We start from the raw sequence: 224,872 nt of genomic DNA, 5'->3' as shown, positions 1-224,872 counted from the left end.
TGAAGGAATCCTTGAATATATACTTTTGTACTGTAATTGTTGGATTTCCATTGCCTAAAATAAATTAAATACCGATATAAATGCAGATAAATGACTAGCTTACACCTGAAAATTTTATTTTCTCCCAAGCTGGTTGTAGAGCGTAACCGTGGTGATTGATGATAATTTTTCCCTGGAAAAAAGATGTTTGAGTCATAACTTCGCGAAGCCTACCGATGAAGTAAGAAAAAAGGTTTAAATTGTGCGTTCCATAGGTTATTTTAATGTATTAACTAGCTATGACCACAAATTTCACCAAATAGTAAGCATTGACCCATATGGGATAGTCAATGTTTTGGTAAAAGTGGGCGTTGCTAATCCTACCCAAGCACCCCCATTCCGGCCACACTTCACACCACGCTCGAAACCAGTGGTGCCCCCTCCAGTGTATTTACAACCTCCCTGAGCGTACAGGAGTCTCCACCCCCGCGATTCCGTTGAATCCCGCCGGCCGCAGTGAATAGTGGCGCTCCTGTCGCTGGGATACAAGTCAATATACGTATTTAGCCCTCAAGAGATACGCCATTCGACGAATGTAATCGTTTATTGCTAAATAAAATAAAGATCAATATTGATTCAATTATGCTCAACTAATTAATATTAAACTTGATTATATATCCAATAGTTTGAATGAAAACGCATTTTAACATTTACAATTTAAATGTATTCCGTTCAGAACTATTGCGATGTTAGTTGAAATTTCAACACTCTGCGGAGAAGGGAAAAAATAACCGGAAATCTATGTGCTTTACTCATAAGAATTGCTAATTCTCATGATGGAAGAAGCAAAAGCAAAATTTACCAACAAGACGCTTCTCGGGAGCCTCTTGTCAACAGATGGCTCATATTCAGATGAGTGACCGCTAGCTGAAAAGATGGTTGACAGTCTCCAACTCCGGATGAAGAGACCTTTCCTTCCCCGGTTCGCCCTCTTTGGATTTCGGCGGAATAATATCGAGATCTACAATATCGCACTATAACATAAAAGAAAATCAAGTTCATAAGCATCTTAAAAATGCGTCGTGTTGCGACTCGGGCGTAACAAAATTCAAAGGAACTTCTGTGTGAAAATGTGGGAAAACATCAGATACGGCCTATGCTCTAAAAAATTCGTTCCTAAGTATTAAAGTTTTCAGGGAGAATCATGAAAATTATTGAGAATAGCAGGTTTCTGTAAAAAAAGGAGAAAGAAATAATGAAATTACATTACCACAGACGAAACTTGATCTTGGAACCTTGGCAAAGGAATAAAGCACTGTAAACACAAGACTATGGAAACATATAATCATTTATAGCTTTGAAGGGAATTAAAACGAAATACATTGACACCAACCGATCCTCACGCCACCATTGACAAAGGTTGGAGTGCGATTTAACGCGCGGGGGCCATGTTCACAGCAGGACTGTTGCTGCCACCTAGTGGAGCCTCCTATAATACGTAACTTAGACTGTATCTATGTGACTTGAAATAGTGCCAATGTCACTTAAAAAAAAGGGAAAAAGTTGGTTTGACGCATCTCTCTCTCCATTATTCTACCAGCCAATCTCTTCATAACTACCTACGTATTTCTTCTCTTTCACATCCCTCTTTACCTGTTTAGAATGCTAGCTTTGTTAAAAAAAATAATGAGATTTTTAGGTTTTTCACAAAAAATATTTATTAATTCGACTAAATTAATGTTGTCACCTTCAAAATAGTCCCCAACAGATATTATTCACTTGTGACAGCGCTCCTTCCATTCCTCGAAACACTTCTTAAACAAGATCTTTGGGATAGCCTTTGGTTCTGTCTGTGATTGCAGATGTCACCAGTTCTTTCAAAAAACCACGTTCCTTTTAGGTTCTCTTAATCTTTGGAAAAAGAAAAAAATCAGTCGCAGGCATACCCGTCCAAAATGGAGGATGGGACAACGCTATTATATTGTTTTTGGTCAACAGTTCACGAACAAACAATGACCTGTGAGCCGAAAATCGCCGAGCTCATTAAAATACGTCTAACCTTAGCGGCTGCTACAGACAAATTAATCCACGAATTCAGCAGAAAATTTTATCATACTTCAGGGGCACACATGCAAACATAATAAAAAGAATTGACACTCGGACTCTCCAATCTCGCGATTAATTTTTTTAAAAATTAGTACCCTTTAATTTTTGAAGACACGTCGTATTTTATTCGAGGCGTTTCTATTTCATTTTTACCTGCACCTACTTGTCCCTCGGTTTTCCTCGCCAGCCTATTATGCCACAAGCTGTGGCCGATACCGAATTTGGGCGGAAGTTTTTCCACTTTCTTATCAAGGTTTTCATAAGCCTTAAATTAAATAAATATAAAATCCATACAGTGGCGCCATCTCCATGGTGCCTGAGGGGGCCGGAGCCTCCTCAAAATTTCTTTATGGGTGCGAGGAAAAATGTGTCAGGCTTGTCGATTTTCCCCGTATTGTCCAGATATCGAGATTCGAGTTATCAAGGTTCTAATATTGATCAAATGACTCTTCTAAAATGCTTAAAAAACTTAAAACTCACTACTTATAAAGTTTTGCGGGGCAAGGTCCCCGGTTTGGTCCCCCCCAATATTTTTTGTGAGTCGGCATCCCTGATTCCATACCTTTATAAGTCCGCAGTGTAGAAGTAATTCAACGGAATACAGGTTTTCCCATAATTACAACAAGAATAAGATGAATAGATCATAATTTGCACCTAAAGATGGTGAAAATTCATCTAAACCCGGGTCGCACTTAAAAAAAAGAAGTGGTATAAGTAATGGTGTAACTTCCAAGAAAACTTGAAATTTATATACAGTGAAACCTCGGTTATCGAACGCCTCTGATAACGAACAATTCGGATAACGGCCAAAATTTTCCCTAAATACTTGGCTCGGATAGCGAACAAAATTTCGGTTAGCGAACAGATGTGTAGCGGACATGTTTGTGTTCGGTGCTGTGCGATCCCAAATGGATACAAAATACCCAATACAATGTCTACAATAGTAGGTCTACAAGTAATACAATGTAATACGATACCTATATAGCCTGAAACTTTCATATGATGGCGAGACAACAGGAGCTAGGAAACAAACCTCTATATTATTTCTACTGTATAGATCCCTTTTTCTCAACTTATACGCAACCAAACTCTACAAATGAGGTACCAAAATGCACAGAATTTATCAGAGAACATGCGACGGCATATCTTACTTCCTAAATACAGGTTTTCCCATAATATCCTATTCCGATACTGAGCAGCGAGGTCTTTCGCGCGAAAGATAAACGAGTGATTCCCCGGCGTAAGGGGTAAGATAGTATTTGTCGAAAAACGTACGTAAACACAACTTAAGGTGGCGATTGTGGCGCTCGAGATAGCGAATAGGAAAAAAGAACAACCGAACACCTTTTCCAGGGAGTATAGCTTTCGGAAATTTCCAAAGAAATAAAACTAGCTAACCCGTGCGAAAATTTTGCACTTTCACTACAGCAGAGAATAAGTATGTTAAGGAAACGGTGTAATTGGGTTTCAAATAGAGAAGGAGGTGTATCATGAAGTGCTTTCTTTTAAATTTTTTCTTGCAAAAATATTTTTAAAAACATTTGAACGCAATACAGGCAAGAGAGTCCGGTACCAGTAAGAACAACCATGACGTCTGTTACTGAATAATGACACGCAATTTGCAAAACTTTTTAAAATAAAATATTAACCCTGCGGATCTCGCGCTGAGCCTGCTAGGCTCATATTGTTGTTTATATTTCCGTAATAGTTCCTGACCAATGCTCAACAATGTGCTTAGATTTTCTCTACCTTTTCCTTACTCCTTTGGCTACGTTTTACATTCGTAGCATATACCGATCAATCTATCACAAGGTTGGAACATGATACTTTTTCTTCATATGCACGCGGTCTGAGCCCCTCAGGCTCTGCGCTGTTCTCCCGTTACTTTTTTTGCTCCTCACTCTTAGTCCATTCTTTTTCTCTGATTGCCTGTATAGACACAATGTAAGCTTTTATGGTTAATTTCTAACACTCTAACAATGTTTTCGTACGTAAATTTTTGGCTTTGAGTTTCTTTAACACAAACATAAATATCAGGGAGAGTGCGAACTCTATAAAATGCTACGTACAACATGCAAGGCGTTATAATCGCTGTCAGAGGCCGCCCGTTCTGATTGGCTGAAGGACGGTGACAGCGATGGTTTTAGGGACGGAAAAAGGGACGTGCTGTGTGATGGAAAAATGGATGGGATTCCCATCCCTGGATCCACCGCGGAAAATGATCGCGAGAAAGGATCATTTTTCCGCTATCATTGGAGCTACCGCTGGAGCTGTCCCTCGAAAGGGATGGGGGGAAAATTATCGATTGATTCAGGCTTTAGCTAAATAAGATATTGAAATATTTCCACTGAATTTATTTTCGTACGACACGTATCGTTTTTACACCAGTGCTGTAGTTGGGCCGGTACGGCGTACCCCCTAAAATCCAAACTCGTTATAAGCGTACCGGTAAAACTACGTTTTTGCATCGGTAAAAAAATAGCTCTACTGTAAATTGTCCAACGGATTTCAGGAAGAAAAATCGGAAATCATTATTTACTTGTTCACAGTTATCTCGTGGCACAACTTCGAACTAATGTAAAGGCCGTTTTACACGGGGCACGGAATTGCGCGGGTTAGAGCTGCATTAATTTCTAAAATGGCGTGGAATTGCGCGAATGCACGAATGAAATTAGAACAAGGGCTATTTTGCCGTCTCACATCCACGCATTCTCGCATGTGTACTAGCAATTCACCGCTTTACACGAAGCAAATTTTGATTGCGCCTTAGCACGTACGTCAGATTGCGCAATAACGTGCCCCGTGTAAAACGGCCTTAATTGGGGATTGACATTTTGATGTATAGTACATGTTCAGCTGTTGGCAAATTTTGGTGAGTATCGCATAAATTTATTCCCCACTGCAGTACTGTGTTACACCCAAATTTTCTATACATTATATTCCCAGGGATACATTTTTAAAAAATCTAACAATTGTTCCAGAGTAAAGTGTACTGAAATACAGAGCAATCATAAAAGAATGATGGGATTTTAGAAATTCATAAGAAGATAATGTAGACATTGGATTGGAGAAAAAAGTTAAGACCATGTGGTCTGTCGACGTATTTCCGGCAATTAAAGCGACCTAAACCACTTAATGAACAGGATTTACGAAGCAAATACAATCATTAACGAAGAAATTTTAACAAATGTCCGGACAGAATTTGAATATCGCTTGGAAATTTGACGAGCGAATTAGAAGACACATATTGAAACTTATTAATTATGGAAAACAAACTGCGCGAGACGACAAGTTGGGAAAAGAAAAAATACATAAACTGTACGTAATTCTGTTTTCATTTAAACCATGTTCAAAACCTTACCATTCTTCTACCTTGTACAATAATTGCTAGTATTAGAGGATATATTCATGGATAAAGTGAATTCAAAATATGGATCGGTGATTATTTTTTAGGGAGTGGTCATTACTATAATAGTAATTAAAAGCGTCTTAGAGTAAAGGTCTGGGAATTAAATGTAAAATTGTTTACCGACGTGTCGTTACCTTTCTTTTATCTTCATCAGGGCTATGAATCGTAATGGTAACGATAAATTAATACATGAAGGCATGAAAGATAACACTGTAAAAACATATGTTTTGCCTTCATGTATTAATCTGTTGTAATCATTACGATTCATAGCACTGATGAAGGTATAAGAAATATATTGTAACGTCGGCAAACAATTTTTGTATTTTATTCCCAGACTTATACTCCGCAAGACGTTATGAATTATTACATAATTAAGGTCATGAAAAAGAAATCAAGTTATTACTATTTGATACTGTTCCATTAGTTTTAATATTGTATCGAAAGATATAACAAAAGAGGATCCTCAAGTCGGCCTCTAAAAGTGTTATCACCCGTCGCGCAATCAAATAGGTTTGTAAAAGCCGTCACTCGCGTCGCTGACGGACAAATAGGGTGGTTTCCTTTTATTTTTTTATTGCCTAAATCGAAAGGTTATTACTCCTGGAGTACGTATTTCACACTTTTAGATTTTTAAATGAAGATGTCTATTTTTCGCGATTAAATGAAAAGTGAAAAATTTCAAGCGCGCGAAAACGCGACGCGTAAGTATGAATGCCGGGAAATCTCTCCGTCTGGCTCCCGCTGCCGCCCTATGAGGTGACCTTGAAGCGAGGCTTAGCGCTGATACGACGCAGGCTGCTAGCGGGTAGCTGAGTGCCCTGCTGGCTGGTAGCGCTTGGCTTAAATAAGGTTTATTAATACCTTATCAAACGAGGAAAACTTTCCGACCTTAGCCAGTTTTAATAAGTGATTATTAAGACATGTTTCCCTGAGCTCTGCGCCTCATGCATGCATTGGTAACCTCAGACGATGTATAACTCCTATCTTCTCGTATAGAAGTCCCTGTGACGTCACGTGGAGTGGCATCGCATGGGCGCCAATCTGGCCCTTTTCAAATGAGGATAAAAATGGACCATTGCCATTCGTCTAAAGTTTAGACTCTAAACCGGTATTTCTAAAACGAAATAATTTGTATATTATGAATGCACTAATGGTGGGTAACGACTAACGAATCGCAATCAATGCCTTCCGTTTTCTTTGATGAAGGAAACTGCCCTATTGACCCGAGTTTCACGAGGAAGTAAGCTTTAATTAGGGGTTTTAAGCGAAATTCATGTAAATCTCACTAACTATTTACTAACTATGTGGTATTCCATTATAAGTTTTCTTGGAAATTACACTATTACTTATACCGCTTCTTTTTTAAAAAGCGCGACCCGGGTTTAGACGAATTATCATCATCTTCAGGTGAAAATTATGATCGATTTATCTTATTCTTGTTACCTAGTTACGCGATGAATTTTAAAACGGACGCCAGAATAGGGGAGAAGTATGGGTAAAGATTTTCATTTATAAGAGTACTGTTCTGGCTTTCAATAATGGGGAATTCCACTGAAAATGGGTGATTATGCAATAAAAAAGTATCCTCCACGCTAAAAATTATAGTGAAAGCAGTTCTTCTCTAACCTGCGTATTATTCGCATAATTCCACTTTGAAAATCGTATAGTAATCTTGCGCTTCAAACGACCCATCGCCATGTTGGCTGAGCGTGACGTCAGAGTCCAGTAAACAAAACGTTTACGTGGTGCCAGTAGACTGTTTGCCCCAGTTTTAGAAAAATTTATGTATCTCTCATAGCATATAAATCTATGAATCTCAAAGCAATGAGTAAATGACAGTAGTTAAATGAGATACAAAACGAGCTCTAGAATACTATCGAACGAAATAGTTCATTTGATTTATCTTACGTTTCAATTTCCCGGCTTCTGAACTCCGCGAAATCTTCATTGCCGGAGAAGAAATAAGCGACCATGAATTAATCTACCTTCAAAATGTTCCTAGAATGCGTCTTCACGAAGTCGGATTCAGCCATCGCGCAATATGTACATCGTAAAGTCTTTAAAAGCATGAAATGTTTTTGAAACACCCTTAATGTTATGTCTCAGTATCGTCGTAGCTGTTTGTTATGGTCGTTACTGTTTGTTATTGCCATGGAGCGAATCTGCTTACTCGAACTCTGACGTCACAGGACGTTTTTGTAGCGCGAAAGAATTTAGTAATTTTTGCGAACTTTGAAGCTCCGTAATAACAAGAAGATTGAGAATTATGAAGTCATATTTTGCAAACCTTAATAACTTCAACTTACTTATCGATACATGTAAAAAAAATAGCTATTTTAATTTTATGAGAGCACCCGATTTTTAAAATTTCTGCTAATAAATAAAATAATTTTTAAATTTTTAAAACTGCTCTCGAGAGTCCAATTCACGGCGGTCATTGCATAAATTTAAAATATTTTAAAATCGCTCCTATGGCAGTTGCATATGAATTGTTTAGCTAAATTACTTTTTTCGTCTTTGTTATGTTTGTAAGCCATTAATGTACTTTCTTACTGACTTCAAAACTTCTTCCTGTCTGCCCAACGTATACACCATTGCAATCGCTGCATTTCAATGAATACACTCCACATCTATCTGATCACATTTAACAATCAGTCTGCTCAGAGTGGCATAAGATTTAAAAACCACGCAGCAGCTTTGAAGCAGTTAGAAATTTTAGAAATTATTGAAAACCAGGACAGTACTCTGATAAATGAGTATATTTACTCATGTTGTTGAAGTTATTTCGGGTTTCCCACCGGATAAGGTTCTCCATCTCTGCCGACGTTTCGATGGTCGTGTCGTCCATCGTCTCAAGCCCTGATGACGATGGACGACACGACCATCGAAACGTCGGCAGAGATGGAGAACCTTATCCGGTGGGAAACCCGAAATAACTTCAAAACCGGAAACCTCAGATCTTTCTTTATATTTACTCATCCTTTTCCCCTATTCCGGCGTCCGTTTTAAAATTCATCGCGTAACTAGGTAACAAGAATAAGATAAATAGATCATATTTTATCCTGAAGATGATGATAATTTATCTAAACCCGGGTCGCAGTTAAAAAAAAGAAGTGGTATAAGTAAAAGTGTAATTTCCAAGAAAACTTGAAATTTATATACAGTATAACCTCGGTTAGCGAACACCTCTGATAACGAACAATTCGGATAACGACCAAAATTTTCCCTAAAAATTTGGCTCGGATAGCGAACAAAATTTCGGTTAGCGAACAGATGTGTAGCGGACATGTTTGTGTTCGGTGCTGTGCGATCCCAAATGGATACAAAGTTATACAATGTCTACAATAGTAGGTCTACAAGTAATACAATGTAATACAATACCTATATAGCCTGTAAATTTCATATGATAGCGAGTCAATAGGAGCTAGGAAACAATTATTCCTATTTCCTTTATTTCTTAAGTGGAAAATTGTTTCGGATAGCGAACATTTCGGATAACGACCAGCTTTCTGGAACGGCATGTGGTCGTTATCCGAGGTTCTACTGCATATTAAAATGTAATATGTAATTCATTACTTTTTCAATATTATTCCTCGCAGTTACAAAGATTATACATACTTCAAAATATCGGGAAAAAAGTGAATCGCATCACCGCCCCGCGGATATTTTTGGAAACCGATTAACGTGCGACCAAAGGGGCAACGGAAATCAGCCTTCTATGGGATGGAATTGGGCCTCCTCTAAGCCGCCTTACTTGTATCACTGGTCCAAGTTTAAACGGCATCAACACAATGTCTGGAGAGACCAGGTGCTGCCTTGACCTCCGCTCGCGTGACTAACAGGCGCCCCGAGCAATAAATGACCTACACACCGTATAACTCCATTTTCAATCCCATGAGTCATCTCATTCCTGCCAGATCTCTTCCAAAACAGATTTTTCATCTTCGCAGTTAAAAGCGTTAAAAGTGTTCGCGCGGGCCTACCCAGCTCCACTGAGGTGACAACTCACGGAATTGGAATGGAAAATACGACTCACACCTCTTTTGATTAAAAAAAATAATAAGTGTTCTGACGCAGTTTCTTTATAAATATCGTGATTCGTCATAAGGCATTTAGATAAATAAAATCGTGAAAAATAGCTACATTTTTTATATCTAATGATAAAAAAAGTATTGGTTTTTGCGATATTTTGGTTCGCCATCAGCGTTAAAATTAGTAAAAATTTCGAGAGTTGTCACATTGCCCGTGGTATTGTACTTTCGTTTTTTTGCTATTTTCCCTTATCAATTTGCACGTAAAATAGCAACATTTAATGCATCTAAGGTATAAATAACTTTTTGCTAGTTTTTACGATGTTTTGGATCATCACAAACGTTAAATTAAATTTTTGATAAACAGGGTGTTAAGTAGAGGGTTTTGAATTAATTTTAACACTTTTCACAATCGAAACAACTTCATTTTTCAAAGATATCCTTTGTAAATTCATTTGGATTTCCTTTGTGATGCAAAGTAAGTGTGTCTTTATATTTCCTCAATTCATTTATATTTTAGTGCTACTGAGGATATACTACAGAGCTTTGCAAACCCATTGTAATGAGACGTATATTATTACAAAATTTGAAATGAATCAATACACTACTGTACATTCATTGGCAGCTTGCAATGTAGTATATTCATGGGCATTAGTCTAGCCTCTTCAGACTTATGAGTCTCTGAGCTATTTTATTTATGTTTCAGACTCCTAACGCAATCAGGGTGGAACAAAAAAATAACATCACATTGAATATTGAACGAAATATTTACTAACAAATATTGTACAGTTTGGTACACATATGTCCACCTTGGGATTTCATGACAGCATGCTTATGCACTACAATGCAGCGGCTGTTGAATTATTTTTCAGACCCCGACTTACAATTTATTATATTTCTTTCTTTACTATTTCCTTATAAGTTCTTTCTTTATTCTCTTAAGATTTGACGAACAGAGTTACGTTCTTCCGTGTTCTTTTTCTTACAGAGTCAAAGTCGACAACAACCTTCATTAATGCTCCCCGCATTCCATAAAAGATATTGAATATTTTCCATTTATATTGACCATAAGTCAAATTTATAATACGATTAGTGTTTAGTGAGTGACTTTTACATGAGTAATAATATCTACCATTTCTCAGCATCTATCTCTTTTGAGTGTTTCAGGAAATGATGGTCACTGTTGAGCAATAGCGGATTTTTCACGGCACAGATTCAGTTAATGGATGTTGCGGCGCAATGTTTATTTTTCTAACTCTTGCACGGAGGGAGAGAGAGACTACGTAAAGAACGAGGATGAAAATTAAGCGCACGCTTCCCGCGTGTCCACGCGCGAGTGAGGCGTAGCGGCAGAAGATGAAGGTACATAGGTGCACGCGCCGTCGTCGATGGGATTTTCTTAAAAGAGAGTTGGTTTTGCATCGCTTGGCACGCGGCAGAACCTTGAAATTCCTCTAAGCGAGTCGACCAGTAAAGTACAACGCTAAAATGCCTGATGCATGAACAAGTTCCTTCGGAAAGCCTAGACGGATGTTCCATCGACACTGCGTGACTCAAGGCTAATGAGATATATTGCATATTTTCCATTGTTAGATATTGAAGACCTCGGTTTAATAACCAGATAGTGAAAAACTTCTTTAAAAAATTATATTCACACAAGAACGTGAATCACCTCCCCTCCATTTACCAGCAGTCATTGTTTTTTTTTCAACAATAACTTCCATATAAGTCCAGCAAACATTGTTGAAAACGTACGTTCTACTCTGTTAAAGCGGGAACCATTTCTTCTCATTTTTCTCGAAACTTAACTCTTCAATTGTAATTAAAATTATTTAACAAAACAGAAAATTGGCCAAAAGATATTAAACAAAAATAATTGAATATAGGTAATTATCATAAAAATTTCAAAACATTCAATTTTCATTATCCTCCGACACTTATTTTTAGTATCGTATACATGCTAGATTTATAAAAAATTACAGCAATATTATTTATTGCTCCATCAACATGTCAAAAAACGACAGATAAAAGTACACATAAGTGCTTTAGGTGACCCCAGAGGCCCGTTAGTGTAACCACCTTCAAAAAATAACGGTATCCACTGTGCAGATTATTTTATTCCTAATTTGTCTTTTCCATAAATTAAGTAATAACAATAATAATTCATATATATATATATTTTTATATCACGAGATGTGGGTCAATTGTAAATATTATTTATTTTTTCAAACTTTGCCTACGTTTCGGACATTATATTTGTCCATCCTCAGGGCTATAAAAATGATAATGTATGATACAAAATTAGTTAAATACAGGCAATTTTACAGTTGTTATACATTAAAATACATGGAAATACATATTCAAAATTTACCTTTAAGTCTGATGTTGTTTTTATTTATTTACAATTTGGTTGCTTGGATTTATTTCTTTGTTGGTTATGTCATTTATTAAACTATGATAAATTTTGCTAAGGTAAGTAATGTCTGTTCTTTTATTGCAGCTTTTTTTATTTCTGGATATGTGGTACATTTCTTTGAATAATCTTTTTAATAAAACTGAAGTATAAAGTTTGAATAATAATTCATTTAAACTTTACTACGATTTGCCGATCCAAACAGATAAAACCGTAGTCAGTAATATACCAGACATAATGTTGATTGACAAGAAATATAGAACTTGTTATATAGCAGATATCGCTGTACCATTGTCACAGAACATCGAAAAGACAATAGCCGGAAAGATAAATAAATACCAAGAATTGGCAATAGAAATAGTAAGAGTATGGAATATGGAGCAGGTTTACATAACTCCGATTGTCATCTCCGCTACCGGTATCAGCCCAAAACATATACAAAACAGTTTCAAAATACACAACCTTTATCCAAATACATACGTCAAATTGCAAAAGGCTGTAATAATTTCAACCTGCCATATCACGAGAAAATTTCTCAACGCAATAGCACAGTAAAGACTTACATTGGTGATAACCCGTGCTCTTTGTACTTAAACAACTTAGTGAAAACTGAAGAAAATTTAAGGAAAAAGATAATAATAATACCTATCGTCTTAATTGTTAAAAATAAGAAATGCGGTATGTAAAAACTACAATGTAAACACTACCATAATATTTTTATTTGTATAATGCCAATGTTCCAAATGTTTTAGGAAAGTATTTATGGTAATACTCTCTTTGGTTGTATTAGGCAAAACATTGTAATTTTTTGTGGTTGGATGTGGTTATGGAGAAGGGTGTTGAATATCACTTGGGTAGACAGAGTGAAAAATTACGAGGTATTGACTGGAGATGGGCAGATAAGAGAACTGATGAAGACAGTCCAAACAAGGAAGTAAACATACTGGGTCATATGATACGAGGAGATTGTTTGATGAAGGAGTTATAGGAAGGAATGTTTGAAAAAAATTGTTACTTCTACATTTACATACTACTCGGCCGGTCTTGACTGTTTTGGTAATTAATTAGTGCAATTAGTACTATTAGTGCCAATACCGTACACAGGATCAAAACTAGAGGGGGGCCAGCCGTGGATATTCACGTCGTAACACAGAATAGGTTATGAAACCAAAATTTTAAGAATATTATAACAGCGCTTTATTGGTTTTTTAAATTATTTGCTCGGAAAAATATTTTTATTTTGTTGACACTTTTAATATTTACATCACTTTCCTTGGATTTAAAGAAAAATTTTTCAAAAATTTCGTTTTTAAATAAATTTTATTTTGATTTTAGGGGGGCAGCCGCCCCCTCCTCCCCACCGCTGGGTGCGCCCATGATTAGTGCAACGGGGTAGCCAGGAATTTTGTTCGGGGGGTCAAAAACCAGGGGGAAATTTTTGAAAAACGGGGTACTAAGTAGAGAATATTTAACTAATTTTAACACTTCTCATAATCGAAAAAACCTCTTTTTTCGTAGAAACCAATGTTTTGTTTTCTTTTATGAAGAAAATTAATTGTTTTTCTATATTTCGGGGGGGGGGGGGGTGAGTCCGAACCCCCAGGACCTCTCTCCTCGCAAAGCCACTGTACTAGTGTATTATGATATTTTTTGTATTATGACTGTAATTATGCTTCATTATGAAAACAGTAACCAAATTATTGTACTCTATTATGGGTTAACTTAAAATCATTTAAAAATAACAAAACACCCTGAAGTCCTTTTGTAATGCATGCAACGGTTTAAATGATATTGCTTTGCTGTAAAACTGCAGTTAGAACTCATTTAAATGGAGTTAACATCAGACGTCATATCTCCGGAAATAAGGTAGATAGAAAATCAATCAATGTCTCATTTTAAATATCTTGCATTGGAAAAGATTATTAATTGATTGTGTAATGAAATTTGAAAACTTTTATTTTGTCGTGAATTAAATCGAATCAATCTTTAACTCAGCAGCTACCCCTTTAATCTTTTGTAAACACAACCTCCTCTGCAAGTTTAAAATTAAGGTAGGGGTTATGTTTCATTTTAGAAAGAAAAAATACAAAAAAGGGAATAAAAAAGAAATTTAATTATTACAAATTGCAACAATGGAAATATTAAATGAATCACGGTACATGCAATATTTCATTTTAGAAAGAAAAAAATAGAAAATGAATAAAGAAAAAAATAATGATTAAAAAATGCAACAATGGAAATAGGAAATAAATCACGAGCTCAAGGAAGAAAAGAAAAAAAACGAGAAAAACTTGTAAGAATAATAACTTTTAAAAACGTAAATACAAAATAAATTACAAAAAATTAAACTTATGGGAGTTGAAGGAATAAAAATTTTATCTTTTCCATATGCTGATTTATTTTGTCCGCCAATAGTTTCGCCACAGCGTAGAAGTACAGGAAAAGTGATCAGTCACCAAAAAAATGCTACGCTACAGCGCGCTGTAACGAAACCATGGTCGAACAAAATACATCAACATGTGGAATAAGCCAAGTATTTATTCCTTCGACTCCTACGATAAACGATTTCCACCACATTAGGGGCGCAGCTAGGCATTTAGGCTGGGTGCAACTAATACCGTATGGATTACCCACCAGGATAAGCGGTAGGTGAGATATTAATAAATTGCGGAATTTTACGAGAAATGGTTCAAAATGGTGAGGTTTACGGCTTTCTGGGGGATATCTTATTTATCCTTACATTATTAGTGCTACCAATCCAATTAAGTAAAATGGATTAAAATTAAAAATTTCTCTGAGCTCTGGGGGGGGGCATTTATCTCCCAAATTCCCCCCCTAACTGCGCCATTGCACCATGCCACGCCCGCTACAATGACTTAAATTAAAATTCGACACATGATGTCGGCGCCATGCATCATAAAACATGTTTAAAATTGCTTTTAAAATACATACTTTAGGCACTGGGCATAAAGTACATTTTAGCCCCTTCCACATTTCGTGAAATCTCATTCCCTTTACAAAAAACACTCGGGATTATGTCTCCCACGGTATCAGGTAGATGCACGAATTTATGAAGCGAAACGTAAACGCTTTGTCACCATCTCGAGGTGTTCCAACACCAAAGAATGCCACTCCCTCCCCCTTTATAACGTATCCATTTCTTTTTCTCCAAGCTCAAAGGTTTGTCTTTTTTCTGACATTTTCTTTTTTCGGCTCGGAGGATCGTAAAAGAAAAAAAACTTTTTTTAACCGCCCACCCTCCGAGGCGGCGGGACAGGTAAACGGGGATACAACACGTATACCGTTTGCCCTTTTAAAAAAAATAAAGAAAAAAATACGAAGGGATTTAGCCCATTCAAGAATGAGCAGATAGCCAGCACAGGGATGAACGAAGGTGCTGTGGCCACCATTCACTAAAGTCCTCCGTGGCCGCGTCGTGAGAAAACGCTTTTACTGGGCCGGGGGAGAGCAGTTATGCCTTTGACGTTAATCCCTTGAAGATGTTTTGCACTGTGAATAATCCTGCGATGATCGTCCCGATGGTCTACATTTAAGAGGTGTCCTCCAAGTCACTTCAAAAGTATCGTATCGTAAGTAAAGGACACAACGTTCCCACTACTGCGGACGTATTTTTCAATGATTTACTGACGTATTTATTATTTAAGATTTTATAAGTTTACACACCTTCAGTTTACGTTGGGAAACCAAAATAGCCTACTCAGTAGAAACCCCGAGAAAATATATCATCCACATATTATGCAGGAAAAGCATAAGACCTTATTTTGATCGTAAAAGTTTTACTAAAAAATGATGCCAGTAATCCTTTCTTCCATTGATAATAATCCGTCCATGATCCACATATTATGCAGGAAAAGCATAAGACCTTATTTTGATCGTACGAATGGTTTACATCTAAAGGCCTGGTTACACGGTAAATTAACACGTACAAGTTAATGTACGTTTGCGGGAATGATTTTGGTGGACCGGAACGGAGCATGTACCGCATTATAACAAGTTATATTTTCTGTGCATGCATTCGCACAAGTTGGGTGGTAACCCGGCGCATTTTTGCGTTCATTCTCGCATTCATACATTTAGACATTAACCCGTACGTATTAATGTATCGTGTGACCAGGCCTTAAGACGTGGCCTCTAAGCCACTTCAGAAGTATCGTTAGAAGACGCGGCACTGCCCCAAGTCCGGACGTATTTCGCTCTGTTTTACTGGCGTATTTATTATTAAAAATCTTAATTTTACGTTGGTAAACCATAATAGCCTACTCAGTAGAAAAATATATCTATTACATCTTACGCAAGAAAAGCACTAGATCTTATTTTGATAGCGTAGTTTTACTCTAAAATTACGTCTGTAATCCTCTCTTCCATTAATAATAATCCTGGGATGTTCCAATGGTCTACATCCACGAGATGGCCTCCAAAAAGTCACAAGTAATATATAAGGAGGAAACATTACCACTAGCATGGACAAATTTTGCACTGATTTACGGACATATACATTACATAAGATCTCACGTTCACGCACCTTAAGTTTACATTCGTAAAATGGGAGAAGCATACCTAGCAGATACCCCGAGAATGTTTCATTTTAATCATGCGCAGGTAAAGTAAACGTTTTTATTTTTATTTTTTAAGTTTTGCCTAGTAAATATCATTAATCATTCCATGTTTACCAACGTTTGAAAAATGAATCTAAGGCAGGAGTTTTAAGGCCCGCTGAAGTTTTAAATTATTTTTTTTCGTTGAGGTCTTTATAAACAAGACACAGTAATCTATTAGGGTACTCTGAGGATACTATTACTTATTTCACGGAAATTCTGAATGCAAAGTCTTTAAAAAAATTTGGTACCGCAATATTATAAGCTAATTTTTATATTTTTATTCTTTTATCGAACTGTACCAAATAGGGTGGTTTCGTATTATTTTTTATTGCATAAATCGAAAGATTATTACTCCTGGAGATTAGTACGTGTTTCACGCTTTTAGATTTTAAAATGACGATATATAGGTATTTTTCACGATAAAATGAGAAGTGAAAATTTTCAAGCGCGCGCAAACGCGACGGCTAAGTATGAATTCTGGGAAAAGCTTGTGTGACGTCATTCTGGTTCCATCTGCCGCCATGTGAGGCCACCTTCGTGCATGGGTATGAGCGCCGCTACGATGCAGGCTGCTAGCAGGTAGCAGAGTACCATGCTAGCAGGTAGCGCATGGCTTAAATAAGGATTATTGATACCCTATCAAACGAAGGAATATTTCCAACCAAGGGCAATTTTAATAGGTGATTATTAAGAGATGTTTCCCTGAGCTCTGTGCCTCATGCATGCATTGGTAATCTCAGACGATGTAAAACTCCTGACTACTCGTGTAGTATCTGAGTCCCTGTGACGCCACGTGGAGTGGCATCGCATGGGCGCCAATCTGGCCTTTTTCAAATGAGCTTAAAATTGACCATTAACATTCGTCTAAATTGGGATTTCTAAAGCCAAATAATTTGTATATTGTGAATACACTAATGGTGGGTGACGAATCGCAATCTATGCCTTTCGTTTTCTTTGATGAAGGAAACTACCCTATTGAAGATTTCACCTGAGACACGTTGTATAAATGTTTATCACTCCTGATGATATGGTATTGAAATGGTATTTCTTCTATTAAGGCCATTTTACAGGGTACACGGAATTGCGCAATCTGACGTACGTGCGAAGGTGCAGTCAAAATTGCGTCGTGTAAAGCGGTGAATTGCTAGAGCACATGCGAGAATGCGTGGATGCGAGACGGCAAAATAGCCCCTGTTCTAATTTCGTTCATGCATTCGCGCAATTCCACGCCATTTTAGAAATTAATGCAGCTCTAACCTGCGCAATTCCGTGCCCCGTGTAAAACGGCCTTAAAAGATAGAAACGGGGTATCAATTCATAAAATTAATGGCGTCACTCGCTAGAACGACTAATTGCACGTTTTTTACTTTTTTCCAAATTCCAACCTTGCATTTATTAAAAATAGGAATATCGTTTTTTTTATGAAGGAAACTACCCTATTCGGTACAACTCAGGGGCGCAGCTAGGAATTAAGGCTAGGGGGGTTTAGGTTCAACTGATACCGGGGTGTTTGGGGGTGTGGAATACCCACCAGGATTAGCGGTAGGTGCGAGATTAATAAATTGCGGAATTTTAAGATAAATACTTGAAAATGGAGAGTTTTACGGCTTTCTGATGGATATTTTATTAATCCTTACACTATTCTATTAGTTATATCAATCCAATTTAGCAAAATTGATTTAACTTAAGAATTTCTCTGAGCTCTGGGGTGCGGGGGGGGTTTATCCCCTTAAAACCCCCCCTCGCTGCGCCACTGGTACAACTAACATCATGGCGTGAGGATTTGGCCGCCAATGGAACACCAATAAAGCTCGCGTGTTCTCGTGTTCCGTTTAGGGGCTCGCCCGTGTGGGATGGGCAGATGGGAAGATGATGGAGGGGACGAGGCCACTTATCTGCTCCGTTGGATCGGACCTTCTCCTCGTCTCGTGGGTCGGCCTCGGATGGGTGTGCGCGCGGCGTGACTCACTCGTTGCGCGATGGAGAAGGACCAAACCCGGAAAAGGAGGAAGAGCGGACGGAGGTGAAGGACGGAGGAGTGGAAGTAGTAGGTGCAGTGCGAGGAGAGGGATGGGCCATTGAAAGGTGTTGGCCGGGATGGGCCGGGCGAAAGCTGCGGTCCACCGCGGACAAGGACAACGGCAGGGATGGCTAGTGAAATTATTATCATTCATAATCATTATTTAAGTATTATATCGATTAATGAAGAATCTCATGGAGTAACTAACCCTTAGAGTGCCGGGGGGCGCTATCGCACTCCTCCTATCTCTCGCGAAAAATGCCAGGAGCACGACAGCGCTCCTACTGCAATGCCATTCTTTAAATTATAATAATTAACACATATAACCAAAAATTCCTCAAATAATACCTACATTAGAAAGGTGAAACCACATATGAAGATTCCCTAAAGTTTTTGATTATATACCTTTAGTTGTTTTTGAAATCTAATTTTTTTCTTAACCTACTGCAAAATCAACAAAAATGGCTCGGCACTTTTACCATATTATCGGAAAATCGGTTTAAAAAAAAGGGAAATTCTGGGAGCCTTCCCGCACTTCCATCTTTAATTCACAATAAGGCCTACTCCCTTTCATTCTATCTGAAAATCCAATTATTTTCCTGCATGGTATGGTATTTGGAGGAGGCGAATGACAGCTGAGATCATTCGTGCCTTTAGGATATGGTATGGAAGGAAGGGTGGAGAGAAACCCGGGGTTGGCATTAGCCTGCTATTAACGAAAGGCACCAAGGGGACCACGGCTTAACGTCCCATCCGACGGACGGAGTACTGCCCTTGAAATGCTCTCCACAAAACATTCAAGCAGGGATCGGGGCAGTCTCTGAAAATTCTCTGCCTCCGCCGGGATTTGAACCCGAGCCCAACGGGTGGGAGGCCAACACTCTAGCCTCCACACCAACCCGATCCTCTTCTTTTCCTTCCCCTCCCTCATTCACCTAACATTCTACCCTCTAATACTGTTTTCAACATTCCCTCCCTTCCCGCAACATTCCCCGCTAAGTACTCGCTCCATCCATACCTTCTGTCTCCTCCGTATCTCATCTAAAAGCTGCCTCTCCTCACCCACCATGTCCAGCACTTCGTCGTTCCTTCTTCTCTGCTTCCACTCCACCTTCTCCATTCTTCGCCACACCCACATCTCGGATGCCTCGAGTCTTCTCTCGTCCTCCTTCCTAAGTGTCCACCTTTCTGCACCGTAAAGCGCTGCACTCCAGATCAGACTCTGCACTAATCTTTTCTTTAAATTCTTACCTAGCGAGATAAAACCGAAACCGTTTCGATCCGAAGCGAAACGAAAATACGAGGCCTGGGTTTAGTAACGTTCACGCTCGAAATTAAAATCAGCAAGGAGTTTAGTTTATCCCCGGGGCGAAACTTTCGAGGGGAGGACCGAGTGGTTCGGACCCCCCCCGAATTAAAAAAAATCACAATTATTTCCTTTATGAAAGAAAATAAAATATTGATAAATCATGAATTAACAACAGATTTTTTTGGCAAATTTAGTTTTTTCGATCATCAAAAGTGTTAAATTAGTTCAAAAACCCCCTACTTGGTACCCTGTTTTTCAAATATTTTCCCCGGAACCCTCCAGAACGGAATTTCTGCCTATCCCACTGTATGTGACCTTCAAACAAATAAATTGTAGGAAAGGAATATCTAGTCCTAAATTCACTATTAATTAAAACGATATTATTATTATTATTAATTATTATTATAAAAATCTGATAAATGCAAGTACCGATTCATTTGCAGGATTTGCATGTACTTGGACGGATACATCTTTAGTCAACGATGAAGGACAACGGCGATCAAAGCTGCCTTCATCTTCCGAGTACAGGCGAGATAAACGATTACTCTATTGTATCGAATACAATACGGTGGTTTCCTATTTCTTTTTTATTAGCTATATCCTAAGATTATTACTTCTGGATTATTACGTATTTCACGCTTTTAGATATTTAAATGACGATATCTATTTTTCGCGAAAAAATGTAAAATGAAAATTTTCAAGCGCGCGAAAACGCGACGGCTAAGTATGAATGCTGGGAAAAGCCCTTGTGACGTCATTCAGGGGGGTTACCACGTAAACGCCGATTCCGAACTCTCGACTTCGACTTCGGCAGGCGGAGCCGAAGTTACGTCACATTCGAAGTGGTTCCCGATTGTTGCGACCACGTAAGCATTTCATTCCGAATTTCGGCACGACCTTCGAATCGAACTTCGGCATGCGAATTCGAAGGGGTTTGAGGCTTCGAATACTCAGTGCCGAACACGGATTCTCGGTTCAAGGTTTGACGAGCTTTCGTATATCGTAATTTTTGTGTCCTCTGAGGTTAACCACGCTGCTTATATGATGCTACTATTTAATTTAATCAATTTTAAACATGGCACGATAACATAATCCATTTACAGGCTTCGAATTGTAGATATTTGAATCAATTCCCGGTTGTGTGTTTTGGCCAAGATGATGACTCCGTTTATCGTATTATGTTGATTACAGTTACGTTGAGGTATGAGTAAGAAATTGAATATATCTAATATCCTGAAGCTTCCTTTGAAGTAATGAAATAGTCAAGTTTTCAAATTAAAATGCCCAAGTTATGTTATCGTTCGAATTTACTTCATGAAAGTTGGAATGCAACTAATACATTCGCGTTGTTTGGGCCGGCATCTTCACGATTAATTAAATATGGAGTTTTTAAGCTGCATCGGTAAGTAATCATCGTCATTACTAACGTTTCCATAATGCCATAGCCAATCAATTATCTCAATAAAAGTCCAATATGGACAATCAATTCACATTGATGAAGTTAGGTTGGAATATTACTGTCACGAAAACATGATGACACTAAACATTTTCGATGAATTCATTAATTAATTTCAGAAATATTGCAATTTTGGCTGTGGCAGTAGTGATGATTCGCGAACTTTCATATTTTAGGCTAATATAACATAATGGGAGCTACAATTCGAATGGTGAAAAGGATTTGTGGACATTGCCATTTAGAATAATTTTGATATTTTAATCTCCATGTTATTTCTTTTAACATAAAAATCTTATCTTTGATTGATCTGTGATGCATGATGAAACTCTGAACTAAAGCTATGGATGAGATATGGGGACTCAACTTATTGAGAAGAAGGCAAAGGGGGAGAGAGAGAGCTCAAAAATGTTGCACACAATCGCGCTAGGTTGCGTGGAATCAGATTCCTCAGACCCTTTTGCTGTGGACGATCTCGTCTTCAAGGGGCTCTACCGCCTGACAAAAGATATGGTGCGTGAACTTGTGGCAGGTTTGAGACCACACATGGCAGTAGCACGGAGGAGCATGGCCATACCCATTAAGTCAAAAGTTAGTTAAAATAAATCAAGGCTAAGAAAATGATCTCTGCATGTGACTTATACTCTACTGACTTATTCCAATTACTTACGTAGGTCCTCTATGCACTTCACTTTTATGGTCAGGGAAGCTACCAAAAAAGCACCGGAACCGATCTCTGACTCTGCCAAAGTAGCGTGTCCAATTCCATTGAGGAATTAACAGAAGCTCTCAACTCAAACGAAATCCTTGCTAAATAGATCCACTTACCATTGAGGAGAGAGGAAATGAGCAGGATCATTCGCAAGCATGGATACATTATATTTTAATTCTTGATTTATTTATCCATAACATTACAAAGTTATCAATACATTTAATACATTAATAAATTAAAATATACATTTACTTTTAATAAAAAAAATCAATTTGGTTTACATGAAATACTACCATTAAAAAATTTCAAAGTTAATGCCTTCTCAGGTACTCGATGAATCTATAAAAGAGAGAAATCAAGAATTAATAATAATAACATATACTTTCTTTTCACCCAGGAATTACCTAGTCACACAAATACCTGGCACAATAGGCTATGTTGATGGAACTTATTTAGTCATCAAAGCACCAAAAGAGCAGGAAAACTTATTTTTAAATAGAAAATCATTTCATCCCATCAATGTTATGATAGTTAGTGGAAATCTACTGACATGGTATTTTTCAAATAAATCCAATTCAAAAAATAGTTCACCGTTAGGACTGAATTATTTCTAAGAACGACTAATGAAATTTCAATTATCTCTATATAATGTTTGTATGTTCTTAGATTGTGAAATTTGGAAATTTGCCTTTTTGCAGACTTAATTCAATGTTATGCCAATGTAGGCAGTGGCCAGTGGAAAATGTTAGCATGAAATAATAAAGCATTTTTTTAACTTGGAGACATCTCTAATCTCTCGAAATGTTGAAAGATGTATGGATACCTTTCCCTTTCTCCAATTTAACTTACTCATTCGCAACAGCCTGGAAGGTCTCCGCCATTTGGGCCACAGCAGTTCTTCTCACATCAGCTGCCTTGACCATGCGTTCATCGAGCAATGTGGAGTTATCGTCTGAAATAAATTTATTCACAACGCATTAGACTTCTCAAAAAATTTAAATTAATGTATTTTTGTGAAACAAATATTAATATAGAAAATTACGGCTCAGATATAAATACCCTGACATAGCAACAGTGCAATGGAATACTGAAAATGTATTGGCTATCCAAATTAAGGTGAGAATTTCTCTAAGATTCTCAAAGGAATGAACTGGCTGAATCTAATTGAACTAGATACTCACTAAGTCATGAACATCAAAATGTTTGTTATGACAGAGGAAATTACACATGAATGATCTTAATTGAGGCTTCGTTACAAATAATGTTTAGTATTAATCTCATTCCATTCAAAGATAAAAGTTTTTAACAACCATAAACATATTGCTATTTGGGAAAAAAGTTTCTACGGATGTCATCCGTATTAATGGTATTTTAGTGCTGGCTGGATTGGAGACAAAGGTAACCCAAATACACTCCGGATATATCTATACTTTTTAACAAAATAAATTAAAAGAGTGAAGAATAGAATATTATTATGAGAAAACATATCACTATTTGAACATCCCTTACTTATGCATTTCGTATTTATTGAGCCAGCTACTTTCAGTCACTATGTTTCGAGAGATCACTTCATTTCTAGCACAGTAATTGACATTCATTTATCCCTAGATAGCCAGAAAACTCACCACTTTTTTCCCTCTTCCTTTGTCCCCTTTCCCTGAGAGCCTTCATCGCTCTGCTGGTTTGGGTGTGGAACTGGGGAGGGGTCATGTGAAGTAGAAGGTACATGAGATGAGGCAGGAGGAGGCAGCTCCTTTTGGGCAACATAATTGGTCACGAGCAAATGCAGGGTGCTCCTCCATAAATTGCAGCATTATGGCTCGCTGCTCTACAGAGACCCTGAAATTGGCTCCTTTGCCTGCATCATGTTCTGAAATTGTAAATTGAAGTACTCTGCAAAGATGAATTGTGAATAATCAATCACAATAAAACAATTATCTCCTTCAATTATAATAATTCACATTCATTTAACTAGCCAAAACAATTTGTAAACAAAATATAATCAATAAAGGTATCGTTTAGAAATATCATAATGGATTAGACGACATATGAATGCTGAGGGAAAAAATATTATCTTAAAGATGTATTTGTTAGGTAAAACTGTTTTTAAAAAGCATTTTAAGGTTTCAATTTTTCCTTTTGAGTATGAGCACGCCTTCCATTCATGTAACAAACAACAGCATGTAATCTTTGCTGGTAAAGAAACATAAGCATTGAGTAGAAAACATAATAAAGCAATAGAAATAACATGATTACATACTGCAAAAACATCTTACCTCTCAGGCATACAAATATAACTTCCATTATTGTAAAAATATATGACATTTGTTACTGCGGAACATCTGCATGTACTGACAGTAGCTTTATGATCTAATTAAAATACAGCATACTTTATAAACTAAGTAGAAAGGCATTCAATTAATATATATACTTCTTGATATTCCACGATGAGGTATTTACCACAAATATAACCCAGGTTGGGTAACACAGTAAAAAAGAGCCTCACAGGAATCATGCCATCTAATCATGGAATGGCATCAATGACACTAACACTCAAACTAAAGATGTACATAATTCATCTTTCAGGAGGATTGCAACCATTTGTGTCACTGTCTATGCTTTTACTACAGAATTAGAGGCATTTTTACCAACTATTTCAATTCAATGCAAGTATCATTACAGCCAAAGTAACTATCATCCATTAAATATTAATTTTCTGGTAAATACCTTCCTCATGGTATCAAGCACGCCTTTCGTATGCACAAAAACATAATGCAAATTCATTGACAGCTTATTATATTTCCTCACATTCCCATCATATAAATAAATATTCCCACCACCGTATACACAATAAATAAACAAACAAATTACCTCTCCGGGATAAGACTTCCATTTCGTTGGTAAAGGAAGACATGCAGTGATTGCGAAACATACCATCTCAGTAATATAGAGCACTTAAATCATAAAATGCGCCAAATGATTATGTCATACCTTTAGGTTTATACCACTTGCCTTCTCGGTTATCCCGTCAGTATTCAGGGTATGCTCACAGTTGTTACAGAAATTGAAAAATGATCAAGTATGTGTTACCTCAAAAGGAGTAGCTTAACAAACATCGTCGTTCACCTTTATGATGTTGTCCTTCCATGGCTCCAGTCTTCTTCACTTTCTAAATGCAAAATCTAAAATAAAATACCAGTATTAGTATAATTTGTGCAGAGAGAATTGCAACCAAAACTGGTGAATAGATGAAGCCGCAACGGTGTCTGATGAATGAATGAATATTAAAGAATCAATGCTATGGTCAGGTGATATATTCGGCTATTGAGTTATTTCTTGATCCCTTAATTTAATTGTCGCTTGATTTCACATTGATTAAATTCAGGAGTCCCAACAGTGGATGAACGAACGAATTAGGCGGCATGTAACGTTTGCTTTGTTGAAATACGCATCACGTATTATGGGATAAATACTTTGTTTGACATTTTAAAAGGTTGTTTATCTATTGTTGGGACGAAAATAAAAGCCTCAGAATGTTGAAACAGCTGCTGTTTGGTATTCCGACATCGTTGGCCTCGATTTCGTTGACTTGTTTATTCATTATCAATCATCAGCATTTCATTATTTACCGTAATCGAAGTAAATAAGTTTATACAATAAAAACAACTTCTTGCGCCTTGAAAGTAATGAAGGATATTTACAATACGAGCAATTATCCGAGTTACTTACCTCATATGGAAATACTTACCTCTTATTCTGTGTTTGTGAAGCAGACGGAAGCAGACACACCCAATGCGGCACACGTTCTTCATTGGCTGCAAATGATTACGTCATTGTTTCATCCGTCAGTTATTGCGTCTCTTCGAAAAGCTTTTCGAATTCGAAGCCGACGAGTCGAAGGTTGTTACGTGGTCGCGCCGAAGCACCTTCGGTTTCGTCTTCGGCAAGCCTTCGGAAGCGGACTCGAAGTCGAATTCCCTGCCGAAGGCGAATCCGAAGACGGTCTCGAATTTACATGGTAACCCCCCTGGTTCCCCCTGCCGCCGAGTGAGATGACCTTGGGGCGAGAATACGTGAGCCACTGCGATGCAGGCTGCTAGCAGGTAGCTGAGTACCCTGATAGCAGGTAGCACTTGGCTTAAATAAGGATTATTAATACCTTATCGAACGCAGGAAACTTTCCGACCTTAGCCAGTTTTAATAGGTGATTATTAAGAAATATTTCCCTGAAGTTTGTGCCTCATGCATGCATTGGTAATCTCGGACGATGTAAAACTCCTGACTACTCGTGTAGCATCTAGGTCGCTGTGACGACACGTGGAGTGGCATCGCACGGGCGGCAATCTGGCGGCAATTTTCAAATGAGGTAAAAATTGACCATTGCGATTTCTAAAAGGTTCTATTGCGAGGTTAAAACTGCGATTTCTAAAACCAAATAATTTGTATATTAAGAATTCACTAATGGTGGCTAACGAATCGCAATTAATTCTTTTCGTTTTCTTTGATGAAGGAAACTACCATATTGATCCTGGTGCATTCCTGTATTGGGTACTTAGTAGCGATTACTTTTTAATTCCGACTTTACCTGAATCCACTTCTAATGGCGATTCTTTGTCTTTGCAATTCTCTCCGTATCCACTTTCACTGACGACCCTTTCACTAGCGAATGCTAGTCATATGTACTTTTTCTAAAAATTCCTTGTAATCTGGATTCGTAGCTTTCTAAACTTCCTATAGCGCTTACGAATGCTCGGGTACATCATCAGTCCACGGTGGAAGGCAATTTCTAATGAAGATTCCTTTTAATAATGATCTCGCAATATCCACTTCTACTGACGATTTCTCTGACTGATATCTCAGGAATTTCAGTGATAACAAGGAGCCTTTCTGCATCTTACGGTCAATACCACTCACTATTTTTTTAAGTCGGACGTTTTGAAGCGCCTCTGGAACCAAAGTCTCGGGAACGGTGGGTATGACCAGAAGGGAGGTTAAGGGTAATAATTTAGGGCACCAAAATCCTTTCGAAGCTGCCCGAGTCACGTCCAGGTGAGCTCAGATCGTGTCATGTTGCCGAGAGAAACTTAAGTGTGAAGAATTTCTAGGAAACCAATGTTGGATGAGGGGAGGTATTCCCTTTTATCTGGTAATGTGGCGATTCTGACTAAATATTCTCTACTATTCTCCAAAAATTTAGCGATTAACAATGTTTTCCTGTTATTTTAACTTCCAGCAGAGGTTGCGGGTCAACTGCCAAGACAATAACACACTAAACAACATGAAAAATATTTATAGAATAACCTAGGAAGAACTAAACCAGGGTCCGAAATTAGGGGAGAACATTTTTGAAAAACAGGGTAGAAAGCAGACGGCTTTAAGTTAATTTGTACACTTTTCATAATCGAAAAAACTTCATATTCAAAGAATTCTTTTGTAAATTCATGATTTTTCAATATTATGTTTTATTTCATGAGGGAAAGTATTTGTTTTTTTTATATTTCCAAAGGGTTTCCGAACCAATCGAACCTCCCCCCTCGCTACGCCACTGATTCACGCAAATCTGTACCTTTGCATTAAATAAATCATGCTTTATCGACATTAGGTATGACTTCCCTATAAATTCCATAATTTGCGAATTGTGTACGATGTAAGAGACAAAAAAGAGGGTATTATGTGGCTTAAAAAGTTGACGTGATAGATAAAAAATGAGGTAAATTTTTTATCCAGAGAGCAAAAGTTAATCAAAAATAAGTCACAGATCCAGTGCTGTAGTTGGGCCCGTACGGCGTACCTTCTAAAATCCAAACACGTTCTAAGCGTACCGGTTAAACAATCTTTTCACATCTGAAAAAAATAGCCCTACTGTAAGTTTTCCGATGGATTTCAGAAAGAAAAATCGGAAATGATTATTTACTTGTTCAGAGTTATCTCGTGGCACAACTTGGAACTAATATAACAGTTTGAGTTTGACATTTCATTCGCGGCCGGATAATACATAATACATGTGTATATAACATATGTTACAATATACATATGTTATATACACCGGATAATACATAATACATGCTATACATATGTTACAATATATGTTATTCGCGGCCGTATAAAACATGTTCAGCTGCTAGCAAATTCTGGTGAGGACCGCCTAAATTTTTCCCAACTACAGCACGGTGTTACAACAAAATTTTCTACATAATATATATTCCCAGGGATACAGTTTCAAAAAAATCTAACAAATGTTCCAGAGTAGGTAACGTGTACCGAAATACAGAGCAATTAGAAAAGAATGGTGCAGTTTAAGAAATTCATAGGAAGATAGTAGAGACATGGGATTGGAGAAAAAAGTTAAGACCACATGGTCTATCGACATATTTCCTGCAAGTAAAGCGACCTAAACCACTTAATGAACAGGAGTTATGAAGCAAATACAATCATTAACGAAGAAATTTTAGCAAACGTTTGGACAGAATTTGAAAAAGTACCGCCTAAATTTTTTCCCAACAACAGCACTGCACAGATCTAGAACAACAAAATGGCTGCTCCCTAGTGTAATTTTTTTAACCTAACACGTAGGATAGAAGCCACCTCTGTTGTTTATTTACTCTGCGGCCCAGTGGACGAGCAGATCTTGACCATTCGCCGCCTCCTTGGCCGCGCCCTCGTCGCCATGGACATTTCTTTGCGGAACACGACAGTCAACTTCGACCCTTTGACCTTTTCGCGGGCTATCCGTCCGCTACACCTTCAGAGCCCACTCCCATTCGCCTTTAGCGGGTCACGTGAGTCATGCGGACTCTGCCGGCCACACGTGCCTAGAAAGAATATGGCTTCCTCCCGAAAAAAAAATATATATATGTATAATGTTTCCATCGTCTGCTGAGCGGTCACGCGAAACTTCTGAATCGGAATGTTTTTTTTTTTAATTTTTTTCGTTTTTATTAGCGTGGCGAGATGGGAGGTACGAAAGAGCGGTCACAATGGGATTCACGACTCTTTCTGACTCTCTCTCACTCTTTATAATAAAATTCTCTTGTGGTTTGTCATTCCCGTGTGGGAGAGGCCTAAAAATACGGCGAAGAGATTACGAATCGATTGAAGTCGTTTGCACGTTCAAATACAGGGTGCTTCGTGCAGAATCTTTAATTCTTCAGAGGGTTGTAAGGGAGACAATTTTAAGTATTTTTGTCCATAAACATGGGGTCGCAACTCCTTTGCTACTGATCTATGGCAACTCAAACGTTGGGAAGAGGGGAAATATTCTTTTGTTTATATAGACTGTAGTGCTGTAGTTGGAAAAAAAATTTTAGGCGGTACTCACCAAACAAATTCCAACAGCTGAACATATATTATACATCCGGCCATAGGTATTTTAGCTGGTACGCTTATAACAAGTTTGGATATTAGGGGGTACGCCGTACCGGCTCAACTACAGCACTGATTATACGCTAAATAAAGTAGAAGAAATATCATTTCAATACCATATTAGCAGGAGTGAAAAGGAAAGAATTTATGCAAGGTGCTCCAGGAGGAATCTGCAGTGCTTCAGGAAGTGGTAGGTGTGACAGCTTTAAGCAAAGTAACTTTGAGCTTAATAAAACGAGACTTTTGAGCGTGTATCAACAATAGAATTGCTCAATCTAACCAATTTGAAGATTAATTGTTACAAACAATTGAGGGGTTGAGAAGCCAAGGGTTACAAGTGATGGATTGTTGAATCTGATGAATTGTTTCCTTACTTCTATGCTAGTCTTGATAATGACGCTAAACCGTTGAAACTAGTAGGAAGCATTAAATTATTTGAGGAAGAGTAAATTGTTTTTTGCTTTGTTCTACCATGAGTATGTGTGAAAACAATTTGAGAAATGAATTTAAAAATAAATGCATGAGAACAAATCATCGAAATAACTCTGAAAGCTAGGCAGGTTACATTATTACGCCACGGTTGGTGCTGAAATCTTACGGAGCAAAATCAACGAGGAAGGCAGAACTGGTACATATATTCAGTTACTTTTCTTTGTGACTTATCTCGACAATTTGTTACGATAGATAATTTTTGCGACGGCATGTTACAAGCCTCCAGAGTTTTTTGTTTGGGAACAAACCGAATTGGAAAGATTTAATAGTTCAACTTGGGCGGCTTCAAGTTATATTCCCGAGACTGAGTGGGCTGACTATATGTTGGCGGTTCCTTCAAAGAGATTTCCGTCCCTAGAGGCAACTGACACCGTATGTTAAAGGCCTTTATTTCATGTTTATGGTGCACGCTACGATTTCGTAAATCACTATAATAACAGAGATCAACAGCGTAGGAATAATTCAGACTGTTGCGGCTACCGCGAGAATGAAACAAGACCTATTTTCCACGTGGTATACCTTCTTCGACGGGACATTTACCAGAAAAAAGTAAACTCTATAGTTGGAAAGTAACAATTAAATTAATTTTACCAAAATTAAATTGAACATGAGGAGTTTTGAAGAAAGATTGACGAATTTTTTTGCATTTTTATTGTACGAATTTTCCCTACTTGCTTCGTCTGTTACATCGATGGAATTTTCTCTTTGATTTTTAACCCACCTTTCATTGTCAGATCAGCTGTTTTGCCCTCATACTCGGTTCTGATGATAATACATTATTCAACAATGAGAAACTTGAAATATTGTTCCATAGTGCTATAATCTATTAACCATAATTCCATATGGAAAAATAGGTTTTAATTTTCTCAATGGCTTTAGTTTATAGATGTTTTGGCAGATATTTCTTCAATAGTCCTGATTTAATTGATTTTATGATTCACCAATAAGAATTTTAAAATAACCGTTTTAAAAAATTATTAAAAACGCGCATTTTACAAAAAAGTAGAAAGTGCTGTAAAAATCTTGCCTAAAATGAGTTGACTAAAATACTACTATAGTATTAATAAGTATTCTACATGATACGGTAGGTTTACAAAGAGCGGTTTTAGAGCTACCTTATCTTAAGGCCTGTTTACACGGTACATTAACACGTACGGGTTAATGTCTAAATGTATGAACGCGAGAATGAACGCCAAAATGCACCGTGTAACCACCCAACTTGTGCGAATGCATGCACAGAAAATAGAACCTGTTCTAATTTGGTTCATGCATTCGTACATGTTCCGTTCCGGTCCACAAAAATCATTCACGCAAACGTACATTAACTCGTGCGTGTTAATGTATCGTGTAAAAGGCCTTTATACGCTTAGATTCCCCGCGGGCTATCGCACGTTTTTTTCCAATAATTCTTGAAATTTCGAGAAATATCCTATGCTATTGCGAGTAGGTTGGCTTTGATTTAGGTACGGAATCGAGCATTCCTCACCTAATTTGTCATTAGGGCTGGTGGTCGGGACAAGAGGCTGTGACGTCCTTTTTCACACTTAAATCCAAGATGTATAGCCACGATGAATATTTTTCAGACATTTTTTTTTCATTCAGATAATAATGGTTTGATTGTAGGCTCTTGCACCCTCAGGTAACTCGCCATTGAGTTTAAATCACGGTTGCTGTTTCGCAAATGATTTGTTGCCATATTGTACCCAATAGGATTTAGTACAGTCATTTGCGTCACACCAAAGGCCGTTTAACACGTTTCAGGTGTGAGTAATAATAACCTAGCTCAATGATTCCTCTCCATTAGTCGGAAGAAAAGTCATGTGGGCATGATTATGACATGGGGAGTCATAATGAGTAATGTTCACCATCTGGGAAGCTGAGAAGAATATTTTATTCCTCAATTGCGATGGTAAGGTGACAAGATAAACGATTTGAGGAAACACCTTAAGGTTTCCATTTCTCGAAACGATAATTGTAAAGTTCGAGAGTTTGAAATGAAACCGAGCTTCTTTTACTATTTGGTAATACAGAGCGTCAGTATAGCGCATGTCGTATAGGGAATGGGTGCTCGTGACTCAGTTAATGCAGTTTTATAACTACGGTTTAAAAATCATAATCCAGTGGTATTTCATTTGTTTTTTTTTTATTTTTTGAAGAATTATGCTATACCACTACGATTTTGCTGAAATTATTCCCATATATGTAAGACTATAAAGCGCATAATTTCAACATATTTTCAGTTAATGAATTTTTAGGACCAAAATTTATAAGTGATAACCCAACGCTATTTCTGCTGTTTTTCAATTTTATAAAATTTTATTTTTCCACTATCATTTTGATGAATTTTTTTCCACACATATATAAGAGTTAATGGCATAATCTCAACACATTTTCAGTTAATGCAGTTTCAAAACTAAGATTTATAAATCAAAATTCAGTGGTATTCCAGTTGTTTGTTTTTAATTATTTAAGAATTACGTTATGCCACTGCGATTTAGCTGAAATTATTCCCATATATGAAAGACTATGAAGCGCATAATGTCAACATATATCCATTTAATGCAGTTTCAAAACTATGATTTATAAGTCATAATCCTATGGTGATTTAGTTCTTTGTTTTTAATAATTTAAGAATTATATTACACCACTATGATTTTTCTGAAATTATTTCTATACACACGACTTTGAAGCACATCATCTCAACATATATCCAGTTAGTGTAGTTTCAAAACTAAGATTTATAAGTCACAACCCAATGGCATTTCAGTTGTTTTTCAATAAAAAAAAATATTTTTCCACTGTGAATTTGTTGAAATTTTTTTCACACAAGTATGAGAGTTAAACGCAATATCTCAACAATTTTCCAGTTAATGCAGTTTCAAAACTAAGATTTATAAGTCATAATCCAATGGTAATTTAGTTCTTTGTTTTTAATAATTTAAGAATTATATTATAATACCACTATGACATGATTTTTCTGAAAATATTTCCTTATAAGACTTTGAAGCGCATAATATCAACATATTTTTAGTTAATAAAGTTTTAGGACTAAAATTTATAAGTCATAACCCAATGTTATTTCAGTTGTTTTTCAATTTTTCAAATTATATTTTTCCACTATGACTTTGGTGGAATTTTTTCCACGTATATATGAGAGTTAATCGCAAAATCTCAACATATTTTCAATTAATGCAGTTTTAAAATTAAAATTTATAAATCATAATCGAAGGGTATTGCAGTTACATCTTTTATTTTTATGAATTATATATTACCATATAGTTTTTGCCGATTTTTTTCACTATGCATATGTTTTAAGGGCATAATCACAACATATTTTAGTTGGAGTGCCTCATCCCTCCCTTTTTGAAATCATATTTTGCAATATTAGCAGTATTTTTTTATCATGCATGAACAAAACTCGAAATTTTTCAACCTTCATCTACGCACCAAACCGCTGGCTCATAGGCGCAGTACGGCAGTAGTCACTCCACATTATGATAATTTTCTTTCAATACATTATAGAAATGAAATCGGTTTATAGTTTATGTTGTGTACAATATTTTAACCTCTATACATCAAGGAATTACAATGCGCTCACTCTTTGGGCCGTATCTCGGGAACCACTGGTCACTATTGGAATATATTTTAGAAGCAGCATGCCAAATGTCCATTGTATCGTCAGTTTCCATAGAAAATCAGTTGAAAAATAGCAGCGCCTTCTTATCGCCATTCATACCCGAAAAACACCCAAAAATGCCAAAATTTCTCAACTTTGAGTGCGATGCGGTACGTTTTCCCGTTATCCAATTGCAATAATATTTTACAGCATATGTTTTTACACCAATTGGCATAAAATGAAGGGGTGTCCCGAAAGAAATTCGAAAAATCGAAAAATAAGGACCACCCTACTATAAATACACCCGCTCAGAGGCGGAGCCAGGATAGGGACAAGGGGGGAATAAGATTACCATTCTATCTAGTTTTAATTGAATATCCAAGGGGGGCTATAACCCCTCCTAACCCCGCTCTCGTTCTACCTCTGAATTGTAATATACCAAAAGGTATGTAAAATAGACCCTAAATTTAGAGCTAATTTGTATTTCAATTCCCTAATTCTCCAACCTCTTATCACAGCCACAGTATCCGTTCTTCTGTACAGGTTCCTTGGCTCACTGTTTTTCAATATTCTGCATACCCCTTCTTCAAAAGTTGGCCCATATATCCTTTTTAATATTTTACTTTCAAGTGTCATTAACTTCTTCTTGTCTTCGTCTTCTTCCAGACTTCGTTAGTACGCAGTGAAACATTTTGTGGAAAAGTGCTACGACCTTTTATTTATTTAAACCTCCACCAATTGAAGCCTGAATCTGTTGAACTTCTTCTAGTCTGTTTTGTTAAGGTCCATACCTCCGCCCTGTAAAGAAGATAACTGGCTGCATTGAAGGGTGTATTCAGGATCATAACTAGAGGGGGCAAGCCATGGTCTACGGGGGGGGGGGGCAAGCCAATTTGTGACATTTTAGCATGGAAGTGGTGATTGAAACCAACTTTTTAAGAAAATTATAACAGTTTATGAGATTATTTCTTAGGAAAAAACAGCTTTATTTTAGCTACATATCTTATATTAATACATATCATTTTTCATGGGCTTATATAAAATTTATTGAATACTTTTGTTTCAATTAAGAACTGATTTTGCTTACAGACTTTTGCGATTTTTGCTTCTGAGGCGGGGAGCTGCCCTCCCCTTCCCTCGCTGGGTACACCCGTGGCTGTATGATGACCGTGTATATTCTAATATTTGTATTTGTGCACAGGTGTTTAATCTTCAATAATTTTTATTGTTTCCAGCAACATTTATTTGCTGCATTTAACCTAATTTGTATACCTTTTCTACTGTTTTATTTTGGCTGTCATTGGTAACTCCCAAATGCTTGAATTCTTCAGTCATTGTAAAGCTGTGGCCCATAACGTCTAGCGTTAAATTATTGGGCAATGGCACTCTTCCAATTTTTATATATTTAGTTTTATCTTCAGGTATTAATGGTAGAAAATATTTGACATTTTCTAGGAGGGCCGTTATTTCTGCCATAATTTATTGACCCATGTAAAGGTTAGAATAATTTTAAGTGATCGTTTGAATAATTGTGCCACCCTCCTACACAAGTTCCCAGCATAGATGGAAGGAACTGGAAAAAAACACACGGTACAACATTATCTGCTTTAAAAAAACTTGGATAGTAAAATATCACCTGAGAGATTGATTTATTGGTTTACATTATGATTGATTAATGGAAAAGCAAGAGAATTGTCACACGATATCGAGAAAACGTTTATGATAATGATGTTATGAAACTAGAGACGTCTTTCAAAGTTTTATTGAGGGAAGTACATGGTAGGAATGCAACACTTTGAATATGTTACTCTGATCTAGTTGCGCACTCCAAGAATCGAATAGGAGGTCCCGGGAGGTCTATTTATACATAAAAACAAGAGACTAACGGAATTCGACTTGGGATAATTTGCGCAGATTGTTCGACTCACGAAAGACGCCAGCCCGAAGGTAACAACGACAATTCCCATTCAAATGATACGAAGTATAAGCACAATGTAAATGTGAACAAGAAAAATTATTGACTTCTGAGCAAGAGAACAAGATAACAAAATTCGAAACCACGGGATGGATCTGTTCGGCTAACTACCACGTTCATTTTCATTCCGTTAATTTGTTAATTTCGATTGAAGATTTCCCGCTAAATACAGTGCTCATGAAGATGGAAAATTATTAGGTTTTTATGACATATATTCATGGATTATTTTATTTATATACTAATGTATGTGGAAAAGTGCAAATTATTATCACTTAATATCTAATAATGGATCTCTACAAAGTATCTAATTCTTCCATTCAACTTGTTAATATAATAATAAAAATAATAGAAATTTATTTCATTGGTGAGCCAATTCCATATTAATACTCTGATTAGGGATGGTCGAGGCATTCTCTTAATAATGTTCAGATTCGTATGAAAATTATTTATTTTGTGATATCGCAAGATAAAAACGAAAAAAAATATTCCTCACTGAATGCGTTTTATGTATTCATCTAAGTTTTAACATGCACTCTCTGAAGGAGTATTACCTGAATTACCCCATAAAAGTGTTACAAACGAAGAGATCTTCTTTTAGGAATATATTGTACGTAAAATATAATATAAACCCATAAAAAAAATCAAGGTGCACTATCAACGAAATGCATGGAAAAAGTGTTTTTTTACCGTTCTGGCTGAAGTAATGGGCCAGTAGTAAGTAAAATATTGTTTTGAACAAGACAGTGACGTGAGATAAAATTATTACAGTGCTTCCTTTGCGGCAGAAAATGCCGTAGGTGAGCCAGCTCTGAACTATTTCGTAAGCAAGCGAAAAATACATTACTTACCTTGAGAAAAAATATACATCCACAGCAACGGGAATCGTAAAAAATATGGAACTAGTTAAAAATTTTCTCAATAGATGACATTAGATATAAATCTTTGTCCGAAATGTCTTAAATAGCTTTGGCTTAATCGATTATATGACTCACCATTAAAAAATAAATATTAAAAAAGATTTTAAATCTCGTTTTTTACAAAAACATGGGTACCTACTCATTAGGTTTAGATATTAATATTTCGTGCTAATCCTTACTCTCATTTCTCTTTCAGGCTCTTCTACACTACTTCTAGTAAATCTAATCAAGACCCGCGATTTATTCACCGATTCTTACGTGACGATGGATGAATGGTTTTAGTTGCCGATTGACGAAAAGCTTATTTTTCAGCCTTTAATGCGTTTCATACTGATTTTGGCAAAGGCGTGTTTTTTTAATATTTTGAACTTAAATTTTATCGTCCACTTGCTCCGAAAATAGCACACGTATGACGATTTACGACAAGGAATATTCCGCAATTAACAATAAATTACCACAAACACGCATGCCTTCCAACTCAGGCGGGACACGAACCCAAGACCTTTAGTTTGGCGGGCGAGAATTTTAAAATATCATTTCGTAACTTTTTTCAATACCTCAGAATTGTAATCTGCTACTTTTACAACAAATTTATCCTGCATGCTTACGGTAAATGTATTTTTAAGTAAATCTATCCTCCCTCCTTTCTTATAGGGGCCCTCCTACCTTTTTAGCTCATCTCAGCTGATTGCGTATTCTCCTACGTATATTCGCCATCACGCGATGCGCACCATTTAAGTCCAGCTTTGCCCCGAAGGCTCGGACACTCTCGATGCAGCAACGGCCAGTGCAACTTCGCTTATGACCCCTTCCCACGCCAAAGTAAATGCGACCACCATCATCCCTGACTGTGTCCGCGCGCACCAAAAAGGTCCATACTGGTGCAGAAACTCAATCGTAACTCGTTCTTAAAGGGGAAAAAAAGAAGAAAAAAAATACTGCACCCTTTACGACTACGTCTGGTGCATAAAACTGTCACGCGATTTTTTCGTCATTTCTTTTTGGATTCTGTATCTTTTTTTTGCATTGACGAAAAACCTTGGAGACCCTTAAGAGATTTCGACGACCAATAATTTCCTCATCGGGAACGTAAAGATTGGATTGAGACGAATTGCGTTGGCGGAGGAAAATTTTTCGACGGTTCGTAATCAAATATTTCGAAGACAAGCGTCGTAATCAGGTGAAATTCGCAATAAAAATGAGGATCTTATGGAGGCCTGCATTTCGCAGTATTTCGCAAAATTTAAAAGTTTAAAATGCCGTCACTGCAGTGGAAATATACGAGTTATCTTCATACTAAATGAGACGTACCAGAGAAAAAACTAGTCTTCAGTACTGCTAATTATTATATAAGGACATATTAGTTTTATTTGAACAGTCATCATCATTAGCCAACAATCCTAATATTGGTTAGACGCAGCTCTCCATTTCTCTCTCCTATTCGCTAATCTTTTCATAGCTACATATTTCTTCTCTTTTACATCCTTTATAGCCTGTCCTATGTAACTCATTCGGGGCCGTCCCTTGCCCTTCTTCCCTTCCACCTGTCCTTCTACAACCTTCTAAGTGACTTGAGGAATGGAATCTAAATATACCTATTGTTATCTTGCTTTGCATTTTGTTATGATGGTTTGCTAAATTAATAAATGAGGGGGTAAGAAGCCAAGGGGTACAAGTCATTTTTTTCTCAAAAGAGTTAGGTAAAGTTAATTTTAAGAAGAAATACACAAACATTGGTTGCCAAGGGATACGAGTGAGTCTTTGTTCTGCGCTGATATCGAGTGGAAAATCAAATGCACTACAAAATACCTAATTGATCTAGTTTGTTTTCTATACCTAATTTCTCTGCCTTAATCTGTTTAAAAGCAGAAATTACTTGTATTCCTTCGCTTCTCACCCACTCATATTAGAACAATTAGTGCTGGATGAGATTCAGGATCATTGTAAAGAGGTTTAACAGGGCCAGCCCTAGCAGGTGCGGGGCTAGGGGCGAACCTTCAGTGCGGGGCCCTTCACTTAAAATATTAAACTCTATACCCCATCTACAAACTCGAGCATTTTGAATCCCTACCACTCTCTTGCTAAGTATGTGTTCCCCTCCCAAATTCAGACTTCGTAATTACGCCGTCGTTCACATAAAAACATTGCACAATAAAAATTACTGCATTATTATTCCTTTTTCACAATATTATTTTTTTTCTAGCACGGACTTAACAATACAGTAATAGTTGAAATTGCGTTTTCAAAACTATCGTATATTTTTTTTCACGAACGCGGGGCCCCCGGGCCCCCCAAAGCGCGGGGCCCGGGGCGGTGGCCCCGGTCGCCCCGCCCTATGGCCGGCCCTGAGGTATAATTTCACTATAAAATCATTTTATACTTATTTATTCTTTTATACAGTATCCCATTAGTATAATGGCATCAGTGTAAAACATAAATGTCAATACACCCTTTAAAAGTACTTATCAGATAAAATCACTTCTTCCGTGGCAATTTATCAGAGTAATGGGAGCAGTGCGTCGTAGTGCTGGTTCTATTATACCTTTCAATGCCGACGAATTTCAACGCCTGAATAAAGGCATTAAAAGAAGTCAATTTGTCTTAATATGAAATCGAGAGTTTCAATTGAGTCGAAATTAAAATTTTGGGGACGATTCACACTATTTTGTGACTCTTATATGGCTCAATAGAGCCTCCAATCTATTGGGCGGTCCGATATTTGACGAACATGCCATCTGGTTTAAACGCTGTTCACTAATTTATGCAGCCCACCGCTTTAAAATGAAGCAAATAACTTCCGGATGTGGCCACCTCCCACGGTGTCGCCACCTTATCAATGTAAGATCGCAAGGAAATCATTTTGGAGTCCATCGGTACCCGGGCATTTGATTTGCAAATAAATTCACGCCGTGAGGACAGCTGTGAATGATCACATTCGTAAGTTTTCGATACACAGGAACGATGGATTATCCTCCCACGTGAACCACGGCTTCCGCACGGAGTTTGAAGACACATGAATCGCTAACTGCAGAAAGACATCATGTCCCAGTTGGACGAATTTTCTGTTCTCTTCTTTAAGTTGTAGCTAGGTGCAAGACTCAAAGTTTCCTATTAAAATGAAACATGGAAATATATGCTCCAGGGGCGTAGGGAATTTCGTTCGGGGGGCGGGGGTCAGTGACGTAATGGCAAAATTAGCAGTGCCGGAACGCACTTTACTTTTTAGAAGTGAAATATTACTCTTTGTATTACAACTTATTATTTATATTTTATTATAATTTTATTTGTGTTTGTTACGAATGTATGTACTAGAAAATTTGAGGAAAAAATTAACAAAAGTGTTATATGACTTCATTCTTTTGTTTATCAGTGCCGGAACGGGGTTCCGGCATCATGACACAACTGAGGGGGGGGGGGGCTGGGTGAAATAAAAAAAACGGGGTACTATGAGTGTTTTAAACTAATTTGAACACTTTTCATAATTTAAAAAAAACTTCATTTTTACAAAGAAATCTTTTTATTCGTGATATTTCAATATTTTTTTCTTTTATGAAACTAAGTAATTATGTTCAAATATTTCGGGGGAGAAGAGGTCCGGACCCCCCCCTCGCTACGCCACTGATATTATCGGTGTAATTAGCATGACATGCTTCCTTGTAATAGCAACAATTTAATTAAAAAATAAGATAAATCGTCCAACTTGGGCATGATGTCTTTTAGCGATTCACATGCCCTCTGCATTCACAAACTTATGAGAAAAAGACGAAAATCTAAATTCATGAACAAAACACCTACTTGGTTTTCTCTGTCACTTTTATTTATTTATAACCAATACATACTGCTACGAGCAGGCTATTGCCTGGTGGCAGTATGCGATTTAAAATAAATTAAAGAAAAAAATTTATTTACCTAAAAACGAAGTAAAGGGTCAAAAAAGACAATTATGGGATTCCAAAAATACACTACTAAGAAGACCGTAACAAAAATGAAATTTAAATCAAATAACTCTATTTCCCTCATGAATCACAATGACATTAACCAAAAATAGAGGAACACTTACTCTTAAAACATTTAATACTTGTGGGGAAGATCTTAAAAATACCTTCAGGTAGGTCGTTAAACTCCTTTATTCCTCTATGCAGGAATCATTTTTCTAAAAATTTCTGTTTTCTGCTTTTTGACCATAATTTTGTGTTTCTTATCGTTCCTCCCTATGCAGAAGGGTTAATCCAGCTTTTGAAAAACTTCCTTCCAACCCTCTTCTCTTATACATGTTCAATATACGCCACATAACCTCCTTACCTCTAATGGTTTCCATCCCAAACACCCTAGTATAGCTGTGACAATATTCCCCCTTCTATGACTCCCTACACTATACCTGGCTGCCTTTCTTTGAACTTTTTCAGACTTTGACGATTTATTCTCTAGTCACAACGTTTCGACACATGGTAGTCATCCTCTGGTACCTCAGGCTAATTGTAATTTGTAAAGTGTTTGCTGCATTTTTGGGCTGAAAAAATAATAAATTTTTAGATTGCTAAGCGATTGGGGAGTTTAGCAAGGGCGTAACCACGATCATAACTTGGGGAGGGACAAGCCAAGTAGTGACATTTTAGCATGGAAAAGGTGAATAAAACCAACATTTTATATTATATTTTTATGAAATTATAACAGCAGTTTATTAGTTTATGAGAATATACCCTTCAAAAAAGTTTTATTTTAGTTACATATCTTTAACTAATACATCTCATTTTTCGTGGGTTTAAAGAAAATTTGTTGAATACTTTTGTTTCAATTCAGTACTGATTTTGCTTATAGACTTTTACGATTTTTGCTTCAAGGGGGAGGGGCAGCTGCCCCCCTCCCTGCCCCTCATGGAGTTTAGCATGTAAAACAACGGAATTCGGTATTGGTTATGAGCCCAGGCACGTAGAAGGAATAGAGAAATGATAATGCCACGGAATCGAGTTCAGATAGGATTTCAGATAGAAGAATGTTTCTGAAATAACGTTAGTCAACCCTATATTGCTCACTATACACCCAGAAAATGATGCCACAGGCGTCGAAACGTAGGTAGCCGACGGCTATCTAACCCGGTGTAGAACCCGTGAACACTTCACCAGAAAATGAAATGAGATTACGGAAGGGCATGCAGCTAATTAAGAAGAAATTGTATCATGAGAAACATTGACTTATGGTAATTAAATCACTTCATGATTGGTTGATAATTAGTATAAAGACAACTCGATTCAGTGATCCACCTGATGTAAACTCGCCACTAAAACCTTTAATTTTCAAGCACATAATTTTGGGACATTTTAGTTTGCACAATTCGCTTAAACGCTCAATAATAATCATCTCACATCCACTCGATGTGAGTATTTTTCGCTCCTTCATTGAATTTGACTTCCTCGAGTTGAAATTAAACATTTGAATCTGACGCCGTCGTTTTTTGCTTTGATTGATAGCCCTACCTCGTGGTCGGACAAGTAGCCAGCAACCTCAAAATGATTCGGATTAATAAGACTACATGCTACCGCGGATAGCAATGAATGAGATTTTTCACCTCCAAGACTTTTACGGCCACGATCCGGGGGCAACGCGATCTTTGACTAACTCATTGCAGGACCTCACAGAGCGTTGCCCACTTGCCTTACTTCCCACTTAACCTCGTTTCTCTACACAGACTACCATTTTAAGACGAGTCCAGAGAAGATGAAGTATAGCCGCCCATTTGTGAGTACATTAACAGTTGAAATCGACGACGCGATGCTCCTTGGCTTTAGTGATGTTATATAACTAAGTAAAAGCAATCGAATTACTGTTAACCATTACATGTTTGATAATAGGATAGTTTCCTTCATCATAGAAAACGAAAGGCATTGATTGCGATTCGTTACCCACCATTAGTGTATTCATAATATACAAATTATTTGGTTTTAGATATGGTTTAGGCGAATGGCAATGGTCAATTTTAACCGCATTTGAAAAAGGCCAGATTGGCGCCCATCTGATGCCACTCCACGTGACGTCACAGGGACCTAGTTTCTATACGAGTAGATAGGAGTTTTACATCGTCTGAGATTACCAATGTGAATGAGGCACAGAGCTTATGGAAACATTTCTTAATAATCGCCTATTAAAACTGTCTATGTTCGGAAAGCTTCCTTCGTTTGATATGGAATTAATAATTCTTATTTAAGACGAGCTCTACCTGCTAGTAGGGTACTCTACGCTACCGCCATGCTCGACAGCAAGCAGCCGGCATCGTAGCGGCGTTCATAGCCTCGCACTAATGTAGCCTCACTTAGCAGAAGCAAGACGTCACACGGGGTTTTCCCAGCATTCGTACTTAGCCGTCGCGTTTTCGCGCACTTGAAAATTTTCACTTTTCATCAAATCCTGAAAAATAGATATTGCCATGGAAAAATGTAAAAGCGTGAAATACGTATCCCAGGGGTAATAAACTTTCGATTTGGGCAATAAAAAAATAGGAAACCACCCTATTGTTACTTGTTAATGTTACATTTTTTAAATATATTAGTTTCATTACTTTAAATCAGCCTGACATTAAAGAAAGGCACGTACGAGACCACGGCTTCAAGTCCCATTCAACGGATGGCGTGCTGTGCTTGAAGTGCCCAACATGAAGCATTAGAGCAGATATTGGGCAGTCTCTGAAAAATATTCTCCATCCCAGGTCTTTGAGCCTGTACCCACAGGGTTAGAAGTCAGCTCTGAGCCACCACAGCAACCAGTGATGTGATTCTAAGGATCGAAAGTTATCCAATTACTGTTAACGATTACATATTAGGTAATCTATATGATATAAAGTCCCCTTCCGACCACTCATACAAATGTTTGGGGTGAACGAGACGAGATATGACAAAAAGTCTTACGACTACCCCTTCTAAAATTCTCTGAAACCCCAGGAAAAACTGTGAAAACACTAAATTTCCCATTATATATTTATAAAATAATAATTAAAATCATTAATTTAAGCACCTTGGTCATAAATAAATATCGATGGCTAAGTTCTAACAACACGTATCTCAAATATAGCAACTTTTCAGGTGAGCAAGAAAACGATTAATTTCTTTTACTTGTACAATGAAATTAAAAACCAAAAGCTCATTAAACTGAAAAAGAAGCATTTATTTGCTAACAAAGAGTTGTTTGTTGCTTGTATTTTATTTTTTTATTGTTATCACATTTTGTTTAAGATACCTGCCTCATACTGGCCGAATTTGAGATACGAGTTGTTAGAACTTAGCCATCGATATTGTACTTTTTCTTCTGAGCTTTCTCAGCTGTGGCAGAATGCAACATCCGATACATTATAAAACAGACAAAATTCTTTTACCTCAAATAGTTTCCCTCTCTTTCTTCCATGTTGTTCACTATCTTTATTTCTATCATAGTTTCCTCATTGCAAGTTGTTTGCTCATGTGTGCCATACAGGGGCGCAGCCAGGAATTAAGGCTAGGGGGGGTTTCAGGGGCAACTAATACTGGGGTGTCTGGGTGTATGGCATACCTGCCAGGGTAATCGGGAGGTGCGAGGGCCCTTCGCCAGAAAAAAATTAAGATAAATGTTTAAAAATGATGAGTTTTATGGCCTCTGAGGGATATTTTATTAATTCTTACACTATTCTATAAGTAATATTAATCCAAATAAATAAAATAGATTAAATTTAAAAAATTGTCTGAGCTCTAGGGGGGGGTTTATCCCCCAAAACCCCCCCCCCCTCGCTGCGCCACTGGTGCCATCGATATCTTCTTGCAATATCTTCTAGAGAAATTAAAGTGCACATTAAAAACCTGAATGAAGAAATAAAGGGGCCTGCCTCAAGCACAACTAGAACTACTTCAAAAGTGTCCTTCTTGTCTTCTTTCGGAAAATTAATTAAGTATGGCATTGCAATTCAAGTTATGCTATAATGCTAACTTAGCACATTTAAAGCCCTAGCAAAGGGGGCACCTGCAAGCAGAAGGAACCCGCATAATAAGCCTCCTGATGGCGGTACACTTCGAGGCTCCTCCAGTACAGATCATTGCCGGTTGTCTAACAGAAGGCGCCCCTTGGACTGCGACGCCCCTGGGCAGGGGCGCAGCCAGTAATTAAGGTTAGGGGGGTTTTAGGCGCAACTAATACCTACGGGTGTGGGGGTTTTCCATACCAACCAGGGAAAACAGGAGTTGCGGGGCACTCCTCCAGAAAAATTTTAAGAATAATGGTTCAAAATGGCGAGTTTTACGGCTTTCTGAGGGATATTTGATAAATCCTAACACTATTCTATAAGTAATAATGATCTAAAAAAGTAAAATGGATTAAACTTAAAAATTTCTCTGAGCTCTTGGGGGGGTTTTATCCCCCAAAACTCCCCCCTCACTGAACCACTGCCCCTGGGCACGTGCCTATTTTGCCTTGCGGTAAATCCGGCCCTGAATTTCACTAAGTTGCGCCCCTCGTCATCAAATCAGGAAGCAAATGAATACCCAACTCGTTTATCCTTCATGCGAGCGAATTTATAGCTATTAAATAAAAGGGACCCTCTCAGCAGTCTCCAGCAAAATATCTGCGACGTTTGCCAGCTAACGTGATTAACCAACTTACCCGCACTCCCTTGCCAACGCTCTCTGCATCATGATTTTAATCGCCCAGTGAACGTGTTGAGTACCGCACAGAGTGGAGTATAAGAGGTAGCCTTCGCACCGGCTATGATGTACAAGCTAATGAATGGTAATTACTGAATTAAATAGGCCGTAGGTCTTGTACAAAAAAATGGCTTCTGAGATATGACGAGCGTATGGAAATTTGCGACGCGGTCGGGATCAAAGCGGGCATGAAATTAATTTTCAAACGCGGCGGAAATTGCGAACCAAAGGACTTTCTCATTGCTCGCCTTTAAATGGAGAAGAATTCATTGCACGCGTGAAATGTGGGTGCAGGTGTCTGGAGGTTCATTTCGTGGAATCGCGTATTACTGAGATCATATAGGCTTTTATGTAGAATTCGAAGAATTTCGCGTCGCGTCGGTATTACTGCTCAACATGAACATATTTTTTTCCATTTCCGAATTACTCAATTCTATATCCATTTACTCGATCGGATACTCTTTTAAAACTTACACTGTCGAGCTGAAATTTTTAGGGTGTACATGAAAATAGACCCCTACTTAAAATTTGGTAGTGAAGATGTTTGTCGTGTTAATAAAATTACATTAGACAGATTATTAAGGATCCAAATACAAGAAAAAATGTAGAAGCAATGCGCCACTATGAAAACACTAGCAGATATTATAGCCGAATGGAGAGCTGTCCCAAACCAATCGTAAGATTGTTCATGGTGAAACAATAACCAAGTACTGTTCCACAAACTTTTTATTTATTTGTTATCAAATAGTTTCAACGTCTATACCGTCATTATCAAGACAAACAGTCTGACGGTATCTGTTTGTCTTGCTAATGACGGTATAGACGTTGAAACTAATTGACAGCTAATAAATAAAAAGTTTGTGGAACAGTAGTTGGTTTTTGTTTCACCATGAACATTTCATCGTTCCCCCTAGTAACGCCCAAATCAGTTGATTCTATTCGTAAGATTGTTGACTTATTATGATGCTAATGTGAACTCGGAGACTTTGTCTTGTACTTGTGTTTACGAAAAGTTGTTGGACTGGACCCGCTGCTGATACGTTTAGCGTCCAATGTCCGGTAGCGACGACTAGAAGTCGTCAAACTGATTAGCGCCAGCCTCCAACTGACGGCGCACCATGGCCTTGACGAGGACTTTTCCCCGCAGAATATATCTCTCTAGTATAAAAAAACGGGGTGAGAAAGATGAATAAAATCCATTTTAATATTGAGCTTCACTTGACTTGACTTATGTTTTATTTTACCGTGTTTTCATAGTGGCGCATTGCTTCTAAATTTTTTCTTTTGTTTGGCATCCTTAATAACCTGTATAATGCAATTTAATTAACAAGACGAATAGCACGTCTATACAACCAAATTTTAAGTAGGGGTCCATTTTCATGTACACCCACTGATCCTTGAAAGAGAGGTGATGATTATGCGCTCCATTACCACTTTTTTTCGATTGTCTATTTTATTTTATTCAAATAATTTTCAGCCGTGACGCCAATATAAAGGTGAAACTTTTATCAAAAAATTGAATGAAACAAAATTCAATAACAATAGTAACGGCTTTCGGGCGTTACTCCGCGAAGTGTTGTCTAAAGGTGACGAAAGTTTCTCCAGACATACTTATGGCGTCTTCGAGTCAGAAGGATCAGGAGGAAGGTCAGAAGTAAGAAAAAAGAAGATCTGAAGACACCAGCAGAATGGCTGGAGAAACTGTCGCCGCCTTTAACCAACACTGTGCGGAAGAACGCCCGAAAGCCATTACTAATGTGCGTGGGCGTACCCAGCGAGGACAGGGGGGGCCAACTGAAAAAGAAAGAAGAAGGAAACAAAAACCCTAGAAGCGAAAATAAATTTAGTTCAAAATAAAAGTTTCATGAACAAATTTTCCTTTTCAAGAAAAATGATATTAGTATAAGACATGGAAATAAAATAAAAATCGTTATTTTTTCAAGCAAATTCTTGTAAAAAATAAAATTGCTGTCATAATTTCCTTAAAATTTTTGTTTCACTATAACCTTTTCTGTGCAAAAAAAGTCTTCACAACTTCAACGACCACAGCTAGTTTTGCCCCCCCCCCCCCCTAGTTTTGAATCTGGGTACGCCCGTGCTAATGTGGAGAAACGCCGCATAAACCTCATATCCAATTTAAAATATCAACCTAAATAAGCTCTTATAACAAAATTTTTTTTAAAAACCAGCCTTTATATTTAGATTACAGGGGATGAGCAACGTTTATATATGACACAAAGCAAAAAAACTCAGTGACCCCGAAAAACCAAAAGTGACGTATTAAAAAAGTAACTATATTTATTAAAATTTCAGTGAATGGTAAGCCCCCTATGTTTCAAAATGCCACCCCTATGCTTTTAAATGCCTACCCCTATGTTAAAAATGCCACCCCCCTATGTTAAAAATGCCACTTTAACTTTTACTGTGGTCGCAAAACACGAAAATCGACCATTTGGAACTTCTTAGATCAAAAACATGTTTTGGGGGGCTATAGGTTGACTGGGGGGTGGTTAAAGGGGGGTTGGAGAGAAAAAGTTATATTTTCATGTATTGTCATCGGAAATGAAGAAGTGTGCAAAATTTCAGCGTTTTTGCTTCACAGGAAGTGAGTCAAATTTCAGTTACAAGATTTGTACCAGACAAACAGACAAACAAACAGACAAACAGACAGGTTGGTGAGTTGATATAAAGGCTGGAAAAATAACTATGAATAAACCAGAGACTAGAGGAAAAAATTTAAATCAGACGACAGATGGGACATAGCTTGTGCGGTGAAATTGTTGCATGATAAGTAAAAGGATGGATGGAAGGAGAGAGTGAGTTTAGAAGGGATGAGAGGCGATATAAAGGTGAATCCTTGGATTGAGAGATTCAGGGAATATGTTGATGGGGCAGGGAGAACGAGCTGCTGGAATCACTTGGTATTCTAACATTCCACAGAGGAAGGAATTCAGAGTAGTCTTCGAGTCAAATCGATTTTAATGCATAATGAAATTATTTTAAATCGATCTCAATGCTAAGGTTCTGTAGGCTTGATAATGAGAGATACAACAGCACATTTGTAAGAGTCCACAGAGAAAGGAATTCATGTTGGTCAGAAGTCGATTTTAAAGTATAATGAAATAATTTAAAATCCATTTTAATTCTAATGCTTGTATGCTAGTAATCTGTAGGCTTGATAGTGAGAGATACGAGCACAGCAACAGAGGACATATTACGTAAATGCCGGACTCAATGTCTGGCTATTTTGGCAAAGAAGTGAAGGATGCTATCCAGGGTTTTTGAGAGTAGTTCAAATTTTTCATCTGAGAGATCACATCACTTCTAAAGGCAAGGTTCCGAAAAATGGCCCAAAATCCAATGACTAGATCTAGCCACGTTCTCATAAATTCAAATTAAAAACATTGGGTACAGCCATTAATAACGTGAGGCGTTTAGGGGAGTGGGGTCGGGGGTCAAGCCGATTCTCACCCAATCTTACTCGGGGGAGGAGGGCGGGGGTCTAGGCAAGCATTACGTATTTTTTTTCCACAAGAAACAGTGTACAATTGCGATCCCGGTAATATTAAATTCTATACTCTGTTCATTTTATCTATGTGGGTGAGCTGGTGTGGCTGAAGCTAGTGGGGGTGAGGGGAGGGAAAGATTCTCGACACGTGACTTCCCATTTGCCAATCGGCAAGCAGTAGGCGTGGCCTCAGTCAGCCGCTCTCAGACCTCCGCCGAGTGAACATCGTGAATCTGCTCGTGGAGCAGTGTTGCCAAACCTCTCGCGTTCTCCTTGTATGTGACTAAGTTTGCCTTTCAACAACTGTGCCTCACTCAGCATGGTAGCTGCCAATGTTATGGGCTTCTGTGAGAGGATTATCCTCAATAACTTCCAAATGAGTAGGTATATTGTCTCGGCGCTGGAGCCAAATACATGTGGCCACCCATGGCTGACACGTTTTTAGCGACAAAGTAGGGCGGCCACGTACATTTGGCAACGCTAAGTTCGCTCATCCTCACTCTCTCTCGGTACTACCCCTACCTAATCAGCGAAGCCTTCCGGATTAAAAACAAAGGCTAACCCGCAAATATAAAGTGAATATAACATAACTAATCTTCAAGACGTAACTAATCTTAAAGAGAAATAATTAAACAATTTTTTTAATAAATCCAACGCAATGAAGCATAAAGTAACGTATTTACAGTTAAAATATGTATTTTGAACAATCTCGCGCGAAATTGGGTGGTTTCCTATAATTTTTTTATTGCCTAAATCGTAAGATTTTCACTCCTGGAGTATGCATTTCACGCTTTTAGATTTTTAAATGGCGAGATCAATTTTTCGCGATAAAATGAAAAATAAAAAGTTTCAAGCGCGCGAAAACGCGACGGCTAAGCATGAATGCCGGGAAAACTCCGTGTGACGTCGTTCTGGTTTCCGCTGCCGCAAGTGAGGTGACCTTGGGGCGAGGCTTTGAGCGCTGATACGACGCAGGATGCTAGCAGGTAGTAGAGTACCCTGCTAGCAGGTAGCGATTGGGTTAAATAAGGATTATTATTACCCTATCAAGCGAAGGAAACTTTCCGACCTGCAATTTTTATAAGTGATTATCGAGAGATGTTTCCCTGAGCTCTGTGCCTCATGCATGCATTGGTAATCTCAGACGATCTAAAACTCCTGACTACTCGTGCATCTAGGTGACGTCACATGGAGTGGCATCGCATGGGCGCTAATCTGACCTTTTTCAAATGAGGTTAAAATTGACCATTAACATTCGTCTCAACTGGGATTTCTAAAACCAAATAATTTGTATATTATGAATGTACTAATGGTGGTTAAAGAATCGCAATCAATGCCTTTCGTTTTCTTTGATGAAGGAAACTACCCTATTAGAGGGAAAGGGTCGAGCCAAACTCACGATATCTCACTAAGGGGGAAGGACGGGTTCCAAAATCGTCAAAATCACCTCACGTTAGTAATGGACGCTTCCTTATTGACGCACTGAAAAAGGTCAATTTTTCATGTGCCCTAAATCCTATTCCTTTATTTGTGACCGTCGGGAAAAAGAAACCGATAAGTAAAACATATGCGGAGGGTGAAGGAGGCGTGCTTTGGCTGGTTCACGCTTTATTGTAACAGAAAAAAAACAAATGACAGTCGAACCCCGTAGTCGAGGGTGAAAACTGGCCGCGTCGCCGGCAGTGTGTGCGACAGACTGGCGCCTCATTGTTGTCACCTGCATTGTCGCGACAACAAAGACGGACGCACGAGGTGGGAAAAGAGCCTCTATCAATCTACTCTTAAGAAGGGTTGAAAGGGAAAAAGAGGGTAGACACTTCCCCGAAGCAAGGGAGACGAACTTCGGGAATAAAAAAAGTGTCTCGCGACGGTGTTATTGTTGCAGAGCGCAGAGGGAATGTGTGCTCGCATATATTTCGTGTACACGCATACCAGACGGGATATATAAGCCTCTGGGGCATCAGAAAGACCGACTTTTCCAATCCCTCCCTTCCAATTTTACGGCGAGGGAGGCAGTATTGTGATGTTGTGGTGAAGGGTGTGAGTTAATATAGGATGCCAACCCAGAAGGTGTGGACAGGCTTGGGAGAATACCAGAAGCGCTATGTCCTGGCGATGGCATGGGATGGCCACAAGATACATACGTTTTCATCTTGAAATATTTAGGAGTATATAGGCAGAGATGCGTGAAAATCGCAAATGCGATATGGATGTGATGACAGGACTTTAGTGACACTTTTACGGAAATTTGCCTTTTCGACGGCAAAATTCGTACATATTGTGCCGAGCGCAGTTAAAATGCTCCGCCGACACTCACCGCTGAAAGCATGTGAGCGACTGGCCAGCTGATAGTTGGCTGGGACTCTACGTGGCCGCGAACTACAAGTGGGCGCGGTCAAGCTACACCTCCGCCACTATATGTCGTATTCCTTAATTTGTTATTGTTCTACAACATAAGTATTTAAAATATTCTGTACTTTGTCATATAACTGTGTTTCACCACATTTTATCGTCATCTACCACACTATGAAAATAAGAAAACAAACGCTACAAAATGCGATAAACTATTATTGAAAGTGCGATAAAATAAAAATTAAAGTGCGATTTTCACGTATCTCTATAAATAGGGTATATTCAGAGCGATTAGAATTTTTCGGCAACTAAAACTTGCAAATTTTGCCTCAATATTTTCTCGAATGTAAATGTATTGTAATTTGTTTCAAATGTAAAAATTTTGTATGTTGTCTCAAGTGGAAATTATGCCTGAATATTTTCTCAAAAGTAAATTTGGGTCGTTAAAAGTAAAAATGGGAACAGCACTGCGCAAAATAGGCTTAATATTCAAAACAAATATACCTAAACTTTGTATTTAAAAAATTAACGGAGACGCGACACTCACTTGACTCAACGATTTTATTTTTTTCCATCATCAACAGTGATCAATCCTTAATCCTGAATCACACGATCTTTTTATCCGTCATTTCCTAGTAATCACTACAGCGATCACTAGAGTGATCACTCGCTAATGATCGTCGCCTGCATTTGTTTTTCGCGATCACTCCAATTATGAGGATTCCCATTACTTTTTTCATCACTCGTCCGGTCGCTTTTACCGTCGCTAGAACCATCACTAAAACCCCATATCAGCCAATCAGAACGCATTCCCGTACGTAGCGATTGCAGCGCAACGTTTGGCAATCGTGGGAACGACATAGATAAACAAACAAGCAATATATTTTCGTGATGCGGGTCCCATGTCAACGAGCTGTGATATTGAAAGTGATGCGAAAGGCGACGGCGGGGAGGACCGTGTGATTCAGAAAAATGATCTTGAAGTGCAAATTTTCACCTCAGTATTTTCTCAAATGTATTTATTTTGTATTTCGTATCAAATATAAGTATTTTTTACGAAGTGCTGGACATGGTGTGTGAGGAGAGCCAGCTTCTAGATGAGATACGGAGGAGGCAGAAGATATGGATGGTGCGAGTACTCACCTTAAAGGGGATATGAAAATAGTGTTGGGAGGGTAGAATGTTAGGGAAGCGAGGGAGAGGAAGGAAAAGAAAAGGATTTTTAAATAGAATGAAAAGTAGTGGGACTTATTGCGAATTGAAGAGGGAAGTATTTGAAGGGAAAGGAGATTGCCAGAATACTCATGGAGTTAAGATCCTTATTTTTGGGTTTACCCGTGTCACAAATTAAAATTCCAACAGTTTCGTCCCCGCTGCTGGAGACTTCATCAGGGCGATGACCCCGACCTGCTGGAGACGAAACTGTTGGAATTTTAATTTGTGACACGGATAAACCCAAAAATAAGGATCTTAATACCATGGTCCGTGAAAGTTTTAACCAATTACTCATGGAGTATTTAAGTAATAGATATAACTTAAATACTCCATGCGAAACTACATTAATCGGTAAAATACTTTAATACTACTAATCGCCTCAAATGCAAATTTTACCTCAGTAATTTCTCAAAAGTAAATTTTGGACATTAAAAGTAAAAATGGGCACAGCACCTCCAATCCGCTCGCAACCTTAAAAGAAGATAAGAGGTTGGCCATTATGGAAAAATTAACCCGGTGGCAATCCCGGACTCACCATGCTACATGGGAAGGAACGATCGTAAATTCAAAATTAAGTTCAAGAAGCAGAAAACAGACATATTCATTTCATATGACATATTATATAAGACATGTTCTTTATTCATATTCATTCATATTCAGACAGTTATCGTGTAACATATAACATTTAGTCCTTAGGATGAGCCCCGATTCGGTGCTCGAAACGTTGTCCGTTATGGAAAAATTAACCCGGTGGGAATCCCGTGAAGAATTTACCCACATCATTCGCCGGGGAAAAATCAAATTATGTTACAGATAAGCACTGCCTCTGAGAAAATGGCTTGGTGGTGGAACTGGTTAACACGCCTGACCGGCAATCGCGAGATCCGGGTTCGAATCCCGGCTAAGTCAAATAATTTCTCACGGCGAACTTCATCCGTTGGTTTATTCATATTATAGCTATTTTGTAGAAAGGCATAGAAATACCCCAGACCTTCAATCATTGGTACATCGGCAGTATTTATACAACAAGGACATAAATACGAACAAGCCAAACTTGCTCTTCCCTATCCTTGCTTTGAGGGACTCTCACACTCACAGCTTAGGTAGCAGAGTAGAACATCGGCGCGTCTGGAGTTGTGTCCCGTGCCAGAATGTGTCGGGAGGCGATTATTGGTTCGTGGAAAGGAGGAAGCGGCGGCCATTGGAGGAAGATGGATGAGACACCTGGGACGGGGTGCATAACGAGGTGAGAGACGCCGAGGAAGGTGTGCAATTGAATTCAATTCGGACGCGCGTGAGAAAAGTCCACAGCCAGGAAATATCGTCCTCACAGCCGCGTGAAATACGCACTCCAGGAGTAGTAATCTTTCGATTTAGGCAATTAAAAAGAATAGGAAACCACTGGGGATGGACGGATCCAGGATTTTTTTCGGATCCGGCTTCGGATCGGATCCTTGATTTTCGGAGCCGGATCTTTCGGATCGGATATTTTCGGATCCAAATGCATTTTCAAATTCTTGCAATTAAACGAAGTAATCATTCATGTTTACTCTGGGTACGTACAATCGAAGGAATGCTTTTTAGATTTTCATACACATTTTAATGTTTTTATAGGCTTTCAAGTTGTTTTTTTAACATCTTTACATGCTCAGGACCTGAACTGTTACGCTTGGGTTTGGAAATGAAAATAGGTAAAATCTTCGGATAAACCACTGACCACAGGCGTACGACAAAATCGCATGCGACGGCACATTCGAAGAGAGAATCGAAACTCTTTCCACCCTTATGGGGTGTTACATTCACTGAAGCTATTATTGAAAACTTCGGATCCAGATCCGATGTCTTCCGCGACTTTGGATCCGATGTATCCGATGATGGGCAATATCCGCGGATATTTGGATCCGAGGTATCCGATCCGACCATCTCTAGAAACCACCCTGTTGTGCAAGAAGGAGGCATTTCTCTAATGAACGAACAAACATTTTTTGGCCACTCCTTGCCATACCATTCCCCAAGTTCACCACCCAATGATGCATACCCTTCCTAACCTTCCCCTCCTAACCCGTCACCCATCCGTTTCCTATAAATACAGCTCCGGAACCTGAAGTCTTTATTGTACTTCATAATGACCTGACGGTAGGCACGCGTCGTACTTTCACAATAAACCCGCGGAAAAGTACCTTCTCTCTGTTCTTTCAATACTTACAGTATGTCATTCCACTATATCTTGCCTGATTCTGTTACTTTTAACCTATGTGATCATTTGATAACAGTACTTTAAAAAACGTGGAATATTAACTAGCAAGAAAAATTATGAAAATATCCACACAGATGAATAAACGACATCATACATAAAAATAATAAAATTTACAAACTATACCGCATTTATCAATTCAATACATTCCTAAAGTAAATGATATTCCTGAGGGTTTATCTCACAAGAAAATTGGGAAGCCCATCGGTTGCGATGTATTACGAATCGATATATGCGTTATTGAGGTAATAGTGTACAGTGTACACCCCTCTGATGTCTAACCTACGTACTTTTACAAATGTACATATTTAATCCTAGGAATACCGAATAGCATTTTACTTCCAGGCTTTCAGACTGTTACAAAATCGACCAAAGGTTACCACAACGACTTCGGTGCAATTAACAAGCTTCTCCGGGATGTTCAAATTCCTCATTACAACGGATTTTTTGACCCGAAAATGCCCTCAAAAAATTATAGGCAGTTGGTTACACCATAATAGATATAAAATGCAAAAGAATTCTAACGAAAACGAAGTAATTTTTTTTATTCATATAAAATATTATTATATTGAATTAATATATTCAATGAAATTCGTAATACTTCTAAAATTGCTCCTAGGGTTTCAGACGATTTGAGATGATACTGTGACTTGTTGTCGTATTTCGTCTCGTTCATCCCAAACATTCGCATGAGTGAGTGAGTGGTCGAAAGTGGGTTTTGAAGGATAAAGGCGAAACAAAATATTCACGCTGTTATTAAACGGTTTGTTATTGGTAATCCTCATCACCTTTTAAGACTCAGTTGCCGCGGAGGCTTGCACTCCATCTCGGCCGTGAGTGAACCGTCGTGACATATTCTCGCCTTGGCCGTCCCAAGGCCTTCCATCCGCCCTTAACGCCCTCCGCCTAACCCACCCTTCCCTGAACTGGATAATAAAAATTGGAAATCTCGGATTCCCGCCTCGTATTCTTTACCGGGTATTCTTGTCGCAAGAGATGAGTCTCTTCTGGGTCACCGTTCCCTTGTCTCCTTGTATGCGTGACACCATAAAGGAAGCTGGCAGGGGATGCTTGTCATCTACAACCATGAGGTACCTTACAAGCAGGTCTGGGCAGTATTTCAAATAAAAGTATTTTAAAATACGTATTTGAAATAAAATTGTAATTTTTATCTGATATTTCACAAGCACGACCTTGATGTATCTTGTATTTTTTATTTCAAATACAGATTTTTAGCCTTTTCCCATTCTAAAATAAAAAATACATTAGTAAAATACTATTGAAGTGGCTCTGATAACACTTCTGTAGCATTATGCTTCAGAGATTACTTCGCTTTCGTTAGAATCGTTTTCTCCTTCTTTGCAACTATCCATTACGTGCCAAGGAAGTTATATATTTTTAAGATCTATTAGTTTCCATACAAATGTATTTTTTATTTAAAAATGTACTTGAAATACTATTTTTTTAGTTTGTTTTTCAAATACCCAAGTCAAAGGTATTTTGTATTTTGCATTTCAAATACATTTGAAGCGGTATTTTGAATTTCAAATACTCCTCGTCCTGTATTTTGCTCATCCCTGCTTATAAGCCACCACCAGGGTGTATGGCAGTGGGTGATTCCACACCAGGTATGCAGCACTTATCCTAGCCTTCTAACAAGAAATATTGTAGTTTTTCTACTTTGTATTATGCCCCACGTGGTGGATAAGCATGTAACACGAAAAACTATTGATTCTTTTTCCTGGAAAGAAACCACGATTGCGATATCGTCACATACCTTATATTTTAATTACTTTGCCCCAGCTTGCTCGTCGGAAAAGAAAATACATGAAACATTGCAGGTTTAGAGATATGTTTTCAATATACTTGAAAAAGTGAAATATTCAATTTACAGACAATTTGAATAATCTAAATAATTCCTTATACCCTTAGTTCATGACCAACTGTATATTCTAATTTCGACACAAATTTGGTATATGAATTCCTTCTTTTAAGTATATTGTCTAATTATTAGCCACACTTCATCACTTAAACTATTTACAAAATCCAATTACTTGATACAAAGGGATACCAGTCACAAACTTAATTCCTGACCAATTAAAACCCCTTGCCTAATGGCTTCTTGTGTCTTGCGTGAAAATAAAAGTTTTAAGTTACAACTCAATTATTCGACGACACAGGTTGGTTTCTCCCTCTGTGGTCTGGAAAATTCTCTCGGCCAGCGTGTTGTTAGTCCTCGGCGTGCCCTCAGCTTTTTGGGTATCTTCCTGATGTAAAATCTCCCGTTCCTCTCCTTAACACGTTGCGTACGGATGGCGAGGATTCTCGTCATTTTTTTCCCGAAGGTTCCGGACGGATGACGAAGATTCTCGTCAATTAGGCGCGTCAACCCAAACAATGGGGAACATGCACGAAATATGTTCATTATGCTAGTTAGTCTCATTGAATAGGAAATTTTATCGCGAGTCCAAATATATAAGCCAAAACTCTCCTAGTACTCCGCAAACGTCAAAAATTGCTAATTAAAAATTCTCGAATATCGCTTGAAGTCACGTGACCTGAAACGCCTTCTGACGTCATTGCACGGCACACCATTCACTTTGCTAAAGAGGGTTGAGTGGTAGAGCCTTAAATGCAAGATATCGAAGTAAAAATCTTCGTCGAGCTTTGTAGTAGTTCCTAAAAGGGCTAATTGACATAAGAAGGATTTAAGAAAGCAAAATCCCTCAGTTAACTTTAGCTCGATTTCCTTATGGCGGCTGATTTTTTTTCTTACCAAATTTCTCCCTTTATTTATTTCAACAACGCCTTGCCAACCCAAATTATTCACAGTCTGCATTTTGTCGTTACAAAAGCAATTATTTTCGCCAAATTTGAATTTGAGCCCTTGTAGATCGATTTTATATCCACTTCTACAGTCTGTCATCAGTGGATTTCGTGCCGTGACGTCACGCTCCGATGATGTCGTGTTTTCAAGCAGCCGATGGAGATCAATTTTTAAAGACTCATAACTCGGCTAAAAAACATAATTCATACGCGAAATTTTCGGCGAACACATTTGAGGTAGAGGCCTTCTTATTCCAGTAAAGCAAAGTATTCCAGCAAAATCCTTCTTATTCCATTTTAAAGCGTACAATACGTATTCGTTAGTACGTTTTCAGTTGTTGTTCGTTATTCATAATGAATTGATGCATCATAACGTTTGATTGGGCAAAGTTAAACATTAGCTTTTTAATCATGTTTAAACCAAAGGAATTACGCCCTAATAGGCACATATTTCCAAATCGGCGTTCCTGGGAATTTAAATAGCCCGGTACGCATCCAGCTCCTTTGTCACGACACGCTTAACCAGACACGCGCTCGCTTACCCGACACAGCCCAAGCACACAGAAAAATGACACGCGGTCAGACCAGAAACTATGAGAGTGCTAAGGACACAAACATGCTAGCATGCAAATTAAATTATTAGTTAGTAATTTAGGTGCACCGGGACTAGCCGCGGTGATAACTTTTACGGAGTCACCCTCAATGCACAAATTGTGCGAAAAATCCACAGGGAAAATATCATTCGCCTTGACCGGGATTCGAACCAGTATCGTCCGATTTCCAGTCGAGTGCTTTAGCCTGTTAAGCCAACGAGCGTCTTTCCTAAAGCACCCGATTCAGAAATTGGGGGATCCGGGTTCGAATCCCGGTCAAGGCAGATGATTTTTACTTTAGAATGAGCAGAGTTAATTTTTTAAATTCACCTATTTAAAAAATTAAAAGTTGGCATACTAACAATACGTATTATAAACGCAATTGTTAAATCACGCTTAAATATACAAGTTAGTGTATCATGAATATTTTATTTATTAGTTTTTTTCTTAGCATGTTCACGAAAAAATTGAACTAAGTCGTAACTTAAACTGTATTTATTCGCCATAAATACTTTATCTGTCATTAATAAGCACGCTTACATAGTATAATCTTTTTAAATAATACGTTAGTTTCAGCATTATCCGTAGCACAAGCCGGCGGTTGTATTTGATACTGTGCGCTTTATGTCAATGTATCAAAAATGTAAGCTAAGTACAGTTAACCGCTTGTTCCCACCAGCTAAGGAAGGTGAACCTGGTAGCTGTCGATATTCTAATAAATAGGCTTATACCAAAGAAGGAACAATTCGCCATATGAGAGAGAATGTCATATAGGCAGTTAAGAAAGCGAAACGCAACGAAAAAGGAATGCAGAACGTTCGTTAGTAGCGCGTCAATTTCCATTTTGATTATATACTGAATACAATTCTTTATTGAAAATGCTTTGGTGCTAAAGCGTCTCACTTCTTTTGTTCCACGGAGGCTAGTAACTCTGATTATGGTTTTACGCGCGTATCATCTCAACCGTGCACCTTTATCGGTCTTCTCATCCGCAGTCGGCAGAGTCAAACGCTTCAGAATTTCATTCCCCGGACGTATCATTAAGTTGCATCGTTAAAATATTCACATTGCTTCTCACAAAGTCAACAGCCGATAACTTATGCATGTGTCGATAGCCATAAATTAATCAAAGCAGTGCGATTAATAATGATGATATGAGGCCAGTTGTAGTTCGACGAAATAAATAATTATGCATAGCAATGATGCTCTGCCAGTCTTTACAACCTACCGTGTCTTTAAAAAAAAATGTGTGAACTGACGTGTTAGGGGTTAGGAGAGTTTCAGACGCGAAAATTTTCAAGGTCCAATCTTTAGAGCAATCTGTAAGGTTCACAAAACCCATTCGGTATCGTTCACAATTAGGTCAGTTAGACAATGGAACGGGTGAAACCCAATAAGGAAAGACAAGTTTGGTAAAGACTACTGGAGTAATAAATGATGCATTATAATCGAGCGCCAAAGATGCTTTTCAGATACCAACTTCATGGCATAGGGAAAACCCTGGAAGCACAACAGAATCTTACATTCTCGTCTCATTTAATTACGTATACCTATACATTAGGATTGGTTTAGTTGCCAGAAAGTTGGCTTCCCATCCATTGGATCCGGGTTCGAATCCCATGACTAGCAGAGATTGTTCGGAGACTGTCCTATGAGCACTCATTTGTACTATATGCACTCATTTCCGTTGTTTGTGGCCCTAAATTTGTTGCCACTAAGGCATATGTATTTATACAAAGTGCTTAAATTGTTTTTTGCCAGAAGTGGAAATATGCCGAGTGTAAGTGACAAATATAAATATAATTTAAGGAATGAGTCATTTATAGTTGCAAATAGACCCAAGTTAACTGTATATAAACGCTGTTTTATTTACATGGGGCCAAAATTATATTATTCACTGCCCACTAGAATTAAAAAAAATAAAACCACAAATGTCATGTTGAGACTTGCTAAAGACTGGCTCTTCTCGCAAGAAAAAGTTGAAAATTTATTTTGATGTTATTTACATACAACTTAATGTATCATGTACTGCATTATTATGTTATTGGCATACATTTTGTTAATTGATGGTGGCTCGATTCTGGTCCTATGACCTTCGAGAACACCTAAGGCTCCTTCTCTTTTTTCATTGTATTAAGATTTAAAAAACAAATGTGGAGTAATAAATTATTATTATTATTGTCCTATCCCTCCTTATGGCCACAGTAAAAGTCATCTTCTGGTTCAACGTTATCTTCTGCTAACGTTCTGATGACCAGAAAATGTCGTTCACCGTCAAAACCATGGTCGTGATTAAATAAAAACTCTGAGGAAAGGCAAATTTTAAGTTATTCATGCAAAATGTTCCGAAATTTTTTCGAAGTTTTATTAATCATTTATAACTGCTGCTAGAATTTATGTTATTTCGTTCTGCAAAATTTCGTATTGAAACTTTTTAAAATATTGGTTTCAAAAGTCAAAATAGAATATTGCATATGATGATATTTCAATCTATATTTTCACAAAATATAATAATGAGTGCGAAAAATATTTATTTAGCCGTTACAGTTTTAGTACATCGCCATTCACTCTACTCCTGGAAAAAATTATCAACATATTCAAAATAATAGCAAATTCAATAATATTTTTAATCAAAATAAAACTAATACTTCATATTACAAATTCATGCAAAATGTTCAGTAAATTCCACGAAGTACCGCCGGAAATCCCCAACTTTCTGAAGAGAACCCTCAAGTCAGCACTTCAAGCGAGTTCACTACCATTGGCGGGCTGGCCACGGCGGGGGGCGGGTATTCCCTCAGGGTATCCCGGCCCTTCGCGGCCTGTGCCTGTGTTATGAAATTACATTCACAGTGCCGTGAATCGGAGTATCTTGCGAGTGTTTTAAAGTCAAGGTTCTAACTTCCGGATCGCGAACCTCTTCGTCTCAAGAGGATTATGAGAAAGTTTCATGGCATTGAAAGACTTTCAAGGCAGACAAAAATACTATTGTAGATGTGTTTTCTCAGACATAAGAAGAATTTAAAACAAAGCTACTTCTTTAGGTTTTTAAATGAGTCGATCACAATGTTTATTCCACATGCTTATTTGGTAAGCCTCGACCGGTTTCAACACTCGATTTTATTTTCCTGAGGAAATAATTCAGGAAATATTTCAATAGTATCTCTACTTAAATCAATATCAAATCTATTCAGTTTCACAATATAAAAATTAAGGAATTTGAATTTAAAAATTACAACCTCTAGTTATAATAAATTAAATTTCTTTAAAAAAAACAAGGCTGCAGTATGTAAAATATTATATGGCAACTACTCACCCGGACAATTTTCAAATTGCTTGTTTAAAAAAGGGGTCCTTACCTATGGCTTGAGTAGCTTATGTGTCAACCCGGCACCAAGTGCCTCCTGAAGCTTCCATTTCAAAATCGCCCCAACCTCGTTACGTGATCGTCGACCTTTGAGCTAGTGTTGCCAGTCGTCTTTGGAGACTCGTCTAACTCTATAGAGTAGCCTTCTTCGTCCGCGACTTGAACTTCACCAATACCTACTTGATCATAATCTTAAACGACGCTTGACAAGCAGTGGACTCGAGATATTTATCGATAGCTCGAGAGAGGTGTCGTGTTGGAGAGGCTGTTACGTCCACGGTAATTCGATACGTCAGGTCAGTACAAAACTGCTCGCAATGCGAGAGGGAAATTGGACTTAATTATGAGCAAATGAATATGGATATATTAAGAGAAAACGTTTGATTCCATTAACGAAACATGCCGCAATGCGCACTTACGATAGAAGTCGGCATAAATGATATTATTTCGATTGCGTGATGGATGTAGATGGCGTGAATGTTTGAAGGATTTATGTGGTGGACGATGATATGCGAACGTTATATGCACAAAGACATGGCATGGAATTTGACTTTTACTTGACCCATAACACTGGAGCTGGAAGAGAAATACAACTATTTAGACAGCACATTAGAGGAAAACGGATACAGCAGTAAGGACATCAGGAAGAGAATTGCGTTAGCAGAGGAGGCGATCATGGACAGAAAGGAGCTTATGAGAGGATCGTTATGTAAAGCCCTTATGACACTTTCCAATTTATTGACCAATAAATCGGCGCGCATTTTTTTTTATATTGGGGGTTACGTGCCCTATGACACGTATCAATATTTGCACCAATACTGTCCATAATAGTGTTCTACTATCCCGCTAGAGAACGCCATTGTATTTCGATTTTTTTACGTTGTATAAGAATTCGTGTGATTTGTACGCTTCAATCAATGGTGAAATAATTTCTTTCGCCCCCATGTCAGAAATTTCAGGCGAATTCTCGGAGCAAAACCAATGTTTTACAGCCAAACCTGTTGTTTTGTAAAGAGCTTTTTTCAACACTAGGAGTCAACAAAACTGACTTCTAACTCCATATTGAAACAGTGTCTCTTCAACTGGGGAATGAAACACTCCAATGGCCGTAAAAGGGGACCTCGTCACAGGTATGAACAAAACACTGCCTTGGTATGCTGGAACGGGAAGATTCGCAGCAGTGACCAACCCCAGCCTCTCAATCGGAAACCCTTCACTAACACTCCTTCAACAGTGTAGAAACCTTCGCGAGGATTTTGGGGGACCGCGTTTCGCGAAGGTTTCTTCACTGTTGAACGAGTGTTAGTGAAGGGTTTCCGATTGAGAGGCTGGGGTTGGTCACTGCTGCGAATCTTCCCGTTCCAGCATACCAAGGCAGTGTTTTGTTCATACCTGTGACGAGGTCCCTTGTTACGGCCATTGGAGTGTTTCTTTCCTCAGTTGACCTTGAGGCCTTAGAGCTCACCTTTTCATCTACAGTCTCTTACCAGCAAAAATCAAGGCATGTTATTAAAATTGTGACCTTCATAATCATAATACGAGAAGCCAAAATGATTTTCATGTAAACCAGCACAGAGTAAATGAAACAATTAAAGGGATAGATCATCAAGGAATGCTTATGCACAAAAAATAGCCTACATATATTAAAAATATCAAAAGTTCCCTTAAATTCAAGTGTGCCGTAAAAAAACTACTTTTAGGTAAATTATTCTATAGTGTAGATGATTTACTAATGCAAACTGATTTAAATGTATAATTGAAATGTGTTAATCCCAAAAAATTGTAAATTGTGTGTATTTGTATTTTTTCATATTGTTTTGATATTGTGCATAATATTTTTTATTTATATGTACTGTAAAACATGTAATATTATTGGCAAAGCCATGCATAGTTCATATGCTTATGGTGACTGAATAAATTTAATTGAATTATTGGCCGCGAGAAGATTGTTCTAAACTGCAAATTGGGCGACAAATTGTGTCCGATATTTTTATAAGTATATTGGACTGGTAATTGGCGCGTGTCAGTTAGATCACAATACAATATCCTATAGATTGGCCAATGAATTGGGAACTGTCATACGGGCTTCAGGAACAGAGTATATACTCTATGCTTAAGGGTTTGAAGAAAAGCATAGTGAAGAGTCTGATCTGAAGTGTAGCACAATGCAGAGCGAATAGATGGACACTTAGGAAGGAGAACGAGATAAGACTGGAGGCATTCGAGATGTGGGTGTGGAGAAGATTGGAGAAGGTGAAGTGGACGGAGTGGAGGAGGAACGACGAAGTGCTGGATATGGTGGGTGAGGAAAGACAGCTTCTAGGAAATTAGGAAAGTTGATGGTATTTTGTAAGAATTGAGAGGTGGATGAAATTTAATGTGTCTTAAACAGTTTCATAACCGCATTGGAAATGAATTAACCTCAATCAACATGTCGTCTATTTAATTAATATGTGTATCCAAACTACCAGGAAGAGCTCTGAATAAAGGCATTTGCACAATTGTAATAAAGATTATATACGTAAGTTAATCATTTAATATTTTGCCCTTTCAAATTCTCACGAAGAAAAATCAATTGTTTTCAATGCTTAAGCAGCAGGTTTAGACGTCTCTACGTCACAGTATTACTGCCTGCAGAAAATTGCCTATAGCTAAACTCTTGCCGACAGATTCCTGAACTTGCTGTCTAGTAATAATAAAACGTTATTGTACTTTTCCACACGATTTAATTAATACGACCGGTTTCGTCGCAGAGGCGACATCATCAGGTACAGAAACCGTATTAATTAAATCGTGTGGAAAAGTACAATAACGTTTTATTATTAAGAATGGATTTTCACAAAGTAAAGCCAGAAACAATCAAGTTTATTGCTGGCTAGTGCTGAAAATACTCAACTCGATATCCGTAATGCTACTCGAAGGACTCGATTCGAGTACCAACTACTCGACTCGGATTTTCGAGTACTCGTACATCCCTATAAATTAGGCACAAGAATAATAATGGAGAAGAGAGATACGGAGGAGACAGAAAGTATGGATAAAAGGAGTCATGGGCGTACCCTGCGAGGGGCAGAAGGGGGCAGCTGCCCCCCTAGAAGCAAAAATTACAAATTCCTTGAAGGAAAATAATATTTTTTCAAGCAAATAATTTTAAAAACTAATAAAGAGCACTTGATAATTTTCTTTGTGACAACGAAACGCGTCGTGTCATAATAATACTCAGTGGAAATATTGCAATGTCTTATTTTAATAATATTAAGAACTTCCGCCATGTCGTGCTCAACATCATACAAGATAATAATAAAGAGCTGTTATATTTTCCTTAAAATGTTTATTCGTTCACCTTTTCCATGCTTAAATCTTACCTATAAACTTGAACAACCATGGCTTGCCCCCCCTAGATTTTCTCCAGGGTACGCCCTTGGAAGGAGTACTTAGCCCGGAGAGGATGTTGAAAACGGTGTTTGAATTTGCTGTTAAAGAAGAAATAATCAGAATTTATGACAAAATTATCTTTAGAATAACGTACTACTCATTATTTCAGCATGCACTGAAGCCAGATACAAATTTTAAAAGTACAGTGGCACATCATTTCAGTGGCGGATACATATGGGGGCGCCCCCCCCCCCCTTGCGGGCCCGCCCGTATTGCTAAACATTGCAGAACCACAATTATAACTGTTTTATATCATAATATGGCATTGTTTTGTATATGTTTGTAATAAATTTAACAAAAAAATTCTAAAACTCTGCACGTGACTTGATTATTTTTAATAAACTCGATTGTTTCTGGCTTAACTTTGTGAAAATCCATTGTAAACAATAAATAGTTATGGTACTTTATCACACGATTTATTCAAGACGACAGGTTTCGTCGCAGAGGCGACATCATCAGGTACAGAAATCGATATTTAACAGTTATTTTGTTGTTGTTTATATGGTTTGCCTTATCTGGTTAGGATGGACTGCTTGGAGGAGTTGGAGATAAGGAAGCACATCAAGAGAGGAGTTTTAGCAAATGAGAATATTTTTGTCAACTATTCCCCCCTCTTGGAAATTCCCCTGAAGCTGAGTAACGCTCCAACCCCAACGCAACCCTCTACCTACCAACGCATAATAGCAACCAGAGAAACAACAGCAAAATGACTGTATAAATAACTATTTCTGTACCTGATGATGTCGCCTCTGCGACGAAACCTGTCGTCTTGAATGAATCGTGCGAAAAATTACCATAACTATTTATTGTTGATTATTTTTGATTAGGATAAAAGTAAAGGTAACTCAAGATATCTTTTGCGCCGTCCCCCCTCCCCTTCGAGTTTTTTTCTGTATCCGCCACTGCATCATTTGACGCCGAAAGCAGTCGCCACCATCGTAGAAGAGTTCCATGGCGAGGAATGCGACTTGAACGTGAGTTCGTGACAAATATTTCCCACTCAAAAGGTCGGTGCGTCAAACCTTATGGCCCCTATAGTGTTCCTCTCCCCTGAATAACATCCGGGGATAATAAGGTGGGCGAGTTCAGTGTCGGAGAGGGGGAGGGTCGAGTTAATCCCGTCTCCCTGGAGACCACAGGGAAGGTTACATTGTACTATTCAGCTCGGTTGAAGGGGGAAAGAAGTGAAAATGCTTCCATTTCCGGATCAATGGGGGTGAAAAAAAAGTATATCGTGGGAAGGATGAGAGAACGGAATGGAATGTAAAGCTTTGAGAAGTTCTTCACTAACATAGACGGCACAGCCGAAGTACTCGTATATTATCCCGTTAATAATAATTACGTAAGCCCGAAGCCCCGTTCACAACAACTTAACTTGATCCATTGAAATTTTAGGTATTTTCACTTATCCATGATTATTTTCGTGCCTAATATAGGGATGTGCGAGAACTCGAAAATTCAAAATTGTGATTGAAAAATTTCATTTCGTTCGCAAACAAATTGAAAACGCATAAATTGTCATTGTGAGCTAGAATTACTTCATACCAAGATTAAAATCTGAGATCAATTTCTAGAAAAGACTTATTTCATCCAAAGAGAATTTAATCTTCATCTAAAAAGCTTCTCAAAATTCAATAGCATTAAGTGGTGACGTCAAGTATTTGATTAAACCTGGTTGCATACCATATACTTCCCTTGCATAAATAATTTCTTTCTTGCTGGGTTAAATAAGTTCACACAAGGTCCCAAGTGGTTTTGTCAATGAAGAATAATTTTCTTATTTATTTTGGCATTGAATTAGACAATGGTACATGAAAATCTTACCCTAAAGCTACAGGAGTGAAACATTAAAATGCAAGCAAAAATTTTACAAATTACTGGTTTATTGACCCTGATTTCCTCATAAACATATTTTTGACACATCGGCAACAATAAGGAGTGTGGGTTTTCTTCAAGAGCCTCTTATGATCAGAATGGTAGGATGTGGCCATATAGTGAGCGGCAATTGCGTAACCAGGAATATGCTTCGGGGGGAGATGAGGGGAGTTAGAGGGGGTGACCCCCTCCCCAGAAAACAGGGAGTTCAAGAAAAATTTTTGAATAATAACATGCCTGAAAATGCATTTTACATCATTTTGGCACTTAAAATTTAACTTTAACCCTTAGCCAGTGACGTGAAATATTTGTTACACTACCAGTGACGTGCGGTCTTGGAGACCGCAATAAATCAAAAATTCATAAAATGTTGCAACGCCATTGTTATTGTTTTGTTTAATTTTTGTTTGAATGCTTAACTATTCTTATACTGTAGATTCCGGTTAATTGGGACATATCGGGACTTGCGCACTTTGCCCCAATTAAGCGGCTGCCCCAATTAGGCGAACTATCCTGTATATGGGCATAAACAAACGCTGAAATGATGGAAAGAAGACTAAAGAATGTTTATAATGCAACATAAGTTTATTAAACTATTAATTAGATTAATAAATCAGTGAGTTTAGTTAATATTTTATCATTTTTAAGAATTATAACAATTTAGTTAAAAATATTTTTCACAACCTCGGGCGACGCTGAATGAATGTCTTTTACTAAGTCCTATTAAAGAAAAGTCCTATCCTCTTGCGGATAGTATAACAACAAGAGCTTTCTAAATAGGGCAAGAATAGGAACATTTGTGAAAAATAAGAGCAAATGAAAGGAGGAAAGTATAAAAAAATAGTGAATTCAATTGTTGAGGCCTTCACTTTGTAGAATTCCATATTTAATGTTTGGAAAGGAAATTGCTTAGCTTTTCTACACACACTTTATTGCCGACTAGTTTCGGTTACACTGTACCATTATCAAGACTAGTGACTAGTCTTGATAATGGTACAGTGTAACCGAAACTAGTCGGCAATAAAGTGTGTGTAGAAAAGCTAAGCAATTTCCTTTCCAAACATTAAAAAAATAGTATTCTGAAAACAAAAAATTTTAATTTAGTCGCGAGTATAGAGTCCATGTCGTTAACTCATGGCCCAATAAAGCGGCATGCTGTCCCAATTAAGCGGAGAATACTCTGGGATATTCCTCCATTGGGTTCTGTTCTTCAAGATCTGCCCCAATTAAGCGGCTGCCCCAAGTAACCGGTGGACCCATTAAACGGAATCTATCAAATACGGACAAGATTTTACAATGGATTTTTGGCTTTAATAAGGCTTTGGAGGGGGGGTGGATACATCTCCTCATCAACACTGGTGGGCGGATATGGGCTAATACCATATAGACGTCATTTGAGATGAAAGAAAATGTCGACTCTTAAGTATCCTTGATAGCACGTGTGATGGGGCCTCTCTCCTCATATGCGTTCTCTTCCAGGATAAATCGACATCACACAATTCCTAGAACGCAAACTGTCGCCCAGCGTGAAACCGACATTTTGAAGTTTCCCAACGATTTGATTAGAGCTGTCGGGTGACATTTCTGCATCGCTTATTGCGTCCGAATGGAAATGAGAGAAAGGAAAAAAACAACAGCGACGCGTCGAGGAGCCAATCACCGCACATGCGATAACAAAGAGCCCGATACACAGCCTCCCATGCGATAATTTCCAGATTGAATCCATCTTGGTAGCTCCGGGTACAGAAACATTCCAAGCGCGCCACAAAACTATTCACATGCGCGAACGAAACGATTGTCGACGTACTGCGAGAATAATGCTAGGTAATTCACGCTCACTCCCAACGGAGAAACAATCTTTTCGTGACATTTCCCGAGAGAGAGGAACAGGCTTCGAAAATGACGACTCCATTATGACGCAATGATGTCGGCTAAGTCTACACCGAGTAGGATTGTACAAACAATGATCGTAAGCCTACGGCTTGAGTAAATCTTGAATTAATAGTAGTAATAGCGTCTTTTTGTTACATTTTGAGAAACTCGATTTGTTGCTCGTCATCTTTTCCGGGCAAAATCTTGTTACTCAATTTTCACCCACTTTCCGAATAGCTATCGAGATGAAATTTTCAGGATAACTCATAACTGGATGACAATGAAATATTCTAACACTTTTATTATGACTGTAACTTTATTTCGATTTTTATTCAGAATTTAACATTAAATATGGATATCAGAGCAATAAATGGCCACCAAAATCCAATGGTGGGGCTGCGATCATTGAAAGGGAGGAGAATAATAGCAAATTACAATAACTTTGCTTACATAGTACAATACGACAGGAAGTCATAGGATCAATCCCCTCTAAAATCGTCCGAAATCGTAGGAAAAAATGTCCAAATACTGATTTTTTTATTATTTTCTACCTATGGCAGTCTTGCCAACTCAATCGATGCCTCTAATTTTTTGGGGGTCAAAAAAATCAATTAGTCAAAAATGCCATTTTCCGAATCTAGACCACGCAATACGCCGAGGAACAAATTTTCAGACCGATTGTTGTACTTTTAATTTTGTCCAAATCGTGCAGTATTTCGTGAATTATTATCTCAAAAATGGAAGAACATACGGTGTTGCATAAAAAGAGAGCGAACAGAGCTCTGCCCCCCCTGCCCCAGCGAGAGTAAGCGAGCTGTGTCTTTAAACCTTATTCACGTTAATTGCTATTGACTGTGGTATTATTCAAAATTATCATTAAGTTAAAGAGAAGGATTAATCAAGCTTGATTGTGAAGCAAACCACAGATTCACAATATTGAATCGAAGAAATTAACTTTCAATACACTATTCGCCATTTAATGTTGTGCAGATGTGAGTGCCACTGATTATGAGAAGAAAAGGTTTCATTAAATATCATTCATTGTCAGTCATCATAGTCTAACATTCTAATTTTCAAATAAAAATGTAATTTTTATTATTCAATTCTCGCCATAATAGTAACGATTAATGAATTACCGATTATTATTGTCGTATTGTCGTACATTGTTATTTTTTTAATTTACGAATTACAGTTATATTAACGCTGATTTTTGACACCGCCACTACTATCCCTCCGAGTCAGAATTGTATTTCAGAAAATAATTCCTCGCATAGAAATCCCAAGCACAGTTCTTGATCACAAATTCCTATGAATTCCGTACGGAATATAAAGGCCGTTTTAAACGGGGCACGTACTTGCACAATCTGACGTGTGTACGAAGGCGCAGTCAAAATTGCGTCGTGTAAAGCTAGAACTCATGCGAGAAAGCGTGGACGTGAGATGGCAAAATGGCCCCTGCTCTGATTTCGTTCATGCATTCGCGCAATTCCACGCCATTTTGGAAATTAATGCAGTTCCAACCTGCGCAATCCCGTGCCCCGTGTAAAACGGCCTTAAAATTCGGAAAAAATACAAAAATGCAAAAAGTCTGCTGAATTCTAAAAACGTTTGATTGAGACTTACGTAGTAAAGGCGATAGCTGCTTCTTCTCTTTTTCCCATCCGGTTATTCTTATCTTATGCCTTATTATCAATATAATTCCCGACGTTTCAGTAGAATACTTTTCCTGCATCCTCGGGACTTCCTGAATCATTTCCATCATGCTTTGTGGGTTCCAGTTAGTGTGTGCAATCTGCCCACCGAGTCGACCCGAGCGAAAAATATAAATCGGTGAAACGCACCGAAAAGTTCGTGGCGTCACATAAAACCAATTCAGTGAGTATATGCTGTGGGAAGGAAGCGGAGCGTGACGTCAACAACTTTTCACACACATTTCCGTGGAAGGTTAAAGCGGTAAGCATTAGTCTCTTAAAGCACACATCAATCACTTTTCTAGCTACGTCCCTAAAATAAAAATTTGTCACGTGAATTGAAAGATAATAAGTATAAGTTGTGAATCATTAATACCGCAACAATAGAATTTGCAAAAGAATAATTATATAACAATATATTTTTTACTTCTTTATCTCTGCATTTCTTCAGGGTTTTCTCCCGCGTCAGCTTGTTTATAGACAACTGTTTCGCTGGCTATCCTGCCAGGAGACGCTAGCGGAAGAAAACCCTAAAGAAATGCAGAGATCAGACCATCGCCGCGGAAACCTATGTTCTAATACTTCTTTATCACCTGATTCGACTATGATGCGACTTTATAACGTTTTGTCACAAAGGAAGGCTTACCAATGATAGACAGAATTTTTGATACATTTAATCGATCATTCCGTTTATTTTTCTAGAGAATCGGAATATTTTAAGCATAATTTATTGTCTAAAATCAAGTCATTTCGTGGGCAAGTTTAAGGTATCGTTATTCACATCATTGAAATATTTATAGAAAGCGTTAAAATTGCGTCAAACATCTATGTACCTAATTAGTGTAGTGCAATATTTCCAGTATTATACTGTGCAAATACGAATTACAGAAACATAAAAATACAAATAAAGAATGAAAAAAATCCACATTTAAAATAGCCCAACCCATCATAGGGACATCCATTTTGCATCCCAAAGGTTGTAAAGTACTAATGTAGGAAATTGATGATTTAAGTTTATTTAAAAAATCAGCCATTTCTAAAGCTGGTTCCGTCATAATGGGAGCACAAAAAACTGATCAACGAGATTTCTCACAAAATGTTCGGTAATGTTGTCACGCGGTTTGATTGACATATCGTATGGTTGATAATGAATTCAGGAAGGTTTCATTCAATGAGAAAAGAAGATAGCTACCACATAAATAAAAAATATCATGAATAAAACACTATCATAAAACAAAATTTCCTCCTTGGATACGTTTCGATACATACGAAATCTTGTTAAGGCTCTCAGTTTTATTCGAAGCGGCTTACTTTTCAGCATTGAAGGTTCAGATTTCTGCAAAATATCCGAGAAATTAAAATTATAATTTTTTAAACGTTGACACAGGAAAACTTCATTTATATAATGAACTGTAAGCATTTCTCTGATAATAACGAACTAAATTCGTTGGCATGCCGAAATATTATCCTGTTTGAACGTCCCACCTTCGGTAGTGTTCTCGCAGTTGTCTCCGTTCACTTCGTTAGAATCTGCGCCACTGAGGGCAGCACCGTAGGAAGGGAGCCATCAAAAGCGCCATGGCAGAGAAGCATGAAGCTTCTAGCTAACAAAATTTCAAATTTGCCTGCCTTTCCTTGATTCTATTATGACAGGACTATTCAAGGCAAGAAATATATTTTCTCCTCATTTTTCAGCACTTCAATGAAAAAAAATCATGACGAATATCATGAAGCATATCAATACAAATAGCAGAAAAATATATGGAGCTTCTATGCTATCCTTCTAACTATGGTAAATAATACAAATAAGTTATATTATATTTCTTCACTCACTCTCAAATTCAACCATAAGGTTAGGTGACGGTAAATCTCGCTACCAACTAAGTAAGTCATGGGTGTATCAAACTCACACAGTTATGGAAGACCACCACTGATTTTCCTTATTTCTTTTTGCACTTTGAGGATTTCATTTGAATGAGTTCAAAGCATTAACCAGACATTTTATCCTTCTTGAGTGCTTCGTATGGTATGGTATTTGGAGGAGGCGACCGACAGCTGATGCCATTTGCGCCATGAAGGAAGGGTGGAGAGAAACTCAGCGTCGGCATTAGCCTGCTCTTAACGAAAGGCGCCAAGGGGACCACGGCTTAACGTCCCATCCGACGGACGGAGTGTTGCACTTGAAATGTCCTCCACACAACATTCAAGCAGGGATCGGGCAGTCTGAGTCCACCACACCACCCTTGAGTGCTTCGTGCAGGGTTTTTCCATTTCATTTCCATCGGATGGGGGTTCAGTCATGGTCACCATTTGTTGAGAGAGTCAAGACTAATGCTGTAAAACATCCTCCTCGACCCATCTCTCATGGTGCCAATGAACTATGTGCTGTCAGTTGCATCCTCCATATACCTTACTGAAGACATCTCTGAAATATTATAAGACATATGAGCATAAATTATTGAAGCTCATTTTTATTTTCCTAAATACAGTAAATCCTATTGAAAGCAACCATTTCTGGTTCTAGGAAAAACATTCCAAAAAACAAAACCAAAAAAATTCTAGCTACTTTAAGTGGTGGCTTAACAGGGGACTTTGGGGTAAATCACTATATACTAATGACCATTTTAAAATAAGGGTTAAGTCTTATTTAAAAAAATCATTTATTGCACGTTCGGTTGAAATTTAGAAGTCTGTACATATCCTAAGTCAATAAATATTAGAATTAATATCCATGGCCATGCAGCCTTATGAGCATCATAGATTACCTACACATATTCGGTTAATAATCATAATTATTTTCTAATCAGCTGATGAACTTTGTTTTAGTTGGTTACCTTTTCTTTTGATTAAAATATTTTATTTACAACTTTGAAGTTTTTTGCACGATTACATCATATTTTCATTTTGTTCCTCGTCAATTTTTAGCTAGAAAGATATTTTGGATTTCACTTTAATAATTTTTTATATGGAAAAATGGCCATTTATAGGGGTGATTGCAGAACAGTGATGGCCTTTTGGAGAGCTTTTACTGTACTTAAAATGAGCATACTTTTCTGCAGGCAATGAATTAAAGTCATCACTAGGAATAAAAATTAAATAAATTTTGCTTATCACAGTAAATTTCTAATGAACTGCTGCCAAATAAGTCAGGTAATCCTTAGATTGTTATCTGTTTAATTTGAGTCAGTGATATGTTTTCCATTAATTTCATTATAGCTTCACATTTCCATTATAGCTTCACTAAAAAAATCCCATGCAATACGATTCTCAGTATGTGTATAAGACCAGAGCAGTGTTCATGAATCCTTTAAGATTCTGATTCATGATGAGATTAAATCTGATAAGTAAACTAGGGCTCAATTCATAATGAAGTTATCAGCATACTGGACTTGACAGTGGCGGAATCTATCTCGAATAAATAAAACACATATCCCTATAATATGTTAAGTGAAGCAATAGCAATGACTGTATGCTGATATTTTTCATGATTGCAAGTGGTAAAATTGATTGATTTGAATCCCTTGAGCCAACTTAATTACTGACCAATGAAATATATAATTATCTGCTCTTGTCTCATAGTACCAGGGCCGGCCTTAGGGCGGGGCGACCGCCCCGGGCCCCGCGCTTTGGGGGGCCCCGCGCTTTGTTCGTGAAAAAAAATTAAAATACATATACATAATTTTATTAATAAATATAATTATAAATTTTATTTGTATTATACTATTTTGAACTCAACTGCGTGATGGTATCATAACGGCGTAATTACGAAGTCTGAATTTGGGAGGGGAACACATACTTAGCCAGAGAGTCGTAGGGATTCAAAATGCTCGAGTTTGTAGATGGGGTATAGAGTTTAATATTTTAAGTGAAGGGCCCCGCACTGAAGGTTCGCCCTAGCCCTGCACCTGCTAGGGCCGGCCCTGCTTAGTACAATCACTTCCAATAGCTTCAGTGATTCTCCATCTATCTCGATGGAAAGTAAGACACAGGAGTATTTCACTTCACATAAATTAGACATCTATTAAAGGAGCATCCTATTAACGCTCAATTTTCATTACTATACCAGGAAATTAACTGAAACTATAAACAAATAATTGGTTTCTGCATTCATGATGGGGATAAAGAGATGTTTTAAATAAATGATTTTGTATTGCTCCATTGCAGAAAACAGAGAACTTCATCCTCAATTTTCCTCCCTTATAAACTCTATTTCAACAGCTCTTGGAATAATATTTTCAGAAGATTAGAGTTGTTCAGCAATCTAGCAGATCTAGAACAACTGTCTCCCCACCCAGCAATATCATTTTGATCAATCCCACAACTTGTGCATGGATAAAACCAAAAGCAATTACAAGTTTATGCATTTTCCTTGAGAATAGGTAACGAGTGGCTACTCAAATAGTGAGTAAACATTAAAAATACAAACCAAGTGAACAGCCCAAGAAGGCTTTATGAGTGTGATTATTTGGGCATAATTCAATTAATCCAAGAAGTCTACATGTTGGCACCATGACTGCCTAGTAACTCATGTATAACGTGTGCATCAGGTTTGAGGTGAAGTGGTAAATGCATTTTTGAAACTAAGCATTAAAATATTTTCTTCAGCATTTGAATTTATTGTCCACTTAGGGAATCATTTTGATACAAAATTAAAAATCTGCAACACAGGTAAGCCTTAATTAAAATAACAGAACTCACCAGACTCTAGAGCCTGTTGGGTCTATACGGGCAGATAGTAACTCTAAATTTATTCATGGTTTCATGGCTGCTATGATACTGACCCGGAATCACATGACACTTTAATAAATAATAGCTATTATCTTGCTCCAAACGCCTCAATTTCCAGTCCATCTGCCATTCATATATGTAGCTACTTTTCCTAAATCTGATTGCATTTGCGGCCATAACTATTTTGGAAAGTTGATCAATAATTAATTAACCAAAAAGAAACTTAAGCAGAAGCTATCAATACAGAAATTGCTGAAAACCTTGTAACAACAAGCAATACAAAAATTGAGGAAAACCTTGTAAGGTGTTTTAAAGAATTAATTTTGAAAGTGATTAAGTACCAGTGGCGGATACATATGGGGTGGGCAGAGAGCACACAGACAGTAGGCAAAGCCGACAGTCTGTCTCGCCGAACATTGCAGATCCACAATTGTAACATTTTTATATCATAGGATAGGATTGTCTTGTACATGCGTATAATCAGTGCCAATAAAACTATCTTAAATTTTACATATAATTTGATTATTTTTCATTACCATAAACTATAGGTAGCCCCCCCTTGAGTTTTTTCTGTATCAGTTACTGTCAAGGATCAGATAATGTGGAAATTAATGTGAGAGATATCGAGGGCCAATTTTCTTAGGTGGCCCATTATGTGAAATAGGTGAAGATAATATGAATGACAATAAAAACAGATAAAGGCTTTCGAGATATTTAAAGTAAAAAGAACTAAATACAAAGAGTTAGTTCTTTTTATCAGTGATGTGACTGACAATAACTAAGGCCCTAAATACCATCTGAAAAGCTCGGATATTAGCAAGGAATCAAACATATGATAGCCACAGCTAGTTCACTCATTATGTAATTTATTTATAGTAAAGGGTTATCGTAAAAGAATTTTGCAGTTTCAGTAATTCTTAGAAAGATAGTGGGAATATGGTGGCCGAGATATTTTCAGAGGCTAGCCCATTCTCACTAAAGTGGCTTGAGGAGAGCACTTCATCTGTCGGATGGGACGTTAAGTCGTGGTTCCATTTAGTACCTTTCATTAAGAGCAGGCTAATTTCGTTGCTACGTTTCTCACTTGTTGATCAACAAAAGGCGCACATATCGAAATTTATTGATTATGCATATTAAAAAAAACTGTTTGAGAAGACAAATTTGAAAAATGGAAAACCTAAACTGTAAGTAATTCTGTTTTCATATAAACCATGTTCAAAACCACACCATTATTTTATGATAACCCTGTATAAAAATCTGTATTCATTGGTATACTGCAGCCCAGTGGCTCAGCAAGGGAGGGGGGGGGGTTGGGGGATATACCCCTCTCCCCAGAGCTCAGAGAAATTTTAAGGTTTAATCCATTTTACTTAATTGGATTGATATTACTAATAGAATAGTGTACAGATTAATAAAATATCCCTCAGGAAGTCATAAAACTAACGTACCGATTCAATTATTTCAGCAAATGTAGTATAAACAAATCGAAAAATATTTTTATTTTGTTAACGAATAATATTATAAATTTTGAGGCACCAAATTTGATAAAAGTTTTATTTGATTATTATGTATCTTTTCGTAACCAGTGCCGGAACGGCGCAACGGCTCGTTCCTGCACCATGACACCTCTGGTCCTTATATATTTATTGAAAAGTCTGAAGTTTTGGAACAATTCCACCCACAATGGCAGCGCAGCCCTAATCTCGTTCAACCGCGAACCTGACGTCACCACCGCGTCCAGCGACCGCCGGGCCGTCCACTTCGTCGCGGCGGAGGTGTCAAGAAATTGGCTCACGAATGGGAAGGGAGCCACCTAGCGGAGGAGGCTAGGGGGACGGAGGCAGGGAGCGATGCTTTTGGCACCGGCGACGCGAGACTAGAAAGGGGAGGGAATCGAAGGGGTTTGTGGGACTTTCCCCCACCCCCAGAGTCCCTTAGAGGGGAGGCATGTACCGGGACCACACACTCCCTCAGCTCGGGGAAATCTCACAGTCTAATGTTGGAACCGTCGAGCTCAGGAATACGTTACGCAGGGCGTCGCGAGCAGATTAATTCCTCCCGCGGTCCACGCGCCGCGGTCGTGAAGCGTCCACGGTACGGCGTGGAGGCACGTGGTCGGGAACCGCGTGGCACCTTCGCGCCAAAATATTCGGTCACCCAGGGTTACCGGGTCGGAGAGTGACACTACCCATTGTCGGCAGAGAGTGGCGAAACGTAAGTGAAGGAGAAAAAGTCTACTTACTGGTAGAAGTTGTCTCTCCTGGATGAGTTTTCAAGAAGTTTAAGTCGAAGGAGAAGGAGAAAATGAAGAAAGGAGTGCCTTGAGTGATCACGTGACTTTCTACCAGCAACCTCGTCCTTCTAAACTTCAAATTTCGGCAAATTTTCTTTTTTTCCGAATGTGCCTTCAAAATAACATTTAGAGAACAAATGTGACAATTTTAAACGACGGATCGTGTACAGCGTTATACTTTTGTGATATCTAAGACTGTGTGTGGGAAACGATTAAGCGTGGAGATCAATTCGATTGATTTCAGTGTTTAGTTTTAAACATATTCTGCGAGTGAGATCGTGAATTTTGAACTTAGTGAGTGAATTCGATTGGGATTGTATTTTCCGAACCTCGGAAGACTCTACCCCAGGGCTCAGAGGTCATAAAGGTATTTCAAGAAGACAGAGGTCATTAGCTGCGCCATCCTGGTCACGTAGCGGAGAGGGAGGAACAAAAGGTAAACAAAAGTTTGCTCTTGTTTTCTGTTTTTAGTTCTATTTTCAACGACTACCGTCCATATTGCGAACTGATCGCTCTACGCATTAACACGCTGGTTGCGATATTCTTTTCATGGACCAGTTCCCTGCCATTTCTTTTCAAAAGTTTACTTTTCATCTGGCTCAGTCAAATTCAATACAACATGTCTTTGCGACTTTGGAATTTGGATTTGACTGCTAATTACCCAGTAGCCTACCATATTGTGCCCACATAGGGCTTATGTTGGACCAAGATGGCAATTAATTGTTTCAGACGTCACTTTATGGGATCTACTTGACACAATGAAAAGAAAGTTTACTTTTAATTATGATAAAATGGCAATGTTGGCTTCCATTGGCCATGGACTGCCAATGAAAGGCCATAATTGCCCAATATTGGCTACCCCACGTAACCCAACGTTGTTTCCCCAACGAAACTCGGTACCGGCCAACTCATTACATTCATAGTGGTTAATCATAGACTTAACAAGTATTTCATGCCTCAGCACACACGTTTTCATATTAGCTTTCCCACTAACATATTCAAGGCCCACTTATCTGAGTCCAGACACGACAAAGTTTTCATATGCCTATTTACTGTAATACCGAATAAATATCCAAAGTCACAGAAGGGAAACTGCCCCTCCTAAGGACGATTGTTGGTGGTAGCTAGTACCCCCACAATTAATACATTGGCTTTTCATCAGTTCTCATCTCATTGCGTGGCTACTAGGATTCCTCTTCATAACTTTTGCTAAAAGAGCCTTATCTGCCACTCATTCATAGATTCAACCCGAAGGCTGTTTTGGATTGGTGAGGATAAAGCTCACCCCGTACTGAGTCACAGGCGTCAAGTGGGAGGGCCAGTTCTTTTTCCCGAAACACATAGTGGTTGGAAGATTTTTGTTTGGCACGTACGAAGGCTTCACCCACGATCCTTCGGTCATTCGCTCAATGTCCTACCCGCTGAGCCACCACGCTGCAAGGTTCAACTGTTAATATCACAAATACTGAAGTTACCATTGACTCATCTCCCTTAGAAATTTATGAGATATTTAGGCATGGGCGTACTCAGCGGGGGATAGGAGGGGACAGCTGCCCCCCCTCCTAGAAGCGAAAATAAATTTAGTTCAAAACATAAAATATGAACAAATTTTCCTTTTGAAGGAAAATGATATTAGTATAAGACATGGAACCAAAATAAAAATCCTTATTTTTTCAAGCAAATAATTATAAAAACTAATCAATTGCTGTCATAATTTCCTTAAAATTTTGGTTTCATTAACCTTTTCTGTGCAAAAAAGGTACAACTTGAACGACCACAGCTAGTTTCCCCCCCCCCTCATCCCTAGTTTTGATTCTGAGTACGCCCATGTATTTAGGCGTTCTAAACTATCGTGAAAAATTATGTGTTATACCATTATTTTAATTTTTTATGCATTGATCATTAAACTCAATTACGGCCTAAGAAAATATCGAGATCATAGGTGGATTTAGGGGGTCACAGGGGTAATGATATGCCCCCTCCAAATTTTATCAATATTTTTAAAAATATTTATTAGTTTAATAGTTTTTGTATCCATGCTAAGGAGTAAAGGGAGTTTATATGTAAATGCATGGCTACAAGTGCCAAACGAGAGAGAAATTTGAGTTGTATTTATATTCGAGCGTAGCACTCCCAGGTGTAAAACCGTCCCTTTCTCTTGGGGGGTATTCCATACTCCCCGCACCTTATTCGTGACACCCCACCCCAAATTTTATGCTTAAAACCTGGTCGTGATACCCAGAAGGAAAGTCGTCTGCTTATTAAATCTTTAGGCCAATTTATCTAGCTTGGAGTATGCCTGACTGATTTTTACAGTTATAAGCATGATTTCGATGAAAAACACTTTTATCTATTCCTTGGTAGTCTTTTAATATTTCTTCTATTAGAGATTCTTTCAGAATAATATTCAAATATGCAGGAGTCCATATCTTATTGGAAAATGAAATTCTGAGAAGAGGACCCTTTTTAAGATGATTACCTCACGCTACTGATTTGATCCCGGTACTTATTCAGTTGTAAATGGGCGTACCCAGCGAGGGGCAGGAGGGAGCAGCTCCCCTCCCCCCCCACCCCCAGAATTAAATATCGCAATTGTCTTCAAGGAAAATAAAATTTTTTCAGGCAAATAATTTTATAAACTAATTAAGAGCTGTTACAGTTTCCTTAAAATGCTGATTTCATTCACCTTTTCCATGCTTAACTCTTACCTATAACTTGAACAACCATGGCTTGCCCCCCCCCCCTAGTTTTGATCCTGGGTACGCCCTTGAGTTGGTAGAATATTTAAAAATGAGTAGATAATCACGGTCTGGCCAAATACACAAGATGAAAGTTTTGACGATATTATCAAATTTAGGTCATATAGCTTCATTGGTTATATTCGGGCGAGAATATATCAGAATGGAATGTTAAATAAAAAAGAATCATAGTTCGAGAGGAATATTTACCTGACATTTTTCATAAAAACGACATTCATAAATTACATCTGCCACTTGAAAATCCCCCTAATTCAATTCGAATCACTGCAACTCACGTTACAACATGAGGCGATAATGATGGCTATCGTGTGAGCCAAAGATAAATAAATGTTTATTGTTCTAGGTTCTATTGTTCTAGAATATATCAAATCCAGACAAGAAATTAAAATTATTTTTTTATTTCTCTGAGGCTTTGTGGGGGGATACATCCCCTCATCCCCCCCCCCATAGTTACGCCACTGCTATTCCATATCCTTGTCCAAACAACAGAAAAGGTTTTAATGAATGTAGTGGTTCGATGTTATAATAAAATTTTAAAAAATCAGGTGACATTCGAGTTACAACATTTAGATTATTCTCTTTCGACTGAAAAAATTGCATTATATATTCAAGCTGTTAACAATTGAAAAGTTTACATAAAAAGGAAGGAAGCAAGATACGGGTATTTATGAATTTTTGTTACGTTCCTAGGTAAACACCCAGGTAATTAATAATGAGTTATTAATAGAGAAACGTTTTATATAAGTTCTCCCATTCAGCGAAATTTCCCTTGAGGCTATACGCTGGAAATGTAATTAATTTCCTTTTCCTGGCGGTAGAATTTTCATCTCAAACGTCTTGAAATGGACCCTCTTCTCAGAATTTCGTTTTCCAGCCAGATGCTGGGACTTTCCGCATGTTTGACTCATATTCTGGAAGAATTATGGAGTATTAAACGACTTCAAGAGAATATATAAAAATGAGTATCACGGTATTCATTCCGGGAAATATAAAGACATAGGTAATTTACGTTCTTAGGTTTTCCCGGCGTATCGGGTGAAGAAAATTTTCTCGGGTTTTATACCGGTTAATTTTCTCCATGTCTCCCGACGATTCGAGCTGCGACTTGCTGTTCATCCTCAGGGGGATATTCTAAATTGAATTTCTAAAGGTCGCCTGGGGATGAACAGCAAGTCGCTTCTCGGAACGTCGGGAGACAAGAAAAAAATTAACCGGTGGAAAACCCGAGAAACTTTTCTTCAATACTTGGGTACATTGCTGATAGATGGAATCCAATAGTGTGGTGCATACCATTTGGTGTAGTTAGTTTTTGTTAACAAATAAATCGTTTATCTTCCACTATTTTAATTCTGCATGACGTTTAATCGCTGCAATGAAAAGTGTAATCTTTTACGGCAATTTTCGGAGAATATTGGCCCAGATCTTTGAACCAGATTAACAAGAGACAGGATAATTGAGGTACTGTTAAACGAGGTTCTTCTGTATCTATAATTCAAACTCAATTTCGAAATCAGGTTTCCTGACTCCGTTGCTTCCAAATAAATCATTCCCATGCATGAAGTCCTTTGGACTGTAAAACTTACCTCGTTAGGTAGAGGATAAACTAACCTACCGCTAAGCTACTTGCAAGTACAAGAGAAGTAGAGCTCTTTTGCTAGAATTGAGGAAAATAAATGAAGAGATTATTTTATTGCATGCTTTTTAAAGTGCATAAATAAAATGGTGACCCCAGGCTTATTTATTTGTTTATAAATCATCTTTATGCATTCCCGTTTTCATCAACATCTCTTTTCAAACCTGCGAAATCTTATGCCCTTGCAGGCCTAATTTAGGCGTTAAATTAGTAGAAATTTTACCGTTAAGCAAATTTTTTGGGTATTTTGATAAATAACGCATTCCATTTCATCATTTTATCTCTATAATTAAAATCCCAAAAAAAAGTATAACTAAGTCACAATCATCAATGCATCGCTCGTAATAATTTTCGATCTCAATAGTTTTCCGATGAAAACAAGAAACTAGAAGCATGTTACAGTCCTGTTACTAAATATATTCAATATTATTATTGATAAAAACACGTTTCAATAAATAAATGTTCTCCTATTGTCAAAAAAATTATTACTCTGAACGAAAACGTCATTATCTTGCGGGTGTCCGAACTCGCCCCATTTCGTCAGGTGTGTTCGAATGAAGTTATGGAATATTTTTCGCAGGTAAAAATAAGCTACATTAATTTTTTCCAAACACGAAGTTTCCAAAGGTTAATATATTATTAAATTCGATTTTCACGACAATCGGTATATATTTCGACGCAGGAATAATGATTTTTACAAAAAAAGTGTCCGAACTCGCCCCAACAGCGTGACTTGCAAGTACAATAGAACCTCATTTATACGTTTAACAGGGAGCGGACACGATCCGGCTAAACGAAAATCCGTATAAACCGGAAGCAATAGGAATGTCAATAAAAAACAATAGGTACTGTTAAAAGATAGAAAAACTAACCATATATTTTTCATGTTATCAACGTAATATTATAAGTTACCTTTCCGGAAATATTGGCCCAGATCTTCGAACCAGATTAACATAAGAGCCGGATAATTGAGGTCCGGAAAAACGAGGTTCTACTGTATCTTTAATTCAAACTCCATTTCGAAATCAGATTTCTCCCACTCCTTTGCCTCCAAATAAATCATTCCATCAGCAACGAATTAACCTACATAAAAGTAATAGTACGAATGGAATTGGAAACTACTCGTATATCTCATTAATTCGATTTTACCCCAGGCTATTTAAAAAAAAACAATGACTTTGAGCAAAAAAAATTATTTGCCTTAATTTATTTATTGATCACACGATCGTTTTCTTTCTGTCCCTCAGAATGATAGCTGAAGCGATAGGTTTTCAGGGACCAAAATAATTATCCCTCGACCCATCATTTTCTGAATCACACGGTCATTTTTTCTTTTCTTTTTCCATCGCATTTTACGTCTTCTCTCACGGACAACTCATCTTCATCACACGTAAATCTTCCTAAGATTGGTTTGACGCAGCACTCCACTCAATTCTCCTATCAGCTAATCTTTTTACACCTACGCAGCTCTTCTCTTTCACATCCATCTTTACCTGTTCCATATATTTAGTTCGAGGCCTTCATTTTCCGATTTTTCCATCTACTTGTCCCTCGACTTTTGCCTTCATCTGGCCATCATGTCTCACGATATAGCCTGTATGGTTATTCCGTCTTTTTGACAAGGTTTCCATGGGGCTTCTCTCCTCTCCTACTCTTCTTAGGTCTTCCTCATTACTAACTCGGTCGATCCATTTGATCCTCATCATTCTTCTGCAGCACCATACTTCGAAGGCCTATACCCTTGATTTCTCCGCGGCTGTCAGTTTCCATGCCTCTATTCCGTTGAGAATTATAGAATGCATTTTTTTGTGATAAAGGTGGCAGTAAGTATGAAGAATTGGCTCAGAAAGAATTGTGATTATGTCGAATAAGTCATTTTAAAATGTCCAGGGGTCTCTCCTTGATCGAGAAATGTTTTCCCAGCTTACTGTGCAGGGAAAGACATTATTAAGGTGTTTCCGATCAAAGAATTTTAAGTTATTTTAATTAAAAATCAAAATTTGTTCCACTTATACCTCATCCACTAACGATCACATGAAATAAACTTGTGCTATATATCTGTAAATTGTTTGCTTAAGTTTACTTAATATTTGGTGTAAATGAATTTGCACTTGTGCGTGTGACTGCTAGTAATGTAACTAGTTACATGCAGGAATTTACCCAAGGCTTTTTGACATTCAATTGCCTTTGAGCTTCTCGAAGTTCTCTCCGTTTGCGTATGAGCTGATTCTGGGAGATGCGAAAAAATCTATCACGTCCTTAAGCTTCAGTCAGTGCGACCATTGTTTGTCCCTGCGGCCTTGCCAAAAACTTCTCTCTCGGCATTCCTAATTAGCTTTTGTGTGCTTGTTTACTCTCAAACACTTACCATTGGGGCAGTAATCCACCGCAGATAAAGTGCTTCAACCAAGCAGGTCGGAATATACTGCAGGCGATGTTTCCGAGTTTTTAGCGAGTTTTAAGTACCGCCATCTTAGTTTGACAATTTTTGGACTTAGCCTCTCCATGGGCGTACCCAGCGAGGGGCAGGAGGGGGCAGCAGACCCCCCCCCCCCACAGGAGCAAAAATCGCAAAATGTCTTTAAGGAAAAAAAATTTTTTCAAGCAAATAATTTTAAAAATTAAAAAAGAGCTGTTAGAGTTTCCTTAAAATGTTGATTTCATTCACCTTTTGAATGCTTAAATCTTGCCTACAACTTGAACAACCATGGCTTGCCCCCCCCCCCCCCCTAGTTTTGTTCCTGATACGCCCTTTAGTCTCCCACTGATTTGTTGAGGTGGCTTTCGAGGAGGATTTGTTGAAAAGTCATTATTGTTAGGTAGAGTCATAATGTGGTAACGATCTCTATTTTGTTCGAAATTTTATCATTTAACCTCCTTGGTCCTGGCGTATTGAATACAATACATCGACGTTTGAATTTTCTCACCGCTTGGCTAAAAGAAATGTCGTTATTGCAACTTGTTCGATGCTTCCTGACAAATGACAGCCGAAATCAAACGAAATGACCGATGGATTGTTCTCCTCATAGAAAAATCTGCCAATTTCGTTGGTAAATCAAGCAATAGATTCGGTAGTAGTGGGCCCCGTCGTCCCCACGGCCAAGCCGGTTTTTCCCTATCCTCTCCCCCGAGGCGTCGACGGGCTCCTATCGCGGCGGCGGCGCCTCCTTCCTTTTTCCTTCCCATTCCAACCCCTCCCCGGGTAGCTGGGCGTATCAACTGAATAGGGTGGCTTCCTATTATTTTTTTATTGCCTAAATCGATAGATTATTACTCCTGGAGTACATATTTCACGCTTTTAGATTTTTAAACGACAATATCTATTTTTCGCGATTTAATGAAAAGTGAAACATTTCAAGGGCGCGAAAAGGCGACGTATAAGTATGAATGCTGGGAAAATCCCGTGTGACGTCTGGCGGCTGCTGTGTGAGGCCAACTGGGTGTGAGGCTATGAACACCGCTACGATGCAGGCTGCTTGCTGCCGAGCATGGCGGTAGCGTAGAGTGCCCTGATAGCAGGTAGCGCTTGGCTTCAATAAGGATTATTAATACCCTATCAAACGAAGGAAACTTTCCGACCATAGTCAATTTTAAAAGGTTATTATAAATACATATTTCCCTGAGCTCTGTGCCTCATGCATGCATTGGTAATCTCAGACGATGTAAAACTCCTATCTACTCGTATAGAATCTAGGTCCCTGTGACGTCACGTGGAGTGGCATCGCATGGGCGCCAATCTGGCCTTTAACAAATGCGGTTAAAATTGACCATTGCCATTCGTCTAAACTGAGATTTGTAAAACCAAACAATGTATATATTATGAATACACTAATGGTGGGTAACGAATCGCAATCAATGCCTTTCGTTTTCTTTGATGAAGGAAACTACCCTATTAAAAGGATATTAGTCATCATGGAGGCTAAAAATGAATCTCGTAGATACCTCTTTGAAATTGAGGCATATATATTTATTTAAGTACGCTCCGACACCAGTCCGTGTCCGTTCCGTCGCTTGAGGATCGATGTCTGGAGCGAGTTCCGGAGGCATCGGAGCATGTAATCTGTCAAGTGGCGCGAGTGTCAGCCGCATCTGTGGCGTGCTGGAAAGATGGATCGTGCCAATTCGTGGAACGGTCCACGCAGACAGGCCGCGGCGGGGTAACCACCAGCTGCCGCGGTTCAACACGACCGACGAGCGTGGTCCTATTCCCATCGCTCCATCTTTCTCCCTGTCTGGTTCTATCTATGGAAATTGACGGTGGCTTTGAATCACGCTAAATGAAATGCCAGCAGGCACGAAACTAGGGCGGGGCAAGGGGGGCAAGTGCCGCGGGCAGCAGATTTCGGGGAAAATTTGAAAATTTCTCGAAACTCAACTATATTGTATTCAATTCTCATGCGTTATGTAAGAAAGTTTGTTATCCATGTGTTGTAAATTACTGTAAATCCACAATCGAATGCCATTGTTAAAGAAAACCAATCACTGAATTAAACGAAATAAATGTATTTTTAATATTTGCTAGCACCAGTCATGTTCTAAACTGTGTATGATGGTAGCCCCAAAACTATTCCACAAAGGGGTACCTATGTATTCCACAATTATTACAGGTTTTTTTCGATGTAATGTATTTGAATATGAGTGGAATTTAATTATATTATGTTACATTATTATAATAATTTCATAAAAAAGTGTATGTAAATTTAAAGAGTTTTCATAAATTCGCTTCTTGTGCGGTTCAAATCTTGCAACTCAATTGTTACCCACTTTCCAATTAGCTATCAAACTGAAATTTTCAGGATAACTCAGATAACCAGATGACACTGCAATATTCTAACACTTTTATTATAATACCAACTGCATCTCAATTGTCATTCGAATTTTAAAACCAAGCATTGAGATTAGTTCAAAAAGTGACCTCCAAAATTCGATGGTGGCGCTGGGATCATTTAAAGGAACATTGATGATAGGGAGTCGTAACAGCAAATTTTTTACGTCAAAGTTCATAAAATAATTGATTGAACAAACATTTACTTGCATTCGTTTTAGTTCGCGATAAAAACGCTGTTTTTTATGAAAAATATATTTTTATTTTGTGTTAATTCGAATTGTATTATTTAGCAATAATTTAAAGCAAAATGCGGATTGCGGTATTGAAAAGTTAAATTTGCAGTTTAAATATCATAGAAGTCCACTCATCGCGCCTATGTCGCATTTATTCACGTGTATCGTATCAATGTCGCATTTATAGTATATGCGATTTTCAAGTACCACTAACTATGAGCAACCTTTCTATAGTTCTTCGTTGAAACTTTCGTGGGTACTCGTCATGTTGAATAAAAACTTTTTGGCTATGTCGCCGCGTCAATTCCCGTAGCGTACCCGTCAATTCCGTCGAGTACCCGCGAAAGTTTTAACGAAGAATTACGATGCCTCTATGGCAGGGGTTCCCAAACTGGGGGGCGCGCCCCCCTGGGGGGGCGTGGAGAAATTCCAGGTGGGGCGTGACACCCAAATGAAATAAATAAAAAAAATTACAAAAATAATTTCCTCATTAAGTCTTTCTAAGTTTTCATGATTGTTTTTGTAAAGTTTCAATAAAGTTGTAAACTTTATCAAAGAAGGTTACAGGTAATTATATTCGTTTTTCATGTAATTCTTGTTTTAATTTTCATCATACGTACGATTATTGAATCTTTCCATTCTGCGTTACCGCATTCAACAGTGAACAAAAAAATCTACCTACTCACCGTATCAAGTAGGCACATACTTGTACGAGTACAAGTACTTGTGCAAGTAGGAGTTGGTATGTACGGCACCGTGGAAATAGGGTATTGCAAAATGGAAAGCTGATATGTGTAGCGGGGGGGGGGGCGTGGTACAAAAAATTTTGGGAACCCCTGCTCTATGGGGAGGAATTCCGACGGCGATCGAAGAAATTCGACCAACTCCGAACGAAGAAGTCATCGCTTCTATGCCAACTATCTTCTCTACTACGTTGCCGAGACCAGCAGATCCTACCGAATTTCCTGAGACTACGTCACCATCTCCGCTCTCAACGTACACCCCGGATTCTTCACAATGCCAGTAAGCAATTACTACGAGCAGCTATTCAAGAGACCCGCCGTGAACTGGACCACGTCGGCGAGGAACTTTTCAGCATACAAATCATTCTCGCCAATGCCATGAAGAAGGAAGATTTCGAGAGGCTAGACAGGTTGACGGCATCACACATGATCGCGCTAGCAGAGATTACGAAGGATATTCACCTTATAATGAAAATGATAAAACATCAAAAATTCATGTACATCATTAATATGGTTAAACGAGATCACTTTGACATCACGGTTAGCTTTGACTGTTTTCGAGTTTGCTTTGAAATAATACCGCAGTACTAATAAAACAGCACAATAATAATAAGATACAGAAATTATGAAGAGGATGATTGCCCGGGATGTTTATTACACGCCAAGATTCTGTTTGAGCTCAATGTAACGGAACCATTGCCTCCAAAATATTGCGAGACATAGTATCATCAAGCCGCTTAAAGGCTATTGAATTAAGCATTGAAATTGAACGAAATATTATAAGTGAGCTAAATATTGTGCTACATTTTATAAATCAGATGTTTTTTATGCGTATTCACACGTTTGCCTTCTTGTTAAATATTTTTAAAAATATTTTATCAAATGTTATGTCGGATTCTGAGATACCGATCTACCATTTAAATCTTTTATGCACAATTTCAATTTCAATGTACAATTTTTTTACTCTGAAGTGTCGCATCCCGACGCCTTCGCCAGGACGTAATGACAATCGCGAGTCGCAAGAGTCGAGTGGCTGCCTCCTGACTCGCGGGTGTGGTTGAGAATCGGGGAAAATGAATAAAATTCCCGCTGGATACTAGTGAGGTTATTTATTGAAAGTAAAATACAAGTCCCCTCTAATTAGTCCAGCTCGTCGAGACGCCGGAAAACCCAGCCCAGCCGCTTCCTCTCTCTGGAGAGGACTGGCGACACATCCTCCTCTTGCGTAGATTGTGTCCTAATCGCACCTCCCCCCACTCTCGACTTGCCCCCCAAAAGGCCAAAAGGCTCTGCTTCTCATACAGCTGTCATGATATTGATAACAGACCACAAGCAGGGCCATGTGGGGGTGCACAACACCTCCCCCCCTTACCAGAGAGAATCTTCCACACGATTCTCTCGACAAACTGCACACATGCCAAGCAGATATACATACATGTTACACACAAAAAAAAACATGAATGCTGGAGTCACTGATACAATAGTGAAAAAAAATACACACAGTTAAAGCACTAACGTTTTCCCGATTGTGGCGTATTGCTACCACCCGTTCTCGATACTAATTGCTGGCTTGAACCCGGAAGGGGTACCAGCGGTAGATTTACCGTATCAGATGGTGGACTTTGATGCATTTGTTCTGTAGATGTATGCACCTTACTAACAATTTTTGGCTTAAAGATTATACATAAATCTTTACATTCACGGCGTCCCCTGTCATCTGAATACGGGATCAACCTTTTTAAACAACATTTACAACAACAACAATAAATCATTACAAGTAATATGAGAATCAAAGATACATAAGTAAATGTAGAAAGTTTCTTGTGCTCATAGATGTGAGCTTGGTCCCAACTCTCTTTTTCAATTAATTGCTCCACCTCCGAGACCTTTACACTAGCATATTTTAAGTCATCCAAATGCCGAATCAAAGGCGAAAACGGCAAGTTTAATTTTAATCTCGCAAAAGATACTAAATCCTCCTCCGATAAACAGCAATCAAAGTTCAATGAAAGAGGAGGTATTACATCATCCTTGGAATTATTATATTTAAGGTTTATATCACCCTGGAGAATAGCACCAGTGCTATAACCTTTGCAATAGTCATTAAACATTAATTTTCCTGTGCCACTTATGGTAACGTCGTAAGGGTCATCACTCTTACATAGCACGGTGACCTTTTCAGGTCCTGGAGAAACAAATAACCACTCCCTCGATCCTAAACGAGTCCAGAATGTTTTTTCTAACGACACAATTCTTCGATCACAATTTAATGGTATTGAGGAAGCTGATAGAAGCAACTGAGTTTCACAATCATCAAGCACGTGCACAAGTCTTAGTGGGCATGTTTGCTTACACAATCGTGCATTTGCACTCACCAATTTACAATCAGCAAAATCTTCTCTGGAAAGTTTTGTTACATATCTCCCACTTTTATCTAGCAGCAGATACTCTCTCTCCGGCTGGATAAAAATAAACTTCATTGACGTGCCGTTAATCTTAATAGGTAATGGTATTACATGGTACACATTAAATCTTACTAAGTTACTCAAAGGAATTGAAATAACATATCCCAATACGTGATTAGATAGAAATACATCCAGCTCTAGCATTTTGAGAAGTTTACTTCGGTAAGCCACACTTTGAGGGAAAGGTAGGGTTAGGTCTTTAGGAATGTCTGCCTTGTGCTTGTCAAACATAGTCATTATTTCTTCTGGGCTAATAATTTGTGGCTGCAGCACTCCCTTTTGCGCGTTTATTAGTGAGTCTATCACAGCATTATACTGATAGGAGAGTTCTCCGATGGCTTGACTTAACTGTTGGACATGTTCGTTCCCTGATAAGACCAAAATAATATACTTTGTATGATCAATCAGCTCTCCCGTTGTTTTATCAATATAATTTTCTAACCTTCTCAATCCTTCAGAAAGTATTTTCTCATTTCCCTCGACGTCTATTAATGACTGATTGACAGCTGAAATAGTGGATTTCATGAGAGTTACTTGTTTCTTCACAATAGTTAGAAGGTCCTTATTTTCAGCTTCCAGGTTACCTATTTGCCCTGTATAGTACAATGCATCTGCGTCATCCAGGGTCCCAAAAAGAACTTTACTTACTTCCCCTATAAAATTAAAAAGGCCTCTTCTTCGCCTATCAGGAGATCTCGAACGGGAAGTTAACTGCTCCATTATGTCCTTTAGTTTATAAATTCTATTCAAATCATTTCTCAGTCCATGAAACGTAGTTCGGCACCCAGTCAGATGAATCCACGAAGCATTCTGATATTTCCTGCAGAAGTCTTCAGTTAACGAAGCATAAGTATTTACTACGGCCAAGTTTCCTTCCAGTTGAGTGACATTTACGTAGGTGACTAATTTCCATTCACTACTATACATTTCCGCCTCTCCTTGTGAATCGTAATACAGCCCAGGTGATTGTTTGTACTCTTCTATTCTGTGGTCTTCCCCCTTTCCGATAGTCGCGAGACTCAAACAGAGGAAGATGCAGGCTCCCATCTCCATTTTTAGGATCCTGCGGAAGATTAGAAGAATATCTTTAGCCGGTTGGCATGGACTTTCACCTCCGACCTCTTCCCCCTTCTTATCGTAACATTCACTCCGTCCACCCCTGTGACATCATACGGACCGATCCACTGAGAAGATAATTTCTTTGAACGCCCCCTTCTAACGGCTTCGTCATGCAACAGGACCCTATCGCCCACTTTAAATATCTCCAAGTGAGTAGTCCTGTCGTAAATTTCCTTACTTCTTTGTTTTGCTTTTAGTAAGACTTCTCGGGCCCTCATGTGACTACTTTGCATCCTATCCCGCAATTCCTTCACGTAGTCGTCATACGTGTACGAGGGAACTGAGGGGTCCTTTTGCAATATTCCTGGGAGGTTAGCCTTTCTCCCGAACATCAACTCATGCGGAGAGAATCCCTTTGCGCAATGCGGTGTAGTGTTATACACAAAAATGGCGTACTTCACCCACTCTGTCCAATTTGTCTGGTCATCCGAGATGAAATGACGTAAAAACTCTATCAGAGTTCTGTGACTTCGCTCTAGGGCTCCGTTCGATTCTGGATGATACGCTGAGGTCTTCAACTTTTTTATTCCTAGTAATCGGCATGTATTACTGAATATTTCACTTAGAAAATTAGTGCCTTGGTCAGTTAAAATTGTTTGAGGAACACCGTACTTCAAGATGATATTATCCACAAACGCTCTTGCCACTGTGGTTGCATCCTGTTCCTTTACTGGGATTGCTTCCATAAACTTTGACAGCTCGTCTTGAAAAGTGAGCAAATACCTACTTCCGTCATCTGTAACGGGTAGGGGTCCCACGATGTCGAGGCTACATTTTTCAAACACGCATTCAGGCGTAGTGGTTATCTCCAACGGCATCTTAGTTTTCCTCCTAGTGATTTTATTTTTTTGGCAACTCTCGCATCTTTGAATGTATTCTTCTATGTCCCTTTTCATTCCTTTCCAAGCATGATACTGCTTGATTCGTTTGTACGTCTTATTCATTCCTGTGTGTCCCCCAAGAGGTGAGTCATGATATTGCTTCAATATTTCTCTTTTTCTTTCCTCGCATGGATTGGCAACACCATCCGTCTTCTCTTCAGCATCCAAAGAGTAAATTCTACTTAACGCGTCAGCATTAGCATTCTCCGATCCCTTCTTGTATACCACATCGAAATCGTATTCCGCCAATTTGATTCTCCATTTCATCAACCGAGAGCTCGGGTCCTTTACATTGAATACCCAAGTCAGCGGCTTATGGTCTGTGACTACGGTGAATCTTTTGCCGTAAAGATAAGGACGGAAGTACTTAACTCCCCATACGATGGCTAGCATTTCCTTCTCCGTCGCGGAGTAATTTACCTCAGCTTTACCGAGCGTATGGCTTGCATAAGCCACGGGCGGATCCTGCCCAATGATGCCTTGAGATAATATCGCCCCCAACGCGTAATTGCTCGCGTCGGTCGTGAGAATGAATGGGCGTGAAAAATCTGGGTATTGAAGAACTGGCTCCGTAATCAAAAGATTTTTCAGTTTTTTAAAAGCATCTTCTTGCTCGTCCTTCCATTCATACTCTGCATCCTTTTTCAATAAATCATGTAGAGGTTTAGCTATCAGTCCAAACCCCGGTATGAAGCGGCGATAATACCCCGCCAATCCAAGAAATTCCTTCAGCCTTTTTACTTTATCCGGCCTGGGGAAATTTTTCACCTTCTCCACAGTCGAGGGATTTGGTTTGACCCCCGTCTCTGAAATCACATGCCCCAAGTAGTTCACTTCCTTGCGAAGAAACTCACATTTTTCCGGCTGCAATTTCAAGTTGTGTTCCCTTAGCCTTTGGAACACTTCTTTCAAGCGCTGATTGTGCGTAACTAGGCTATCTCCATGCACAACTATATCATCAAGGTAAACATAACAGTGTAACCCTTGTAAACCGCTCAATACCGTATTCATAAGGCGCTGAAAAGTAGAAGGAGCTCCTTTAAGACCCATCGGCACTCTTTGAAACTCATAGTGAGCTCCTAAGGCACTAAACGCCGTTTTAAATTGGTCCTTCCGATCCAACGGGATTTGGTAGAACCCACTTGCCAAATCTAATGTGCTAAAATATCGTGCCTTTCCCAATTGATCCAAAATGTCTGTAATATTAGGCAATGGATAGGCATCGCCCACCGATTCTTCATTTAATTTTCTGAAATCCACCACTATTCTCCACTTTTTATCTCCCGTAACGTCAGCTTTCTTCGGTATAACGAGTATTGGGGAGTTCCATGCACTTTTACTGGGAACAATTATCCCCTCTTCTAGCATTTTCTCCATCTGCCTTTTTACCTCTTCCTTTTGAGATTCAGGGAGTCGGTAGGGTCGAGTATTAATGGCTCCTCTTAAATTGGGAGTGGGAATCTCGTGACTCAACGTCTTAGTGTGCGATAACTTGTCTCCAGGCAAATAAAACAAATCTGCGAATTCTTCGCACAATTCAGTGATCACTCTCTTTTCTAGATCACACAGATGCTCTTGCCTTAAGCAACTCCGTAAAACTTCTTTCCTTGACAAATTATTTTCAACATTGCATTGAATTTCTTTCATATCAGTATCCACAGATTCCAACTCAACAGGGGAAATCTCTACCTCTTGTTCCTCATCGCTGATATTCAAAATGCTTCCAATGCACTCTCCCATCTTCCCCTCCGTCAAAGCTGATGCTAAGAAGACACCCTCTTTTATCTCTTTCTTGTTTATCACTCCCACCCCCGTGGATGCAGTAGGAATTTTTACTCGCACTTCACTTCGGGAGGGTATAGATATTTTTCTAATCTCCTTAGTTACGTCTTCCATGGATTCTTTTGAGTCAAAGTCCATGAGTAGGCCTCTCATGTAGACCCTTTTTTGTGTACAATAAATCACTGCGCCAAGATCATTCAGGAAGTCCCTGCCGAGAATTCCATCTACTTCAAGACGAACATCGGCTCCCTCTATCAAATGAAAACCATGTTGCATCTCCTTCCCTTTCGCCTCCAATAATATAGCCGCTTTCCCTTTTGTCTTGATGGGCTTATCATTAATGCCTCTTAATAGCAAGTAGTCCTCCGGCCAACACCTGGTTTCCCCCTTCAAGGACTCCATTTTAATAATACTCACATCTGCACCGGTATCAATTAGAAGACGCAAGATGCCTCGTTTGCTCTCTCGACTCTGGAAGGTTATCGTATCGGCTACGTCACAGCGACTCGGCCCTTTCGACAATTTTCTTACTTCCGACAGACGAAAGCTCTTATCTCCTTTCCCATTCAGCGACCGCGAGTTATCATCCATAATTTGACGCGGCTGTGGCGATCCATTTTCGGAGGATTTGGCTCTTGGTCTGCGACAGTCTCTTGAAAAATGGCCTAATCGCCCGCAGTTAAAACATTTCACACTTTCTACCTTTTTTATCTCCTTCTCTTTCATGTTTACCTTCCCTTTAAGGTAGCATTTTTGCGCTGAATGCCCAGGCTTGCCGCAATTTTCACATTTAAAATATCCTTTCATATTCCCTCTTTCTTTCAGTGACAATATGGCACTCTCCTCTTCTAGGGCGACTTCTACCGCAGCAGGCAATAGTATAACTTCTCCCTTACTCCTCACAATTGTTTGTATGCGATCATTAGCCAGCCCTTGAACAAAGCAAGCTTTCGCGAGATGGTTAACTAAGGCTAAAGCGCCGGCGATCTCTTCCTCTTGAGATACTCGTCTGGCCGCTTCCCTCAATTCCGTTTGCATAGAATCTATGCGATTACCCCAACTTGCAATGCTCTCCGTCGGACCTTGCTTGGAGTTAAACATTGCGCATGCGTAATAGTCTAGGGTACGTCTTGTAGCATAGTTTTCTTCTAAAATAGCTCTCACCTGGGGCCACGTGTGAGCGTGATCTCTGACGAGAATTTTTGAACGAGCATCCCCCGTTATCCGAGCCTTCACGAACTTTAATAATTTGTCATGATCGATCGGATTTACTAACTCGAACACAACGTCCACGTTTTCTAAAAACTCCCGGAGTTCTTTCTTGTTCCCGTCGAATGGCTTATTAACAATCTTTATGGCTTCCGAAATACTGCAGAACGTTCCGCGGCTATCAAGGCCTTCTGAGCTAGTCATCGTTGTGACGGACATTATGACAATTAGCAGACAAACTTAGTAAGGGCGATACAAAGGGCAGAGGAAAGGAATCAGGGTGGCTTACTTACAGTAAAGCCGACTTCTCCTTTGTACCCTCTCTCAGCGCAGCTTCCTCTCTAGACGAACCGCTGCGATGAGGTGATGCCGAAATCTCAGGGGTGGCGGCGACTAGTCGGTAGAGCCTCCCCTCTCAGCGCCTGATGTCCTCTGCTTCTCAGTGAGGCTCTTCGGTGGCCTTCTCAGGTCTCCCTCAGCGCCTGATGTCCTCTGCTTCTCAGTGAGGCTCTTCGGTGGCCTTCTCAGGTCTCCACACTGCGGCCACGACGACGATTCTCGAAATACCCCACACACCTAACACCAGTTTTAATGTCGCATCCCGACGCCTTCGCCAGGACGTAATGACAATCGCGAGTCGCAAGAGTCGAGTGGCTGCCTCCTGACTCGCGGGTGTGGTTGAGAATCGGGGAAAATGAATAAAATTCCCGCTGGATACTAGTGAGGTTATTTATTGAAAGTAAAATACAAGTCCCCTCTAATTAGTCCAGCTCGTCGAGACGCCGGAAAACCCAGCCCAGCCGCTTCCTCTCTCTGGAGAGGACTGGCGACACATCCTCCTCTTGCGTAGATTGTGTCCTAATCGCACCTCCCCCCACTCTCGACTTGCCCCCCAAAAGGCCAAAAGGCTCTGCTTCTCATACAGCTGTCATGATATTGATAACAGACCACAAGCAGGGCCATGTGGGGGTGCACAACAGAAGTATTTATAACCATGTACGTTCTTAAGGGACACTAGTCCCGGGATGATAAATTTCATTCTCATTTTCCAAAAACTCGCTCAATCCTACATTTGAATGCTAGGTAAGCACAGGATTTTTTCTACAAAACGATTAATTAATTTTAATTCGTAATAACCCAAGGGCGTACCCAGGATCAAATCTAGGTGGGGGGATGGGGCAAGCCATGGTTTTTCAGGTTATAGGTAAGATTTAAGCACGGAAAAAGTGAATGAAACCAACATTTTAAGGAAACTGTAACAGCTCTTTATTAGTTTTAAAAATTATTTGCTTGAAAAAATATTATTTTCCTTAAAAACATTTGCGATTTTAGCTTCTAGGGGGGGGGAGGGTCAGATGCCCCCACCTGCCCCTCGCTGGGTACACCCATGTAATAATCCGTAAATTTCCTCAAATTTTTACTTAAGATGATTTTGATCTTACATTGATCCGCCAGATGCCATATCAGAGAATAGCTTGAGAAAAGATAACAGAAAGAGGATTCCGATGCACCATCGGGGTGATGTCTGGTGCATTTTGGGACGGTTCTTCCCAGAACACGATGCAGCAGCTAAAGATCGCGATATAGTGAGCATCCCAGCCAAGCACACCACCAAGGTTAACCGTTAAGTCTCATGGACTCGAGTTGAGATATTTTTGGACCACGAGCTGAGACGTTTTTCCCCCGAGTAAAATGAGCAGTTGATGACCGGTACTAAAGGATGTATGATTTTTTTCGCACGTGGGAAAGGCGCTAGTGGCACGTTTAACATTAGAGGTACAAGAGTTTTGCATTACCTAGAAGGACGGGCATGGGTCATTTACAACCATTAAGTTTTCTACCTTTATGTACATTTATTTTATTCATTTTATTTATATAATTTATTTTATTAATTATTCTTCATCGCAGAAAATCCATAACTAACTAACTACTAACGTAACTAGGTACTGACGGTTTTATGATTTTTTTCGCACGTGGGAAAGACGCTAGTGGCACGTTTAACATTAGAAGTACAACAGTTTTGCATCACCCAGAAGTACGGGCATGGGTCATTTACAACCATTAAGTTTTCTACCGTCATGTACATTTGTTTTATTCATTTAAATAAATTCAGAGGTAAGGAAAGAAAGGGATAGGGACATATAATGGAAAAAGGACGAGGACAACGGTGCTGTGGTGGATGGAAAAATGCCAGAAAATCAGAGGGTAAAAGTGCGGCCTGACTGGGACTCGAACCCAGAACCTCCTGGTTGCCGGCCAGGTGCTCTACCAGTTGAGCTACCGGGATGCTTAGATTTACCACGATTTCGGCGGAAGTTTATGCACAGAAAACTCCCTTTGCTTTTCTTTATTTTATTTTATTCATTTTATTTATACAGTTTATTTTATTAATTAATCTTCATCGCAGAAAATCCATGCAGTAATGTAAACAATACCCCAGGATCAAGGACATTAAATGATAAAATTTCGCACAAATTAGAGATCGTTACTACATCATCACTCTACCTAACCACAATGACTTTTTTAAAATAACTCTCGTTAAGAAAAATTCTACTGTTGACGTGTTAGTTAACAGAGGTAGGCAAGGTAATTTATTTCTACGACCGCTTATGTTGGGCTGGGTAACACAAATTTTGGCATTAAATTTAAATCACTAGTAGTTTATGACAAAATGTGATGAAACACATTTATTTGAAAAAATAACGGAATAGTTTAAATAATTACGGGGAATAACAGTAATAAATTAAGAATAATAAATTGCATTTTCTATTTTCTAAAGGCTCGCTCAATACTGCCTTTGAATGCTTGGTGAGAGCCCATGCGAAGAGAACATTCCACCAAAAGAAAGATCTACTTACAGAGGGAAATTTAAACAAGAAAGTAAGGAAAAAGTCCATCAGAACTTACTTACACAGAAGTAAGGCATGGGAAATGACAGCAGAAGAGAAATCAAGAATATTAGTTTTAGAAATGTGCTACTACAGAATAATGATGAGGGTGAAATGGATCGACTGAGTTAGCAATGAGGAAGTCCTAAGAAGAGTAAGAGAGGAGAGAAGCCACATGAAAACCTTATTAAGAAGACGGAACAACTTTATAAGCCACATAAGTTTTCCTGGATACAATTACTTATACCACTTTTTTTTGGTATAAGTAATTGTATCCAGGAAAACTTATAATGGAATCCCACAAAGTAAATCAAGAGTTAGTGAATTTTGTATATAAGCCACATCTTGAGACCTGATGGCCTGGTGAAGATAAATGTTGAGGGACAGGCAGAAATAACATAGTGTTCCAACTCCTTAGTAACTGTACTATAGAAATGCTAACATTTTTTATGCTTTTAGTAGTTACCATGAAAATAGTATATCTTGGTAATCAGCCTTTTTAACATTTTATTTACATGATACCATGGATTTTAAGTACATTAAAAAAATTAAGGTTGGACCAAAATGTGCAATTATAACCGTCTTAAATAATTAATCTTTTGAGCTTAATTAAATGGGAGATTCTAGCGAGTATCAACAATGCAATGGTGCATTCTCACCCATTTGGAGATTAATAGTTTGAGACAATTATAATCGCATGTTTTCCTCCAGCCTTAATTATTAAATGTCCTTGAAAACTCAGGCTATAAAATAAAATATTGAAAAGGTTGGACATCCAAGAAAAACCGTTTTCACGGCAGTTGCAAAGTGCTTCCAAAAAAATGTTTGCGTTGCCATAGCACAGTAAAGAGGTGTGTTGCCCCATATTTGTGGACAAAAAAATGCTTTAAATCGTAACCCCTACCACCTCCTTAAGTATTATAGATTCCTTCTGAGATTAATTTTATGAGAAAGAATTTTAACTTTTACCCTACAAAGAGTAATCCTTATTTTAGGGCTGTTTAAAGTTGCTGAAATTGCTTTAAATATCTTATAAAGTTTCAACTGATTCGGGCGTTATATATTGGAAGTTCGAATTATGGAAATTATATTAAGTTACTATATAATGAATATATAAGGATAAAATTAAGGTAAAAATTCCTCCAGTACCTACCAAAAAATAATTGAAAAACTCATAAGAATAAAAATTATATTTTATCGCAAGTGGATATCTATTAAAAAACCGGGGATCTAAGAAAAGTGGTTGGTTTATCGCAGATCCGTCTCTTGGGAAGAGAAATGGGCCATTTGAATCGGCAGACGCCTTTGATCCGGGCGTCCAACGTCAATAAGAAGGTAAACATATGTCCCTCCGGCCGTGAAACCGATAGGCTCACAGCTGTTGACCCATAAAACCCGCGATCAAACAAATTGAATGCGGCAGAGAGAAAAGGATTTGACGATAACCGACATCGCTCTTTCCTCGGGACCCTGAAAAGGGTAGGGGACGCTGAGCTAACCCGTCCAGCGGAGAATATTTGAGTGATTTAACGTGGAAAAGATGAGGAAACGAAAATTTCATCACTTTGATTCCCATGTCACAATGACGTCATTAACTTAAACCCGAAATCGTATTCTTTTTAAAGAATTCCACTTATGGAAGGGAAAGATGAGTTAGAACTAAAACAATCTTCTCCAATCACCACTTTTATCTTCAGTTTAAAATGAAAATTAATAAAAAATAAAAAAGAATTTAAAAAACACGCTATTTTCAAAAAAGAACGTATAATGCACGAAAAAGTATAAAAGAAGTTTTTTAGTAACTCGGAGGAGAAATTTTCGGTGCTGATTAGGTCCAATAGAAATGAGAGTAGATGTGTTGGAATGTATATGAATGCAATTTCAGTGTTTATTTTTGTGAGTTACTATGTGAATTGTTGTATGTTGATTTTTTTAAATATAAGTTTCAGTTGTGTGAATCTTTCGATAGACAATACATGTGTTTTTAAGGTTCATGTTATTAATTAATTTCCATCCTTGAAAACCAACCCGGGAAAACAAGATGTTCATGATAGGTGAGTCAGGGTTGGCACAAAATTGTACATCTAAATGTAATTAGCACCCACGCTTTTTCCCCTCCAAATGATAAAAAGCCTATTTTTTAATTTTAGTGACTTTTTATACTGGTTTTGGAAAAGGCTTATTCATATTTATTACGTTTTATTTTTACTTTCTAGTCATGAATCGCGTAATCGTTTAAGCCAGAGCTGTTTAAGAAATTTCTGTCAAAAGATATATTTAACGCCATTCATTGACAATTTTTACCACTATTTTTTTCATATTGGAATTGAGTTAATACATTTGAGCACAATTAAACAAAATTTCAAAAGTAAGATTATTGAAAATTGCATTGTCATCAGAAGGACGCAAGTTAGCAAATCTTCAAGCCGATCTAGCAATGGAAAGTGGGTTATAAATCAATAAGAAGATTCCATAAGTGAAACAGACATACGAAGTAAGTTAAGGAAAAGAGTGAAAAAAAGAATGTAGGCTGCATGCGTGGGAATTCTCAGAGATGTAGATTTCATTCCCGAAGGACACATCTTTTATTTCTAAAGCCTTATTACACCGAGCATAAATACGCAATAATAAATGTGTGAATCGAGGGAGTTCCCAGGATCATAACTAGGGGGGAGGAGAAGCCATGGTCTAAGGGGGGGCAAGCCATTGTCTAGTGGGGAGCAAGCCAAGTTGTGACATTTTAGCATGGGAAAGGTGAATGAAACCAGCATTTTAAGAAAATTATAACACGGCGTAATAGTTAATGAGATTATTTCCTTGAAAAAATTGTTTTATTTTAGTTACATATCTTATACTAACACATATCGTGGGTTTAAATAAAATTTGTTGAATATTTTCGTTTCAGTTCAGTACTGATTTTGCTTGAAGAATTTTGCGATTTTTGCTTCTAGTGGGGGGGCAGCTGCCCCCCTGCCCCTCGCTGGGTATGCCCATGTTGTGAATACATGAACGTTTTTGATGGACAGGAACCGGACATCTAGAAATGCATGAACCTAATTAGAACAGGATCTGGGTCACTCCACCCAAATTCGAGAAGGTGATTGGCCCTTGTGTCACCTATTTCGACCAATTTGACGCCTGCAAACTTTCAAGCCTATCTAACTATGGGAATGTAGTTTAAATCAATACGAGATTCCATCAATGAATCAGACATGCGAAGTAAGTTAAGAAAAAGGGTGGAAAAAAGCATGTGAGCTGTACATGTGGAAATTACACATACGAATTTCTGGAATAGAAATTCAAGGTATACCTGAATGCAATGATTTTTTGAGATACTACTTTGTAGCTAGGAGCGGTCGATATATTGTAAAATAAATGGTCAAATAATGTATTCAAAGATGAAACCATATATATTTAAGTTTTCTTTTTCATGTTTCCCTGAGCTCTGTGCCACATGCATGCATTGGTAATCTCAGACGATGTAAAACTCCTATCTACTCGTATAGAAACTAGGTCCCTGTGACATCACGTGGAGTGGCATCACATGGGCGCCAATCTGGCCTTTTTCAAATTAAGTTAAAATTGACCATTCCCATTCGTCTAAACCGGTATTTCTAAAACCAAATAATTTGTACATTATGAATACACTAATGGTGGGTAACGAATCGCAATCAATGCCTTTCGTTTTCTTTGATGAAGGAAACTACCCTACTGCCCGGCCTACGCCCGATGCCTAGACCTGAGCAGCGTTGGGTTGGAGGCCAGGAACGCAGTGAAGATGAAAGGGAAAGAAGGATGTAGTATAGGTGTCATCGGAGCATTTACCGAAGAGCATTAATCTGCCACCCACGTAGCCATCGGCTAGCAGTGACGTAGGAAGCAGGTGAATTCGGAAAAGAACTGAAAAAGAATCGAAAGCTTCCCAAATCTGCCGTCGATCACTCCAGTAAACAAACACAGTCACGCACATTTTAGCTGGGCAGTTAAGAAGACGGATCACTCACACCAGACCAACCCTCACGGAAAAAAAAGTTTAGTTAGAACTATAGAATTCTGATGAAATTTATCAAACTTTTCGGTTCATATGGCACATTGAAAAATTCAGTAACAATTGCCAAACCAGATCGCTAAATTATATCAAACTGGTTTGGTAATTGATTGATGACGATTATACCTCAAGAATACCTCTAAGGTTTTAATGTGTCGGAATACACAAACATCTCCTCACAGCTTTAATATCCATGATAATACGCTATTCAATCATTGTCTTTGATGCACAGCTTACGGATAACATTGCAATTTAAAGCAGGAACAAACAGAAAAATGAACGTGAACAAAATTAAAACGTTATCTCCATCACAAATAATGAAAACAAAATCATTTCTACCAACCTATCTTTTATATAAGGCCTATTTAAGAATCTTTCAACTGCAAATGTGTATTGGTATAAACAAAAGAGGAACGACAAGCCGTTCGATAGATTACGAAACACTTAGTAAATTCTATCAAACCAATTTTGCATAACAATGTAGAGTTTGATAATTTTTACCAAACAAGCAATCGCCTTCGTAAAATTAATCATAACTTCGATGAAAGTTACCAAACTCAGAATCGTATTAAATTAATTCAGCTATTTTTTACCAAACTCTTTCGTACAATTGACCAAATTATGAAATATCAAAATGTTTGAAGAAATATATCAAGAGCGTTTGGTAAAATAAATCAAGTGCTTGATAATTTACATCAAAGTTTCAGTGTATTTAACAAAAATACTCCCTATCACACCAGTTTGATAGTTTTAATCAACTCTTTTTTGCCCGTGCTGTTTTGAGACGTATTACTTGTTTAAAATTTACGCCATCATCTCTAATTTTCCTGGATATGTTCAATTCACACATCAGAAATCGTAATGGTAGATTTCGCCTCGATCAAGATCCAAACGACACCAAAAATTACTGGAAGTTTTACTTTAATGAATTAAACGTCGATTGATTGAGAATGGTAAATGATACTGATGGATTTGTAAAGTTTTGACTTATGTTTTTGGAGAAATTATTTCCCTTAAAGCACATTATATAGAGATAAAAAGAGTTTTCCATTACTGTGACTAGATTTAAGTAAATGAAAGGTCGTAGCACTTTTCCACAAGAATTTTCAATGCGTACAACGCGTTTCGGCTCACTGATCCTTCATCTGGTACAAGACACTTGATCACATGTGAAGATCCCTTTTATACCCTTGAGAAAGAAGGGGGGTTAGGAGAGGACTTAACATCTTTGAGGATGGGGGGGGGGGTTGTGGGAACGGGTGTACAGAGTAGAGACAATGGGGAAAGATACAACTACGAAATATGGAGAACCCACGTTGGAGGGAGGGTTCTAGTCATAACTGTAAAATGACGACACGTGGGGAAGAACCATAGCAAAACGGGAGGAGGGGGTGCTGAGAAGAGTGAAAAAAAGGGGAGCGGTGTAAGATAAAAAGAGGCCGCGTGTCTTTTGAAAGTGAGAGGAGTAAGTAGCGACGCAGGAAAAAGAGGCGGGGGTGAGAAGTCCCTTTGGTTTAGCTGAGAAGGAGTGAAAGTTAGCGGGGGTACAAGGGAGGAAATTGCCAGCAATAGGAAATGGTCAAACACAATACGTAGAGAGGATAGGCGGACGGGAAACACCATGTGGATGTCGGGGTCACTTAAGGCGTGGGTGAGGAAAGAATTTCACCATTTGTTTTGGGGAAGGGTATCTTTAGGAGAGGGGAGTGGGTGAAACACACTTGCTCATTCATGAGCGTATTCAAATCACTTTGTACAATTTCGAATTGCTCAAAAACATCCATTCTTGTACCCTTACTTTCTAAATGTAGAATTTCAGGTTTAAAATTACAACAATGCAAAGTCTGTAGAAGGTGTTTAGCGAGAAGTGACGTTTCATCCCCATTTTTCCAGCACCTTCTATGTTCTTTCATTCTGGTAATGAAACTTCTGCCTGTTTGACCGATGTAACACATGTTGCATGATTCACAATTAACCTTGTAAATGCCAGATTGATTGATTGAATCTATTTTGTCTTTGTTGTGAATCATGCAACAACTCGTACGTGATAATGTATCGTTTAGCCAGGCCTTAATTAATACCGAAAAAATCTACCCCATGCACCCCTTCCATCGTAAATTTTATATGAAAAAATTCGAGAGGTTGCGCCTAATTTTAATGAGTTGGTGACGTCATTAGTTTTTTATCTCGTTCAGGGATATCCTTAACTGAAATAATAGCTCACTAGTATGTTATTCACAACGAATCTCATGAGACGGATGAGCTAGGCCGAGGAATAGCGGAGAAGCGGTGATCCGCTAGGCTAGAGTCAGTGAAGTCATCAAGTTATCAGCGAAAGGGTTAATCCCGTATAAATTTCGCCGCGAATATCCCGAGAAGTAAATGGCAGACATGAAGAAAAGGCGAGTAATTCTGAAAATCTCAAAATTGACCCCTTTCCGTCTGTCAAGAGCTAACCACAAATTTACCAAGATAAATGAAAAATTCTTGCCTTGGTGCTAAGTAGCAGATTTAACTCATTCTCGGCAGAATTCCATAGAAATTCTTCTATGATCATAGATTTTTTCTAAAATATATCGTCAAACAGAGCCTGATCTATTTTTAACGAAATAAACAAGCAATTCTTTAAGCGAAGCGTAGGATTTACGTTTGTTTTCACGAACCTATTTTAGGTGGGATCCACACAAATCCATGTTTTTTTTTAAGACGCAGATACGCCAGCTTCTGCTCCAACCTGAAATGAAAGAGACACCATTGAACTATCACTTCAGTATCTACTGAATATATTTATTTAAGATTGTGACATATTCAATGGTCCAAATAGTATGATCTCCATTATTTGGCCATGTCCCTGGTATAAACGTAACCGCTTTTTTGGGGACGGTTAGGCTATAATTAAATTACTTATCCTTCGTACAATAAAATAATAGTTCTTTGCTAATTTTTATTTTTATTAATTGCTGGTCATGCGAAATTCAAAAGATTAAAATGGAAGTTTCAAGTGCATCAATAATTGAATTCTTACTTGTAAGTCACCGCACTTCTTTAATAACATAGTTGCTGCCTATCCGGCAGGATGTCCAATCACAGAAGCAGTATGACGTGAAATAACAAACGGTAATGATAAAACTATGAAAAGGACAGCAGTGGCATTTTGTGCTTTGGTAGCCAAACCTGCGTACTAACTTTGGTTGCAGTCGTATGCAAATGCATAAAGGAGACACATAAAAACATCCTCTTTTTTATCATGCATATCTTACATAGATAAATGCTTACGAATATGGTGAGGTATAAGAATTATAATAAACCAGTGCAATGCAGGGCCCTCCTGCGGGTCGCCGTGAGGTGAGAGACAGGGGCGTGGGTCATTGCCCTCTCCGAAGCACCGCCGCCCCTTACAAGTGGGCCGGAAGCTGCGTCACTAATAAATCTCTCGGAAGAGGGCGAAAGGGCGGGAGAAAAATAATAACACGTCACGGGCGTTGCCAAGGAAACGCCAGGCCGCGCTTCCAGTGCATCGGCCCTTCCCTCACGCCTAACGCTCTCCGTCTCGACTATTTGGATCGCTTTCTGCCCTAGGAATAGATCTACTTCTCCCCTTACATCGCATCGTTCTATTTTTTCTACACCCCCCCTCCCAAAATGCAATAGAATACCTGAAAGACGGTGATGGAAGCGAAAGCATTCATTAAATTACGTATGTAATAACCCAAGAGTACTCATGAACAATAGAAAATCGGCTAATACGTGCACGATCAAAATTTTGATGACAAAATCGTGAATAACTGCCTGGAATAACTCCTCCTGTAATAACTCCTGTCAACATTAACTTGCACATCTAATATCGCCGGCCTGGGTGGCGGCGGGGTGAAATCACACAGGAGGTCGCGGGCTCGAGTCTCGCCTGCTTAAGTTTCCCCTATCCAGGGCATAGTTGTTTCTCTATGTCAAACTGTTTACATGATAATAACCCCGATGTAAAAGGCCATGTAGAGCTGTTTTCGGTGTTTTATAAATAAATAAAAATAAATAATGTAAAAGACGTCTCGGAGAAAATACTTTAGTACATTTTTTTATATTTGAGATAGTGAAAACTCAGGGAAATCGTCTAATCTATGTTTATTAATAATTTTATACGAGGCATGAGGATTACATAAAGCTCCAGTAAAGGATGATATAGCTGCGAACTTTAAAAGCAGGAGGGACACCATTGTTTGGAAAACTCCATCTATCAATTAGTTACACTTGGAGAAAAGAGAAAATGCCAGATGATTGGAAGGTAGCTGTCATAGTTTCAATACACAAATGAGATAGCTGGACTGCAACAACTACAGAGGAATATCTCTATCACACACCACAAAAAATGCCATCGAAAATATTGGAAAAGAGGCTTCAATAATATTCAGAGGAAATTCTTGGTGAAAATCAAGCAGGCTCTGGAAGATTAAGGTCAGAAACTGATCAACTTTTTTTTTGTCCGGTAAGCCATTTCAAAATACTGGGAGTTTGACAAAACTTCTCACACATAATTAAATGATTTTAAGAAAGCACATGACAAAAGTGGCGGATCGTCGTATAGGTGGAGTGCATTGCCGCGAGGCTCTTTATAGTTTATTTTAAGTAAGAGGAACAATACAAATATATCCGTTGATGAATAAACTAGAAAGTTTTATACATATATTGCATACGTAACTGCGATATTCATTTTCTTTTCTACACTTCGGAAATTGAAATCTACCTTTCGGCTATTTTAAATATCAAAAACTGAGTAAAATTTAATTTCAAAAACCTATTTGTAATGCAAATATGTCGTTTTGTCTATACAAAATACTTTGAAGTGCACTAATGAAATATTTTGCCCGTGACGAGATTAAGAAAATGATCGTTTCGCAGTTTTCATAGTTTTTCGCTTGTTCTTCTTCACTCTTTCGACCGTAGAAGCTAAAGGTTTACGTCTAAACAATGTTCAATGATTCATTGTTGTAGCCGAATAAACAATGAGTAAAACTATAAATGAGTAAAACGATATACACGACCCTATTGAGCTTCGGTTGGATTTTATACAAATGGATGGCTAACTTCTAACAACCCGTATCTCAAAATTTGGCCGGTTTGAGACAGGTGTCTTAAACAAAGTGTTATGACATTAAACAAATAAAATTCGAGCAAAAAACATCTCTTTGTTGGCAAATGTATGCTTCTTTTTCGGTTTTATGAATTTTTGGTTTTTAATTTCAGTGTACAATTAAAAATATAAATCGTTTCTTTTGCTCTCCTGAAAAGTTGCTATTTTTTAGATACGTGTTGTTAGAACTTAGCCTTCAAAATACTTAAAGATCATCGTTCTACCTATTTTTGCGTCGATAGTAGTGACTTTGTACGCAATCACGCGCACAGGTGAAAAAATGTATACACAAAGATGGAGTTCGCGTTGAAAAACTATCGCGATTAGCTGAAATTCAAACCTGGAACTCCCAATGCATGTTAGCCAGTTACACCGCCAAACCATCTTCTGAGAGCGAACTTCAGGATGGATTTTACCGAACAAGGTTTTGGCGTCACAAATCAACACTGTGGCACAAGTGACGGAGGTCGTGCTAACTACGCCAATAAACCATACTTTGAAATCAACTGATTTTGGGAAGACTTGGTGTAACGAGGATATATTCATGGTAGAACAAAATAAACAGTACAGTTCCACAAACTTAATGGTGCTGTCGACTAGTCTCGACGGCTATGGTGGGAGAAAAGAGAAGTCTTTTTAAAATTTTAAGGAGAAGGCAACTTAGTTGGCCACATTTTGAGGCACGATGGCCTGATGAAGACAATCGTTGAAGGACAAAAGGAAGGGAAGAAGGGCAGGGGACGGCCCCGAATGAGTTACTTCGGACAGGTTTGTACGGATGTAAAACGTAAAAAATGCGTCACTATGAAAAGGCAAGCGGATAGGAGAGTGAAATGGAGAGCTGCGTCAAACCAATCTGAGGATTCGAAAAAGGCCATTCGGGCTTCCAGCCGGGTGGTCTCTCGCCATTCAGACCACCCGGCTGGAAGCCCGAATAGTTTTTTTCAAACATATTCGCCGAGAAAGCATCAGATCCTCCTTCAACCTTATGACTGTTGACTAATGATGGTAAGCTTCATTCTCAAGAGAAACAGAATTACGCTATGTAACTCATTCAGGGACATCCCTTATCAGGGGCGCAGCTAGGAATTAAGGCTGGGGGGGTGGGATTAGGTGCAAATAATACCGGTGTGCGTGGGAGTTTGGAATACCCACCAGGATAAGCGGTAGGTGTGAGATTAATAAATTGCGGAATTTTAAGATAATGGTTGAAAATGGTGAGTTTTACGGCTTTCTGAGGGATATTTTATTAATACTTACACTATTCTAATAGTAATACCAATCCAATTAAGTAAAATGGATTCAACTTGAAAATTTCTCTGAGCTCTAGGGGGGGTTTTATCCCCCAGAACTCCCCCCTCGCTGCGCCACTGTCCCTTATCCTTCTTCCCCTCTAACGATACTTCAACGACTGTCTTCATCAGGCCATCATGCCTCACAATGTGGCCAATTAAGTTGTCCCGTCTTCTGCTTAAGGTTTTTCAGGAGGCTTTTCTTTTCTGCCACTATCGCCGTCGCAACTAGTCAGTGGCGTAGCCAGGAATTTCGTTCGGGGGGATCTAAAATCAGGGGGAGAAATTTTTGAAAAACAGGGTACTAAGTAGAGGGTTTTAAACTAATTTTTATGCTTATCATAATCGAAAAAACTTCATTTGTTAAAAAAATTATTTTGTAAATTCATGATTTTTCAATATTTTGTTATCTTTTGTGGAGAAAAATAATTGTGCTTTTATATTTCGGGGGAGGGGTCCGGAACCCTCGGATCCCCCCCCCCCCTGGCTACGCCACTTAAACTAGTCGACAGTACCAAACTAACTCAACCAAAGTAGAAATTTTGTGGAACTGGATCGTGTTTTGTTTGTTCCACCATGAAAATATTCCTTTGTCGCTATTCGACGACGACAAATTTAAGGTTCGAATCCCGGTTTAACCGAACATTTTTTCGTGGCAAACTTTGTCCTTGGTGTAGATAACCACCAATAGGGTTTCAATTCCCATAGATAAATCCGTCTTAACTTTTCTACCCTTTCGTTCCGATTCCGAAGCAATCGTAAAACGTCAGGGCGATGATCTCTGGATCTCGAAAATAAATTGCCCCAATTTGGTTTGGACGAAAGCCCATCACCTGCGCGGAAGACATAACTTCTCTCCCGGAGAAGAAAGTGGTTTTTAGTTTCTCCTTCTTCCTAGCAAATGCAGCGGAATAAAATATGCTGTTAGGATCCTTTAATTGACACAATTTGGGAAAGCTTACGATTCAGAAAGGGGCATCGCTCTGGTAAATTTAGCTGCGAAAACTTTGCGATGAAGTAATTAGAAATAACATAGAAGCATTTTCTGTACAATTGAATGGCAATCTATAATAATAATCCGATAAAAATATATCCATTACTCCTTTAATTTTCAACACATCAAGATCAACTAGCATGTTTAGGTAAAATGTTTTTCTGAGCGAAAGGTAAGACTAGTTGTTTAATTTTTCCAATAATTCTTACCAGATCATGTTGATTTAATTCCAAATTTCAAATACAACTATTATTGCTACAATTATAATTCGGCCAAGAAATATCCATTACCCACGTAAATTAAAATAGCATATCAATAATCTCTATAGTTACAGTCTCAACTTTGTGGAAGTTCATTTCAATGAGTAAAAACGAACAAAACTTTGTTTAAATCCACCAATTTATTTAAGCGGTACTACTAGTTTCGACGCAGTGGCGTCATCCTCAGGTACAAAGGTTACAAGCATCAAACATCCTTAAATATCATGCGGTATCTATGAGGGAGGAAGAAGGTAGGTGGAAGGGGTGGTTGGGAAATCTGAAGTAGGTGATTGGGCGGGTGGTGAGAGATGGAGAGGGGCGGGATTAATACAAAGTAACCGAAGGTTGTTGGTGACTAAGGTAATGATGGAGGTGGCCGTAGGTGATGTTTGATTGCTTGAAACCTTTGTACCTGAGGATGACGCCGCTGCGTCGAAACTAGTAGCACCGCTTAAATAAATTGGTGGATTTAAACAAAGCACATCAATGTTAAATGGTTTTCTTAGATTAAAATAATTGCTTTTGCTATAATTTTCCCAGAAGTTTTACAAGCTAAAATTGATGTTCATTCCCGGGGTCAGAAAAAATAATTATTTTTTTCGACACCGTGCTTAAGATGACATGATATTCAGGCGTTACTATCGACTTTATGGTTATATTTTTCCTTTTAATTCCCTATGTGAATCAACACGGAGGTAAGTTTGGATATGTGAGGGTAAAGCTCCCTCCAGGCTAAGTCACAGGCGAGTGAAATTCATGTGTTGAGGATAGATTGGGGTGAGGGGCAGATATTTTCTCCGGCTCAACTCGCACTCACAGAATTTTTTATTGGGGGCGTCCATAGGGTTCACCAGGGATTTGAACTCAGGATTATCCACATGGAATATAAAACGTACGGAACAGGAGATGGGGTATGTTATAGAGAATAAAAAATAAGACGGAATGTAACATTAGCGGATTTAGCAGGGGTCTTTCAGCATCCTTTAATTGATGCAATTTGGTAAAGTTAATGATTCTAGATAGAATAGATTCTTCTAATAAGTCTAGAAAATGATTTTCGTTCTGATAAATTTAGTTACGAAAACTTAGCAATGTAGTAATTACAATTTCATACAAGTATTTTATTTACAATTGGATTTGCATTCATAAAATTGAAATCCGGCTAATAAATATCCATTACGGGCGAAAATTTCAACATATCAAGATCATACGACATATGTCCCACCCCCTATAATTTCAAGTTAAATCGAAAAGATAGTAACATTAAAGTGACTCTCCTACGTAACTTTTTTTTATTTTACCAGCGTAACAGAAACTGCTTAAAATAATTGACGAATATCTAAAAGCTCAACGAACTTTAGACTTCAGAGTCATTATTGCTTCGAGGTGTTGCCATGCCACCATGGCGCCGAGGAAAGCTATCACCCAATCGTCCCCGCTACCAAAAAATAACGACCTAAATCAGCCCTAGTGTGAAAAGATTAGCTGATAGGAGAAGTAGAGAGAATATCTTCGTCAAACCAATGCCAGAAATTCTGACCAGCGATGATGGCGGAAAATCTGCCTCCCTCTCAGTATGCATTATGCTAATCCCCTGCCTCGAAACTCGGGAATGGAATCAATAAGCAATGCTATAGAGATCACTGGCATTATATTTTAGGTCGGACGAAAGTTCACCGTCGGGTGTGATGTAAACATGATCCGCTGGATAGAATCGGGTGTCTATGCCAGCAGCTTAGCCGCTACGGAATTAGAGCCGTCGCGTCCACCTTTGGGTTAAGCAGGCTAGCGATATACAAGGCTCCCTAAAGCCGCGACTGGCCGTATTTGTCCAATACAATATGAGGTGGTCAATACGTATTTTTTGCATGAAAAGTTTAGCGGCAGTTTGGATTTCTTTCTCTGTTGATGTTTTTTTCTGGGCGTAGAATCCGTTTATTGAGGGTTTACTGAGAAGATTTCGTGACGTAAAATTTCTTAAAATGGGAAGGAATAATCTTTTTCTTTTTATGTTGTCATAGCAGTGAATTTATGGAATTTTATTTATTGACAAATATCGTCTCAATTTCAACTTTAAGTGCATACATAATCAGACAATTTCATCCCTAAGGGTTTTTCCTCGTCAAACCGTTTGGGCACCAGTTTGCCTATTTTCAAATACCGCGTATATAGGTTTATCGGCGTTTTTTGTAAAACACCAATAAACTTTCCAGTATTAATTGCGAAAATAACCTTAATTTTATTCCGTTGAATCAGATTTTTCGTATTGCAAATTTAAAAGCATAATGAATTTTTTTTTAATCCAAAGACATTTGAACAGCTCTCCACTCAATCCTCCTACTGGTTTATTTTTTCACACCTACGTATTTCTTCTCTATCACATCCTTCTTCACCTGTTCCACATTCGAGGTCTTCCGTTCTTGCCAGTCACTTGTACCATTGCCTTCATCAGGCCATCATTTCTCAAGATAGATTCTGTCATGTTGTCCCGTCTTCTTGTTGACGTTTTCATGAGGCTACTCTTATCTCCAACTCTTCTTCGGACTTCCATATTACTCACTTTATCGATCCATTTGATCCGCATCATTCTTTTGGATCACCACATTTTGAAATCCTCCACCTTTACTTTCTCAGCTGCTGCCGTTGTCCATGCCTCACTTCCATATACGAGCATATTTCAAGCATAAGGTCTCATTAATAAAGTGTTTCCTTCTATTTTTAAATTTCCCGCTGTAGTAGATCTTTCTTTTGGTGGAATGCTCTCTTCGCTTGGGATATTCTACCGATAATTTTTTTCTCGCTTCTCTTATCGCTATCTATTAACATGGAAGGCAAGCGGAAACCACAACTTTATTATCCCGAGGAGTCACAACTACTCCACTCATTTGTATACGTTGACATTACGGATTTATCTCGAGTACGATGAACTAGCTATGTAAATGATAGTTAAATAAGACATTTCAATAAATCCACAAGCTTTATTTTCCCACGACGCGTTTCGCTGCTACAACAGCATTTTCAAGAGCCCTCAAGCGGGGATGGGCGAAATAAGGGCCGAGGATTATTAGAAATACTGCTCCAAATGTTATCGTATTTGAAATACAAAATATCGCTCTAACTTTATTTGAAATGCGAAATACAGAAATACCTTTGACCTGGGTATTGAAAAACGAATTAAAAAATAGTATTTTAAATACCTTTTAAAATACAAAATACATTTGTATGGAAACAAATAGATCTTTTAAAAATATAACCTGCTTTGGGAAGTTGAGGATAGATGAAAACATGTTGAAAACGATTCTAACGAAAGCGAAGTAATCTCTGAAGCAGAATGTCACAGAGGTATTACAAATATAGGGCACGCATTTTGTACCGTGTATTTCAGAATGTATATTAGAGTCTTACGTATTTTAAAATGCTTGTATTTGAAATGCTGCCCAGCCCTGAACTCTAAAAAAATATTTAAAGACATCAAAGAGCAGTGGCGCAGCGAGAGGGGGGGTTTGGGGGATAACCCCCCCACCCCAAAGGCTCAGAGAAATTTTTAAGTTTAATCCATTGTACTTAATTGGATTGATATTACTAACAGAATAGTGTAAGGAGTAATGAAATATCCCTCGGAAAGCCGTAAAACTCACCATTTTGAACCATATATCTTTAAAATTCCGCAATTTATTGATCTCGCACCTACTGCTTATCCTGGTGGGTATTCCATACCCCCACACACCCCGGTATTAGTTGCACCTAAAGCCCCCCAGTCTTAACTCCTAGCTGCGCCCCTGTCAAAGAATACAAAGTCACCTCGAGCCATCACAAAGCATTTGCTTATTTTCTCGCCTGGATGCTCTCCGCGATAATTGCCTTCACGCCGATCACTCTGGCTCGAAGTTTATCTCGTCCATCGGGATGGAGAGAAGTTCGATACCTTGATTTCAAGCACTTCCATCCGAAAATTACGTGAAAACAAACACTCTACTTAAATGAAGTGGCTTACGATACGGGTACCTATACCCTTGATGGAAAAATACACGGCTATCATAAAAGAATAGTGCGGATGTGAACATAGTTGAGATGAAAACGGAATTACGTCCACCTTATGTTTTTCTAATGAAAAATGCTAAATGGCCATTGGAGTGAGTGAATGAGTGAGTGTTATTTTATTTACTTTACGAATTTTTCATCTCAAACAGTCTTTTACACAATTAATAAATTTCAATACGTGCGCACCCAGTTACTTGACGAAAGGGAAACCCGGTGTCGACATTAAGACTCTTCAAGTGCCACCTACCCACCCATTGGTTCCGGGTTCAAATCCCGCCTGTGGCAGAGATTTTCCAGAGGCTGCCCGACCCCTAATTGATTGCCTTGAGGAGGGCACTTTAAGTGCAGCACTACGACCGTCGGATGGGACGTTAAGCCGTTGTTCCCTTGGCATCTTCCGTTATGAGTTGGTATAGCAGGTTTTTTATCCCAGAAAATCCATTTTTTACTATCTAATCTCGACACTCAACGTATCACATCTGAGTTAAAAGACTACTTAATTCTTAATTGGACACGCCTTTGAAAGATTTTTGCAACAAATACTCAACGATACTCAATTTATACTAACATTATTTAACATTTCTACGTTAATAGTTGTCATCGCTTCGTAAATCATGTTCAAAAAGTGGTTTTTGCCGCGAATTTTTGTCTATGAACAACACTTTTGATGTACCTCAACAAGAAAAAATTGCAAGTTGCGAGATATGGTATATTCCAATGAATAACTGAAATATTCTTTCATGACCCTGTATTACTTCAAATCCGCAACTACAGTTGCAGACCAGTTGACCGCGAAGTTGAAGAATGACCAGTTGAAGAAATTTCAAAGTTAACTGGCTTCAAAAAATCATATCTCACTGGTATTGATGATCCTTTTTCCTCTTAGACCGTAATATTTTCCTTTTTGGGGTTTTTTAGTTTCCTCCGGTGTCACTTTGCCAAGGTATACGACATGTCGCGTAGTAGTTGTAGCTGATGATACCCAATGATCCTTTAGGCCCAGCGCACATTATGCGACTCTTCTGTCGGTACAGTTGCAGACCAGTTGACCGCGCAACTGTTTTGTGACCTCGACATTGTCGAGTCGACAATGCATTGGAGTTGGGAGTAGCACGCGAAACGACTGATATTTGACGATCTCAAACAAATCTGAGAACAGTCGCGTACAATCGCGGGCCCGCGGTTGCAGTTGCGTTGCAGACTCGAGTTGCACGAGACCAAGTAGTGTTTTGCCAGTGTTTTGTCTGCCGTACAGTCAATATCAACATGGGTGATCAAGAACTCAACATGAAGTTCTATGGAGCACTAGAGAAGCATGAAGTTCTGTACAACCATAACTATCTATCGTTTTAAATACTGATGATAGTTAACAACGTCGTCTCAGTCTGAGCCCGACATCGTAAGCGGACACTTAGCTTAGTCACAAAATGTGCGCCTTAGTGAACCCTACGCATTGCAAAAAAGATTAGACCTTGCAAATTTTCGCGTATGAAACAGATCTATCCTTATTTCACGTATTGTTCTTGGAGACACCAAAAAAAACGCCACTGCCGGGATTTGAAGTCAATCCCACGGGGTGGCAATCCAATAGGGTATTTTCCTTCATCAAAGAAAACAAAAGGCATTGATTACGATTCGTTACCCACCATTACCGTATTCATAATATACAAATTATTTGGTTTTAGAAATACCGGTTTAGACGAATGGCAAGGGTCAATTTTAACCTCATTTGAAAAAGGCCAGATTGGCGCCCATGCGATGCCACTCCACGTGACGTCACAGGGACCTAGTTTCTATACGAGTAGATTGGAGTTTTACATCGCCTGAGGTTACCAATGCATGCATGAGGCACAGAGCTCAGGGAAACATGTCTTAATAATCATCTATTAAAACTGGCTAAGGTCGGAAAGTTTTCCTCGTTTGATAAGGTATTAATAATCCTTATTTAAGCCAAGCGCTACCAGCTAGCATGGTACTCGGCTACCTGCTAGCATCCTGCGTCGTATCAGCGCTCAGAGCTTCGCCCCAAAGTCACCTCACACGGCGACAGCGGGAACCAGAATGACGTCACACGGAGTTTTCCCGGCATTCATACTTACCCGTCGCGTTTTCGCGCGCTTGAAAATTTTCACTTTTCATTTAATCGCGAAAAATAGGTATCGTCATTTAAAAATCTAAAAGCGTGAAACACGTACACCAGGAGTAATAATCTTTCGATTTAGGTAATAAAAAAATAATAGGAAAAAATAATTGGCTTAACACTCTAACCACCACACAGACCCGATACCCCTCGATATAATCTCAAGGTGTTTTCGCACGAGAGAAAAAAAAGCGTGAGGTTTCACAGACATCCATCTGTATCATGTGGTAAGTGGGCAGAGACTACAAATCCGAAGTTAAGGCAGGATCAAGAGAGGAACATCCTCTCCGCGTATCGGTTTCAAGTGACGGATATAGGGTTGGACGCATGATCATTGCCAGGTTTTTGCCTCCCTGCCCCCGTTCTTGATTCTGCCTGGCAACGTCAAAGAAGTGTCAGGGGATCGGGTTGGCATGGTAACTAGAGAGCTAACTTCCCACCTAGCAATTCCGGGATCGAAACCCGGCGATGGCAGAGATTTTTCAGACGATGCCCGCTACCCGCTTGACTGTGTTAACTCTCTTAGTGTTATCCTTCTTCGTCGGGTACCTGCGAGAAAATCGGAGGATATTTTCATAAAATGCAGCAACTAAGAAAAAAAACTATACAAATCTATTTTATTACATATCCATCAGCGGTTTTTTAAATTATTGAGGTTAAACTTGACAAAAAAATTTTACGTTCACTGAAATAAGTTATAGCAATTCAATAAGTGATTGCAAATGAAATAATGTATCACGTAAGAGCCGATATATCGGCCCACCGCACTTTTTGCCCGAGCGGCAAAAGCCGATACATCAGCCGAAGGGTTAAGGAGGGCATTTCAAGAGCAACTCTCCGTCCGTCGGATGGGACGTTAAGCCGTGGTTCCCATGGCGCTTTTCGTTAGGAGTACGCTAATGCCGACGCCGGGTTTCTCTCTTGTCAAGTGACTAAGGTCGTACACATTGAAATTTAATATTAATTATCATTGATTTGTGTCTTGGAGTGTCGGTCATGGAGAAGTTTAGAACAAATTTGGGCCAACGTTTCAATACATTTATATACCTTCATCAGGGCTATGAATGAATATGATGCAATATTTCTACAAGGAACTGTATACATAATTGTAATTTCTACATAATCCTGTATTACTTTCTGATAGCCTTGGCACTAATTCTGCAGATTACCAAATCTAATCGAAAAAGTCTTAAATACTTGAAGAAATTTAAGAGTATTTTTATAATTACATATTTTATCCTCTTAATTATTGATTTTTCTTTTCAGGAATCTTTTGGATATTTGGACCTGAACGAGTGAACCAACAAAAAAAAAACAAGATGGGTAGCCTTGACACGCCGATTCACAACATTCATAGGATACGAGACTTCGAAATGGAAAAGGTAAGAACCACCTCTTAACTAACTTAAATAGTAATTTCTGCCAAACGCCTCTTTCTACAAAAGAAATGAGGTATTCTTGAATTTCCACTGCGTTCTTTTAAAAATTGCCACTAATAATAAAAAATAATAATAATAATATTATAATCGATAATTCCCGACTGTAACCTATCTTCCTCAGTCATAAAAGCCTGTTTATTTCAATTAAATCCGTTTCTTACCTTCCATTAAGCAACTATTACTGTGCCATCTAATTATGTGAATGCCAATCAGCACGAGATCCGATACTACCACATTCGCCATTACTGAATTTTCGGCTTCGTCTCTTGCGGTAAATTAGTCATAGATATCTCAAAGATGGAACCCAGTAACGAACGCTCATTTTTAACGGTAACTTTATTGAAATTCATTAATCGGCTGACAAAAACTCGTAGAAGATGAAGCAATTCGTTGGTCACCAACATAATATTACTAGCTCACCTAAAGGCCGCTATACACGGTGAATGATCATGCGAATGATCATGCTGAATGATCACGTGATCTTTCACAGGATCATGCGAGCAAAATAGAGTATGTTCTAATTTTCACTGAATCATCATGCACATGACGATTCATTTGCGAATTTTTCCGAAATACACGCCGAATGATTTCATTCGCATGATCATTCAGCATGATCATGCGCAAGATCAATCACCGTGTATGGCGGCCTTAACATCAATTCACGATTGGTTTTCAATAATTTTGCTTACGTGAAAGTTTTCCGTATGAAAAAGTGTACTTGTCTGTTTTCCGCTCAATTTTCAGGGTGTTAAACTGCAAGACTACATTTTTCATTTGAATGTCAATCGCTACTATTTTTCCTTTAGAGGTGGACGTCAGTGATCACGATTTAGAGTATATGACACTGCGGTGTATATATTTCCGTCTTCATTGGAATAACATTCAGAAAAGGGGAAATCTAAAATCATCCAAAAACATGTGGAGCCACTTCATTTGCGGGAAACATTGTTGACCAATAGTATATGATTATGAAGAGGTTAAAAAATGCTATTAATCGTCAAACGTAATATGTTAAGGGCCACATACGAAGATGGTGCAAAGCGAAAACATATTCAACCAACGAAGAAATTAGTGATGCACCCCATTTTCTTAGGGTTAAAAATGAGCCACCCAGGTTATTTTTTAGCGAAAAATTTCAAGATTTTTGCGAAAAAAAATAGAACTCCAAAAAAGAGTGAAGACAACGCTTTTATAAGGGGTTCCGATCAAAAATTCCCCTATTTTCACGGGGATAAAGATGAGCCAGCCAAGTTATTTTTCGCGAAAATATTCAAGATTTTTGCGAGCAAAAATAGAACTCCGAAGGAGAGTGAAGACATTTTTTCATAAAGGATTCTGAATTATAAAAACCCATTTTCACTGGGTTAAAAATGAGCCGGCCAAGTTATTTTTTACGGAACATTTCAAGATTTTTGCAAACAAAAATAGGACTCTGAAAGAGAGTGAAGACAACGGTTTTTGTAAGGGATTCTGAGCTACTTTGCCCCTATTTTCACAGGGATAAAAATGAGCCAGCTAAGTTATTTTTCGCGAATATTTTCAAGATTTTTTCGAGCAAAAATAGAATTCTGAAGGAGAGCGAAGACAATTTTTTTCACAAGTGATTCTGAGCGGCAAAATTTTCCGTCTCAGGCTTGCCCAGTGTTGTGTGGTGGTAAATTTTGCACGAAGGATGAGACCATTTCGCCAACAGCGTCACTAGCAGTGACAAGGTCAGGGAAATGCCAGCAGACGCCCCATTTTTCCCCGGCTAGCCGTGAATCCTATTCCCCAAATGGGGTCAGGATATGGTTGAGGTCCGTTATCAGGGGCCATGTCTCATGTAACTTGACAATGTGTAACGGAGATATCTTCGTTATCTACGCATTTGTTCGCAAACGTAAAATAAGAAAATGCGAAAGTCGAGGCACATTTTTCATGAGTGGATGGAGGACATTAGAGATTTAGGGGGATGGCATATACTTCGCAATGAACGAGGCTCAATTCGGAGAACTACTGTATCGTAAAATGAACGGTTCAATGAGTTATTCATTGCTCAAGGAAACGACCGTGACAAGATGGAAATGAACCGTTCCCGTGGAAGTGAAACCTTTCATTGAGCCGTCACTCGCGCGCTAAGAGCGCTCATTGAATTTCAAAACAATGACCGTTATTGGGTAAAACTGAGATTTCAGCAAAATTTTAGCTCAAATTCGGAAATAAAAAATAGCCATTGATCATTTACTCGTTCGGAGAGAACCTTTCAATGAAGGAAGGAATGGCTCACACGAAGGTAAAAAATAAATTGAACCACATGAGGCCAATGAGCGAGGCTAAGTAGAGGAGAAGAGGCGACGCCCTAGGCCTGAGTTCATGACGTCATCAACTTTTCCGCGAAAGGTCGTCCCTTTTTCGTCGTGAACATCAAGGGAGGTAGGCTAAGGATCTACTGTCTGTAAAAAAGGCAAGGCACCCGAGTTTAAGGAGCTATATCGTCTAAATGAAGCAATCAAAATCAATACATCAAAAAGCAAACGAAAGAGAATTTATTTGTACGTTGAATCATTTACTTTTAAAACAATTCAGCTCCATATTATTTCCTGTAAGTACTCAATTTTTTTCTGAGGAAAGAACCCGTTTTTTGGGCGTAAAGTCAAGTTTTCCACATATTCTGGAAAGAGAAATATTACATGGGAAAACTGTGATTAGGACTCTTGCCCCATTAGAGGAGGACACTCGCCCCACATGAGGGGAGACACTCCTATTTGTTTTTCTCTTACACTTTGATTAATAACGGCAGTTTTTAATTTTTTTCTGCAACGATGGAAAATAAGTATTGTTGTGCATGTAACAGTTAACAATTTGTGGACAAATTAAAATCATTGCTTGAACCTGAATGCATACTTTTTATAATTGATATTCCCCTATATCGACTTCGCACATTTTTTTATTCTAAATTTCAAGAAAGGTTTAAAGAAACCCATTCAATCTAAAACTAAACTAAAGAAACGTAATATAAGCAGGCAAAAAATATTTAAAATAAAATCTAAGTGAGAGTGCAAAATTTTCGCAGGGGTTTCCCAGTCTCTCTTTATTTATCGATTCTGTCGGACCTGAAAATACAGTGGGGTTCTCATATTATGTTCTCCGTGTCGCTCTGAAAGATATCCACTCTCAATTACCCAATCCATGTAAGCCTATCGCGCATTCTCCGAGTCCATAGAGGTTCGAATCCTAATTCGTTAAACATCTATGTTATGCTTTCTGTTCGCCCGTATCAGTTTTTAATGGATAGCGCAGTTTCCTTGTATTTTATGAAGTTCACATATTATGTCTTTCTACGTCGGCTCCTATTTTCTCGCTGCGTATTCGAGACGTGTTGGGAAGTGCACCTCCCTTTCGCTTTCTCATACGAGAAATACGTACTTTCTCCTACAATACGCTTGCTCTAGCAACCTAAGCCTAGCGCACAGCCTCCGAGTCTCCAGCGGCTCCCAGCCTAATCCGCTTGAGATTTGGGTAACGCTGTATGTACACCCGTAGCAGTTTTGACGAACCGCGCAGCCTTCCTTTGTATTTTATTCAGTTCACGGATTAATTCTTTCTGCACCTGATACCATACGCTCGCTGCATATTCAAGGTGTGGTCGGACGAGTGCGAAATAGCACCTCTCTTTTACTATCTCTTCCGAAAATATTCCCACAATACGCTACACGCATTCTAGCTTCTTCAGGTCTCTGCGAAAAATATTTCTTATATGTGTTCCCCACGATATGTTCGAGGTTATCGTAACTCCCAGACACTTCTCTTTATGTTACCTGTTGTTTATGTTGATATATTCTTCTTACCTTTATGTTAACACATTTACAGCATATACATGGATATATTTGGACGACATGCGAAAAAATGTACAGCCATGCGTTTGCTCGTTTTAAGTTCGAGTCCCCACTCCTGCCTCCACTCATGAACGATTTTTAAATCCGATCATAGAATTCCAAAGTTAGAGTGATCGCTAATTTCGCAATATATGACATCAATGTCAGCAAATCGATGTATTATTCTGCTAATTCGAGACCATGGGCCATTTCTGTAAATAATGAACAAAAGCGGGTTGATTACGCTTCCTAGTGGGACACTCTCTCATCCGAATATCTTCCCACTCCCTCTGATACCGTGTCGGATGGATATTTGTGATGCCGCCGTCATATCTTCGGTCTGTCTCACTGCAGTATAGTGGGGATTGTGGCTGAGGTGTTCTCCCTCGTGTGTCTGGTTCCCTGGCTGTCCGCCCTCACCCCTCCCGCACGCTACCAGACTTGGACCCGCGCCAGTTGGATTTCGGTCGAGGCGTGTTTACTGTGTGTCGCCGGGGGGAGGCACGCCCCCGCCTCCCGTGCTTACGTCACTCCTCTCTATCCCGCCTCGCTTTTAGAACAAATCCTCCGACTCCTTCCCAACTACTTAGGCCCATGAAGGATCTAAGGTTTTCTCGGCGAACAGACTGGAGGAAGTGTTCTCAGGTTTCCAGCCAGGTACAAGGGTTTTTCAGCACCGACGTTTCGAGGGATAAGTCTGCCATCGTCTTCAGGGTGAAGACCCTGAAGATAAGACATTCACCCTAAAGACGATGGCAGACTTAGCCTTCGAAACGTCGGTGCTGAAAAATCCTTGGACCCGGCTGGAAAACCGAGAAGTTTTCCTCCACACTACTTAGGCCCATCTCGCTAAGCTCTACACCAGGGGCAAGAGCGGACAAAATGTACCTATTCACTGTGATGTAATGTCTGTTTTTTCCGGCACAAAATGGCAGTGTATATTTCTCGCGTTTCACACCGAAAAAGGTCCTGCATATCTACTTACGACGCTTCGATAAGCAACTCGCCCATCGTTCACAGGGATTCATGCATTCCACGACGAAAATTCTCTCAATTTTGCCCCTAGTATTTATACAGGGGAATGGTTCCTCTCCATTGTGGCTCCAAAAGTTATACCGGGCAATGGTTCAGTGAGTATTCATACCGCCTCTTCAGCGGTATTGATTGTGATTTCAATACGGACGATAGGGAAAAATGACACAACAAGTTTAAGAGACCAGTACTGCCTTCCCACTGTAAGTAAGGATTCAGGAATCCAATGATTTTGGATTCATGAATCCCCGAGGACGATAGACGAGTAGCACATCGAAACGTCTGAAGAATATATGGAGGACCTTACACGGCGAGACACCTGAGAATCTTCAGAGCTATTCGCTGAAATCTTTGCAATTTTCTTGGGCATTCTTCCGAGTCAGTTAAATAAAATTTTCCCTGGCTATCTTGATAGCGTTCAATCGTTCAATAGCGTTCAATGTGAAATCACAATCAATACCGCTGAAGAGGTGGTATGAATACTCAATGGTATCTGAACCATTACCCGGTATCAATACTGGAGCCATAATTATGATTAATTAGGTCAAATGTGTCGTCGTATCAGGAAGGTTTCTGCCTCGCTTATACACCTTAGGCTAGCGGGTAGTTGCTGTCTGAATGGCTGTCTCACGGATGTTGTAAAGAAGGCTTCCGCGGAGTGGTGTAGATGATTGGCTGCCTTCAGGTTTTCTCCCACGTCTATTCAGTTGATCTGGAAAAGTGATCGCTCTAGTGATCATTTTTCTGAATCACACGGTCCCTCCCGTCGTCGCCTTTCCCATCACCTCCGATATCACAGCTCGTTGTCTTAGTAACCGCATCACGAAAATATATAGCGTGTTTTTTTATATGTCGTTCCCACGATTGTCAAACGTTGCGCTGCAATCGCTCCATACGGGAATGTGTTCCGATTGGCTGATATGGGGTTTTAGTGACGGTTTTAGCGACGGAAAAAGCGACCGGACGAGTGATGAAAAATAGCGATGGGAATCCTCATCGCGATCGCGATCGCGAAAAACAATTGTCGGCGACGATCATTTGCGAGTGATCACTCTAGTTAAAGCGATAAAGATCACTAGGAAATGACGGATAGAATGATCGTGTGATTCAGGCTTAAGATAGAATAGAATAGAATATTTTTATTATGCTCTAGGTAAAACCTATGAGAGCAAAAAAAATGGAAAATACAGGAAATGTTCTAAATCTTAACAATGGCATTATGACAAGTATTTGATATTTATACAAAAGATGTAAAATATTCAATACTAATAACACAGAAGTATATTTTTTAACTGAGACAGTAATAAACACACACATACATATGCATATTTATGTAGAAATTTTTGTTAACATTACAACTTTAAGATAAAGTGAACAGTGACTTGCAGGAGGACCGCAATAATGCTTTCCACTTTTCGACACTTTTCGCGAGTGACAGGAGAAGCGCGATAACATTTCTCAGCACCATAAGGCTTAATTACCACAAAAAGAGAATACTTTGAACATATTTTTGTTGCTTTTTGCGGCTTTTTTTCTTTACCCGTATTCCAACTATTATTTGGGGAGGGGTCGATATATTTACTCCGAGCATTGACTGGTCAGTGTCTCATCCACACTTCAAATCTGCTTACTTACTCACCGCAACAGACATTGGGGTTGAATTTGAATCGCCCACATGACGCACTGCATGCTATCATGTTATAATTTACGAGCAGCTTCTTCTCTGCTCCAAAAATACCAACCCGTCATTGAGAATTCTGCTATCTCCGTCGGTAACTTAGAGTATGGGAAGTAAGGAACAGTCACGCATCTATCACAGCTCCTTCGCACAGATGCAACTACCAGATGGACTTAAGGAAGCGCGAAATGGACTGGTCGAGATGAACCTTCGTTGTGTTTAGCTTGAAATCTCTCTTTAAAATAATCTGACTGAAAATTAAATGGATATATAGTTTTATTCAGACGTACCTTTTGTTAAAATACTCGCTTTCGCTCCCAGGAGGGGGTCTCTACCCCCCCCCCCCCCCCAGAACTGCACGGAAAAGACCTGCGACCTATTCTGTTCACTCTTCCAGTCCTCAAAATAGGATAGTTTCGTTCATCAAAGAAAACGAAAGGCATTGATTGCGATTCGTTACCCTCCATTGCTGTTCATAGTATACCAATTATTTGTTTTTAGAAATCCCAGTTTCCTTGAATGTTAATGGTCAATTTTAACCTCATTTGAAAAAGACCAGATTGGCGCCCATACGATACCACTCCACGTGACGTCACAGGGGCCTAGATGCCATACGAGTAGTCAAGAGTTTTACATCGCCTGAGATTACCAATGCATGCATGAGGCACAGAGCTCAGGAAACATTTCTTAATAATTACCTATTAAAATTGCCTATGGTCGGAAAATTTCCTTCGCTTGATAGGGTATTAATAATCCTTATTTAAGGCAAGCGCTACCAGCTAGCAGAGTACTCTGCTACCTGCTAGCAGCCTGCGTCGTATCAGCGCTCAAAGCCTCGCCCCAAGGTCACCTCAGTTGCGGCAGCGGGAACCAGAACGACGACGCACGGAGTTTTCCCAGCATTCATACTTACCCGTCGCGTTTTCGCGCGCTTGAAAATTTTCACTTTACAATTAATCGGGAAAAATAGATATCGTCATTTAAAAATCTAAATGCGTGAAATACGTACTTCAGGAGTAATAATATTTCGTTTTAGGCAATAAAAAAATAATAGGAAACCACCCTATTGTTTTGAACTCTTTGACCCAACGCCGCACCTTCCCCCGTTGCTGAGATAATAATTCACGAAATGGTGCACATTAAGTTGCACGATTTGGCTAAAATTAAAAGTGCGGTAAAAATAAAAAGATCGGTTTGAAAATTGATTTCTCAACGTATAGCGTGGTCTAGATTCAAAGAATGACATTTTTGAATAATCGTCTTTTTGACCCGCAAATGCCCTTAAAAAGTATGGGCATAGAGTCAGTTGGAAACACTGAAGTACATAGAAGATTAAAAATTTAGTATTTCGACAAATTTTCATTAGGGTTTCAGACAGTGGCGGATATAGATGGGGGCGTAGGGGGCGCGCCCCCCCATTTGCAGGCCCGCCCGTATTGCCATACATTGTAGAACCACAATTATATCTTTTTTATATCATAAGATGGCATTTTCTTGTGTATGTGTGTAATAAATTTAATTTAAATTTTCGTAAACTCTGCATGTGACTTGATTATTTTTTTATTAGGATAAAAGTAAACGTAACTCAAGATATCATTTGCGCCCCTCGTTAGTAAGAGGGAGTCAGTGAGTGAGAGAATTTGATGGTTGGTGGATTAACTATGGGGAAGTGATGCATGCTAAAATCAAATCAGTACTTCCCACACTTATTGTAATATTCTGCGACCCGTTTCGACATGTTCTACGTCATTTTCAAGCTAGAGTTCCATCTCCAAGTCCTCATTACCTACTTCCCTTCCCGTGCCTTGTAGTGTAAATTGAACTCAGGCTTGTTTGGAGATGGAAGTCTAGCTTGAAAATGACGTAAACACGTCGAAACCGATTGCATAGTATTAAAATAAGCGTGGAAAGTACAAAGTTTATAACCTACAACCTCTCGTGGGGAACACATACAAGGAATATTTGCGGCATAGCCCTGAAGAAATTAGGATTCGTCAAGCGTATTGTGGGAAGATTTTCGGATGAGAAAGTAAAGGAAAGGTGCTATTTCGCTCTCGTCCGACCGCACCTTGAATATGCAGCGAGCGTATGGGATCCGGTGCAGAAAGACTTAATCCGCGAACTGAATAAAATTCAAAGGAAGGCTGCGCGTTTCGTCAAAAACTGCTACGGGCGTACAGACAGTGTTACCCAGATGTTAAGCGAGTTAGGCTGGGAGCCGTTGGAGACTCGGAGGCTGCGCGCTAGGCTTAGATTGCTTGAACAATTGAGAATGGATGTCTTTAAGAGCGACACGGAGAACATAATATTAGAGGCACACTATATTTCCAGGTCCGACAGAAGCGAAAAATTAAGAGAGATATTTTGCCGAACGGATAGATATGCGAATTCCTTTTTCCCCCGAACCGTTAAGGACTTCAATAAATGCTAGTCGTAATTTCGTTACACCATTTCCTTTTTCTTTGTAAACGGCCGGTGTCCTAACAACCCCTGCCGCACGTCTTTTAGGCGGCTTGCGGGGTAGTATGTAGATGTAGATGAATGAAGTGCCTTTATTTTATTTAAGCAGTCAATAAGATGTGGAAGTGGGTTTTATAGTATATTGGTGCTGCAACCCTGCACACGAAGTGACGTAATCATTTCACTCAATCAATAATTTAACCCTAAGGTTGGTAAGGACCTTTCTCCTATGGTTTTCAAAATGGTGGGTTGCCATTTTTTAAATATTTTTTTCATGCCATTTACGTAGCTCTGAGCTGAATGTCGTAGCACTTCAAAGTTGTCGGTATATTCAGCATAAATTTTATGAGTATTTATCCTCTGTCTCGAAAACTTTAACGAAATTTACATTTTTTCATTTAAATGGTTCAGAAATTAAGGTGCAAACCCTCCATTGAATGCATGAAGTACTAATTGGCCATTTTGGTTGATAAATACAATTTTTTTTCTGAATTAGTCTTGAAAAATTCTGGAATTTTTTCTTCTGAAAATTTACAAATAGGTAATACACTTCCTATATTACAATGGTTAGGTTCAGTCTTCATGGGCTCATCCATGAAACCACCCTTAGGATGATTCAAGGGGTATCATGTATTTGAACTTATGACAGTCACTCAGTAGTGGTCGGAAGTGGGTGTTATAGTGTATAGATAAATGAGAGAATCATTTTTCCAGTATTATTGACGTAAAACAGAGAACTGGTAGACTAATGGAATCTATTAATGATCTATGGGTACGTAGCCTTGATTTCCAAGTAGAAACATTGATGATAAAAATAATAGCCTTGAAATTATTTATTTATTAGTTAATATTTATTACGCTTTTTTTCTGTGAAAATTAGTCCAAATTGGTTGGTGTACTATAAACGGTAGGAAACGTACAAGTATTGCATTTCATAGATAAATCAAGTGATTTGATTTGTTTCATGCATGGATAGAAAAGTGTTATCTAATTATTATTTTTAGTTGAATGTTACACAATTTTCTCACAAAATAAAGAAATGAAGTTTCCCTAAAGGTATTTCCATTCTGAAACCTAGAAATTCAAAGTCCCATATCATCACTATTATCTTACAGTTCGTTCAATTTTTCAGTGGCAAGGATGCAAAGCCCAGTTATTTGGCTCAATGAATAGTGAGACTGGTTATAAGGTAATCATTGATTCTAGCAATTACTTATATGTACAATCACGTCCTAAGAGATATACGTCCTCTCTGTCGAAATTCAACGGTATTTTTAAAAATTTCTATGGCTTTCCTGATTTGCCGAAGGAAGAATCGGCACTATTAAGTTTCAACATCCTGGAAAAGATGATTGGCTGCTTTCAGGTTCTCTCCCGCGTCTGTTCATCTCAGGCGACGACATGTTTCGCAAACTTTGCAGTTTGCTTCTTCAGGTCCGAAGTGATGCGAAAAGCGAAGGCGGGAGGGACCGTGTGATTCAGAAAAATTATCACTTGAGCGATCACTTTTCGTGACGAAAGAAAATGATCGAGTGATTCAGTCTTTAACATCAAATATTTTTTTTTGTTATACCTAAACTCATATCGAACGCTCCTAGCCACAAAGTAGTATCCCAAAAAATCGTTCATTTTAGGCGTATTTTGATTTTTATAATTCCCAAAATCGTATGGATTAAACTTGAGCCATATAACCGTAACTGAAATTTCGTCCACAAAATTGTACGTCAGAATACCACTCCACAAAGCCGCATGCCGGCCAATAATTCAATTTTCGTTCTGCGTGCTCGATTGAATCGAATCGTGCGTTTTACTCTCCAGGTCAATACACAAGTAATTACACAAAATACCAGAGATTAAAAGCTACTTCTTTTCGTGTTAGTTAAAATTTGTGCACCCACATCTTCGCTCGCATTCGACGATCGGATTGTTCGGCAAAAATTAAGGACAGATTTTAGGGAAATAGAATCCGGAGATTCTGGTAAAACACACAGATATTTGGGCATAAAGATATAAATATGTGTGATTATCTTTAAATAAAGTACGTGGATGAGAAGGGTAAAAGGTGATATATCAATAAATAAAATATTACTGGCAATTTTCCACATATGCTTTAACGGATAACTTCAGTATTTCAGAATTTTGTATCGCCTCCAGGTGAAGGTAATACAAAATATATTGAAATCGGTCGTGAAGAGACTTAAAGTATTCGTGGAAAATTACAAGTAATTTAAAACACATTAGTATGTTAAATATCACCAGATTAATTCTAAAACACGCATCCAAATTCTAAAATACCGAAGTTAACCGTCCCTCCCGAAAGCCTTCGACACTAATTAATCTCACTGCGAAATCCTACGCTTCAAGTTATAAATTAAAAGCTGGAGTTTTTCCTAATGAACAGTTAGGCTGAAAAATTCACGAGATAGCCACTGTAGTGTGTTTTGATCACGAATACTACGAAAAGGGATCTTCTAGTCGGCCTCTAAATGTGTTGTCACGTACCGCGCAATTAAAAGAGTTTACTAAAGTCGCCTCTCGCGTCGCTGACGGACAAATTGATCCGAGTTTCACGGATAAATTTATTTCATTTATTTTCATACCACCGAAAACAGCTCATGTTGGTCTTCATATCGGGTTCTTTCAACAATGTTTAACAAATACATTTTCACGAAAAACCATGCTCTGGATAGGGGCAACCTACCCAGGCAGTACTCGAACCCGCGACCTCTTGTTTGGCAGGTGAGGACGTTACCCCACCTCCGCCGAGGCCGGCCTAAGGTACAATTAGGGGTATTGACAGATATTCATACAAATGATGATGTGATTCATCAAATTCAAAACTTTTCATTGCTATTCCTTGCAATTTAAATCAATATAATGCAAATATTGGGGAAAAAAGTGGAAATATTGCAAATATTGGGGAAAAAAAGTGGAAATATTGCAAGTATTGGGGAAAAAAGTGGAAATATTGCAAAATTGGGGAAAAAAGATCGCATCGCACTCAACACCGCCCCGCGGACATTTTTGAAAACCGATTAAAATGAGACCGAAGTGGCAACAGAAATCAGCCTTCTATGGGATGGAATTGGGCCGCCTCTTAGCAGTTTCCTTGGATTTGACAATCAGCTATTAGCAGTGGAGTTCTAAAAGTTTTAGGAGTAGCCAGCAGTGCTGTCTCACTGCCAAGGTCACTACTTCGCCTGTGTTTATTTTCGTCTTAATCTTTTGGTCTCGCCTGGCTTAGTCTATTTCTACCGAAAACCCGAAGACGAGACAAATATTCAAGTTTATCCGCCGACAAAAGCCATGGGTAGCGATAGCAGAAACGATTTTTAATGAAACGTCTCCAAGACATTGTTTTGGGAAATAATCATTACTATCTCGGGGCATAAACTCACGGAGTCACCCGCAAATACGAAAATACATAAGAAAAGTACGAGTGGAAAAAGTATTTTTCCTCAAAGCGATTTTTTAGACTGGACATAAAGTTGGGAACACCAATGATAATGAAACAAATCTAGAAGGAAGGCAACAGCATAATGGTCTGGAAAAAGCTTGTCATTCGGCTTCTCTGCCAGGTCCTTTTGACAAGGTAGACGACATATTTCGTAAATTCTCATTTTTGTTCCTCAGATTGTTAACGTTTTTCTATTCAGGCCTATCGGGTTCCCTCCCGCATCATTTTTCTGAGGTAGTAGACAAGTTCTGCCGCTGTAAGTTTTCCTCTTAGTGTCACACGGACCTAGAGATGAAACTGGAATGTTTTCAAGACATTATATAAGCTGTGGCAAAACAATACGGACTATCACCCTATACATAAGCTGCCTCAAAAGTTAAATAAGAGTAAAAAAAATATCCGAAAATACTGTAACGTCAGTAGCGTAAAAATATTAATATACACCGAAATCACATTCGGTGTAGTGGTCACTGTTATTCTTCAATACTGTAAATAAACATCCGACAATGATGCAACGTCTATAGCGTAAAAAACGTCCGACAGCGAAACTCGACGCTACGACAGAGAAATAATGTTAGAAGAAATTTCAAAGTAAACTGGCTTCAAAAAATCATATCTCACTGGTATTGATGATCCTTTTTCCTCTTAGACCGTAATATTTCCCTTTTTGGGGTTTTTGAGTTTCCTCCGGTGTCACTTTGCCAAGGTATACGACATGTCGCGTAGTAGTTGTAGCTGATGATACCCAATGATCCTTTAGGGCCAGCGCATACGGAACGACTGTTCTGCAACTACAGTTGCAGACCAGTTGATCGTGCAACTGTTTTGTGACCTCAACAATGTATTGGAGTTGGGAGTCGCACACGAAACGATTGATATTTGACGATATCAAACCAATCTGGGAACAGTCGCATACAGCCGTGGGTCCGCGGTCGCAGTTGCGCTGCAGACTCGAGTTGCACGAGATCAAGTAGCGTTTTGCCGGTGTTTTGACGGCCGTATAATGTCAATATCAACATGGGTGATCAAGAACTCAACATGAAGCTCTATGGAGCAGTAGAGAAGCATGAAGTTCTGTACAAACATAAACTATCTATCGCTTTCAATACATATAATAGTTAACAGCGTCATCTTAGTCTGAGCCTGACATAGTAAGCGCACACGGCCAAGCCAAGGCCTTAAAAACACGTACCGCACTAAGTAAACACCTCACTGATTGCACAATAGAAGCATCTAATTCACAACCAGCCCTTAGTCGGTATAATCGTGCGCGGATAGAAGTATTATTTCAGTCGTAAACTGGTTACCGATGCAACTGGTTTCCAACTGCAGTCACAAAATAGTCACTCCGTATGCGCAGGGCTTTACTCGACGGCGAAATAAGAGTATGCTAGATGAAATTACAAAGTTAACTAGCTTGAAAAAATCAGGTTTCACCCGCTGTTCGCTAAACTTCTTAATCGTGTATGATCTCAGGTTTTCCCTGCGTATCAGTTGCAGAAAAGTTTCTCGGGTTTTCCACCGGTTGATGTCGTCCATGTCTCCCGACGTTTCGATCCGCGACTTGCTGATCATCCTCAGGTGATCCTCCTCTTCGGAAGATCCCCTGAGGATGATCAGCAAGTCGCGGATCGAAACGTCGGGAGACATGGACGACATCAACCGGTGGAAAACCCGAGAAACTTTTCTGCTTCTTAATCGTGTTTGCCGCCGAGTGGTGCATTCCGTTTTACTTTTGTTTTTTTGTGTGTTCGCCGTAAAAGGGCAAGGAGGTTCTTTTGATCCTCTAGACGAGGAGACAGTTATAGTTGAAAAGAAGGTGTGTACTTCGGACATCCAGGAGAACCTGCCCCAGAGACATCGCGACAGCTCGCCATGGAATTTGACGCCTTCGAATTTTTTGTAAGTGCCATTCGGCGGCATTCAGTTTCCTATACAGTATACTTTTTCACCTTTGACTATTAAACATTTTTTTGGTCTACTGTTACCGGCTGTCTTTAACAGGCCCATCCTGTGAAGATTCCCGGTTTTCTGTGGAGCAAGAATCCTTAGCGGAGGTCCGTACAGCTCCCACAAGGGATCTTGTTGTGTATGTTTGAGTGAGTGATTGTGTGAGTGTGTGTGTTGTTTGGGCTTTCCGGTTGAGAGGCTGGTGTTTGGTCCCTGCGGGGAATTTCTCCCCCTTCCCGCACACCAACGCAGCAAAATTTTTCGACTTGCAAGGTGGACGAGCAGGGAGAATCATACGGCCATTTGAGAAATTTCTTTTCTTCTTTAATCCATTGAGGCCGTAGAAGATCAATCCCCATTTTTTCCATTTTTTTGGTCCTTCGGGCCGGATACGGCTAACCGAGTCGCACATTTTGTTGGTTGGATCCATTTGTTGAATCCACATCGTAATCATTTTGTTGGTTATCATAATTGAAATAATATTTGTCGTGACGAGTGCTTGGGGAAATATTTGTTCCTTGTTGTTTCATTTGTATTTTTAGCTATTCTTTGGTAGTATTGATATTCCTCTTCAGATCGTTACATATTTAATTTTTGGGATTTTTGAGTTCCCTCCCACTTTATTCTTCCAAGGTAGACGACTCGACGTGTCTCGTTGAAGTTGCAGCTGTCTTCTTTGAGGTGAAGTGGCAAACTGGAACGTTCCCGAAACAGGTCGTCTACGATTAACAAATCAACGCGGAGGATTACCCGAAGTATCATCTCCTTCGACAGCGAAAAAGGTTAGCCTTGGAGGAGAATCATTTTCCAGGGCGGAAGATATTTTGGGAGAGGGTTCAACAACCAAGTAACTCCCTCACTCTTGAGAGGCCGTCACTTTTCTTTTTTAGATCTCAGCAAAAGTAGAATTGATTAAGGGCGATTTTTTTCATGAGTCATCCAGCGCCGTTGAGCCCATTTCACAGTTTTTAGCGACGATTATTCACCAGCTATCACATACGCGCCATTCATCAGAGAATCAAGGCCCAAAGCCAAGGTTAGATGCCTACAGATTTAGTTTTAGGTAGTGTCGGCGAGATTTTTTTAATAAAACTAATGAGTGCACAATTTTTCCTTTCATTAAGCCCGTACGACACTTTCCAATTTATTGGCCCATAAAACGGCGCGCAATATTGTATAAAATATTGGGCGTTACGTATTGTATGACGCGTATCAATATTTGCACCAATATTGGCCGAAATAGTGTTATAATGTCCCGCTAGAGAACGCCATTGTATTTCGACGATTTTTACGTTTTATAAGCATTCGTGTGATTTGTAAGCTTCAAACAATGGTGAAACAACTTATTTCGCCCACATTTAAGAAACTTCTAGCGAATTTTCGGAACGAAACTATTGTTTTACAGCCAAACAGGATGATCTGTAAAGAGCTTCTTGTTTTGGCCACTAGGAGTCAACAATACTGACTTCTGATTGGATATTGGCCGCGAGAAAATAGAACGTGTTCTAATTTACAAATTGGGCGAGAAGTTGTGTCCAATATTGTGAAAAGGATATTGGACAAGAAATTGGTGAGTCAGTTCGACCGCAATACAATATCCAATCGCTAATGTAATGGCTGTTTTCAATGATTTCGGGGTGAGAAGCCAAAGGGTACAAGCTATTTTCGTTCTCACCAGAGTAAGATACAGAAATTAGGTACAGAAAACAATGAGATCAACTTGATATTGTTTAATAGTGCATTTGTTTTTCCAATAGATGTCTAAATAGAACAGAGACTCGCTCGTATCCCCCCGCTCGTATGGCCCCCAAGTTTTTGTGTACTTCTAACAATTTCTGAAACTAACTCTGTTTAGAAAAAAAATTACATTTACCACTTGGTTTCTCATTCCCTATTATCTAATTAAAATTTGCGGAGTATGATTTCCGAAGCTCACATATACTTTAGTTTAATGTAATAAGTTTAACTAAAAGTAATTGTGAAGAACTTTTCCGACTGAAACTTTCAAGCACTTCCAAGTTGAGATTATGGCTGTACCATGTTCCGGTTAATGCCGATCACACATTACAAAATAGCAGAAATATTAGAAGGTGAGAAAAAAGAGCATTTCTTTCCTTAGAGGGACACAGGATCGAAATGTGCGCGTAAAAATGAGTGTTCGCAGTCAACACTATTTTTCCTTACCAAAATTCTTATTTTCCAACTTACAGGAAACGATAGGAAAAGGATCAATTGAAATATTGCAAGGATTTTAGTGATTACTTTCTTCCATTGGTAATAAAGAAATACAATCAAAATTAGGACAAAATCGAACGAACTCCTAATGCACACTTTACACTAATATTAACCATTTTGCAGATATGAACAACAGGCTTACTAATACGTCCGCCTAAAGCTTAATGAAGCATACTTAGATTTCTTAAACCAATTAAGCTTCGGGAGGATTTTTACGCTAAATCTCCATGAGTTTGCTACTGCAAATGACATCTACATATCATCCCGCAAACCGCCCTGATAGGCGGATGGCAGTGGGTGTTATGACACCAGCCGTTGACAAATTAAAAATCAAACGCTCTGAAATGGATACTTTTACTTTACTTTTCAAATAAACACAATTTTCCCCGGTAATTATTCACGAAGAAAATACGGGAGCAACACACTTACCATTACTTCACAAATTAACAAAAATTATAGACGCAATTGTACATGTACAAGGTAATTAGCGAAGAATAAAATTCGGGAGCAATGACACGTACCATTACGCCACAAATCAACACAAATTATAGACGTCCAGATCCAGGGTAATTATACACGAAGGAAATTCGAGAGCGACGATATGTAACATAACTTCGCAAATCAAATAAACACAAAACGCGAACACAAATGATAAATATGTATTCAGGACGAAGACTCGGGAACGACGAAGCAACAACCGAACGTGTATTTCCATTATATGGCTCCTATTTTGTTTATTTTCGCGTCGTCAACGAGAACGAGAATTGTTATTCGTTATTATTTGACCTCCATTGTTTTCTAATGTCGTCATGGAGAATTGTTATTGCACCAACGAATTTTCGTCTAATATTTATTTGGACCTTGTTGCTAGGAGGAAAAACGAATTCCAACACCGACAAAATATCCATCTTAATTTATCGCTTCTGTCGGTCCTGGAAATATAGTGGAGCTTTTATACAGTGAAGCCGCGAGGGGGGTTTTGGGAGATAAACCCTCCCACAATTTTTAAATTTAATCCATTTTACTTAATCATATTACTAATGGGATAGTGTAAGGATTCATAAAATATCCCTCAGATATCCTTGAAACTCACCATTTTGAACCATTTGATTTAATTTTTTCTGGTGGGTATTTCAAACCCCCCAGAATCTGCAGTATTAGTTGCGCCTAAAATCCCAAAAGCCTTAATTCCTAGCTGCGTCCCTGTTCTAATAAGATGTCCTACGTGTCGCTATGAAATACATCCATTCTCAATTGGATCAAGCAATCTAAGCCTATACTTCATGATAGTTTCCAGAATATTCTAATTGAATCGGTCTAGTCCCTCGGTTTAATCGGAACAAAGATTTTCTGCAGACGTTTTCACACCCACATCACTGGACCTGAATCTTCCTCGTTAAATCCTCCAAGAGCAGACCACCTTTCCTAATGACTTTAGCAATTTTTTGCGGATTTGGCGTCATTCCACAGAGTGTAAGAGCTTGCTTTGAGATCATCCCAATATCTGAGGTAACTGAGAGTTAATGCGTCGGACGAGAGGTATGAATAGTGCGCACTGCGGCTAAAACACTTCACTAAAGACCATGAAACTGTAATTGGCAAATTGCATTCAATATTATCCCTGATCGCGGAAATAAATATTAGATAAATCCATAAATGGGAGAAGTTACTAACAAATGAAGTCATAGGGAGACGGTACATTTAATACTTTAAGTTAAAACCTAGATCGCTATGGTTGAATCATCCCAAATTATCTCCACTATTTAACCAACTACATTTTCAATTATAGAGTAATGAACGCTTGGAATAATTCCATACGAGAACCAATCTAGAACAATTCACGATTTTTTCATTCGAGTAAAAAAAATACCATTATTATAATTCAAGGGAAAAGCAAAACATTAAGAAACGAATTTTTTTATAAAATTGACCTCAAAGTAAGGTTATTACCTTAAAAGGCGCCGGAAACGTCTTAAATACCCTTTCTACCACGGTACCTACATCATCATACTAGACGCCTCAACAGGCATGTATCGAGATGTATTAGGAAATGGGCTGTGAACCAGGAAAATGGTACGGTGACGTAGAATAAACGTGGCGTGATGTAGCAAGACAACGATGAATAAACGTAGCATATTACATAGAATGAAAAATAATGTAATCATTCCAAAGAAGAATAGTGTAATGTTCACTCCTTCTATTTCAAATCAAATAAGTACAAATTATTAACATAATTTCCTAGGGCAATAAATCACGTAGAAATTCGGGAGAGACGACCCGTTACATTACTTCACATATCAAATTATTCAAAAACACAATTGAAAAGTATTCAGAACGAAAAATCAGGAGAGAAAGCGCCTACGACCACTATTTTTATTTCATGACTCCCTTTTTGTTTATGTTTGCTTCGTCAACCACAATTGTTGTTAATTATTATTTGGCTCTCATTGTTTTTCTACCGTCGTCACGGAGAATTATTACAATTGCTAAAGATAGAAGGCCTCTTCAGACCATAATAGACATTTAAAAAGATTTGGCAGCAGGTCCTTCCGCCAATAGGGTAGTTTCCTTCATCGGAGAAAACGAAAGGCATTGATTGCGACTCGTTACCCACCATTAGTGTATTCATAATATACAAATAATTTGGTTTTGGAAATCCCAGTTCACACGAATGTTAATGGTCAATTTTAACCTCATTTGAAAAAGGCCAGATTGGCGCCCATGCGATGCCACCCCACGTGACGTCACAGGGACCTAGATGCTATACGAGTTGTCAGGAGTTTTACATCGTCTGAGGTTACCAATGCATGCATGAGGCGCAGAGCTCAGGGAAACACCTCTTAATAATCACCTATTAAAATTTTCTACGGTCGGAAAGTTTCCTACGTTTAATAGGTCACTAATAATCCTTATTAAATCCAAGCGCTACCTGCTAGCAGCCTGTATCGTATCGGCGCTCATAGCCTCTCACCAAGGTGGCCTCTCACGCGGCGGCAGAGGACGTCAAACGTGCTTTTCTCAGCATTCATACTTAGCCGTCGCGTTTTTGCGCGCTTAAAAATTTTCACTTTTCATTTAATCACGAAAAATAGATATGGTCATTTAAAAATCTAAAAGCGTTAAATATGTACGTCAGGAGTAATAAAATTTCGATTTAATTCATTGAAATTGCCTTTAAAGATTCGTGCGGAAAAACTATGTATTCAAAATATAGAAAAAACACGTTCAAAACTAAGAAACACGTTTTGATTTTTAAATAATTGTGCGTACAATTGGCACAACTGTATTTATCCAAGTTCAAATCACAGATATAATTGATTAACACAAGGTCCTCTAATTTATCGGGGGACTAAATGTTTCATTTCAGCAAATTTATACTTTTCCAATAAATCTAAAAGCTGCCTCTCCTCACCCACCATATCCAGCACTTCGTCGTTCCTCCTCCTCTCCGTCCACTTCACCTTCTCCATTCTTCGCCTTACCCACATCTGTAAAGCCTCCAGTCTTCTTTCGTCCTCCTTCCTAAGTGTCTATGTATCCGCACCGTAAAGTGCTACACTCCAGATCAAACTCTCCATTAACCTTTTCTATAAACTCTCAGATAGCGATCCTCTTCATGAACTCCTTCCTGTTCATGAAGGCCTACTTTGCTGACGAAATTCTTTTCTTGATATCCTTACTGCTGTATCCGTTTTCCTCAAATGCGCTGCCCAAATAATTGAACTGCTCTACCTGCTCAAGTTTTTTCTCCACCCACTTTTATCTTTACTCTCATATACCTATCTCACGATTCCTAACAAAACCACATAACCTTGGCCTTTTGGTGATTAATTCTCATGCCATTCTCCTCGCAACATTCCCCTAACGCATCCACTAGAGCCTGCCAGGGGGGCAGCTAGGAATTTAGGCCGGGGGGGGGGTTTAGGTGACTAATACCGGGGTGTTAGGGGATATGGAATACCCATCAGGATAAGCGGCAGGTGCGAGATTAATAAATTGCGGAATTTTAAGATAAATGGTTCAAAATGGTGATTTTTACGGCTTTATGAGGGATATTTTATTGATCCTTCTATAGTTAATTTAATTAATACTGTTAGTAATATCAATCCAATTAAGTAAAATGGATTATTATTATAGTATTCTAACGATTAAGGCAGGTTTCCATGGAGTGCTAAAGAAGTGATCTGGGAGCCTCCCTTTCCTTCCAGCACTGCCTTCTTTAATTCACTGTAAGGCCTACTCTCTTTCAATCTATCTAAAAAATCCTATTCTCTTCCTTCCCCTCCCTCGTTCCCAATTCTACCCTCTAACACCATTTTCAACATCCCCTCCACGCTAAGTACTTGCTCTATCCATAAACTTAAAAATTTCTCTGAGCTCTGGGGGGGGGGGTATCCCCCAAAACCCCCTCCTCACTGCGCCACTGGAGTCTGCAGTCCCCTCGCTGACTGGCTAATCAACGCCTGATCATCCTCGAAACTCACTGATTTAAACATCATTCCTCCTTCTTTTACTCCAGCTTCAAACTCATCCCAGTCCTCTCCTACCATCTCCTCAACGAACATGTTTTAAGTAACGGCGATATTGGGCAACTTTGCCTCACTCCTCGACATGACTTTCCCAGGAGACTGGCTACTCTGAACTATTTCGTTACTGCGGGCACTCCTCTGGGCAGGGTAGTGCATCACGTAGCCAAGGTGCTAAACGTTCGTGTGACGAGGCACTCGGGTTTCATAAAGTATGCACACGCGTGCACTGGTGCAGATGCACGGAGAAATACCGCACCCACACCTCTTCGTTACTCAATGGTGAAATGTGGGACGTCGCCAAATGCGCCAAGGAGCGCTCACTTTTTTTTTTGGAAGATCCTTCATATCCTATTCCATTCGTCTGGAGGGTAGTTCCCATAAAACCTTTCCCATAGTTCATTCGATGAATGTAGAAAATAGGTCTCCAATGGTTACGTATGTCATCATTGAAGTACTTACATTATATTTGTTTTAATATCTACCCAGTTCAATAGAATTATGCAGCGTATCAAAGATTGTTGTAAATGTTTAATTGACTAAGTTTAGAAAAGAGAAGGCACGTTAAAGATTTCATGTGCTTATTTGACATCATCAATATTGGTGTATTCTATTTTTGCTTGAATAATACAAATTTTTATGCTTCAAACGTTCATTGGGGACCCAAGTCTTCGTTTTATTTAAACTAAGTAAAAAGGATTATGCCAAAAATTCGCCATTTCATTCAATTCGAAAGAAATATAACAAATACAACATTTAAATTGATCTATTTCAAGAAAGAGACAAATTTTGTACAGCTCTGATTTTATTGATGGATTATAATGAGCAGTGGCGTAACTATGAGGGGGATGAGGGGATGTATCCCCCCCACAAAGCCTCAGAAAAATCAAAAAATTATGTTAAAATCTTGTCTGGATTTGATATATAATGACTGCATCTGCTTAAAAATAAATTTTAAGTGCCAAAATGATGTAAAATGCATTTGCATGCATGTTATTTTTCGAAATTTTTCCCGAATTCCCCGTTTCCCGGGGGGGAGGCCCCACTAACTTCCCTCATATTCCTTGTTACGCCAGTGATAATGACTAAATTCGACGTAATTTATACGTAATAATGATTGGTACTGTATATCCACGACTATGTTTGCATACCTCGTATGATTTGAGTTTTCTCTGTAATTATGTTGTTGAGAAAACTATAAAATCAATAAATAAATCATCAATATCAGTCAAAAATCCTAAGATTGGTTTGACGTAGTTTCTAGTTTTCTTTCCTATCAACTAGCCTCCTCGTAATCACGGATTTATTCTCTTTCACATGCTTTATAACTTGTCCCATTCGCGAACTTTTTTAAATTGTTCTTCTCCTCCGTTTTCACTTAGCATGATAATTATTTTCATTCGACATCATGCTTTATTATGTGACCAATGAAGTCCATCCCTTTCTATAATACATCTATTTTCTCCCAACTTTGAATTTTATTGCATTTCTTTCAAAACGCCGATCTTGAAAAGCCCAAAAAAAATCGAGCAGATTTTCCTACGATATCCATTTGAATAATGGAGTATAATATCATACAGAATCTGAAAAATATTTTTAAAGGACAAAATCGAAGACCCGAGGAAAATGAAACAATCTTGCACACGGATTTTATCAGAAACTCCATGGGGGAAAAGAATAGAATAAAAAATGTAGCCCTCGAAAAAAAAGTATTATAATACATACAGATAACCATATATGGATACCTCGCTATCTACAAATGAGAAAAAAAATATTACGTTTTCAAAAGATAAATATTTTTGCAATGAAAATTTTTTGAGAGTACTCATTTTAATCCATTTCATGGAAGCCTTTTGACTTACGGACGTGTCTGACTAAATTATATGAATCAATCAATAGTTAACTTATTTTCTATTTCCTCAATCTGTTCCTTCAAGAAATTTAACGACACCTGCATATGACTGTGAAATGTTTGGAGAGCCTCAATTGTTCCAACAAGATTTTAAAAAAAGTAACGGCTTAAAAGAGCCAATACGGTATTCATAGAGAGGAAGCCAATACGGTATTCACCTTTGCCCATCTATTAAGTTTTCCCAAGGTTGAATAGGAGCTAGATAGAAGATTAGGTGGGAGGAAAATAATAGATAGACAATGCGGAAATAGCGCACCGCCTGTAGCGAGGCGGGAATTCATCCACATAATACCCCGCAAGCCGCCTAAAAGGCGTGTGGCAGGGGGTGTTAGGACACCAGCCATATACACATAAAAAATGACGTGCTCTAACGAAGTTGAGACTAGCGTTTATTAAAGTCCTTTATTGTACGGGAAAAAAACGAATTCCCATATCTATCCGTTCGGCAAAACATCTCTCTTAATTTATCGCTTCTATCGGACCTGGAAATATTATGTGGCTCAAATATTATGTTCTCTGTGCCGCTCTTAAAGATATCCATTCTCAATTGTTAAAGCAATCTAAGCCTAGCGCGCAGCCTCCGAGTCTCAAGCGGCTCCCAGCCTAGTACCACAATAGACAGTTTATTCGGCTGGAGCCTCGACCGTGGCAAAATATTTTAGCAATCACGTGGACAGAGTTAAACGCATCCTCCGCCCGCGTCTATTTCGGGTCGTCGGCGAAAGCTTTTGTCTAGAGATCAGAGGAAGCGAGGGAGAGGAATTAGATCGTTCAGATTACGGTTGTCCGAGCGATCGTCCTAACGATAGTCGTCCGAACTAGCTGTGTGGATTCATGTCTGGACAATAGTTCACGTCGTTCCTAAACTTGCCTCTTAAAGATGGCCAGGCGATGGGAGACCGGAAGAGGAAGCGACAAGAGAAAGACGAAAAGTTCGTGAAGTTCCCTCCGCTCTATTTTTTTCATGGATTTGTCCAAGCAAGGAAGAATATGGGCGGAAGAAAAATTATACGTTAAGTACACGTTGAACAACGTAATATTTTGACCCTGCATACCTCAATAGCTTTGCTAAATGTCAATTTCTCGTTCACTTTAGATGTCAGCACTAGAGGGCAGCACAGATTTTAACCATCGTTGTGTGAATGCACGATAGTTCCGACAGTCGTAATCTGAACGAGGCATCAATGCCCTCTAGGGTTGCCGGCTTAAAGATTTTAAAATGGGCAACGTTTCCTCTGCTATGCCGGAGACCACACCAGGGCTGATGACCGCGACGCCTAAATTGAGCATCAATTTATAGGTGGAGATATGAAGAATGGGGCATCATTACAGCATTATTTTTTGTCAAACATTCGCAACCAAGCAATGAAGCGTGAATCGAAAATCGCTGAGCATATAGATACATGTCTCACGTTAGCAGCTGCCACAAGCAAAGTGCACAATGTAAACGGCTACAAAATGTATCCTACTTAAGGGTTATGAATGCTAGTATAATAAAAATATTTGACAATCCCTAAGCTCCTAACCCGCAAAAATCAAAAATTACCGTTATAACTTAACACACCTGGTTCTAAATTAGTGAATAATAATGGTAACATATCGCTACCTTGGTTTGACAAGGTTCTAACTGATATTTTTCCAAAATTTGGTGTTTTCACACAAGATAACTAAGATCATGTTTCTCTATGTGTTGCACCGGTTTTTATTCCTCTATGTAAAATAATAACAGATATAGAGCAGTGACAAAGTTCCAACTGCAAGGAGAAAAAACTAATATTTGGTGTGACAAGGTTCTAACTGCATTTCACTTATTTTATTACTCATATAAACATGTAAAAAAATAAAATAAATAACATATTTTCTTAAATTAATAATTACTAGTGTATCTAGTGGATCACCAGTTTATGCGCCAAAAATCAAAAATAAATTCCTATTAATAATAGAAATAGAGCAGTTTAAAACTTTGACAAGGTTTTTCTCAAAACCAGCTGATGGTCAGTTAGAACCTTGTCAAACCAAGGTAGCGATATATCAATGTATTTTTGTTATGTAAGATTTTACACTTTCCCGGCGAACAGATTATTTAAACTTTTCTCGGGAATCTGCGCGGGTAAGATTTTCTAAGAGCTCTCTTTGAAAATATTACCCGCGCAGAATCCTGAGAAAATTTTTAATGTATCTTTGGTTTCCAAAAATGATGTAGAATCGGGGTTAAAGATCTCCTCCATGCACAAAAATGTTGCAATAATGACAAAAGATATTAAGTAAACTATGAATGCAGCTGAAATTTTTATCATAATTTAGGGGTACGTATACCAACATAGTAAATAATTGACAATCGGACTTTCCAAATTCGCGAGTAATTCACAATTTTAATTCCCGTTATTTTCTGGACACACCTCGTATATTTAAAGTGCTTGAAAACACTATTAAGAGTGCAGTGAGGGTGTATTAAAGACGCGTTCAGAACTTATGTGGACAGAATTACATTTAGAGCTCTAAAGGCCGTTTTCCACGGGGCACGTAATTCGCTGGTTAAAACAGCATTATTTTCTAATTATAGCGTGAAATTGCGCGGATGCACGAACGAAATTAGAACAGGGGGTATTCTGCTATCTCACGTCCATGAATTTTCGCATGCGTTCTTGCAATTGGTCGCTTTACACGACAAATAGTTCACCTCGTACTCGTGACTATACATTATTGTATATTACCATGTATATTTGCTAATATAGAACCAGGTGTGTGAAGAAAAAGCGGTAATTTTTAATTTTGCGGGTTAGGAGTTTAGGGATTGTCAAATATTTTTATTACACTAGTATACATAACCCTTAAGTAGGATACATTTTTTAGCTGTTTACAATGTGTACTTTGCTTGTGGCAGCTGCTAATGTGAGACATGTATCTATATACTCAGCGATTTTCGATTCACGCTTCATTGCTTGGTCGTGAATGTTTGACCAAAAAGAATGCTGTAATTATGCCCCATTCTCCATAACTCCACCTATAAATACTATATTACTCGTGACTGCACCTTCGTACACGCGTCAGATTGTGCAAGTACGTGCCTCGTGTAAAACGGCCTTAAGGAAAGGTAGATCATGTCAGCAATAGGGCATCATTTAAACGTGCTTGTGAGTTTTCAAGTTTTATTAATATACTGTTTTATGCCTTTACTTAAACTTAATACTGGATTCGTTGCATAAAAGACATTCTCGTGCAGGTTATCACAGGCCAACGATGAAAAAACTTTTTACTGAAAATACCTTATTCTTATGTTTTTTAGGTTTTTGAATCCAAATATGACGCTTAAAAAGTTGTATCATCCACCATTTATTCACATTTTATAGTTAAATTTAAGAAATCAAACAATAGTTTTAGAATTTAACAGCTTTTTTATAGTGAAAATAAAATTGAAAAAGTAGGTCTAATGAACGAAGATGTTGGTAGCACTGCTGAAACACATGCTGAACAGCTGATGTTATGTTTATTTTCAGTCTAACCTGACTTTCACGTTTCCTAATGGAATACAATAAAATATATAAATATACAAATACACATCGCTTGGAAATTATGGGTGATACAAAAAAACTAAGGTCAGGTTTGGATTCGACACATAAAAATCTATAAAGATCAGCTATTAAAATAAAAAAGTTTTCAAACAATTTTTTTTGTTGGCCTGTGATTATCGGCCGGTATCCTAACACCTCCCGCCACGACCCTTTTTTCGACGGATTGCGAGGTGCTATGCAGTTGAAGACTTTTAAAAGCACGTACGCCCTGAAGCGTTTCCCCGGCGATCCAATTCGATGACGTCCACCCTATTTTCTGACGGAACATTCTTTCTATCCCACCCAACTGCATAGCGCAGTGCGCACCCTGATCCAAGGCTCATTGTTGTCGTTCCTCGCGGTAGAGCAGGTGATTTTGGCACAATGACCACTTGGCCAGTGATCCTCCGTCTACACGCTTGCGACGCCTAATGTATGACCCAGAAATTGCCGCCACCGATTCATGATCGCGGTCGAGGGAGTATGAAAAGATAATTTTAGAACATTGACAGTTAAGAAAACGTCGCACAGATTTGTTATCCATTGAACTATGAAAGCCAAGAGCTAAATAATAGGCATTTGTCATCACTCGTAGGAAAGCAAGAGTCATCTCGATTTTGCTGACCTGTTTGTAATGCTAAATGAAAGAGAGAGCTATGAGTAAACCTACCAAGGATACTGCATAGAGGAGACCCAATTTCATCCCATAGAAGGGTCATTGCTGTTGCCATTTCAATCGCATTTTAAGCGGTTTCCAAAAACGTCCGCGGCGCGGTGATGAGTGCAATGCGATCCACTTTTTACCAATATTTTGCATTATAGCATTTATAAATGCGAGGAATAGCATTGAAGAGTTATGCATTTGATAAATAACATCATCATGTGCGTAACTTTCGGTTAATACTCCTAATTATACACAGTGCTGTAGTTGGGAAAACATTTAGGCGATACTCACCAAAAATTGCCGACAGCTGAACATGTATTAAACATCCGGCCGCGATTGAAACGTCAAACTCCTGTATTAGTTCCAACTTGTGCGACGAGATTACGCTGAACAGGTAAATAATCATTTCCGATTTTTTTTTCGGAAATCCATTTGGCAATTTACAGTAGGGCTATTTTTTACAGATTTAAAAAGGTAGTTTAATCGGTACGTTTGTAACGAGTTTGGATTTTAGAGGGTACGCCGTACCGACCCAACTACAGCACTGACTATACATTATTTCCCCGTGAAACTCGGATCAATTAGTCCGTCAGCGACGCGAGTGGCGACTTCTGTAAACCCCTTTAAATGCGCGGAGGGTGACAACGCATTTAGAGGCAGACTAGAGGATCCTCTTCTGTATTATTCGTGGGTCACATCATGAGAATTATCATGGAAGGACAGGTGGACGGGAGAGACTGCTAGGAAAGGCCTTGAATGAGAAATATGGAGTAAGTGATGAAGGGTAAAAATCAGAAGAAATATCAAGGTATTAACAGCATGGATGGCAAGTGAAACGAAACGAAAATGTTTCGTTTCGACCCGGAGGGAAACGAAAATACGAGGCCTGGGTTTAGTTTCGTGTTCGTACGAAATTTAAATCACCAAGGAGTTTAGTTTCGACCCGGGACGAAACTTTACTTGCGGTAACGAAACTAAATAAATCGAAACTCCGCTGCTCATAGTTAATTTTCGATCCCAAAAGTTGAGTGGAGGGGGATAAGAGGGAATTGTTGCGACCCATTACGTTTGACATACGTTTAGAGAGGTCAAAGCATTGAGCATAAAAATCAAATAGCCAGTTTGCGTTCACCGTTCTCCTGTTAGTGGTAAAAATATGAGTGCCCCATGCATCTAATGGCGGTAGGCCGAACCTCTACTTCATTCAACCATGCTTCGTACTCGGGGTGTGGGTCGAAACTAAACCGTTCGAAGGTGAAGCACATGGTCCCTCAGGTGCGAAACATGATCTGTTTCTCGTTTCGTCCCAGAGGTTTAGTTCAGTTTCGACCCGAAGTAGTACTGACTCCGATTTCGTTTCGACCGAGAGTTTATTTCCATTTCGTTTCGTTTTCTACATCTCGCTCCCGGGAAAGAAAATATTGAAATTTTAATGGTTTTGACTTTCTTTTAGTTTCTGTTGCCATCTCTGATTAGAAACCTAGCTGACATGAGAATCTTGTGGAGAGCCGGATCAAACCGATATTCGCATCGACGACTGCTGAAGATGATGATGATGACGTTCTGTCGATTCATATAAGAATACTAATAGTGAACTACTCTCATGTATCATTATTCTTACATGTCTACCCAATCGTTACTGTACTATGAAATCCACTTCCCACCACACACTGACTCAATCACTCTTACAAATGTTTGGGGTGAACGAGACGAGATACGACAAAAAGTCGTAGAATCGAGCCCCTCAAAAATCGTCTGAAACCCTAGGGAAAATTATCGAAACACTAAATTTTCCATTTGCTATCAATGAAAACGTTGCCAACCGCCTCCATGTCTCCACTTTTTGCGGATATTTGGGAGTCAAAATAGTTGATTTTTCAAAATTGTCATTTTCCGAACCTAGTAGACCACGTGATACGCCGAGAAACCTATTAATACCGATCGGAGCGCTTTTAATATAGATCAAATCGTTCATTTGCACTATTTCATGAATTATTATCGCAGCCACGGAGGGAGATACGTTGTTGGGAGGGAGATAGGGTTTCACAAAAATAGGGTGGTTTCCTGTTTTTTTATTGCCTAAATCAAAGGATTGTTACTCCTGGAGTACGTATTTCACGTATTTAGATTTTTAAATGAAGATATCTATTTTTAGCGATTTAATGAAAAGTGAATAGTTTTGAGGCACGCGAAAATGCGACGACTAAGTATGAATGCTGGAAAAAGCCCGTGTGACATATTTCTGGTTCCGGTTGCCGCCTTGTAAGGCCACCATGGTGCGAGGCTATGAGCGCGGCTACAATGCAGGCTGCTAGCAGGTAGCAGAGTACCCTGCTAGCAGGTAGGAAACTTTCCGACCTTAGGCAATTTTAATAGGTGATTATTAATAGATGTTACCCTGAGCTCTGTGCCTCATGCATGCATTGGTAATCTCAGACGATGTAAAACTCCTGACTACTCGGATAGCATCTGGGTCCCTGTGACGTCACTTGGAGTGGCATCGCATGGCCGCCAATCTGGCCTTTTTCAAATGAGGTGAAATTGACCAATAACATTCGTCTAAACTGAGATTTGTAAAACCAAATAATTTGTATATTATGAATACACTAATGGTGGTAAACGAATCGCAACAATGCCTTTCGTTTTCTTTGATGAAGGAAACTACCCAATTGTAAGAACTGGCCGGGTGACCGGGTGAGAATAGTGGGGGTATAGGGGTAGACCCCCCTCAAAGAACGATAGCGGGTATTAGACCTAGAATTGAATGGGCAATGGAACACTTCCCATAGCAAGTGAGCACGTTGGCAAACTTCCTCCTTTATTGCGTCAGACGCGTTGCGAGAGAGAAAAAGTATGCAGGAGGAGCTCAAGTTACCCGCTGGTTTAGTTAGCAAGCCTTATTGACGCGTGTGCAACATAGGGGTAGCCGGGGAAGCTCAGTTCAAATCGTTTAGGAGGAGAAAACCAGGGTGTTGGAGGCGTTTTAAGAGCGGGGAACCGGAAAATCCTTGGAAAAGTCGTTGTTTCTCACGGAGAAATACACAAAACGCCACCGGTGGGTTGGCCCCCGTCATGGTCGCCTCACGTAAAAGCCAATTGCTCATTCACAATATGGTCGACCATCGTTCCTCTGCAAAAACAGGAAGTATGCACGGTTGCTAAAAAAAACAGGTGAACTGACGTAGTTTCATATACCACGCGCGCTCGTAAAACGTACGATGTTAAAAAGTAAGGTACCACACTCAGAATTGCTTAATTCAAACATTTTAGTTATATATTAGTAATAATATATAATATATTTATCACTCATCAAAATCATCACTGGTCAACAATCCTAAGATACAGTCAGTCATAAAAGAATACTAACAGTGAACTACTCTCATGTATCATTATTAATATTCTAAGTTCTAACATGTCTACCCAATCGTTACTATGGTATGAAATCCACTTCCCACAACAGACTGACTGACTCATGCATATGTTTGGGGTGAACGAGACGAGACACGACAGAAAGTCATAGAGTCGACACCCTCTAAAATCGTCTTGATCCCCATAGAAAATTGTCGAAACACTAAATTTTCCATTTTCTATGAATGACAGCGTTTCCAACCGCCTCTATGTCTCCACTATTTGCGGGCATTTGTTAGTAAAAAAAAACGATTCTTCAAAAATGTCATTTTTCGAATCTAGGTCACGTGACAGTTATCAGTAAGACAATCCCAGCCCTGAGGACGATGGCCGAGTCGGACATCGAATCGTCGTCAGTTATGCAGTTCCTGATCCGGTGGCATTCCCGAAAACTTTTCACGAAGTCTATTCGCCGGCAAAGCACTAAATCCTTCTTCGATCCTAAGATTGGTTTGACGCAGCTCTCCACTCAATGCACCCATCAGCTAATCTTTTCAGACGTACTTATTTCTTCTATTTCTTACGTACGCATTTCTTTTCTTATATTTCTTTACCTGTTCCATATATTTTGTTCGAAGTCTTCCTTTTCCGTTCTTGCCATTTATTTGTACCTCGACGATTGTCTTCATTATACTTCAAAGTTTGTTCCATCTTCTTGTCATTGTTTTCACGACTTCTCTTATCTTCAACTCTTCTTGAAACTTCCTCATTACTTACTCGTTGGATCATTTATTGCTCCTTAAAAAATTCAAACATTTTAAAGTATCATTGATACAAAACCAATGTTGTGGATTTATGTGACTCTTGAGGCCAGTTGGTAGGATCGCCTTCATAAAACAGTCGTAATACGGTGCAAATAGTTGCATAAAAATGTCTTCGATATGAACTCTTGATAGATAAGCAATATAGGTACAATAAAGATACACTTAAGAAAAAAACTATAGAATTGAAATCAAATTAACAAAATTAAAAAAGGAATATGGTTTGAAAATACTTCTATGAGGAATCCCCATTATATTTTTGTTGGTAAAAACTCTCTACTACTATTTGTCGCGATCGCGTAGCCATTTTCATGTAGCTAACCTTTTTTGGCACAAAAATAATATATACATCCATTGATTACGCAAAATGTGGTAAGTTTTATTTTTATCGTAATTCCTTCAATCGTAATTCTTCATCCTTAATTCGTAAATGGACTTCACATGGAGTGAAGCGTGACAGAAACGGGGGTGGTTGGGTAGGATAAACTTTGACCAAAGCATTGGCAATCTCATGAGGGTCCATGCGTACTATTTGGTGATTATTTTCTCATAAGTCGTTAACACATTTAAATGCACTATCGAGCACACACAAAACCTTTATTGGAAAACTTTCTTGGAAGGCTTCGCGAAGTTCAATCCCAAGAATCTTCCCCTGGGAAAAATTATTATCAATCGCCGTGGTTACGTTACACAACTAGCTCAGCTGAAAAAAGAGCTTTACTAGAGTAAACTGGCCATTTTCCAGCTTCTCTACTTGTATTTAATTTTATCCAAGCCAATGGAAATCTAATGTTCATGGATCCGTCACAAAAGTATGTAAATGACGATATTCCTTCGAGTGAAATGGCTAGTAAGAGAAAGTGTTTATACATTTAATAGTAGTATCACGAACTATCAGCCAAATCCGATGACAATCAGCAGCAAAATACTAGGGATTATAGCAGCATTTATCATTTAACTTATATTAGAGCACTCGTGCACTCTGTACGCAGACTAATTTAGAACAAGTCCAAAAATAGTCAAACTAAGGTAGTGGAACTCCGACCACGCTAAAAAATCGGAAACAGCGTCTCCACATATTCCAATCCCCTTGGAACAAACACATTGGCGACGGTGTCGATAAGTCGAACATTGTCGATAAATCGAACGAAAACAAACTAGTTTACGCTCTTGCGCTCCGCCACGTAAACATACGCCTCGAGCGCGTAATCTTTCCACTCTGATAAACATAGATGTTTGCTTTGAGAGAAAGGGAAAACCACGCAAATAGCCATGCTTTTGTTTCTCGTTTTCCTTCGTCTATTTCTAGGCGAGCGCAAAGAGAATATCTCCGCACCGGACAATTTCGCCGCTTTGCGGCACAGGATGCGGTCGGCCTTCCCGTACTGCACGTTAAGGAGACTCCCTCCTTGGCGTCTCCTCAAAACACGGTTCACACAACTAAACTCAAAACAACGGAGTGATAGTTAAATATCGAGATGCAAATCACCGATGGCGGTGCTGGCGTAATTTCCAATATGGCCGACGCATTCAGGAAAGTGTTATGATCATGTTATGATCAAGAGGTCTCCATTATAGGAGGCCCAAGAGGGGTGGCGGTTTAGTGTTATACATGTTGCCGTTTCGCGCGCATTTTATTCGGCGGCGCCACTAGGCAGCTGTATTGCGTTCAGAGTGACGTTCGCCTATAACCGTAGAGGAAGTGGTCTTTTTTAATTCACAACCGTCTCGCATGCGTTAAATGTGGGGTTTACATTATTTATTGCCTCAGTCACGTATTACAGCCGTGTATTTCCTCATGAATAGTGGATATAGATGACTGGCAGCGCCGCGAGTGCCGATTTTGAAATCTGATTTTAACGCACGCAGAGCGACAACAATGGCGAATATGCATGAAATTAGTTTATCATGCTAGTAAGGCTCACTGAATACACAATTTTCTCACGAGTCTAAATATATAAGCCAAAGCTCTCCTAGTTTTCCACAAACGTCATTAAATGCTATTTAAATGTGCTCGAACATCGCTTGAAGTCGCGTGACCTGAAACGCCTTCTGACGTCATCGGACGGTACACCATTCAATTCGCTAAGAGAGTAGAGCGGTAGAGTCTTGAATGCAAGATATCGAAGTAAAAATAGCAATTTTTTCGCCAAATTTGCATTTGAGCCCCTGCATAGACCGATTTTCTATCCACTTCCTGAGTCTGTCATCAGAGGATACCGTACCGTGACGTCACGCTCCGATGACGGCGTGTTTTCAAGCAGTCGATGAAGATTAATTTTTAAAGACTAATTACTCAGTTAAAAAACATTATTCATCCGCCAGATTTTCGGCGAGTAAATTTGAGGCAGGGACATTCTTATTGTAGAACTTTAAAAAAATTGCGCATATTCCCCATTTTAGCGGCGGACTAGAGAATCCCCCAATGTAATATTCGTGGTTATGATTATACTTTTGCAGTAAAAGGATGAATCGTGGAACCACATCGAAAAATAAAGTAGAAAATATCAGGGAAGAATATACTCTGTTTTGAGAAGAAATTTCCATACCCAGAGACTGCGACAAGTAGCAATTAAGATTCAGAAAGTAATAAATTATCGCTGAAATATCCGCTATTATCTCACGGTGATTACTCAGTGTGTTCCCAATGACCAAAAATGCGTGTCTCCGATGTAAAAAAAACACTACCATTAGCAAATAAAAAGTGAGAAAAGGTAGAAAATAAAAAGTGTAATGCATTTGCTACCTTCACCATACAAACCACCGTCGCAGGAAATGTTGAATTGTTGCAATCAATGGCAAGTTAAAGGCATTACATTATACATAAATATGAAAGCATAAATATAACTTACGATGTTATGATAGCTTAATAGCAGCAAAATAACGAGAGAAATCGGAATATACCCAACAATACCTATCAATTGGTCAACATGGTTTCCTAAACTGATTGCTTGGTATCCTGGGAGCTTACTTCCGAATTCGGCCGTCGTTTTTTCTCTTCTATCTGATCTCCATCAACTGAAGGTAAATAAATAAAGTTTCCCATGCTATATTTACCGGAAATTGCATTAAAAACTAAATTTTTTAACAAAACCTTGCATAAGAAATCTTATATTTGCCTAGGAATATCAAAATTATTTATCAAGCTAGAATATACAAGTCGTTTTTACAAAAAACGGATATAAGGTTCGTTATACTACATGAAAAGTATAAAAATAAAACTTACCATATTTTGATTACATAATCGGTAAATAAATACTATTGTTGCGTCAATGCAGGATGGCTACATGAAAATGGAAACACTGTTTCGACAAGCAGTAATTAAATACGAGTAACTTGTAAATCAAATGTTTGAATTATTCATAATCTAAGTATTTAAGTTTTTATATCGATGGATTTCTTTTACGATGGCAATACTTTTTTGACAATAAGCACCAAAAGTACCGACATTTTATCGCTATTATCTTCTTTTATCACGTTCTTATATCGGCATTATCTTATTAAGAGTACGTATTTATCCCGCTCAATCGGTCGTATTTTGTCATTTTCCGTGACGAAACAATTGCTTAAAGCTTGAGATTTTCAGGGAAAAAATATACAACCACTACTTTGTATCGCGCAGAAGAATTCCTACTTTCTTAAAACAAAAAAATGCACGCGTTGAAACACTTCGAATTGCTGCGAGAACTGTGGGAAAGAGATAGAGGAGGAGGGGGAAGAAGCGTCAAGAATAGATTGTGGCCGCATAGCCCGCCAGTTCGTGTGGACCCTCTCAGACGGTACGAGGGAACGAAGGCAGTGGCGTCTCGCGGTGAAAAACGTCTCTGGGACACGTGCACGGAAGAGTCCAGGCACGGGAATTCCCTAAATTACAGTGGTTGGTCCAAGATAGGAATTAATTGTTGCCATATTCATGAAAATTTCAAAATACGCTAGAATAATTGTATTTTAAAGAAAGGGATTCACGCATATTACAATATCTCCTCTTCTTCTTCTTCATCCTAGCGTTTGTCCCGCGCTATTGCAGGGTCCGCTGTTCTGCAAAGTCTTCTCCACTTGGCTCGATCCAGGGCGTCTACTGGCGTGGCGTTGATGGTCTTCATGTCCGCCTTAATTTTGTCGAGCCAGCGCATCTTTGGTCGTCCTCGTGGTCGGCGTCCGTCAGTACTCAGCCGCATTGCTGTTTTGGCCACGGAGTTCTCATCACTACGCACCACATGCCCATTCCACCGCAGTCGAGCCTCCCGCATCTTGTCTGTGATCGGTGCAACTCCCATTCTTTTCCGAATGTCTTCATTCCTGATGTGATCCAGGCGGGAGATGCCTAGGATCCATCGCAGCATCCTCATTTCCATGACATGCATGGCCTGTTCTTGATTTGCTGTGCCTGGCCAACATTCTGTTCCATATAGGGCCACTGGGCGGACTACGGTCTTGTATACTTTGGCCCTGAATCGTTCGGGCATTCGACGGTCGCACAATACGCCAGTCACTTGGCGCCATTTCAGCCATGTTGCATTAATTCGAGCTCGTGTGTTGGCGGTTGTGCTTCCATCGTTGCTGATGACAGAGCCCAAATATTTTAATTTCTCGACCTTTTCAAGGTACGCATATTACAATATATGCTCCGGTAATTGTAGTACAAAGAAAAAGATCCATGAAAATTTTAAAATATGCTCCAGTAACTGTTGAAAAATAAAAAATATTCATGAAATTTTCAAAATATTCTCCAGTAATTTGTAGTGGAAAGAAAAGATTCATGAAAATTTCAAAAACTGCTCCAGTAATTGTAGTAGAAAGAACGAAATTCATGAAATTTTCAAAATATGGTCTATTAATTGTAGTCGAAAGAAAATAATTCATGAAAGTTTTAAAATATGCTCCAGTAATTGTAGTAGAAAGAAAAAGACCCATTAAATTTTTAGAATATTCTCCGGTAACTGTTAAAAAAGAAAAAGATTCATGAAATTTTCTAAATATGCTTCAGTAATTGTATAAGAAAGAAAGATATTCATGAAAATTTCTAAATATGCTCCAGAAATTGTAGAGGAAAAAAAAAGAAAAAAGCACAAGCAATTGTTTCATCAGGCTGTTGTACACTTGATCCCGGGTGAAGCCTTTTGAAACTCCTCGACGAAATCTTCCAAGTATAGCTTGACCCAGAGAAAGGAACTGCTCAACCCTGATGTGTGAAATTCGCGCGTCTGAGGCTTTGGCTGGGGCGAGCTCGACCCTCACGTATCCAAACCAGCCCCTTAGTTAATCACTGAGTGATTGAATTCTATAGTCTGCCTTAGCTGTAGTTAATTTTGGTCCTTAATTTTGAACGCTTTTTCTTAACTTCCTTTGTCTGTTTGTCTGTATCACTGTGATGTGTCTCTGTAAGGGAATATTTTAATTAATTTTTAACACATACACTTTAACACACACTGTCGGATCTTCTTAAAATTTTGCACTCTTTCTTGCTTCTGATGACAGTAAAATATTCAATGATAGGATTTGAATTTGTGATCCATTTTGCTCCAATTAATTCCGTTTCCATAGAGACAGATATTTTTTTATTTACTCAATACGTGACTTCGGTTATAAAATTTTTGACGGAAATTTCTGTCACGCCTAAGGTTTAATCTATGACATAATTTATCGCTAAAAATTAGCAAATAAAATTAAAACCAACCAGTCTTAGCACTCCAGATTCATGGGCAAGGCTGAGGACTGGTTGAAAAGCGGCTTTCGCACATAAGTTGATGACGTCACGAACTCGTCATGAGCTCGCGACCCTTCTTATTTAAAAAAAATACGCTTTTCCCAAAAATAGTATTACGCGCATGAAGTGAACAGAAAAGTAAATGAATAAGCTTTTCATCACTTAGAGAATAAATCGTGGGTGCTGATTTGGTTTCGATATTAATATTGCGTGCCAATCCTTATTCACCTATTATGCTCTTCTACGTTCATTTTAATAAACCTAAACATCACCCAACCTTTATTCTCCAACTTATGAAAAGATTATTTTTTTTACTTTTTGGTACATTTATATTGTTTTTGGAAAAAGCGTGTTTTTCACTTGATTTTTAATCCTTCTCACGTCCCCTCAACCAAGATAATAATTTAAATATAAAATCCAGGAGCCTTTTCCTAAGAGAAAAGCGATCAGTGGCGCTAATTTATTGCTCGTCCAGTCTTGCGCTTTGGAGGTGAACTTTGGAGTGAACATATTTAAGAGGCGGCGCCCGGGTGGCAATTTGAATCCCTCCGCGATTGCTTCTTTTCTTCTCCTTGGATAAAGCCCAGACTTCCTTTGTCGTCGTCCGTCCTGCCCTCCCGTAAACAGCTAATTCCGTCTAGGCATGCCTCCCACAGGACGGGGGAGAAAGCGGGGTGATTCGGCTAGGGAAAGGTATGCAAATAGTGCAAGTAGGGGGATCAAGGATGAGCGTGAGTTGCGGTTTTTTTCAAGAGGTCCACAACGAGTGCATTCAGCCTTAGCACGCTAGGTTCATGAGCAAGGCTAAGGAGTAGTTGAAAAGCGGCTTTCGCACATAAGTTAATGACGTCACGAACGCGTCATGAGCTCGTGACCCGAAGCTTTCCGTTTTTTGATCCGTCTGCTGCTTCTCGAGATATTCATCACGAAAAATTGACAGCGATAATTATTACGTAAAATTTGATGACACCATGAAATTGTCGAATGCTCGTGACGTCATCAACTTATACGTCATTATAATCGTCGTCGATTTTTCATGATGAATATCTCGAGAAGCAGAATAAGGATAAAAAACGGAAATATTCCGGTTACTTTATTTTTCAAACCTGTGCTCGCTGAGCAGAATAGAGGGAAACAAGTGAAAGTCATGCTGCGTAATGTTGCCTTCGGTTCCCTCTCACCTAGATATCATGACGTCATGATCAACCGATCACTGAGAAAATTCATCCATAGATGAGACCCCAGTCCGTTCCGTATTGCTTAAACATTCTGCCTCTTCGCGAGCTTCTCGATCGATCTTTTCAAAATATCCGCGGCGATGCCATCGCCCCAGAGTGATCTAATTATATCTATTATTTGCAATAGATTCTGCTCATTCGTCAGAAATAGCATTGAAAAGTCCTGAATTAGGTAAATTATATCATCGCAAACATAAATTCGAGTAACAGTGCTCACTTATTGAGTCGTTCACACATACCCGAGATCGCGATTCACTTAAAGATTTCGTTACATTGAAGGGAAAGATAAGTGCGACGAAAAAATATTTCCAATTCAGCCATTCTCTTATGAATATAAATTAAAAATACACGAAATTTTCCGCCCACTTTTCATGAGTTGATGACGTCATGAGAATTCCGGTTTATTCACTTGTTCATGGAGAACCGCACATAGAGGGAAGGAATTTCTCTTGATTATGTAAACAAAAACGAACCACGCAATATTCGTGGACAAGACGGAGGAGTAGCTGAGAAACTGTAACCCACTGTGCGCAAATTCATTTACACGGGAAATATTTTTTTTTCAATTCAAGGAGAGTGAAAAACTCAAGTTCTACTCATTCAGCTTAGAGCTGTTCAACCTAATCTAAACCATCACGAATGATTTCTATCGATATTCCTACGATATAACGAAAATTCTCTTAAATATCGGTCTGAGCTTCAATCGACGTAATATTTCACTTATGTGTCTGGGAAATAATAAGTTGATTTACATCAAGAAAAGATGTTGAGAACGGGATTTAGGAGGACGCAGCATGTATATTTTATGCGCGACCAAACCGTAGCATACTAAATGGCAACCAACACGTTCACATGCAGGAGCCGCGCTTGACGCCAAAATGGCGGAGCTACACTTTATTGCGTCAAACAATTGACATACTAAATGCACTCATACACTATGCTACATGTTTTGGGTAGAAAAATAAATACAAAGATATGAATAACTATTTTGAATGCTTAGAATATTGTTGGGATATTTTAATTTTCCTCGCTTATTAAATATTCTAGATAAATTTTCTATTAATGCTAATTTTTAAAACTTTCTTGGCGATGGTCACGAGGAAATTCTGTGATTGTTCCAAACGAAAAGAAAAGACTGTTGCAGACTTCTATTGGCCTCGGCGCCTTCATAATATATTCTCGATCCAAGTTCAACTCCCAAGCGCGAGGTTGGACAGGTAATAAATCGGTTCTACAGATGGCTTTTCCCTATCGCAGCGAAAAATGATATTGAATATCTCATAAACAAGTCCAATTCTCCATTGTACGTTAAGACACAGACAAAACAATCCAGAAACACTTCGAAAAAATTCAAAAAATACTTCCTCAAATCGATTAATCATCCACGATATGGAAGAAAAACTTTCCCGTTACCACTTTGTCATTGTGTAATTCATTTCCCTATGTATATTCTCCGCATTTATACTAAGTACAAATCTATAAATCTATGCTTGAGAATTCGAACAAATTACGGTCTCTCTCTCTCTGTACGTCCTGCGGCAGCAATATAGCTATCATGCTTAATTTCTTAGTCGAAAATCCAATTACCGAAAATTTTATGAACTGCACAGAAATGCAAAAAAATTAAGTTTATATGGTATTATAATTCAATCAAATGTGGATAGATATACACTCATTTTTTTCCATCAGAAGGTGTCAGAAGTCATAGTGGCACCTAAATAGCAGTGGGATGCGCTTTTATATTTTTGATGATTGCGATGAATCATATTCATAAATCGCCATACATTTTATATATCTACTTATGTGTTAATTAATTTAGTTTTGATGAGCGAATGGAGAAAATTTTAGTGGTCAGGGAACGAGTATTAACGTTCTGCTTTCTCTTGGATTATGTCCAGATCATTTATGAGCCATTAATGAAGCCCTTCGAAGTAACCGTAACATGCACTAAATTTCACTCTCCATAACACCGAGACGGCCTCATAATCAACACATTCCTATTTATTTGCTACGGCAACCTCAAGAATAGGTAACACTACAATTCCATCGTAAACAGCGCACAAAGCACCCATTGTTGGTTTCTAACGACATACTCGGGATTCAACAAGAATTCTGGAGGAGATCCAAGGATCAAAGTGGAGTAGGACTTGGATGTGTAAAGAGGAGCCAAAACGCAGCGTTTCGCCCGACAAGACGAGTTCTCAGATGGCCATCATCATCACTACTGGTCAAAAATTCTAACATTGGTTTGACGCAGCTCTCCACTCAATATGGCGGTTTCCTATTATTTTTTATTGCCTAAACAGAAAGATTATTACTCCTGGAGTACGAATTTCACGCTTTTAGGTTTTTAAATGACGATATCTGTTTTTTGCGATTTTATGAAAAGTGAAAATTTTCAAGCGTGCGAAAACGCGACGGCTAAGTATGAATACTGGGAAAAGCCCATGTGACGTCATTCTGGTTCCGGCTGCCCCCGTGTGAGGCCACCTTGGTGCGAAGCTATGAGCGCCGCTACGATGCAGCCTGTTAGCAGGTAGCAGAGTACCCTGCTAGCAGGTAGCTGTTGGCATAATAAGGATTATTGATACCCTATCAAACGAAGGAAACTTTCCGACCTAAGGCAATTTTAATAGGTGATTATTAAGAGTAGTTTCCCTGAGATTTGTGCCTCATGCATGCATTGGTAAATGATGTATAACTCCTGACTAATCGTATAGAAACTTGGTCCCTGCGACGTCACTTGGAGTGGCATCGCATGGGCGCCAATCTGGCCTTTTTCAAATGAGGTTAAAATTGACCAGTAACATTCGTCTAAACTGGGATTTCTAAAACCAAATAATTTGTATATTATGAATACACTAATGGTGGGTAACGAATCGCAATCAATGCCTTTCGTTTTCTTTGATGAAGGAAACTACCCTATTCTCCTATCAGCCAATCTTTTCACGCCAAGAGTCAGTAACCCATATTTGGGACGGGGATCTTACTCGGAACAAAAGGGGACTTTTTACTTTTTCAAGTTGGCTACCATGATGCAGCCAATGTGAGTGCTAGAGTGGTATCTATTGTTAAGTTAATGACGTCACTGACTCTTGCCGAGCGACCCACCGCTTCTCCGCCACTTATCACTCTCGCTCATCCGTCTCGCGAGGTTCGTTGTCATTAAAACTATAGTGTGTATACCGTAAGTTGGCGCACGTGCCCGCAAAGTACCTGAGCCGTGAGCAAAGGAGGGGAGGAAAGGACCGACAAAAAAAACTGTATGGGACCGACACAGGTAGAGGGCGGGTCCGTTCGCCCGTCCCTTTCCTCCCCCCGACGAATGCAACTAGCACCTCCAATAGAATTATTAACTTTTTTTACTTTCTCATAATATCTCAATCTATAAATAGCACGTTGTAAAGTACCAAAAAAGCTAAGAAGAATTCTATAAAAGACGAAGTGCTCCGATCAACGAAATGGTCTAAAGTTATTTTTTAGCCGTTATACTGTGCTTTTTTTAACTCTAGAGGTGTCCAAAGGGATTATAACCCGGAACCCCTCGATCAGCAGCGCTCTAACCACTAGGCTACCACTCCTGCCGAATGATATGCTGGCTCCTGTGACTATGCAACCATCATCTACGCGAGAGTTGCTTGGTGTAGTTTATCCACCAGGCGCGAGATTCCATTATTTAAAAGCTGGGCATGTCGTCGGCGCAAATTTGAGATTATATTTTGCCGCATGCAAGTCGAGCATGCCGTCCCGAATCAAAGTTAAAACAAAATATGCAATTAGAATCAGTATAATAAAAATATTTCATGTGGCCGAGCAGTAGCTGAAAGCTAATGTCAAAATTGAAACAATTAAAAGTACTAAACCCCGAAATATTGATGTGGAATATCGAAAAAGTTAGCCAATTTACACCTAAAATGTTTCTACTCAGAGCCTGATACCTCTCCTTTTCACACGATTTTTCTTAACTCGCTTCGTCAGTATGTTTGTATAGTTGAAAAGACATTTAAAAATATACAAGCCATAAAGGGTGAAAACAATGAGCTTAGAAAACAGAGGTTTACAGCCATCACTTTAATGGGAGAAGGTAATACCGGTCACTGCCCACTCTTAGCATTTTAAATAAACTTATGAATAATGAGGAGTGTCCCCATAGGTCAATGCTAGGGATGAGTCAATTCCAATTTATTTTCGATTCCGATTCTTTCAAATCGATTCCCGATTCTTGATTCAATCGATTCTAATTTATACTAACTGGTGGGATATTGATTTTTCAGAAGCATTCGTGACATTAAAATTTATGAATTCAATGGAATAAAATAAAAAGACAATAAAATTCCCCAAAAAGTGTATTAATTAAAAATAACGAATTATTATTGACGTAATGTATCCTCAGATTTAATAAAATAATAAACATTTTAAATGTTTCAGACATAAATCGTTAACTTAATAATGTACAGTACATTATGATCCATATTAGTGGCGGTCTCTGGGGCCCAAGCTTCTAATCTATTTTCAAAATATTTATCTTTCTGGAATCGGTGGAATCGACTTCAGGCGATCGATTCTCGAATCCGATTCCGTGCCAGATGCCTCGTTCACATTACGATTGTCCAAGCGATCGTCGTAACGATAGTTGGCCGACCTAACAGTGTGAATGCATGTCTTGATATTAGTTCACGTAGTTCCGAACGTTGCCACTTTACGATGGTTAGGCGCTGGGAGACCGGAAGAGGAAGCGACAAGAGAAAGACGAAAAGCTCGTGGAGCTCCCTTCGCTCTATTTTTTTCATGGATTTGTCCAATCAAGGAAGAATGTGGGCGGAAGAAATATTATTCATTAAATACACGTTGAACACATTAATATCTTGACCCTGCATACCTCAACGGCTGTGCTAACCGTCAATTTCTCGTTCACTTTAGATGTCAGCACTAGAGGGCAGCACAGATTTTCACTATCGTTGCGTGTATACACAATAGTTCCAACGATCGTTGGAACAATCGTAATCTGAACGAGGCAAGAGAATCGGTGGAATCGAGAATCGACATTTGGAATCGACTTATCCCTAGTCTATTCCATAATCGGAAACATCGTAAAGCATGGGTCTATTTTAAAGAAAATATTTTTTACAAATCAAATAAAGCATTCTTAATCATTATTACCCAGAACAAAAATACCGGTGGTGTGTGGAATATGAAAAAAGAACGGTCAATCAGGAGTGAGAGGCCTTCTTATGGAAGTAGTATGTTTATTCCGGTGAGTGAGAGATTTCTGCGTGTTAAATTAAGGCCGTTTTACACGGGGCAAGTACTTGCACAATCTGACGAGTGTACGAAGGCGCAGTCAAAATTGCGTCATGTAAAGCGGTGAATTGTTAGAACACTATGCGAGAATGCGTCGACGTGAGATGGCAAAATAGCCCCTCTTCCAATTTCGTTCGTGCACTCGCGCAATTCCACGCCCTTTTAGAAAATAATGCAGTTCTAACCTGCGCAATTCCATGCCCCGTGTAAAATGGCCTTTATAGACGGTCTAGGACATCGTAGTTTTAATGTTAAACGAGCCGACTGGCCGGCGACGGGGTGAGGAGACAACTGACACCGAGATAAACAAGTGAAGCTTGAGAAGCCGGGGTAGGTGGCGTGCCGATCGAGCCCATCGAGTCTCATTTATTGAAAAACTTCATAATTCCAAATATCAGGGTTCCTAATCAGTCTAAACCATAAAATTCACGGTTTTTTTCAGATTTTTACGGTCTAAATGTCGTCAAATTCACGGTCTGTGAATAAGGCATTTTAGGCAGAAATACTGATCACGTAACAATCATCGGCCGCACGTTAACTAAAAATTTAACAAACGCGACAGACACCGTGAATGCAAACGCAGCAATGAAAGTATCTAATATGACGTCAAAAATATGACGTCAAAAACATCTCATATGACGTCAAAAATATCTCTTATATGACGTATATAATTAATATCTCTCATGACGTATATACTTCCAAATACCAGGGTTCTCACTCCAACTAAAACATAAAATTCACTGTTTTTTCCAGGTTTTCACGGTCTAAATGTCGTCAAATTCACGGTCTGTGGATAAGACATTTTGGACAGAAATATTGATCACGTAACAATCATCGTTAACAACAAATTTAACAAACGCGACAGACGCCGTGAATGCAAACGCAGCAATGAAATTATCTAATATGACGTCAAAAATATGACGTCAAAAACATCTCTTATGACGTCAAAAACATCTCTTATGACGTCAAAAACATCTCTTATGACGTCAAAAATATATCTTATATGACGTATATAATTCCAAATACCAGGGTTCTCACTCCAACTAAATTATAAAATTCACGTTTTTTTCAAGGTTTTCACGGTCTAAATGACGTCAAATTCACGGTCTGTAAGTAAGGCATTTTGGACAGAAATATTGATGACGTAACAATCATCGTTAACTACAAATTTAACAAACGCGACAGACGCCGTGAATGCAAACGCAGCAATGAAAGTATCTAATATGACGTCAAAAATATCTCTTATGACGTCACCTATCGCTAGCAAAATGCAGGGCCTGGTTGTGAGTGGGGAAATGGAAGGAGCAGGGAAGTGAATAAGTGTCCGATTTCTCGCCAGGGTTAATGAACACTTTACCGGTTATCGGTCTTCCAATCACATTCTTAAGGTCAATGTGTCGCCATGGCTCACGGACCAATAAAACTGCTCTTCGGAAACAAGTGTGTGTATAAAATGCGTGGATACATGTCTGCACGTGACTCGGCCTTGAAACATGATCCACATACAGTGGCGCCGACTCCACGGGGCCTGAGGGGGCCCGAGCCCCATCAAAAATTCATTATAGGTGCGAGGAAAAAATGTGTCAGGCTTGTCGATTTTCCCCGGAGTGTCCAGGTATCGGGATTCGAGTTATCAGGGCTCTAATGTTGATCACATGACTCTTCTAAAATGGTTAATAAACTTAAAACTCACTACTTATAAAATTTCCCGGGGCAAGATCCCCGGTTTGGGCCCCCCAATATTTTTTGTAAGTCGGCATCCCTGTCCAAATATCGATTTTTCCTTTCATCTGTCTATCGTAGTTCTACAATCTAATTCGAGAGATTTTTAAGGTTTTATGACGAAATTCACGGCTATTTGCAGTTTTTTTCGTGGTGGACGAAATTCACGGCTTATTCACGGTTTTAACCCTTTCTAACAAAGAGCTGATTATGGGAGAAAGCAAATTTGAAGATTTTTCATTTTGAAAACTCAAAAATTTAACACACAATTATAAGTATCGTGGCAGCTAAATATTTCGTCATTAAAATTAACTCTACAAAATAATGGGCAGTTTAGATACTTCTTAAGTAGAGATGAAAGTTTAAACATTTTTGATGTTAAGTAAAATCTGATGCTTTCCCGGCGAATATATTCGTAAAAGACTATTCGGGCTTCCAGCCGGGTGGTCTCCCTTAGATTGGAGGGAGACCACCCGGCTGGAAGCCCGAATAGCCTTTTTCGAATTTTTGATGTTGCTTAGAAGCAACTTTGGGATACATCTACATCTATACAGGGTGGTATCCAGAAGTAGTAGGACTGTTTTTTTTCCGCGCGGGTGGAAATATTGAGGGGGGTCTGCAAGACTGGATGTTGTGGGGGTGAGCCTTGGGAACACGTTTCGACGTGCGGCAGTCGTCTGCGTGCATTAGGTGACTGTGAACTACTGTTTTCGTGACCTGTTGTGACGCCTCGTCGTTAGTTGCGAAATTTCGAGCAGCGGTACGCCATCAAGTTTTGCTACAAAATTGGAAAATCGGCAACAGTGCTTACGCAGGCCTTCAAGGAGGATACCATTAGCCGTTCCTTGATATTTGAGTCGCAAAAGTTGTTTCGGGATGGCAGGGAGCTCGTCGAGGACGACCAACGAGCCGGGCATCCGTCAACCTCGAAATCGAAAGTGAAATTGATGTTGATTGCATTTTTCGTCCGCCATGGAATTGTCCATAAGGAGTTTGCACCTCCTGGACATTCTGTAAATGCAAGATTTTACGTGGAAGTGCTGCGAAATCAGATCACACGCGTGCGACCAGACCTTTGTCGTGGTGGGGCATTGGAAGCTCCACCACGACAATGCACCGTGCCACGGCGCGTGGATTGTGAGGGATCTCCTGGCCAAATTCGGCGCTTCCACGTTGCCTCACCCCCCTCTACAGCCCTGATGTGGCACCACCGAACTTCTTCCTGCACCCCAGGATCAAGAGGCAGCTCAAGGGGTATCGTTTCGACACGGTGGAAGCGGTCCAAGCGGTGATGACGCAGGCGCTGAACAGCATCCCGGAGGACGACTTCCAGAAGGCCTTCACGACTTGGAAGACTCGATACCAGAAGTGTGTGGATGCCCAAGGGGTCTATTTTGAAGAATATTGAGTCGACGTATCAAAATGTTCAATAAATTAATTTTTTTTAAATCAGTCCTACTACTTTTGGATACCACCCTGTATAATACCCCGCAAGCCGCCTAAAAGGCGTGTGGCAGGGGGTGTTAGGACACCAGCCGTTTACAGCTTAAAAAAGAAAATGAAGTACTCTAACGAGGTTGGTACTAGCGTTTATTAAAGTCCTTTATGGTTCGGGGGAAAAACGAATTCCCACTTCTATCCGTTCGGCAAAACATCTCTCTTAATTTATCGCTTCTATCGGACCTGGAAATATAGTGTGGCTCTAATATTATATTCTCTGTGTCGCTCTTAAAGATATCCTTTCTCAATTGTTCAAGCAATCTAAGCCTAGCGCGCAGTCTCCGAGTCTCCAATGGCTCCCAGCCTAATTCGCTTAACATCTGGGTAACGCTGTCTGTACGCCCGTAGCAGTTTTTGACGAAACGCGCAGCCTTCCTTTGAATTTTATTCAGCTCGCGGATTAAGTCTTTCTGCACGGGATCCCATACGCTCGCTGCATATTCAAGGTGCGGTCGGACGAGAGCAAAATAGCACCTTTCTTTCACTTTCTCATCCGAAAATCTTCCCACAATACGCTTGACGAATCCTAATTTCTTCAGGGCTATGCCGCAAATATTCTTTATATGTGTTCCCCACGTGAGGTTCGAGGTTATCGTAACTCCCAGGTATTTCACTTCGTCTGTTGCCTTTATGTTAATACCATCCACTGCATAAACATGGTTTGAGTTGTACGAATTCCGCAAGAAATGTACCGCCATGCATTAGCTCAGATTAAGTTCGAAAAGGGTTAAGGTTTTCACGGTTGAATGGAAACCCTGAAATATATACATAACGATTTCATTGTGATTCTCTTTTTTTTTGCAGGTGGACCTCCTGGCATCGTACGAGATCCTGCAGGTGCTGGACGCCGGGTGGTTCGGTCAAGTGCTCCTGGCAGAGCCCAAGCGCGGGGCGCCCGGGAGCAGGAGGCGCCGCGAGGAGAGCGACGGCGGCGGAGGGAGCGAGATTGTGCTGAAGGCGGTGCGGAAGGGACAGACGAGCAGGGAGGACTTCCTCAGAGAGTACCACTACAACGTGGAGCTGGGCAAGCGGCACAAGGGCATCCTACGCACGCTAGGTGAGCACACCAGAGACGTCATGGCAAAACGTAGCACTGACGGAACGCACTTTCCTTAACTTTTTTCACAGAATTGTGGGTGTTTTTTTTTATTACACGTTATAATGGGGAATTCCACTGAAAATGGATGATAATGCGATAAAAAAATATCATTCGTGCTCAAAACTACAGTCAAAGCAGTTCTCGGGTGAACCGGAGTTGGAGCCCCTTATTCGCCAATGGGCGGATTGGCGGCGGTTTCTAGAACTATTTTCCCCGCGCGTTATGGTTACTAAATTTTTATCAACAAATCGGATTTATTATCGAAGTTACCATTTCATAAAACGTTCGAACATGACTTTGATGGAAGTGGATTACAAAAAGAATTTGAATGAATGTTTTTCAAGAGAGGTTAAATATTCTATTGGATATTTCGTTTTATTGCCTGTTTACGGACAAAAGTGTGTGCTAAATTGGTGTATGAATGAAGGTTTGATTGCGTGAAACTATGAATGTCCTAAGTGTGAAAGGCAAATGAAATTAACTAACAGACTAAAGAAGACTGATGGGTATGAATACGTGTGGCGAAAATACCACGGACAATCGGTGGGCCCTGACGCTTTTGAAGCCTTCAAAAACGACATTATAAAAGTTTATACCCCTTGGGTCAGAGATCTTGAAGTGGAGTTTAGTAACCATAATGTTTGCTGTAATAACAAATAAAATTTGATAAAATTTTTTATTTGTTGATAAAAATTTAGTAACCATAACGCGCGGGGAAAATAGTTCTAGAAACCGCAGCCAATCCGCCAATTGGCGAAAGGGGCTCCAACTCCGGTCGCGCCCTTTTTCTTTATAGAATTGTGGGTGTTTTTTTATTACAAGTTATAATGAGGAATTCCACTGAAAACGGATGATAACGCGATAAAAAATATCCTTCGTGCTGAAAACTAGAGTCGAAGCAGTTCTTCTCTTACCTCCGTATTATTCGTAAAATTCCAATTTGAAAATGGTCTTTTAATCTTGCGCTACAATCGACCCATCGCCATGTTGGCTCATCGTGATGTCAGAGTCCAGTAAACAATACGTTTACGTGGTGCCAGTAGAGAGTAGACTATTTGTCCCAGTTTTAGAAAAACCTGTGTATCTCTCTGTACAATTTATTTTTTTATATGTTAATTTTATCATCAGTCATGTGAAATATTAATCCTGAATAATTGACAGGTTTAAAGAATGTATGCATGCTGGAATATGAAGCACAGTCTTGACAAATAGCGCTTATTACTTTTTCATCATCCTTATCTACGGCGATTTCCACATTATTAGAAAATTACTAAATTAATTTACCTTCAGAATGTTCCCAGAATGCGTCTTTTCGAAGTCGGAGTCAACTATTGCGCATTACACGCACCGTAAAACTATTACACTATTCACAGCTGTTTTCCCACACCCTTCAAGTTATTAATAAGTATCATCGTAGATATTTGTTATCGTCGTTACTGTTTTGTTATAACCATGGAGCGAGTCTGATTACTCGCATTCTGACGTCACAGGGCGTTCTTATAGCGCAAAAGAATTTAGTAATTTTTGCGAACTTTGAAGCTCTCTATCAACAAGAATATTGACAATTATGAATTTATATTTCGCTTACGTTAATTAATTTAACTTAATTTTCTAGACATGTAAAAAAATTACCTTTTTAATTTTATGAGAGCACGCCATTACATTTTATTGCAATAGGGTAGTTTCCTTCATCATAGAAAACGAAAGACATTGATTGCATTCGTTACCCACCATTAGTGTATTCATAATATACAAGTTATTTGGTTTTATAAATCCCAGTTTAGACGAATGGCAATGGTCACTTTTAACCGCATTTGAAAAAGGCCAGATTGGCGCCAATGCGATGCCACTCCACGTGACGACACAGGGACATAGTTTCTATACGAGTAGATAGGAGTTTTACATCGTCTGAGATTGCCAATGCATGCATGAGGCACAGAGCTCAGGGAAACATGTCTTATCAATAATCTCCTATTAAAACTGCCTATAGTCGGAAAGTTTCCTTCGTTTGATAGGGTATTAATAATCCTTATTTAATCCAAGCGCTACCTGCCAGCAGGGTACTCTGCTTAGCAGCCTGCATCGCAGCGGCGCACATATCCTCACCCCACGGTCACCTCACACGGCGGCAGCGGGAACCAGAATGACGTCACACGGGTTTTTCCCACTATTCATACTTAGCCATCGCGTTTTCACGCGCTTGAAATTTTCACTTTTCATTTTTTCGCGAAAAATAGATATCGTCATTTAAAAATCTAAAACCGTGAAATACGTACTCCAGGAGTAATAATCTTTCGATTTAGGCAATAAAAAATAAAAGGAAATCACCCAAAATTTTTTTTTGGTCACCAATGCATAATAAGAAATTTTAGGAACCTAAATTGACAAATGTGTTATTTGAGTATTATGCCTTCTGTTAACGAGTGCCGGAACGGCTTTCCGGCACGTTTCGGCACCATGACACCTCTAGAGCACACCACGTGTGGTTAAGCCGGCGCTTATATTTCAAAAATGATCCAATTTATGAATTCACAGTCTGAATTCGCTATTACTTAACAACCAATCAGCCACCACTTACATGCTGATGACATGTCGTCACCATCACCAGTACTATCACTTAACATTGTAAAAATGTTACAACTAACCAAATAACCATTATACGTGACGCCACACGGCGAACCACTGGCTCGTGGTCGAGGCTATGAGAAAGCTGAGTGCGTAAACCTCTTTACTATGCGATACTACCTCTACCTTCACCTCAATCTCCATCTCTACCTCTATGTCCACCTCCACCTCCTGCATTTTAAAGTTAAAGTAGTGAAAAGTAGTTCAGGATAACGGTTAGTCTAACAGGTGACTTCAAGTGGAAGATCTGATTTTTATCTGATTATATCTGATTTTTATGCTCCGAAAAAACTTAACTAGACATTATAAAACTGGCTCTTAGTGTTGGAAGCCCCGCTGTATAAGACCATAGTGCTGTTTACAGGGAAGTTGGAAATGAAAAAATAATTTTACGTCCATCCATGCTTATTTACAAATTACTAATGATAAATGGGGAAGTCAATGCCCTTGGGCAAGTGCACCAGGTCTGATGCATGTCAGTATACGGAAATATACTGTATTCGCAATAAAGAGTGTCATCTTCTGTGAACTTTAATGCTAACAGAACTTTAATGTGGAGTATTTTTGCCTAGGCCCACCGTTTGAGACAGCAACTCTCCTCGTCTTTCCCTTGGAGGCTGCACCCTTGGGAGATTTGGCCTCGCACCTCTCGGACAGAGGAGTGGGCGGAGGAGAGAGACCGACAAAGGCTGTTGCTAGGCAACTGGCCTCGGCGCTCGCATACATGAGACAAAGAGCATCCCTCGTGCACAGAGATGTCCGACCTCAGAGAGTCCTACTCTTCGCATCTGATTGTTCCAGGTATGACGATGATCCACATTCCATCAAAATAAGCAAATACGTACCCAAAAACTAGCAATTATTTTTCAACTGGTTTAAAACTCGTGAAGATTTTATCCATACCACCCACTGTATAAATCTGAAACACTGCATCAACTTTGTGATGGTCTCAAATAGCCACACCCTGTTAAGCATAAACCTAGTTTATGTCGGCATGACACTGCTTAACTTCTAGCCACAAAAACTTATGGAAACTTGTTCTTTTTTAATTTTTAAATTACAGCTGCTCAACCTGGTTAGCCATTTTTTCTTTCTGTCAATGAAGAAATTTTATGTCATCAAAATGATTTGCCTCCATAATACTATGAATATATATGAGAATATTGGTTAGGCTACCTTTTTTCATCAATGTGTACGACTTCTTCTATACTTAAAAAAATCCATGTGTTCTGGAGTAGTCAAAATATTATTATAAATATCCCACTTTGTGGTTATTCTTCCCCTTCTTTCTCAATACTTTTGGCATTTGTCACATGAAGCATTGCAATCTTTCCACTGAATATATTTGAGCAAAATGCATTTTGTTATTACAACATTCTCAGCATCAAAATGCATCGTGCTCAAATAAATTCTGTGGAAACACTGCAATCTTTCATTTAACTAATGTTAATAACTTCCACTACATCGTGTGATATCTCGTACAATACTTTTGGCATCGATGAATTTCTGTTTCCAGAGTCAAACTTTCCGGTTTTGGTGAAGCCAGACCAGCAGGGACCCTTGTGCGCCGCAGAAGAGGCAAAGAATGGCCTCCATACGCACCGCCAGAAGTGGTTGAGGCCACAACAAATACGCGCTACCCAGCATACTATGATGACATATCAGAGGCAGGCTCAGTGTACTTTGGAGAAGAGGACAACCTTTCCCTTTACGGAGACTCCCTCCTGACAAGCACATACGACGAGGGAGCACCTCCATATCAGGCGCACTACGCACAGGACGCATGGATGTTGGCTGTCACGCTCTTAGTATGTCTGACAGGATGCTTGCCATGGACCAGAGCCTCAAGTGATGACCCAAGGTGAGAGAAACCTATGCACTTGGCCAGTGGCGTAACTGTGGGGGGGATAAGAGGGATAGGTCCCCCCCCAAAGCATCAGAGAAATGAGAAAAAATACCTTAAACCAGGGGTCTCCAATTTACTAGGCCACGAGGACCACATTCCAAGTTCCGAATCGCCCCGCGGGCCGGATAGCAAATTTGCCGATGACTGAAGTATTCGATACCAACGTCTACTGAAGAATCCAGTGGCGTATTTCTTATTTACGAACAGTTGAAGGTGACTTTGATGTGCAGTATAGAGCTGCAATGCTCCTAGCGGCGTCTCACAGAGTTAAACGAGCAAGAATCGCATGCTACTTGAAACGAGTGCGCGGGCCGGATGAAAGCCCTCCGTGGGCCGTATTTTGGAGACCCCTGCCTTAAACTATTGTCTAGTTTTGATATATAATAACTGCATCTGCTCACAATCAGTGTTAAAAATTATTTATTAATATCATGCCAAAATGATGCAAAATGTATTTCAAGCACGCGATTTTCCAAAAATTTTCTGGAACCCCGTTAACTGGGGGGTGTTGCCCTCCCGGACCCCTCCATCCCCTCCCAAAGCATTTTCCTAGTTACGCCACTGCATGAATATTATTACATATAACTATACATTAAAAGGAACTTAACCATTGAAGACTGTATTGAGAGTTATTATTATTATGATTAAGTTTTATTATTGATTTTTTATTTTAATTTAAATTAGAAATTTGAGGCGATATTACTTGGGTTATGCTAGGTGGAATTGTGCTTGGCATGTGTGTTTTACTTCATGCCAAGGCCACTTCCTTTCCCTGGGCCACCTTATATATAGAGTATTTTATTTTGAAGTGTCCACAGGATTTACCTGGGATTTGACCCTAGATCACTGCCATCAGCAGCCCAGCTCTCTACCCACTAGGCTACCATACTCCCCTAATATTAAAAAAAAACTTCCCTTAAAAATTAAGGTTGGGCAAATATGTACAATTATTATTGTCTGAAATAATTAATCTTTTGAGCTTAAATAATTAGAGCTTTTAGCAAGTGGCAGCTAAGGAGTAGCGACCCCATGTTTATGGATGTTAATGCTTAAAATTGTCTCCCCAACCTCCTCCTGAAATATCGAAGATTTCTCCTCAAACACCCGGTATAGCGTAGTAATTTTTTTTTTCAATAAAATCCCAAAGCTCAGCCATGGACATTGGAAAAGATAAAATGCTTCCCTTCAATTTATTAATGAATGCACAGATGAAACTACTCACCCTCTTTTGCGCAGGTACGCAAGGTATCTGAGGTGGAGGACAGGGAGAGCCAGAAGGGTTTCTGCGTTAGTCCTGGGTGGCCGTGGAGGTGCTCCAACAAGGGCATTTGGATTGCTGAGCGCAAGAGCGCAGAGGATGTTCCGAAGACTGCTGGACCCCAAGCCTGAAAAGAGACCACCAGTGGAAGAGGTTAGCTTATGTATGTTCCTAAAAATAAACATGGTGACCAGAGATTCAGGTTTCTATAGGGATTGTGGATTAAAATGCAATGACAGCCATGCATTGCAATTTGAAAAAAAATCAATGAGAAATTTATCACCATGTAATCTCTAATTGCACCAAGTATTGGCTTACCCACAAAAATTAACTGTCTCCCAACTTCTTCCATAGAACTTGGATTGATTCCATCAATATCTTGAGAAATATGGATGACATTTTGGCATCATGCTCTGTGCTGTTCTGTATTGTTTGTTGAAAAACTGACTGGTTTCAAAACATTTCTGAAATTTTACAGAGTGCACTAGCATAGGCGGATCCAGGGGGGGGGGCACGGGGGCACGTGCCCCCCCCAGACCCTCAAAAATATGCAAGATTTTTAATACGGTCCCATTATCATTGCATTCGTTTTGTATTGCGAGGTATCCTTGTGCCCCACCCAGAACAAAATCCTGGATACGGCCTTGCTTGTGCCCCTCCCAGAAAAAAATCCTGGATCCGCCCCTGTGCACTAGCATTCAAAATTGGTGGGTTCATTCACATAACATACTAAGTAGGGATAGAAAGTGCTGCAGAAGTGGTTTGGGAAGCTAAGATGCCATGAAAGTAGGGTTGTTACAATATTCCCCTATACAAGTCCCCTTGACATCACGTATGAGATAACCTGGATTTTTCCTTATTTCCTTGACTCATTTCTAAAAACCTATTTATTCCTGGCCTATAACAACCCTGGAATCGGTAGGAACAATGAACATGTGAACGTGTAAAAACAGGTCCTGTTAAATATTATTGCAATTGGATGATGGGAAGACATGCCACATCGCACTCAAAGTTGAGGCAGTTTGGCATTTTTGGCTGTTTCTCGGATATGAATGGCGATAAGAAGGCGCTGGTATTTTTTAACTCATTTTTTATGGTAACCAATGATACATTGGACATTTGACATGCTGCATCTAAAATATTTTCCAATTGTGACCAGTGGTTCCTGAGATAATGCCCCAAGAGTGAGCGCGTGCCACCCCAGGCAGACTTTGGGTGGCACGCGGGTTGCATACGCTCAATATTTGTTGATCATTCTCACTCATTGTAAAACCATTAAATTCTTTAGATAAACTTTAAACTTCGTCAATATAACCTTGAAAGCTATATTTATCACTGTTTATAGCCAAAACTAGCTAGTATTTGGGCTTAATGATTCATTTTCCATAGGTTTTGAAATATTTAAACCAGAGGAACATTAGCATTAGAAGACTCCCCAAACTTTGCATCAAAGACACTTTTTAAAACCAGCTTATCATAGGTAGGTCATAGAAACCCATCTGCATGCCATTTAGAGTTCACTTCACTGTTTTCAAATTTCCGTGTGCTCTATAAAACATAACAGAGATGTCAAAATAGGTTAGATTTCCCTTTAATAAGGTGTAAAAACACATAACTCAGGATTTCACATGCCTCCTTACAAATTAGTCCTAGGTACATATATTATTTTGCCAATAACAGTAACAAATAAATTTAATTTACTACTTGGGCAAATATGTATTGGGAGTTATAACATTTTATTCTCTTTATCTATCACATGAATCCTGGGAGCTAATTCTACAGATATTTTTAATGCACTTCATTAGCAAAACATTTCCCTCAGCTAACTAATTTTCAGTTTTTGATTCAAACATATTTCTCTTTCAAACCAAAGGTGGTCCGATACATAGATGAGAGGTGGTTGCCTCGCTCGGCCATGGCTGACGGAAAGGAAGAGGAAGGCATTGAAGATGACAGTGACCTATGTCCTTCATTATACAGCTTCCACAGCAGTCCTGAGGAGAAAAACCGATTGCTGAAAACCCTGACAGAGTATGGAGTAGAAACAACAGTGGACAGGTGAATTCTCAAAACCAGAGCCTAGACTAAATTGCCTCAGCTCCAACAAAATCCAAGCATTTATGACGAGCAATTCATTGAAAAACCTGATCGTGACTAGATTTGTACCTTTCTCAGTTTCCAGAAAGTGCCTGCTCTCCTGCCAAGTTTACAGTTTTTTTTCATACCGCAATTTATTCAAGTCATGCCTGTCCTCCATCACCAAATTGAACATTACTATTCAATTATCAGTGAGACCAACATACCTATTCTTTACATTCTATCCACCAATCCTTTCCTCTTGCTTCCCTGCCCCATTTTCCCCATTAGGTAGGTACACTATAAACACCTTTAGTTACGTCGTCAAGCAGTTTTCTTCAGTTCTAGATCTTCTCACAGACGAAAAAAGCCAAGAAATACACCGTATGAAGGTTTTAAAAGAATATTTCTATCTTATTAGCTCATGATATTATGGTTTATGTTCTCTCCGTACGCCAATGCTTTATGATTGTTTTTATTTTACCATCACTCTGGTGGCCATATTGTAAATTGATGTCACTGACAGCAGCTGTGATAATAATATAGGTGAACACAGCAATCCACATCAGTGAAGCAGACGGCTATGGCACCCAAATACAACACGAAAACTGCCTGAAATGGATTATGGTTTCATGTATTGAAGCGGCTGTGTTCACATATATTACATATTATCACCGGTCATTTGAGTCTGGAATTACTTGTACCTAAAATCTTACATTTTTCACTGCTGCTCTCAGGTCTGCAAAGAAGGACCGCATCCGCCAATGGGTGCAGCTGAGTGGTGCGATCCTCGAGGAGGATGAAGAAGAGGAGGAAGAGGGTGGAGCGAGCAGCAACGAGGCCGAGGAGGGCAGTGGGGGAGAGGAGGACGACACGATGGTGGACATGGGCCGCAGGGGTGGTGTGGGAGGCGGGGGACCCAGGGGGGGCATGACGGTGCAACCGCCCAGGGGGGTAGGCATCGTGAGCAGGGCACCAGCGACCCCTGGCAAGGCGAGGAAGAGATCGCCGGGAGAGGACAGCTCAGGGACGGCAGAGTCGGCGAGTCACTAGCCACAGGAGACAGGGAAGATACGTTGTGCTCACAAGAGAGAGGTGTAGGGAATGAATGATCTCAACATTTCCCCAAGCAGCCCGCCATATTGGGCAAAATGTGGTAATGTTCGCTTTCATTAGCCAATGAACAACAATGAAAGCCCTAATGCACCCGTTATGGCTACCCAAAAAATGTCCAATACTAGGGAGCCCATAAAAAATTAACATTTTGTGGGACTATGGACTTTGTACGTCCATTATGGCTACATGTAAGCATCCCATTTGAGCAAAACCACGAAACCGACACATTTTGTGGTACTTACAACTTATACTTCTGGGTACTCCAAAATTTGCCACCAACCCCATAAAAAAATGTATTGGTTACCATTGTATTTTGGGGTTTTGTGGGCAAGCCAATATTGAACTCATGGTGGCAGCAAGTGGGATTGCCAATTCATGCAACCCCATGAAATGGAGAGATTTTGTGGTACTTAGGTCCCTTCTGGGAACCCCAAAATGTTCAAAATTGGCCACGAACCCCATAAAACAATGTATTGGTTACCATTGTATTTTGGGGTTTGTGGGCAAGCCAATACTGCACTAATGATGGCAGCTAATTGGGATTGCCAATTTTGGCTTTTGCCATTTGCAATGCTTCTTGTGTCATCGCCAACTACCAGCCTATATGGGATGCAAACGAAAGCCCAATATTTGGTGGCTACAAGGGTCATGCCGATTAAACGATTATTCCAAACACAATTCGAGAACAAGAGAGTGCAGACAATGAAGTGAGAAAATGCAAATAAGCTCGAATGACCTTGGGAGTGAAACTTTAAACATGTGATTTCTTTTTCAAATGCACCAAACTAGGTATTTCCATCACTAATACCTTTTGCACTAGGTAACTAGGTGTTGTGTTCAAAGGACAGTCAACAGCATACGTAGAAGTAAGAGATTCACTTGAGCCACTATGTGAGAGACAAGTCATTATATAATCAAATAAATGTAAATTCATCACCAACTACATCACACTTTATAGGTAATTGTGCATGGTGATTAATTGCCAAATGAATTGGCAATTAAAATACCATGTATGGGTCAGAACAATGCAATTCCTTGTTTTTCCACCATGCGCAAAGATAAGTTGGCTGAATTCAAACAATGATCTATTGATTTGGTAACATGCGGTTCAAGCTCTGAGGTACATAAAACATTAAATAGTAAAGTAAATTGAGTAACGAAGATTTTTTCAGCGTGAGTTACCTCCACTTGCTATTTTTGGGAGCCCCTGCATCAGGAGATTTGTTATGCGAGCTTTTGCATGCATTGCAAGCTGGAATATAAAACAGAAATAATTTTATCAATTCAGACAGTTCCTCTCTTTCCACTAAGTTTTTTTTTATTCTGCCATTACGTCCTCATCACAAGGAATTCACTCATGTAAGTTGTGAGGTATTAGTTGGAGTTCTTTCATGCATTTTCCCCACCTCCTGTTTTTCGGTTGTGTCAGCTGACTGGTCAGGCAGTTTGAATAGAAAAGGGGCCAGTAAAATTTAGCCAAGAAAATCGCATTAAACTCCAAGGCACTTGGAGAAAGAATGCACGAGAGAAATAAACCTTAACCTTCATCGCACACATGAGCAAACTACTTGCAATAAGGAAACTATGACAGAAATAAAGATAATGAACGACATGGAAGAAAGAGAAGGACACTAAATGTGATAAATAAATTTTGTCTGTTTCACAGTGTCTCAGACAATGCATCCTGCAAAAGTTGAGAAAGCTCAGAAGACAATGCACCTTATGCAGTGGCTCCAATGAAACGAAAGCACCTGCGTGTACAATCGAATTGGTCATAAACATTTAAGAAGTACCAATGACTTCAGCTTTCAGCAAGAGGGTGAAGTCATTTTGATGCAAATTATTAATCAAGATAGTATCAACTGATATCACACCGTCACCAGCAATGGTCTTCCACAATGTTTATCGTGATAATTTTACATGAAGTGTTAACAATATTAGTGCACACGGACTAAAAAAATACAGAGGAACAATTGGTAAGGCTAGTAATGGCAGTCCTTACTCAATACCGGAAAAAGTCTTCTTTCGCTTCAACTTGAATAATTAACCGCAAGTTTGTCCACTAATGCTGCCATTACAATTAAGATGTGGAGATTGACGTACATGGCAGCCTTTACCTTCACAGCACGTCAAATTACATCACCGCTAAGAAGACTCTTGTCTACATGTACAACACTTCCATATAATCCAAACAAATTTAATGGCATGTCATAACTTCCAGCAAACACTTATGCTATTGACTGTGTATATGTCGATGTATTCTTGGAGGCTCTATAAAATAGCCTCAGTTTTCTGTTCATTAGCTGTGAGTATGTTAATCATTCATTGAACAAAATGCCTTTCACCATTTTGTTCCAGAACCATGACATGGAAGACATCATATATCCATACGTGTTTTCTATTTTCCAATGAATAAAGTATTTTGTATTGTTGTGTAACCTTAGAAAAATATTAATTGATAATGCTTATTCCAAATATGCATTTCATTTACCTTCCATTTCATCTTTAATATGAGTTGACAGATCAAAACATATTTTTCTATATTAAATACTTGGGAGAAATTGAACATAATGACACTTATGCATTCAAAACCTCATGAACAACATTTTATGACAATAAATTTGATATAGAAGGAATGTGTTTTATTGAGATAGAAGTTGACTCCTTCATAGATGCCAATAACACTTGATTAAACAATGCCCATAACATCTAATATGTAATCATTTCAATCAATTGTATGAGAAATATGAACAAACAACACATGCAAGCTATGATCAGATTTGCCCATAAATTCCATCACATTATCATCATAAAATTCACTCATTTTTTCCCATTTCTTAGACCAGTGGTCCCCAAAGTTTTCATCGCGAAGGCCGCATTAAGAATTAAATACCAGTTTTAAAATGACTACACTTTCAAGAACAAATACATGATGGTTATTTTTAGTTATTTGTTAAAAATTATTTTATTTAGTTTCAGCACAATATAGTGTAGTAAACAGCACTGTATACTATAAATATAATGGTGGACCCTGATATGCTTTTATGCATAAAAATGTAACGCCTACGCAAACAGCAGCTTATCTTGGAAGGCTACATAAGAATTCTGCTAAGTTTTTCCATAAGGACAGATGCGAGGGCCTTGTGGACTGCATCTGGTCTACAGGCTGAATTCTGGAGGGCAAGACCATGTCAGACAATCACACTAATCACTCAAGTAACTTAAAGACTATAGTATTATCTTCTCTGCACGTACCATTGCTCTCAGATCACACAGGTTGTTCATAATCAAAGGAAAAAGTAGCATATGGATAACCCTCTTTGAATATTTTATCATTTTGTACATATTATGTATTTCATATCACTGATACAATTTTTTAATCTATGTAAATCTGCTGAACCATAATGGTATGAATAAAATAACCATTGAAGTTATGGCGTAAGGGATGAATGGCAGAGAAAGGTCTCAAATGAGATAAATTGAGCATGTAATGGAAGTTGTACAATAGAAGAATTAGATAAGAGTTAAAAGATTTACAGATATGAGAAATTAATTGAAAAGGAGAGTTGGTTATAGCCCGTTTCCGGATTACTAACTGGTGATGATGACGGCATACACCCATTAGTAGAAAAATGCTGAATTGCTATTCCTTACCTTTACTTTTGCATGTATTGATCGACATGAAGCATTAAAAACTTTTGTGTTTTAATTGCCATATGCAGCTGATGTTGTCCCCATCTACAAATGATATTATCTCTACAGGAAACCCTGACTCAAAACTTACCTGTTTCAATTGTATGAGCATTTGCTCATCTAAAACCCCATTTTCAAGATTTCATTCTGGAAGCATTTTCCACAGCTTCTTCACACACCTTTTTCTTTCCTACACTTCAAAAGCCTTCAATCAACACTCTCTCTACAACTTCAAGGAGATAATTCTGAAACAGTAAGAGAAATTCTGTCCTAACATATCTACATATCACAGACTTGATGAAATAGCACAAAAGAACACAAAAAACAAATTTTCTTCCCATGTTCTGAATTGAGTTACAGCATACACACTAATGTTAACAAAAGGTGCAGTTCCAGAAGATAAAGAAAGCATAGTAATACAATTCCATACATGTTCACTTCAATTCATTTAATTGTGAATTGAAGTATATTTATACACAAAATAGCATTCTTTACTTTATCCTCCAAAACATACCAAGATACATGATAAAGAAATATGTACTTTCATTCACTTAATAGCAAATTAAGAGAATTGTAGTGCAACTATATAAAAAATTTCCCAACTTCATCTTCCTGGCAGCTTAAAATGGAGAATCCAATTGTGTGATGTGCTGCTATTGTTAATCTGTCTAAAGTCGAATTAACACAATCATTTTTTTCCGTACCTCAAAATGATAGCTACAGTGATAGATTTTCAGGGACCAAAAAAGTAATAGCTCAACCCATCATTTTCTGAATCACAATCATTCCCACTGCCCTTTTTCCGTCATTTTCCGTTTATACATCTGTTATTCAATTAAAAGCAAAGAGTGGCATTACAACCACTGTTAGAACCATGCGTTATGATCGACTGAAGGATGGTTTCAGCGACAAAAAAAGGGATATACCGAGTGATGGAATAAGGGATGGGATTTTCATCCCTGAAGCCATTGCGGAAAATGATCACTTGAAACAGTCATTTTTTTCCGCCATCATTCAAGTGATTGCTGGAGCTGTCCCTCGGAAGGGATGGAAAAAATGATCATGTGATTGAGGCTTACATTTAACATTCAATGAACTTTCTTCCAAACATCCTTTTAGTATCAAGTTACGTTTAATGCCAGAATCTCCAATGAAGATTTGGGAATTTCCTCGCTTGAATTAACTTCAGGAATAAGTTCATTTTCTTGGTGATGGAGTTATTCTCATGACCAAAATCTTCCATCTTCTCGATGAAAATTCTGTACCTTCCCATGAAGAAATCATGCTCGGCCACATTTCATTCTTTGCCCTCTGAATAACACAGGACACTCCTATTCAAAATGAATGTCTTTGACCTTATCATAATTATTGATTTGCTCTTACAGCTTGACATGGACATTAAAATATATATGAAGAGTGCACTACCAGAATGTCTGCCAATTTGCGGAAGAAATAATCCACACTTTTTCAAAAGACTTATTAAGGCAAAAATTTTGTATTTCCAAACCAAAACGGCCAATTACTTCTTGCATTCAATGGAGGTCTTTAACTCGATTTCTTGACCATTTGAATGAATTTAAAAATATGTAAATTTTGCAAGATAGAAGGTTAATACAAGAGTTATACCAAAAGTAAGTTATATTTTTTACAAATAGAAAAATTTGTTAATTGCTATTAATTTTCACATCGCTGAAAAGCTTACACTTTCGCCTATTTCTCAACGTAGTCTCCATTTTTTTCGACTCACTTTTGAAGACGGTGCTCCAGCTTTTGTCTCTCTAAGTTGAAGAAGTCTCCCCCCAACCCGTTGAGGAAGCGTGTGACCTCTGCTTGGACATGGAGGAATTGGGTGGTTTTCAAAAATGTCATTTTTCAAACATAGCCCACGTGATAACTCAAGAAATCAATAGGGCGGTTTCCTATTATTTTTTTATTGCCTAAATCGAATGATTATTACTCCTGGAGAACGTATTTCATGCCTATAGATTTTTAAATGACTATATCTATTTTCCACGATTAAATGAAAAGTGAAAATTTTTAAGAGCGTGAAAACGTGACGGTTAAGAAGAATGCTGGGAAAAGCCCATGTGACGTCATTCTGGTTCCAGCTACCGCCATGTGGGGCCACCTTGGTGCGAGGCTATGAGCACCGCTACGATGCAGGCTGCTAGCAGGTAGCGCTTCGCTTAAATAAGGATTATTTCATACCCTAACAAACGAAGTAAACTTTCCGGCCATAGTCAATTTTAATAAGTGATTATTAAGAGATGTTTCCCTGAGCTCTGTGCCTCATGCATGCATTGGTAATCTCAGATGATGTTAAACTCCTGACTACTCATATAGCATCTAGGCTGCTGTGACGTCACGTGGAGTGGCATCGTATGGCCGCCAATCTGGTATTTTTCAAATGAAGTTAAAATTGACCATTAACATTCGTCTAAATTGGGATTTCTAAAACCAAATAATTTGTATATTATGAATACACTGATGGTGGGTAACGAATCGCAATCAATGCTTTTCGTTTCCTTTGATGAAGGAAACTACCCTATTTTCAGACAAATCGGAGAACTTTTAATTTCGGCCAAATCATGCAATTTCACTACATATTTTGCGAATTAATATCGCAACAGCATCATGTACAGCAACAGCAACAGCATATGGTGTGGCATCATAGGGTTCAAAAAAAATTGTATGAACTGGCAGTGACCAGAAAAGGCTGGTGGCCATCATTATGGTACCATCATCATTGGTATCAGAAAAGACTAGAGGCCTTTTCTGGTACTGAGGGGGGTACTGAGCAAGAGCTATGGATGAATGAACAGACCATTACAATACATTTCAAACTAAAAATAAAAGTGAACACACCTCATTACTGCAATACTCGATTTTATTTTCCTGAACAATGAAAAAAAAATTGTCACAGGCTGCTGATATGTATGGTTTCATAATCATATTGAGTAAACAATAGCCACTTCTTTCACCTCACTTCCATGACATATGGTATAAAATGAAAAATGATTTCATGGCACTGTATTTTATTAGAATGACATAGTACTGCAATGGCATAAGACTTAAAAGATAGGGTGAGAGTCACACCATAAAATCCACTGCAACTGCACTATCAACGTACATCAAATGGTTAAACACGTTTACAATACAATGCTAGGGCTTCTCAATTGAGTTAGGAATAAATGCCTTAATTAGCTAGGAGTAAACATGGATGCATTTATTTAGATACTATACCTCTATAATGTGAGGCTAACCACTGATTAATACACACACTTCAGTTCCTTCTAGAATTCCAGCTTTCGACCAAAATCAAAATATATATGCAAACATTTCAGATGAAAATAGTCTATAACACTTCAACTACCAATTTATCAAAAAACACGCACTGTGATCTACAGAAAATATATGCTGAAATGCAAAAAATAAAGGCTATTCCTTTCCTTGAGCCTAAGTACTTAAAATAGAAGATAATCTGACACATCAACTTTGAAAGCATTACCGTGATGACATAAAATTGATCAATCTTTCTTTCATCATCAATAAATAGTCACATAAAACTAACACCACACTACCATCCAAATTTTCTAAAAGAATTTTCCTGATTACATTTTGAAATTACATAAATTTTCTAGGCTAGAGAGCTTTCACCAATACGTCTACCCTTTAAATCGAGAAAAAGCTCTAAAAAAGTTAATCTAAGATGTCGATTTTTTTTCAACAAGCAAAGGCTCTATTTCAGGATTAATTCCATGTTATGTGTTTTACTTCCTACTTATTACTTTGTCCAAAGTAAAAAAAAACTTGATTTCAAAAGAGAATTTTTAACTTCCCCTGTCAAAGTTTTTCAAATGTTAAGTTTTTCACCAGTCTCTCCACAAAAAATTTTCTTTCAAAAAAAAAAGTCCCAACACATTAATTCACTAATTCAACGGTTGTTAGCATGGGAAAGAAAATTGGATACCTCATTGACACTTAATGAGAAAAACCTGGGCACAGAAACTGAAGCACAGTAAAAAAAAACTGCACGAGGAATTTTAATGGGCTGCAATGGTATGCAATGTTTCACGATTAATTTGAGTACTCATCAAGCAACCTCACGTAACAATTACATTCCATACATAGGCTGTGTGTGGCAATATATTAGTGGCATTTATAAACATTAATCTATGATTGATGAAAACACACTGGCAAAATTTACAAAAATGTAGATTGATTCAATTCAATAGGCTTTGGAAGGTCAGAATTCAGCACTTCAATTTAGCATGCTTAATATCCACAACCACATTCATATGGCTGCTTAACAATAACATAATTAGATCATCTCCAAAGTTTGTCCAATTTCAATTCATTCATGTACACTTTCAACCTAAGCATGATGATCAAATTTACAATATAATCATCTCTGGTGTTAAGGTCAAAACTTAAATCACATTTTCTGTTGGAGTAAAGCACTGATTTCTGAGAACCATTCCTCTCCAGCAGCATGATGTGCAACACATGATAGCATGACAATAGGCAAGTTCTCTGATGGGAGCAGCATACTTTTGCTTTCAAAGTCACAAGCAATGCAAAAGTAAAGTCAAGATGAATGAAAACTGAACTGATTCTTCCAGGGGTTGCCTCGTGGCCAACTTCCATGCTACACAACTATGAAATGCTGAGTACAGAGAAATGGTTGCTGCCACCACACAATGATTTGAGGTAAACCACGATCCAATATCTTTTATCACCTTGCAAGGCATCACACACTACTCAACCACTGTTTCATGTTTCTAGGAAACCAGCTCTTTACTCAAACACCGAATGTGTCGTTCCGAACATTAAGTATTTGTATGGAGAAAAAATTTGGCAAAAAATGGCCTACATTCAAGGGTAAACAATTTCATCATACCCATACTTCAACAACGAATGTTTATGCTTTGACTTGAGCACAGTTTGAGCAAATATTGTGAAAATTATCCCATATGACCCATTTTGATTTATTTAAGCACATTTAAAATTACACGCAACAATACCGCTTATATAATCTTGATCTAATATTCAACTGAATTAATGCTTTCACTCAAAATCATCAGATACAATCCTCTAGCAAAACACACCTAGACAAAGAGAGGCTAGTCTCTACATGACTTTTCATCCCTATCACTTCTAAAACATTTCAATTTTGTACTTCCATCCGAGTATGACTAAATAAAATAATTTTTAATCAACATTTAAAACTAGATTTAGTATAATTGAGATCAATTCACATCACAAGAGCATTATAACTATGCCTTAGGTAAGTTAGTATAAGAAGCGTAATTTGGTCTAAATTACAAATGGCAATTCATCTACTGGACAACCACCAATTTAAACGTGGCATTAACTACAATTAGGTAGCTCAAAAGGAACTGAGAGGCCATTAACGAAATGACATGACCAGATAACAATGCAAAATGTATCACTTGCTACTACAGCAAAATACTATTTATATATATGTAAGAGTCACCTTAATCTAAGAAATAGCCACATGGGATTGATCAAAGCGAGTTATCATTGGTTAGATTGAGCAATAAGAACACTGTCTTTGTCGTAATTTGACATTTGAAACATCGGCAGAATATGCATATATTCTGAGAGATGAAACATGTAAACCTTAAAGACTAGTCAATAACAATTCTCCCACCAAATTTGGCACAACAAACAGGCAAATAATGTCCTTAAAATATATGTATATACATATGTTAATCTGACGGCAGGATTACGTTTTTGATGCACTTGAGAAACATCTTTCTTAACTTTTGAGCATTCAGTAAGAAACCAGAGCAAAAATGCATAGAAAAAGCATACTTTGAAGACGGAACACGCAGGCACAGTTCTTGTGGATACCCATGCAAATTTCTATCAAAATTCAGAGCGCATGATTCCTTGGTGATCACGGTAAGATAAATTACCGCATCACCATTCACTTTGAAGGAAATAGGTTCCTAAAGCAACTGGATACTGTTACACACAATATATCCTCATGTACAGTTTAAATACCCAATACTGACCAGGTTTCCAACAATCTTCCTATTTAGCTTGGCATAATGGTGATTGGTGTTGTTTTCTATAGAGTACCAAAATAGTCGGCTCTCACTGAGCAGGTATGAGAAAGATATTAAGAGGATGGCTCCAAAACTCATTTACTGAACTGTACTTAATGGGCAATTCCAGACACTCCAAATTTAGCGGCAGGGGGAACTTAGTTGGTGTCAGTGGGGTAAAGTCCTTGCCTGCTACACAAGAGGTTGAGGGTTCGAGTCCCACCTGGGTAGGTTACCACTATCCAGGACATGGATGTTTATATTTATGTTTGATTTTGAAGTTAAAAACCCTGATGTAAAAGGCCAATAGTGCTGTTTTCAGCAGTACAGGAACACATAAACTGAAATGGTGTTATCTCCCGAGCCAAAAAAATATGAAGAGAGACAAATCTCACGAGGGAGGAGCTGAACATTCATGAATATATCCTTAGATAACTTAATGGGAGTCAATAATAGTCTCAGACAACTAAAGACTTATGTAGACTTTTGGAAAGTTGTTGACACCACTTATTGACTCATCCAATCACCATTGGTGTAGTACAAAGAAAATATCTCCTTCCCCTTCCTGCTTTCCCTTGGATCTCAGATGATATTTAATACTTTTTGAGAGAGTGACAATTATTCCAAGCATTAATTTCAATTTATGACTGAGTGGATGATAGACAAAGAAGTTATTTTGCCAAAAACCTGTTTTGCAATTTCATTGATCAAATTGAATTAGAAGGGGAATTCAGATCGGGGTATGTGCATTTTTCATCTGCATCATTTTCACGTCAATTCAAGATTTAGTGGATAACCAATACAGAAAGCAGTTCTTTTACCTAAAATTTACTTCCCAATTCATAAATCATACTTGGCAAATAAATTGCCATTTTTAAGTCAGGGTAAGTGCATTTTTAATTTGCATCATGATAAACTCAGTACAATTTTCAATGTACGATTGAATGGCTTGATTTCATTGAAGCTTCTTCGGAAAAAATATTCATTCTTATTCTTTTGTTAATTCAGAGATCAAATATGGACTCAAACAGGGTTGAAATAGGGAAGGTGATTAGCTGACTCAAATTTGGCCATTGTTGGTACTGAATGCCATCACCATCACAGTGAGTAGCCCGACTTTCGTTTCATCAACAAGGGATAATATAGTCTGAGGTTTCAGGCGAGATGGAGTGGAAACGTGACATAATGAAAATGAAAAAGCAGGAGCAATTTCCACATGTCAATCGTTTCCACATGTCATGTGCAGGAGCAATCATTTAAATGTAAAATTGTGGAAATTGCTCCTGCTTTTTCATTTTCAACAAGGGATAATGTAGAAAAAGGATTCACGTCTTACTGCATAAACCTTAGCGCAGAATACGAGCATCCACAAGAGCTAGCTTTACATGCGTTCCGCTCGACAGTCAAAACACACAACATTCACGTAAAGGAATACCTTCACGCCTTGAATACTTGATTTAGGAAGCAAAATATTTATATCACAATATAAAATTTCAATGGAAGGATTCCCAACTTGGACAGATCTGACAATGAATCACAGGCTGATCAAAGGATTAGGCTGTACGTGCCCACAGTCAAACATCAATAATATAAATTTGCACATTAAAAAATATATATGGCGCAATAAACAAGAGCTAATAAATACAACTGCAAAGAGTCAACATTAAGTCGCCCTCAGAAGAAAGGGAGGGCAACTAACACACCTGCATCTCTCGGACTTCATCTCATCGTTAATACCACATGATGATAAACACTGTGTTGAGATCAAGGTCCAAGTTTTCTACAACAAGGTACTGAAAAAAAAGAGAGATAAAACATTAAACAACAGCAATGAGCATTTTCAAGGCTGCATTAAGTATGTAGTACTATAAGAAAATAAAGTAATAAACTTTGTTAGGTTCACAAATATATTTTTAAAAAGCACGATCCCAATTTCATGACATTATTGTCATTAATTGTCAGGTAACTACGTCATTGTCAAAACACCCAACACAAGACGATGTCACTACGTTATGAAACCCTGGTCATACTTTTTTAAAAAATATTAGTGAACCTAACTAAGTTTATTATGTTATTTTCCACAATGGGAAGGCTTCACACGGTTTAGCCAGAAGTTATCATTTATATTACTTTAAGAGATGGGACACAACACAATGCAAGAGATAACTTTGAAAAACAAATCTTCTTATAGATAAGATCAGCAATATGATGACTGTTCAGAGAATAAGAACTATTTATCTTTGTACCCCTTCTTATAGGACTCTTCATCCACCAAATCATCAACTTAAAATTTTAGGACCTAGATCTGACTTTTTTTTCTATGCATTCTGATGCAATTTCTTTAACTGGGTAAATAATAGGCATAAATATTTGGATCTGAGGTATTAGATCCAACCATTCCTAAATGCTAAACTATTATCCAACACAAACGAAGTGTCTGACATCTATAGGCCAAAAATCAAAGTTTAGTAAAGGTGATCGCATGAGTAAAGCTGTCAGAGCACCAGTGGTTTTAATGATTTTTGACAGTGTCCATAAGTATTGCTATTGATGTTATAAATATTTCAAACAATGGCTTCCAATAAATATGCTCCACTAAATTACAGTAAAACTTCTATGTAGTGAACCTCTTTACATCATAAACCTCCATACTTCATACCACCCCTCAACTACCCCACCAAAAATCAAGTTTGACCGACATTTTTCCATCACTACCTGAGCACCTCTCTGCAGGTAATGGTGTTGACGTCATTGGCCATCGTATTCACAAGTACCGTATATGTCTGAATATAGTCCCCCCTTTTTTTCCAAAAATGCCCAATGTAAAAGTAAAAGGGGGGAAAATATTCAAACGCATTTTTATTACTTTTCCCGAAACTGAAGCCTCAAAATTAGGGGGGGGGACTATATTAACGGGGGACTATATTCGGAGAAATACGGTATTAAGAGAATTTGCAAATGACTCACCTTTGATTTGGTATCATAGGAAAATGGGACAGACTGCCCGTTAGCTGACACTCCACGCACTGGACCACTCACGCCCATCACTCTGACGGCACCCAGGTTCACCGGCACTGGCACACCTCGCCACGTGACCACACCTGAGAGCACGGATCCCTCGGCCGTGCCGGTGACCTGCTTGGCGGCCAATTCAGCATTGCTGTCAGGCCTCCTCCCAGGCGTGGTGTTCCCTTTGCCCAGCGTGAATGTCAAGAAGGAATAGTGGCCTTCCTCCCATGTGTCTGTGGAGAGAAAATTAATGAAAATTGAAGAGAACATATAGAGTGAGTGAAGAGTATATTCTGGTTAGTTAGGACACATCAAGACCGGTAAACTTTGTCCCACTTAAGCCACTTCCATTTATCAGTATTTTTACATAAATTAGATTAAATAGACATGCAAGGGGCATATGATAAGTAAGGTCTACAAGGCATATGGGTCGCCATATGCAGTGTTACGCAAAATCTGGTTACCTTGTCGTGTTTGTTGGTCCTTCCCCCTCCATTCCCTTATAAAGTACCACATTAGCAAGCTTATTGTTGGCATATAACCCATTCACGATAGATGTCCCCGTTGTTGCTTTGGATGGAATGTAATTGACCACCCACCTTACAGTCATACCATCACCCCCTGTGACTATCATCTCCTTCTGACTCTCGAAAAAGGCCTGAGATAGCAAAAATTTGACGACGAAGTTCAAGAAGCGGTTCTTACCTGCCTATGGGAAGGGGCAGTAAGCTGTTCAAGGAGGGAATACTAGAGTTTGTCTCAAGGATTTGGAAAGTCACTGAGTGCAAGGGCGACTACATTGAAAAATAGCTGAATATTTAAGGTTTTTATCCATGTAATATACATCAGCAATAAATCTCATTAACTATAAAAAAAGAAATTTCTTGTCATATGCCCCTGATGTATGTATATGAAACAAATAGGACTAAAGTAGAAGCTACTGTCATCTTCCTCCCATTCCCCTTCCACTGATAACTGGGCCTAACAAAAGAAGAACTTAAAATGGGAGCACGCGGAGCGTACTCAAGGCCGTAAATCACATAAAGGCTTGGACATAACTGGCTTCAGGTGTTGTAGATATGACACAAATCTTACATTTTTAGTTTAATATACAGATAATGCAAATCACAATAGTTAATGCTTGCTCAGCGTATCATCTCCCTCAAGAAATATCAGTCGTAATACCGAGCGTACACAGTGAAAGGAACTTTTTGACCTCGCTAAATCCGATTTATTTTACATGTAAAACATAGGCTGTTTTGCAGTACAAAGATTATCACTCGCTAAAACGCGATTCTCGTAAAATGTCATAATCGCTAAACCGGGCTTCCACTGTACTTGGGTATTAGAAAGCATTTCAATCCTGTTATCTATTAGTTAAACGATCACTTTGAACAAATAGGTACTGTAATAGCCCAAATAACTGGAATCTACTGTATAAGACCACAAACACAATTAACACAAAAACTATGAACTAGTCAGCAAGGGATTATTCAGTAAGCTAACTAAAAATAGGAATACTTACTGAGAGAGTCATCATCATCCCAATAGAGGACTCCTGAAGCAGTTGTGTCGTTGTCTACAGCCACCATGAGCTCAATTTTATTCTGACGGCTGATTTAAAAAGAGAAAAAAAGAAAGTGTGATTATAAGCAAAAAATGGTTCACATATGCAGTCTGGCACTCGCAGAGAAGAATTCAAATTAATCACACACAAGTTAGTGATATTATGCTGAATTTACTTGACTTATATGGAGGATATTTTAAGTGGTTAAGAGCCCTGAAAAGCAGCCTCTATACTCTATACTGATGGGGACTAAATCAGGCTATATGTATTTGGATAAATACAGTTGAGGACCTCAAATCCGGAATCCAGAAACCCGGAAAACCCGAAATCCAGAACATTTGAAAATTCCTCTGCTTAGTGTCTCGACTTGCCACCTCGTGGCACCACTCTCCAAGCCTTGTTCTGGGATGAGTAGGAATTTAGCACATACTATGGACATACGCTAAGAACCTTGTCAGGGACACATAAGAATATCAAATATCAAGTACATACAAGAGCCTGAGCACATGTATAAATTAATTAATTTACTAAATATACTATGAATACCAGAAATCCAGAAGCCCTCCGGTCCCAAGCTTTCTTGATTTGAGGTCCTCAACTGTATATTAATATGATGTTTGATTTTTTCTACAATGACACATATAGGAAAACAATTCTCTAAAATGATAAAAGAAAGTCACAGCCGAAACTTTACTCACGTTTGTCCAGTGGTCATGTTGGGTGCCTGCATGGGAATAATTGTTCCACCTCGCACAAGGAGAGGGATGGTATCAGCAGGAGCAGGGAGCGTAACCATGTGACCAGTTTCCGATGATGAAATCACTTCTTTTGAATAAAAGTCATACCATATGCCCTTAGGTATGTAAGCGTCCACAGCAGTTTTTCCCTAGAACCAAAGAATGGCTACATAAAGGAACAAGTATTTACAGTGTACATGAGAAATTAGATTATGACAAAAAGAAATATTTGGAGGTAGGTAAACAAGAGTTTATAAGGCCAAATTAAGAAATCAATAGAAATTTAATAAAAATACATCTAACATATTGAATAGAATGATTGGATTCATCAGATTTAAGAGCATTGTTAAACTCTCAAGATCATTAAAAATTTTTTTCAACATGTTTAGGTGGAAATGAGCATTATCTATAGCAACTCCATGTTCAATTTTATAAGCTGTCAGGGATTTGTCACTTATTCTTTCCTTATATTTTATTAAGATTTATTTTGATCACTTTGGTGGTAGTGCCCTCTTTTTTCTTTTATGTTAATCAGTACATGAGAATAAACTTCACACATGTGCTCCAAAGTTATGACCTAATGACATGAAACTACAAGGAGGAACAAGTGTATCACCAACGTAAACTTAAAGTAACATTTTCAATGCATATGCAATAATTAAAATCTCTATTCAAATCTCTTAAATTTAATAATAATTAATTTAAATCTCAGCTATTTTAAACTCTATTACTCAAGGTGCTTTTCTACCTGAGAACTTCAGAGTAATCAAGGATCGAGTTCATATGGTAACATGATAAAAAAACCCCTAACCAAGAAGTTGGAAAGATTCCTTCATATAATTTGCATTAGTTCATACCTCGTCCAAGACAGGAACAATCATGAAACCAGAGCCCCAGAGAAACTGCCGGTCAATTCCATGAGTATTGGGATCATCTGGAAACCTGTCAAGAGGGAGATGGATAAATTAAGCTTCCGGCATAGCATCTATCTCAAGACATTCTGTGAACAAGAACATGAACTTCACCTTAAATTTCTGACAAAATTCAGTTGAACTGTCTAGGTATAACGGACAGGAAACAAGAGAGTTCCAAAAGAGATCAAGACAGCTCAAAACATTTATAATGAATAGTTCAATACAGGCAAAATAAAGAGATTTCAAATTAGATATCACCCTTCAATGCAGTCACTTGCTACAGAAAATTAGGGAGTCAAAAAAAGTTCATTCCTTAAGGCTAACAAGGCAGTTAAAGACATTTCATCACAGTTTCAGCTCACATTCCAGACCATTTCAAAATACTATATCCTTACACTAGATGAGTTGATGCTAGTATATGTATTCATTTACACACTTCTAACCCAAATTCCATTTCTGTGAGTCAATATCAGGATTTTGTTCAGTAGCAGAAAGTATGGTAAGAAAGTAAAAAAACTTTTTACTACATAACAAGCTACCATTTTTTAAATTTTTTTAAAGAGAGAAAGCTCACAAAAATTTACCGAATTATACATTTTTCCTCACCGAGATTTTTTTTGCCCATTCTCTTGAATAACGATGAATACACAGTGGATCCGTGGTATACTATAACGACGTTACGGCAGTGATGCAGCAAGCTACAGGTTCTGGGTGTTTAGTAATCACCCTACTATGGCCAAAATTTACTTCAAAATACATGCTTTTAATTTGCTTAAAAAAATCATGCTAAAACAAGAGGGTAAAAACATTTTAGCACACCGCTCGTGTTGTAACAATACAGGCGGTCCACAACTTTCATATACTCAATTTTCGTACAATTCACACTTTCGTACATTTCAAATTGACATCTTGTACTTGACTTTCGTATGCTAAATTCAGACTTTCAAGCATTTGTCTGTAATTTTTAAAAATTCCCACCATGTTTACTGCGCATCCCAACATTCAACTGTCTCATATGGCAGTACATGCAGACAATACGAACATATACAATCAAGGGCAGTGTTGACTTTAATCAAGGTGATTTTTTGAGCGAGACATTGCTTACTACAGGCTCCTTCATCAAGAGAAGAAGAAAGCTGTAGTTCAGCCTCCATTGGAGAGATTTTTCAAAAATATGACTAGATGCCATCACACAGCTTTCAATAAAATAAATAAATAAGAATGCTTCTTTCTGATAGTGTTTTTCCATTTGAGAGCTGTTTAATTCATATATGATATTACACCTTCAATAACGATATTGCATGAAATATCTTCCCAATTCTGCCTTTTTGTCTTTTTTGAATAACATGTGAAATACACGCAATCCCGAGTCACACTGTAATGAGATATCACCCGTGGAGGAAAACGAGGTGTAAAAATTAAAAGGTATCAAGAATAAGGGTTCAATAATAGCATTTTGTAATGGTTCTTGGTATGTCTTTTTATTCATAATGGATATTATAAGTGGAATGTCAACTTAAACACAGAGAGGAAGTTTCACTTGGTATCCGCAATGGAATTCTGTTTTTTTTTTTTAACTTTAATTTACATTTTCTGTGTATTTTCGAAAGGAATTTGGTAATGTGAGAAATTTTATTAATTTCTTATTTAACATTAGTTCATAAAATTAAAATCTGTGCAGAAAATAAGGTTTTAGTATATATATTTCACTCTTTTGGAACATAACCCCTGATTAGTATGGAACTAAATGGTTCAACTTTCGTACAAGTTTTCAGGAACGTATTGTGTGCAAAAAGTCGGGGACCGCCTGTTCTTATAGTAGCAGGCGTGACTGGTGGAAATCCTTTATTGTTAGAGTTGAAGGAATAAAAACTTGGCTGTTTCCACATGGCGTTTTATTCTTTCTAACCATAGTTTTGTTACAGAGTAACATAACCAATGCTTCAGACCACCTTGATAATGTTACTCTGTTACGAAAACCATGGTCAGAAAGAATAAAACATGTGGGAACAGCAAATTTTTAATTCCTTCAGCTCATTGAAACAAGAGGGTAAAAATATTTTGGGATCATATTTTGGGCTTAATATGGAATTTATAATTTATAGAAAAAGAGGGTAAAAATATTTAGGGACCATTGCCTTTTGTCACTAATTATACTTGCTTAATATGGAATTTATAATTGATAGAAAAACTTTTCAATAAAATATGAACTCCACCTCCTTCGATCCTTTTGTCTATGCTGACAATTATTTTTACGTATTTATTCGGCAATTAATGCATGCTATTTCACTCTAGGCAGTGAAACCAAACTAGCAAGACACTTACTCAAAGAAAAGAGGTCGAGCCACGGTGTCCCCAAAAGCATGAGCTCGCCAAAACAGTGTGTACAGGTACGGCAGAAGGGAATAACGTATGAGGAGAGCTTTCCTTGCTGACTGGACAACCAACGGTCCTAGGCTGACCGGATCCTGATCCTATTAATATAAATACAAAGAAAATCAATTCAATGGCTAGCAAGAGGATAAAAAGTATTTCAGGATAACTGGTGATGCTACAAACCCTCTTTTATGCCAGTGTTTTGGCATAAAAAATTTGCAAATTCCATGTATAAGTAGATATGTTGAATACAAAAACAGATTTAATTAAAACAGTTGGTTTCCAGATGGATCATCCATATCCAAAATCCCATCCTTAACTATTTACCTTTCACAAGCGGGAACATCATCACTTCACAAGTAAACACGATTATATACATTACAAAAGAAATAAACTTTATCTCAACGATCACAGTCTACATCATACTACAATGTCCATTTATAATAAAATGCCATCCAATTTAAAGAATATCAATAATCCAAAAATCTTCAAAGTTAGACTACAATAATACCTTGTACAACACCCTAATTACTCATCAGATGAATACCTTGTGTACGGGAAACATTTTCCTCGACTATTGTTCTTAACAAAATTATTGTTACAGCTATTGTATTTAAACCATGTTTATTTCCTGTGTTATGTCTCCTTATTTTCTAGTGATTTTTTTTGTAATGCTGTAATTGTATAATGAAATATTTTTCATACTTAACCCATTAAATTCTCTATTGCTAATTTTATTTGACTTGCCTTAAGATTGTACACAAACCAACAGGGTCAATAAACCAACGGGGCCATTATTGTTATTAAATAAATAGTGCATACTCACAATTCCATCATCCGTGTTATGATTTCTGGAGAATGGGTAGAAGGCTCCAAGTTGGCTCCATCTGGAGCATAATTCTACCGTAGTATTTCCATTGAATCCACAGATATCAGCGCCCACGAGAGGAACGCCAAAAATATTGAAGTTCAATATTGCTAGAAGAAGATTAAATATTATATTAAAAATAGGGATGCCACATTGGACAACGTGGATCCAAATATTTGAAGATAATATGATTCATCAGATAATGAGATCGGATCCAAATTCACAGAAGTGTCTCATCTGGATCCAATATTTTAAATTAAAGCTTCACTAAATGAATTATACTGATATCTCCACCGCACAAACGCTCAACAATCGCCCACCTAATCAAATCCACGCATCTAGAAGCGTAGGTGAATATAGGGTGGGGACACGTATACCCCCCAGACCCTTAAAAAATATGCAAGATTTTTAATAAGGTCCCATTTTCATTGCCTTTGTTTTGTACTACGAGGTATCCTTGCGCCCTCCCCAGAACAAAATCCTGGATACGGCCTTGCTTGTGCCCCACCCCAGAAAGAAATCCTGGATCCGCCCCTGTCTAGGAGCCCAGCAATATGAATTCGCTCAGTGGCAATAGCCGAAGCACAAACGCTCACCTCCGAAGCTTGGAGAATTGAAGGTGGACGTTTATGCTCCGGATACTGCCAGCTAAGCGCATTCATAATGCTAGGCTACTAGATGAGCCGATTTCATTTGGTGGGTGATTTTTGAGCGTTTGTGCAGTGGATGTATTGATATCATAATAGGGAGAGTAAAAATACCATTTTGTGCTGATGAAGTTATTCCACGTGCTGACGCATTACAACATTGCTTGTTCTAACTATGAAATACATAATGTGATTCAAAGCTCTTGGGGGTATTAGGCAACAGGAGTTCAGGTTGTTGAAAACTTTCTTTTTATTGGAGTAAAATAATGAAGGAAGTCAGTCCTTTTTGAACATCGAGTCATTTTTTATAAGTGAATAATTGTTTCATTCTACATAATACATTGCTTGTAAAATGAAAAATAATACCATTGGTCATCTTGAAAACTTTTACTTGACAACACAACAGACAAAGTCATATGACGAGTATTCCGTTGATTCAGCATAGTGTAGGGTAATTACGTAGGATAATCAGTGCTGTAGTTGGGCCAGTACGGCATACCCCATAAAATCCAAACTCGTTATAAGCATACCCGTTAAAATACCTTTGGGGCCAGAAGTATAATACATGTTCAGCTGTTGGATTTTTTGGTGAGCACCGCCTAATTTTTTTTTCCAACAACAGCACTGAGGATAATATATTATTAATAGCAATAGCATTTCTTCTCATACCGCTATCATTTGTTCTAAGTATGTAAATGGTATGTCAAAACTTCTAGTCAAATCAGCAAAGCATGGGCAAGAATATCGTAATTGTGACTGGATCGAATTCGTAACTAGTGTTTTGCTCACTTCTGTGATATCGAAGGAGTTGGGAGAAAGATATCAAATGAGCTTAGACATACAAATACATAATCAAGCTCATTGGCTATCTCGCTTCGATTTATATGATTATATAAGATCAAAAAGGAATTAACTTAAGCTGTTGAGGTGCCGTGCTTTCACACTGTCTTCTTTTCTTGTGCCGGCCATACTGAAATGAGGGTACGTCTTATATGCCATCAAATACAGTACTTTTCTTGAGCGTAAGTATCAAGAAAATTGTCAAATCAAATATTATCACCTGTACCACAGGCAGATTTAGGGGGAGAGGCATAGAAAGTATAAAGGCTATAAGTAAACAAAGTATTGGTTTCTCAAGAGCATACCAAGTGCCAAACGTGAAAAATATTAATATATATTCGCAGAAACAAGGCGATGTATACCACTATATTGTACTTATTATACTTCAGCAAATTTTATTATTTAATTCACTTGATGGATATAATGTGGTAGCATTATTATCTTTCTGCTGAGTTACTGTACATTTTAAAATGGTTTGTGTAAGCTCATCTCCCTTAATATCCATTGTAGCATAGATTCTTTAATCGAAGTGATCAGCAGACGAAATTTGGCCGTCATGTTTTTGTAGGGTGTAGGGTTGGTTCGGGTACCCTACATTAAGTAGGGCCCGTTTAGTTCCAAAGACGGCCATATGTGGGGCTTGATGTGGCGTATGTAGGGCGAGATCGCTTTATGTAGGGGCTGATGACGTATCCAGGGATGGTTGGCCCTACAGGGTCGACTAAGAATACGGGCCTAAGTTCGTTTTATTTTGTGTATTACCTCAATCTCAATTCGTATATTCTCAATCACTTAATTTAATATGTATAAGTTTCATATCAAAAAATGAGAATATTTTCAAACAGTAATTGTTGTATTTTGTTTTTAATCTCATATATGAGAGGACCAGTCAGACCCTTCTGCCCCCCCCCCCCCCCACCCAGAAAAAAACCCTGGATACGCCCCTGAACTGTACTCTGAACAATTTCAAGTTGAAGTTTGACACAAATTTAACCCCAACCAGCAAGGGAGGAGACTTTTAAAAAATCCATGCATAAATGTTTCAAATTATCACCTGGTACTGTGTTGGCCATGTCAGTCCATGTGGAAGCCTCGTCCCCACTCCAGTGGCCAGCATAGTGTCCGTGTCCAGCAAAAGTGGAGCGTGAGATAACAAAAGGTCTCCTTCCTCTCAGCTCTGTCATGGCACTGTCAGGAAACATGAGCTCCAGTTATAATTTGCATAATAATGGTGGCCTTAAAAACTCACCACTTAGACTAAAAGCCAATGATCCTGTTTTAACTGAATTAAATTAGCCTTAGTACTGCCAGTGGGGTGATATATCAGTCCATCTTTTTGCAGTAAACCCTTAGACACTCAAGATGCCAATATATCAGCTCTTGGTTTTTGCCTTCAAATTCTCAAGGTGCCTACCCCTATGAAAAAATTGTATAAACCTGTTTCAAAATTTTATACAATCTTATACATTGCCATGGCAATTGTATAAATTGTATAAAATTTTGAAATCTTATACATTGCCATGGCAATTGTATAAATTGTATAAAATTTTGAAACAGGTTTATACAATTTTTTCATAGGGGATACATTGGCCCCATGTACATTAACATGTAAAAATAGTTTTAAATATTTTGAGTTAACTTTACTTTTAAGCTGGAGATTTTACAAATTTTATTACTCCTGACGTAATGGTATTTCTTCAACAGTATTTAATTTTATACATAAACAAAAGAATTTGTTTACATAGAACACTGAGTTCAAGAAAGCCTGACCTGCTCTTGAATCGGGCTTGAGCTTTCTGGGAGTGAAAACGGAAATCGCAGTGAGAGCAAAGTGTAGAATGATAGCTGATATTAACTTTTTTCTTCATAAAAATAACATTCAACCCCACAATAGTTTTTTTTAATGGTTTTAAGTGGAGTGATGCATGAGTATTCTTTTCACAGTTAAATGATAGCTGATAGTAACTTTTCCGTCAAAAAATATGACAACCTACCCCATATTTTTTTACTGGTTTTAGGCCCTAAATATCTTCAGCATTAGGAAAAAAATCAAGCTGCATGAAATGAAATCTAGAATCCACTGAACCCCTTGGAAAAATTGTCAAAACACTAAATTTTCTACAGAAAAACTTTGATTTTACACAGTTGGAGGGACCGAAATATGGGCACTGCGTAAAATCAAAGTGTGTAAAATCAAGAGTTGGTATTGAGGTGGAGTATAGTTTTCAGGATAACACTTGCTCATTATTTTTAGAACGCTTAGTCATACACTTTAGTACAGTTCTGATTTAAGCCAGAACTGAAACCAGAAAAAGTCTCATATGTGAGATTTTACTTTAAAAGAGCATGAAATCCTTTTCAATGACGTCAGATATCCCGGATTCAATTACTCATTTGAAGGCAAGAAAATGATGCCTAATAATCTTATTCACTCACAAGCAATACCACAGTTGACGTGTTACCTTAAGAGAAACAACGTTGCATTCCTGAACAATGTTTCCCACAGTTGAACAACATGGTTGAATTGCTAGCATTTCTAGCACTAAGATTACTTCTGTTACCCAGGAGAAATTTTGGAATGGTGACACTAATTGCTCGCAGAGAAGCTAATTTTCGAAAATATTCTCATTAAAAGCAGTTTCAGGAAATCCGTTTAACCACCTGCAGACAAAAAAAGATTGGAGATTGAAGAAATGAGATATATGAGGATAGTCAACCAAATTAACCCCATTAACAGGGAGCAAAATTCGCTAATACATCACAAAGGCTTTACACCCTGTGGGCCTGGGTTCAAGTCCTGGCAGTAGCAGAAACTTATCAGAGATGGCCTTATCCCTACTTGAGTGTAGTGTGGAGGGCACTTCCAGTGCACCACTCTGTTCAGCAGATGGGACGTTAAGTCCTGATCCCTTTGGAGCCTATCATTACAACCTGGCTAATCCCAACATAGGGTTACTATCCCCTCACCCCTTACTTCATGGCGCTAATGACCCCAGCTGTCGGTTACCTCCTTCCAAATAGCATGCCATAGATAATAGGGAGCACACAGGACCCGGGGTATTCGTAATTTCAGATTTTTCTGTTGTTTACATCACTTTTTTTAGAACTATTTAAATAACCGCGCAACTGCCGCCATGCCGCCAGTGATGAATAAAAAATTATTAAAAGTCCGGAACAATTTTCCCTCTTTATAATTTTTGCACATTAATAAAGCATTTTCCTATGAAATTTTAGCATTAGTAGATTGAATCTACCGGGTATAGCTTCTTCATCGGCATTCTTCCGCGAATTCAGCGCCGGGACCTTCGACTCACAAGCCCTGTGACTCATCTTCACGTAATATTTGCCTCCCCATATCTGATAACAACACCGGACACTTTTTGTACTTCGATATAATGGTGCTAAGCCATTCCTGAGTTTACAGGGACTGCCTTATCATTCACGTCTTGAATTTGACTTCAATGATTACATGACGATTGATGACGGGAGTTATTCTCCGAGGGCATTAACTCCCGTTCCATTAAAAATAAACACTTGCCACCAAGCAGAGTTAAGCTAATAGCTATCCAAGTTCCAACCATGTTGCATTTAAACCCACTGACAATGAGATTCAAGTTGAGTCAGTTCTGATGAGCCCACCGCGCAAGCAACTTTCTCTCGCCTCCATTCGTCCCGCAGATGTGGGGTTAGCCCGCGGAATGAGACAACGCATGCTGCTTTTACCATCGTGTTGAATCACCATCGACTTACGTCCATACTAGAAGTTCGAATATCTTTTTTGGATCACCTTGGAAGCTAAAATTTTGGCAAAGCAGGATTTTTAACGGCTCATTTCGCCGTTATAGTTCGCTGGGGCGACGGGAAACATAGTGTTGGCAAAATTCTAGAAAACCTTCCGTTAGGGATAGATATTCAGTAGTTCATAATTTCAGATTAACGACCATCTACTGTAATTACAATAAATATGTTATAAACAGCGTCGATCAATTAGTCGAATAATAAACGAAAGGTGATAATGTTAACATCTCCGGCGATCATCTGTCTTAATCAAAAGTAGTTACGCATACACGGCGATTGCCGTATGTTTTAGGTTTCGATATCCTTCAACGGCAAACTGATTGAACTAAGAGCATTATTCGTGTTCCTAAAAGGAGCCTGAAATATTACTGAGAGGGCGCAGGGGAAAGCATTAATTAGATTCGCGATGTTTTTAGTTTCGCGCTCAACAGCGCGACGTCATTTCAACCGTTCCTGAATTCATTTTTGCAACTCATTGAGACGAATAAATAACCTAACTTCATATTGCTCCAGTCGGGATTTTCAAAACAAGCCGAGAGACAACTGCGTGAAATCAAAATTAGCGGCCTATAAGGGGCTGGGTTATACGAAAAACTGCGTAAAATCAAGAAAAGATGTAAAATCGAAGTTTCACCATTGCAATTCCCTATGCTTTCCGGCCGGACTTGTCTGCAACTGTCGCTGCGCAAAAACGAGACTTGATGTAAAATCAAAGTGCGTAAAATCGAAGTTTTACTGTATCTATTACAGTGTTGCCCAATGCCTCCATTCTTCTACTTTTTGGGAGCTGAGCCTACCAATGAAAAAGTGAGTTCGAAATGCATAGCTTACTAATTTCATCACAAATTCACCATTAAAATATGTCATTAGTTTGGTATCAATGCACCACAGGTAATTACTTTATGTAGATACTTACAAGCTAGTGACAATAGCATGAGTGAACCCATGAAGATTGTGAACGTCATAATGGGAGCCGGCAAAGTGCCTAGCGGACATGCAGACAGTCTTGAAAGCAAGGAGCGAGCCTTCAACAGGAGGTAGGTAGGGGGGATGTTCCAAGTCAGCCTCTCTCCTTCCATATGGCCCAGGTTCTGTTCCAGAGGTAGGACATCCTTTCTCAGTGCCAGAGTAGAAGTTTGAAGGCTCATTCATATCCTAAGGTAAAAAAAATAGTGATGGTTGAACAAGAGTCAGTTGGAAAAGAACTAGGTACATAATAGCATTCTTACACTCACCAGGAAATACGAAACTAAAAGCAATTTGTACTAGACCACTTATTCTTCTTACATCACAGATATTTATCTTCGTGAAATGCATAAAGAAATGAATTGATATTATTTATACAAAAAGTTTAAGAGAAAATCTTGAAAATTTTGATTAAATGAGTTTTAAGATACAGACGGAAAATTATGCAGTATGAGGTAGAAAGCATTTACACTACAATTGCTTAACTGAAATCTGAAGCAATATTGATAACTTAGAAGAAAAACTTTGTGACTTCCACAGTTTAATAGGCACATGCAATTACAATAACTGACAGTTTTAATGGTCATGGAGTGATAATTTCTGTGGAAAAAGAGCCTTTACAAAATCCTTAGGTTTGGTGTAGTGCATTAGTGGGTCAACAGCTATCAGATTTCTTCACAATAGCATCTGCCATACAAGTTTTCTCAAGACTCTTCTTCTGTTTAATTAGTGAAGTTATCACAGTCAAGGGTAAATTTTTTAAAAGTTGCAACGTATTTGAAAAATCACAGCGGAGCTAATCGCACAATAAGGGTGGCTCATTAACTTTCAAGGAATGCAATAGATAGAAACTACTTCTTTAAAAAAATTTTATCACCATGAGTACAAAATTAAGAGCTCGGAAAGAAAACCCAAATAAAGTACACACTATACATTCTCAATGAAGTTAAAGACATGCACTTCAAATCCATTAAATAATCCTTTCTACATTGGTGAATTTCAAACTGAATACAACATAAATTGGCTAAGCTAAAAGGTGTACACCTTATTCAGGCCTTAAAAAAAAGACGCATGCCAGTTATACTGCCCCGAGCCATAATTTATGCCATGACAGTGATTTTCAGTTTTCTTATGCCGCTTGATCAGGAAAATAGTCCCCTTTATCAATTTTCCCCAGGAGTTATTCAACCTATAAGAGGTAAATATAGCTGGAGATTTAAAGCAATTCCAGAAATGAAAAAACTTTCAACTTACAATCCATGCCCCATCAAAAGCAACTTGCTTATGAAGTCTCTCCATCTGGGTACTCCAATACGGAACACTGGTTGGATTAGTGAAGTCAGGCCATACGGTTGATACCTTGTTCCACACCTTGCCAACAAATGGAAGACCTGAATGGAAATATATACATGTATATAAAAAAGAAAAAATATGTAGGCTTTTATGATGGAATAATTAAACTTTGTAACTTCCACTGAATTACATCTGAAGCAATCCATTTTCTGTAGGCATTGAATGGATCAGGAAATAGGGCAACATAAAATTAAACATACCAGAGGAGTTTTTGATGAAAACACCAGCAGCCAATCCTTCATCATAAGGAGGGTATGTGCCAGCCTTGTCTCCACCACTGATGCCAGCATCAATGAGAGGTACGTAATGCATACCCAACTGGAAAGGAGAATAACACCAGTTAAATAAACCGAGACATCACACACAATGAAATTTTTCTATCGCAACATCATCTTTTCATAAAAATTGGATGATAAGAGTCAAAATTGAAAATATACGTTGATAAATGAGACAACTGAAGATGATAAGCAATCAATTTGTCAGGGATCGTTTTCCCACTCCTATTAATGGTCAATTTCACAGTGGAGCACACTCTTAGTTATTCTGCTGTTAACAAAATAGGACTCATGAAAAAGCTTATATAATATGGCTGAATAGAAGCTGATCTGCAAAGCCATCAACTTAAACCAGGAATTAAGAGTGTTTTTTTTTCAACACATAAATTTATTTGAGTTCTTAAGACACATATACTTACATATACACACAACACATATATTTATATGAGTTCTTAAGAAAAAAGCCCTCACTAGTTTGGGAATATAAGCTAAAGGCTACCAAAAACAAAAACTGTGTCAATATCATATTTCATCTGCAGCAGTACACAAGTTGGGAAAACCAGATAATAGATCTAGGAATTAAGATTTATAGTTTCAAAAAAGAAATGATGATTTAAACAAGACTTGCTGAATAAATTACAAATCTGGGTATTTTGGGTTGGTTCCGAAAATAGTGAGTAAAAATTCTTATTTTGGAGAAACAAAAGAATGATCATCATCAAAACACACTAGCTTCAAATTCTTGAAATCATTCCTTCAAAGATTACAAACTGAACATAACAGAAGTAGACTTTGGTTTGCCATCAACAATAATAACATCTTTAGTTACCCTTCAAAATGAAAGCATAAAATCAACATCCACTTCACTGTATTTTGTATCTTAGTGATGCTTGGGTTGCATAATTAGTCAATAAGTCACTTAAACTCAAGCATAGTCCTTCTATTACTTTTCTCCCTGAGAACACGGGCAAAAATTATTGGGTTCTCTTCAAGTATGACTGTAAGGAATTTAGTAATCATCATGAAAAAGTAATAATAATATTAATAATGTTGATTAGAGTCTTCAAGTGTTGGTCCTTAATAATTACACGCAAATTTTTTGCCTATGTTTCGGTATATTTTTTTACCTTCATCAGGGCTTTTTTACAACAAATATGAATATTTCATGATAAAAAATCATATGGCAAAAAAGCCCTATGAAAGGTATAAAAATTAGAGATGTGCGAATAGTATCCGCGAATACTCGAATACCTCGAATACTAGAAAGTATTCGATATTCGAGGTTTCGAATAGTTATGCGAAAAGTACCGCCTCGAATACCTCGAATACTTTGAATTTCGTGTCATACACTGTCGCAGGCACATCGTTGGTAGTTGACTAGGAAAAATGTAGAGAACTGTAGTCATTTAGTGCTCGCAGCGCCATTTTACGCAAGTTGACGAATTACATCAAATTCGTGGATTTTAGCGGTGAAAAGTTCGACGAGGGGAACCGAAAATGGTCGGGTGAAAAAATCCGAAAATCCCCGATTCCCCCCACCAGGAGAACCTCAGTGCCGTGGGATAGCAACCTTAGGGCATTTCCCATGATCCGCTATCCCCCTCCATTCAGCACTCGCCTCACCCACTCTGACGCTTTCCTCTTCTCCGAAATCAAACAAAAGGTCCCAGCTCGCGCAGGGATCGCATTACGAAGACCCCTGCTTCGAAAAAAATATCGAGTTACGAGGACAATAAAAACGTGTTTCACCCCCTCCCCCCTTTTCTCACCCACTGACCTTTTTCTGGCTACCTGCTTTGAAGTTCCCCATTTCTGGAAGTCAACTGCTGCGTGAGTCCGTGGGATACTTACATTAGCGCATTTCCCAAGATCCGGTATCCCTCTCTATTCAGCAATAGCCCCCCCCTCTGAGGCTTTCCTCTTCTTCGAAATAAAAAAAAGGTCACAGCTCGCTCAGCGATCATATTACGAAGACCTTAGCTTCGAAAAAAATACCAAGTTACACGAGAACAATAGAAACGTGTTTCAGGCCCTCCCTTTTCTCCCCCACTGACCTTTTTTTCCCTACCAGCTTCGAAGTTTCCCATTTCTGTGGAGGTCAACCGCTGCATGAGTCATCTATTAGCACAAAAGGTGTCTAAGAATGACTTTCGTCAATTTATGTTACACCTTTATTGAATTGAAATATTTGTAATATGCGCGTAATTTCAAAAAGAATAAGAAATTTGCTTTAATAAACTCAGAATTTAAGAATGCTATAATAAACTCAGAAATACGACGTATTTCTGAGTTTATTAAAGCATTTTACGCAAAGAAATAAATGTCAAAATACGACGGAGACTTAACATTCTGGCGAAACTCGATATGAGCAGCAGAGCTTCTCGGAAGTTGATGCGGTATTTTTTTCCGAAAACATATATCAAGTTACCATTTATGAGTGGTGCTATAAATCTTTATTGTTACAGTCCCAGACAAAGGGATATTTTCTCAGAATATTTGGTTTCTCCCTGATAGCTATTCCAATTCATCTTCTTATCTCATGAGAACTCCCAAAGATGGACTGAAAATAATTGAAGAAAATCTGGTGGAGAAGAGCTTGTATTTTACAAAATACCTCAGATTGTCAGCTAGCACTTGGCAGCAGGAGTGGGGGTAAAGCGATGTTAGTTGAATTTATTATATGCCCAATCGTTTCCATAAAATTAAAATATTCATTAATCAGCTAAATTCCTGTTCGAATCATTTAAAGGAAATCAAAATTACTCCCCAAAATCTTGTGTTGCCTGCTGCATAGGCAACCGAGTCAAACATTCCAGCATTCATCATTTAGTATTCGAGGTATTCGAATAATCGAGCAATGATTTAATATTCAAATTCGATATTCGAATTCGAGAAATATGCTATTTTACCCATATCTAATAAAAATATACCAAAAAGTTGGCAAAAAATAGCATTTAATTCTTAAGAACCCACACTCCAAGACACTATTAACATTAAAAATTGAGGTCAAAAGAAAGAAGTAAAATCAATATTAATAATTTTAATGTATGTGGAATAACAAGTTATTATTATTACTTTTCCATAAAAATTATTGTGTTCAGAGAAAATTGGTATTTTCGGTTGATCTCTAAAATATGGATTCAAAAATTAAGGCTTGAAAGGTAAAATATACGTATAAATAAAATTACACTTACTTTGTGAAGCTCTTCAACAAACTCAGGAAGGCCTTTGAAAGTTTCTGGATCGTATGTGAAATCATTTCCCTGTTTCATGTAGTCAAGATCATTCCATTGAACATCCTGAAAGAAAAAAGAGAGCATAATAAAGTATTTTTAAATGATAACTATCACAGATGAATTGAAATCAATACAGATGATAAAATAGCAAAGTATAAAATGTAACCAAAATAACTTCAAAAGGAGAAGTACATGACTCGCACTTAATCTTTGTAGCTAAAAGGCTAAATTCTATTACAGACTTTGACAGAAATTACGTTAAAATTGTAGATAAAAAATTCAGTGTATTACAGCTATTCACCAATTACAGTTATGTAAACTAGAACTCACCAGAGGAATTCCAGCCTTTCTTACACTTTCACAAACTTCTCTCGTCCTGTTGAGAGTTTTATACCCAAACCTGAAATGGAGAGAATTAAAAAAATCAATACATTTAACTATTGTGACAAACCAATCACTAGAGTATAAAGGTTTCAGCAAATTAAAATACTATAATGGGCTTAGAAAGAAAATCCAACACAAGTATGCATGCATTATAATTAACAAATTCTATATGAAGTTTAAGGCTATTTTTTTATTTCACAAAATTGCTTATTCACAATTCAATCACAAATAAAACTTCATCTTTTGTCCTACTCATGAATCGTTTTGTTTGAAAGCTCTCGCAGTGGTTACGTAGCAGAATTTCAGCCGTGGAAAATAAAAAAGGCAAAATACGACTGGCACATAGTGTGACTCTTCCCAAGAGATTGAACAGTCATCGGGGGAATCTCAGCATCAGGAATTTGAAAATGCTTTGCTTTTGGATCCGAAAATATCTGATCCGAAAGATCCAGCTCCGAAAATCAAGGATCTGATCCGAATCCGGATCAAAAAAAAATCCTGGATCCGTCCATCATTATTGAAAACCCAAACGCATATACCTCCGGTAGAGAGATGTCAACTCCTTCAATAAAACGCTGGAAACTAACACTTAATGGCTTAGTGGCCCCCGTTCTTCAGTTAAAAATTTCTACAAACCTAGGATTAAAAATGATGTTAAAAACATGGGTGTCCCTTCATTGATAAAATTTTGGAGATATGATTGCCATTCAGAATAAGCCTATGAATAGTCAGAGGCGGCTCCCCTACATCCATATACAGGCTGTGGATAGGTGAGGTTCTAAAAGCACCGGTGGCTAGGCGTAATCCTTAGTTATGGACCAATGTCAACGGTCGCACATAAGACTCCCGTCCGGATGAGTAATTGAAGCACCCGTAGTCCAATTTAGATCGAATCAGAGATTGATGGAGTAAAATCGAGGTGGTGCGGTCCGCACCCCATGTCGTGCTGCTTAAAACTCTTAATATATTCAGATCAAGGCGGCATCTCTGGGCCAGGTTGCGAATGTGTTCTCGCCATGTCATTTTTGGACGTTGCCACAGTGTACAAAAGTATTTAGCTATATTCTCCGATATATTTAACAAATTGAAATTCAAATTAGCTCTTAACTTATAGCTTATTTTAAATGCTTTTGGTATGTTAAAATCCAGTGGCAGGTCCAGAGAAAGGCTAAAGGGGGCGATGCCCCCCCTAAGGTATCAAATTTACACTAGATAGAGTGGTAATTTTGTTGGGACCCCCATTACAGCTGCTAGGCTACTACCCCTTTTGTTCCTATCCTGGATCTGCCACGATGGTCTAGGTACAATATCCCATCGTTGCAGAAATTGGTCAGGAGTGAAAAATACAGACATAAAACTATAATGAATAGTGCTATTGAATAATCCCACCTGCACAAATGAAATCCAAGTCCCCACAAAGGTGGCATGAATGGCCTGCCAACGAGATCTGTGTACTGTGCAACGACTTCACGGGGTGAAGGGCCAAGGAAGAAGTGAAGATCAATAACTCCTCCAATGGCACGGAAGGTGACTGCTGGACCGGGTTGCAATATCACCTCTGAACAAAAATCAATATTCAAGAATGAGGCAAAAAATTAGCCAAATTTTTCTACTAAAAATTAACGTCAACACGACTTTCTTTTCAAAGTCCAACATCACACAACACTAAACTGGCACAAATCAACTCAAACGTGCTCACTAGTAAAATAACTTCACTATATCAAGTAAAATGAAACCTGCATGCAGACCAGCAAGCTAAATTTAATGCAAAGTTTACAGGAACTTACTAAATTTTCTATTGCTCCCTGAGGAGAACCATAAAGCATTTTCCAATTAATTAAGTTGTTATCAGACACACCTTAAAAAATTTAAAAATTGAAAGAGAGAGTGAAAAGCTATACATAATTTATTTTCTATCCATAACTGTAAAAAATATACAGTAGAGAAAATAATATGTACATATATGCATATCGATGGCTAAGTTCTAACAACATGTATCTCAAATTCAGCCGGTTTGAGACAGGTATCTTAAACAAAGTGTAATAACATTAAAAAAATAAAATACAAGCAAAGAATAACTCTTTATTTGCAAATGAATGCTTCTTTTTCAGTTTTATAAACTTTTGGTTTTTAATTTCAGTGTGCAAGTAAAAGAAATTAATCATTCTTTTGCTCCCCTGAAAAGTTGCTAATTTTGAGATACGTGTTGTTAGAACTTAGCCATCGATATGTTAGCTTACACATTGATACAACAACTAAATTTACATAAAAACATTTTATGGGTATATCTTTAATATACATCTGGATACATGCTGTCATTTACACAGTACAGCATGAAAGGAAAAAATTAAAAACGGGCTATTTTATACTTGAAACCTTTATTTTAAAATCTAACATTTTTCAAAGAAAATATGTTCCTCACGCTTTCAAATGAGATCAACAGGCAGATTCTACCACAATTATTAGCTAAGCTATAATTTATTTATGTAATCATAATCATAATCATAATTTATTCAACATTAAACATAATACAATGTAATAGTCTTCGTCAAAGAAAAACTAAAGCTAGAATATACAATTTAGAGTATTGCTCTCCAGAAATTCATTGAGTGAATAAAAAGCTTGAGTCACTATCCACGAGTGAAGAACACCTTTAAACTTTCTTAAAGTACAATTTCTTGCCTCTTGAGGTAAGTGGTTGAACATGCAAAGTTTAACATGGTCAAAAGAATTTTTTGTAGTTGACAACCTACAGTGGGGCTGTAACAGATTATTTTTGAGCCTTGTGTTGTAATGGTGGACATCAGCACCAGTTTTATGGCTGTCAATATTCACTTTAACATTTATTAAACATTTATATTTTGTATAGACCGTACTATGTCATAATCCCTTGCTGCCTGAATAGTGGTTTGCAGTGTTCCCTTACGTTAGAATTGGTAATAATTCTAATGGCTCTTTTCTGTAGAATGAATAACTCTTTAGATGAGGAAGAATGGCCCCAAACCTCAATGCCATAGGAGAGGTGGCAGTGAAAAATGGCAGAGCATGAGCGGGAAAATTTTGCATTTTTTTGTCATGTTTGCAACCCTGCTGTATGAATTTTGTGTATAGCTGAGGGTTAAAATTTTGTGTATGAGTACAATTTCATGCGCATTAACTTCCTACCAAATTTCAAGCAAATCTGGGACGGCCGGGTTGGGAGCTGTGATGATTGGCATGGAATGACCCTTTCTCATTCATGCATAAGTGCATTCACAGCCAAAATTTGTCACTCCATGCAGTGCAATTTAGGCTATTCCTCAGTAAATAAAACAAAATGTACACTCAACTGCTTCCTGAAAAACAACCATTCCACCACATGGGCAAAAAACTCACAACTTGTCATGAACCATTACATACCCATTGCGTTACTGTTCAGAAGAAATACACCATGACTGGATCCATCCTTTTCTGTAGCCATGTAGAAGGGATGACTGCCGTACAAATTGGTCTGATAAAAGAGGATTTACAATTTTAGATACGATAGTGCCAAATTAGTACCATTTAGATATCTGCATAGCATACTTTCAGAAAGAAACTTTTATCGCAGCAAACAGAAGGTAACAGCCATGCCTCTACCAGTTCAAGACATGCATTCATAAGGGCCTTCCCACAGTTACCAGTTTCATAAAATTTCCAAATACTATCCTATTAAAAACTTAATTCCTTCTAATTAACCTGCATTTCTTCCTCCCGGCTTAAATATTAACCGATAATCCCTTAATTGCCTCAGCACACTCTTCCCCCGCTCCCTTTGGACCCTACCTCCCCACTATTTCCCCTTCCTTCAGCTATCTTTCATCCTTTACCTACAGTCTCCTACCTAACTCTGAGGAGGGTGGATGTATACCACCGAAAATTTAGTTCAGTGAGTGTTTTTTTATCTTTTTGTGCCCTGTGTTTCGGCCCAACCAAGGATATTTTAATGCTATTATAAATTCGAATGTAGATAGGTTATACAGATGGCATGATATACATATGTATCAACATGGTCTAGAATTTTCACCACCAGTGGAGCTCACCAAACCAAGAGCTCAAATACTTCGTTATAACTGGTGACATATAAATTGTCAAAAAATTGTGAAAAACAAAACCGTAAGGCACTTCACAAGACATTTCCAAGCAATAAAATTGAAAAAAAAACTCAATTTTCAGTTATTAACCATGCTTAAGTTCCAGCAAAATTTCAATCTAAACCTCAATTTTTGTCAATATTTCCGGACGGTGACAATTCAGACTAAATAAACTGGTCTGGATTTCTATGGTTGGTCGGTTGGTTGGGTAGAGGAGGCGGAGGAGCCCAAGGCGCACAACCCCTTCATGTGGTGGGCACTGGGTCGCTTGGCTAGCTTCACTAGCTAAGTGAGCGAGGAACTGCGTATTTGCTTGATCAAATTAAAATAAACCCTTTTCCTGACCAAATTGACCCCTGAGGAACATATAACCATCATAAAAATAGCCCCAAATGATGGTTTCTATCCTCAGTGATATATTCATAAACGAAAATCAATAATCAATACAGTCGGCGATGGCATAAAAGATCGTTCTCCCATCTTAGTGACTACCCTTGACATTTTCAGACTGAAATCATTTCTGTTTCGCATCCTTTTACGCATGCATAGCGTAAAATAAGGATGAGTGTTGCGGGTTACGTACCCCACAAAATTTCTTTCATGGACACAATTAAAGGCCACTTTCTCGATAATTAGAAGGTATATAGCTGACGTATTTGGTTTGAAATATCAACTAAACTCCAAAGTTATTCTCCATTGCAAAAAAGAGTGCTGGCTCAAACTAAATTTAATTCATAAATCATAATCATTTTTATTGTTTTTCGCTAAAAAGTTTGAAATTCCAAGGCAAATTGGGGAACAGAAGACATTAACCCATTTGGAAAAAAAATCATATTTGTAATAGCCATCCAGGTAACCAACTTTTGCCGGGTATTACAATTCGCTCCTAAAAAAAAGTGGCTAAACGAGGCACCCTATTATATACAAAATGAAGTTCCTAGCTGGATTGACAAGAGTTGCTTCAATTCAACTATTTTATCAAAGTAATTGAAGAGAAAAACAATTGAAATAAACAAATTTTCAAATTCATATGAAATTAAAAAGATACTGAACTAAATGGATGCCACCATAAACACAACAACATTAATAAAGAAAAATTTATTACAGAGAAAAATATGCAGAAACAACATTCTACGTACATCCTTCGCCTTAGAACTGGATGCAGTATTCAAACATTTCCACATGACATAAATGTTGCAATATTATTAACATGTTCATTTAAGCAATATATCATGACCTGCAATTCAATTTAAAAATCAGGTCTTTCATGCAAAAATAGTTATCATTGTCCCTACTTCCAGCAGCCAATTGCCAAAAAGGCAAACAAGAACAATAATAAGAAATGATGCTTAAAAAATGACTGAATGATACCTTATGGATATATAAAAATAAAGGGTTTTCCATTTCATTTCTTTATAACTTACTTTTCAAAGCATCACACAAATTCAGAAAATTAAGTATCAACAAAAGTCATTAAGCTCCATTTCACATCCATTCATTCAGCTGATAGTAACTGTATTAAAAAAACAAACATTACAGACAAAACTCTGATTACCTACTACATGCTAAAGGGAATTACTATAGTAAAATTAGGAGTAAATATGCATATCAACATCAACAATAAATAATAAAATATTTTTCAACCATCTTACCTTATGTACATCGGTCTACATGTAACAAATTAATTTAAATGTTACTATCAACAATTTTTACTGTCAACAACAACAAAGGCCATGAAAGCAGTGAATAGTAACTTTTGGATACACTGTAGTTCTAGACATCACAGTTTCAGGTATACCACAGGTCTGTTCATCCCTTCAGAGAGCTAATTTTTATAAAGTTTCAACCATGTTGCTCATTTCCCAATTTTACTGGTTAGGCAAAACCTTCGTGCTGTTAGATACGAGGGCCTTTTTTTTCAAGCTCCGATGGGCCATGAACAGAAGACGAAATGATTGATTAAAAATTATTTCATAGGTAAATATTGAGCACACTTGTGGTGTCCTTTCGATATAATCACCTCGGCGATTGAGGCATTGGTTGTGCCTGCGGACAAGCTTCAATGTACCATCTTCATAGGATGTAGCCACCAATGACTTCCATTCCAATGAATGTTGCCTTTTTCCTGAAGCTAATCGCTCGTTTGAACCCTCCTAGCCACATCTTTATTTCAGCATTAAAATGGAAATCACACGGCACAATGTCGGCATTGTACGGCGGGTGTCGAAAGTGTCCCCTTGAAATTGCTCAAGGAGCAGTTGGGCTGCATCAGCGCAGAGATGACGGGCATTGCCATGGATGAGAACACTTGTTTTGGATGGATGAGAACACACACAGAATTCAGCATGTCTCTTCTTTTGTTTTGAATGGAAATGGGCGCAATGTGTCATACTTAGCAGCTGCATTAATAATAAAATTCTCTTTCATCGGCATGAAGTTCAAGAAAAGTAAATACTGAAGCCATTCGGCGAGTTTTCTGGCTGTCGCTCCACAGTGCACATTTGGCAGGAGAATTAATTGAGGTAGTGTAGTGAATGCGATTGCCACTATCGTTAAACTAACAACTTATGGTCAGAAATGAAGTGAGCGTGTGGTGCGGAGGATGCGCAGTTGCCATATCCGCACAGCACCCACCTGTTGCTTGTATGGTGTTTTTGCTGAGCTATTGGAGATTGGACAAAAAAAGGCCCTCGTATTTTCTGATTCTAACATAAGATAGCATCTTGACACCAGACCAATTGTTGGATACTAAGAATATTAAATTAATTGGAATCCCCACATTAACTTTCCTCACAGCTAAACCATCAACCTTTGATTATCTGTTGTTAATGGCATGGTATTTGAAGGAGGCGACTAGCAGCTAAGGTCATTGAATGAAGGAAGGAGAGGGAAATATCAATGGAGGGAAACCTGGTGCTCATTCTCACCTGATGAACCACCACTGATTACAGTAGACTCTCGTTATTACGAACAACCTTATTACGAAGTTCTCGTTATTATGAATCAATTTGTTGGTCCCAACGAATATGCCTAACCGATCTATGGTAAAAGAAATGTTATTACGAAATTTTATCACGAAATTTCAAACCTCAGTCCTGGTCCGGCCAGCTACAAAAAGAACTTTATTACAAAGTTCCACGAATAAGGAACGGCATTTAGGCAGATATATAGTACTCTACGTTATAACAATTGCGCAACATTTAAGTTCTCCTCGTTCACTGTGCACAAGAGCGTCAATTACGGTTCTTTCTTCAGTAGGAGATACATCAGTGCGCATGCAACATCATATGATAAGCTTCATTTCTGTGGACTCACTCATTACCGCTCCAGGGTTACCACTCTAACTAAATTATAAAATTCACGTTTTTTTCCAGGTTTTCACGGTCTAAATTGCGTCAAATTCACGGTCTGTTGATAAGCCATTTTAGGAAGAAATATTGATCACAGGCCGCACGTTAACTACAAATGTAGCAAATGTGATAGACGCCGGGAATACAATCGCAGCAATGAAAGTGCTCTCATGACGTCACCTATCATTAGCAAAATTTAGGGCCGGCTAAGGGTTGTGAGTGGGAAAATGGAGGGTGACAGGGAAGTGAAGAGGTGTGTGATTTCTCGCCAGGGATAATGATCACTTTGGTTAAAGATCGTCCAATCACATCCTTAAGATCTGTGCGTCGTCATGACACACGGACCAATAATTGCTCTTCGAATATACGTGTGCACATATATGCGTGGACAGTGTCTGCGCGTGACTGACCTTGAAACATGTTCCACATTTCAATGTTTCTTTTGATCCGTCAATCTTAGATCTACATTCAAGTTTGAGTGAATGTTAAGGTTTCACGACTTTCACGGCTATTTCCAGGTTTTTTCACGGTAGACGAAATTCACGGTTGAGTGGGAACTCTGCACTCGTAAATTGGACGTAAAGTAAGTCCTCCTCTTACGAATATACCATTTACAAACTTCCAGTGATACGAAAATTGGAAAAGTTCAAGCGTATCCGAAATTTCAAATTTGGCACCTTTCCATTTGCCCTATGCGACGTTTGGCATAAAGGAACTCTCACTTTGGGCATAATCTGAACAAAGTAACACTTAATCTGAGATGACGTGAAGAGCTGTTCAGTGTTTCGCCCGTTCTTCATTCCCGCAAACAGCGATTTTTTTCAGCTTCGGCTGCATTGCACGCCCAGCTCGATCAGTTCGTCACGATAGTGAGTTCACGCACAATTGTAATGCAGTGTTGCATTCTGCAGGATAACTGCATTTCTCGATTGCCTTGCATAACTTTATGAACTTAAGATTCTTAAAAGAAACGTTTATACGAAATTCGCTATTACGAATCTCTGGTTTTTTGGTCCTGTGAACTTCGTAATAAAGAGAGTGTACTGCAGCATGAGTGTAAGGCAATAAGTACTGTCCCACAAGATCCATGCCATATCTAAAATATACTGTGTCATCCACCACATTACCCAAAAAACTCTCAGTAAAAAACCTTATCTCCTTTTCAGGTAATTTTATTCCAAACTAAACTAGTCTAAAATTTAGTATTTACAAAATTTATATCCTATTGGGAACCATAAATTTTGTCTCTCCAAGACAGATTCCTACATTGTACATTTTCTCAGTTCCTTCTCCATCTACATACTTATGTTTTATCATCTAAATAATTTCATTGGGTTGAGAACATTGGGAGATTAGGAACATATACATTTACGGATTATTTCAACCATTGGATCATGCCTAACTTATCTAACAAAAAATGGTCTTCTGCCGCAATACAATGCACACGATTGGACAAGTAAAATACTTAATTCTTTCAAGAAAAAAAAACTAAGTTAAGTAGGATTTGAAGGGGATGAGGAAATTAAACAAGGAATTCTTGAGATTATGCAGAGAATCATGCATCAAATTTACAACTGGGATTAAAAACACAAAACCAACTAGTAAGAAATATCACAGATGACTATCATCTAGAGGAAAGGTGGGCCACTGAATTCCCCACAAGTTACCCAAAACTTACATTGTTCTTAGGCACGGAGTCATGATTGAAGAGGACAAATCTTTGCCAGTTAACAGGAAGATTCAAGGGAGCCTGATGTTCACCAATTCCATACATGCTGGAGTCACTAGGCAATAGAGCAGACATCTGCAAGAATTGATCAGCATACACAAGAGCCCCAACAGACCTGCTGTCGAATCTATAAAAAAAATAAACCACAGATATTATTTACTGACAAACAGTATAAGATTTCGTGAAGACAAATCCAAATTTTTCCCCGTGCATGATGCTGATAAATTTTAGTCATGGGTCGATATTTCAAGTGTTCAGGGCACCAGATGCGAGTTTGAGGGATTGATGTAGATTTGAATTCCAGGCAAGGAAAATGATTAACCACAAGTGGATTAGTAATACCAAAACATTCACAAGTTCATACGCGCAATCACGTTACCAACATGACTAAATAGGCAGTTGCCTGTACTATAACAAAGGCTTTGGGGGTCTGTAAGGACCCTTGAAGAATTAATACACTCAATTTTTATCGTTCATAAGTATTGTACGCTGTATATGATTATATACACCTAATATGTATTTAACCAGTTCAAATTTGAAAATTAAAGGACATCACAGAAAAAGTAGAGACTGTACTACTCCCTCTGACCCTGGGAAGGGGGTCATTCCATGCCAGTTCATCCAGGCATGACACCCACCAACTCGGATTTTGATGAAACTTGGCAAATTTCATCCTTACATGTAGGAGTGAATTTTTTTTAAATTTTTGCACTGATTATGCACTACATTTGTGTCATGAATATTTGCTCAGACATAGAAAACAGTTTACACAAGCATATCATCACACATGAACGAAGACCCAACACTGACTACCTGAGTCGTGAAAAGATATTTTTTATAGATAAAAATTTTTTTAACAACAAAGCAAGCAAAAAGCCATGAATTTTATTTTTACACGTGGTGGATCATACCTTAGGAAATATTAGAAAAAATAATTTAGCTTGATTCACATATTACCTCAGGTCAAAATTTCATGTTTTATAGAACACTGTTTTTGATGCAAAATTTTCTAAAATCTTATGAAACATCTGAGTTTAAAGAATTTTCAATATCCCCTAGGATATTTTTCAATTAGTATTTGGAATCCTCATGACTTCCATAGTAAACCTGCACATTTTCATAAGAATTGGATGAAAAGTATGGCTGCGGCAAATTATTTCCCTCAGGAGGTACAAGAGCCTCTGGAGACAGGATTCATTGAAAAACTGCATTTCACCCAAACTTCAAATGGCCATGGAAAAAAAAACTAGTAGAGATAGCCAAGAAATATTTTACACTGTTTCATTCCTAAATGGAAGGATGAAATTTGCCAAGTTTCATTAAAATCGGAGTCGGTGGGTGTCATACCTGGATGAACTGACATGGAATGACCCTCATGTTTGATGCCAAATCAAGCTCTCCATCATTGTCAATGATGAAAATCATGCGAAAAGGTAGACCAATCACAGATAACACCTGTATATATAAATACCAGTTAATTCCACAAAACGAAATCCAGCCCCGAGGATGATGGGCAACTTAGCCAACGAAATGCCAGCAATAATGAAGAGCCCATCCGAGGTGCAAACCCGATAACAATTTGTCAGTGCAAGCATTCCCCAAATTATAACAATCCAACTCGCAAGCATCCAAAGTTTCACCTGAAGGTGCCATAAAAAAGGTTTGAAATATCTCTTAAGTTTCTTCTTGAAAATTCCACGAAAATCACACAAACATTGTGGCATAGTGTTGCTATCATGCTAGTATTTTCAGCAGCTGGTTTTATCGCAAATTTAGAAAAAAATATGAGTAATAATGTTCCTGTAATATTAATTGATCTTGAGTAATGAGTTCATGCACTTCACCTAGCAAATCTAAGTCATTTGGCACAGCAACTTTTTAGGCTAGAATTTTACTTGTACAGTGTGTCCTCGTTTAATGTCACTTACCGTTCCTGAAAAATGTGACGATAAACGAAATGACGTTAATCGAAGCATAATATCCCATAAGAAACAATGTAAAAAGTGAATATCGGCTCCTAGACCTCACAATTCCTATGCGAAAAAAAACGTTAGCGTATCATATCTGGGGCATTTTTTACGGTGGGAATGCCAAACTATCGCATAAATACAAGTTCCTGTCTTCGCCGTCATAAATACAAGTTCGCCCGGGCGAGCGTCGCCTGGGCATCATCCAAGGCATCATCATCACTGAAACATCGTCGCAGTTACAGGAACCAAAATTATTGTGAACTCGGCGAAAAAAGTGACGACAAAAACTCCGAGTTCTACACGGAAAAATGCCTTGAAATCACTTTTTAGGTTCCTGAAAACCATTATGTCAAGTAAAACCTTGCGCACCTATGCAAGAATTCATTTTGCAGAAATTTTTGCTAAAACCGTAATCGCAATTAAGAATAAACACACCGTTTTACACTTTGCTTAGACTGACTGTACTACCGCCCTCAAAACGAACAACCTGCAACACCAGCCGCTTCGCCTTTTTTTTTCGCGCGAAATTAAAAATACTTGACGTTATCACGAAGCGTAGGTGCGATAAACGAATGACAGTCTCAAAATTTTCGTGACGTTATCGCGAAATGACGTTAAACGGGGTGACGTAGAACGAGGACTCACTGTAAATTATGTAATAACTGTGTATGTTATTGCCAACTTAAGGCCAATCCAAACTACAACCAAGTATTTGGAAAGTATCCTGTTCGTAAGTTGAGGAGTACTTATATAAGATAATGCATTATCAGATTGAAAAGAAGTAAGCTGCACAATACTGAAAAGGGAAAAATCTGCCACTTACAATGTTCGGTTGTTGGATCGACGAATAACAGCAAAACCAACGCGAGATTTATCCATTTCAACCCTGTAGAGTGAGTCTTGAGGCTGCACAGTATTCCTATCTTTCCTGCTGATATCCAGTATGGGTACTTCAGGGTATGGAGGTTCATAGCGTGGGTGACTTGCATCTGTGATCTAGAATAAAAGACATTTCATCTAAAATTCACTCACTCACTCAGTGATTCAACCCAAAAATGGTTTGGTTAGGTGAGGGTAGAGTTCACCCTAGACTAGGCAACAGGCATGTGAACTTCAAAAATTCAGGGTAGGGAGTGCCAATCCCTTTCCAGATATTTGATCGAAAATTCACTCAACTAACACTAACAGCACTCTATCCACTATACCCTTTTTCCGAACTGACGGCAGCTGACCTTGAGCGTGCTCGAAACCCACCCACTCTTCTAGCCAATCACAGAAGAGCGACAGGAGAAAGTGCAAAGGAGCCCGCAGCCTCTCTCCGAACTCCGTGCAGTGCAGATCGCTCTCCAGCTAGCCGTGTTGCCAAACAGAATCGCTCAGCAATCGTCCGAGAATCTTCCACCGCCCCCAAAAGTACCATTACTCCCAAGGCTGGCAACGCCGGTCGGCCCAATGGAGGGCAGCGGAGGGGAAAAGGGAAGGGAATGGAGGGGAACGGAGAGTTGGAAGGGGCAGTGCTTCTGATTGGCTACTTGCTATTTTCCACCCAGCCGCCGTCAGTTCGGAAAAAGGGTATAGGCTACCAAGCCCAGGGCAAGAACTCACACTTAGAACGTACTCCCCACAACCGACTAACTTCGGTAAGAGGTACTGGTTGTGACGTTCGTTAAAATTTAAATGCACGACCCACAACTTTGGTATAGGGATCCAGCGTTACACTGCCATGCCCTTTCCACAGACACAAACCGCACAAAATAAATAAAAGAAGAACTGACCTTCACTCGAAGCCTCTCCTTGGTCTCAAATTTCACATCCACTCGCAGGAGAGGTATGTCCGATGGATAAGGGGACGGAGTGTGCAACTTGAGGAACCCAGTCATGCTTCCAAGTCCAGTTTCCATCAAGCTCCTTTCATCCTCCAGGGGGTCCAGCTCAAGGTCTCTGTACGAGGGAACCACTTCCGATGAGATATTGACCCACGAGTAGTAGTGGCCCGTGTCACCAGGAGGGAAGTAGCAATATGGCACGTTCAGCGGGGGCAACCCCTCACCCTCAGCTGCCTTCCGATCTGCCACTTCAAAAAATTATGGGAAAATGTTTAGGTATAATACATCTTGAATTGGTTATACTATACTATAATATATTCTGACTACAACCAAAAATAAGCTCTGCATATTTCCAAGTCAAATACATCTATTCGAGCTTGTGGAATTGCTTCATGATATGTATAAGTAATGAGCATAGATACTGGGGTGGATTAGAGGGGGCCAGTCAGTATATTCCACTGAGCCTTGGTGATATGCAATGCCTCTGAGCAATAATGTCCGAGGTCTGTAATGATTCAGAAATAAAAGCATTCAATTCCCCAAAATATGCATGAATGCATTAGCATAAAATTGTTTCAGGCTTGATTTTGTGGAATATTGCTATATCTATGATAAAAACACAAATGGTAATTTCCACACTATTCAATTCAACACTTAACGACCGACCATGATTTCAACACTTTGTGTCATTTTCAAGGAATTTTTTTTCTAGGAATGGTCGGTCGGTCATTGAGTCCATGGTCGGTCGTTGAGTGTTAAATTAAATAGTGTGGATATTACTATTTGTGTCTTCATCATGGATATGAATGCATTGTTGTGTGACACTTCAGAAGATCCAGCTTTGTCAATATACGTCCGGGGAACTGTACCTTACAATTTCCACAACGGCTAATCTTACTCTTCACCTTCCTTTTTGTCAAAAACATCCTAGTTTCACCCTTCCTACTTTGACAATCACGGGGAAAAACTTGGCATGTCATTCAAAGGGGTTGACAGCACAATGTAAAGCTTAGCAGAGGAAATTTCAATTATTCAAAAAACAAATCAAAAGCCTTCTGGGGGATAGGGGTCCTGCTGATGCTCAAGAACAACAATATATAACAGTCAGGATTTGCTGTGAATAGACTATAAAATATTGATATAATTCTTTCAATTACTTTAATCCTTTCCTGCCGCCGCCTACAATTGGAAAACATTTTCGTGCTACAAGTAGTTCGAAAATTTTTTTAAACCTCTCCGTACGGAGCTCTTTTTTGGGGGTGAGTTGCCTCGGTATTTTCGTCCTTCAGATTTGGAACCTAGGTCAAAGGGGCACCCTTACCTTACCCCGGCCACAGGACTACACCCTCTGACCCTATCATAGCACAAATCCACAGTCAACTTATAGCGTTACGAGTGTTTTTTTACAACCAAACATTGTATTTGATTTTTAATAATTTACTCTTTTAATAATTATGTACTAACATTTTTTCCCACTGTCCCTCTCATTGGGATTTTTCTTCCTCATAGAAAAATCTCCCCGGGATGGTGGTAAAGAAATTGCGTACGCATGGTTTCGCTAGGTAGGGCCTCCTTTGCTTCTATAGCACTGGAGTGTTTTAACCCTATTCCCCGCCCTTCCATCCCTTTCCTTTCCCTGGACGCGTCGGCGGGCTCCGATCGCGACGGCGCCTCTATCCTTTTTCCTACCTCTCCAGCCCCTCCCCGGGTGTCCTGGCATATAAGCCTCGGGCTTGGTTCCGGGCCCCGGTGTGTTGTATCCCAAGAGGGTTCGCCCAGAACCCTCTAAGCTTCTGTATTTGATTTTTAATAATTTGCTCTTCCAAAAGAATTATGTACTAACATTTTTTTAAGCATTGGGGAATTGTAAACGGATTTATAGTGTTAATTACAATTACAATAAAGTTAGTAAATACAAGGTAGAAGAATGATGAAAATCAAATGGATCAACCGAGTTAGTAATGAGGAAGTCCTAAGAAGAGTAGGAGAGAAGAGAAGCCTCATGAAAACCTTAATAAGAAGACGGAACAACCTTGTGGGCCACATCCTGAGACATGATGGCCTGATGAAGACAATCGTCGAAGGACAAGTGGAAGGCAAGAATGGAAAAGGAAGACCTCAAACAAAATATATGGAACAAGTAAAGAGAGATGTGAAAGAGAAGAAATATGTAGGTGTGAAAAGATTAGCTGATAGGAGAATAGAGTGGAGAGCTGCGTCAAACCAATCTTAGGATTGTTGACCAGTGATGATGATGATGAAATACAAGGTAATAAGGCTATAATTCTGGAGGTCCGTTATTTTTGACACACAAATTTTTTTAAATTGCTTACGCAGAGAACAGAATGAAGAATTAATTTCAAATGATAAAGTTGTAGTATGCAACAAAATATATCATTGAAAAAACTATTATATAACCACTTCACAACGGCTTGCCACCGTGAGGATGATCATAAATGAGTGGGAGGGTCGGGCTTCATTATCGAGGAGTGGCCCCAAGGACTCGCTAAGCTGGGTCTCAGGCCGGGCCTGAACATATCTGACAATTGCACCCTCAGCAGTCACTTCCTTTCCCTTGTGTCAGCCAGAGCCGACGTCCTGTCGTTTGCATTGAAAAATTCGGGACAGCTACACCCGACGTCACGTGTTCTAAGTTTGCAAATGCTCGTCAGCTCCACCGGACGTCCAGCACAAAAGGGTTAGCAAACAGAAGTAACTGCACTTCTTCAAACATTATCGCTAAGGTTGGATACCACATCCATCTTTTCCATTTTTTTCAGAAATCTCTGAGAGGCAGCTGCCCCTTCTTGCCCCCACCCCCCCTCAATATTTGCCACGCTCAGATTGTGGGTTTCTATTTGAGTGAATGTGCAAATTTCCAAAACCTATGGGTGACCTTTACCCTCACCAATACAAACAGACAATACAGTGGTTTCCTATTTCTTTTATTGCCTAATCGAAAGATTATTACTCCTGGAGTATGTATTTCTTGCACTTAGATTTTTAAATGATGATATCTATTTTTCGAAATTAAATGAAAAGTGAGAATTTTCAAGCATGCAAAAACACAACGGCTAAGTATGATTGCTGGGAAAAGCCCGTGTGAAGTCATTCTGGTTCCGGCTGCCACCCTGTGAGGCTACATTGGTGCGAGGCTATGAGCGCCGCTACGATGCAGGATGCTAGCAGGTAGAGGACTACCCTGCTAGCAGGTAGCGCTTGGCTTAAATAAGGATTATTAATACCCTATCAAACAAAGGAAACTTTCCGACCATAGGCAATTTTAATAGGTGATTATTAATAGATGTTTCCCTGAGCTCTGTGCCTCATGCAGGCATTGGTAATCTTAGATGATGTAAAACTCCGGACTACTCGTATAGCATCTAGGCTCGAGTGACGTCACGTGGAGTGGCATCGCATGGGCGCCAATCTGGCCTTTTTCAAATGAGGTTAAAATTGACCATTAACATTCGTCTAAACTGGGATTTCTAAAACCAAATAATTTGTATATTATGAATACACTAATGGTGGGTAACGAATCGCAATCAATGCCTTTCGTTTTTTTTGATGAAGGAAACTACCCTATTGGAGATAAATACAAAATATAGCACACAATGGTGCAGCTTACATAATTCATATCGGGTGAAAGCTGAAGACTGTGGGAAGGATTAAGGATGAACTATGTAAAATTGAGGGGTAATTGGAGGATGCTCTGAAACCTCTCCTCTTCATTTAAGGGACACTAAATAAATTCTGGCAACAACTATGTTTAGCAGTGTTTATATCGTAAAATAAAAAAGACACATACAATGGAGCCAACAGCTCACTTGGATGGACAGGGGGTTAGGAAGTAAAATTTTTTCCCAGGGGCCAAGGGGTTCTCAGGACACACCTAATATGTAACATGTTCCAAGAGGCAGATCTAGGGTAGAGACAAGTGGGGGGCTAGGTGGGGAGCCCGCAGGGTAACCTCCCAGCAGTTGTAGGGGTCCGAACAAAGTCACTATTTAATCTATTGTATATTAGATGCCCTTCTCTGGATCCACCACTGCATGCAACCAATGTGTAAAAGCACTGAGTACATGGTGAAAAGGCTGTTTTACACAGGGCACGTCATTGTCCAATCTGATATATATACGATGGCATAATCAAAATTGCTCATGTAAAGCGGTGAGTTTCTATGACACATGCGAGAATGCATGGATGCGAGACGACATAATAGCCCCTGCTCTAATTCCAAGCTCACTTTCTTCGCAATTTCAACATGTTTTCAAGGCTAACCTGCGTAATGACGTGCCCCATTTAAAATGGCCTAAAGGTATTCTAGCTAAAGTCATACATAAATTAAGCAAGATTGCTAACATCTGAAAACAATGCACCATTCAAACTAATTATCAACGCATACTATACTATAATATATTCTGACTACAACCAAAAATAAGCTCTGCATATTTCCAAGCGCTTACCATTTTTCATTTTACCTCCTTCATTGTGAGAATCAACACTGTTAGACAGGTTATTGGGCTCCTTGTTGCCTTGACCTTCTGAGTTGACCTCCACCTTGCTGCCATAATTGTAATCCCTTCTCACTTCCTGCACGGTTGGAACCCAGCAGCAGCCTCTGGCTTCGCACCCTTCCTTAGAGGCTCCTTCGCCGGGGAAACAGTCAAATCGGCGAGCTTCTGGAAGAGCCGAGCACTGAGAATGAGGCGGCGGGGTGGGAGATCTTGTAGGGGCTGAAGTTTCCAATACAGGAGGTCTCTCGGTAATCACTATTTCTCCTGAAATTAAGAAAAAACAATAAAATTCGAGATTTTCCCGATGATAACACCGATCCACGAGATTCTACACCCCCGATACATTGAGAGGTGACTCTGTGAATAAATCATCTTACTAAGCCTCTTCTTCAGCGCTCCTTTACCCTTAGCCGACGATGCGAAATCTCCAATGACGGAGTCTCCGTAAGTGTGATCCACCATTGCGTACTCCCAGGCCGAATAGCCGGATGGGCCATCGCCATTGCCATCTGATCAAATAAACATTATTTGCTTACAAATATGGTCCTCGCCAATATACATAAAATATGATACAATCAGCAAGTAAAAACCGACAAAAACAGCGCATAGCTACTGTAGGTACAGCCGAGTGATGATGCAAAGATATATGCTATGAAATTATAGATTCCCAAGTAGGGATTCGACTGGTGGGTTTTCCAGGATGGAAACATAAGCTTTCAACATCTAAAATTCATGGTACTACACCTACTAACCTTCGTTTACCTCCCAATGCGACTTCAAGAGGTCAAAGCAATGAAGCAAGTAAACAGCAGGCAGTAAAACGAAGACTAGGAAGAGGAGAACGCAAACTAATATAGTCGCAATGTTGGGGCGAGGGCAATCTTTTCTCCCACATTTCCTCTTGTTTTCATCGTCACATTCGCAATCAACTACCCCAAAGTCCTCTTCGTAATCATCATCATCTTCCTCACCGACGAAATGCTCGTATGTAGGCTTCTGATGAGAAAAGCTGTGCTGATTCAACTCGGCAGAACTGGCTATGTGTTGTTGCAACGCTTCTCCAAATGCTTGATTAGGATTACCAGCCTTCGAACGACGAAAAACTCTTATTGATCTCAGAATATGCTTTATCCCATCCAACATGATTGCCCAAATTACCAGCTATCCAGGGCGAAAGGTTTAAGAAAAGTGGACCTATCCAGACAAAATCGACTGACTTGACATTTGCCTGCAATGTATGAGAAATTTTTCTCCACAGTACAGTGTCAACCTGCGCGCGCCTTTATGATGATATGAATCAATTTAAAGTTAGATATTTCCAGACTTCTATTGACATAAATAGAGTTCATATGCATTGGCGTCTCATTTATCATTTACTTTGGGTTAAATTTAATCACGAAACTGTTAAATCTTTGACCATCCATTTTTTTCAATACAAAGTATGAAAATATTACGTAGCAGTTGGGTCCGAAATAGTGGTGCGCTATTTGAATGGGAGAGTTGATGATACAGCATTATTTTTAGAGGGTAATTTCATAGAAGTAAGCGCTGATGATCCTAGCATTAAGTCAATTTTAAAAGAAAGAGATAATTTATAGCATCTGTCTATGGATTATAGTAGCTGTGGATGATAGAAGCTATTAAATCGATTTTTGCGCCGGGCACAAAAGCAGAACCAATTGTGGACACACTACGTATTAAACACGAATTGGCTGACTATTCATGCTATTTGTGGGGAAAGAGAATAAAAATAACATCAAGATAAAACATAGTTAAACCGCGTTTTTCTTCTTTTCTTCCCTTGACACTATTTCTCCTGCCATTATTCCCGATCACGATGATGCCATGATGAAACTCACCCACCTCACCTGTGTTGGCGGGGTCGGTTATGATAGATTGTGTTGTTGGGATTTTTTGTGCCATATTTTGTTCGTTCCATTGAGCACGGGGAAGGGAATATGGTGAAACAAAAATGGCGACATCTACTATTCTTGAAAACCCTTTTCGAAATCCCTTGTTCCGCTCTAACTGGGAAGAAATGCTGTGGTTTCAAGAGACTTGTGGAAGGGAATATCTCTACTTTAAGGAGCACCAAGATAGTCAGGGGTAACTTATTGTAACAATCACATTATTAATTTTAGACGATTATATCTCATCACTAACAGAAATGAGAATCCAAAAATGTCGATTTTCGTCAAATTAAGAGAGTGAGCATTTTCTATTTCCCCTGGTAGTTCGTTATTATTCACGCCCTTTAGGTAGTATGGACTTTTGTAGGATTTAGCCAAAAAGTAATGCTCTAAACAACCACTCAAACCTCTCTTCACCAAATGCTAGGCCGTAGACAGAAACAAATTCAGGGGTCAAGGAAAGGTTTCTTTTGGAGCTGGGATATAAGTCGTGAGAGGTTTATTTGGAGTGATGGGGAAGGGGAGGGGCCTCTCCCAATAACACACTGTTTGTCGGAACCCAGGACCACGATCGACAAGGGACCTATTTTGGTTAAACGTGGTTGAGGGAATGGAATACCGGCCAGGGTCGAACCATAATCATGTGAGTAAAAGTGACTTTAATCGCGCCTTAAGACGTATTGCAAAGTAAACGAGAGATGTGTGCAATACTGCCTCCACTGCACAA

The 224,872-nt window shown here is 38.6% G+C and overlaps 2 protein-coding genes across 3 annotated transcripts; one reads left to right on the top strand and one right to left on the bottom strand.

The window, feature by feature from the left end:
- Positions 1–76,735: 76,735 nt before the first annotated feature.
- LOC124168886 (serine/threonine-protein kinase SBK1-like) lies at positions 76,736–176,469 on the top strand. Its single transcript, XM_046547261.1, has 8 exons — positions 76,736–77,515; positions 116,786–116,901; positions 164,719–164,971; positions 168,211–168,439; positions 169,155–169,499; positions 170,781–170,955; positions 172,676–172,860; positions 173,616–176,469. Exons 2-8 carry the CDS (start codon positions 116,839–116,841, stop codon positions 173,929–173,931), a joined length of 1,566 nt encoding a protein of 521 aa, XP_046403217.1. The 5' UTR covers positions 76,736–77,515; positions 116,786–116,838; the 3' UTR covers positions 173,932–176,469.
- Positions 176,470–180,556: 4,087 nt separating this feature from the next.
- LOC124168757 (lysosomal alpha-glucosidase-like) lies at positions 180,557–223,464 on the bottom strand. Of its 2 annotated transcripts, XM_046547027.1 has the most exons (22): positions 222,988–223,464; positions 222,613–222,744; positions 222,185–222,499; positions 217,668–217,966; positions 216,716–216,888; positions 213,872–214,049; positions 210,496–210,510; positions 208,131–208,221; positions 206,121–206,289; positions 204,678–204,747; positions 204,306–204,410; positions 201,037–201,154; positions 200,738–200,874; positions 199,434–199,672; positions 195,774–195,907; positions 193,191–193,342; positions 192,314–192,462; positions 189,932–190,016; positions 189,036–189,223; positions 188,296–188,384; positions 186,729–187,003; positions 180,557–185,554 (listed from the first exon to the last, which is right to left on the bottom strand). In XM_046547027.1, the coding sequence occupies exons 1-22, from the start codon at positions 223,376–223,378 to the stop codon at positions 185,492–185,494; spliced, it is 3,567 nt and encodes a 1,188-aa protein (XP_046402983.1). In that variant the 5' UTR covers positions 223,379–223,464; the 3' UTR covers positions 180,557–185,491. The 2 variants fall into 2 exon arrangements, with proteins under 2 accessions (XP_046402983.1, XP_046402984.1); XM_046547028.1 differs by lacking the exon at positions 210,496–210,510.
- Positions 223,465–224,872: the final 1,408 nt, after the last annotated feature.

The sequence above is a fragment of the Ischnura elegans genome, chromosome 12, assembly GCF_921293095.1.
Source record: "Ischnura elegans chromosome 12, ioIscEleg1.1, whole genome shotgun sequence".
Taxonomy (NCBI): Eukaryota; Metazoa; Arthropoda; class Insecta; order Odonata; family Coenagrionidae; genus Ischnura; species Ischnura elegans.
This window is presented reverse-complemented; position numbering and strand designations above follow the sequence as displayed.

Excerpts from the sequence above, each read along its gene's own strand:
- LOC124168757 (XM_046547027.1), bottom strand. The coding sequence starts at position 223,378 with ATGTTGGATGGGATAAAGCATATTCTGAGATCAATAAGAGTTTTTCGT. Across the intron at positions 214,050-216,715 it reads CGATCCAACAACCGAACATT|ATTCGACAGCAGGTCTGTTG; the intron begins GTAAGTGGCAGA and ends TTTTTTTTATAG. Across the intron at positions 206,290-208,130 it reads TCTGAACAGTAACGCAATGG|AGGTGATATTGCAACCCGGT; the intron begins GTATGTAATGGT and ends ATTTTTGTTCAG.
- LOC124168886 (XM_046547261.1), top strand. The coding sequence starts at position 116,839 with ATGGGTAGCCTTGACACGCCGATTCACAACATTCATAGGATACGAGAC. Across the intron at positions 164,972-168,210 it reads GGGCATCCTACGCACGCTAG|GCCCACCGTTTGAGACAGCA; the intron begins GTGAGCACACCA and ends ATTTTTGCCTAG. Across the intron at positions 172,861-173,615 it reads GTAGAAACAACAGTGGACAG|GTCTGCAAAGAAGGACCGCA; the intron begins GTGAATTCTCAA and ends TGCTGCTCTCAG.